Consider the following 241,254-nt stretch of genomic DNA (forward strand, 5'->3'; position numbering starts at 1 on the left):
ATAGGCTACGAGAAGGAGGGATCTTTGATCCCGAGAGGTAGGGGATCACTAGACAGGATCGACGGCTCTGAATTACGAGACATTGAGACACCAACACATAATAACACAATTCGAGTACTCGCGTATACTGGTCATAAATGGATTGTAGATCCTAATCCGATCAAAGTACAACCCAATTGGCACATATGTACTCATGAAAACACATGGCTACGTAAGGTCAGTTGGGACCCTTTGCAATGGACATGGCATGATCCTTACGCGGAGCAAGGAAACAAACCTATCCCTTTCTTCCAATTCACAACTAGATTGGGTCGCCACATCCTAGCTGCTCAAACTGCCCGAGAGCCGATTGCTGCATAGGTCTGGCACACATATCAAGTTCCTCACACAATTATCACCAAGTTTTGGCAGAAAATCTGGAAACAACAACACGTGAGGCGAATTACCACGTTTCAATGGTTATTAATACATACGTCACTATCGGTGGGAGCTTGGCAACGTGGGAACCTTAGCTCTCCTAATTGTTTAGAGTGTCCAAATGCAGAAGAATCAATACGACACGCTCTGTGAGACTGCCCAGCGTCCCATCGAATATGGCGGGGGGTTGGCCGATTGTTGCAATTATGCCAGGTGCAAGGCTCAATCAAGTGGGGAAATATATGTTGGTTATCATGGCAGACCCCAATTGGCAAATACGAACATCAGGAGGAGAGGATGAATTTGGTGATAAAAGCTCAAGAGGTTTTTTTCTCCACCATCGGCAATGTCCACTCAACTCCTCTTAATGACAAATCTCAAGTTGTGTTGGAATTGGTCAGGCCAATAACTCTTTGGATTCTATGGAAACAACGGTGTAAACAGGTCTTCTCCAACCAAACCGCACATCTAACAATGTTACTGCAAGAGATATGGAGTGAAATTGTAGCCACTCTAAAGAGCCAATATGATGGCCTCAAGGGCAGCTCCGATGGAGTTGAAAGACAACGAATAGCCTTCATCCAACAATGGTCGTCCTCTCCCTTTCTTGAGTCAGTGGGCATCCACATAAGATGGAACTAGCGCATCCCTACAGGGATTTGTACATAATAATCTCATTTGTAAAATTTTATAACTAATCGAAAGAGTTTTTTTTTTGAAAAAAAAATAAAAATCTCATCAATTTCAAAAATACTCACAAACCAAAATTAATTATCGAAATGTAATAATTACATGTTAATTTTGACCCATCTACAAAAAGTGTAATTTCAAAAATATCTATGGACTCAACAAAATATCTAAGAATGCACAAGATAACCCCATATCTTGATGATGAAGACGATTGATAAACCCATTGAAGAAGAAAGAAAAGAAAGACTACATTGTTAGGTACAACCCAAAGAATTGCTTAAGTAAAGAAATTTGTGTTTGAAGGGTATTCTGGTAAATAGGGCTTGTAGATTTGAGTGTATAATTACCTTATAAAGTGTATTTTTTTAGACATAGCGGTAGTTTGGTAAATTTGGAACTTCCATGGGCATTCTGGTAAATGGACGAACTTCCAGGGGGTACTTTTTCCTTTTAAATATCTAGTTATTGATGTGGTTATTTAAGACGAGATAAAGAAATCAAACACTAAATATGCAAATAAACATCGACATGGCAAGTAGAGATCAATAAAAACATATGTAGCAAGGTAGAATGCTTCAACTCTATAATACAAAATATCTAGCTATTTGTGTGCTAATGGAAGCAAGTAGGGATAAAAACAATTTAGCTCAATAAAACGAAACATGCACATAAGTAACACCGTACCAAGGTTAGAACAATAATATCTAGCAGATTACGATGTCTAGAATATAAATTGTTGTTTGAAAACAAGAATGGCATGATTTCATATACATATTATATTGTATGACATTATAGATGTGAAGATAGCATGTCAACTAGGCATGGTATGTATGCATATCAAACTTGATGTCCATATCATGTAATAGATGCTCAACTAAGAAATTATAAGCTTTCTCTTGCTCCAGATTTGGGAATTCTAAAAAGTTTAACTGCATAAATCCATCATTACCATATTCATTATAAATAAACCACTTGGTCTTGTACCTACTTGTTTGTTGCTCCAATGATTCCAAACAATTGGCCAAAGGTCCTAACATGTACCCTTTTCTCAAGTCACACAAGCTCTTTCACTCGTGTCGTGTCTCTTTCTTCGGTGTTTATTATTGTCATGTTTGTTCTCCCCTCTTCCCATTTTGACTACGTATGTAGGTGTAAGAAAAATTAGTTCCTAGGGGTGTTTTGGTGAAAGAGTTCAATCATTTTAAACCAAGATTTTGATATTTCAATACAATGGCATTTTTATTGTGTCAATTTTCCCTCTGAAAACAAGCTTGTCATCCCATTTCATTCTTGCATTAGAGGCACAACATCATATATTGGGTTATGCACATAATTTCTTATTTGTCATTTTTTTTATGATTTATGCATGTGTAAGTAGAGACTCGGAGAGTAATGCGGATAGGGTTTCAACTTTCTACTTTGTTAGTGAAGTGTCTTTTTGGCCCTATGCCCCATGGACAATGATTGTGTGATTTTGATATCGAAATTTATCTATTTATCTCATTATATTTTTTATAAGCCTATTTCAAGGATAGCACTTTACCGTCCTTTTTTCTAATAATTATGTACCATCTTCAACCAAGAAAAATCGAAACCCATGGGCCATAAAAGTACTAACAATATATTGGTAGATGTAGAGTTGGCAGCAATAATCAAATGTCATAGTAATCCAATCCCTTGAGGCAGGCCCATGCTTGAAAGATCACCGTACCATATATGAACCAAGAAAGGGAGAATTCCGACAATAAAAAAGGTGAAACAAAGCAAACCACATCAAGGCAATGGCCACTCATAAATGGTGATTCTCACTTAAATGAAGAAGATAGAAAGAATGGTAACAAACAAAAGTGACGAAAAGAGTGGACTTTTGCTATAGCCATTAATGAAGAAGAAAAATCTCCTGACAATAATTCAAAAAGGTGAAAGAAAAGCATGGTCATAGAAGATGATTCCTCAAAACAAAAAGAATTTCATCATAACACTATAGAAACCCATGTGTTTTAAAATTTTCATTTAATGTCCATGGGGTGCACAAATTGTTTGGTTCACGAATCACGCGTATTAACTAATTGAAGCTATAATTGGTGTCACAGTGACGTTGTATAATGTGCACAATTTGACACAGTCCCTAAAATTTGCCCCAGCCAAAAAGAAAATACAAAGAACCCCGAGAGAGTGAGCAAGTACACAATTACAGAAATCAATTAGAGCCACATTTCCGTGATATCTAATGAACTTATGTTAAACCATTAATATATTTAACCTAGTGTCTCGTTTGTTTATGGAAAAACTTGAGATTTTATGAGAAGTACATAGTTTTAATCTCTTTCAATGTAGAAGGTTGCAAAGCCCAAGCTTACATTAGACCACCATGTGAGGCAGCACACCTATGCTTCAGGTTTTGATTTTCCAATAATTGAAATCAAGCTTCATTATATATATGGCTACGCCTTACCTTCTACTCTATATTTTAGCAAAAATCATGCGTAGATGCACCAGCTATACCATCTACAAGCAAGCCGATCAATCATCCATTCATGATCAACTTGAAATGCTCAAGTTGATAGATCTTGTTCTCGTGCCAAATTTCGTCGTACTTATTAAAACAGATGATATATATCACTCGTGAGGGCATTATAGAGACTTTGTGCTTCAATGTGTGAATAACCCTTCTTAGGAAGGAGACGCATATCAAGAACACATGTATACTCTGGTCCCATAGGACAAAATTGGCCTCTTTATGGACAATAAAAAATTCTAATTCCAATTCTATACCCTTGAAATGCTATTCGTGACACCAACATAGTTAATACCCGTTGCAATACATGGCATATATAGTGGATATGAATATGGTTTATAAAACAATTGAATTAATAAGTTAAACCAAGTGGATACTCATGAAGACCCAACAACCTACATATAGACATATACACTAAAGGTTACAACTCTTAATGCAAAGAGGATCTTGGAGCCTATTGTCCTCCAAATACAACTGTCTCTTGGTTCAAAGAACGGTATCGCCAGACCTCCTTTGATACGAAATCCGCATCTAGAAATTTGGCTAGAAATGCCCAAAACTTATACACATCCTCAAAGTTAGAGAGGAAGCCAAGGGCCACTGTGACCACTCTAAACCCACGCCATTTGTTATCGCTATCAAAACAAGATACCTCACTCAATGAAAAACTCACTCCTTGATTGAGCTTCTCTCTTAACTCCAACGAAGGCTTGACATGATGAAGAGTAGAAACACCTATGGAGATATTGCTTCGATCAGCAAGCCTTTGGACAAGCAAAGGTTGGAGAAGGCTCCCTCTCCAATCGAACAAATTGAAGGCTATAGAGGGACCCCGATCGAAGTTAAGTTTAGGCCCATAGATTTGTATCAACGGATTTGGAGCAGGAAAGCCAGGATGTTGAAGCTTCAACATTGATCCAATAAGCCAATTAATAAGGCACCGATATCGGATATTTGTCTTGCTATATCCTAGTATTTCGGCATGGTCAAGACCTCTACATTTTATCTCGGGTTCCTTTCTGGCGTATGATACATCGTTGTGATTAGAAGCATCAAATTGAGAGCTACTCGAGCTCTCTACATCATCGGTAAATGCCTTCAACGAAGCATCAACAAATGAAGCATCACTCCCGATAAAAGAAGAAGAGTTCAGGCAATCATCGATTTGATTACAGGAAGCTCGAAATGAGCCCACATTCCTTGCTTGGGAGTAAGAGCCCCTTATACCCACATCACATACACTGGATGCATAATGCTCATTCATCTCACATAGAGAATCATCATCATCATCATCATCATCATCATCAACACTATCTTGTACTCTAGAGGAAGGGCAAGATTGATCCACACTAATTACATGGTTTCCTTCATCACCTCTGTCTTCAGGGTCTCCCTCTGATACCACTGGAATAGGGATCAATCTCACCATACCAACTCCTCGTGCAGCAGAAGTACTAAGAAGCCTTTGTATCGCACAACGCTTGATGAATAAGCATCCGAAGCCAGTTGGATCTAATCCGTAGACCTTGAAAAAGGAGGTCACAATGAAATCGGGACGAAATACTGATAGACCAAGGGCGCCCAAAGCTTTGGGCATTAATGCCGAAGCATCGAGAAGGACCTCCCATCCATTCTCTTGTGCTTGATGCATCCACTGATAAGAATACTTTGCACCAGTCATTCGCGATTGAACTGGAAAAACTAGCAGACCTTGTACAAAATCTAGCTCCTCCTGCTCCTCCTCTTCCCCTTCATCAGCCTTCTTTTTCTTCCTCTTTCTCATTTTCTTCTTTAATAAATCATGCACAAAACCCCCATTGTGTTCTCCTTCTTCTTGTTCCTCTGCTTCCTTCTTGTTCTTGTTCTTGGTTTTGTTCTTGTTCTTCTTGTTTTGCATTTTCTTCCGGAGATCAGTCGAGCACAGTGTTTGAGAAGGCCATCGAAAGGCTGAATTCGTAATCTCAGCCCCATTTTTCTTAGCCGTTTCTTCCATTCTGCTCACAGCCTCACACTCGTGGTCATAAACAGTCAGCAGCTTCTTCTTGACGTGAAAAGGATAAGATTCAGCCAAAAGCTTAAATGCCGATTCTCGGCTCGATGTAAATACCATGGAATATTCAGATTCTTGCAAATTAAGAAACTGATATATCCTCTGTTTTATATCATACTCCACCGTTCCTTTATCTGCCCCTCCATATAGAGCATGAGTCGGAAGATTTGCAGAGATATAAGAAACTCCAAGACCTTCTGCCAGGAGGCCATATCCGCAATAATCAAGAAATACATGACCATTTTCGTTCAGATATGCATACTCTGCAACTCTAACCTTGTCAATTTCCCCTGTTTGCCTATATTCTGGATATACTTTGATGAAATTAGTGTAGGATTCGTCAAAAGAGGGAATACACTCATGGTTAGTGAAGCTCTCATCAGGTCTTACATTCTTTAAAGTACAGAAATTCTTCCGAGTAACCTGGATTTGAATTATATCACGTCCATTAGCGTGAGAAGAAGAGGATTTGAAGCCTTTACCTTTCAAAAACGAGCCTCCTACAGGTCTACCTTTCTCCTTTGGTTTGCAAAGTGAATCATCACTATCATCATAGATCTTCAATTCATTGATAGAAGGTATAGTTTCAGCGGTTAGGCAAGAGAGGTGATGTCTTTTCTTGGCTATGGCTGGGTTGGCTTCCTCTGTGTGCTTAGATTTGAGGAACCCAAAACGTGGAAGAGGAAACATAGCTAGAACATGGTAGTACCAGAAGGGTTTCACACGGAGGTAGCAGAGAGCAGAGGAAGGAGAAGAGGAAGAGGAAGAAAGGAAGAGACAGGCAGGCAGAAGACATTCATGATATTATGACTCATGAGTATGTATGTGTCTAAATATGAAGGCATTCTGAATGATTGATAGGACCCTAGTGTTTGTATGATTGATAAAATTGCCCCTAGTAAAAGGACCCTACTACCTAGTATCAACGTTAGTTGTCGTCGCCATCATCGTGCCTCTCCCTAAAGACATCTGCCTTCTCTGCCCTACACACTATCAGTAGTATGTATGTATATAGATGCCAGAAACCACCCTTTTCCCTGGCTTGGTTCCGTTATCCTCACTCATCCTTTGCATCTCCGGCATGTTTAGTGTTTTCTCGTTGTTATTGCCACACTTTTGGTAAAACTTTTGCGATTCTTCGGGCCTCAAGCTTCCCAGCTCTGGGTTGCCACTATTTCGTGACTGTTAGTTTTCTCTATCGTTGACATTGATGTTTGTTTTTTTGTGTTTCGTCAAAAGTATCCCACTAACATGCATGCCATGAATCTCACAACTCAAGTTCAAAACATGATTACAAAAATCAATTACGCTCACTATCCCTAGATAGGAGAAATTGAGAACCAACGGCACATTATATGGTGATGGTATATTGATTTAGCATCAAAACAATTATCTTGATCAATTTGATCTGTAATCCATGGAGGTTTGCCTCAAGACCATGGGTACTATTCATATGAAGGTATCATTGAAATGTTCCGATTTTTTAAATTTCATAAGCAAAACACTTCGTTTTACTGCATCTAAACATCTATCCACTGCAACCAAGAATAAGTCTCTTTTCTCGATGTTGAACATGAGCTATGGATCAAATTTAATGCATATAATATCCATTACATTCTAGCTAGGTCATGGAATTAACTATGTGATTGTGATTGTGTTGACGTTTAAGGCCAAAACCCGGCTTTATGATCTCATTTTTAGCAATCCAAGGGTTGAAAAACAACAATAATGTTCATGAGGGTGATGTACTATACAATACATTTGCTTATAAAAGGCAATTCTATCATGCAAATACATCGTGCATAAACGATTGCACTCATTCTTGAGCACAATTTCACTAATGCATGATTAAATTTGAAGTTTCATGCCATATGGAACAAACGTATATTTTCTAGGCAATCTGTTTGATAAGGTGGAGTGGTTTTTGCTCTACACCGAGGTATTTTTTCAAGTTGATAGCTAGAACTTTACCTCAGTTTAAAAAACAAGGGTAATTACATGTATGTACATAATTTCTTGTACAAAGTGAAGGCATTTCTTAAATCTAATGCGGTATATTTTTCAAGAAAAAACAATTGCTTTTCTTACTCTTGATTGACAAACTCGTGCAACTCAATAGGTAGAATATTACAAATTAAATATAAAACATAAGCAATGAATATTTGGATTAAGAAAATAATGGTTTGAGAGTGTAGAAGGTAGGCTCCAAGAGATAGAGATGTTTAAACCATAGAATCATCACGAAGGTATTCCATGAGAAGAAAATAGGAAATAGAGAGTTTTCTCGGTTGTCTATAAGAAATATAACTTTGCCATCTAATGAGGTGATTAAAAATACATATATATGTGTAGTTCCATAACAAATCATGATTGATAACATAAGCAATATAATAAAAACGTATTATTGGTGGTAGTTCACCATCGAATGAGGTGCTTAAAAATACATATATATGTGTAGTTCCACAAGAAGTCATGATTGACAACATAAGCAATATCATTAAAAAAAACTCATTGTTGTTGGTAGGATCAAAACGATAAGCCTTGACAAATATGTTGAAGGGAAGTTTGGAACATGTACATATATGAAAACATGTGAGTTGTAGGGTCCATTAGTGAGAGTTCCCCCATCCCCCTTGCCTCCAAGGATAGATTTACCGTGAAATGTCATGGTAGATGCTTCTCTTTAGGTTCTCTATATTGTGATGAAGGGCAAGAAGATTGTGTATGGATGCATAGAGTGCATTTGTGCAATTCTTTTGCCAAGTTACAATATTCTTGGTATGTGAGTATCTTTTTGAATCCATATGTGCATGTGTATAGAGTCCATTGGCATGTTCTTTTTTTTCCAAAAAACATTGGCATGTTCATGCCCAACCTTAAGGGAGGATTTTGTTGTCGCTGACTTTTAATAAGGCAACATTATCTTTTCTTTACCTCAGATTGCGGGAAATGTTAAAACATTAGTTCTTTTCTATGTAATGATATACCAACAAATCGTGACATGTGCCAAATAAACCTACATAACTAGATTTGCAACGGTTGTTCAAAACAATGTTTTGATTCTATGTAGAGTTGAGATATTGTTTTAGTTCATTGTGTAAACGTGGAAAATGAAATTGTAAAGCTATCTTTTTAGGAGAAACAAAATGCAACTTGAAAATGTCCACCGGAACTTAACTCATAGCACAACCTTGTAAAACAAGTATCCTATATAGTACCATCGCATTTATATGATCGGATATAAAATCATTAATAAAAATTGAAAATTATGCCAAATTTCAATCAATTGATGATATAATAATGCCTACAAAGAACATCTAAATTAATGCACACGGTGTTTGAATATTCTTTGTTTTTGGCTAGTCATGACTCATGCATTGCCATGAAATCATATATTAACCTTGGGTTGGGGATTGTCAATAATTAGCATGCTTGTTACAAAAAAAACAAGATTTCTTTGATTTCAACCTCATTAGGTGTATTATAATAATGTCTTGTAGTGTACGCGCACATGCGAAAGAGAATTCAACATCGCAACCCTTATTAAAACAAATTAAGCCTTGGCTACCGAAGTGGATATTTCTATTCTTCTTATTGTGCACTTCCCTTCGTTGTTAATATACCCACATCTAACGTATAAGCATGAGGTGGTTTTCCGTCTACATCGAAGTATATGTCCACCCTACAATTTTTCACATCAATTGTTCTTGCACCGTTTCCTCTCCAAACACTCAACTTGACCCAATATCAAGAGAGGTTTTTCTTCATCCAACGGTTTTGTATGCCTCTTCAGTGTTCGTGTTAACATAATTAATGACGAACAAATGAAAACAAATCACGACTTGAAAAGTTTTTCTTTTTGTGAGCGATTGATTTGAACAAAGCATTGTTAGCACCTTTGCTTTGGAAGGGAAAAATGTTTTGAATTTGAAATTTTAGACATCGAGAATGGCTCAAACCAAGAAGCTATAGGATTTCATAATCTTCTACTAGCTACTAATTGAAGTTGGTTTTCAAAATAAATTGGACAATGCAAATTCTCTAAACTTGAATTAGTTTGCAAATGTTTTCAAAATTTTCAACATCAATTCCAATCCCATGCAATTTTTTTATTTGATGGCAATAAACTCTCTTTTTTCATGAAAAAATATCCTCCATTGGTATTAAAAGCAAAGTGGCCATAGGCAATATAGAAAGTATTCCAATATTACATTGAATATTGTAAAGCCGTGCGGAACGATCGTAGCCAATTTCGTGTGGTTTGGTTGAGTGATAACACTTTCAATATTTCGTATTATGTACAATAGTTTTTTTATAAAGCAATAAAATGAAACGTCACTTTATTACTCTAAAAAAATTGATCTTACATTGACATGGCAAATCAATCTTGTTTTTTCAAATCCATTACAAAAGGACCAAGAGATTATGGTTGATAATTCATCATTAAGTCCAATTTTGTGAGAGAGTACCTCGATGTGCTTGTTCAATTAACTACGATCACGCATATCTTTGAAGCAATTTTCACCAAACACATTTGAAGATACCTTAACAAAGAAAAGACTCATCCTCATCACTCTACTGAAATACGAAGGGAAAATCGTTGCATCGTGTATCACATCATAGGAAATAAAATTGTTATAAGTGTTATAGGTTAGGTATGTATATCAATGACATAGTTGAGTATGTGGTAGTTTCACATTGGTCAAAAGAATATTATGCTCCTCATAAACATTGCAGAAAATGCATGTTGTGGGTCTCAAATTGGAATTGTTCCTTTCAAAAACTATTATCATTTCAAAATGAAGTTAGTTTTTGTTCCATTTGACAATATGAATACTCATTCTCGTTTCCTCTCATTTTTTATATTATACTTCGCATTAAGTGGTTAGAGATCCTTGTCACTTTACCTAGGTGAGACCTTTTTCCAAATGAAATTGGTTTTAATGAAGAATATTTCGAATGATAATTTATTAATAGGCCCAAAATTGTATGCTTGATATAGGATAGGAAGATATTTGGAATCGTGGAATGCGTCATTATGTTCGTTTATGTGGTGTTGGTGAAGAGTTACATGTGATGTAAACGAATAATTTAGATCTAACACACATTATCAAATTAATAATTTTAAGATGCTAGAATCTTTAGAAGAATCACGCGTCCATGTTGAATGGAAGAGGTATTATCATCGTGCTATATATAGTTGGGAGGACATATATGCTCTCCCATAGAGTGAGGCATCATGATTGTTTTCAACAATATCTTAACTTTCTCTAACTTTATCTCTCATATAAGGCCCCACACTCACGAGTCACCACTGTTCACTTTATTGTGTTTGTGATTGCATTAATTTCATGCTATATATATCACAATTGCATGAAGAATGAACCCAACACCCTACTAAAACTATTGCAGCCCAATCCTTGTCCATGACTAACCTAACACAAACCACCTTAAGCATTGAAATTTGGGGCAATATTGTTGAATACTATATGAGGATGATCGTTGAAGACAATGAGCTATCATGTTCTCAATGTGAATGATTAGGAACACACCACAAAAGTTAAGGCATTCGACGTAATTGGATCATGTCAAACACAACACCTAAATTTATAATTTGGGGATTCATATTCAACATATTATATTGGTAATAACAACGAGTGTGTAACACATCTGTATGCCATGCAAGGGATGGGCAAAAGTGTTGTGATTCAAAAACTCATAATCAACATAACTTTGCCAATGGAAGGCATTTGATGAGCATGTCACTTGGTCTAGATGCAAAACAAGGGAACTATCTAGGGCTTCGATATGATTACTAACAATAAAAAGAAAAGAGATGGAGATGAATTTAAACTTGAGAGGGAGTTTGTTGGAGTGAAAAATATATTCAAATCATATGAATGTTGAAAAAACGTATTTGTAAAATAAAGATGATGATTGGTTTTACTATTTTCTTGGAAAACATTATTTAACATTTATTTAGAATATACCTTATTTTACAAGCTTATATTATGACAATAGCTACTTTTAACATTAGCACTAATTTAAGGTGTTTTATGCGAACATGTCCCAAAAGTTTATCATGTTGGTGATAGTTCCGAGCAAGATTCATTGAAATACCCTTCGGCTTCTGTTGCTTCCCCAAGTGCCCCTAGCCACCCTATGGAAGTGCAACGACCAACTCATTTGTCTTACTTCACAATTGCTTGAGCTATCTTGGGACATGATCAACTCACTCCCTTTTTCTCAATGAAATGTATAATCTAAACAATGAGATGCCCAATTATTCTCATGCTTTTATCTTCTTAGAGTTGACAAATTCCACCTTCCAAAACATAAACCAAATACTCAAGGGGTGTCTCACTAAAAATAAGAGTTATTTCCAAGAATTATTTTGATTTGTCTCTCCCCTAACAGTTGACCAAGTGTGTTATATGGTCGATCTTCATATACTTTTGTTTTTTGAGGTTTGATCAATGACCTTTCTGGAAAGAAGAGCGTTTTATATGGCCGGGTTTCTTCTTTGACTTACATCTTCCAAGGGTCGACAAATAGGTGTTTCTTGAAAGAAACACTCAACAAGCAACTATATACAATGAAGAATTAGGTTATGTGGTCAAGTTGAGTCTTCCCATATACGTACATAAATATACACATACATACATACATATGGTCATCTTTTGAGGGTTGACAAATGGGCATTTCTCAGGCAAAATATATAGAAAGGATAGTTAGGTTATGTGGTCGAGTTGAGTCTTCCTATATACATACATAATATATACACATACATACATACATACATACATACATACATACATACATATATGTGCGTGTGCCTTTGTGGCTTTCGAGGGTTGAGCCATGTCATTTTTCTGGAAAGAGAAGAGCCTTATATTGATGAAATGGTCAGTAGAATCCTATGTAGGGATTCCTTCCTCTATTCAGAGGGTTGACGACAAGAGAGCACTTCCCCCCAAGGAAACAACGAAATACTCTTGATTTCTTCTTCTTCTTCTTCTTCTTCTTTGGGGGCAAGGGGTATTTCGGAGATTAGGGTTCCCTTAATTTACAGAAATGACCCTCACACGAAGGCTAGATTTGCAATTATCCAAATCCATCATCAAATTCAGAACCAGTACATTTCAAAACATAATACTTCTTCTTCTTCTCCTTCTCCTGCTTCTTCTCTTGTCTGACGACGATGATGATCGCTTCTCGGCTCAGCTGTCGTCGCTACGGCCATGACCATGTCGAAATCGCTCGATATCCTCCACCGGAAAGAACATTCTCAACCTCCAACCTCCCTCTTCTCTCCAAGGTTTCCATGACCTACTCAGGAAGACGATTCCTTACTTCAGATCAGCAATGCCTCCACCGTAAATCATTAAGCTTTGCCATAATCCCCAACACTGCTTGTATATCAGAGGTATGCATCGTTTATATCTCCTACACATAGAAAAATGATATTTTCTGTATCCTACACCAGCACCGCTATTTCAAAGAAAATATCTCAACTTCTTGCAGATAGAGGAGAAGATTGCTATATTTCTATCTTTTTCTTGTTGAACAATACGTTTGTGTACTATAATTCTCATTATAATGGCTTTATTATAATCCAAGGCTTTTGCACTTGAAGTTTCTGTGAATCTAATTCTTATTACAATGATGCTGCAGGTAAGCTCCGCTTGTGCTGTCCATGGGTATTATACAGAACCATTTGCATCAGAAAGGATCCATAATTCATCAAAGAGAAGCTTTGGAATCGGCTATTCTGAAAGGTTTGCAACGACAATGCTCCATAATTCCTCAATAATGGTAAGGAAGAGGTTCAGAATCTGTTGCATATCTCCATCAAAAAGAAGATCCTCTAGCCTTTCCTTGATCTATTCAAGAAGAATATATGATTTCAAACAGATCGATCACTATCATTCAAAGAGACACTTTGAGACTATTGTTCTACAACATCCTAGAATAAACAGAAAACATTCTCAGTTTTCTTTAAATATGAGCATTACAGCTGCGGCCATGGCTGACTCCTCCTTTGAGCTTTGTGATGGACAGTCTCGATCTTTTCATGAGCTTCCTTCAGGCTTGAAGATGGAGGTAATACAACAATTGGCCGAATATACAACTAAATCTGACAATAAGAAGAAGAAGCCTCCTATTGTATTTCTTCATGGAAGTTATCATGCTGCTTGGTGCTGGGCTGTTCATTGGCTTCCATTTTTCTCCACCAAAGGTCATAATTGTTATGCCCTCAGTTTCCTGGGACAGGTTTAATCTTTCTTTGAATTTTTGATCCTTTTTAATATATCTTTTAGATCATAATAGTTCAGATATGGAGATACTGAGGTGTTTGATCAGTTTGCAAATAAAGATCATACTTCAAAAGTGATTGAGGTTTTCTTTTTAGAGAAGATAAGTTATGGAGATGGTCAGATGTTTGATGAATTCTCAGAGTAATGTAGTGGCAAATGCCAAACGTGTTTCAAAAGAGGTAAGACGTGGTCGAGGTTTTCAGTTCATAGAGATTTGATTATAGGTAAGATAAGGAGATGATGAGGTATTTGATCATTCTCAATTTAATGTGGTTGCAATTAAAACTGTGTTTTGAAAGAGGTAAGAAGAGGAAACAGTTTTTCAGTTCATAGAGATTTGATAATAGGTAAGATATGGAGATGGGGAGGTTTTTGATGATTCTGAGAACAATTTGGTTGCAAATCCAGTTCAAGAATATGTATCGAAAGAGGTCAGTTTGAAGAAGTGACCAGATTTTTTTGGTTGATAAGGATTTGCTTTTCTGGTATTGCAGTACCTACTTTTGTAGTTGTTAATCTCTCTAATGTAGCCGAATACTTTGATAGTTGTATCACTCTATAACATACCTGCTATAGAGGGTTGAGGATATCAAAACTTAAAGAACAAGAACAAGAAGATCTGAAAGTATAACCGTTATATATCATGTCAGAATTCTCAAAACGAATTGAAGCGAACTGAGCTACATGCTGCTAAAACTGAGTTATCACTTCTAAATTGACACTTCTGATATCTGCATTTGAAATATAAATAAGTTTTTAACTACTAAACTCTTTAAATTATGTTTTTTAGGGTGAAAGTGATATTCCTAGTGCAGGAGTTGGAGGAACACTTCAGGTAACAAAGATTCTCTAAACAAATAAGAATACATGGCATGCATAAGTTTGGTCCACATCATCAATGGCTGAGACATGTTTTTTTCATGTAATCCAGTAGTCTCATGCAAGGGATGTAGCTCATTTTATTCGACATAAAGTACCAGAAAAACCAGTCTTGGTTGGACATTCATTTGGAGGACTAATAGTTCAGCAGTATTTAGCTCCCAATATAAATTTGTATTCACATTCAGAACTATCCTCTGAAGGTAATGATCATCAGGTGAATTTTTTTTCAGTGCTCATTGATGTGAGGGCATCAAATGATAAACAGAATTTTGAAAATACTTTAACAGAGGTCGAAGAGCCTTTCCCAAGGTTAACTGCTGCAATCTTGGCGTGCTCAGTGCCTCCTACAGGCAATGGGTAAGAGTTAAGTTTTAATTTTGTTCATTTAAGTTGGGAAAAACTCCTAAATCCCCCTAAGTTTTTGTTACTTCTTCTAAATGCCCTTGGTTGAATCCCTCAGACGGGTATGAATTGATTGAGAAAAAGAGATGAGTTGACCATACTCTTGCTCAAAGAACACATATAATTGCTCTTTTGGGGGTTGGCCGAAGGCATTTGGGTAAATAACACAGACTTCAAGGCATTTGGGAAAATAAAGGAAAATGGTAGGCTATGTTGGAATTTTTCTTTTTTACTTTTTCTGGTAACATAAAGGGCCTCAAGCTCAATAATTAACCAATTTTGTATTTCATTACAAAAATGTAATTCTTCTGTTTCTGTTTGTATAACAAAGAAGTCGAAAGGAAAACTCTAATGTATGATTTATAAACTTACCAAGGTTGATTGGGCCTTCACTGTCCTAGCTATGCAACGTTTGTAAGTGACAATAGGCTTGGAAAATGTGAGCCAAACTCAACTTTTGATCATTCATTATATGGATAACTGATGTCTAAAAAGATGAGCGAACAGAAAGAAATCCATATCATTTAAACTTCTCTAGCATAGTTGGTATAATATAATTGATGGTTTAGTTGACTTCCCCTTTTGTCGCTTACTCTTATATTCATTATATAATTTAAACCCAATCGCAATCTAGTTTTTACCCTTGGTAGACTATGTTCAAATTGAGAGGTGTGAGGATAACTTTTTTCAGAACTGGTATGGTCTGAATATATTAAATAAAGAAAATTGATCATGTTAAGGAATACTGTAGTCCAACCCTGTTAACATTTATTGAACAATACAATTAGAAGAATGAGTGTGTACCTTCAACAAATTTTTGATGCATAATATAGATCAATTAGAGGGAGAGAAATTATGTATACAATTTTACGAAATTCAATAAAACCAGAAACAGAATTTGTAACATAGCAGTATCTGGAGAAGTAACAGAGCCTTTAATTCTTTCAGTTATACGCTTTCTACCATTTGTTCCTCTGTATTTGTTAATGAAGATGGTGCATTTCCATGTTTATGTAATGGTGTGGATGTCTGTTTCTCATAAATATTTCTCTTTCCTTATCTTTGTGTGGGTTTATATTTAAGTAAAATCTTACTTCTGAAGTTCTTGTTTGTTTTCTTGACAGACCTCTTGTACAAAGATATCTTATGAGTAGACCATTTGATTCTATCAAGGTGATAATGTATATGATTATTCTCTTGTTCTGCCTAATGTTCTACGAGTATGGAGTTTCCCTAACGCATTTCAGTATTTATGGACATTGATAGGTAACACTTAGTCTTGCAGCGAAGGCATTTGCTTACAGTAAATCCCTTTGTAGGGAGACCTTCTTTTCAAGAAATATGCCATTACCTCTTGTGCATAGGTAAGCAAATTTTGATCTCCAGTAGAAAACCATATGTGATTTAAAGCATATTTGAAGTAGCAAAAAACAAACATAAAATGACTTTGACATGTTATTTTTTTCAGAATTGATTTGTACTGTACCGCCGCCTGTCCCCATAACTCCTATATATACGTAATGTTTAGTACTCCTTTAGAGATTGTCACCAAGGTTATTGTTCAGGAACTAAACCCCACATGGATAGCTTATGTTTACCTTTGCGTTTTTGGATCAATAATGCCTGTGCTCACTCTTGCAGTGAGGTGTACCTTCTCTTTAGAGGGTCAAACTCCTCAATTTTCCAAAAAACAAATCTGGCATTATATCTTTTTCAAAAACGGATTCCAACCCTACCACCATAAAAATCCCAAGATTCTAGATAGTATTGTCTAATGATACGCATTTTGAGGAAGACACAAGAAATACCATAAATTTCTGTCATAGCGGAGTAATATAGTTCTAGTTCTAGCAATAATTATATGGATGACCTGAAATGACAACCATATTCGTCATTGATGGTTCACGTCTGCAGTGATCTCAGTCATTGGTGTCTAATCTAAATACTGTCTCATGGTTCATGAGAAACAAATCCTGCATCTGTTAAAGATCTTCCAAATGTCCTAGTGGATATCGGATGATGAACAAACAAGAAGTATGTATACATCCTATTCACAGAAGAGATCCAGAGGAACTATAGCATGGTATGAAAAGTCTTACAGAATCTTGGCCGGTTTACCTTGCTAGAAGGATCCTCACGATGATAATAGGGTCACCAATGAAAGATAGATAGATAAATTCTATTATCGTCTCCAGTAGAGAGAGAGAGAGAGAGAGAGAGAGAGAGAGAGAGAGAGAGAGAGAGAGAGAGAGAGAGAGGGAGTGACGACAATGATATTTATAATATACTTCTGTCCTCGTGATCCCAGAAATATGATGGTTGAAGGGGCCTGTAGTTGACAAATGATTGTTTACGCTCATAGAAGGAACTTACGTAGATTCCTAGAAGATCGGGTTTCCTCTTGCTTATTACAAGGAGTTCTTTGAGGGTATTGCATATTGGGGTATGATACGTGGCATATTTGAGAGAGAGAGCTATCTATGGGACGAGGCCTAGCCCAAAGGCGGGGATCAAACTTGAATTCTCTCAAAATTATGACTTTAATGTGACTGTGTAAACCACCAAGCCAACAGCCAGAGAGAGAGAGGTGATAATGATGATGATATACTAATGTGTCCACAGGGGGCTAAAGAAAAAGTAAAAATAAAATCTGAAATAAAAAACATAGCTTATTTCTGAATTTCACTGTTTGGATCTTCCATGAGTTTGGTTCTGTGATCAAATCAAGTCAACTAGCAAAGAACATGCCTGATGTTGTCAGGAGTGGTTCTATCCTTGTTAGGAGTTATGGGGAGATATTACAACCAAATAAGAATTCCTGAAAGCCATGCCTAATATTCTCATATGCAATCCTTTCCAAAGTGGCATGTTCGCTTCTTTCCAATACCCTGTGAAACGGTGTGGTGGCACATCTCAACCTCTTGGTCATGGGTATCCAGATGTGTCCTTGGACATTGGCTAAACACTCTAGTAATTATCCCAGTATTGATTATTAATGTGGCTGCACTTTTGAAACTGCACTTTTCCCATTTCATGTGGAGGGTTTCAAATGTGATGGAGTGCAAAGCATGGACTAATGTTCCCCTGTCCCTTCTTTTTGTATGTGATATTCCTCAACATGCCAACTTTCACACCATTTCTGAATCTTGGACCCAGCTGGATGGGAAAAATAACTTTTGTGGTTTTTTTTATGGTTTTGGGCCAGGATTTTGAGGCATTATCTTCACTTTTGATTTGTCCTTGTAAACTCTTTGAAGGGCATAAACCTATATTATCCTTGCTTGTAGGTACCAACAACTACTAGCAAAAAGCTCCAATGTACCACTTTTCAATTTACGAGAACTTAACGCATCACTACCTGTGGAAGTTCCTTCTGAGGATGCACCACCCATTCTTGTTATTGGAGCAGAAAATGACTTTGTTGTGGTAATTTTGATTTTATGGTCTAAAGGAACGGTGTCATTTCACTTCCTTTCATGGAATCGTGCATTGGTATACTGTGTTCCATGTGCTCTTTCTTGAGGATTAACAACCATTGGTATGTGTACAAGTAATTGTGATTTTATGGTCTAAAGGAATGGTGTCATTTCACCTCCCATGGAAACTTGCATTGTTATACCATCTTCCATGTGCTCTTTCTTGAGGGTTACCAACCATTGGTATGTGTACAATGTGTGCTTTCTTGCAAAGCTGCCTTTTTGTAGGGTTGCATTTGCTTGATTGTTCTTGATAGATGTTAAGATAACATGAAATTGTTCTGAACTCATTTTTGTAATATTTTCTAATCTTTGACAAATGCTATATTGTGTGCCATGAATGTTAAAATTGCAGGATATTCAGGGTCTCCATGACACTGCTGATGTCTATGGAAATAACTTAGTCATTGTACCATCAATTGCACATGACATTATGCTGGATGTTGCATGGAATGATGCAGCAGATGTAGTGGCTACTTGGCTAGAAGAAAAAGCCCCTATGGATATGCAAGCAGAAATGTCATCTACAAGAAAATGATGAAGCTGTTTCTGGAGTCACTGTTGTATTTGCACTGAGTCACTGATTGCAATTTTCATTCTACAAGCCTGCATGGATGTTTAAAGGTTCCCTATATAAGAATTTGCTGAATATTTGAGTCTTTCTTTGTGTGAGGTGTTAAACAGTTTTGTTAGATTTTATCATGTTGTGGTTGGCTCATATGTCAACTACACAAAACTGTATCCACTGTTTTCAACTTGCTCATATATTATCATTGACACAAAATTATATCCACTGTTTTCACTGACAACTTATGTTAGTAAGATATGGTGGGGTTTCATTACCTCCAAATGGTGCAAATGTGTTGCTTTAGATTGAAAATTACTTATCCACACCTTGACTCAAGAATGCTCAAATTTGACATTGACATTTTCAGTATCAAACTTCCTACATCAGTTACTGGTTCAACTTTCACATGTACTGGTTCCTTTCCAAATAAAGAGAAGCAATATGATGTGATATATTAACTGTCGATGTAAAAGACAATTTTTGTATCAATGGCATGATACATTAACTGTCAATGTAAAAGACAATTTTTGTATATCTGACGTGATACATTAACTGTCAATATAAAAGACAAATTTGTATATATGACACGATACATTAACTGTCAATGTAAAAGACAATTTTGTATATATGACGTGATACATTAACTGTCAATATAAAAGACAATTTTGGTAACAAATTTGTATATATGACACAATACATTAACTGTCAATGTAAAAGACAATTTTGTATATATGACGTGATACATTAACTGTCAATGTAAAAGACAATTTTGGTATCGAACTTCCTACTCAATGACTCACAAAGATTAAAATTTCAAATATCTTCCTAACTGTCAATGTAAACAACAATTTTGTATATATGACGTGATACATTAACTGTCAATGTAAAAGACAATTTTGTATATATGACATGATACATTAATTGTCAATGTAAAAGACAATTTTGGTATCGAACTTCCTACTCCATGACTCACAAAGATCAAAATTTCAAATATCTTCCTTTAGCTCACCCTTCCAACAAAAGGTAACAATATGACAAGTTCCCCATATAAAATTGGGCAAAATCTCCCAAGTCATGCAGAATACCTTGATTTATAAGATTTACATATAAAAGTAGGTAATATGCCATGTCAGGCATAAAATCTCAATATTTCAGATTTACATATGAATCTTAGCAAGATGCCATTGACAACGCTACTCTCAGCTCCTCTCTTATTTTATGTTTGGATTTCGTGTGTACTTTTTATCTTTCTTCTTACTTGCATATTTTCTTCTCTTACTGAGGGAAATATTTCTCCTCAAAACCTCTTGTCCCATTTTTCCATTTTCTTGATCTTATACTTCCATTTTTCCTCTTTCATCCAGACTTTAATACAACATAAAAGAATAGGAGGAGAGCTCAAGTGGCAAAAATAAGCACAAAACTTGAGGCTCCAAATAACTCTTACAAAGAAAAGAATTGTTGAGGCTCCATATAACTCAGAAAAGAATTGTGTGTCCACATACATTGGAGACGATCAAAAAGTGGCACTATGGAAGCCATACAAATTCATGGATCTCCTCTATTTTGCAGCATACCAACTGTTGGCATACTTTGCATCCACAACAAGATCAACTTTCAAAATGTTCTTTCCATTGAAGGGATGTGACATTGATCTCACCACAAGATCTTTTGCATAGGCTGCAGAATCTGTTGGCCCCTCCAGAATCATTTCATCATGGACCTACCAAAAGGAAGTTTATATCAATACAAAGAACACATGTATTTATCTAGTTTCTACCAACTCTACCTACTCCCACTCAAGTTTTCACTCAGGAATCCTTCATATTCTTTCTATGTCTCAAACTAAAAGGAGCATATATTCCTAGTCATTTCATTGTACTCTTTTTTCCATGGGTTTCCACCAATAACAAAACGAATTACAAAAAACATTGTTTACCTGCAGAAGCAGCCTCCAACCAAGCCGTTTCAACTCAGTATTCCTTGCAATCTCCAGCATCGCAAGCATTGCCACATCAGCTGCACTTCCCTGAACAGTAAAGAGCATCTCTTATTTAAAGAACTATAATAATGCCGGAGGCAATTAAAACTTGGGTTGGAATCCAAAGAAGACCTGGACAGGAGTATTTATTGCAGCACGTTCTATTCGACCCTTCGAAAAATTATTAGCTGATTTTACAGCAGGGAAGTGACGGGCACGACCCAGAATAGTGTATACACAATGGTTCTTGAGTGCATCCCTCTTCTGTATTTCTTGCCATAGCCGTACTTCTCGCCGATCTCTATACCAAAGGTCCACAGTTTCCTGGGCCTCTTCTAAACTTACCTGCACATATATTTTAGTCTTGACAATTCCATACCATGACAAGAGCGGACACACTTCTTTCAGTTACATAATTATATTATTAAGAAAATCTAACATGAAATCAAAACACAATCCAACAAAGTACCAGTTACCAAGAATGCAATATCCAAGTACATTTATGTTTTTCAATATTATACAAAGGACAGCATGAACATAAAAATATAGCCTCAACATGTTACATTTGAGATGATTCTTCCAATCATCAAGCACTTTGGCAATCAAAGTAACCTACAAGGGCATTTGGAAACTGGCAATGTCCTCAAAAGATTGAAAGTTCAAAACCATAGGTTGTTGACAAATGTGCTAAATGTTTCTCTTGTAACAAAATATAAAATTGAGATAAACAATTGAGATCTGTCTAGACCGTAAAAGATAAGCCTTCAATAACAAGTAAATCCTACTATATGATGATAGAATTTAAACTAGCTGTAATGTGAAAAGTAGCACATTAAATAGAAAATTAAGGTACAAACTAGCCATCTAAGCCTCCATGTCTCCGTCACTTAAAGCATTATCGATTTGCATCAATTAGTATAAAATCCAAACGAAAAAGGAACCAATTTAATGTGGCCCATATATCAACTTGTGTCAATACTGATGCTTGACAGTCAGGTGGCTTGTTCATTATCCATGATAACATGGATCTGATGTATCTGTATGCTGAATAACATAGGTGACAAACTCCACTAGTGCACACTAACGTAAGATACCAATTTATACATGTATATGCAGGATGTAACTAGACATGAGCAAAAAAGAACAGAGGAGACAACAAACTACTGAAAAACATTTTGGGACGAAAATTTATCCATACTACGAAATGCACAATCCCATGTAAAATGCACAGGCAGACTTGAAAGTCCAAAGCTAATCTTCATACCTTCCAGTCCTTTGAGAGACCCATAGCTGTTTTACCATAAGCAATAGAGAAGTTCAGCATCTTCGCCTTTCTCCGTTCTGCAGCATATACATCCTGCATGCACAATGGAAATGGATATATCAAGCATAGTATAAGAAAGAATATGCCTAGATAAAATACATAATGTCCAGGTCCCAACTCCATTCGTCCATTACCTTGAGTAAAGGTGCAGGTGGAGATTCCTCCCCAGATTTCGGCTCCCACTCTAGCAGCACATCTCCTCTTTCTACAGCTTTTCTCAAGTGATCATACATATTCATGGCTGTTCTTGAATGGAAATCACCTCCAATGCGAAACGCTTCCAACATACTCTGGCAATTTGCCAGATGTGCTAAGAGTCTAAGCTCTAACTGTAAATCAAACAGAAAACACCAATATCAATTTTACGTAATAAGTATTTGCAACTAAGTATTAGTGGAGAAGACCAAAGATTTTCTGTTTGTGTGCACAGAGACTACAGGTAAATCAACAGCTGAGGACATTTGCAGTAACTGATAACTTTTGCCATGACCTCAATTGTAATAATGATAACTTTTGTGGAGACCTTGCTCACAATACTATTTTTTTGCCACAAAAACCAGGTGTGACAGCATTTGCCTGCACAGAGACTACAGGTAAATCAACAGCTGAGGACATTTGCAGTAACTGATAACTTTTGCCATGACCACAATTGTAATAATGATAACTTTTGCCGAGAACTTGCTCACAATACTATTTTTTTGCCACAAAAACAAGGTGTGACAGCATTTGCCTGCACAGAGACTACAGATAAATCAACAGCTGAGGACATTTGCAGTAACTGATAACTTTTGCCGAGACCTTGCTCAATACTATACTTTTTTTTCCACAAAAACAAGGTGTGACAGCATTTGAAGAATATGAAAAGAAGTTCTCACTTCAACTTTGGAGCTCCTCTATAAAACCATTGGCACTCCATTGGAATCGCGCTATTGCCTTTATGATCATGCTGAATCTAGCTCCAAACAATCATCATGAATGGCAGAGTCATCCTAAATACTGTCAACTGAGGTTATGAATCTAGCAATGCAAACCTCCAATAAAGCTGCTTGTTGAATATAGGTTCATAAGAATAAGACCAGACCAACATATTGATCTACGGATATAAATAAACAGGATCGAAAACATTGAAACAAAAGAAAAAGGAGACAGTGCCAGATGAGATATTGAAAATAAACACATCATTGAGCTCAAAACACTTTGATACGTTTTATGAAAAACAGTGCTGAAATACCTGTCCATAATCTGCAACAATTAATGAATTCCCCGGACTTGCTATAAAAGCTTGCCTTATCTTGTAACGGTCTTTCTCTAATGCCGGCTGATTCTGTAAAGAGAACATTCACTCAATATCTATAAAGCCTGACATTTGCATCAATCTTAGCAGGAATCAGTACCTGAAGATTGGGACGCCTTGCAGATAAGCGTCCTGTTTCTGTATTCAGATTCAAAGAGCAGTGCACACGGCCATCAGGGCCCAAAATATCACCACCCTGCCTAACAAAAGATAAACAAATTACAATTTACACTTAATATCACATATGAAATAACAAGACAATATACACTTACTTGCAAAGGTTGTATAAAGCTTGAGATGAGAGTATCAATGGCTGAAATCTCACAAAGTGCTGCAATGGCTTTACAAGCTTCCTTACCATCCTGCCCTCCATTAAAAGCATGATAAGCTTTACCATATACAGTCAAATCCTCTTCAGATTTTTTCTCAGTTTTTCTGGAATCCTCAACCCCTGCTGATGTTAAAACAGCATCACAACCCCCAGGAATAAAGTCTTCCTCCTCTTCAACCTCATCACAGTTAACTGAAACTTTGCCAGCAAGATTCTTTAATGCTTGCATGCTTACAGCTGGCAATCCACTGGATGTTAGTGTTTCAACAGGTAATTCAACACCTATTCCGCTTATTTCAATAGTCCTGAATTTCAATGGAGCCTTTTTGCCTTCCTCTATATAGCCATCAACGTTAGGAATTTTGAAGCTGCGGGTTTTACTAACATTTTGGAACCTGAAATTCTACCCACATCAAACAAGGTCACAGAAAACAATAAACAAAGAAAAAATGCAGCATGTATGATCCCAATAAGATTAAAAAGTGTTATGAGAGTAGAATGAAAATATATACCCGCCAAATAGTAGTTGTCTTATTTGGGCATCACTAGTCACATTTATATATTGTGCATTACTGCAATACTTAGCCGCCCATTTACGAAATCTGCTTATCGATGTAGCACGTTCCTTGCATGCAACTTTTTCGACCTCTGCAAGATAATCTCGATCCACAAGCATCCCATGTGCTTCCATCCCAGCCAATACATCTCCAAAAGGTTGCCAAAAAGTGCAATAGAAGTCATACATATTGCCACGTTTCTGATTCTGACAATACCATTCTCTTGCTTTCAGTTTTTCATGTAGACTTTCCCACAGCCTCCAAGTACAAAGAGCATCACCTGAAGAATAGCATATCCATCTCTCTCGGAGGCTTGGGCTTCTTTGTAATTCTTCCACTGGGGGAATAGCCTTTAAGCTACCTTCCGTGCCATCCTTTTTCAATTTGCCAACACCAAAAAGCTCCTTCATTGAGGTTTTCCTCGTTATCATATTGGCATCCCAATTATGTACACCATTCATAACATTAATGTCACTGGTTAACGATTCAAGGGAGTAGCCTCCCTCGGAGCCTTTTCTTCCAGAGTGCCAAAGGCGTGCAAGATGCATTGTATCAGCATAAAATCCCGACACTTGTATTCCATGGTTCGCCAAAACATGTTTGTCAAAACTGAAGTTATGCCAAACCTGTCAGCCATTACCAAGTCCCGGCCATCCAATGACATCAAAGTTAATATCAGAAACTGGAATACCAAACGCATATTTATGGTTTCTCAACCAAAACCATTATTAGCGATAGACCAATGAGGGAGGCTTACCAAACTGATGTTAAGATGAGATATGTGTATTTTCATCTACCATTAATATCTAAAAACTCTATAGATCTGGATTAGATATAACATCAGAGATACGTGTATTTTCATCTACCATTAATATCTAAAAAGTCTATAGATCTGTATTAGATTTTCTTCTAAATATCAAATACATTCACTAATCTACGATCATATTTCAGACACAAAATATTACATGCACTAAACATATTTCTGAATGTACAAGTCCAAATATCCATAGATCAGAAAGCATTAATATCACTGTTTTTCCTATCAATTTACAGTAATATCATGACTCATGTGTCTAGATAACATGGCACTCTGCCCATGGTTAACTTGATTAAATTTATGAGCTTGCACCTCTTGGGTTGGGAACTCAAGTGATGAAGACTGTGCTCGTTACATGTGTTTGTTTTGCAGTATATTTTTTCTCTTTATTACCCTTGTATTTTCCTTTGTCTTTGTTGTAATTTTCTTTAGGGCTTTCTTTTTCTTCTTCCACATTCATCAGTTCAAAATGATGATTGAACAGCTTTCCAGAACACTAACCTTTCGAATAGTTGAATCTTCAAAGTAATCTTTGAAAGCATGCCATATTTTACTACGAGTGTCAAGGACGTCAACCCAGATGCAGTTCTTGCCGTTCCCAAAGTCAGCATCAGGTCCACAATAGATACTGAAGCAGATGACATTACCATGTCCCACAGGGCTTTCTTTCTTTACATTAATATCTGAAACCTGAGACAAAGAAACCCAGACAGTTCATGGCAACATCAATAGATCCTTTATCAGATAGCTGTTTATGAAACTAGCAATCAGAAATTAATTGACCAAAACTCCTTGCTATAGAAATCAGATCACAAACAAGTATCAACACTCATGACATGACCAAGCAAGAACAAACAACTTAAAAGAAGAGGATTTTGTTGATTATAAATTACTATGTGTAGAACCTCATGTCAAGATCATTAAGAATGCTGCTGAACATTTTGTCATTGAAAAAGTTAGAATCAGCACATACCTCAGTATCACATGCATGAATGAAATCCTTATAATCTCCTCTGAGTTTTTCGATGACAACTTGTGCAGTTGCTAGGTTATCGACAATAAGAATGTCCTCTATCATGCACACCATTTGTGATGTTTTTCTTTCTGCTAGTTTCATCTGTGGTGTCTCTTTAAGATGGGTAGTTCCACTGGAATTGGATCTGTAATGATCGCTTATTAAAGCTCCCAATGCAATACTTTCCACATTTTTGGAATCAGCCTCTTTACTGATGCTGCTTGAGTAGGTGCCTGGTTCAACTCTAGCCTGAATTTCCGGTGCATTTTTAACCTCCTGATTTGATGTAATATCCAGGTCACAAGTAGTTGTGGCACCATCTAACTGCTGCTTGCTAGAAGTTCTATAATTTACATCTCTTTCCATATATGCATTTTGGGATTTACGGTCCAGCACTGTGACTCTAGGGAATATCTTCGTTTTCTCTGTAATGTGGTTACCTTCACCTTCTTTCTGATCTACTCTAGTTGGAACACCAGATTGCAGCTGCCTGATATCATACATATTGCTTATAATCTCTACCCCACTTTCTGGTAACTGGGAAGTAATCCCCGCCCTTCCTTGCACTTTGTTTCTATCCCTTTGCATTTCATCCACTTCCTCTTGCCTTTGTTGTCCACATTTCCAACTCACAAAAGGTTTTCCTCCCTTTGCAAACGAATCTACGACACTACCTGTTTCTAGCAATTCAGCTTGACCCTGAAAACGTCTGGTTCTCTCTCTTTCTCGCTCAGCCTCTCTCATCCAATGCTCATCAGTAGAAAGACATTGTGATGTCTTATAGGCAGACACCCTGATATGATTTTTTCTGTAAGGAATGAAAAGAAAATAATTGTTATATTAACATATTCAAAAAGATAAAATGATACTCAATACAATCTAATACAATGTCCGACAGGATGGAACGCATTTAAAACTACTTTTTTGATACTTCAAGAATAAAATAAGTAAGTCAATAGCTACATCTGATAAGAGACATTTAACAGAATTAAGAGGAATTTTATGAAATGCTCGTGTTATATCCAAACTTCATGGAAAATACACTTAAGAAAATTTTCCAATGCGTACTTTAATCAAAATACACATGCAAAAACTGATTTTACACGAACGTGGGACATACTCGAATGGGAGGAACACTTTCAAATGTAATATACTCAAAAGCTAAAAATATTCAACACACATGGAAACTTGTCAAAGAAAAACATGCTTGCAAGGAAATGTTCTTATGAAAACAAAAGTTATACGCAAGAGAGAAATGAAATAGACATATGAGAATTAGTCTTATATCAAACCAAATACATACATGAAAACCAGTAGTCCTATGCCAAAGCAAGACATATGATAGTTTTATGGACATAGTCATCCCCCAATAAGCAAGGTAAAACAGATGAACGAAAATGGAAATACTTACTGATCTTCATCGCTGCTAAACGCACAGTTTACTGAATGCCATCTGAGGGAGAGGCAACAGAATCCATTAGAAGTAGTATAGGGAGGAGATAATGCGGCGGGACGAAGAGTAAGGAAATGAATCCCCAACGCCATTAGGCGAGCCAGAGCCGTTATGTGAATAATTCTTCTGCTTTCTTCTCACTCCGTTTTGTGAATAATTCTTCTACTTCTTCTTGCTCCGATTTGTGAAAATCTCTTTTAGTTCTTCTCGCCCCGTTTTGTGAATGATCCTTCTACTTCTTCTTGTTCCGTTTTGTGTATAATTCTTCTTTCCTCTTTTTTCCTTCTTGTGTGACTTCTACTTCTTCCTTCTTCCTTCTTCTCTATTCATCCCTCCTTCTCCTTCTTTCTGCTTCTTTTTTTCTTCCTTCTGCTTGATCTCCCTGTCTGCGAGGCCTTCTTCGGACACGCTTTCTGCTTCACGACGGGTCCTTCGTCTTCGTCGTCTGCAGGCAGAGAGAGAGAGAGAGAGAGAGAAAGAGGGGTTTTCAAACGCTGGGTGGGGTTTTGCATTCCTTCTTATCTTCTTTTAATTTATTATATTAATTAATTTATGGGGACATTCTTATAAATAGATAAATAAAATAATAAATAAATACACACTTTATGTTACATATTTATATGTAATTGTCCAGAAATCAAGATATGTGTGTCAGAATTGTTCTATATTTAGAAGACATACATATATGTACATAGTTGTCCCAACCAAATTAACAAGAGTCTCTTGTTTTGGCCTCCACTTGGTCCATCCCTCCATCCATAGCTCTCACCTCTGCATTCCGCTCCTTGGGGCGCTACGGGGTGGTCATCCACACCTCTAACTCTAAGCTTTGTTTCATGGATTGGGTCCCTCCAACCGATCTAGCTCTCGGCACGTCCCTGTGTCCTCTTCCCAATGCGGTAGATTTCTTCTTCGAGCTCTCCACGTCTGATCCAACATCATGAACTTCTCATGTTTTGTCGAGGCCACGAAATCATATCCCAGGTACCTTCTCCCTTATGTTTTCTCCTTAGCTTATCTCGTTTGTTTGTTATTCGGTAACATATTATCAAAGCCATGATGTTGTATTCATTTGACACGAATTCCAATCCCATAAATTTTGCTCACCTAGTTTCAATTGAGGCTCTTGGATCATTATATGTTGTCATTCTTTTCTTTGGGTGCTATTTTATCAAGTATATGTATATTTCCAGGGAGACACTACAAATATGTATATCTAAAGCTCATGTTTTTTTGTGTGTTATGGATTAGTGTTATATTCATGGATATACACAAACTCAAATCCTTACAAATTTGCTTGAATTTTTCATTTGTAGTTCTCTATTTGTCTATGGCATTTCCACATAAGAAGAAGAGCACGGCAAAATTATATACATATGCATCAAATTATATATCTATTGGATATCATTTTTATCACATCCAGTCTTTAGTCTTTTAATATTTCTAGTATCTCAACAAACTCCTGAAAGACTTTATAGAATGCTCTTGTCGTTGCTCTCTCTTCCAATTGGGCTTACCCTAGTGATAACTTCCTAGGTTATCTAGCATGATTCGTTGGTTTAAATCATAGAACAACTATTGCATTGCAAGTCATATTGTGTATCCAATTAATGACCTCACAATCTTCCAACTTGTTGAACAACCATCTCAACTAGGATATGCCTCTCCCTCTACGTGTATTGAAAACGAGGTCCCAACACATGCAAGACATCAACATCGAGATTGGTTAGGGTCAAGGATTTGCTCTATGATTACTCGTGCACAAGAGAGGAAGCTCTAAAATTGTTTCTCATGGGAATCACTTTTTGACCCAACATATTTTTGTATAATAATTTTGACATTTGAAAGCATAGTTTAGATTTTCGTTGAATCCTAAAATTCACATAAAATATATTGCCTCTAAAGTGACAACATGACTAAATTGTCCATTCATAGGAAGAAGGGAACCAATGTGTCTCGTCAAAACTATTGAGAGCATTGTTTACCGATATTTTTTATAATAAGTTACTGCCAGAATAAGAGAGATTGTCTTTCAATTCAAAGCATGCACGATCAACTTTTTACTTCCCAAATTTGGAAAGGGTTGTTTTGCATCTTACTTTTTGCTTATGAAAAAGTTATTCGCAAAGTAGGAGAAGATCGTTAAATTTTGTTCTGTTGGGAGGACGAATCTAAGTCAACATTCGGGGTGAATAAATATGGATAAATTGGTCATTTCTTGTCATCCTCATATGTCAAAAATTTGGCGTCATGGACAAACTTGTGATTTTACATGTGAGATATATAATAATTATCGATTACTTATCATCGAAAACCTAGAATTTTCCCACCTCACAATTCATAATATTTCCAGGATGACAACTTGCAAGAATGGGAGGGTCCAACACTTAGAAATGCAATAAATTGTTAGTTCTTTGGTTGTCTTAATCACTCATGAGACCCAAAATTGGTACAGTGGTTCAAAACACTAAAAGAAAAGCACAAGGAAAACAACCATGCAACACGACAGTCAGAGGGGACTTCATTTGTTCTAATTGCAACCTTCACCAAGGCCTAGAGGTCATTGTGATCTTTTTCTTTTTGATAATAAAGTAATGAAAGAATTACATGTTACCTCTGAAAAGTGGATAATATCACGAAGATCAAAAAATGTTTGTGAAAATCACTAGAATTTTATGAAGGTGACTATATAAGCTTGTCAAGGTTAGAGAATCGTCATGCTCAAAGAAGAGGGATGGATTTCAAGTAACTCCCATGACATTGTGGTGCATCAAGCATGATGGTGCAACCAAGGTGTTATTGTAGACGAATTCACACATGTAGGCAGTAATGCCATTTAGTATGCCCTGCTTGGCCTTTTTATTTGTACCACCATTATTGATTCACGAAGGATCAAGTATGCACAACACACCTATTGTTTATGGTATGGTAAATTGTATTGACTTTCTTGTAGGAAATCCATTGTTGTTTTCCCCTTATTCCATTTTGATATTGTTTCGCTCTTGCTTTATGGGGTGAACCAAAATATTTGAACATTAACTTTTATGATGTGAAGACCATGCTGCATCCAAGACTTGGCATATCCTTAGCGAAAGTTGCAATATGATAGCACCAAATATAATATTGTCATTGTCATGGAATGTAGGCCTCAAACAAATTGAATAACTCGAAATATTATTGACACCATTGTGTGTTTGTTTAGGAAACTGACCATGGCATATTCTTACTATGGCCAATTTGTGGGCGTGGTGCCAATATTAGCTCCATAGAAACGATCAATGGTTGCCTAATAACATTGACAAGTAGTTGCACTATTTTGGAGTTCCAGAATCCACGTTGATCATTGAAAAACATGCAACAAGGCAAACCACACAAAATATAATATTACATATACAGACATACATACATTATATAATATATGTATGTATGTATCAACAAAGGCTAATTAGCTAATTCATCATGTTAGCTCAAATCAAGTGAAGTATTTGAATTCATGAACAATGTGTTCAACATTGTTCACAAAAAGGCCAATTAACTAGCTCATCACATATCCTTAATTTTGAGGGATATATTTATTTTTGAGTTAACATTGTCATTGTCTATAATGTCATTCCTCTCATGCTAGCACATACATTGGGTTGGTGCTCTTTTAGTGTTTCCAAGGACATCTAAAGTATTTGAATATGATTTATAAAAGGCAATACCTTCAATTCGTGTTTTACTTCGTTGTCTCCCATGTACATATATTATTTAGTAAGCATTGACTTCTATAGTTTCCTAGTCATATTGTTATAAATATATTCCATATTTGGGCTTGAAAGAGAAATCATTAACGCATCGTAGGTAATTGCTAAATAACAAGAATCTCATCAACATCAATATAATATAAAAAGAAATTTATGCAACTTGCACTTATAATTTCGCAAGTACCTAGTGCCCACCATATAAACTCCATATGTGACAAATAAAAGTTTTATATCAAGAAAACATACATCTAAATTCTAATCAAACCCAAATTTCAAATATTGATGAATAGATCACCTCTTCTTCGAAAATGTTCCAAGCATTATCATTATTTACTACGTGATCCTCAAATAGGGCTATACACTTTGTGACTCTATCGATTTGGTTAAAAGCTTTGCATAATTGGGTATGTACATCTAAAAAGAAGTCCTTATTTAAGTCCACACTTGAAAACAACTTCTTATACCAAGCATCAAATGCATGTGAATCATCACCATTACTCCGAACGTGTAAGGAATAATCAAAATCCAGCTCCCAAAGTGAAGGTTTCCCTTCCATACCTCTCAAGAAAAATAGTATTACGAGCAACAAAGCATCTCTCGTATTTAGATACATATCCATCAAAGCATCTGCTATACTGTTGTGTGGATCAACCTTGGGAATATCTTATAGGCCTAAGGAGAATAACTTATGACCTAAGGCAAACAAGCCATAAGCATATTCAAAGCTTCAAAAAGATGCAAAACGAGGGCATCTCTTCTTATTCCTTGATCACCCCTTATTGCTGGCTATGCTCAATAAATCGACTATAATGAGGGTACAAGGGAATCGGTTGGTATATTTGTTTATCCAACACAACTTTTGTATTTCTTATGATTTAATAATACCAAGGCGTATCTTTTTAGGGGAGGAAAAAAAAAAACAACATTTTTCGGACCCAAGTAGTCAATACAGTTTGTTCTCAAAACCCCACTATGATATCTTGGTTCCTTTCTATCCTTGCCATCATTTTGACCCTCCCCTTTTGTACAAACTCAATCTGTTTAGTGCTCTTTGGTTCAATCTATGTTAACTTTGGCAATTCACTTAAGTCAGTCAAAGATTCTCTCAAATCTTTCGCAGGCATCAAAACTTTTGGCATTCAAACATCTCTATATGAAAGAACATTTGAGTTTAAATGCAATCTGGAATGATGAGTGCTAGTCTTCACAATTGAATGTCTGTTGGTATACTATTACCTAGTTAGGTCGAGTGCTTGACTAACAACTCTCCCAAGCACTGTTAAAACTTTGTGACTTTCTTTTAGCAACTTCTGGATGTCCCAATGAATGAAATGCAATCTCTCTCCCTCTACAAAAATTTAGTTTAAGTCAAGATTCATTGTGGTATTAATGAAAAGATGCCCAAAGGCTACAAAGTATCCATACAATCTATTACAACCCTCCTACCCACATGAATGGACACATGTCTAATAGCAGAAACACTTATGCATGGTCTTTTCAAGACAGGGGACGGAAAAGCCATCTTGGTGGAGCATATCTCCATTTTATTATATCCCCAAAACATGCAAAAGACCTCTGCCTTTTTCCAAATTTCTCGAAATTGTTGTTGCTTGCAAAACACAACATCACGCTCACCATGTATTGCCTCATATTGACCTCTTAGAGTATGCAGGAGCATCAACCATATCTCCTTGACTAACTCAACCGCATTTGGTTTGACATTTTGAAATACACACTTACATATTGCCTTCCATAACATCCAAACTACTAAAGAAGATACAATAGACCAAACCTTGTCTTCTTCCAAACAATGGATTGGTGTAGTATAAGAGGCCTCCAACACATGTCTTCCATTAGAGAGGAGAAGAAAATCAACACAGTCCATTTCATAATTATGTATTTCTTCAACCAACCTTCCCCATCTCACAAAACCCCATGTGTACGCCTGTTTACAAAAATTTAGTTTAGATAACCAACAACAGTTGTAAAAAATGAATGCCATCAAGCTCCATCGCTCACAACTATTAGTGTTTCCTCAAAGCATCCATGTTTCTGTAGTTAGGAGCCTCTGGAACCCATCTTCTTCATGTTGCACACAAAGATGGCTAAACTTCGGGATACACCCTCTGTTTGCATATGGTTCAACATCTATTGAAGATCTTCAACATAACCATATTGAGCATATCCACAAAGTAGATCCATGTTCCACATACATTGTTATAAGTATATTCCATGCCACTACATGTTGATTTTGAAGGCCGCATACATAAATATCCCATCTTCACTTGGTAGATCCTCAATACAACTTGTGATTGCGTAAGTGAGGCACATTTCGCATACATGTTTATCAAATCATTACCAAGGGATTGATCTCTTTCATACCCATCTTTAACAATCTCCATGACCTTTGTCCCAATTACCCATCTTTGAGCAGGCGACACTCACCCTCGTAAAAAACTCAAGAAGTATGCTTAATCTTTCCACATCAACCATCTCGCCAGTTACCTCCAAATTCCTGTACATACAACAACACAATGAGTCTAATTTCCTCATCTCCTCGTGATCATATGCTTCGGCCCCCACACCATCATCACTCATCCTTATAAAAAACCATAAAATCAACTTCATTAAGTCCACATCAACCATGCTTCATCCATTGTTGTCCTCATCTTAAGATAATAAAAATGCATATTAATCACCGATTCATGCTTACCCTAGAGGTTCATATAGCCCATTACTTGTGAACAAGGTTCACAAAAAGTACACCTTTGCCTAGTTTCTGCATAATTTAGAGATAAACCAATAAATAGCATTGGGGGTCAATGATTTGTCTTCCTAGCTTGGTATTGTATTCAAAAAACTTTTTCAAGTTTTTTGTTGGAATGATTCAAAAAACCGTGGGTGCTGGAATGATTCGCAACAGCTGGATGGATAAAGGCATTTTAGACGATGATTTGAAGTCGTTTTGGAGGAGACTATGGGCATTGGATATGCCAAAAAAAATTAAGGCTTGGTGGTGGCTTCTTAGCCACAAGGCGATACTTGTAGGCGAATGGTTGAGCTCCCGTGGTGGTGAGGCTAGTTGTAAGTTATGTGGACATGCTTTGGAATCAATCTCTCACTGTTTTTGGAATTGTACAAAGGCGATTAACATTTGGAGTAGAAGCCTTCGAATCGTGGCAGCCTGTGGTGTGAAAGGGAATGTTGTGTGGGGCTCAATACAAGGGTTGTCCTTAAAAGTTGAAAGTTGGGGTGAATGGTTAAACCCACAAGGACATGGATTTATGGAGCAGGGCGGTAGCGTGTTCCAATGTGATGGGGTGAGACTAGGAACAAATTCTGAATTTTTTGAGGAGATTTGGCTTATGGTGGCGTGTTTGACGGCCTGACACATGTGGATTAGGCGTTGTAAGGTTGTTTTTCAGCAACAAAAGATCTCATGCGGGGAGATGATGTTAAATATCTGGTTTGATCTTGTGGCTTGGTTACACGATCGATATGATTCGATTCAAGGGGATTCGGAAGAAGTAGAAAGGGCAAGGTCAAAGTTCTTACTGAAATGGAGTAGCTCTCCCATGCTAGTCAAATCTTCATCGAGGCCTAAGTGGAATTACCAAGCACCTAGGTGGTTATTTCCACCGATGGCTTCCAATATTGTACATGGGTTGTAATTATGTATGTATAGCTGACACAACGTGCGTTAGTATAATCATGTTACTCGGATAATGTTGTTAGAAAATAGTTAGTTGGGAGTTGTAGAGTTGGGGCAAAATAGGGTTTAATTCAATTTTGCTTGAGTTAAGGATCGACTAAGTTTTTTGCTGTTTTTGGTTGATAGTTTTGGAGTTGTTTCTCCAAGTTGTATATGTTGATCCCATTGTGGATTTGGATAAACTTTGTTGTATTCTATTTGCTAACTAATGCGAAGTAGTGGTTTTTGGTAAAAAAAAATAGCACAGGGGGGTTTCTTCCTTATTATAAGGATAATACTTTTGTGGGCTTTTAAAGGGGATGGAGTATAGTTAAGTAGGTGTTCCATAGTCTCGTCAATTCAAGACATACACAATAATATCCGGATTAGACCAATTATGTAAATTAATAATGTGGATATATAATATTTAATCATCTCATTTTCTTCGATAAGGGTTTACTACCACAAACCCAAATATCCCACAAAGGATTTACATCTTTAGGATGGAGATCAATAATACATACCTTTCTTGTTTTTTTTTTTTTTTTTTTTCAAAGTAAAGCTACTTTCCCATTAGTTAGGAAGGATTATTACATAGAGTCTATAAGGAGATTTATACACACATCGGGGAGACTTCCTCCGATCAAGCCAAAGAAGATGAGCCACTTACATTGCCTTGCGGCCTAACTTAATGTAAGAAGCTACCTATATCCAAGGCAATGCCCTTCAATGTGGCCTCGTACGAGTCGGCTCTTGGGGCCTACACCGAAAAGAGGGTGGCAGGTGAATAGGAAACAACCAACGTGGGGGCTGGTAGTTCCACCTCGGGCTACTCCCGCCTTGCATCACCATAGGTGTGCTCCGCCATTTCTGCCAAAAGCGCAAACGGGCAGTGGTCACGTCGGTGGAGTGGCTGCAGATCTCTTCTAGTTGCCCTCGTAGGCAGCTGATAAGCGCGAACCATATGTCCATGATCACTTCCTCCGGGGGGCGTACCGTACCTTGGAAGACCTTGAGGCAGCGCGCTTTCCATATATACCACAAGGTGAAACCAGCGATCAACATCCAGATTTCCGGAAACCTAGGGGATGCGGGCTGCAAGCCTCTTTCAAAATGGATCTTGACGATTTTGCCTCTCGTGCATACATAGCACCAACTATCCGCATTGACGGCGTCCGTCCACCCTTCGACCGAGTGATCAATCCATGCTGCAGCGCTCCACGAGGCTGTTCCTTCAACGTCACATGCCACAAGGAGGCGAGTCACTCTATCCCATACCTTTTGAGCTTGAGGGCAATCCCACAAACAATGTCTCAGAGACTCATTAGGTAGAGAGCACAGTGGGCAGCCTAACGGGCCGCCCCGTTTATCTAACCATTCGCCAACGGGCACCACATTATGACCGATCTGCCACCAAAAGAGCTTGATCTTTTCAGGCATGTGGAGACGCCAAAGACCCTTCCAAAAGGCAATGAGCGCCTCATCGGGGATGCCCAATGTTCGCCAGCCGTTGCGAAGGGGGCCGCCTCGCTGCAGTTGCAAAGTCCGACCCAATTTAGTGGTGTAATCGAAGAAGTGGTGGAGTCTATCGTCATGTTTCCATCTGAAATCCCCGGGGTCCCAATCCAGATCGACAAGGGGATGGCAACCGTATACCCTTAACCTCCAATGGGGTTCCACCTTAGCAACATCCGGGTCTGTCTTCCAGATGTTATCAATCTGTGCCACCACTCGGATTGGGTGCCAAGAGCCGCTGCTCTGGCTGTCCCCAAAAATTGTATCACTCCCCGATCCGCTCATGCCCTTTAGCGCCTTGACCATTCCAGCCTCGTCAAAGAGACCGAACCATGCATGTTCTCTCGCCACCCCCATCGGAACCCTGTCAACTGCCTCAGCTATCAGTCTCCGCATTTTCGTAGCTCCCTTGAGGGGAGGGAAAAGGACCTCTTGGGCTCTTCCTGAATCAGCCATGCGTCTCCAATCGTCTATAGATAGGAGGCCTGTTTGTGCCAACTTTCCCCATGCTAGGCCCTTAAGTTGCCCTAGCATCGCGTTGTCATTCGTTCGCACATGAGGATTCCAGAATAGTGGCTGTCTAGTCCATTCGGTCAATGTTTCCGGGGTGTGCTTGACCAAATGTTGTCGTATATGGCACCATGCCCGCAAGATGGAGTTCGTGACCCTATCCTCCGGATGGCAAGCCAGCCTGGGTGGGACTCCACTCGTGCAGCACCAATTCAAGGAGTCGGGCCAAGGCCTACCATACTTGGGAGTCCCTACTTGCAGCCTGTTGCGAAGAAGTACCTTCCAGCACCCCTTACCTGGCAGGAGGCAGCGAACCACCATTTTAGCCAGCAATGCACGACTCTGCATTAAGGGGTCTATGAGGCCAAGCCCCCCTTTGGCCCGCGGTTGCGTTAACCAACACCATGAGACTCTGGCGGCAACCCTAATAAATAGGCTTCCACTCCACTAAATTGAGAAGGTCATCCTCCATAGGGACCCATTGCAAATTTCTCTTGATGGTTTGGCAATATCCTCCCCCTCGATGGTTGTTTCCTACATAGGCGGAGTTTGTTTTACCTTATGACATAGTGGAGGCTATATTTTTTTCTCTACTATCTTTCCCGCCATTGGATTGTATGTATCGTTGTATACACTTATTGAATGGAAACTACGGTGTAGTTTTGAAAAAAAAAAACATCTCATTTTCTCTCGATCCTTGAATGTGTTAATCTTTGTAGTGCTTTTGGTTTAATATAGTAATCTTTAGTGCAAATAATCGTAACAAATTATTGTCACACTACAATTTTAGTATTAATATAATTCAACCAATGAAAGTTGGACTCTCTTCTAAAGACAAAACTGGAAAGTCCTAAATGTTTTTTTGATGATTTTATAAAAAAATTGATTTTCTCTAGTTTTAAGAAATACTAGAAACTATAAAGTACAAATTGTGCGTTAAAATCTCCCACAAAAATTGTGTCAAAGAAGGCTTTTAAAAGGGTAGATTACTTAAAGAGCACAATTACAAAGAGGGTCAAGGGTCGCATAAAGAATCACATACTAAAATCTTCATGACATAACAATGTTTTTTTTTAGATGGCCAAAATGTTCCTTTATATTTTAGGTAAAATGCCATAATGATTTAAAATTCTTTAGAAAACATCATGGTGCCTTTATATTTTTACCAATATGGGTATCATTATAAGTTATAAATAGCCAATACAAGTGTTTTGATACGGCTACTCAACATCTGTAAAACCAATACATACATGTATTTTTTTTGTTTTGCAAAATGTGACTACTCATTTTAATACATTCAAATAATATGAGTATTTCAGCAATTTAAAAACGTAAGGGATTGTGGTGATTTGTGACAAAGCTAGGGTTATTTTGGTGTTTTACCCTACTTTTTGTGGACTTGGTAAAAAATGGTAGACATCCTTTAAGAAATATTGAATTTCAAAATGGGTCTTGAAATTTAGATATAATTAATTGGACCTATGTGAGATCAATGAATGAATAGCCTAGAAAATGAATGACGTCTGCATGTTTCGGTCTTTAATGAATTCAGTTTGTATCAAAATGCTTCGTTTTCTTTCAATATATTTTTAATGTCATTAGCTAGTAGTCCTCAGTTAAGCACATAAATACTTTGAGCGTTTCGAAAACAAACAAGCATGCATTTGGGCTTTAAAATTTTGATCGAGTTGAGCTAGCTATGCGAAATTTCAGAAACCATAAAGGAAAGATTGTCGTGAACATTGGAGAGGTGACTTGGGAAATTGTGATGAATATTAAACTAGTAACTTTTCCTAATGTTATGATAACTTATATATACTTTATGATTTTACTTTGGTCACAGTAAAACAACCATTCTTGGGCTCATCAAGGTAAACATGCCACCATTTACTAATATCTCGAGCTTCGTGCATAAAGTTATAATGGCTACCCTAGTCAAATAATATTAAAAAGGGAAAAGTACCAAGATACCCTTGGAAGTTCGTCTATTTACTAGAATGCCCCTAAAAGTTCCAAATTTACCAAACTACCCCTATGTCCAAAAAATTATACTTTATAAAGTAATTATACACTCAAATCTTTGGTAAATATGGCTAGTTCAGGTCCATTTCTTCCATCTTTGGTAAATAGGGCTTGTAGATTTGAGTGTATAATTACTTTATAAAGTGTAATTTTTTGGACATAGGGGTAGTTTGGTAAATTTGGAACTTCCAGGGGCATTCTGGTAAATAGACGAACTTCTAGGGGTATCCTGGTACTTTTCCCTTTTAAAAACAACATATACATATATTTTGACTCAAGTGAGCACCACATTGGTTGCCCTCACCTCCATCTCGTGTAAGTAAACATTGCTCTACTAATGTCTTGAAAGTTGAACCTCATGTACATAGTTCAAGAATAGTGTGTATTGTCAATGATGCTAAGGGAAAATGTATGAAGACAAGCTTAAATAATATAACCACTCCGCCTTTACCCTTCTTTTTTTCAACATATTGTTTCATTGGTTTGATTAAAGGGAGAAATATATTATGGGTGTTCAATTTTCCTAGCGCTATGATGAGAACTCATAATTATAGTTGTCTTATTCATGGTACAAAACAGTACACTCGACCCATCTTTGCATCATGTCAAAGGATTGATGTGGATTGCCTGAGTAGCAACACTTGGATGATTGTTCCTCAAAGTGTGTACTTTACCAAATCAATTATTTACGGCGACTTATTTTCCAGTATAGGGGTGTGTATGTGTGTGTGAGATGAGTACCATTGATGTTGGGCCTTTTTGTTTAAAATTGATGAATAGTGCACTATAGCTTTTAACACCACACATGGGTGCATGTCATAAAGGATGAGATTTTGTGGATACGCATATGCATCTACAAAGAGGGTTAAGGAGCTACCTATTATATTAGTGGAAAAGCCGTATTGTGAATGCGGAAACCTTTTAAAACACGAGGATTTTGTGAATCTTTGCTTTCCAATGATATTTTATTTTCACAACTTTAAAGGATGTATTTTATTCCTCATAACGCTAGGTTAATGAAGATTGTTCTTGAGGAATGGAACCACCTCACGTGAATTTGTGAGACTATGCATATTATTCCGATTGTGGTAAACATAGGGCCAAAATATGTGAAAAGAGGTTATTTTCAAGCTGTCGAATAATGCTTTAGGAGTGGGTATAGAATTTGATAGCACTAATGTAAATGAGCCTCCTTTTTAAGTTTTTCTTTGGTGTAACTTTGATAGCACTAATGTAAAAAAATGTATACCTATAATGTCACATATTACCTCTTTGACGTGGACAATGTTTCTATATACACTCGATACTCAAATGGAATGATGTTATCATTCCATTGGCCTATTAAGAGCCTCATCTTTGCGTAAGTCACAATGGTTATATGGTTTAAAATATTTGGTCTCTTCAAACTTCATTGGATCCATTTTTGTTCTCTTGTTTGTTTCTCTTCTCATATGGCCGAGAAGCATGTTATCATGTTTTGGACGTGCCCTTGTTTTTGTTGAAAGGAGTAATTTTGAAAATAAGCAATAATGTTGTTTGAAATTCTAATGCATATATGTACCTAATGTTGGTAATTTCCCTATATCGATTAAGATTTAATGATGTGCTCATTGCGAAATTATCATATGATTACAAGTTACTCTTTGAGTCAGAGATTCATAACCTGTATTTAGGATTATATGGTTTCATATTAATCATTAGTTTGACACATGCAAAGACAATCTTGCAATATTTACAAGGTAGATAAAAGGCATTCTTTAATAATAGTGCCCACCCAAATGGTGAGTTTTTCATAATTCCCACTTAAGTTGGATGTCTAACCCATACGTAGTTTAGAATTTGCAAATCAAGATTCGACACCTCTTTGCATCTTCCTAATATTTCAAATTCCAATCAAAGTATTAGAGTGAGATGATATTGTCCAATCAATCTAATCCATCATGTTTCATTTACATGTAATAACCATGGAACCTAATTGCACGTATTAGAATAAGATGTGGAGGACCTTTACAATCAATTGGAGAAATTTATGGAGCCAACGCATACCAAGCGATCTAAGATCAAAATCTATAGATAGTAAAACAATTCATAACGTACAAATTCCTTTTGAATTTTAATAGCAACATAATATTTGCTCGTAAATGGTAACCTTTTTGACAAATGAATATAAAACAAGCTTCTACAATTTCATAGTTTTCTAAGTATGCGTTCACATAAAATTTGTTGTTTTTGTGACCTACAACACGATTTTCAAATATTGTTGTTTCGTGTTGTCTTCTAAAAAGGTATGAAGTACGACTTGAATACATGGGAAAGTAATTATCTTTAAGGTACGTGATGATAGAAGTTCGAGTTGGGTCACGTGAAAACGTGTAAAACACACCTCGAGGATGAGGTTACAAAGGTTTGTGCACGAAGTCAATGTATTTGCATCGATGTAGCTCAATCTAAAAGATAATTTATTATTCTATTCGTTTGATGAAGGACAATATTACTAGATAAATAGACCAAGAATTATGTGACAAATGACATAAGAAGAATACAAAAATAATAATCTCTAGTGTAGACCCAACCAATCACTCTATAAGCAAAGTATGCAAAGGAGTAGTTGCACCCATACCACACCCATTAGTTGGGCGGGGTCTATGTCTCCATCATGTTGTCCATTACAGAGAGAGATGGTCGTGTCAACTATTCGGAGACTACGAGGTTTGTTTGTTCAATTCACCGACGAGTTATATAGTTTAGGAGCAAAGATGAGGGCGGGGGGCATTATTCTACATAAAGCAATGTTGATGGGTGGGCGGCCATCGAGCTTAAGCTACATACATATTGTGGGCGGCCTTTGAGCATAGGCTACATACATATGTACATACTACATATTACATACATAAATAAAACGAGAGGATGGAATTTTACATCTGATTTAAAACATGTGCTGTATAATGTATCGTATATGTATTTACACCGACAATATGTATGTATGTAGATACTAGATAGACAGATATACATACATATACGTACGCCGTTCGTACAAAGGCCATATGTACGTACGTACATGGCTCGCCATGATGGGTCCCCCTGCCCATGCATACATATATTGATATATACATATGTATGTATGGCCAATCTATGGATATGGCGGATTCTCAGTACAGCGCTAAAAGGCCATCAACGTCGTAATCATTACTAGGAAGATGAAGAACCGTCACGTCGTTGCCACGCCTAAACCCTAATTCAGACAACCTTCTTCCATCATCATAGCCATCATCATCATCATCTTCATTTTCTTTTTTTTCTGCAGCTCAACTCTCTTCTTTTTTCCCCGAAAGATTAAAACACCCCTAAACTCACATCAGAGCTATCAATGTTTCTGCGTATTCCTCCGCCTCCTCCTTGTATTACCTGCAGGTGTGCTTTCTTTGCTCTAATTACTCTCTCTCTCTCTCTCTGTATGCCTCTATGTATTTTCTTTTCTTCGTTTCTCTCCCGCTCAATGCATACCTACCATCCTTTGGCTCTCTCTCTCCCTCGATTTGTTGTAGAAAGTTTTAGATCTATCTCCATTGTTACAATATTGCTGCAATATAGTCTGAATTGTTTTCTATTGATGTTTTTGTGATATGGCGTGACTTTTTTTGCTATATTACTGTGTTTTGCTGTAATGTGGTCCAGATTTTTTGCTATGTTACTCTGAATTGTTGCAACGTAGTCCTGATTTTTTTTGCTACCGCTACCGTGACCTTTCTGCAGTGTATCTGAAATGTTTTGCTGCGTTACTGTGAATTACTCTGGTCTGAAACTTCGGTATGCTACTGCGAACTTTTGCAATGTAGTCTGATTTTTTTAGCTATGTTTCTGTGAAATTTTGCAATGTAGTGTGATTTGCTGAAATACAAGCTGTTAGTTTAGTCTGCCTCTCTGTCTGAAAAGCTTTTAAACAAAACAGCAGACCTTCTTTTCACTGTGAATTGTCGCAATTTTGTTTTTACTGTGTGAAATTCGAAAGACTTTTATCATAGTAGATAACTTTTTTTCCTAATATATCAGACATCTTTGGCTTAAATTGATCTATCTGCCTCTCTCCATTTAGATTCAAATCATGAAAAGCTTTGTTGTTTCAGCTGTCCATACAGACAAGAGGTTGTCGAAAGTAAAAATTTTAGTTATAAATGAAAGGCACCAGGTCTCTAGAACATAGTGAAAGACCAAAAGATAAAGAAACACCTGTTATTAGTAGATCGTTTAGTGCAGATCATAGTATGTAATATATAAGTTGTTGTTTTGAAGCAATTCCAGCTAATAATAACGAAAACCAGCAAGAAAGAAAGAAAAGCAGTAAAAAAAATTGCCCTTTCAGAAGAAGGTACGTTTCTTTGCCGGTTAATTGGGTTTTGAATCCAAAATTATTTATTTTCATGAACACATAGTTTTTATTTATTTGATATTCAAAATGATCAAAGGATATGCTTGGTGGTAGCCTTTATCTTTTCGCCAGCATTTGTTTTTAAATATAGGGAACAATATTCTCATCATAATCTTGTTTTGTTTTCCAGACTTGAATCTTTGATTGTATTTTCTATTATATATACATGGAATAAAAAGTGCTTTTGAGCTTTGATGCTATGTTCTTATTCTAAAATCTATTTTTGATGCATTTAAAATTTCATAGTTTATGCAGTGAAGGATACAAAACATCAAGAGAGAGGGGAATCTTCTCTGTGGAAATTTATTTTGACATTTAATGATTTTCACATTAATTTAGGATTTGTAATCAGTGTTTGGATTTTTGAAAGCCTTATTGAGAATAAAGAAATCTAGATTTACTTAGGTGGCGAGATTTGACTGATTCTTGTTAAAATTCTGCAGAAATCTTGACCATAGCACATTAGGTTACAATTAAATTTGTAATATAAATGTTATGTATACACATTATTTTCTTCCTTTCGTAATTAATCTCTCCACTTGCCTAAGTATAAGTACTTTGTAACCTTCGTGAAGAATGTCATAGATGTAACCATTATTTTGCAATTCCGGTTAGGTCTGAAGGTCTTTTCCTACTATTGTAAAGGAAGCAAAGCAAATTTTCTGATACTGATTAAAAAGAGGAAGACTATGGAAGGGAGTCACCCTGCCTCTGCAGGTGGGTTCTTTCAAAAATCCATTGTGTATATATTATTCATGTTGTTTAACCAAGATCACATCAAGATTCCATCTTTATTCCCATGTTATTAAAAATCCTGCATGACATTGAATAAAGCTGCAGAGGCCTGCCAGAACGTCACATAGGCAAATTTATGGTGTTATATAGAAACCTATGATTTCTTTCACAGGGCAATTGCGCACAGAAGACTCATGGATATGCAATCGCTGTGGTTGGATTTATCCAAACCCACACCCTAGTGCAAAACATAGGAGGAATCACAAGAAGATTTGTAGCAAAACAAAAAGTTCTGAGTTGAGGAGAAACAATCCCAAGGGAGGTTCATCAGGAGAAGAATCATCAGATGAGCATCATTCTGCAAAGGAAGCTAAAGATGGTATGTGTCGTTCACTCTGAAATCTTTAATTCATCATGCATAATAGCTGTAAAACTAACAAAAGCACAATCATACCTTCTTTGACTAATATTGACTATTCTTGCGTGTTTCAGTTTCCCTCCACGTATAGGATTCATAATGCATTATTCGTTCTCTCTGAACTACTCTAAGGTTGCTTAATCATGATTTCTAATAGTTTTCTGCTCTGTAAAGGAAGATGATACTAAGTCTTCAAGTTCAGAATCTCATTCATTATACCTTGGCAAGATCTTTCTGGGAAAACAAAAAAACATAACTATAGTCATTAGGGTTAAATAAAATTTGCTTATCTACCATGTTATAATTTAGGATTTATCAAGTGGCGGCAAGACGTAAGAATTCTTAGATGCAAATAGCAGTGATATTTATGTACATGCTTATAATTTTCAATGCCATGTTTTTTATTAGTGGAAAATGTTGATTCTTAGAAAATGTTATGGTTGGTGAACTCAGGCATTGAACAGAAATCCCCTGAAGGTCAATCTGAAGCTTCTGCTCTTACATCAAAGCCAGAGAAATGCACGCCAATTTTGCCCCAAAGTGATGCTATTCTAGAAACTGTGTCATCTACTTATATTTCTGGCACTGAAACTAGTTCTGCAGAAGACAACAACCTTCCTATTTCAGTTGTCACATCAGATGCTTTAACAGAAACTTGTAATGCTGCTAACTCATCCTTATCAATCACATCCAATGAGATAAAGGATTCAACCATGGAATTGAGGAAAATTAATGCGAATGACTCAGACCTGAATGGAACCAATGAGTCGGAACTCAAAGAAAAAACTGCCTTCGTGGAAGAAGAAACAAGTACACTTTGTATTATGCTGGCAGGAAACCTAAAGCTACAAAATGTCAATGAAGAATATTTAGATGGTACTTTTCAAAAAGAGTCTTTGAAAGGAGAATCAGCAATGGCCATCAAAGGGTTGCCACAATGTGATACTGCAAACCCTACCAAATTATCAAATGATACCGTACAACCAGCAGCAGAAGAAATACTTTTCAAGGTTGGGATGATCGATGAAATGCTTGCTAATGAGGATCATTTTGACAATCGAACAGGGTATATGCCTGAAGATGAAAGTCCCTCAGATAAAGTATGCGGAGATACAGTTATAAATGCATTTAAGAGTGTGAAAGGGGACCCTTCCCAAATCATGGCTGCTATTGATGATGATGATAATAAGGAAATAACTGAACCAATGGATTTGTTTGAAATAGATGCCATTCAAAATGGGGATCCAACAAAGCATGCAATAGTGGAAAATACTACTATGCAACAGAATATGAGTACGAAACAGAATCTTGATGTGGATGATGATCTAGATGCCCCAAAATTTGCAATAACAGCTGCTATTTCTGAAGATCCTAGCAAACAGAATCTTCGGTGGTCTTCTGATCTTTTTGGCAACAATGGTTATTCAAAAACTGTGAATGTACTTCAAGAGGGGACATGCCTCACTCCAAATGAAATATCCTTGCAGGGATTCATGTGTTCCTCTGTCATTGAGCAAGAATGTGATACTAGAGAAGCATCATGCAGAAAAACGGGAAAAACATTTGATCTGATGCAGAAAGCTACTACAACCATAGGTAGATCAGATTCAATAGACCAGAAAATCAATGAACATGGGTATGTGACTATTCCATCAGAACTACTAAAACAGATTGCAAAACAGCCAGAAACCCAATATCTTGAGACCTCAAGTCTGCCGAGCCATTTAAATGTTATCAATACGGATTCATCTAATCAAAGTCTTCAAGAACATTCGGATGTTCTCATCACCAAGAAATTCATAAAATCTGAGGGAAGTCTTGAAGATGTTGCATCAACATTAACTACTGTAAAAGACACTCATTTCGGTGACATAGTCGTGAAAGAAAATGATATACAACATGTAGTTGATATTGAAGTAAAGTTTGATTCAGTGAAAATACTCGAGTACTCAAAAGTGTCAAGTCCTTTATCTGATTTAAACACGAATTCATTAAACCAAAGTCTTCTGCAACATTCTGGTGTCATCACAACTGAGAGAGCCAATGAATCCAAAGGAAATCTTGAAGGAGTATCGACACAAACTGTAAAAAATAATGGAAAAGATACTCATTTCAGCGCCATGGTTGTAAAAGGTGATATGCAAGATGCATTGTATATTGAAGAGGGGCTCAATTCAAAGAAAATACTTGAGGGCTCAAACCAGCCAAGTCCTTTACCTGATAGAAGCACATTGAGCCAACTTGTTCAGACAGTTTCTGAGTTCCTCATTGTTGAGAGAGACGTCAAATCCGAGGGAAACCTTCAAGAAGTAGGATCTACATTAATTGTAGAAAGTAAAGTAAAAGATACTCATTCCCGTGACATGATTTGCAAAGATAGTGAGATTCAAGTGTTGGCGGATATTGAAGAGAAGCTCAATTTGGTAAAACTGCTTGAGAGCTCGAAACTGCTAAAACCTTTAACTGATATTAGCGGGAATTCATTGAATAGAAATCTTCAGCAGCATTCTGGTGTAATCACCACTCAGAGAATTGCTGAATCCAACAGGGATCTTGGAGTAGGATTGTCATTAGTCGTAGATGGTAAAGATTCTTACTCCAATGCCATGGTTGTACAAGATGCAGTGGATATTCAAGAGAAGCTCAATTCTGTAAAAATGCCTGAGGGCTTAAAACAGCGGAATCCTTTAATTGAAGGAGGATTAACATTAAATGCAGAAAGTAATGGAAAAGATGCACATTTCAAGGCCATGGTTGTAAAAGAATGTGCCATTCAAGGTGTGGTGCACATTGGAGAGAAGCTCAATTTGATAAAAATGTCAGAGGGCTCAAAACAGCCAAGTGCTTTAATTGATATGAACACTAATTCATTATACCAAAGTCTTCAGCAACATTCTGATGTCCTGATTTCTGAGAGAGTCATTGAATCTGAGGGAAATTTTCGAGTAGAATCAATATCAAATATAGGAAGTACAGTGAAAGACACTCATTCCATTGACAATGTTGGCAAAGATAGTGACAGACGAGATACGCTGGATATCATGGAGAAGTTCAATTTGGTAAAAATACTTGAGAACTCAGAACTGGCAAGTTCTTTAATTGATATAAGCACAGATTCATCAAACCAAACTAGTCAGAAACACTCTGGTGTTGTCTGTACTGGGAGAGTCATCAAATCTGAGGGAGATCTTGAAGCAGTAGGATCAGGACGAAATGTAGAAACTAATGGAAAAGATCCTCATTCCAGTGCCATAGCTGCAAAAGAATGTGACAGACAAGGTGCTGTGGATATTGAAGAGAACCTCAATTTGGCAAAATTGTTTAAGTGTTCAGAACCAATTCTTTCAACTGATATGAGCATTGATTCATTCAGCCAGAGTCTTCAGCAACATTCTGATATTCCCATAACTGAGATTGATATTGAATCCGGGCAAAATCTTGGAATAGGATCAACATTAATTTTAGAACGTATTGCAAAAGGCACTCATTTCTCTGACGTTTTTGTCAAAGAAAGCAACATAAAAAATGAAGTGGATTTAGAAGGGCAGCTCAATTCAGCAGAAATGCTTGAGACGTCAGAACTGCCAAGTCATTTAGCTAAGATGAGCATGTGTTCATTAGATCAAAGCATTCAGGATCATTCTGATGTTCATATTACCGAGAGAGTCAATGAATCCGTGGGGAATCTTGAAGGAGCGGGATCAACATTGATTGTCAAAAGTACTGCAACAAACAGTCATTCCAGTGACATGGTCATCAAAGAAAGTGATGTACATGATGTGCTGGATATTGAAGAGAAGTGCAATTTGGTAAAACCGCTTGAAAGCTCAAAGCTACCAAGTCATCTAACCAATATGAGCACAGATTCATTGAACCAAAGTCTTCAGCAACATTCTGATGTCATAATTACTGAGAGAGTTACTGAATCCAAGGGAAGTCTGGAAGGAGTAGGATCCACATTAATTATAGAAGGTAATGGAAAACGTACATTTTCCAATCCTATGGTTGTAAAAGAATGTGATATGCTATCAGCAGAGGATATTGAAGAGAAGCTCAATTCAGTAAAGATGGTCTCGGCTTCTTCTACTGTTACTAGTAGCGCAATTGAGAAAAGCGTTAAGATATCCAAGGATACAAAGATAGATAATATTCCTTCCGAATTTGGGGCAGTAATAAGTACACCAGTGTTTGAAGAGACAGAAGTCACCAACCTTGAGAGAAGTTCTGAGCATAAAGGAATGCCAAAAGAGGATGCAACTGTGGAACCTGACAACATCATAACTCCAAATGGAGATCGAGGGGCCGAACCTGAAAAGAACATAGCAGGAAAAATTGACCCTTATTCGAGTGATATAAACCATCTGAACATTACCCCAATCGATGGCAACAAAACCAGAGTATCAAAGACTCTATTGACAGAACAAAAACTGGGATTGAAAGCAGCCTCAACTAGGAGATCTTACACTATTGAGACTGAGGCACATGAAGACGCTCCAGATATGTTAGAAACATGTGCTGGAGTAGTTTGTATTCAGGAATTCCAGTCACTTAGTGATACACCAACAAGATTTGGACAAGGTATGTTTCATGGCATGCATTTTCAACGGGCCTTTTGGTTTTGAGCATTGGATAGCGTGGAGGTTAAGAATCATTGCTTCCCTTTCTTTATTTCATGCTCCTTTTTAATGTTAATGGTTCAATTTTATTATTTTTGTATTTATAATTCTAAACCCTAAAAAATAAACCTCTTCATCTATTATTTCTTTGTCTAATGTTAATTCATTCCCAAGAGGCAATGCATCACATTGTGCTATGCAATTGTTGTATTAAAAAGGAACCTTTTGCTTGTATATTTCACAGGAAAAGCAATGTCAGCAGATAATAGTCCCGATAAACCAATTTATCCTACAGAAAGGTCAAGTTCTTTGAGGGTGACAAGGCAGGTATTTGATACAGAGGATTTGAAAGCGCCCTCTCCAGAGGCATGGCAAGAGTTGAGTGCTTCAGAAACCGGGAGTGATAGAAAGAATGGAAATTTGAGACTGGAAGAACTAAACCAAAGTTCTGAGGTTCAGAAAGACTACAAATCTGGGAAATCTCGAACTGCTTTACGAAATCTCATGGCAAAGGAGGGACCTGACAATAATTCTAAACCCTTTATTTCTCTCAAAGGCTCACTGGATTCTCAGAAGAACATTGGTCCGAAATTAAAACCGAAGTCCTTTTGGGGTCATTGCATTTGCTGCTCTACTGTACATTAGAGTCTATTTCATGATGTGATTGACGTCTGATGTTGTACACTACCAAAATAGAGGATTGTTTCAGCCATTTGTGAGGTGTCATGTATCAAACCCTACCTCAGATTAAAGAAAGGACTAATGATAACTTCAGAATTCAGTATGATGACAATAATGAGAACTATCCAATGGATAGTTGCAAGAGGTACCTTTGGAGCTTCACATTCAGCTGGAGGTTAGGTGGTTACCGGCAACCCGAGTGCAATGCCAAATAAGAGTGTTTCTTACATCACATAAAAAAGTGTGATAATTTTAATTAAAGGTAAACATGCATCCTCTAGGTATTATACCATGACGATGATGCTATGGCAAAACTACATTATCAATCCTTATTTTTGTGACTCTGCAACCTTTTAATCTAGCATGCATAGTATATAACATAAAATCAGTAAAATGTCTGCTATCGGAAACCTTCCATTATGCCAAAGAGTTAAAAAATGACTTGAAATTGCTCCTAGGGGTTTCATCATGTCTTGTAAATTATAAAGTTTTATTACCCCCTCCTTATTACTTGATTCTAAACATGTATGGTGTTTCACCTGGCAATATAGATCTACTTCAACAGAACATTCAGATTACCAGCTGAGTGCGAAAGGATGTGTTTGGCACTTCAAATTTGTATGTACTTGTACCATTAATGCAGAACTTCTTGAAATAACATGAGTAAGGAACCTCCCGCCTTATCCTAAAAGATAAATTAGATGCACAAAGGTGTATGCCTGCCATGGAAAACAATAAAAGCATGGTACAAAAATGATAGCAAATGGTATCTCAGACATCCAAGTTTTGACTCAATCTTAAAACAATGATACCTTGATCTTCCAACTACTCAACTGAAGCCTCAAATAATTGGTCTTCCAAGCAAAAGCCCAGAAATGCAAATTATTAATTTTTGTTCTTAAACTTGTTGAGAAGTTTGCTCATTAAGTTATTAGATTTTGAATCCTACAGAAGCATCTGGATATTACATGTCTGTATGCATGAAATGTGTGTGCAATTAGGGGAGCATCACGAACCTTAAACATTAAATTTAATCAGAATTCATACATATTTCATTGCAGTATCCCCAATTGCATGAAATGTGTAATAGCGCTAGCGGTATTTGTATCAAATTGAGGCTTCACGTGAGAGTCAAGAAAGAGTGCAGATGTATATTACTACATACAAGAGTTGATTTCACTTAATAGAGGTATAAAAAATCTAGCTTTTGAAAAAAAACATCTGTTGCACTTGCTTATAGCATGTGATGTAGAAGAGATTTTCATCAATGTGTACTGCACATTCCTTTTGCAAGAGTCTGAACTGTACAAATTCAAAAACAAATGGAGCAATGTGCATCTCATTATATTCCACAATTTCACGGCACTCCCAAGCCATGGGACCAGCAAAAGGCTATCAAACAAGGCTTTCTTCATGTTATGAAGGCCTCTATCTATTAAGGTTAATAAAAGAAAGATCTGTGATGTGTTTGTAAAATGGGGAAGGAGAAGGCTTATGGTTCCTTCAGATGAACCTCGGAATTTGAATATAGGTAAATGTCTCATTGATAAAGAGATGAAGGCCCGTTCTGATCAATGAGTGTTCCGATGCGCTCACCGACGAGAGCTTTGGAAATGTTTCCAGGTTCATTCAAAAGGAAGACCACAACTGCCAACAAACATTTTGAATGAGAATCGTTCATATTGCGGGGATACAATTCACAAAATAGTAAAGCTAAGTGTCATGAGGCATGGCCCACTACATTTCAAAACTTCACATTAAAATCTATTTTAAATTTATTTCATATGTTTTACATCAATATGGCATATTTATTTTGTAACGCTGCAGTTTTTCTTATAAATGTCAACTTCAGGAGTTTTGGCAGCAGCATTAAACAAATGTGTTCTTTTTTAGGTAATAAGTGAAACGTTCAATTCTCTTTCATTTCTCTTTTACCTCCTAGATTAGGATATGTGAGACTAGACTTTAAAGTATGTAGTATTCTTCTTTAATAATGCTAATAAACCTTAGCAGGATGTAGCTCTTATATGCTGCTATGACCTAGGTGATGCGCCTTGGGAATAGAAGCTTACACTAAATACGACAAACCCTACAGCAACTCACCAGGTATTCCTTTCTCTTGGCAATGTGTTATGGCTGTAATATCAATTATAGCAGACCCTTTCGCAGCTGCATCTCGGTACGTAAGATGATGGTAAAAAATAGCTTCTGGGTTGAGCTTTGGGTCACTGTCATAAATACCATGTACGTGTGTTCCTTTCATTATTACATCTGCATTTACTGCCATAAAAAGTCTTGTATATGTTGGTTACTACTACCAATTAGGCAACAAAAAAGAACCTTCTTTAACATTCTTTGAACCCTTAGAACTTTTTAGAACCTTCTCTTACTCTCATCTGCACGAAGTGCAGCTGCTGCATCAGTTGTAAAGAAGGGATTCCCAATACCAGCACCAAAGATGACTACTCTGCCTTTCTCTAAATGCCGAATGGCTTTCTGTCGGACATACGGCTCTGCGATTTCTACAAACTTGAAGGCAGTTTGGATACGTGTTGGTACACCAACATTCTCCAATGCTGCCTGGAGGAGGATGGAGTTCATGACAGTTGCCATCATCCTACGTATAAGAATGCAGATGTGTTACAGCGTTTGACAATGGGAATAGATTGTTTCAATATCTGGCCTAATGAGAAAGCCCTGTGATAAGAGATGAGACCTCCAGTGTCAGAACATTAGAATTCCTATAATTCTTCTACACCTATATTCTTCTATGTAGAAGGGCGTTTTAGCTATCTTTGTTAGCTACATAAACATGATCTGAAGCCCTCATTATGATCATTGAGAGTTCACCGATCTCAGACTCTTGTTCTCTGATGTCCACTCTTATAGTTGCTTAATTTGAATTTAGCTTGTGCCATGTCACATGTAGAGGCTGAACTCTCACCATAGGCCTTTCACATTAGGCCAGACATTGTATCCATCTGAATTTGTTTTTCATCATAGAAAGCCTCCGAATCTTACCCAGCATGATCTGCAGCAGCACGATCAGGGCCCCCAGAAGAAACCCATGAGGACCCATTAAAGAAGTTTCCTCCACCAATTACAATTGCCACCTGTTAGATACCACCCTCTTATGTTAAACTCCTATAGGTTTATACACAGATTTATATATTGAAAGCATGCATACCTCTATGCCAAGTCGAGTGACTGATGCAACTTCTCTTGCAATCAAGGAAAGAATCTGAAGGACAATGCTACATATTCAGAACCCTGCAGAATGTCTTCTATTTAAACCATCTAGATAGACACAAATTCTAGGGAAAATCCTCAAAATACCCAAGTTTTTCTGGATTTGCCCAACTGCCCAAGTTTTCATTATTTCCCGAAAGACCCTTGGTCAACAACAGAGAGCAAAAAGGAGATGAATTGATCATATGATTGCTCGAATAGCACATCTAAACATTCTTTCAGGGGTTGACTAAGGACGTTAGGGACATTATGAAATCTTGCAGCATTTGGAAAAGTAGAGAAAATTTAAGGTGTATTTCAGAGTTTTCCCTTATTATAACCTTACCCCTGGATCCACATTTAGACTTTCGCTCACCAAAGATCTTCCACTAACTTTCAAAAGAACTCTCTTCCACCTCACAGACGTAATTGCTTTTTTCGGTGTATTTAGAAACCCGAGAGATACTGCCACAGGACCTTGTAACCTGTACATGCATCAAGCTAATGTGATTCAGATGATTAATGATCAAATCCGAATGCCAGGACAACCTTATGCTGTATAAATTTAAGGGAGAAGGATGAAAATAGGCAACAAAATTAATAATATCCCCAAAATAGGCCAACATAATTTTTAAGAAGTGAAACAGGTCTTTTACAAATTGAGCTGGAGGATGTCGTGTTTGGCACCACCAATTCTCAACCAAATGCCCATATTCACAAGTACGGCAACTTCTTTCCTCTCAACACTACACTTTGAAAACTGATATCATCAACATAGTAATGTACAACTGGTGTGGCTATAAATTTCAAGTTGCAGAGAGCAATCACAGAAAATACATAAGAAAACATGACAAATATTTCAGCTGCAACATGTCAAACATGTCTGCTCAAAGAAACTCTGCCACCGCATTTGTTGACACAACAGAGCTGACACTGGAGATGTGCCAAAAGAATTTTCAGTGTCTTTGACACCACCAACTGCTCATGTGGGATACTGGTTGACACACTAGGTCCATTTCAACACTTCACAATCCAACAATCAAGAAAACATATAATCTTGCTTAGTACTTCAACAGTACTCAGACAAATAACTGCTTTCGTGCAAGCTTAATCAATCTCAACTCTGCAGCAACAAAGTTTGCCTTGTATCATAAAGGAATGCAGTGAGAAATCGGCCTGTACAGCTCTAAAGTGGCTAAACAATATGGACATTCTCAAAAATCTCAGTGATAGTCATGACACGCAACTTTGCTCCCATTTTATCTGGACAATCACAAAAAATAAATGCAAAAGACTGTGTTGCAGATACTGTTTCCTCCAGTCATAACAAAGCTACCTGCACTCAAGCATTCAAGAGAATGTGAGACCATTGATCATTGGTCCTTGCCTTCAACAAACTTGTTTGCCCCTATTTTGGGATGTTATTGATTTTGTGCACCATACATACATAATATGTGTTATTATAGCATGATTTTGGTTATAGTTACCACTTTCTCGGTTATCTACCAGTGTTAAAATTGTGACATGCCCTGGCTGATGCAAAATATGTGCATTTAATGAAATTTCAAGATGATCAAAGATTCTGTGAAAAGTTAGAATAACTTCAGCATAGAGAAACAAAAAAGTCTTATGTGAATCCTCTAAGATTAGCCACCTAATTGATGCTACACACAGGAGAAGGCATGGATTGTGTGTTCTCAAGGATTATAGCAAGAGCAACAGCTTTTTGATTTAGTGTCTCTTACCAAAATTTGAAGTTGAATGAAATGTCAGGGGGTGCTTTTCACATCAATGAAACCAGTTTGTTACAATTTGTCACATCCAAAAAAGAAATAGGTTTCTAAATATGACAGATCTTTAAAATAAAGAATTTGCAATACAACCAAGATCCAAAATGATCAAATATGGAATTCACCTCTTCTATACTTTTGCGTCAGGTTTTTCAGGATGTTCTTCAGCTCTTTAAAACACCATCATAACTCATCCATATCAAAATGAGATACAAATCAGTATTAATGAGCTTTTTTGTCATCACTTACATTATAATATAGATTTCACATTTTATCTTTGCATGATTGTATCTACCGGTTGTTTTAGCCAGTAAATATAAAGCTAGAAAATTTGTTTCAATTATGGAAGGTTTATAATTTCATTCGCCTTAATAGAAGTCCCAGGTTTTCAATTGATGCAAACTTTAACAGAAAATGCAACATATTGAAGTGCTGCAAGGGTCACATCTATGGAAGTTTAAGAAAAACAAGTTTTGAGATTGGAAATAACTTGGTTGAAAGTTTTTTCTCGAGAAAAGTGGCGTGCTTATTTGCCACATGAGTTTGTACAAGACCTCAAATTTGATATCAACTGAAAGCTGATGCCCCAAAAATTCTGCTGATTACAAGTGCACATACATGTAGACATAGACATATAAATATAGTACACGTACAGATAAATTCCTATTCGTACTCATACTCAATATCCAAACAGACACATATATACATACGTAGTAACATACCTTCTAGTAGGAGCTGTTTGTTGAGTGGGAACAGTCATGGTGTTGCCACTTGCACTGTGGTGCGGAAGAGGGCTGGCAATGGCAGGGAGCTTGGAAGGTGGCGGCGGCGGAGGAGGCGGTGGGGGAGGGATAACCATTCCAACAGAAGCTGAAACCCTCTCTTTCTCATCATCCGAAAGCACATTTAGCTTCGGTGCTGCACCAACAATCTGATCCACCTTCTTAAACCATGGCCAATAGCTCAAAGTCGCACCATTAGCAGCCACCATCCCTCTAGTCTTCTCTGTCTTATACCTCTTCTTCAGAGAATCAACCTTGTTCTTGCATTGATCCACTGTCTTTGCAGGCTTCTGTCCATCAGACCTCTCACTCACCATTGATGCTACTTCTTCCCAATCGCTACCCCTCAGATTTCCTCTGTTAAGTTGTAAATATTTCTCTGTGTATGCATCTAGAAGACAAGAAATAGCACCATCACTCCACTCTTCTCTGTCTTTCTTACACCCTCCTGAGATAACCATATCTGATGATAGCTTTCCAGATTTCTTGAAGTAGCTAGTAGTTCCACCATCACTAGTTTCTTCGCGATCTCTTCTCTTTCCATGACCTGTGCTTCGTCTATGCATTCTAACGCCTCCACCATTCATTCCAACCATCATATTCTGAGACTGAATTGCCATTAGGCGACCATCTAGTTCTTCGTTCACACCATGCAGGCCTTCTAAAGCTTTGTTTTGAAGGCCAAAGTCTTGCTCTTCGCTGTAATCGTCTCTTCCTTCTCCTGCTCCAGTACTATACGGCTTCTGAGAAGACTCTGCTTCATCGCTGTGTGATCTTCCAATCTGATCTGGCCTCCCGCAAGAACCTAAAGGTTCCGCGTCATAGAGAATGAACTCTTCATCGCTCGTCATAGAGATCTGAGTTTTGTAGGTCGTTCTAAAGTAAATTCATGGAAATTTTCATACAATCCACAGGGAGCTCGTCGGCATGGATCAAGAGATCTAGGAGTTTGCAGAGATCCACGACCGAGAATTCATGTACGCTTCAGGTAATCAATCCCTTATGGGGGGGGATTATCAGAGTATACCGAAGGTAAGAGAAGAGAAGGGAAGACCAGAGCTCGGTGGCGATGGCGATGGCGAGCAGAGAGCAGAGAAGCTTGGGCGTCACCGTCAGTCAAATATAAGCGGAAGGGCACGGCATACTAACGTCTCCCGTCTGTCCGCTTAGTAAGTAACCCTGGTTAAGCCTAACTCTCCATCCTCGCACTAACTCTTAACCGGGGTTTAAATACCACCATCACCCCTCCCTCTCGAGTAGTAACTCTCCTGAGTTTGAGAATAGGAGCATCAATGGGTTGCTCAAACAACTCGTCCACATTTCAACTCTAAAGCTACACATGCACAACTAGAGATAAAATTTCATGTTGGTTCATTTTCCAAGGTCTAGGATAGATCGGCCTCAACATGCTCTGCCAAGGATAGCAAATGTAGTATAATTTCATTTGAGTGAACCCAAGTGTTCCCACAACGCCTACCAGGAAATAATGGGGTGCACCTAACCAAATGCTAACAACCAATAGCTTTTCTCCATATTGTTAGCCATGTTCTTGATATTGAAATTAGAGTGTGGGGGGGCCCAAATAAAAGTAGACCACATCAGCACACTTTTACCTAGTCAATGGCTTCAGGACAAGGAGCATTGACACCATAAAAGTCAAGCACTCACCACTACTTCCTACCATTGATTAGACAATACATACAATTGTTTAAGTTGGATAACATACACGTTCAACGCATATGCATATATATATATATAAGAAAAATGAATGAGCCATAGGCTTCTCCATTGTAGCACACAAACCTCTTGAGGACACTATTATATGGATACACACTTGTCAAGTAATCTTAGATTACTCTTCGGCAATTTGGAGAAAGAGATACTTTAGGGAATTCCTTTTGTATAAATTGATTATGTGAGATTGTTTTTATTTCATAGCGTCATTGTTGAGTAAGATTTCATAAAGTTGACTTGAACAACATAAAGAAAAAGTGTGACCAATCTTCAAGGATTTACATTTCATTGCTTTATATTCCAACTAATGCAAGTTTACCCATTGTCCAAGCGATAAGGATCTCTCAAAAAACATAAATTAATAGTTATCCTTGTCTATCCAATCAATGAAACAAATATGTGGGGCATGGGCAAACTCACAAGGTTCAGTGGTTCTAGTATTTTCCTTATACAATACATGTTTTAGGGCAACCCAAGTATGGCCTATTCCCTCGATACGTAAAAGACACAATGGCATAACATGACAATTAACAAAATCAAAGGCACAATGAAATAATGCACATATTCAATCCTTAATGCTAAAGAAGGAGATTTTACTATTTACAATTAGTGGAGCAAAATCATGTAGAATAGACCTCCACTTGCACTCTAGAAATATTTGCTCTAGATGCACAACTTCAAATAGACCAAATGAAACAAATCTCTCTCTTTCAGTATTCCTCCAACCCCTTTGTTCCTTTATACTCGGGTTTCAAGGCTTCACACTAGGCCCACCCAATTGGCCTTTCTCTCAAGTGTGCCTTAATTAGATAAATCTCCTACTAAAAACCAATGCATGCTTGAGAGTTCGTTTTTTTTGTGATGTTACTTAGATATAGGGTGATGTAGGAACCAACAACTCCATCTCAAACTTGATTAATATGTATTGTGAGCCATGATCTATGATTTGCTATTTTGTGTTAGCATGCGCCGATCAACAATCATTGATCATACTTCATCCCATTGTTGGTAATTAACAACATGGTAACCATTATCAATTCGGTCAAGATTTCTCACACATTTTGTACTAAATTGATCATATTCTATTTTTCGTTATAGAGGTTAAGCTTATGGTATGTCAATCCCATATTAACAACCAAGCAATAAAGCCACAATGCGTCCTTGCACACTTTGTTAGTCAAAATGTACTCTATATTTGTTATCAAAATAGTTTGCACTCTTAGTGTCTCTATCTCTACCACTCACTTCGTGAAATTGAAGCCATTTGTTGATGTTAACTTTCCAATAGCCACATAGCAGGCATAGTTTGACTTTGAATACATGATTATCATCGTTTCACCTACTCCAAAGCTCAAGTCTTAGTTCCATACACCTCTCACGTACCACATGATGTCTTTCACCACTCCCCAATTAATCTTGTCAAGATTTTGCATGAATCTATTGACCATTCCCACCACGTATGTCATGTTCACCCCGGTGCCTCCCATGGCATACATAAAGGTATTGACAATGAATGCATTAGTGAACCATATTGTTTTATCCATGACGAGGGAAGAAGAAACATATATGTATATCTTTTTGGTTATTATGTATTCCATAGGTAAAGATTAAGTGACAACAATATTTGAATCTCGAAACCTATCATGTGTCCACATTCGTGTCAAAAGGTACCCAATGATGGACTTATACTCTATTTTATGTTAGGTGTCTCTTTGAGAGTGGCCAACAAGCTATGCTAGGTGTCTCTTTGATACATTGGATTTGCTTTTCTAAGTCAATGATAGTTGTTTTCTTTGATAACATGTGTGTCTTTCCAAATTAAGTACATTTAAACTTCCAAACAACTTTGATCAAACAACTTTGATGTGTAAGGTTGACCTTGACACAATGTTCTCTACCCTTTTATCTACATGTTTTGCCTTCAAAAAATAGCTCTATTGTCTCACATTATCCGTTGAGGTTGTTTTTCGGACGAATTTATTAAAGGTTGGTAAGATTGCATATATGTTATGAGAATTTATTGTACTATTGCTAATTATACATGTATTGGCCATCTGATGTCATGCAATAGCCATTTCCCCTTTATATTGATCTATGATGTTCCATCCCAATGGATAGCGCAAGTGCCTAATCGTATTATCTAGATTAATGATTAATCTTCTCCATGGCTAGGGGTGCCGAGAACACACATTACAAGGCATGAACTTACATTTTGGTTTTTCACTATTAAACTTATAACAATATAATTTGTATAATTGTACAACATCCATGATAATGCGCATATTTTGTGGATCATTACAAGAGATAATGAAAGTATCATTGGCATAGGCTAATATAGAGAAATGTTCATGGGTGGACATAAGTAACCGTCCAAAAAGTCCAATCCAATTTATTCATGCATAGAAGAAGATGGATTTGTGGTAATGGCATATATGATGGCGCGTAGTGAACGATATTGTCTTATTGATTTGAATGATGTCCAAGAGTTACTTGAATACCCATCAAGAATACACGACGTTGAGGTTTCTTTGTATAACCAATAGATAACCTTGGACATTTTCGGTCAAATTCCAATCTCAACATTGTTGACTCTATAAATCGCCATTACTATTGAGCTTCCACGAGGCATGGTAATTAACTAGTTAGGTCAAAGCTAGAGAGAGATGTAGCTCTAGTTCACGAGGCATGAGCATTTACCATTGAGGTCAAATCTAGAGAGATAAAGGGAGAGGTAGCTTAGGCCAACCCACTATTTGCCTCTCTACAGATGTAGCTTAGTTGAGTTGCAAATTTTGCATCCTTAATAAGGTACCTCTACTTAACCACATTCAAAAAAGACTTGTAACACTTGCACATTAATATGTCACTAGAATCATGTTCTTAATGGTGCCACTCCCTCTATAGAGGCTCCAGAGGGAATTTATGGGTTAGTTAGGGTGGCTTCCTTAACAAACAAGCGACCTCTACCCGACCAAAGCTCCAACGGTAGTTAGCTAGTCATGCCTCTCTAGTTCGAGCTTATGGGTGAATTGGATTGTGGAAATGTTTGCATCCTTAATGATGCTCGCGGTCCATCCTCTACCGTTTTTGTTCCACTATCATACCTTGTTAGCAATGCCATGTTCTGAATCCACATATTGCTTTCACGTGTAAATAGTTAGTTTGCTATACAAAGGATTCTATTTCCCAGTGTTAGCAAAATTCTTATGCTAGTACCTTGTGAACTGCAATATTTATGTATAAATTCTACTCGTGGCTATATGGTACCCTACAAATACAGGTTGAACTTGGATGTCGCAAAGAGAGGGGATCGAGTTACTTCGTGTATCTATAGATATTACAGATGGCTCTGAAAATTTCTCTATTCTTACTTGATGTATATGGTCCTCATAATGGGAGAAAAAGCTTCTATGACTGATCAGTCAGAATTATATAGTGGCTATGTTATTTTCACATATTATGTATACAACTCTTGCTATCAAGCTTATGGACATGGATTTCGGAGGAATTTTGAACTGAAGATTGGCGATTAAACTGGCTCTTCACAACTATATTCGTACTTAATGTATATACATAGCCTTGATCAGTCAGAATATAGGGTTTCTCGCATATATTATTGTGGCTAAGTTTTTTTTCACATATCATGTATAAAACTGTTGCTATTAAGATTATAGCCATGGATTTCACCGGAGATAGGAATGAAGAGTGGCAAAAAACCTCATCCTACCCGGCGTGGAATTAATTTGCGCTTCTTTCGTGAATAATATCATGACTTACACCGGAAATATTTGGCTCTTCAAGGAGACCAGATTGGGTAGCCTGTGCACAATGTATGAAAATAAATAAGAGTTATGAAAACACTTTTGATCGTCATCTATCCTCAGAAACATTCAGTTTGTTTTCAATGGTATTCGACTATAAGGCGACCTTCATAATATTTGCCATGGCCAAAAGGAAGACCGAATTATAATTATGGACAATATATTATCGTTCTCACCTTATATTTGTAAGGGTCCTTTCTACCGCCTGCTCCAACCCTTCCAAGTTTTCGTTGATTTAGTAATCTGTAGAACCAATGAGGGTTTTCAAAATCAATTCTTATCATAAGAACTAATTTGATTGAATCTTGATTAAGGATTTCTCCGGTTGTCCCTCAATGTCTTCTGAGTAATTGAAATTATAGTGAAAGTAGAACAACCTAGTTTCCATCAAATATACTGGACTAGTGCAAACATAACGAGAACTATAGAGATTTAAATATATATGCTGATCTTGAAAAGTAACTATGAATTCAGATTTATAATGTATATAGTCTGAGTATGCACTTACAATCGCAGTGCTTTGCTGGTATCTGGATTGTTTCCTAAGGATTGCCGTATAACTTTTTCATGAATTACTTCTTTCCCAACGAAGTCTAAGACGCGTTTTGCACAACGTTGGATTCTTGTTTCTTTTTGTCGCCGAGAATATAACCTCTGTTTAATAATCTTCTTCTTCTTCTGGAACGAGTTAATGGAGAAGGAGGAAGAGGACTTATCTTTCTTTTTCTTCTTCTTGATTAGCATAGATCTTAGGCGTGGCAAATTGGTTTGTATTACATTACAGCTACTCGTGGAAGGGGCTAGTGCTGAGACCTCTTGATCAAGCTTTCTGATATAATTCGGTTGTACTTTGCTGCATAATTCGGCTTGCCATTCCTGACCATCTCTCACAATAACATTCGATCTGATAAAATCATCATTAATAGTATTGACGTAGTTAATCTTGCTACAACGCTGGCCTGCAGAGATTGCTATTTCTGCCATAGCTGTAGTGGGAATATGTTGCCTTCGTTTCCTTGGAGTTCGTCTTCTTTTGGACATTGTATTTGTTAGCTGTTTAGGACAATTTCGGCATTAAAAAACAATGATAAGTTCATCGCTTTCCGACATCTTTATTTTAATATCTTAAACCTCATTAAAACTTCAGTATCACTTTAATTTATCGACTAGAAATTTACTTAAGATCAGGTTTGTTTCTTTCCCAAATGAAATGGTATTTAGATTGTAAGCTAAATAAAGGTTTATTATGAGGTTCAACGCGAAAGGGAATGGAAATCAGAAAGGGATCAAGTTATGCAAATTACAACACAGCAACATATCCGCACTGTACATTTTGGGGACTTTATGGCATCCGAATCGTTTCAAGGGACAACGCATCAGAAAATCAGAAAAGGATCAAATTATAGAAGTAACACAGTGCCATCGGCTTAAATAATATGCGACTTAATCATCAGTATACTTTCATGGGGTAGAAGCCTGGGAAAAAAGGGAAAAGAAAATTATGAATAGATCAAGTTATGCCATATATATTATATTACCTCACAAGCAATCAAAGCCAGTTGATCGAGTTTGGTAGTTGACGATGATATTCTAGTTCTGAGCATCATGTCAACTCTTGAGATTGAGACAGCTCCATCTTTGTAAAAGCTTCCGTCCTTGGCCGATGCAACATCAGATGTAACACCAGAAATAGTTTCATTAACATCTTGTAGAATTGATCCGCTAGAATCAATACTTCTGCCCTTGGACAGCATATTACTATATGATCTGACAATGGCAGATCGTTTCTTCTTGCTGAAGCAGGAGACATTGCTGGTAGACCTTTCCTTATTGATGGATCTTTCCTCCTGAATGCCGATGGGGAACTTGGAAGAATTTCTGCTTCGACGCTTTGATCTTGTTCTCTTAAGTCCTCTGCAGACACCGCGAGTAAAAGAAATCCTCTTTTAGATCATTTCTATATATAGATACATTGATATCTTTTCCAGACAATGAGCTATATCATATTGAATTAGCGATCCACGCTCACAGAGATTGAGAGACGTTGCACGTTAACGGTATACTTCCATAGCCTCAGCAGGAGCTCATTAATCTATCCATAAGTTAACTCCATTTATACGTCCTTTATTCCTAATGAACTTTCTATGAATCTGGCCTCATCAAAACTGTGTTAGTACCTCCTCTTACACACCCCTAAAGATAGTTCTTTTTGCCTCATCAGAATATTATCAGGGTACCAAATGCAGCTAGAATTGAATCCAACTTGTTAACTTACACAGACAACGTAATTTTAATCAAATCAATATATTAGTCACGTTCTCAAGTCAAGTATGACTTGTAATTTCTATCTAACCAGAGGAGATCAAAGAACGTATATTTATTTGCCCTTGGCTAAATTCTGATATATTTGAACATGATCGATAAAGGGGACTGACTATGAGAGCCATTATAATAGCATTACCGCCACCCCACAGAGAAGCATGAGCTGAGATCGATTCCATCATCATCAATAAGCTGGGAAGATTTGATTGCATTATCTTTAGGATACTTCTTTGCAAGAGAACTCGATATATCACTATCAAGTTCCTGGCCACTGAGCATGGAAGAAACTTCTTGGTCGTACTTAATGGCAGACCTATCATAATTAGCAGCATCCGAGGCGGAGGTTGAATCATCAAAATCTGAATGAGCCTGTTGGATATTTATGCATGCGTTCAGCAATGAATTAAATTGAGCATATTCCGGTGTAGAATCGCGTAAGAATGCTGTAAAGGGATCATCTTTGTCTGCAGAAATGGGTGGGGTCGACGGAAAATTCCTTGCACATGAAGAGATAGAGGTCTCCATAGGTAAGGCGGGATCTGATATGTTATTGATGTGAGAATGGGAAGAGACGTGATATTCCAACAAAGGAGGGGTCTTGATAACCATAGGTGGAGGGGCATGAGCTGCTGAAGTTGCTGGAGATGGCGATGGCGATGGCGATGGAGTATTGTTTCCGCAAAGGGGGAAGAAGGATTTATCAAGGAAAGGGAGCTGGAGGAGGAGGCTGGACTGAACCAGAGGTTCAGAAGGCATGGCGATGGCGAGAGAATTAGGGTTTAACAAGAAGCACTAACAGACGACGAGGAAGATCGAATGGGTTTTTTGGTTCTTTAAGTCTCTCTTTCTCTCTCTCTCTCTCTCTCTCTCTATCTCTCTCTCTCTCTTCCCTTTCTAAAATATTTAAACACCACCGTTGGATTAGGGCCTGTATCCAACGGCGCACATCTCTCTCCTCTTCATCGTGATTCGTTGGCTACATACACTACTTTGCTATGTACCATTGTCCGAAATCTTATTAAAAATATAATTGAGGAGAGGGGGGCGGAGATTCACGCTCTCGAGTCTCAACTCTTTCTTTGTCACCTTATTTATGATATAAGGTTATGGGGTCATCATATCATATTGTATCATGGAGTAAACTTACATGAATTTGTCAAGTAACCCGAGACATGTGTCAAATTCCACTCTTTGTTTATCAAATTATTGTTTCGGTATTGTATCAAACTTTGTTGATCAAACTATCATATTGTATCATGGAGTAACTTACATGAATTTGTCAAGTTACCCGAGACATATGTCAAATTTCCACTCTTGTTTCGATATTGTATCAAACTTTGTTGATCAAACAATCATGTTGTATCACGGAGTAACTCGCATGAATTTGTCGAGTTACCCGATACATGTGTCGAATTCCACTCTTTGTTGATCAAACTATTGTTTCGAATCAAATCGATATTGTATAAAACTTGTTGATCAAACTATCATATTGTATCATGGTTCATGTTACATGAATTTGTCAAGTTACCTTAGAGTCGAGACATATGTCAAATTCCAATCTTTGTTGATAAAACTATTGTTTCGGTATTTTGCTCCCCCCTACTTGATGGTAGAGACATTCAGTCTATGTTGTGCCTTTCTACAATCACAACAAAAGACGTGGTTATGAATCCATGCGACATTGTTTCTTTCTTGAAGTTGCATATCATCCACGTGAGAGTTTGGGCTTTTTTACATTTTTGAGGTTTTATGGACTGTAGTTAAAGAAATTTACCCATGTTTATGACAGCCTTGAGATGTAATGATTTAGGAACCCCTCCAATCATAAATCAATATATTTTAAATTTTAACTAATGCATTCTCATATTTTGAAATATACCAAATATTGATAATTGTTGTTCTTTATTTATTCTAAGTGGTTGTTGAACATAAACTTGACATTATGTTTGCCTCTAGTAAACAATGCATCATAATATGCTTTTACTTTGCTTGCTCTTCGTCAAGAAATAAAACAATTGATCCTTGGTATTGACTTGATAGATCATTTAAGGTCACTTACTTTTCTTGTTGCGTAAAGGGTCAAACTTTTTTGTTTTGGGGTGTTCGCAAGTCCACAATATTAGAATTTCATAGTGCAAAATAAAGATCACCATCTATTCCCTACGCATTCATTATGTCAAACATGTCTAATTTGTATTAACTCGATGATATTTATTCCCTTGGGACACAAATTAAGAATGATATTAGCCTTTAGGCCATGCATTTGAGTTTTTTTAGTCCAAAATTTTATATTCTCATAAATCGTGATCAAAATGATGATTCATGAAGATGTAAAAAACAATTGCCCAAAAAGACACAGAGAGTAAGTGGCTATGTGTAAGAGAAGCACGAGACTCAAGTTGCACATAAGTCGAATATCACTTTATGACAACAACATTGAAGCAATTCTAAATAGAATTTAAATAATTCATCACCATCAAAAGGGGTGGTGATCCTTGTCGATGGCAGTTCGTCAAGAATCAAAACCTCCATTTTATGTAACTCACTTCAAGGGTTGATTGTGCCCAATCGTCTTATTGGTTCACATGCACATTTCACACACACACACACACACACACACACACTCCATTAGATCTTGAGAGTTGGACCTAGGAGGAGGTTGATAGAGGGATGGGGACGATTGGTTTTGTAGTTGCGAATTTGTGCATTTTCTTTTCTTTACTCTTTTATTAAGTGTTTCCCCTTTCACAAACATTCGAGCATCATGGAGAATGGTGCAAACTCAACAATGAGGGTTAGGAAATTAATGAAGATTTTTTCATCAATGTAGCCAGATGGCATGCATTCAATGACATGGGGTGCGTATTTGCGGATAGATGAAGTGGTTTGTGATTTCGGTAGAGTCAGATGCAGAGATGTTGGTTGAAGTGAAGAGTGTGGACCATGCAAATGATGTTCTGAGGTCGCGCCAACAAATGATGTTAGCCTCCTCAAATTGTTATGGACCCTGTAAAAAGACAATGTCAAGAAACCAACTAAACCACATAAGTCACATAAGTTAGTTAGTTTGTTTATAGCAAACATTTCCCAACAATCTGTACAAGGCCCATCCATGTACAATACATACATATATGTATACTATATACTATGTTAGAAGACATCAATCACACCATCGCAGTCATCGGGTTCAGAGCAGACAGAACGTTGGCATTGCAGACCTGGCGAAGCGCAGACACATGATCCTTTTATCAGACGATGACCATGACGACGAAGATGATGATCGTCGATCATCCCCCGCTAAACCTGTTTCTCTAAAACCTTCTCCGTCTCCTCCTTTCCAGCTAAACATCTCGAAGAATAGGAAAAAAACGAAGACCCAGAGGAATGAAACAGCAGGAACACGAAAATCGTCAGAAAGTCAGAGTATTTCATTCGCCACCAGTAAGTAACTCAAACTGTACCCTACTGAAATAATTTTTAATATGCCTTAATTTCAATAGCATTTTTTCTTTCTCTTTTTGGTGGTTTAATCATCTCGAATATGTGTGGATTGAGATTTTGTTTTGGGTTTTGAGTTTTTCTTTCATCCATTTGACATTTTAACTAGCGTAGTTAGGAGGAGCAATACGCAAAGATACCTAAATATAATGTAAAGACCTATCCAGACTGGCTTAAACGTAATGCAAGAGAAATCCTTGTATATTTTTGTGAAAGGCTAAATGGAAATAAGAATTTCAATGACAAATCCTGTATAACTGAAGAGAAATTGTAAAAACTCTTCATTTGTCTGCAAATCCTAACTAACGGACCCTTTTTTTATCCACACATGTCAAGTCATTGTCAGAATGTACATGCTTTTGGAAATTGATTGTTTTGTTCAGTGGTTAGTTTCGTTTGTTGTCATTATTAAGCCAATTGTTAGAATATCTAGTTGGAAGATGCTCTCTATTGGAGTTCAAAATGTGCTTCCAGAACAAAATACTCCAGAAACAATAAAAAACTGGAAAAAAACAAGGCTTGAATTTGGGAGAAATTGGTGCCTCGAAGGTGTATATGATATATGCTGATGCTTCGTATTAGGGTACCATATATCTCCAGATCATATGTTTGAAGTTTTTTTGCAACCTTGGGAAAAATATGCGAGACTTCTGGTTTTGAGGATCCATTTGATTGATACACTATAACCATTTTTATACAGCGGTAACTTAAAAATGGTTTTTATTTGCTAGAGATACAAGATGGGAAGAATCGGTTGCACCCAAAAGATATACAATCATGGGCAAGTAGATATAGTCCTAAGAAGATTTCAGATCTCGCAATCCATAGCAGGAAGGTATACTTTTATGTTTACTTTGTCCTTTCTAAAACTTAAGAAATGCTAAATATAAGGGTATTCATAAATGCTGAACTTCAATAGGTTGCAGATGTTCGGGAATGGCTGGAGGCTAAGCTTCAGAATTCTAAGAAGGTTGCCCTGCATATTTGAGAAGCAAAGAGTTAGGATTAAGTGCATTACATTGGTTGATTCATAATTATCGTCAAAGTTATACACATATTTCTCTCTCTTTCTGCCCCCATAGGGTCAAAGTTGTACAATATGTGAGAATTCCCTCTTATCTATCAGATGAGTGATTTCAATGAGTTTTATTCTGATCTCATAGATGCAGAAACATAATGGTGGTAACGTTCTTGTGCTTTCAGGCCCCAGTGGCTCTGGAAAGACGGTAAGTTTTTAACTATGTTTCTATCTATCCTTGGTGTAGGATTTTATATAGCTTCTGACCTGGTCCTATGGTTTTGAGAACAGGCTTTAGTTCGTGTTCTTGCAGATTTACTTGATGCAGAACTCTGTGAATGGGACCCACCTGTCCCGACTCTTTGGAAGGAGCATTTGCATCATGTAAATTCTGGTACTATAGACAATTTTTTTCTAATATTCCATCATTCTGTTGAGTAGATGAATTGACACATTTTTTTCTTGGTTATTGAGAGCAGACATTTCATACATGTCAAAGATGGACGAGTTCATAGAATTCCTTGGGAAAGTGAAAAAATATCCTTCATTGCCCCTTGTTCAGGTCTCACCTGATGGGAGAAATAAGTCTGTTCATGCTGGAGCTACCTCTGGAATGAAGCCAAAGGTGATACTTATTGATGACTTGCCGGTAGTGAAGGGGAGAGAGTTTGCAAGCAAGCTTTGCCATTGTTTGCACAATTTTGCTGTTTCAGTACAGTTTCCAACAATTGTGATTGTCACGGACTTTTTAGAAACTGTAGAAAATGGCCAGGGAACAAGCTCTGTTACTACAGATGTTCTACAGTCACTGGAAAGTGGAGGTGCTAAGAAGGTATTATCCTAAGAGAAAAACTCTGAAACATCCACCCATGTTTTTCTTTTTTTCTACAATGCCCTATGTTTTTGTCATTTACCAATATGCCATTGTTCAAATCCCTCTTCACCAACTATATGTGCTATATTTTAGCAATTATATTGTAAATTTATCTATTTTTTCTCTCTTTTGGTGGTTGAACAATGGAATCAAGGGAGAATAACAAAAGCATAGGGGCATTTGAAAAATATCCAAATAAAGAGAAACTTGGGGTGTTGTGGAGTTTTTATTACTCCTAATTTCTGAACCTTTCAAAAGTTTAGAGGAAAGTACCATTGTTGCTGTGTTTTGCAGATAACATTTAATCCAATTACAGCTAATGCTATCAGAAAGGTTCTTAACAAAATCATAGTAGCAGAGAAATGCGTTGCATCATCTGCGACATTGTCCTTTATTGCTGAAAGTTGTGGAGGTGATATAAGGCATGCGATACACAGCTTACAATTCCTCTGTCTTGGCCAAAACCCAATTCCATCTACTTGGGATCCAGGGGGAGATACAAATTCATTTCATAACTCTAAACGAAGAAAGGTTTCCACTGACCTTGACAGAAAACATGGTTCACTTGATTTGGAATTTTCTTTATCTTCAAATAAGCACAAACCATTTGGATGCCGGGACAGTGTTCTCACAGTTTTTCATGCATTGGGCAAAGTGCTATACAACAAGAGAGTTACGGAGAACATTAAAGATTCAGGTTTTTTTCATGCTTTTGTCTTTGGTTGGGTTGTATAGTCACCATAACTTTCCACATTAATTTTTGCATTTAATTTTTTTTCTCTAAAAGCATCCCACTATTCCAGTAAGCTTAAGCAGCGTTAAATGATATTTGCTATGGAATTGTCACATTCCATATCAAATGATAACCTTTTGAGCATTGCAATGTGAATGAATTTATCAGCTGAGCTTCCAGAGAAAATCGGCAGGAATAGCTTGGCCATGTTCAAGTTTGATTGGGCGGTATATAATCTTGTATATATGGCAACTTACGACTGATCAAATTGATATCTCCTTATGGAAATACTCGTCAAGCTCACCCAGTTAACCCACAAAGATAATGGCTCACTGGCAGGAATAACTTTCTCTATTCTTTGTTGTTATATCATTTCTCTATGGGAAAACTATGCTCTATAACAAGTGGGTTTGTCATGTTTTTAGTTGGGTTGTGTACAATGATTCTTTGAATGAACTCACAGTTCAAACATGGGAAAGATGTGGTTTGGGGTAAGAAAATGGGGAATCTTTGATCTTCCTTGGCAAAGCTTCTGCTAAGTGTGACCCTTATTTTGCCTGACGTAGAAATACCAAAAGTTGGCAAGTTTTTACTGAACCCATAGACAGGTTTTGGTTTTACATAGAGAAAGGCATGCTACACATTATCTCTGCATTATTCTATTACTTGCTAGTACAGCAACCAGCATTTTTTTTAGGCGGGCGGGCAAGCAGTAAGATGACATGGTTCTCCAATGTAGCTGCTATTCTTAGAGACGACTGGAAGTCGAGAGATAGCGAATCATGCACGGAGGAGGTATACATTCTTATTATAAATATCTGGATGGAGGTTCTTCTACACAAAAAAACTTAAACCCTTGAACATAAACCGAGAGGCAAATTCACACTACCATATCGTCGTTCGTCAACAGGTACAGCTTTACCTGATTGGCCTTGGAGCTGAACCAGATAGTGGTAGGCCCAACATGTCAATTTCCATTCTAGTTCTCCACCCACTTTTGGCTTCGGTTTGCGACTGAAGGGACGAGCGTCGATCTCTTTCTGGAAGGTTAAATCGATGAAAGTGGATCTGCATTCCTTTTCGAGGGTTTATGTTGCTTTTTTTTCTCCTCAAGAGAAGAGATTGGCGGGTCGACTGGCAATAAGGATTTTGATATGCTGTGGGGAACCGATGAAGCGGGTCTGACATAATGAACCGGCTTCTAGGCGGTAAGCCTGGGCGCTCCATGTGAAGTCTCCCCTCTCATCCCTTACAAGTCCTCGGTTTACTTGCTTGTTTGCTCATCAGAGTTTGATTCGCTCTCATCAGTCGAAGGGGGATCTCCGGCACGCACCTTCGCTACTCCTCCGGTCACAAGAGTTAGATTGTGCACAAAATAAAAACTACTTTTTGCGAATTGACCCCCGACGTTGAGTGGCGAATTTGTTCATTTGGATGAAAAGGCTCGCGTGCGGGGAAGGGGAAGGCCATGGTGCATATGGTCTTGTTCGTTCGTTGGCCCATTGTTGGCTGGTTGTTGAGAACATCAGTCAGCCGGCAAGCAAAATTTCAACTGAACCCCCCAATCGCTCATGACTTCGATCAACGAACAGATTTTCTTGTTGTCGGCAATTCAGAAAGTGTTAAGACACCCACATGAGATGATGCGGTGGGTTCAGCGGGGGATGTTTACATTCTGAACCACGAGAAACCAGCCCTTATTGTTGGGACTACGGGACCTTTGGGGTCTTGTGGACCTCTTGCTCAACCCTCTAACGAAGGGGCCAGGGACCTTTTGCTAGCCTCCCCGAGCAAGCAAGCAAGCAAGAAAGTTATCCCGTACGGGAGTTGAACCTGTTTTGTCGACATAAAAAGACGATGTCCTAACCACTAGACAAAAGGGTCTTGGCTTTGAAAACCTGATGAAGACGTGCTTGAATCAACTCTACTCCCAGCCAGATGCTTATGGCAAGAGGTTAAAGCAGTACGATCTGTAGTACCTCCTCTCAATCCTAGGACCTTCAGGTTAACCATTTCCTACTATCTATAGGAGGCATAGTCTTCACAACTCTATATACGGAATTTCTTTCCGGGTTTCAAAGTGCCTAGATGGCCCTGAAGGTCAGGTCTTCAGAGAAGTTTCAGGCAGGCAGGTTACAATGCTTGTTTCTTCCGTGGTCAGAGTTATGCCACAAGAAGCCGCAAGAAGCACAGAGAAAGATGTGGAAAAAGGATGGAGTGAAAGGTTACCCACCCAGTACACGGCAATAATCGAGGTGACAAGTTTCGAACCTATGGCCCTCTGTACCCAAAACAGATGCGCTACCAGACTGCGCTACACCTCGTGCTTGCTTGCTTGCTGCGTGGGCCATCCCGGCAGTAATGGTTGGGGACTGGCGTAAGCTATCGATTAGCACATAAGCCACTTGGTTGGCACCCGATCTCTCATCACTCAATCCCGGAAGGGAAAAGGGCCTAGAAAGAAAGTTTTATGTCCTTGCAGCAAGCAAGTCGCAGCAACGCAATGAAGGCCTTTGCTTTGTTGTCATCTTTCGATCTATACGTTTTGCTCAAAGAACTCCAATGTTTGCTTGCTGCTTTAAGCTTTAGCGAGGTTCATGAAATCTCGAAGAAAGCAGCAAGCAGCTGGGTTCTTTGAATAGTTAACGTCTCACAGGTCATGAGGTGGCTTGAAAGTCAAATAATGTATATGATACTAACAGTACATTTTCCGTGTTCCCACATTGGTAGCTCGACTGTTAACTGCTTCATCCACGATTGGTCTATGGTTTCAATTCCTTCATGCACTTCATGAAGAAGCGCTTCCTCCTCGCGCATAACACATCATTTGGCCGGCATTTACCCAACTTGGAATTAACTTCATCAAGTCAGTACAGTTAACGAAAGGACGCCGGCGCTTCCCTTTGAGATTCCCTCCAGCCACAGGTTCTCCTACGATTACCATGTTATGACTTCACCCCAGTCACTGACCCGACCATGATATGCGCCAAGAAGACCACCAATACCAAAATGGTTCACACTCAATGGTGACATGGAACTCTTTTGTAATGGGTGATCTCTGGTCGATGCTTCGGGCAAACCAATTCCCAGGGTGTGATGGGTGGTGTGTACAGGGCCTGCGTACATATTCACCCCGGCATGCTGATCTGCGATTACTAGCGATTCCAACTTCATGTTCTCGAGTTGCAGAGAACAATCTGAACTGAGGCAATTTTTCTCGATTTGCTCTGCCTTACGGCACTGCTTCCTATTGTAATTGCCATTGTAGCACGTGTGTAGCCCAGCCCATAAGGGCCATGCGGACTTGACATCATCCTCACTGTCCTCCATAGTAGACTACTGGAAGGCTGAAGCAAATCCCGGAGTACCTGTTTCTCCGGAGGGACACTGGTTGCTGCCACCTACCAGAAAAGTGTTGAGTGATGGGGGACTCGGGGGAAGTTCCTTAAGGAGTTGGGGAACCTATAAGGTTAATGACAAAAGTATCTACCTTTTGAGCTCCAGAGTTTCTGGGATGTGAGGTTACACAGCCAAAGTTAGATCTACATTGAGTAGATAGATTGGTGCCCCCTAACCCTGGCTTAAAAAGCAAAATGTGAGCAATTAGAACAACCACAATAGCTTCTGTGGTGCTTATTTTTTCTTGAAGGGACATCAGAAGGTGTGCTTAACGTGTCACAATGTATTTATTTGTTGGCTAGAAATATACGTGTTTTAATCCATACATATTGATGTCATGTGTAACATTATTGGGGGTAAAATCTGAAACCTGTTCCACTATTCTGAAATCCATACAACACTGTTTGACATTCTTACTATGAGAGCTTTAGCAAATTTCCTGATGAGAATGTAACAACGTTTCTTAAACTGATGTTATAATCATGTTTGTCTCCCATTTTTTTGGATCTCTAGTTGCACTTCTGAAAGTGAAATGGTTTGCATTTCAATCACTTGGCAGGTGAAAGCAGCATTGGAATGATCATCAAATGCGACCTTCAAAGACATCCTTTGAACATGGAAGCACCTGAAATAATTTTAGCACAATGTCATGGCGAGGCTGCTAGTTTTGTGTCCTTTCTCCATGAAAATTGTAATCCATTACCCTGACCTACACATCAATTCATAAACTTATGGGAGAAAGGGAATTCCGTCGTAGTTGAACTGATGGAATATTTTTACTTTCATGAACCTTTTTGTCAGTTCTGGAGTTTGTAGATGATGAAGCTATAGAAGATGTTTCGGTCTCCTTGGCATATTTCAGTGATGTAGACTCTCTTTTAAACAAGAGGCTGAGGTTTCGTGATCGTTTGGTTCTCACAAGCTCAGATGATGTTGATCCTGGGCTCGTAGCTGAAGTAGTTGCTGGATCTATAGCTGCACGGAGTGTGTTATTTGCAAACACACACCCAGCAAAGCACAGGTGATTCTAATTTATGTTAAGAGCAAGAAGTGCATGACTCTTTCATCTTTCAATTAAACTTCCATTTAAATGGAATTATACAATGACATAGGTGGCAATCTATTCGAGCTCCAGTGATGCGGCAAGTTGAGAGACTTTTAAATGAAAAGAAGGTTGTGAGATATCGTTCTATCAATTTCCTTAATGAATTTTAGCTTTGTGGCTCTCTCAAACTAATACTTATTTGCTTATATGAATTCAGCATTGAATATTAGTAGGCGTTTAATTACATTTACTTCTCCCCAGCATTTTTTTGGAGACTCATTTGCTATTAAGTGAAGGGCAATCATTTGCTATTATTTATTCTAGGTTGAATTGCGGTTAAAATCTTGGGCTTTTATTATGGAGAGATCAACCATGATGACTAATGCTGTTCAGGCAACTGAATGGGAACCATATTCCAAGCATCTAATAAATAAGACTCAGCCTCCTAGCCTTCTGTCTCTACCATGGAGGGAAGCGTCGGATGTCAAATTTGATGTTTTTGGAGATGATTTTTTTGATCTGTCACTTGTTCCATCCGAGGAGCAAGAACTTACATCTCAAATAGCTTCCATGGACATGAGTAGCGCTTATCATGGAATGGAAACAGCAGAAGCTGGATCTGATGATGAAATAGAGGAATGGTAATGCTAAACTCCAAACTATGTTATTACAAATAAGTGTAAAATATGTTAACTCCAAACTGTGTCATTTGACATTCTCACAACGAATGAATGTGTATATTAAATCAAAGCATTATGGTGAATCAGAGAATAGACCTAAGTTTTCTCAAAGAACAAACAATTTGCCTATTTGTTGAGATTGAACTTGTTTGTGTATGTAGCTACTCATGGTTATTAGTTTTGCTAATGGAAAAGGCTTTTGTGGAGTTGACCTCCCACCCACATCAAATATTAGCTGTTACTGCGAATCTTATGGATGAGCTGTTGATTATGGTTCCAGGATTATGTCTTGCATTTTCAATGCTCTGCTCACATGTCTTATAGGAAGGAGCTTTTGAGACAACATACAGTAGTATAATATTTTAAGTTCCCTTTTTTTGGAAACCTTATTATATAACCTTAAGAAAAGAAAGAACAGGGGATTGTCAATGTTTTGACATTGTTTTGATTGTCCTGATAATAAAGCAAGCCTTACTCCTGATTGGGGAAGACAATTGGATTTAGTTTTACTAAAGGTTTGCTTTTGCTTCCCTTGCCCTTCCCTAAAATTGATCTTTGACGATTTCTGATTTGCTCCTTTGTGAAGTTCCATGTAACAACTTTTGTTATTTATTAGTTTTTTTATACTGATCTCCTCTTGCCAAGGAATCCTTCACAATAATATTTACCACTTGTTAGAGTATTACAATATTTGATAGTATTCCTTCACATGATGATCGAGTGATAGACCATATGTCAATGTTCAAGGGTGATTGAACTACTCCAGGAGTTTCCTCGTAGAACACAACTAAATGCCTCCTTGGTGGTGGTAAGAAGATTCCTTGTGATCATTTCCCCCACATAGAATACTTGAGTGAATTCCTCTTGGGTGCTGCATGGATGATAGAATGTGATAAAGCCCCTTAGAATCTTGGGTAATCATAGATTGATGCCCAGGTGATTGGTTTCATAACTAGTTTTTGAACGAAGATGCCCTTCTAGTGATGTGGCAAGTCGGATGATCATGGACTAATGCTTAAGTTGTTGGCTTAACAACTAATTTTTAAAATAGAGGTGCTTTCCTATTGATTATAATAGATAAACAAACCCTTGTAACTGAAAGTACAACGAATTGAAATAACTCGGCTCTTGAATAGTGCGCTAAATTTAAAATACATTTTTGGGTTGCTAATCAAGAGAATTCCTTTTGGAAATGTCTTCTTAGATCAATCGAATATCTTAAGAAAGTTGGCAAAAATGCTAATGCCTTCAAGTTTTCAATTAGCCTACTATATAATCATCAAGTACAAAATGACAACAGTTTTCCTCCAAAACATCTTCAAATACTATCAAGATCAAATAATTCGAGTAGTTGGGAGACCAATACAAATGTGGCATTGATGTATTATTATGAATATTTGTTGATAATTATAAATGTATTCATCAACAATAGAAGCATGATATCGTAATATGTATGACTATTAATCAAATTTGGCATGAATACAATCAAACAACAAATATGGATTCATCGATAATACTTAAATGGGGGTTGTATGGGTGGCAAGTATATGGCTTGGATAATGTGACTACGTTAGAGGCAAATGAAGTAAATCAATTAGATGTTAGTTACATCAATTGGCCCACCAAAGGTGTGTTGCACCAACTATAGAAAATAATGTGGCTAGTCACATAAAAAAGTTTGACCAACTTTAACTAAATTAGATTGCAATAGTATTTCACCAACCTTACAGTTGGATAAAAATGTATTTGGATGACTGGAGCCTACATAGTTAAAACTTAAATCATATAAGCCTATGCATCTTTAACTATTTTGCATTAATGGAAGAAGATAACAATAATAAAATGGATACACAAAAATAAAAGAGGTATCGAAAAAAAAATCATCACCATAAGAATGTATATACACTTGAATCAACAAGTTGTGTCATAACCACCTACAATACACATTAAGACTAACTTATGTTTGACGAACATAAAAACGCATGTCACATTACAAGATGGGCATCTTGAGATACCATACACTATTCCACCCGACACAAAAACAATGTCAATTTCAAAAACAAACTCAAATGAACATTGTTATAGCAAAACATTAATTTATAATGTTGCTTTTCAATTGACTATCAACTCAAATATTATATTCTAAGTAATCCTTTGACAATTTGTATGATATTGTTAACTCATTCTTGAGATACCACACACTATTCCACCCGACACAAAAACAATGTCAATTTTGAAAACAAAACTCAATTGAACATTGTGATAGCAAAACATTATTTTACAATGTTGCTTTTCAATTGACTATCAACTCAAATATTATATTCTAAGTAACCCTTCGTTCACTTGTGCGCAACTTTGCATTTTATTGGTGTCCTCATCTAATAAACATGTAAGTTAACGCTTCACTATATTGTGATTGAATTGGCCAAGCTTCATCTTGTTCTAGGTGTCTTCCAACCTAGAATATACACTTTTTGAGTCTCTACAACCATTTACATTAGACTAACTCCATGTGGTAGAGAGAAGACAACGGAAAATCAATTAAAAAAAACACACAATCAAGATCAATAAACTTCAAATATTGATTTTCCTAATATTGGAATTGGCAAGGACATGTTGGTTGAATTTTGTATCTATGCAACACATAGTGAGGTAGTATTTGTAGATTGATTGATAGGTGGATCCAGTACATCTCCTACTAAGGAACTTAAACGTGCATATGTACACACACATGACACTCCCTATTAGGAGGCACAACACATGACCTCTCTCTCTCTCTCTCTCTCTCTGATTCCATCAAATGTCCCTCTTTCCGTTGATGATCAAATGCAATGTAGCACAAGTGCTCATTTGTTCCGCCTAGGAGGTGAATTGTGCCCACGTGAGAGGACCCATCACTTAGGAGGTGAATTGTTGTTCCGCCTAGGAGGTGAATTGTGCCCACGTGAGAGGACCCATCACTTAGGAGAAAGACACTCCCAATATAGATGGAAAAGAGCCAAGCCTAAAGGCAATGAATACCCTTCTTTCACATTGCATATATGTATGGTCACTCACTATTTAAGGCTAGGGAATAGGAATAAGGTTATAACCTCTACTTCCACCATGAGAGAGAGAGAGAAGAAAGAAAGAAATATTAACCTCTTCTAAGACCAAATGTAAAAGGTGTCCTGACCATAGCTTCTAGGTGGTGCAACTCACGTTACCTAATCTTCTTAATTGCTTCTGCACAACGAATGACTTTGAGGCCTGGTGTTCGAGGGCATTTGGTTGTTCTTTGGTTTCTGTTTTAGGGAGGGAGAGGCCGAATGGTGCAATTGTGTCCATGTTCATAATCCCCTCCTATCCTGAAAAATTTCAGTGGTTACATGTGGTGAATATTAGAAAGGTTATGGTTCACATTTTGTTGCTTATTCTCTTTATGTTGTTTTAGCTAAGATATACCTACCTAGTGTCTTTATATCTGGAGTGTCTAATAGGTGGGTGGGGGTCCTAGTGCGTCTTGGTATTTTTTTCCTTACATCGACGTAAGATTGCACTTGCATGTAAAGTGATACTCATCCTCTATCTCTATGTGACATAATCTAAGTGTCCTTTTCTCTTTGGGGAGTCCATTAGCACAACCATTCTCAATCTCACGTTGGAGAGAGAGGGTGTAAGTGTTCATAGAAGCATCCCTCTCTTGGGAGCTCCATTGTGTCCATATGATTACAAATTAGAGAGTGATTCATTTGAGTACCTCGATAATTGGCTAGTTAAGGCGTGGCTATTGGTTTAGGAATTGATGAGCCCTGGTGAGACTTACAACGATGTCATGTCCTACACACCTACACCTCTCATAGGAACAACCAAGAAGTTTATGTATATGCTCACCCTTTGATGCTTACAATGTGGGGAGGAGAGATCACCTCCTTTAGTGCTACTTACAAGGAAATCTAAGCAAGATGTTGAACAATAGGCTCAAATGATTTCCTATGGTCTTGTAAGGCTAGCGTATTTCAATGGCTACAACACCTAAGTTGTTTTTTCATCCCTTTTTATGTGCACAATCTTCTATTTGGATGATGTTTGCCAAATGTGATTGTTGATATATTCAAATGAGATAATGGGTACTTCAACAACTAATTGGGAGAACAAGGCGTCAATTGGATGAGAGCAAGTTTGGTCTTGATAATCACACAATGAGAATTAAGCATAGAACTAGGAAAATATAAGCAACAAAATCACAATTAAAGATAACATATTTGCTTAATCTACGTAGTCATGTCGGACTATTTAGCAAACTAATATGTCAAACAAATTAAATTTATAGCCATCCGGTATACGACTTACTAATTACCGAGCAATTTATAGTTAAAATCTTGTAACTAGCATAACTAATTTCTTGATTTGGAGCCTCAATTGTGACCAAGTGTGTGTATATGTATGTATGTATGTATGTATGTATGTATGTATGCATGTACATGTATTTTGAGAGTAAGCAAGAATACCTTTTGAATTTCTATTACATATATATTAAAGAGTATTCTAGCCTATTTATCCAATTTCTAAGAAAATAAAGGTTTTAAACATGAGTTTGGAATAAAAAATATCATGCATTGAACATATTTCACAAGCATATGTTCTTTACAACTTTAAAAATGATTTACTGAAAATCGGACATCTTAAATCAACATATATGTAACATACAAGTATGTAAATGCTGGTTGTGATCGTTGTCAGAACAACTATATTGGTACATTTTTGCTTGCTTTACTTAATAGTTTAACCAATCATACACAATGTATATCAATAAGAATATCGTATATACTATGATTGAACCCAAATCACATCTTCTGTGGCTTTTACATGCTAAATATATAGTTTAGAATCCCGTAAACATCAAGAATAACTATATCAGTCCACATCTCCCTACTGGATTGTTCATATCATCGAACACTAACTACTTTCTATTTATGTCATTTATTTACATCTTTATACTCTCATAGTATACTTATACTACCTAATCTTCTTGGCTAATAATAGTCTATATAAGAACACACAAAATTTAAAAAAGAAAAAGATGTGGAACTTAAAAAAATAAGAACATCTTTCAGATTTTGGTGTGTGCTCACGATGAAAAATAGTTGATACCAATTGAATTGAAATGCTATGAATTTTGAATTTCACTAGTACGTGTTAATTGTTTTTCACAATGCGTTCACTTTTCTTTAGTACAAACCTTCCTTTATTTCTCAAAATTTCAGTATAGGGTTGCCGATGTTCTTAATTGATGGTTCAAAAGAGATATCAAGGAACCATAAATTAGAATATACTTATCATGCTAATGTCGACAACCTTATCAAGCATGTCCTTTTTGAAAGTTTCTAATGTCTCAATGCACACGCCACGACACACATAGAGTTGAACAATCACAACACATTTCCATATTGAACCCAACTTTACATCCATACTTATATAGCTCCTCCATATTTGACTTAATGTGTTCAATAGTGAACTCCCTTTGTTAGAGCTTAATCCTAATATAAGCATAAGATAATGAAATATAAGATAGTTATTATAAAGAGAAGAGAGAGAAAGAAGGGTGCCGGTCCACCCCCAAGAGAAGAGATCGAGACAGACTTGAGCTTCGATCGGCGTCCCATACCATCGTCGTGGCGTCAAGTTGTACCTGGTGCTGGCATGCTCACGACAAGAGTTTGATCACCACTAGATTAGAGTCTCGACATAGTCGAATGATGTGTCAAACGTGGGTAGCCATGCCTCATATTTATAACCAGACCTAAGGCCCCCAAGCAAGTTCACACTTGGCCTTAATGGGTTGTCTCAATTCCTAGGATTAAAAGTAATCCTTCCTTCTTTACACTCTCGTTTAACCCTCACACTTTATCCACGTGTATAGAATACTACGGTACAATCTTACCACGGGATAATTTATGGTCATGCCTGTACCACCCTTTATTGGCCGAACATTGTGTTACTATAAAAAATAATTGTTGTGGCTTGGCTTTTTTGGGTTAATTCATCTAACCTGATCATGTATCATAAAAATGGAACTATGAATCATTCGTTAGGTCATGATTGCTTTTATTTGACAATGATAGACTATGGTGTTTCATGGAAACCCCATGTGTTATTTAGGTGAAGTGGGAATAGAATGACACCCAAATCTATGTACTCTTAATTCCTTGTTGAAAGGCAAGACTATTGAAAGTCACCAAAATATGCCACTTGTGTTTTAATACATTGAACTACCAAAATTATCATCTCCTACAACCCTAATGATAAATGTATTGATTAGTAGTGATCATTTTTGAAATTGTATCATCTACATCATAGCCACCGTCAATGACTTGGTATTGTATTACTACCCAAAAGGATACATGATAACATCCGTTGTCACTTGTGTCACTTTATTGAGCTCCCATGCACTTCATTGCAATTACATGCTTGAATGTAAAAGTATGGTTCTATCACATGCATTGCCCTCCATATATACATCCTACCCCACCTTCAATCCACGACTTGGATCACTCATGTGAATGTTAGTGCCTCCCAAATTTCTCTATGAACACAATCAACTGAATATAAATATGGGATCATCATGCAAGTATCAAAATACGAACAAGATCAACATGTGGTGTCGAAGTATAGGTAGACCGTGACTCATTCGTCAACAAATAAAAGGAGAGGTCCAAACATGTTGTATGTGGCTCATGAAACATCCCTGGGAGCAAGTTTGCGATGAAGCTATTAGAATCCAAAAGCCTAAAATCACGCAATCTATGAAACCCTAAATCCGACCTAAATTGGCATTAAATCGTAGGCTTGAACGATTAAGTAGAACAGACCCTAAAGCCGTGACCACCAAGTCGATGAAGGCCCTAACCCTATATGTTCTTACGAGTGTATTCAAACTGCGGAACGTGCAATAAACGCGAACAATGGGTCCGTCGGCTTCTGGGGTTTGGAGCCAACGAGAAGGGGTTTTTTGTTTGTGGGCACACTCACACTCATATCAATATGGATGGGGTAACAAAAGAACACAGAGATAAAAAAGAAAGGCAATAAAAGAAACACAAGCAGAACAATTCATCCCATAAACATGAGGGATTATTATAACATGCATGCATGGATTGTGTGTGCTGGTATCTATATCTTTGCATGAGATCAGTACGAAAGAAACTGTACCCCGGATATGGAAGCTCCGGTTTCCACTTGTAACTTTTTAAGCCTTTAAGAAGAAAAGTCTGCTGTTTATTCCGACAATAGGAATGGAAGATTTCATATTATCCATAGGAGAATTTCGTATTGCCTCTACCTGGCTATGGCGATTCACCAGATGATGAGGAAGATTAAAGAAAAAAGAATTGTGGATATGTATATGGATTTCGACATGATTCAGATCAGATCCGATATATATCCGATTCTACTATGTTTTCATCTCATACAAAATTATAATGCAATGGTGAATCGTATTACTGTTTGAAGCTTTCTTTTAAGTACGCCTGATCCGTAACGGCGAGGGAGCAGATTGCAGGAATCAGTTAAGAAGAAGAAGAGGAAGAAAAATCTTGAATAGAATTGATTCTCTCTGTCTCGACTCTTTCTTTCTCTCTGTTGATATCTGTAGATTTACTAGTCATCCAAAGAAAAGAAGAGGAAGTGTAAACCTTGAAAAACATTCAGCTTTCCCCTCACTGTCTGTCTTCGTTGGTCGGTTCACAGTAGTTATAATTATTAAGCGAGCATGTCTAATATATTGTCTGATGAATCGGTTCAAAATGATCAAGAAGGTGTCCCAGATCAAATTATGTGCAATGGCTCGGCTACGGAAATTGATCAGCCTGCTGCACAAACAGGTTCTCGCCATAGCCGAGCTCACGCCAAGCACGGGCTTTCATCTTCTTCTTCTTCTTGCAGTTTTTTCTGCATCAAGGGGATGAAGATCAACAGCAAATTAGCATTTGGACTCACCTTCATTCAGTTCATCTTTGCGCTCTATGCAACTTACCTTCTTTACTTTATGAGCCCCAACACCATAGCTAGCTCTTTTCTGCACAAAGCTGGAGCTTCCATGGAAGCTTTACCGTCCTTTTCTCCTTCTTCATGGACTTCTCACATCACGAGGCGGTGGCACCAGCTTCTTTATCATTCGAAATACGATTACTATAACGGCCATCTAATATCTCCTTATTATAATACAGGAGGCAATGCTAGCATCAACCCTATGGCAGTTCTGTGCGAGCAAGAAAGGATTGATTTTGAACAGAAGCGGTCTAAAGACATAGAGATGGTGAAGATAAAGCAAGGATTATTTGCAGAGATTCTAAAATTTCAAGGGCAAAGCAGAGGTTCATGCGAGACACTGCAAGAGCTGTTAGCTTTACCATCAAGATGGGCATCATCAAAAAACAAGGATATAACATCAGAGAAGGAGAAGGAGAAGAAAATAAAACAATCATGGCCTAAGGTCGCGGTGATTCTCAACCATTACAGAAGAAGAACCTTATGTGCACAGATAGAAGCACTTCTTCAACAAACCCTCCCATTCCACACACTGTGGGTCATGGCCTTTGGCCTGGCTTCAGACAAACCCAAGTTCAGGCACATTGTTGAGAGCTTCAATGACTCTAGAATAAGCTTCATTAGCTCTAACTATGATTTCAAATACTATGGCAGATTCCAACTAGCCTTACAAACTAATGAAGCTGATTATGTTTACCTGCTCGATGATGACATGATACCTGGGGCTCGGGTACTAGAAATATTTACACATGTAGCCGGTACGAGTAAGTATGGGAATGCACTGCTAGGTAGCATTGGCCGGATCCTTCCTTTCAAACAAGAAGATGGTAGCTTCCCGAGCTACCGGAAGTTCCACTCCCGAGAAGCGGGTTTATATGTGCCAGACCCTGCGTATGGCATTGTCGTGGATCGGATGATTCAAGTCGATTTCCTGTCGAGCTCCTGGTTCCTGTCGGCTGAGCTCGTCAAGACCATGCTGATGGAAACCCCTTTTACATTCTCTACCGGAGAAGACTTGCATCTAAGGTAGGTACTTAAGTATTTAATGTCCTCAACCCTAACTAATGAGAGTTTGCTAGATAAAGTTAGGGTAGGGTTTGAATTTGACAGTATCTGCATTTGTGCTCACAGCTTAAGTAGTTAGAAAATTTCACCGCTATGATTAGAACCTGGCACTGTATGGTTTTGTAGGAGAGACGGAGTATACCTGGCAGGCACATGTAGCTAGGTTTGCTCTGCCAGAAAAACATTATGTCGAAAACTTAGGTGTATACTCTGCCCGAAAAACACTATGTCGAAAAACTTCTGACATTGGATTTATGTTACATCTAAAAGCTTATGACGGTTTCTGCTTCGTTATAGTGAATATATGGATAGTGGGCTCTTTTTGCCACGATTACTGTTTTGTGATTCATTAATCTATGGTGTGAAAGTGTGGTCTTTATCTATCAAATTGATAAAGAAGTCTAAACGTTTCTGTGATTTCTTATCCATGGATCATGAGTCTCCATGAAGGGAGGGACACATTCCTTCAGGATAACTGGGTTCTTTGTCTCACTGTGGCAAAAAATATGTCTACGACTTCATCTGGTTTCTGGTTCATAGGTTCATCATTGGAGGTTTCTATCTGTTTCTCACAGTCCGATGATATTTCTCTGCAGTTACCAGTTGCAGAAATACCGAGACGTGGGCTCATTCGTGCTCCCTGTCGATCCGTTGGATAACACCACATGGGGAGATGGCGACCATCGATTAGCTTACATAGCTGAAGCGACGGCCATCCACAAGGATGTGATTCGGATCCGAGACGAGCAATGGTGGAGAACAGTAAAGAGAGGTTATGTCACACAATGGGCAGTTATGGAACCTCAGCAAACCACTGCGATCTTCTATGCCCACACCTTGGATGATGCTAATGCCCTGTCTCCCCTCTTGCGCAAATTCAAATCCACCGCAGGAAAGACGGCTCTATTGGTGCTAAGTGGAGACAAAGGTTGTTCTTGTGAGACCGCAGCATTGAAACTAGGGCTTGGAGCAGCTGTTTGTAACGAGAGGAGGTTTAGCATTCTCGATTTGGGCATCAATTCGATCGCAAATACTACCGGGAAATCCAACTTTTCCGTCTACCAAGGGGTGTTCATGGGGATGAAAGGTGTATTGAGGATCCATTCTCCCACACTTCTCATCAGTGTCGCGGGTATGGAAGCTTCGGTAAAGTTGGCATTACAAGAAGCTGCAAAGCAAGCCAGCATTTCGAACCGCTCAAGTCTCATAGGAAGAAATATCTCGAAGGACATTGCGGTGATCGAACTTCCACAATCAGTCATTCCCCATGTTCTTTGGATGGCAGATGTGAGCAATGAAGCACTCAAGAGTAAGCACCATACCCGGTGTTTTCTTGATCTAGGGTGTTGTTATGAACGTTTATGAACGTAGGTATATGTATGATATTAAATGGCGTTACTTAAGACATCCATCAGCTATGGTCTAGACACAGACTTTAGACCCTTTTATCAATGTTAAAGATCTGTTATACAGGAGGTAGACCCATTCCTATTTATTGTTTCGTGGTTTCTATGCACGGTGAAGTGAAGATATGAGCTAAACTGTGTTGAGATGCGTATTAGATGGGCCAAGATGGGCCTTGAATTGGCTGATATGTAGCTGGATGGGCCATAAAACTCTTAATCTTTAGAAGGCTAGTTTGTCATTAGGAGAGTGCTTTCCAATCCTTATGTTTATTAGGTTAATAATGTAATTAGGGGAATTTGATCCTAACTAGAAGCTTGTTGCTTTCTAATCCTTATGTTCATTAGGTTAATAATGTAATTAGGGGAGTTTGATCCTAACTAGAAGTTTGTTGCTTTCTACAGATTGGGCAAAGATGACCATCTCTATAAGTGTAATTACACAGAATCGACCGGCATCGTTGGTAAGGCTACTCTCCTCAATGGCATCGGCACATTATGTGGGTGACAACATCCCTCTATCATTCCATATCGATCGAAAGGTGGACATACAAACATTAAGACTTGCAAACAACTTTGATTGGCCACATGGAAATAAGCTCTTGCATAGGAGGATCATACAAGGTGGACTTATCCGAGCAGTGAGTGAGAGTTGGTATCCCACATCTGACCATACTTTTGGTTTGTTGTTGGAGGATGATGTTGAGGTCTCACCCTTCTTCTATCTCTGGCTCAAATACACTTTATTGGTGTACCATTACGACCCAAAGGTAATATTCATGTTGAACAAACGTCTTAATAGCTTAGGCATCTTTATATATATGTCTTGCAATGTAAACCTTTCTCTTCCAAGCGTCGTGAACATGAAGATCTTGTATTTGACAAGGCATTAATCTTGTGACATAATTTCAAGGTCTCTTTACCTGAGCTCAATGCCATCGCACTATACACACCTCGAATCATTGAGGTGGTGAAAGAGAGGCCCCGTTGGAATGCTACTAAGGCATTCTCGCATATCCACCCACATACACCCTATCTACACCAACTCCCTTGTAGTTGGGGAGCTCTATTCTTTCCCAAGCATTGGCGTGAGTTCTTCATGTATATGGGCCAACGATACACACAAAACGCAAAGAACAACACGGTTCAAATCCCGCATTCGCGAACAAATGGATGGCAAGCATCGTGGAAGAAGTTTTTGATCGATATGATGTATTTGAGGGGGTATGTGACGCTATACCCTAACTTTGGCCCCAATCAACCAAGCTTTTCCACCAATCATATGGAGCCTGGGGTTCATGTGAACTCAGTGCAAAACACGTTGCAACATCGAGCTGAGGATTATGAGGTTCCTTTACTAGAGCGTGATTTTAGAGAGCTTCTTCCGAATGGAAAGCTTCCCATGCCACAACAACTTCCTGTCATCGATCTTTTTAATCGGCCGGCCACTTTAGGTGGCCTAAGGGTAGCTGGGGCCTCATTGCGCCAAGATGTCCTCCCATGTGAACCCAACCAAACTGTCATCGTGGATGATGTCACCGGGATGCCCTTGAGTTGCTCATCAATATCATGATGAAGTATTCTTTCAACAAACACTCTTCTTCTTCTAGAACTAATCAAATTGCATTGAATGGACCAATTTTCAACTTCAACTTGCTATTTTACAAGAAAAACATAGAAGCTTAGACTTCCCATTGAAAAAAGCAAATGTTATGTAGGAGTCCTTAGTTCCTTTCATTGCCACATACTCGATTTACTTGAACTCTTTTTTGTTTCCCACCATGTAATTGTGATGTAAAGCTCCCTTTCAAATATGTCATGACTCCTAATGCAAAAATTTCAGGAAAACAAATGATAAAATTGTTAGCATTTTATCTTTTTATTAAGAACTCTAAAATAGTTGTGTCTTGAGATAGTGAGAAAGAAAGAAAGAAAGAAAGATATATTATCGTATTCTAAGGCTAAAATTGGTCCATGAGACAATTGGTTTACAACAAAAATGGGGTATTTACCCATTCATCGAAAGTAAAAAAAAAAGAAAAGAACTTAAGCTAATATATACACAAGTTTTACAAGAATAGATTGTTAGTTTATCCTTGTGTGTGGACACATATGGATTCATGCTTCTAAATAGGAGATCTAGGGTAGACCCTCCCATGGTTCAACATTGGCTTCACTAGGTATTTTCCATATACAAATCAAACCTTCTCTCTCAACTTGTGAGGTGGAACAAAGAGAATCAATCTATTATCACCAATTCGACTCTACACATCTCTCTCTTATTGTCCACAAGGTGGGGATCATAATGAGGTCATGAAGTATATTTGGAAGGTTGGTTGAGGCATTTTAGGAATTCGCTTTGAAAATAAAGAATGGGTATATTGGAGAAACTCTCCACCATTTGAAAGGTCCCACTATTGCATGTTCGCTCCCACTAACTATTTCATAGTATCATGGAGTTAAAGAAGTGGGATCAAAAGCAAGAAAGGCTTCATTTTGTTCATTGTTGTTCCAACATAACAATAACCAAAAGCTACATGATTCTTGTTATTATCATCTTAAATGTAAAAGCTGGATATAGTGGAGGGGTAAGACAAGAGGATTGCAAACCCTTGATTGGCCCATTCGAGATCTATCAAGTTCCAAAGCATTAGATTCAGGGTGTCCAATACAAACATACACATTTATATGATAAAAGACTAAAAAACCAAAAACCAAAAGTTTGTATGCGTATAATGGTTTGTCTCATGTCTGAGTGGAAAGCTAGAAACAATAAAATACATAATGGATTGAGCAAAAAGCAAAAAACAGAAGAAAAGACATTGAACCTAGTCAAGCCAATAAGAAGAAGGAACATAGAACATACACAAACAGAATATCTATAAAGAATAACATAAACTAGGAGCTAAACAGAGCCAAATCTGAGAGAGGGAGAGAGAGATTAAACCATGGTTGCAACTGTAGGTCTTGTTGCTGTTCCTTCACAGTTTACCATCGGCCAGATACCAGAGCAAAAGACTGTAAATGGTCGCTCTTTCCCTTTGGTAATAAACCCTAACCCTAATTTTACTAACAATAATCAAAATCCTACTATCCCTAGCCCTAATAAAAACCCTGATAATCCTAACCCTAACCCTAGCATAGGAGCAGTAGTTCGTGCTTTGGTTGAGAACAGAGACTGGGTGGAGACAAAGCTCGCTGAGCATGGAGCCCTTCTTCTTCGAGGTTTCTCGGCCATCGAGAAGGCATCAGATTTCAATGCTGTGGTGGAGGCTTGCAATTGGCCAGAGCTCCCATACGTGGGTGGGGCTGCCCCACGTACGAATGTGGTCGGGCGGGTTTTCACATCTAATGAATCGCCCCCCGATCAGAAAATCCCCTTTCATCATGAGATGGCCCAGGTCTGCTCGTTAATTGATGATTCAGATCGTTTCTTTTACATTTTTCCTTTGTCGGTGTTTACTAATGGCTGAATTGTGAGGCGGGGAGGGATCACGATCAATTAAGATGCTAATTTTGATGATCTCATAATTTATTTGTTTGTGTTTCGATGTTGTTTTTGTTGTAATGGCTGAATTGTGAGGCGTGGAGGGAACATGGTCAATTAAGATGCTAATTTTGATGATCTCATAATTTATTTGTTTGTGTTTCGATGTTGTTTCCGTTGTAATGGCCGAATCCAAGGGAAGGATTGTGATGGATTAGTTTCTAATCTTTATGATTTCATATTTGTTTGTTTTTTCGGGGAGTAATTTGTTTGTTGCTCTGACTGAGTTGCTGGAAGGGATTGTGATTGGTTAGGTTTCAGATTCTGATGGTTTGATATAATTTTGTTTTTGTTAATGATGAAGTCATGGGGGGGAATTGTGATCGGGTATAGTTCCTTATTTTGTCATAATTCAATGACTTCTATTTTATTTTGTTATGAATAAATGATAGCTCTTGCCAATCTGCTAATTAATCTGTGGCAGGAAGTGGTGATATGATAAATGACTTTGAACTTTGTGAATGTGGACATGTGATTTTTGTGGGTTTTTAAACTTTCTTGTAGATAGTAACTATGCCATTGTCATACATATATTCATATGCATTGGAAGTGACTTGGTTCATTTTTATCCACTTTGCAGGTACCGGAGTTTCCATCAAAGATATTCTTCTTTTGTGAGGTAAAGCCGGCGAAAGGCGGGGAAACGCCCATTGTGTTAAGCCATTCAGTCTATTCACGGATGCATAGTGCATATCCGGATTTTGTCGAAAAACTAGAAAAGCATGGACTATTTTACATTCGGATCATGGGCGAGGGCGATGATCCTTCCTCACCTATTGGTAGGGGATGGCAATCTACTTTCCTGACAAAGGACAAGAGTGAAGCAGAAAAGAGGTCAGGAATGCAGTTCTTATCTTCCTTCTTCTTTCTTAATCAATTTACCATGACTTAGCTGTGTATTTATCTTGCTTGGCATGTTGAACCCTATACATGACATGTGCTGAAGGAATATTTGAAAAAAATCATGTACATGTCTCGATTTTTTCGTGCATAAAAAGCACAAGAAAAACCCCTATGATTGAACCGAAGACTGGACACACTTTTCATGTGCTAAGAAAAAGGCCTCTTAAATGACACTTTCATAAAAATAAAGATGTACGTAATTTGATGCGATCTTATTGTTAAATCAAAATGCATGTGCAGAGCAGCAAAGCTTGGTATGAAGTTAGAATGGCTTGGGAATGGGAATGTGAAGACCATATCGGGTCCATTGCCAGCCATCAAATTAGATGAGAAAAGAGGGCAAAAGGTGTGGTTTAACAGCATGGTGGCAGCCTATACCGGATGGGATGATGTTCGAAATGATCCTAAGAGAGCGGTCATTCTGGGTGATGGGTCCCTTCTACCAGAGGAAGCAATCCTTGGTTGTCTTTCTATCCTTCATGAGGAGAGTGTAGCTATTCCATGGCAACCTGGTGATGTTTTTATATTGGATAACATTGCAGTTCAGCATGCAAGGACATCTTTCGAACCCCCTCGACGTGTTCTTGCTTCTTTGTGCAAGTGAAATCTAAAAAGATTTACACATTGTAAATGGTTCTTCTACATAGAGAAGCCAAACAAAAACATTACATAGAGAAGCAAAACAAAAACATAAAGAATCTCTGTATGGTTTTTACACGGTATAGTGTATTAGTTTTCTCCTTGTAGAGTGATGAAATAATGATGCAGACATTCTATCGGTTTTTACCAGAAAACAATTGTCTATTGGTGTGAAGACTTTCCACTGGTAATTTCTAACTTTCTAATCTACAATGTAAACTTGTCAATGTATTCGCAAATTTGTAACATTGATTGAAAATAGGTTTTAACTTCAGAAAATCCCTCAAAATCTTCATAATGAATGTAAGAGGTTCTTGAATCTTGGCACCAACATGGCGCGTTCTGGCTTTTATCTTATATATTGGTTTCTATGCTTCTCATTTCCTTATCGGTGGAATGACCTATCATGAAACTCTTTTCTTTATTATGTTAGACCTTTTCTTATGTGTATGCAAGTTTTTGTGTTTTATGTAAATTTTTCTATTGGAAGTATTAGAATGGAGAAAGTATTGAAAGACAAGTTCAAGAGAGAGAATTTACATAATGTCGGAGCTGTTGTCAACAAAATTAAGTAGAACAATACCAATTTCTCTTTTTATTCCCACAATATATGTAAGTTATTCAAAAGGTAAAAGCTAGACATGCTACTTAAGGCTCCTATTGATGATATGCTAATTGAACATGCAATACGGATTGCCATATACAACAAACTGTAGTATTATTTTGATTGCAGTTGTGTAATCCAACACATTGAAAGGAATTATTTTGGACGCACCCAACCATGGATTATCATTCCTTTTTTGCTTCAAGCATGAGGAATGATTGCATTATCATAACTATTTTGTTTCAAGCAAGAGGGATAATCACTTTCATCCAAATTGGTGGTCTCACATTAGAGAAAGACGCATGCATACAACACGTGCATATTTTTCTCTAATCAAGAGCTTGAGGATGATGAGCATGTTCCAATATGATTTGTAACATTCTCCTTTCATCAGACAATGGTTCCCACCATAATGTGCAAACCATACTCATTTTGTTCAAGATGTACATATCCACCCATTGAAAACCTTTTCTTAGGAACATATTTGCTCTCTACTTAACCAAAAGACCACATCGAGAAAAATGCAAGAATCGCATGCCTTTTGGGATATGCTTTCTAGGGGGCTTCATAAATCGTGCTACTAGCATTCAAGGATGATAATACATCATTGTCATATTTCTCTCTTTACCATAGATTGCAATTGTCTCGCATGGATGTGAATTAGTTATTTATCTATCTCACTCTGCTTGGTAGTGTAATTGAATAAGTGATCATGCTATTAGATTCTCTCTTATGTTGCATATAGAGAGAAGGGAACTTTGGGAAATTTGTGAAACTTTAACCATTAAATTGGCTCTATATTTGATGTGATGAGTAATGATTTCATAGTTGCACCCATCTTAAATATGTTGAAAATGAAGGTTAGCTAGAAGTGAGAAGGTAGGCCAAATAAGAGGCAAGGAAATGGACCATTCTCCAAGTAGTCATGGTGTGTCCCTTACAAGATTTATGTGTTGATCTTGCATGATGTCTTTGGTTTTGGTTAGAAGAGTACAATAATTCTCCATTGTCTCACATATTGTGAGTTAACCACTATACACCTACCTACATTTTTAGTAACTTTTTACTACTACACTACACCTTTATGTTAATTTTGCATGATGTCTTACCCCAATTTTACATTTATCCTATTCTGCAATCACATCTTTCACTTACACTCCATTAGGCATATTCCCCTTTTATGTTTGAGTTTCACGTTTGTTGGCACCAAAGAAGAATAATGCTTTTTTAAAAGGGATTGAGTTGAAGGCATTATGTTGTGCCCCCCCATAAAAAAGGCCACATGACTAAAATCATATTCTAATAGTTTACAAAATGGATTTCGTGGAAGAATGTCTGTCCAAAATATGTTATAGAGAAATTGGGGTGGGGTATGTATATCCACTTTATGACGTGTGACATAACCAACAAGTTTTTTCTTTTATTTAGCATATGATAGGCAAGACGCGAATACGTGGTCAATAGTAAATACGTTGTGACGATGCCCTCATGGCTAATTGAAAGATGCTTGTCTCCTTGACAAATTTGATAAATCAAGATATTGGATTTCGATTTGTTGTGCAGGTGTCCAACTTGAAAAACTAAAAGACACTTGCGTCATTCATACATTTGATAGGTCAAGATATATGTCAAATATGGATATAATAAAATTCGACCATCTAGCGGTTATAGTTATAAATGGGTGACACATTTTACAACTACCGGCCAAACAAAAAGGTTCGAGCTTTTCTCAAGCCTAAAGAAGTTTCGCATCTATCTTATCCTATTTGAGCTATGGCAATATCATTCAACTCGGACCGCGTTAAGCTAATGAAAAATTATATACAAATTACAATTGTGTGCGCACAGAGGCGGGTGTGTGTCTCGGGGGGGGGGGGGGGGAATAATAATGACTGGACTCCACGTGTCCCTTCAGGCCGCCAACGAGGGCCTGACGCGTGTCTTCGAGTTGGCCAATCAGGGATTGACACGCAAAAGGAGGAATGGCCAACGAGAACGGAACACGTGTCATGATCCTTCGGCCGGGCCCTATGTTCCCGCGGCCCGCCCTCCCCCCCTACTCGCTGAGCTTTTCTGCACGAGGCAAACGCTGTTTCCTTGCTTTTTGCTTTTTCCTGTTTCGCCATCGCTGTGAAGGCGATCGAAGAGATAGAGAGGGTCCATCCCTGCAAACACGCACTATTCTTGCGTCCTTTCTTAGGTCTGCTCAACCCTGCTCCACAGGCACAATCTCTCTGTCCTCCTCTCTCCCATTCTTTGGCTGCAACACTTTCCCTTTCCTCCATATCCTGCTCTTTCAGATCTTCCTTATCAACAGCTCCTCCTTAAACCCTAAAGTTTTGTTCTTCCTCCCGGACCTTGATCGACATAGTATACCATTGCTTTCCATTTGTAAGTTGTCGTTTTTGTTTTTGACACGAACAGAACATTGGCATTCCCCCATCGCCAGATCATGCCATCAGTATTCGATGATCCTTTGTTTGTTTACACAGGAATTCCTTGTACGTCAAGAATATCGATCCTTCGTTTGCCCTCATAGGTTAAATTTCTCTTCGACGAAGCCCGCCTTGTTCATCAAGAAACTTTCTCGAGATTCTGCTGAACTTCGTTTATCAGGTATGTCCCTTTTTCCATTCTCCACTTCTTAATGACCGCGTTTTGCACGAACAAAATATTTCCAGTGCTTCTTCACGAGATCGCTACACCACAACACGAACATCGAGAATCCTTTGTATTTTACACAGGTTTAAACTTTCTTTCTTCATCAGGCCTTCGTTTTAGATCATGAAGAATATTTCTTGATAGCTAGCACCTTTTTTTATCTTCATTCACTAGTTAGAGTCTCTCTTGTCATTTTGACCTTTCTGAATGCTTGTGATTTATTCGAACAGACCATAGTCCTTCGCACGATCAGTCCATGAATATTGATGATCCTTTGTTTATTTACACAGGAGTCGAGAAGCTTGCTTCTCTCCATTCTCTCTGGTTTGCATTTACCATGTGGATCTATTTTGCCACTTTCTCTTCTTAATGTCTGTTTTGAATGAATCCATCTCTTGATCGTTTGATAGATCCATAATTCTTAGCCATCACTGATCATTTCATGACTCCTGATCATTTTATGGTCATCTAATTCTTTGTTTTGGCGAAGGAAAATCTTCCTGTTATCGTTACGTGGTCTTTGCAAAAACGAGGGCCATCATTTATCTTTGCATCTTTCCCTCCCCCCTCAGATTCCTTCACGAGATTATTTCCATGAATCAATGTCAAATTTTCTGGGCCGTAATACGCCACAATTGCAGAAATTGAAAATGTGATCACAGAAAATGAGGGCCCTTGGTCATCTTTGAGTTTTCTTCCCTAATATTTGGATTTCTCTTCCATGACATCAATTAAGGAATCAAAGATCCTGTGTTTTCACAAGGAGGAAAATTTATTTTTATTGAGAGCCATCAGTCAAGTCTACATTTTCCTACACCTTTGTATAGAGGTTTCTCTTCGACTGATCATGTGATATGTTTTCTGTTTTGTTCCATGCCATTTTCCAAAGTAAGATCGGGTACATCTTCTGATGGATAATCGATCCTCCTCTGTTTTCACTGGAAAAATCCTCTTTATATGCTATCTATCTGAATTCACTTGCTCGCGATATTCTAGCTGTACAAATGAAGGCCATCACTTTTGCAATCTTTCCCTCCTAATATTCGGATTTCTCCCGTCAGGTTATTTGATGAATCAATGATCCTTTGACTACACAGTATATATCTTCCTTTTTCGGAGATCAATTATTAATGAAATAATTTATCTTTTTGCTACCATAGGGAAAATTTTCTCTATCATCTATCTGCAATTTGCACGAAGCTTTCCTTATATTGGGATTTCTCCTCTGTCAAGTTATTTCATGAATCGATGTTCCATTGTTCCCACAGTATACATCTTCCTTGTAATTTATATTCCTCCTTTTCTTAGATTAATGAATAAATATATGATCTTTTGCTTCCACAGGGAAAAAAATTCAATTATTTGTTTGCAAATTGCAAGAATGAGGGCCATCCTCATCTTTGCACTCTCTTTCCTAGCGGCATTCTCCTCAGCTTCATGTGACTTCTTTGACATTATAAGGCACGATGATCGCATGGTGAACACAGCATGTAAGAGCTGGAGGCTAAATGCAGAGATCGGAAACCTTGTTAACTGGACTGTGATTCCTGCTTCATGTGAGAATTATATTGGTGATTACATGGTTGGAGGGCAGTACACTTTTGATGTGGAGCTCTTGGCCGAAGAAGCTTTAACATATGCCAAGAATTTGATCCTCAAGGGAGATGGAAAGGATGCATGGATATTTGACATCGATGACACTGCCCTCAGTCATGTTACATATTACTCAAGAAACCATTTCGGGTATGTTTTCTTTGCTCTTAACACAGGATGGTTTTCAGTTTTAAGCGACATTATATTTGTTATATAGTTTGCATCAGAATACCCTTCAAGACTACAATACCTACGACGGAGGGCTATAATAGTGCAAAAATTACTATTATGGACGGATATTTGATGTTTGTTCTTGTGACAACGAGGAGGTAGGTTTAGTATGACATTAAGGATGGGTGTGTTCATAAGAGGAGGCGGTACAAGCATATGTAGTGTGATTTCATTAAAATCTAAAATAAAGTTGATGAGGGGAATCGGAAATCGTGTATCGGAATCTTCACACGTAGAATATCAACTAATTCTACGAACAGACTACCAAATAACTTAGTAGGCCCTATGGATAGACGGTGAGAAGGAATTGGACATCTTGAGATATTGAATATCAACTTTTATGAAACAAAAGTTATGGCCTGTGATTTTTCAGATTACAGATTTAATTTATTAGGGATATGACATAATTTGATTGAAACCAACCAATAAGGAGCATGTAGAATGTCTTGAAGAGCATATGTGCATGTATGTAGATCATGGAAAATCAATTAGGGATTTTGACGCGTGGAACTTCAACTTTCATGAAACCAAAGGTAGGCATTCCATTTCAAATTATCATTTGAGCAACGGCCCAGACTTTCTCAATGCCGAGAGCAACAGGCTATAAAACCTCATTTCCATTCCCTAATTTTCATACAAGAGTTATTGGGCTGTAACAGAAGTGTGTCAGGCTTAGCTTCACTTGTTATAATCGAATCGATTAAGTCAATTAGTATTATAACCATTAGAATGGATTTTTCATTCAATCTTCATACAAAAGTTCTGCGGATTATCATCTACGTTTGGAGATACTAGGTTCTGGAAATATCCTTTAGTGTTTTTTGTTTCCACAGAGTCTTGAGAGATTATCTACCCATAATCTCTAATATCGTGTTCTCATTATAATTGAATTTAAAGCACTATCTATGGATGCTACAGTTACTGTTATGAACTAGAATTAGTTTCTGTATAATTTGTTCCCCACATCATTATGGCAACATTGTCATCATAATCCCATCATTGTTGCAACATTGTCATCATAATCCCATCATTGTTGCAAAATTGACATCATAATCCTATGTTAAAGCATTAACTGTAACAATATAGAATGGAAGTGTTTCCATTACAGGAATCACAATGATTCTACTTTGGTGAGGCCATTCAAAAGCTCCAATTACTTGGACATGCGCCCCTTAGTATCATGATTATCGTTGCAATTTTTGTAAGATCAAATCATGTATAGCCCAACAAAATCCAAAACAACGGCATCTCCCCTAAAAGCATCCTTTCATATTCTCTATGATTTCTAATGGAATGTGATGAAGTGCTATTGCAATGTCAAAATTTTCTGAAATCTGAGACTTTCAGTTAGAAGGTCCGCTTCAAAAGATTACAGAGGAATTTAGAACTCAGACAGGATCTTTTTCTGACTTTATATGAACTTGAATAGTAAATCATTAGCTAATTGTTATATAATTATTTGTCTCTAGTCAATTTCCAAGCTCCACAACATTCCTATGTTCCCTCTGATTGCAGTAAACCGGAATATCTATGAATATTAAGTGAGGTTCAAATGTACTATCACCTATCCTATATGTTCAATGATCAGTGCTCAATACCGTTTCATCATTCTGAGCTTGCATCGTATATCAGAGTTATTATGCTTGGTTTCACATTTTCTTTTTTGGCAGGGCCATTCCATTCAATAGAACCAGTTGGGGTGAGTGGGAGGTTTTGGCTGAAGCTCCAGCTATAGGTCCTATATTGTCTTTGTACAACCTATTGATTGAAGCAAAAGTCAGTGTTTTCTTTCTCACCGGAAGAGGTGAGAATAAACGCAATATTACTGAACAGAATTTACGTCAAGAAGGATACACTGGTTGGACAGACCTGATCTTAAGGTACTGCTATGTCTGGTTATATAACATGGAGAAGTAGTTTCTTTTGCAAATACAACATAAGGAGGAGAAGTTTCTTGTACAAATATAACATTGAGAAGAAGTTTCAATCACAAATATAAAAACATTACAAAAAATTAATCAAATAGCGCATAAAGGAGTCTCTTCACCACTACAATATTAAATAGAAATTTCTTTAATAAATGTAACATTAACTAAAAGCTCTTTCTACAGTATATAACGTTCATGATTTCTGATTGTAGGCAAGAGGAAGATGAGGTTTTAACAGCCACAGCTTATAAGTCAGCTAGGAGGCTTGAACTGGAGGAGCAAGGATATCAGATTTGGGGCAATATGGGTGATCAATGGAGTGATATAAAAGGATATGCCACTGGTAACCGCGTGTTTAAAGTACCAAATCCGATGTATTTCATTGCTTAACCTCCTACACCTAGTTAAAAGCTTCCAAAAACATTTGCCATTTTTAGTATCCTATCCAAAGATGGGAGATACGTTGAAATTTGAAAAGAAAAACCAAAGTGTGTATATCATTCTTTTGCATTGGCCTTGCCTATGCTGCCTGGTGATCCGGAACTACTCAAATCTCTTTCCAAACCTGTATATTGTGTATGTTTCATGAACCATGGTCATGTCCAGCGGCTTGTTTGTGGTAATAGTGATTACTGAATCCGTCGCCTTCATTTATAAAAAAACAAGGGCTATCTTTCATCAAATTGAAACAGTGGTATATATTAAATGCTTGAGCGTTGGGCACGATTAATGAGAGTAGTAAAGTATCTACACTTTGCCCTAAACAAGTTTGATGGTTTAGAGTATTACACTTTAATAAAGTGCTTTGTTTTCCACACATCTTCGACCAAACTGAATCCTTGTACGAATTTCTCTCAGAGTAGCAATGTGCATCCTCAATTGGGACATTCATTAGTAAAGTTCATGAACATAGAAAGTCACTACCCACTTTCAGATATGGTACGTGAAAATATTATATTTTTGTCTCATTGGTAATATTTGACCTCCAAAGATAATAATAAAATTCTTTCTAAGAGAGAAATTGTGCTCACTTATTATCCTTCTTCAAAAAGTATGTTGAAAGGTTCAACCAAATACTTGTAACACAACAAAGAAATAGGAGTCAAGTTCATGCTTCCTTCCATGCCAATTGTAGTCTTTTCACACAAGAAAAGAATCGGAAGATGGAGGTTGTGATATGGTGGTGTTGAGTGTTAGTAGGTAGACGCACTTCATTGCATGTGTAGCATAATGACAGACAAACAAAGGACATTGTGACTTGGATGTTTGCAAAACATTTTATTGAAATTTGTGATTTGGAGATTTATGATGCGCTACAAAAATTCTCTCAAACTTGCATGAAAATAATGACGATATGCAAGACAAACACGCACCAAACTATTCATCGGAAACTAGTATATACTAGGACTCTCAAGACATAGCATACAAGGACCAAGAAATTACTGTCCAAAATATTCTTCTCCAATGCCCAAATTGTGTATAACTAACAAATTTATCATCAATTTCCTTTTTCACGTTGGCACTTACAAGTTTAAGGATATATTGTAGTTGCCTTTGAGGGTCTGCCATTTGCTATGAGATCAATTTCCGATCGACCGAGCTCCGCAGATTTCCGTTTCCTCTCATTCTCAGTTTCAGTTTCTGGTGGTGTTGCGAGGCCTCCATTTTGTGTTGGTACCCCGTGTACTCCCAATCAGAGGCTCGACATCAGTGTGTGTGAGTGTGAGGAGTTAGTAGCGTTGTTGCCAGCCGAGTCTGGTTGTAATTTTTTCTCTGTTGATTAATAGATTATTTGTTGCCTCCTTGTTCTCTGTCTTCTCTGTTCTGTTGTGTTCTTGTCACCATCCCTTCTCAATTGTGTGTGCGTGCCCGAGTGTGTGAGTTGTGAGCTCGTTGTGCATTGTCTAGGGCTGCTTCGGAACTGGTAAAGTGTGCCGCACCCATGCACTCACCATAAGGCATCCGAAAACCGGTCCGGATCACACTTTGGCAAACTTGTCCGAGAACTGAACCAAGTAATCCTTTTCCTTACCGACTCTGGAATAGTGCTCTTGCGAGAGATATCCAGACACCGGTCCGGTTAACGCTTCTTCCCTTACCGGCTCCTTGGACCGAGACCCCGGTGGTCCCGCCCCATTCCAACACATCCACGCGGAAATTTGCGACAACGTGTAAGAATTTTGGCATAGTAACCTGGTCAAACTATAAACCATCATCACACATATTGAATAGTGGAGGAGGAGGGGCTACAATGTTTCAAGGAGATGATGGAAACGATAGGGGCACTCGTGGAGATTAGCCACAACGCAGGGGTACCCTGGGAATAAGACGAAACCATAGCGCTAAGGCATGTGGCTATTGGCTATGGCTATGGTTATGGCTACACCTATGGCGCTCTCGTCCAGCCGAGCTCTGTTTGTGGCGGGCATTTCTGCGCCTCTGAAAGAAACGCCTCTGCGTTGCTCGTTCGTTTCTTCTACTTCTCTTTCTCCTTCCTGTGCTGCCGATCTTCGCAGAGTGCTGACTGTTCCCGTTCGTCCGTCTTCATACGCCATCAACGGAAGTGGCTCGAGAATCTGCCCTCGCAATGCGATGGAAGCTTCGAATTATTCTGTCAGAGAAGAAGTTCCTCGCATCTCTGTGCTTTTTGTCTGCTGGGGTATGGAATAAATTCACTTTGCATACGTATGTATATGATGAGCATACGCTGTTTCTTCTCTTATTTTTCTGCTGCATATATCCGTTCATCGTGTAACTTTCGATTTTTTATATATTACATATATAGACACAGGGCAAGAGAAGTCCTCCGTCCTCCTCTTTGATGATGCTGAAAGAATGTCTTAATTCAGTTTAAAAAAAAAAACTAATTTTAGAAGGGATGCCATAATCATTGGCTTCTTCCACGGAGATATTCATATGCATATACGTATAACTTATGCAAAATATAACTCATACTAAAGAAGTTCTAAACCTTCTCTTGTGTTGGATTTTTTTATTCATTCTTTCATGTATTCCATTGAAACAGGAAACATTTGCAGAAGTCCCACAGCTGAAGCTGTTTTCAGATATGCTGTGAAGAAAAGAGGACTAGATGAATATTTCAACATTGATTCTGCCGGAACAATTTCCTATCATGAGGTAAAAGTGTTCTTTGCCAAATTCAAAATTTCACTTATTTAACCGTGTACAGTTATCTGCTGTTTGCTAAATTAAAATTCTCACATATTTCACAATATAGGGATGTTGTTGATCTAATTTTCTTTGAAAAAGGGTGAACCGGCAGATGCAAGGATGAAGGCTGCAGCAGTAAAACGTGGCATTAAACTCACATCTCTTTCAAGGCCAATTCGCCCTTCAGATTTCAACGAGTTTGATCTTATCCTTGCTATGGATAATAAAAATAGAGGTAGCAAACAACATTTCACGATTTCAAATTTTTATGCATATATGGTAGATGCAGTGGGATTCAAAATGATAGCAGCATTTCAAAGTTTTTGCTTTATTGTAATCAAAGTAATATTAACATTCAGCCGGATTTAAGAAGGTTGTAAATAGTAAATACCTTGACCTTAGTTTTTTTTCAAGTTTCACAGTGAGCCTCATATCATGTGTAAAGGAATGTTGGATACCTGAGTGTCTATGTATTCTTGTGTAGAATCTGAAATGAGTACACTATCATCTGCATAGAATAGTAGTGGTATTCAAATATCAGAGTTTCTGAAGACAATAGCCAATCATGGTGGTAGGCTAATTAATTGATACAGGAGGATCTCTAGGCCTTTCTGCAGGTATAATGTTGAATCATGCTTGTTGGATACGTACTGGATTCATATACCTGGCGATGTGATAGGATATGTAGATGTAGGAGTAGTGCGGGAGGATCCAAAACATGGTTCACAATGCTGCTTCCATGTATGTAGAGAAAGCAAATAAAGCATCTAGATTTAGGATTTCTATCCAAGCTATTGAAAAAGTCCTATCCAAGCGCATTACCCATGTCAATCAAGTAGCTCCCATACTCTGTATTCTCAGATCATGCTGTGTCTAGTGAGTCCTATTTCTCCAAACGTTTACTCTCTTGAACTTTCATTTGGTATGTCAAAGATGTACTAGTGGCACGATATCCTAGCATTGCAATCCCTTAAAATTTGGCACATGAAGAAGACTTGGTTTATTCAAACAAACCTCTTTCTATGGAGAACTTGAAATTCAGCCTAGATCTTGTGAAGAATCATTTTAGATTGTTAAAAAATGCAGGTCCCCTAGCTGATTATCCTCTTTTCTAGTATGTTTAGTGGAGAGCACCTTGGAATCTCTACATGTGGGTTTTAGCTGCTGAAATAGGTTTAAACCTCTAGCTATGCTATAATGGGTTAGGAGCTCTGTTTGATTGTATTCTCTTCTACTAATTAAGAACTAGTGTAAGGGGCACCAAGTCTTTGGGGCCAACCTGGTGTCAACTTGGTCAATGGCAATCTAGCTTCCTATATGTGAAATTAAGTTTTAGTAAGCTTTAAGTTTTTGTTTAGACAATATCCTATTCTTGGATTGTACCGCTGAAAATGATAGATCACTTTGTGTAGTCTATGGCGGCATAGTTAGTAGAAGGTAAAGTTGTGAATCTTGCAGTAATCCTTTGATTTTAACTCATGTCACAGTGCAATTATGCGGCATAGAAAATCTTTAGTTTCTCTCTCTCTCTCTCTCTCTCTCATTCTCATTTCAGTGGACATACTGAAGGCACATAGCGAGTGGAGCACAACACAGGATCTTCCCCCTAATTCAGAGCAAAAGGTTTGTACATTTTTCTTTTGGTTCCTGCTAGATGCATCAAGAAAGAGAACTGTTTTGCTTCTAGCAAGTAGTTTTCTCTGTTTGAATGTGGTATGTGCTCTTTTTGCTAGGTGAGGATGATGTGTGAGTACTGTAGGAAGCATGAAGAGAGGGAGGTGCCCGATCCTTACTATGGGGGACCTGCTGGTTTTGAGAAGGTCTTCATTGTTTTCTTTCTGATTTGATGAAAACAAGAACACAGTCAAGTCAAGATGTAATCTGTATTTGGTTAAATGTTTTTTTTTTCAGGTCCTTGATCTCCTTGAAGATGCTTGTGAAACTTTGCTTGATTCCTTGGTTCCCAGCATTAAGAGCTAAAATACCAACTAGATTTTGGATAAATACTTATTCACAGATTTGAGGGAAACAATTCCTTGGATCACATTCTTATTTATGATAATGTTAAGATATTGCTTAACGACCAATAAATCAATCCCACTATCTTTGGGTTTCAATATAATTTTGTAAATAATGAACTCTTTGCATGGTGGGTCAAGAATGAGAATGACGTGAAAACATTAATGCACTTCAGTTGGAGAGATTACAAAGATTGCCTTTGTCAGTTACTTTGAGACATTACATGGTGTTTTAACATTCATATCTATGCACATGCATAATTTCACCTTTTAAATTCTCAAATAATTTATTGCGTTTGTTGATATCAAACTTAAATTATAACAGAATGGCTTTATTAAACTGAAAGGAGCATTTTAGGTAATGTGTGTATGTGTACACATATAATCTAAGGTCTAGATGAAAGGTCATAATACAATTTTGTGCAAATGTGAACTTTTGAAGGACAATGTGGGAGAAGACTTCAGATTCAACAAAAGTATGCAGTAATCTTGTAGGTTGTTTAGTCTGTCAGTAATGATAGTTTGATTTGCATTAATTGGTGTGTGTATATGTATGTATATAATCTAAGGTCTAGATGAGTTATCATAATACTACTGAGCAAATGTGATTGACCTTTAGGCAATGTGGGACAAGACTTAGCATTCAACAAAAGTATGTAGTAGTTGAAAAAATACACTTATAGGCTGTTTAATCTTTTCTTTAAAGGTTGGTTGATTTGCATTGCTTGGTGGTGTCTAGTGTTCAATGAAGTGTCTATTGTTTGCATACTTCTCTTAGAAATGAAGGTACGATGGACACCTTAATATAAAGCATTCCTTGCTTTTGATATCATATGCACATAGTTCGCACATCGTTTGGCCCTTGGTATGCAACATGTTCATCCTTCTTTGATCTCTCATTGGTGGGAGGAAACACTATGTAGCATGTATATACTAGAGACACATGTACCTTTTTATTTGGTTGAATCATTCACTAAATAAATTCATGACTTGATTGTTGTAATAAGGCATGTATAGAGTTGCCCTACACCTTGTCTCAATACCTTGTTCCATTCACTATTATGTAGAGGTATACAATATTGAACGGGTAGGAATGTCGAAGACATTCTCAAACCGCTTTATCAAATGTGAGTACGATGACCCTTGTGTACAAGTTATGTTGTCCCCAATTTGTGGCAATGCTTTAAATACCTTACATGTACTTCTTTCAAGTGTGGCATTGTTCAAATCAGGTCCATGAGGTTTATTGTTTGAAATAGTGAGTTGTCTACCAACATCAAGGGTGTTGCCATTTTAACATGAATGGCCTCTTTGTGGGGTGGATACTTTGTTTACGTATAATCTATGACAACATGGGGTGCCTTGAAGCCCATCACATGGTTGCAATGTGTATGTATAAGGACAAGGGTGATAGTGGTGTCAAAATAACCATACTTTTGGTCCTAGAAGTGTCAAGAAGAGCACACACATGTGGATGTGGAAAGAAGACATTATAACATGACATGATGATATATAGTAGACATTCGGTTAAGTGTGTGTGTGTGTGTTTACGATTATGAGTCTGTAATTTTGATTCTTGATTAAAGAAAATAAGCCAAGAAGGGCAAACAATATCACGTGCACGACATGGTTCGATGATCGTTGGATTATACTTTAATTCAGCCTTTTCATTGTATTCGTCACCTCTGCATGAGCTGTCATTATTGTAGATTCCAACTAAGTAAGCAATTCATTCTCGAATTTTCCTTCTGTCTCTATGGCTAGAGCAACCCCTTTCAACCTTTTAACTCTACTATGAAGTTCTCCAATTCCTTCATCAACATCACCTTGCAAGACATCCCCTCTAAGTTGCAATTGATCATTCGGTGCTAGTATATGATTATTTCGACCTTGGTTGTGGTTAATTGCCATGATGATATCTTGATGATCATGAATAGTCAATTTTTTGGAGCAATTGGCCGTGAACGCGAGCTCTCCTTCTCCATGTGCAACAAAACTTCTGCATGTGCCACGTGCGTGTGTGCTCTTTTCCTGCATGAAGAAAACCTCTCTCCCTCCCTCTCTCTTTCTATGATCTTGTTTATTCTCAAAGATGACTGAAGTTGCAGCCTATGATTTGTCCATTGCTCCCCCTCTCTCTTTTCGTATCTTCACCATCCATACTTCAATTCCTCAAACTTGCCGCTACTAGGAGGAAAGCACAAGAAAAAATCCCATCGCATCCAAGGAAGCTCATTAGGTTTGTTGCATAATGGATGTTAGTATTCCTCAAACGTAGCAAAAAGGCGAAAACTGAAGGTAATCTAGAATCGAGAAAGAAACTGAAGAGAATGTATGCTGAAACAAAAAACTTTTCAAGTAAATGATATCACGAAAATTGATCACTTTTCTTATCAAGAATTATATGATTAGAGCACAGAAGGAAAATATTTCAAAAAACCCTAAAAAATGTTTTAGAAAACCCCTAAGTGCACACCTCGGTTAAGTAAGTGTGCACTTCTTCCTTGCGTTCAAAGTAAGAAGTGCGCACTTAACCGAATGTCTATTGTAGCTAGCCTCTTTATCTTAACCTTTCCTATGTTTTAGAGGGTAATACTACATATATATATGTACACATTTTATTCACCCACACCTTTCCTATGTTTAGAGGGTATATATAATATGTACACATTTTACTCTCTCTCTCTCTCTCTCTCTCTCTCTCTCTCTCTATCACACAGGTCTCATCAAAATCTTAGTGTTTCATTTTAGCATTGAGACTTTCTGCGAGAGATCGTGACACACAGACATTTAGACAGAAGATTACGATTCTGCAGCGATGGGATATGCTTCGACTGCTTTTCTTAATATCTCTCCTTATGCTTTCTCTGCTGTGGGCATCGCCATTGGTGTGGGTGTCTCCGTCCTCGGAGCCGCGTGGTAAACTCAAACCCTTACTTCTCCTCCTTCTTCAGGGTGTTTCGCCTGTTTGTGCCCGGAAATTTCATTAGGGGGTTGCATTCATTTTCAATATACATAATCGATCTATAAGTATGTTGAGCATGAAATCATCGATCTATCTTTGTGGAAAGAAAGTCACTTCTTTTGTATTGAATTTCATATGCCACTATGTTAAATTCGATTAGATCATGCATTGTTTTGGTATTTTAGTCCGGTTATAACTCCTGATAGATGCATAGCGAAATGATGAGTTCTTGGAGTCATGTATGATGAGCTTCATAAATTATTGATCTGTTTATATCTTCTGTCCAGAGAACTCTCATCATTCTGCATTAGCTTTCATGCATCACCCATCAGTATATATCGTTGTGTGTCTTCCATCTGTTCATATCATTTTATGTTGCATCCGTATTCAAACCATCAAGAAGTTGTATTTACATCTTGCAAATTTCTTTATTCTATAATTGTATCCATTCATTTCTTGGGATATGTATGGAATTTATATTATCGTACAGGGGGATCTACATAACTGGAAGTAGCCTCATTGGAGCAGCTATCAAAGCGCCAAGAATTACATCAAAGAATCTGATAAGGTTAGAAATTTTTATAACGAGAATTTAAGAGAAAGAATAAAGATAGAATTCAAAATAACTCGAAATGTCAGGATAAACAAGGGATTCAAAATAACTAGAAATTTCAGAATGAGGAAAAGGATGCAGTTACATTGATGTTTCAAAAGCATCCAAGAGGTTTTATGTTTGGTAAATTGAGAGGCTTGCTGAGATCTTTCTGTTTTAGAAAAACTTCATCATATTAAGAGTATGATGATGGCACAAGCGTTTGCATTTACACAACATGACTCTCTTGTTCAAAAACGAAAGAAGAAGATAAAAGAATGTCTTGACATTATATCTTCAACCGAAATTTTGTGTTATCTATAAATGGTTTTTAAACTCTTTCTCAAATTGGTATTTCTTTTATACACTATTAATGAATAATTAAAGAAAACCCTTAAGTTAGGTGGTCATTTAGCGAGTGTTTTAGCCTTCTAACATTGCTAATGATGTTGTTAAACGTATTCTTCTCCTTCACATTTGATTTTCTGCTCTCATCCCTTCGTTCTTCCTCTCTCTCCTTGGGCTTCGTGACACATAATAAAATGTCTGCTTTTTTATTGCTTATTTCACGTCAGATCCACTGTTTTTTCACTTGTATTCTTATTCTTTTTTCACCCATAAGAATATCCTCCGTTGGTATTAACATAAAGTGGCCAAAGGCAATATACCAAACAGTCCACTATTACAAAGAATATTGCCACATATTTAACTAGAAAACTATTGAACACTCATGTAGCTTCAGCAATCCAGCCACATTTAGCATCCATATCAAGCAAGGAATTACCACCAACAACACTGGGTTCAAACCCCCCCCCTCTTTTTACAAGCTGAATATGGATTTTTGGCCTTTAACACTGGAGTCTATGCCATTGCAAACTTGAAATCCAAAGAAACTATTATCACATTCGGAGACACTCCCTCAAGTTGCGAATAAGCTTTGATAAGGGCCACAAAAATATGAGTTCTTGTATTCTTATTCTTTGCTTTGTAGTACACAAGATTTTTGCTAAAGCCAGATATTTCTATCCATACATACTAATTGCAAGTGTATTCACAAGGAAATAGCTATAACTCATAATTCTTCCAACCAGAAAACTTTCATTGGAATGTTCACTATGTCATTATCCATGTGTGCGGACTTGTAGCATAAGTCATTTTGAAGGCAACAACATAGTTCTTCTAACCAGATAACTTTCATTTGGATGTTCACCATGTCATTACCCATGTTTGAAGACTTGTGGAATAAGTCATTTTGAAGGCAACCATGGGAAAATATTGTAGTAGCAAAAGACGATAAACTAAATGACTGTATTGCAAGGGAAATAAATAATTCAGATGATCCAATATTTGAGATTTTTATTTATCTGAAATCTTCAATACAAAACAACAGTATACAAGCAATAAACATCACTACAAAATGTTTTAGCCTGGAAGTGAAATGCCGAACCAAAACATCTATTCTATATACAGAGATATATAGATTATCATTAGAAATAACCGAAATATGCTAATCTTACATCTTAAAATGTTCAATTTACAAAATAATTATCGAGCCTAATTATTGAGCAATACTTCAAAAAGTGCAGAAACATTGTTTTTTCTTCAAAGTTAAATCTTCAATTACATAAATGCCTATTACTGCATGACTTACAAAGAAGAAGGTCATAAATGATCAGATTTTAGAAGAAAGCTTGGATCTACACGGTGGAATGGGCCCCACAAATGAAGCTTTCCTCACCCTAAACACTCAGGGGTTGGAAGAAAGATGTGTACTAAATAGAGGAGGGTAAATCTGAACTCTCCTACCTAGTTACAGGCCACCTCCCCTAGATAAAGTATCCATGTAGCGTACGAAGTAGTGAAGCATGCCTCTGCTTAATAATACCACCGTCAGTCGTTTATGTGTGAAGAATGCAAAAACAAAACTTTTCTGTTTTAAGCGTCCTTGACATGTCATTTCTCTTCTAGGTTGTTTTCCCCCCTTTCCCCTCTTTCTCTCTATATGCATCTATCTGTATGCATTGTTATCTTGTCTTATTACAATACTTCCTGCTCAATTACCAGGGATTTTTGTCTGGTGCAAAGATGATAGCAACCGCAAAGTCTATACATGAAGGGCTTCAAGGAATCTTTCTATGGGCCTTATATTCTAGGATTAGTGTTTATCTTAATATGATATTTTTTAATTCGACTCAAAGGTTTATTGTAAAATCTATGCTCAAAGCATTGAAATATCTCCAACATTGTATTCTCTCTCGTAAAATGCCAACCTACATCATCTTATATTCAATATATATTTCTCGCATACCCGAGAGTTGGATAGTGTCTTTAAAAGCTCAAAGTGATTCATTTTTTTAAACATTCTTACATCATTTCATCATTTGCCATGATTTTTCATCCAGTTGGATTCTATCCATTTCTTCCCTTTTGCCTTGATAATATTATCTTAGGTGCCAGATAGTTAGGGGTCTCTCATATTGTTCTTTTGTTTGGCCAGCATTATATTTTGTGAAGCTGTTGCAATCTATGGAGTCATTGTAGCAATTATTCTTCAAACAAGATTGCAATCTGTAGAGCAGACAACAACAGCAGACTCTATGCGAGGAGGATATGCAATCTTTGCTTCTGGACTTATCGTTGGATTTGCCAATTTGGCATGCGGGTAAAATGGGCATCAACTATCTGATTTAAATATCAATGCCATTTTTCTTCTTTCATTAAAATATGTTTTAGCCAGCCTAATTTATCTTGTATTTTCTCTTGATATTAGAATATGTGTTGGTATAATTGGGAGCAGTTGTGCCCTCTCAGATGCCCAGAATTCCACGCTTTTTGTGAAGATATTGGTTATAGAAATCTTTGGAAGCGCATTAGGTTTATTTGGAGTGATTGTTGGCATTATAATGTCTTCACAAGTGACCTGGACAACATCATCATGATATAGGACATTATGTGGCTCACCTCCAAAATAGCAAGCTGGTTGAATTCAATGTTTCATTGCGAGTGGAAGCCTCTTGGCTTTATATATGTAGATTACTTATTTTTGTTTGTGTATCAAAAAAGCAGAAGGTTTCTGATCCTACTAAAACCATTGCTTTAGGGATGAGGTCCCCACAGTCATTGATGTTGTGATATAAAATGTTTGTGCTGTCATTACAAAGTGAGTTGATATCATTGTATCATGGATGGTATGATTTAGAATGTTTGTTCTGTCTTTACAAAGTGAGTTGATATCATTGTTTGAGATAGATGAGAGTGAAAAACAATGACTAATTAATACAGTATAATGGCTGACATTTTGAAGGCCATATATCTGAATTGGTATGATAGAAAGTTCTTAAGAAATGGGCGTCTTTTCCCAATGTTTATTTTCACCAGATTTTAAAAGCATTGATGTGGATCAATATGAAGTGGAGTAGATATTATATATATCAAAAGTCATGATGCTCGATGGTTATGTTATTTGTCAACAATTTTAGCATATAAAGCTAAACGACCACACGTGGACCTGAACTTGCTGTGCACCAACTTGAAATAGAGTTAAAATCTTCTTACAAACTATATTAAGCAAGCAAAGCAATGATATATAATAAAAACATGTGATGCAATGATGGAAATAAATGATCAAACCTTACATTCCTACTAAGGATATCCATTCTAATAGATTGTTTACAAACCTCTTATATTTTCAAGAAAATTTCATACATTGCTTATTAGCACAATTCTTGGAGTTTATTTGTTTGCCACGCTTCTTATGGTGTTATGTATGTAATGTGCATCAATTTTTGCTTCTTTTAAGCCAATTGTTTGAAGCAAATTTCAAACATTGCTTATAATTTGACACTATGCTTGGCGTTTTTTGTTGTTTTGCCACCCTTCTTATGGTGTTATGTATATATAGTGCATCAAATGTCGTTTCTTTTAAACCAAGCCATAGAAGGCTCTTATTGTTTTGCCAATCTAGTCCAAGCAAACACTTGTTCTTCAGTTGTGCATATGATGGGTAATGTTTGGGATCATGTAGATTTCATGTCAACTATAAATTGAAATGCTTACATGTCCCAATAATTGAATACCAATCAAATCACAATAATACGTTATAAAGGTATCTATTTCAAAATCCCCTCAAAAGATTTCATATATGAGATTTTGTTGAAAACGCATTAATATCTTCAGATAATTTCAGCACTACCAATATTTAATAGAACCTTGTTGAACCTACTTAAAAGCCTCTTCTTCTTATTCTCCCTTTGACACTCCGTAGTGGAGAAATGTCGGCCCCAATTTGGAATGTGGGAGATGCTTCATATGGCTCATTATTCATGTTTTACCCCCTATCAAATGCTGGCTATCTGAAGCATAACCTATTGACAATTTACATGTGGAAACATATCTTGACGTGGCACATATGCAAGATTTGTGCCAAAAAACGAGTCTCAATGACCACAAACTGATTCGATATATAGCCCAAACATTAGCCCTCACTTGCTCAAATGTCAAAATGTCAAAAATTTTAATACGAATTATAAATAGAAATTTAACATTATCGTAACAAAATATCTATTACAAGATGCATATAACACAAGGACTGAAATACCACAAGGGCTCAAATGCTCCAATATTTGATAATTGTAATAATGTTTTCCCTATAATCAAATATTCTCCAACACTAAGTTCTAAAAGAGATGTTTAATGACTTTTGGAGCTTGTGAGGATTGATAATAAAATAGTTTCCACCACAACAAGTTCCAAAGAGTCTGAACTTAATAAGGATGACTTGCTATCTATGTCACCGAATGAATTTGTATCTAAAGGATGCACCAATACCACCTTCACAATTGCCACCTTCACATAAGCCATCACGTTAAAAAAAAGTTTCATGACAACTAACACTTACAATTGATACCAAAGAATTGAGTTTGTCATGACAACTTTCAAAAACGAGAAATGGTTAGTTAGTATCACATCTCAAAACACATCAATTGTTTCACACAGAATTAAATGTAAAAAGATAGGTTTGTACCTCCAAAGAGAAGAACTTAGAAAGGATTAACTTGGTATCTATGTCAAAGAATGAATTTGCCATAACTTCAACCAAAAGGATGCACCATTACCACCTTCACATAAGCCATCACGTTCAAAAAGAATCCATACCAAGGAATTGAGTCTGTCATGACTCAATTAATAACTTTCAAAAGCTATTAGTTAGTATCACCTCTCAAACACATCAATTGTTTGAGAATTAAAACGTAAAAGTTAAGTGTCACCTTTCGAACACATCAATTGTTTCAAAGAGAATTAAAATTCCAATTAGTTAATAATTTTATGCTATCCACCACCACACAAAGGTGCCTTCCAACAACCAAATAACCATCATAAATAAATAAACATTTAACACCACAAACTTTTGAGCTAAAACTGTTCACAATACTACAAAATCATCGAAACACAAATTTATTACATATCCTTCAAAATAACTGTAATTCAAGCCACTCATTGGTAGCACAAGGCGTAAAAGTAGGTTTTTGTTGCGTACGTCGCACCATCAAAACCTTCTATATAAAAGTGCTTTACAATATCTCTTACCTTCACAAACCCCTTAGCTCCTATATTTAGAAACCCCAATCTTCTCATCCAAGGACTCCCTAATATTTCAAAACCATCCTTTCTTTCATGCCTTATATAGTAGTTACGGATGCCCTTGTACACTGGCAAGCTTCGCATGAACAATTTTGCCCACACTTACAATAGGAGACACCCCTTGTTGCATCGCTAACTTTGCTACATTTGCAAATCTCACAACTGCAATTTTCACCACATTTGCAATATGGTGTCACTGCTGGTGCTCCACTACACCAAACACATAGAGCTTCAAAACCAATACAATCTTACTAATAAGATAATACTAACCATGTTCTATCGAACCATGTTTTATCTAAACAATTTCAAACACAAATCACAATCTTTACAAGACTTGGTATTGCTAAACTAAGTTACGTTCAAAAGTGACCACAAAATCCAATATATATCAAGAAATTGATAAATGATTACCATCACACTTAAAAGATATAGCCTGTTATTTAACATTTCGTATACAAATTTCAGCCTAAGGATCAAAGAGTGAATATTAAAAGCAATTGTGTGATGTGAATCAACAATTAACAAACAAACAATGCACTAAAACACAAAATTGCAAACTATAGACGTACTCCCGCTCCAACATAAAAAAGATCTTAAGCACACCCAAAATGCCACATCACATGACGGAAAATGCAATAACCATACAACAATCCACAACGGGATAATTGAAAAATAAGCATCATACAAACAATTTTCATTAAAGACAAACATAACAGACAATAATTTTTAAGCAAAATGTATTATATCCAAGAAAGAGTTGAGCATATGCATGTAAAAATGCAAAGAAAGTCAATCACCACCTAGAAGATTCAGAAGAACCACAGATACAACCGCTACCACAAGGGCAGGGAGAGGTGCATCCACAAGAGGAACCACAGCTACACGTACTCGCCATCTCTCTCTATTTCTATTTCTATTTCTCTCTCTCTCTCTCTCTCTCTCACACACACACACTCACACACACTAACTAAAGAAGGTCGGCCCACAATACATATATAGAATGGTTTTTTTAGTAATCGCCTATAAAAAGAGATGACACTTGGCCCCCATGCATACATCCTCATCTTCTAACTTTCAACACTTCTCTCTAGGACTCTACTAATAATAGTTCCCCGAAAGGCTTCATAGAATAAGTCATCCCCACAACGTCCCATCATGTGTTGCACCCATTGGGTCTAACCTTTTGCAGAAACATACCATGTTCCAAGTATCACAAGTCATTCTTTCCACTACTTCAAGTATAACGATATCATTGAACAACAATGCATGCAACTGAAAGTATGATCATAAAAATATGAACAATCACAGATTTTTGCCGAATGATGATCATAGAAATATGAACAATCACAATAACCATTATAAGGAGTTTTTCGTTGTCAACAAGTCAGATCCAAAAGCCCATGCCCAACTTCACACACATATGCTCACATATTGACACTACTAACTAAGCTGAATATTGACATGAAAAAGACAATATGCAGCCTTTTCTTCGCCGACATACTAGAAGCCTATAATAACATAACACTTTGGAATGCCTAGCACGTAACCTATGCTTCACCAACGTACTAAGGTTTGGGTTGCAATTCCTCCCAAAAAATCAAATACTTAATTGACTTTACCAATCTTACAAATTTTATTTTTCTTCGGCATGGTAGGATTATCTCATACAATGCCTTCTTGTTGCCCCACTTGAGCCTCAAGCATTTACATAAATCATCATGTAATTTTGGAACTGACAAGAAAGATCTTAAACTCTACTCGTTGGTTGGCTTTTCAGATCTTGGTTTTCCAATCATATGCCTCGGGGCATCTTTGCATTTATTGGTCTAAGTTTGAAGAAGCTAGGAAAGATTAGGAACATTACCCCTGGTTGGCTCACACAACCTCAACCTCAACCACCTTCATACTTACCCTCATAAGTTAGTTGAAGACAAGAAATTTCTTCAACCTCAATCTTGGACACCTAATTATTTCCATAAAAGTACCCCTAGGAACACGTTTTTTCCCCTTCTCTTTATCTATGTCCTTACCCCTTTCCCCCACCTTAATTTTTTTCCTTTCTCAATCAAATTGTGGCTACCTCCTTAGACCTACCATTATTTATAGCTTGGTTGTCTTCTGAGCTCTCATAGTCACCACTAAGCTTTACAAGACCTCCAAGATAGTCATTTCAATACTCGTGGCAAACTAGCATATCTTCCTCCAATCCTTTGCTACCTATACTCCAGACCATGTGCCTCAATTTTCCACAATAGGAGCTCAGAAGTGTCTCGTTTTGATCATGGATTAGTTTTTATTTGTTGGACAACGTTGTTTAGACTCTTAGGTTATAAAGAAAAATGTTTGTGGTCTGGTTCATGAAATGATTTTCATAATTCCCCATATTTGGGGAGAAAGGTTGTCTTGGTGTAATGCATGACTGTTTGGTAAAAAATTGCCATCATACCTTGTTTTGTTCATAGATTTGGAAAGATGTGTAAAATCGAAAAGGTAGCGAATTACATGGAAGCCATTGTTGTTGAATCACTTCATCAACACTAAATAACATGATCCTTTCCATGCGTCGTGTTGTTGCTATTGGTTTTGATGCTTCAAATGCTCTATGTAGTAGTCTTTGAGGTAGTATCATTTAATGACTTCAATAAAGAATGTGGCACCATATGGGGTGTTACCAATTCAATATTGATGATCTCAAGTGAAGCAATTATTTTCTATGTATCATCCATCACAATATCGTGACTTGTAGACGTATTTGTGTCTATGTGTACGTGGGGTACCTTAGAGCCCATATGGTTGCAATACACCAAAGGGCTAAGCGTAACAATGCTGTCAAATGTAATACCATGGTACAAGGCGTTTGGAAGTGTGCGGTGGAAACTAGAGTGAATGAGCCTTGTCCACTTGAGACACTAGGATATGCCCATTTGTGCTTTGAATCCTCCATATAGGGTGAACCCACAAGAATGTGGATGATCATGACCTTGGTATTTGCTTGGTTTGATGTGTTTTCTTCCATGGAAAAAACCATCTAGGGCTTTGAGATGATATTCTAAACTGCACAAGATTGATAAACCAAGATTACATCAATGAAAAGAAGTGAGTTCTCTCTACTGTTTCAATTTAACAAGGACAACTTGATAAAAATTAGGTTTGCAAAAAGTGATATACTTCCTTGAAATAAAATGAATGGATTTCCAAACTCAACTCCATAAGACTCATGTGCAATGTAAACTGCCTATAATTCCATCTTTAATTTCATAATAGCTTTTATAACAAGTTTAATTATACAATATTAGCATCTAAAATCTATCATGTTTGTGATTGGCACAAAATTATCATCAATTGTATCCTTATAACTCGTTCAACATTCACACGGATCTAGATGTACAATTTCATAATTGACTGACTGTAAAGATGTTAGAAGGTCGAAGAAAGAGAGGATCTGAGAGAGATTTCCATGGGAAATTATTTGAGACTATACTGAAACCTCCAAATTGTGAGCAAATTCTACATTATTTTGCCCAATGCTAAATGCCTTTATTTTTCACCTTCTTAATGTGTGACCACAGTCTACCTGCTATTCCTTCTCAAATACCTGGTATAAAGACCATGCTATTGCACAAAATTATCATCAGTTGTATCCTTATAACTCGTTCAACATTCACACGGATCTAGATGTACAATTTGGTAATTGACTGACTGTAAAGACGTTAGAAGGTCGAAGAAAGAGAGGATCTAAGAGAGATTTCCATGCGAAAATATTTGAGACTATACTGATACCTCCAAATTGTGAGCAAATTCTAGATTATTTTGCCCAATGCTAAATGCCTTTATTTTTCACCTTCTTAATGTGTACAGTGTGACGACAGTCTACCTGCTATTCCTTCTCAAATACATGGTGTAAAGACCATGCTATTGCATTGAGAGTTCTATCTTCATAGTTGATGAAGATGCCTTTTAATGCCATAATTTCAAGAAATGCCCATTCCATCTTTCACACAGCCAGATTCAAGAAATCTCCATTCCAGCACATTGTAGGAGAAACTTTGTTTCAGACGATTGAGAACTTATTATGAAAATAACAGTATTTTTTTCTCTTCACCATACCGCAGAAAACTAATCAATTTCATTTTTGCTTGAAACATGAAGATCTTGCACCTTTCCTTCTCTAAGACAAAAATCAAGAACTCTCCATGACAGCACATTGTGGGAATGGCATGTTTTAGACCACTGAGAGCATATCAACGGTTTGTTGATCCATAAATATAAAATATAACACTTGTTTCTCTTTGCCATAAATTGTAAATGCACAGCATTGTCAAGCTTTTGTTAGAAATATAAACATACTGCACCTTTCCTTCTATAAAACATTTATAAATTGAAGCTTTCCATACCAGCACATGGTAGGAATGACTTTATTTTAGACCATTGAGATCCTATTTAGGGTTTGATGATCAGAGAATATACAGAATTAAATTCTTTGTCTTCACCGTGAATTGTAAAACCATTACAAGGCCTACATTTCTTTTCTAATATAAACATATCGCATCTCTCCTTGCCGATCCATACAAATACAGAACACCCGCCCTTTTCCCCCATCACAACATTGCAAACCAATAACAAAGTGGCCCTTTCTTTCTTTAAGGACCTGATGAGCCTTTCTCTTGCACACTTAAACCATAAAAAGCCTCCCTTTGCTTCAAGAACGTTTCTCGATAAAAAGATACTGCAGCCTTCCTTTCTTTCATAGCCTATTGATCCATAAAAAACGGCAGACTGCAACTCTTTCTTCCTCACCTATAATGATACAAAGCCATGATGCGGTCGGCCCTTTTACATTCAGGATTGATTTCAACATGAAGAGCAATTCCGACAGCAATTTCAGAAGACGGAGAGAGCACTTACCGATTCTCTGAGAGGAGGGAGAATAGGCGGGGTAGAAAGTGTGCAAGGTGAGCCATGGCATAACCGAGGATGAGGCCTGCGATGAGAAGCCTTATACCACCAAGAGGTAACCCTCCTTTCTTCTGTCTCGCTCCTCCTGCCATAGCTCCCTTACCTCTAATCTAAACCTAGACCTCGTCAAAAACAGAATAGACAGTAGAGATAGCTAGGAAGCTAAGCTCTTGTTATATGATGCCCATTGTCGAGGGCTACATTTACAATTTCGGAAAACCTTGGTGGAGAGATCAAACTATCTCATTGTCACTAGTAACTACCACCACACTTGATAAACATATGTCAACGTTACTAACAATGGGCATGGTTCGGCTCGGTTTCATTGCCTTGAACATATGACACTTGATAAACATATGTCACTTGTAAGGTTACGTTAGACAAACATGCTTTCTCATATTAACTCATATCCTCATGTTTTTGTTTGTTTCGTTAGAAATACCAAGACCAAGAAACAAGGAGCAGAAGAGTGGAAGAGTGGAAGAAAATTGCCCCAATGTCGTTCATTCGGTGAATGAAACGGGAAGGTAGTTTTCCTTTTTGAGGTTTTGGTAGGGATCAGGAAGACTCGAGGATTGAGAGCATGAGAAGTTTTAAATGAGGGGTCAACGTGAGCATGGAGTATAGAGAGAGGGGGAGGAGCCCCAATAAATTCATTTTGTCATGTATCTGTATAAACAATAAGGCAACTCTATTAGCAATGCTTTGGACAAGGATATGAGAGTTTGGCGATGAAGCATATGACGTGCAAGGCTCAAGTCCATCCGTCTAAAACATGGCTTATCCACATGCAAATGATGTGAAGCATGAAGATGCTTTTGTGAATGATAAATCTACCCTTGTGGGCTTAGGTGTTGAGAAGCAAGCTCAACATGGTATGTGATGCTTATGAGAAATAAGCTATAGTAGCTATTTAGCTACTAGTGAACAAAAAGGTAAAACAGCTATTTAGCTATGGACAGCTAATTAGCGACTGAACAGCTATTTAGCTAGTGACAGCTAATTAGCTAGTGAACAGCTATTTAGCGACTGACAGCTAATTAGCTACTGGCAGCTAATTAGCTGCATGTGTAATAACTTATGACTTAGGTAAAAGTAAGTGAGAGTGAATAGGAAGTAGTAGTAAGAGAAAAAACAGAGAATAGTGAGTAGAGAACTCTGAGAGAGAGTGAGAGACCAGAAGACTGACGAGAGCAAGTTGAGCTCTACATGTAATAGAAGAAAACCATTTTGCTACTACAGAGGTAAGTCCCCTTTCCTTTCTCTGTCTGTTTAGAGCACGCTAACGATCCAGCACACTACGATCCGCCGCGCACATAAGAAGAGCTCGAGTGCCTTCTTCACGTTTTCTTAACATTAGGCAATAGGATTGTTCAATGTGGACTATTTATTGTGACCATCACAATAGGATAAATATGGATATAATGTACAAACCATGCTTGAGTCACAAAAGCGTAATCATGCAAGGGATTGAGGAATGGTCTGATCTATGGGCCATAGGTAAGTAATGTACTCACAAATGATAGATTTCGAAATCTTACAAATGATAGTCAAGCACCAAATACAAAATTTTGTCAATACACAAATAACGAACAAAAAATCCAACTCATCATTGATCACATAGGTATTAGGGGGAGCACATATCCTCGAGAAAGAGTTTCTTGTTTCGGATGTTGCTCTAAAGTAACCTCAGGGAGAGTGGAAATGTAGCCAAGGAGTGTTTCACGATATGAACTAATATAGTAGTTAAAGAATATTGAAGAGGTAAGGTAGATGCAAAAATTTCAAAGATAAAGTATCCCTAATGGTGAAAATGTGGGCAGAAGAGGGTGTGGATGAAATAAGTGTCAACTCATCATTCAGCACACACTTATTCGTAAACACATTTTAAACATGGTTTCTAGTCATGCTTTGAAGGAGCCTAAGCTTTCAAATTATTATGAAGGCGAGGCCTAGCAATATCATATTCCAACCACCTTGACTGTCATCATTCTTCAATCCATTTGGTCTTCAAATAGCTTTCCATTCGCGTTTTTGCCATTCTTCATCCATCCATTCTTGAAATAACTTTGCCCGTAATTATTATCTTTTAGCTTCCACAGGAAACCCAATAGAATATATTGGTCGGGTCAAGCTCATGGCAATGATTGAACTTGAATTAACTCGATTTTATGACTCGTGATCCAACGGTGTAAAGCATAGAGCTAACAGCTAGACAGTTAATGGCCTTCACCCAAAAGATGGTACATGAAAAGCCACGAAACCTTATCATGTCATTTACGCCTCAAGTTCACGATCTTTACCAAGCCTGCCTATTCTCACCATTGCCAAGGATAGAGATATTGTGAGGGCTCATTCATTTGATCCTGGGTGCCTTTTCTCCAATGCTTACTTTGGTAGTCAAAAGACAAAATCAGATACTCGAGCTGACTTCATCTACTTATTTATAACATTCTTCCATAGTGATGCTGGTAATAGTAGTTGGATTTCAATCAGCATTAACTAAAGGAATCACATTACTATGACTGAAATTACCATGCTCCATTCCAGCTCCTCATCCACACATTGCTGCTCCATTCCCAGGAGTTTGGTCACCGCCTCCTGCCATGAGTGTTTGTATGAATAATTCAGACATTCATACGCATGATTAGAAATTAATCCCGCATAACCCCTTTCTCAGCATGCATACACATTGGACATAAAGACATAGGATGCAGCATCCTTGTCATCCAATAGCTCTAATTCACCAAAAGCTTGCCTTCCGAGCTCTGTATTGCCCCACTTCCGACAAGCACCTAGGACAGTAAGCCATATACCCTTATCAGGATGAAATGGTGCTTCTTTAATCATCAGTATTGCAGCATCCAACTGACCTGCACGTGCAAGGAGATCAACCATGCAAGCATAGTGCTCTAATATTGGAATTATACCATAGTTCTCCCACATGGCTTCAAAGTATTTCCATCCATCATCTACCAAGCCCCCATGGCTACAAGCACAAAGAATACTAAGAAACCCAACCTGGTTGGGTTTTTTGTCTTCATTTATCATTTTCTCAAAAATGCGAAAGACATTCTCAATTTCACCTAGTTGTGCAACCCCTACCATCAATGTGGTCCATGTGATTTCATCCCGAACTGGGAGTTTCTGAAAAACATATTCTGCTCTCTCAAGCAACCCAAATTTCGCATACATGTCAATTAATACACTACCAAGGACAACATCCTCCTTAAGTAAACCATTTCTTTCAATCTCGGCATGCAATTCTATGCCAGTATCCATAGCCACAATGCTGGTGCAAGCTTTCAATACACTAGAGAATGTGAGCATATCAGGAGAAATGTTCTCACTATGCATTTGCCTGTAACAAGAGATTGCTTCATTACCATAGTCATTGTCAGCATAGCCTGCAATAAGTGCATTCCAAGATACAATATCGCGATTAGGCAGCTTATGAATCACATTGTGGGCATCAGCTAGCATACCACATTTAGCATACATATCAATCAATGCATTGCCAACGAACTGGTTTGTAGCCACAAACCCCAGTTTTTCAATCTCAGCATGTATTGCTTCACCAATATTCACAGATCCAAGCTTAGCGCATGCTTTTAGCCCACAAACATATGTGACCACATTTGGCGAAATGCCCATCGTTTGCATTCGGGTAAGATGATTTAAAGCTTCTTCATACTGTTCGTGTTGGATATATCCCCCAATCAAAGCAGTCCAGGTAACCACGTCTCGAAAAGGAAGCTCGTGAAACACATCAATGGCCTTCTCTATGTGACCACATTTGGCATACATATCTACCAAAGCACTGCCAAGAGAAGGATGAGTTTCTAATAATCCTGTGAAGTGGACCATGGCATGTAGATCCTTACCCTTATGAATGGCTTTGATGCTACTGCATGCTTTTAAGCTGCACGTATACGTGACAAAATTCGGAGCAATGCCTTGATGCTTCATATGCTCAACATAAACAAGTGATGCTTGACCATGTTCAAGTTGTGCATATCCTGCAATGAGGGCTGTCCATGTGACAACATCTGGTTCCGGAAGCATTTCAAACACTTCTTTTGCTTCTTGAAGAAGGCCACATTTGGCATACATATCCACCAACGCACAACCAAGGAAAGGATCTGTTCTTAGCAGACCTCTATCTGCAATTTCAGCATGTAATTCTCTGCCCCTGTCACCGTCTCTTAACTTGGAGCAGGTTCTGAGAAGGTCCAGGAGACCCAAGTTCCCATCATGAAGAAAATCATCATGGATCTTGTGACACGTGTGAAAGCTTCTTCTGCTTGCATTTCCTGGCACATGAGGAGAAGCCATTGCTGCTGGGGGAGAAATCACATGGCCAACCGAAAGGACTGTTGGCCCTGTCCTACCTTGGGATATGTATGATTCTGGTCGACCAAGTTTTCCTAACCTATGCTCAGCAATCTGTTGACCCAAATCTTAATAAGTATTACTTCATCCTCTAGACGCTTCATTTCGTCTCGTTTAGTTTGTGAGAGCAGATAGCTTCTCCCGACCCCTATGCAGTGTGGTGTTTCGGAATTGCAGGTTAAATAGGGAGCTTGTAGATGCCATCATAGGTACTTGCATGATTGAAGTGACAAGAAACACTTTAAAGTTTTAAAATTTAAACTATGGTATGGATTTGTCCATCATATGAGCAGCAAATGATCAAGGTATGTAGTGCATGTGAAGGATGTTGTTGATCAAGCATTGACAGACGAAGGTACATTGTGCATGAGAAAATTATGAGGGCATTGAAGTACATGCAATGATTGATAGTTGGTTGTTTTTGTCCACCATTGATGCTTAAAACTTTGTTATTATTGTGTAGATGTGGATCAATAAATGGGAATTTTGTGATATTAATAGGAAAGACTTTCCACCAAGGGCACTCATAAGCTTCAAGTATAAGGCACAAGCAAGTTGGACAAATGTTGTTTCAACACATAGTCCTCATCTCATCACAATCATTGTTACACTAATGAAAAAAACCAATATAAAAGCTTTGTTTCTTGAGAACGATGAATAACAAGGCAACTTATTTTACTTTGTTTGCTGAAGTCGCCCTTGATTTAGAAGTTTTGATCTACCACTATGATTTGGTAGAAGTACACTCTTTTTACAGTGTGCATGTTCCCACCACGACACCACATTGGTGATGTTTTACATTTTTGTGTTGTTGAATCTGACACAACTATAAATCTTAAATGTTTCAGCACAAGTCTAACATATGATTATTGAAACTTTTTCAAAGAGAGTAACATTTTAGTGCAAGGTACTGTAAAACAACTATTGAGAACATTTAATTGGAGGTTCCATTTTCTGCATCCTCAAATCCTAACATAATACGAAGTCAAACATCTAAGGTCTAAGGTCTACACAAATATTATAAGCATGTAACCCACAATATTCTCTACAGTAAAACAAAAGGTATCTTGCAAAAGATCCACTTTCTAAAAACTGAAACCTCATCACGTAAACATTTTTTCGTTAAATCAATTGCAAGGGCATGTAATAATTTTACCAATGTTCAATGTAAACAATGATGACATCTCATTTGGGCTTGGTCTGTACCAGTTTCCCTTTCTATGTGCTAATGGAAAATATAAAATAAAAAAATGACATATATTACAAGACAATTTCTTTGTTAATGCGAGCTCTTTTTTTAAGAGTTTTCCTTGGTCAATATTGGAAGTATTTTCATGAAACTTTGTTTGTAGATCTAAGCACTTCTCACTTATGAATTGAATGTCATTTCAGCTAATCAAGACATTTTACAGCCATCCACACCATTCGTCATGTTCATAAGATAGTTGGTTCTAAATATTACATCATCCTTAATAAAACTCCACCAAATGTGAGTGAGGGGGATTGTGACAGCATGCCAGATGGAATGTGCATCAAAAATATCCCAAATTGGAGGAAAATCAAAGATCTCTAAGAGCATACCTAATGCACTAGCAATGACCACAAACCAAAGCCTATATCTCCCGGGATGCTGTGTGAACCAGCCCCAAAGAGTCCAAAGTAGGAGCTGTATCACTCCCATGCCAATGCAAACCTTCATGTTTAAACCTGACCAAAGACAGCATACACACTTTTAGATTTCATTGACCAAAAACCAATTATTTCTCTTTACTCTTTACAAGACAACTCCAACCATCCATATAAATTTATAATGATGTGCACAAAAATGCACTTAGAGAGATGATAGTAACCAAATAGATGTATCACATGCCTTGCAGATGGTGATACAGCAGAATATTTCTGCTAATCCTTTAGAATACAAATATCAAAAATATTTATTCTTTTATTTCAACCTTTGGATTGTGGGCAGTGAATTTGTGAAGTCAACTTTTAAGGACAAAGTGTTCGTTAACTATTAGTATTAATTAAAAGATTGCCTCTATTGATTGTAAACGCGATGAGTTCAAAATAGTGTAAAAAATATGTAAATAAGAAACCCAGAAAGTTCACTGTGTTAGTGAAAATAAATTTGTGATAGCACAATCTCTTATTTTCTGAAATACAAAGCAAAAAGCTTAGTTACATAGAAGTTCAAAAGCTAGGCATACTATACAATAAGATTATACAGACATTATCGAAGAGAGGATTAACAGCACGTACCATAGTCAAATTTGTAAAAATTGAGATATATCACATGGCCACAAACAAACATTGCAATTGGCACAGCCACCATCATTTGCACCGCCACAAATCGTAGTTCTAATGTCCTGATAATTGCAACAATGAGCGTATAACCAATAATAACAGCAGCTGATAAGTAGTCCATTCTCTCTGTAATCAATACATCCCTGTAGAAAAACGAATCCCAGATAAGCCTTCATATTTGTAACTTTTCAACCATGGACATTGTATAACAAGTTGGCTTACCTTGAATGGAAAATAGTGCTCCAAAGCCAGGAGTTTATGGACAGAATCCCATATAAGATCCATAGTGTACTGTATTCGTAGTAAGGACTCTTCTTTCCTTGTATTCTTTGTGGCAATTTTGAAGAAATCAAGTCCAAGAAAGAAACCAACCCCACTAGATGCATAGCCAGATTTCCAATTGAGAAAACTACGGATGCAGGTTCCTGAACAAATATTATTTAGAGACAATAAGTTTTTGTTTTGACTTTCTATTTACAAAGCTATGCTTTGAAGCATAAACAAATGAATATTCTTGAATTATGGTTCACTCCCACTAGAGAATGCACTAACTAATTGCAGCTTGAAATTATCGATTGTATACCACTAAATTCACCTTTTTTAACTGACAATAACATTCTTCAAACATATAAAACCAATAACGTTTCTAAAATGCCAGATAATATCACCTGAAGGTCAGGTATTGCCCACAGAAATGTGTGCAGGCATCAATTTTCTTGAATGGATCTCCCTTATTATTTAGTAAGGACCAGTTCTATGGACTTACCAGAGATACATGCAATAGAACAACTTGTATGACTCGACACAAACCTGGAGTTTAAAGAATCGTTTGAATGGCCATTTCCCATGATACTGTACTGGTTGTAGCCCTTCCAACTGCCTTTCTGATTCTCTCTGAATCATGCACTGGTACTCACATTCACTCGCACAATCCCACATTTTCCAATCCAATAATTGCAGCCCCATAAACACAACATAGCTACTAACATTCTGGAGTCCATCAGTTGTAGCCATCTGTCTACAATTTGAAAAGCACGTAGAGTTTATACAGCCAGTTCTTTGGCATTCTTCAGCACAAAACCTACAAGGTACATTCAGCACATGAGGCCTATACAAATTATTACATAGATTATAGAGTTCTGTATGATGTAATCACGTTAAACCAGAAGTTTTACAATAAAAATAAAATAACAACACACATACACACATACACACAAGGCACTGAATACAGCAGGAAAGCATGTATTAGATAGCTTAAACACTTTTCACGACTACTCTAGGGACATACCTCCTTGATAAAATGTCTATCTTAACTCTATCTAATGAAAAAAACTGTTTTTCACATCTCTTGGATGTTCTTTAATGCTCGTGTATTTATGCTAGTATAGACAAAGTTATCATATTTACATGTTTCATCAATGCGAAAGAGTAGGTGTAGGCTCACGAGAAAATTATCCAACCAGATTTCTATCGCATCCCAGCATGTGATGAGCACATTATGAAGGCTAGCAGCAAAAAAGAAAAAGAAAAACGTGCATCAATATAATAATAAAAGATCACCCACAAAAACAGGAAAAAAATCTATGCCCATAACAAAATCACTGCTGATTGCCGGAGTATCCTTTTCACGCAGGAAAAATAACAGGAATTTTATAATAATAAGTCCATTTTTGTTCCATTATTAATATTTCCAAAAGGCAGAGTTCGAAGTGAGAAGAAGAAATCCAACACTTCACACCAACATATAGAAGCTTTCTACTTTGTCAATTTTCGTGATATTACCTAGATCTATAGCATACGTTAAGGCTAAAATTAGATCAAAACAAATAGAAATAAAGATTCTACAGACATATTATTGGCAGAAATATATTTTAAAGAATAGATATACAACCTAAATTAGGAAGAGACAAACAGAATATGAGGAACCCATTTCGACATAGATTACCTGAATTTGGTATCGCCATCGCCAGCACTTCCATGAGTGACTGTTCCAAGAAAAGCCCACATCGTCCAGAGACAAATAAACACAGAAAGGATGCCCATCGGCAGAGAGAAGAATTTTTGAAAAAACCAATCTCGCAAGAAAGATATTCTTCCTTGTCATAATTATTATAAGCGAAGAAAACATATTGCAAATACTACCCCTGAGATTTCCTTTTATCTCCTGGAATGCCCTCTTTAGTACCACCCTCACTCTTTGAGGACTCATATTGCTGCCCTAAGTCATTCTCGTTTTCTCTTAGTCCATCAGCATTCCGAGGAAATAATGCAAAACCTTTACAACACAATTGAGGAATATTAAGAGAAACTCGAGGATATTTCAGACCTCGTCCTTCTCGACAATTTTGAGGAACTCCTTGACAAATAAGAAGACTGATAATTCTGAGGTGGTTTTTGACACCTAGAAACTCGTATATATTCCTTGAAGTTTTTTTCTCTATTGTCCCATCATTTCTCAATTGCTTCGTCAAGTAATCATAAGTTTTTAATATGGTTACATCATCCCTTCTACAAGACATGGGCATATGTGCATGAGAAGAATAAGTAAGAATTAGATGTTCAGGTAGACCAAGGAGGATATCATAGATAACCACAAGCACCATTTGTTAAAGCATGGGAGCACACTCTCTTGTACCCTCTTTATACTCTAAGCCAACAAGGTAGCAAACAATGGAATCCATATATATTAGATCAACCCCACTTGCATTCTTTGATATATTGGTGACATTATAGTCTTGGTCTCTAAATGATGTACTAGCCTACAACATCATCTCAATTCCATTGATGGATTTTGCATATAACAATGCCTCACAATGGATTTTGCACTTGATAATCACAACAACAAACATTGAACTTGACCACTCAGGCTTCCTCATGGCTGGATGAAGGGAGCATACGTTAGTTTGTTACTTTCCTCTTTAAAGAACACCTCGTCATTTGGGTTAATGTCATATTGGTGGTGTTGTACCAAAAACAAGTCATCTTTCATGTGGATTTTGTATTGATAAAATTTGGGGTCAAATCCTTGGATATCTTTGTAGGACCAAAAAAAGGAGCATACATTAGTTTGTTACCTTCCTCTTTAAAGAACATCGCGTCATTCGGGCAATGTCATATTGGTGGTGTTGTACCTAAAACAAGTTATCTTTCATGTGGAATTTGTATTGATAAAATTTGGGGTCAAATCCTTGGATATCTTTATAGGACCCAAAAAAGGAGCATATGTTAGTGTTACCTTCCTCTTTAAAGAACACCTCGTCATTCGGGTTAATGTCATATTGGTGGTGTTGTACCAAAAACAAGTCATCTTTCACGTGGATTTTGTATCGATAAAATTTGGGGTCAAATCCTTGGATATCTTTGTAGGACCAAAAAATGTCTTTGTACTTGCCCATAAAGTCGATAAGGCCATAGAGAAAATGAGTTAGTAAGGCCTTGTAAATTTGTCAACTAATTACGATATGAAATCCATCGTTGGATTTAGTCCTTGGAGATCGGTTTCACATGTTGGTCCTAGAATTTCACCAATTCTACATAGTCACTTGGGTATCATGGTCATGGCAAGTGTGGAAACTTAGGAAGAATAGTCATAAGAGACAAAACAATTGATTGGTCTATAGGGATGACCTTATGGTGATCTATCAAGTAAGCATGGAGGTTAATAATGACAATACCTTGACTACATTGATGCTCTTGACAGGCAACAAGGTCATTGATCGTGTACACTTTTGATAGGTTCTATCATCATAGGGAGTTTTAACTTTGTCTTCCCTTAACGGAATGGGATCACACTCTATGTCAAATTCCGTTGAATTCGAATCATCAGGAGTTTTCATCCAAAATGGGAGAGTAAATATTCATGTGGCTAACCCATTCATGACCTTGTTAAGAGGTTTATTAGTCCCTCTTCGACCAAGCCTCATTTGTACAACATTATCATTGGGTGTTGACATGGATCACATTGATCATGCAAAGTCCCAAGAAAGTTTTTTTGTTGATCCCTTTTCCCTTGTACATTTATTTTCTCCTTTGACCTGTTGGTCGTCCCTTCAATTGCGCATCCATACAAGAAATATTCTTTTTCACCTTTGATACAAAAAGAGTAGGTGCACATTTGATGTCGAAAATAGGCGCCTCTTGCTCTATAAAAAGAGGAGAAGAGGGGTTATTTTCAGTCACTCATTTTGGATTTTGAGAGTGCACCATTTCTAAGTTTCGGGTTTTAAGAGTGTTTTTTCTTCTTCTTCTTCTTCTTCTTAATATTCTTCAAGTATCATTGTGTGTCTTCTTTGTTACTTCTTGAGTGGTTTAGGTTTTGGAGCTCTTGTTCATATTATTCTTCTTGGTCTTAGGGTTTGGTTCATTGTGAGAGCTAGAATGGAGTTGAACCACTTCTCCACATTTTTTTATTCTGGTAAGGTGAGGGTGAGAGAAAAGACTTAAAATTGCCGTTTTTGTTATAACCATCGTATTCATGGTGTTGTATTTGGTGAACCCTAATTTATAAAGAGCTTTCTTGTATAATCGATTGTATTTGTTCTTAATCAAGTGAATGTTGTGTTAATAGGGTGTAATTAATGCCAATCTCGTGTTTATTGTTCAAAGTGCCACTGTACAATCCATTGAAAAACAATAATGCATCCTCAATAGAAATCAACTTCATTCAATGTTGTGGTCCAATTATTGTGTTATATTGTTAACTACTAATTTGTCCTGTGTTAGTGCATAAAGGTAATGCTTAATTGTTGCATAACCTCTTATTTCAAGCAACTTAACATCTTCAAATCATGCATTGACAATGGATCTAAACTTTCCTAAACTTCATCAAGCATTAACTTCATTCAAAATTGTGATCAAATCGTACTCTTTATTCAAAGTCAATAAGCATCCAGAATAAAACTCAATTTCATTCAACATTGTGGTCCCAACTCTTGCATTTTATTGAAAAACACTAGTAGATCTAGCAATGGGCGCGATTCGGTTTCGGTTTGGTTCGGTTTCAAGGCAAAGTAACCAAACCGAACTGTTTATATAAAACAAAAACCAAACCAAACCGTTTATGAACTCTCATGTATTTAAACGAAACGATTTAAACCCAAACCAAACAAACCGTTTAAGGGAAAGTTGAAACCAAACCGAACCATTTAATAAAAAATTTAAGTCAAACTAATTAAACATTTAAATAAACAAATATACATTAAATTAAATAAGCATTTAAGTTAAATTTATTAAATCAATAAAAGAAACTTTGATTGAACCATTAAATTGAATAAACATTTAAGTTAAATTAATTAAATCATTAATTAAACCGTTAAATTAAAAAACTATTTACGTAATAAAAAAAAGTTAACCATAAACCTTTAAAGCAAACCTATAAACCCAAGTTTTAGAACCGAACTGAAATCAAACCGTTTATAAAAAAATCAAACCATTAATTTTTTTTGGGAACCAATACACCGTTAAACCATGTTAACAACTTGGTTTGGTTTGAGCCGAAACCATGCCCATTGCTAAATAGATCCACCATGCATCTCAACTTCAATCAACAATCAACAACGTTGTCCAATTCCAATATTAAGTGAAAATCACAAATACATCCACAATAGATATCAACTTTCCTCGAGCACTTCGATGAACAATGTGGTCCCAATTCCTATGCTTTATTGAAAATCACAAATACATCCATCATATAAATCTCAACTATGATAAAGGGGATGGTGATATATTCCTATGCTTTATTCAAAATTCCTATGATGTGAAAATGAAACGAATATCAAAGAAGCACAAGCATAGTAGAGATGGACAAAACTAAGGTGACAAAACTGGAAGGGAAGAAGAGGGGGAAGGTGGAGCTTGGCGATGGTGAGGAATTGATGGAGGAGGAGCTCGGAGGGGTGTTCGGAGTAGTGGTCGAGGAGGAATTCGAGGACAACGTTGTCACCGACACTTTCATGCCGCTAGTACAATGGCCCGAAATCGAGCAAATGTAGTACGTGGTGCCGGGTGTCGTTAATGGAATGGTGACGGGGTTGCTCGTGTAGGGCGAGGATGACGAAGTGCATGCATCATACTCGGGGGCGGTAGTAGTGACCACATCATGGTTACCCGTCCAAGTGAACACTACACCAATAACATTGGTAACAATTAAGCAATGATGTGAAGCAAGATAAAAAACATGGGATGGAAGTAAGTTAGAAAGATAGAAGGAAAATTGAAGAGGTCTTATCAATACATAATACATATATGTATATAGTGGCGTACAATACACATTAACATGCATGCATGCAATACATAACTCTACATACGTACAATACATACTACTACATAGTGAACATAGTTAGGGGTACCCACCTAGGTTGTCGCCCACGTAGAAAGTGTTGGCAGAAGCCCAAGTGTCATAATCCACGCCCAGATCCCATCGATTGGTTGAGCCCCCCACCGTGTGATCGGTGGCTCCCACCATTACTGCTCCTGTTGATCCCCCACCTCCATTACAATCGAACTTGGAATCGCTGCTCCATAGAGTCAAGAGCAAGAAGGAAGAGTAACAGTAGAAGAAGAAGAGACACCTGTTGCTCTTGTTCGTCGTGGCGTACGCCCCAGCACTGCCTCTTCCCTGCCTTATCCCTGATTCCATCATTCTCTTCGCCACCACCATGACCACTTCCCTGTAACAGTTTTTTTCCCCCTCTTAAAACAGCTTTGTGGATGGATATCACTCGCGCTAATCTCTCTCTCTCTCTCTCTCTCTCTCTCGTTATATATATATATACATACATATTACATGTAGAGATAGGGAAATCTTCTTCTCTCCTGACCATTCAATGACACGCCGACAGACAGAAGTACATAAAGCATATATGTATTCTTCTTCTTCACTCCTTTGACCCTTCAACAGAATGGAGAGAGGGAGAATGTGCGTGTGTGTGTGTGACCCTTCAACATAAGAGAGAGAGAGAGAGAGAGAGAGAGAGAGAGAGAGAGAGAGAGTGTGTGTGTGTGTGTGTGTGTGTGTCTGTGCGCGTGCGCGCGTGGGTGTGGATTTACTCCTTAATAGGCGATTCGGTAGAATAGAAACTCGTGCAGACTTTGATGTGCTTATGTCACATGTGTATGTGTATTAGAGAGAGAGAGAGAGAGTGTGTGTGTGTGTGTGTGTGTGTTTACTCCTTCGCGACAGGAGTATGGAAACTAGAACACAATTTGATGCACGTAAGTATCCACTTTGGGGGTCCCAACAGAAGGAAAAGGAAGTCACAAGTCCAAGGATCCTTTATACTGAATTAGCGAGTATATGTCCCTCCATTTTGTTTTTGGGGCCTAGATAGGCAAACACATGTCAAGTGTCCTTAGACTTGATGAACACTTTGTGGGTTTGTTTTGCACAAGATTTCTTTTGCTTGAGAAACCTCATTACTCGGGTACCCAACTCACCAATCAAACATTTCACTAAATACCTCATATTTATTTAAACTAAATTATATTTGCTCCATGTGAATGAATGGTGAGTCTAGATCATCGTGGAAGGGTTTCTCTCTACAACTACCCTTTTTACTCGAAACCACAGTATGACCTCCGAGTACCATTAACACCTCTTTTCTAACTCAACAAGCTATCTAAAGGCCTCCAATGCGCTACATGAGAGTCTATCCAATGATAAAACTCTCACCCTCTTGATATAAAACCCTCTAGACAAGGGCTTCCACCACACGGGTTCCCAATTTATCACAAGCTTTGCTCTATTAATTATGGCATGTGGTATTGAGGCCTTCTTGCGTACACATGCAACACCATAAATATTTGTGATCTCTCATTTTTTGCCTATGAAACAACCAAGAGTATTTATTGCTTATGGAACAAATGCTTGTGTTATTTATGCATAAATCAGGCTTGGGTGACCAATGCATTGAAAACCCACCCTTTTGTACGAGGATTATAGAAAATTGTCAAACGATATCTCCTCTCTAGTATAGCAAAGCATCTGTTGAAGACCATAGAGTACAAAAGTAGAGAGTGCTTGTTTAAAGTTTCTCTTCCTTCCTTTCTTTTAATTAGATAATCTTGGAGGTAAGTTGTTAGTCTACCAACAATATCTCAACTTTCACACCTTTCTATTACACCTTAATTTCAAATAGTTGCCACTATGGAATGTGGGGGGTTGATTACATGCTTTTCTTATGTCATCACAACATGGGCAGTGGGTCATGTTGAATCATTTGTAGGCAAGATAAACACTCCATCAAAGAAAGAATTCCGCCTTGCACCAAGAAACAAAATTGCAACATTAATACTCCCTTAAACTTCCAATGTAGATACATATACTCTAACTCAAGTCCTACCACAAATACATCAACATTACGCATATCCTAATTATGATGCAATCCCCTATCTTTGATAAAGAGGAAAATGATCTATTTCTGTTATCTTGGGTTGAGTTGTGTAAATTATACAAATACTCATTGGTTTAGAATGAAATAACATAAAACTTGCCAAAATTTGAAAATTGTTACCCCATTTGACAATTAATGAGACAATTTATCAAACAATGAGTATCATCTTCCATTTCCATAGTACAAAAGAAATAATTGTTTATTGCTAGTCCACTTATCTATCTTTAGAGGTACAATTAGAGATAAAAGCCAACCAATACTATCGAAACGAAGACTTTTGCAAAAAGTGGCAATTTAGAAATATGTATAAAGAGTTACAACCATTCATAATCAAAGTTAAAGTTATCTACCTTCCATTTTAGTTGAACATTAGATTACTGAAGACCTTCGCTAGATATGACAATTTAGAATCTCAACTAGGTTTCAAGATTTGCCACCACTCTAATCAAAGGTTTCCATTCTAGTTCAACCTTAGATTAATGAATATGTTTACCAAAAGTGGTAATTTAGAGTGTCAATTATGTTTCAAGATTTGCCATCATTAATATTCAAAGTTATGCACATTTCATTCGTGTTCAACCTTAGATGATAGTGTATTAGCTCTAGGTGTTCTCACATAATCTCACCGAGTACATTCTTATATTTGCGTGATTAGGGTTTGACAAAATAACACTTAACATTAGAGAGAGAGAGAGAGAGAGAGAGAGAGAGCTTAGATTACAAGGAGAGAAAACTAAATATTGAAGAAGCAAAGGTCACATAGCACAAAAGTGAATTTTATAGCTTGTTTACAAAGAGATTGTCCCCTTTCACATTGGGGCAGCCATTAAGCCTAAACCTCCAAGACCAACTTTGTTGTGTTCCGCTTTTCTTGGTTCCAAGCTTGCTCTTTACTACCAATGTCGATATCTTCGTAGGTCATACTAGGTAATACAAGTACTTAAAAGAAATAGTTATTGAAGAGACTCAATGGAGCAATGGTTATAATCAACTATGATAGTCATGTGTTTTCTTGGGCCTATGGCGATCACTTGATTTGTGAATCAACACATACTACATATGTTTAGCCCACTCCTTAAGATAATCCTCCACAATATTCCCATTTAAAAGGTGAGAAATCAGGCAATCGTATGGGTTGGATGAATGAGATGCTCATTTTGTAGCCCTATGTGATCAATGAACCTACCTAGCTACAAATGGAAAATAACTCGCTATCATGAATGAAGTGACAAAACGAAGCCACAATCATGGGTCAGGTCATTGACATATCCAGGGTTGCCTAAGGATCTCATATGACCTTTGTGTCATCATGCACAACACTCTCCTATTTGCTTCAAGACCTGTTATGCCATCAAGAAACAAACCTAATTCTGTATTTAAGTGGTTATACATCATAGACATGACTATCAGTTCTCAAAATTGAGATTATTTCTTTCTAACCTTACAAGTTTGTTGATACCAACAGCAAAAATCATGAACAAGAACTAATGAGAAAGACAAAGCACCGAGAGAATGCACAAGCTGAACTTCAACTGAATTTTAAGCTCATCATGTCAACATTCAATGAAAAACATGAATGACAGTTAATGGTAATGTTTACCATGAACAAGAACTAATGAGAAAGACAGCACAGAAGAATGCACAAGCTGAACTTCAACTGAATTAAGCTCATCATGTCAACATTCAATGAAAAGCACGAATGACAGATAATAGTAATGTTTACTAGAAAGAATGTTGTTATCTAATGTCACAAGAATAAATACTTAAATCAGTTAAGACTGTATAAAATTAATTAGTTAAGAACCTTTGCTGATTACATATGTTACAGTATTGTACATTGTTAGAAATTCATTGTACTCCAAATAATAAGGTTAACAAACTCCAATGTATTCATCATAGAAGAAACACCCTTGACGAATTCCCAGTAGCACACAAATGATCAAAGTATTCCAGCTACTTGTAGGTAGTATTAGCTCACCGTAGGTGACTCCCCTGGAACTAATTCTGGCTCCACACCCACAAATTGGCCATAGTAAGCAGTTACTGCTTTCAGTTTCCCACCCAAGAAAATTCTTTCTACTTCACAAACACAGGGCGGTGTTGATGTTCTTGAGAGTTCTGCAAGCTGTTTCAGGCCTACATTGCGTGGCAAAAACAATATCACATTCGGTGCTACTGCTCGAGCAGCTTTGAATAAGGATGTCCCAGCTCTTGGCTGTAGCATGGTCTCAATATCATAAACCTTGACGTTCAGATACTCTGGTCCACCCCATGGAGGTGAGAGAAAAATAATATCTGAATGCAGTGAGGAGGAAACAGTAAAGAAATCACCTAAAATGAAGTCAATACGATTTGCAACACCATAAACCGTTGCATTATGCTGTGCATACTCAATCCTTCTTGGATCATTATCAATGGCAATCACATGATGACCAGCAAGGGCAAACTGAATGGCGTTACCACCTACACCTGTAAATCCATCTACAATAACGCCTTTGTCGCATCTTGCTGCTTGATACTTTGCAATTGCTTCGGGCGTTACTGAAAACCATCCCTCTTCATCAAGTTTCACACCAGCGTCAAATTTGGAGAAAAGTTGGTAGCGTTGAACCCAATACTTCAATATTGTAGGTTTATGCTCACCCATATATACTCTACACTGATTTTCTAATCGCATCTGCAAATCGTATGCTTGCTTCTGGCGCCTTGACATCTTTTCATGTTTAGTATCACCCATACTCTTAATTACTACAGATTCAATCATCTCATCGATAATATTTGAAACCATGCTCTCTTTATTGTGCTCACTCATATCAACTTTATACTGATTTTGCAATCTCAACTGTGACTCATAAATCTTCTTCTGGCGCCTTGACATCTTTTTATGTTTAGTCTCCCTTATATTCTTACTTGCTATGACGAACTCGATCATCTCATCAATAATATTTGAAACCACAATCTCTTTATCGTTATTCTGATCACAACATTCTGAAATTACTTGTGAGACTGAACTGTCTTCTGTTGTCATTTCAAAAGAGTAATTACCAAACCCCTCAGGCGGTTCCCAAGTTGTCTCCAAGGTTTCTGTGTTATAAAAATAGTACCTGCTATAGTATCCATCCCAATAAGGTATCCATGGAAACAATGGGCTCACTTCTCTTTCAGCAGAGGCTTCGTAGGACAGAATAATAGGTTCTTCACATGTCATGTCATGTGTCAAACTCACTTCCTTGTCAGCAGCATCTTCTTGTAGTGGATTAATATGGACCTCGGGTACCACTCCAAGGTTTGAAACCAGAGATCCCCCACCCGCCAATGAAGAATTTGATTTGATGCTCCCTTCATTCGCTCCTTCAGTGGAAATAGTAATTTTACTCTGACTTAAGGCTAAGTTACTCTGGTTATCGCTTCCCAAACTTTGAACAGCCGTTAGCCTGACATTAGAATTTGATATCACTTCTACATTATTTGAAACTATAGTTCCAATTACAGCTTCACCAATGGACACATGTTCCTGTTCATCAGAAGGTTGATTGGCATCCATATGTGTAACAGTTGAATCTAGTTCTATATCTACATTATCTAAAAATGTTGCTGCAGCCACAATTTCACCAACATCCTTACGAGTTGGGCTTTCTGAAAGTTCAACACCATCCACAAGTATGATAGTGGAATTTGCTCCTACAGTTAGATGATGTGAAACAGTGGCTTTGCCATTTCTAGCAAGAGAAACTGTGGAATCCTCACCTGTGGTCCTTTCTTCACTGATAATGGTGTTGAAGACCTCGGCTCCTTCTTGGATCCTTAACAGACCATCTACTAGAATACATGAACTTGGTTCTCTATCTACGTGATGTAAATTTGCCATCATTCCTTCTCCGAATGTATCAAGACTTGGGCCTTCAGTATTATCTAGAGCTCTGATAGTGGAATATGGTCCTATCGTTGCATTTGGTAAAACAGTATCCTCACCAAATCTAGCAATAGAAACCATTGTTCCTTCACTAGTGATCATTTCCTCGTCAGTAATGGGTCCTTCTACATCTACATCCTCAATGATAGGCTCAAGATCCGAGTTTTCTGACTTTTCATCTAGGTCCAGACGTATCACAGTAGAATTTGGTCCGACCACTACATTCAGTGAAACAGAGGCCTCATCAAATCTAGTAACAGAAGCCATGGATCCTTCATCTGTGATCATTTCCTCAACCGTAACTCCATTCAAAACTTTATCTCTTTCGCAGACCTTTAAAAGACCATCAAGTAGTAAACTAGAATCTGTTTCTAGTTCTACATCATGTAGAGCTGTGGCATCGTCATATCTACCAACAGAGACCATGGAAGCTTCATACGTGGGCACTTCCTCATCATTTAGGTCATTACAAACCCTAGCACAATCTTGGATATTTATGAGACCATCGACCATATAACTTCTCCCGTCTACGGATGCAACTGGAGCAATAAACGACTCGACTTTGAGTTCATCCGAAGCATCGTCGCATAGAGCAGCATAAGCAGTCCGTAACTTTGCCTTAGCTCTCCGTTTCTTCGCATTCTCTCTTCCATGTGAGTTCGTAGTGGAGAAAGACGTGGGAAGCCCAGCCTCAGACATCTGAAGCGACGAATCTTCATCGCAAAGAGATGATAGAGAGATTTGAACAGGATGAGACTTGCAAGTAAGAAGCGAGGCGAGGTCGGAGGCAGGGGAAGCATAGCCTGTGAGATGAACGTCTCTGACGCAGAGAAGAGGGTAGTCGATGGAAGCTTCCATCTACCCGCTTCTTCTTCTTCCTTTTCTTCTTCTTCTTCTTCTTCTTCTGTGTTTCCATGTATTATTAATTGATGGAGTTTGGAGCCTAGTTTCGTAATTTCCGAATACCTTGCTTCTATCTTACTCTCACCAGAGTTGCCTTCATAGTACATACCTTCAATCAAAAGCTACGCCTTTTTGTTGGTTGGTTTTTTAACCATCATTTCAAAGAGCCACCTAGAGGAGGGGGGGCATCAAGAATGCCTTAAACCCCGTCCTTCCCATGGAAGCTTGCAGTTTCATTGAGAACACATCTTGCGGACAGACACAATAGTTATTCTTCGTGCATCGACCAATCAACGTTGTTTCTGTTCCTTGTAGCTATTTCACCCAGTTTTGGCTCAAACGGAACAGTTAAACCATTGTTTAACGGTTTATTGGCTCCAATATAATTATATGATTTGGTTCGGTTCAATTATTATGAATCCGTTTGGTTTTAGTTCGGTTTAGTTCTAAAACTCGGGTTTATAGGTTTGAGTGGTTTAGTTTAATGGTTTATTGGTTTTTGGTTAATTTTTTTAATTTTTTAAATGGTTTATTAATTAAGGCTTTTTGTTTATTGATTTAGTTCATTTAACTTAAATGCTTATTTAATTTCATGTATTTTTGTTTATTTAATGTTTTAATTACTTTGATTTAAATGGTTAGGTTTAAATTTTCTATCAAATGGTTCTGTTTGGTTTCAACTTTTTTCCCTAAACAGTTTGGTTCACATTTTCCTTAAATGGTTTACATCCATCAATGAAGATTTTGATTTGATGCTCCATGTATTAATAATTGATGGGGTTTGGAGCCTAGTTTCGTAATTTCCGAAAACCTTGGTTCTATCTTACTCACTAATTGCCTTCATAACTTCAATCAAAAGTTAAGCCTTTTGTTGTTTTTCTAACCATCATTAGCAATGGGCATGATTTCGGCTCGAACCGAACCAAACCATGAAGCCATGGTTTAACGAATTATTGGTTCTAAAAAAAATTAATAATTTGGATTTTTTATAAACGGTTCGGTTTGGTTCTAAAACTCGGGTTTATAGTTGTATAGGTTTGGTTTAAAGGTTTTTGTTTAACTTTTTGTTTACCTTAATAGTTTATTAATTTAATGGTTTAATGAATGGTTTTTTATTAATTTAGTAAATTTAACTTAAATGCTTATTTAATTTAATGTATTTTTGTTTATTTAGATGTTTAAATGGTTCGGTCTGGTTTCAACTTTCCCCTGAATGGTTTGGTTTGGTTTTTGTTTTATATAAACGGTTCAGTTTCAGTTTCTTTGCATTGAAACCAAACTGAACCGAAACTGAACCCTGTCCATTGCTAACCATCATTTCACAAAGCCACCTAGAGGAGGGGGAGCATCAAGGATGCCTTAAACCCCATCCCATGGAAGCTTGTAGTTTCATTGAGAACACATCTTGCAGATAGACACAATAGTTATTCTTCGTACATTGACCAATCAGCGTTGTTATGTTCCTTGTAGCTATGGACTCAGTTTTGGCTCAAACCGAACTGTTAAACCATGGTTCAACGGTTTGTTGGCTCCAATATAATTATATGATTTGGTTTGGTTCAATTACCATTGATCCGTTTGGTTTGGTTCTAAAACTCGGGTTTAAATATAGAAAAATGGTTAGACTTTAGAAAAATATAGGGGATCGGTATAGCTTGTATGTTTAGCCTTATGGCGGTTTTCTAATACTAATGTAGTATCTTTTTTTGGAAAAAAAAAAAAAAAAAAAAAACTCGGGTTTAAATAGTTTATTGGTTTGTTGGTTTTTGGTTAATTTTTTAAATGGTTTATTAATTAAGGCTTTTTGTTTATTGATTTATTAATTAAACTTATCCTTAAATGGTTTACATCCATTGGCCAAAAAATATATTTTGAGCACATTGATGAAACAATAACACGCTCCTTGTGCCCTTTCCAACGCACAAACACCGATTATTGCCAAACAATGATTCATATCATCGTGTTTGGCACATCAATTAGTTCTTATGGAGTATAAAGACACCCAGGGAGGATTCTTATTTGGATAGTATTTCCCAACTCGTTTGGCTCATGAATTGATGATTACATGTGACATGTTCCAACCTTGCATATTGTCAATAATGAAAAAAGGTTTATCAAATTCAATTGATTCATGAAAAAAAAATCATGATAAATTTTGTCTTATCTTTGTTAGGTATATAGGGGAACAATAGCAATACTAGTCAATATTGTATAGTCATATTATTTGGTTTTCCTCTAATGTGTGTTGCTTTAAGGAGTTTCATCTATTCGCTTCTCTAAAACAATATTTGAAGTACCCAACAATGCAATTGGGAAAGTTTTCCTCTGCTTTGGAGTACATAGATTTGATTCCTCAACCATCGTCTCACACAAGACGGACAGGTTGGGAAAATTATTTTGTATGTTGTAGCTGTTACGACTTTTTATAAAACTAATGGAAGGATATTTTGTTTTGGAAAGAAAAAAAGAAACAACCTAAGAGATATTCCCAAAGGTTCTATTCTAGGTCATCATGAGGGATAAAGATGGTGTAGGTTCATTATTCATTTGTTTCATATAACCTTGAAATAGAGTCAATTATGATGGAAGTCCAAGCAAAAAAGCCTTTGTTAGTATGTACCAAAAGCCCTTGAAAATAAGATAGACCTAAACATTTCAATCCACCTAGTTCCTACAAAGAGCTAAGGAGGAATCATTATAACATAATCGGTTTTGGGTGGAAAAGTTCCCCTCGGAAAAAGTTTGAGAGAGCGGAGAAGATGGCGTTTCTCATGGATCTACATCCCCTTGATGGATTGAGAAGGAGCAATCATTATCAATAGAATTATCAATTGGAGTTCTAGTTAGACAAGTCTTGAAGGCTTTGCCTTTTGCATGTAGAAAAGGAGAGACATTGCATGTTATTAGTTCTTTGGAACGACATTTGTTATTGGTCCGGTCTAATCATAGGCTATAGCCATTCATGATCAGAGAAGTTTGTCAGGCAAAACCAATCGCGAAGCCTTTTTTGCCATCATTACTTGGGAGTTTCTATCACATATAGACGTGCACAAGTCTTCGTAAGGAAAGAAAAGAAACCAGAAGCACGAGCCTTTGCATAAGTTTCTCCTCTTTCTTTGTTTCCAAAGATTTATGCTCCCGTTTCCACCACAAGATTTGGCCGTTTCCGTTTCCGTTTCCGTTTCCGTTTCGGGTACACTTTCGACTGCGCAGCGCGGGGAGGAGCACGAGCACGTCCATGGAGAAGACAGCTCTGCTCGTCATCGACATGCAAGTAAGGATTCGGGACTGTGTTTTTTTTTGCCAAACACACTCACACACAGTGATCTGTGTATGTCCTCTGACTCTCAGATAAGGTTTATTTTGTCTTTGCTTTTATGTCTGTGTATAGAATGATTTCATTCTTCCCAACGGCTCTGCCTACGTGAACGGAGGATCGGACATCATTCCATCAGTCAAGGAAGCCGTCTCATATGCTCGGGAAAGAGGCGCCTTAATTGTATGGGTATGTATATATGTTGCAATCCAACTGATCACGTATGCTAATGACTGGTGTTTTTAGTTTTTTTTAAACATCTTTCAAGTGATCACGTATAATATAGAGAGCCTACTGTTTGAAAACAAAACAACTTGCGCCTAAAAATTTCAAAAAATACTTCATTTATGGAGCGGAAATGTGTGTGAAGGAAAAATGATCGAAGTTTTGATGGTTCTTCTTGCAGGATTTCTCGTTGAATTGTTTTTTTTTGGGAGAAAAGTTCAAAATATTCATTCGAAGTTTTTTCAAACTGTCAAAGGAAAAATTAACTCAAATTTGATGTTTTTTCTAGTAGAATTTTACAAATAGCAGGATATCCCCTTCAAATATAGATTTTAAACTTATTTTCAGAATATGCAAGTGAATTACAGTGGTATAGATCACGAAAATACAATGCCCGTGATGGTTTACGTAGCCATGGTAGTTTTGCAGTAAACTACTTTCCAAAGCATCTCCAGGTGTTTAGTAACTGTAAAGCCCACATTTTGATGAAATTTGAAATCAGCTGCAGCTTGCACATGCTTCAACCTGATTTCCGGTCAAATCATAGCCAGGAGATTCACATCTGAGATCAATCAATGTTATGCCATTACCCTATCCAAGTTTATTGTATTTTTTTAATGCTTTCAGTGTAGTTTTTGTCTCACAGAACAAAATTGGTTTCTGGTAGATGTTATTGTAACTTTCAATTCTATTCCCTCTCTATTTCCTTTATTTACGAGATCGTTCCTTGTTTTCTCTCTAAATCTTCTGGCTTATAAATATATATGAATTGTTTGATTAGGTTGAATTAGTATACATTGCGATCTCACAAATTTATGATGCTCTAGGAATACAAATATACGTGAAAATTATGAACAACCCTTTAACAGAGCCTCTTGGGAGAAAATCAAATTTACATTTCTATGGATTTAACTGAATTATAGAGGAAGAGTCGTATATCTATATCTGCAGTGTGCTGCAACTATTGTATCACTTGCGCTGTGTTGGAGCAATAGTATCATTGTGTGATGGAACTCATGAAAATGAAGAACATTTGAATGTTTGATGGCTTAATTTGTTTTTTCCGTCAAGTAAAAGTGTCTATGCACAAGGTACTGGCCGTAAATTGAAAAGCACAAAAATAAAGAGTTATTACGGTTTGAAAAAGAACTAAGTTCCTACCTATTTTAATATTAAAAACCACCCCATGCATTTTTAATATGCATTTGAATGTTCAGCATGGACTATATAATGACACTACATTTGTAAGCTTGTAGGTCATTCGAGAACATCATGCAAGTGGAAGGGATGCTGAATACTTCCGTCAACAACACTACAAGGTGGGCCAAATGGGAATTGCTGTAAAGGGAACAAAAGGAGCTTCTCTTGTAGATGGACTTGAGCCCCAACCCGAGGATCTAATTGTTGTGAAATATCGGTTTAGTGCATTCTTTGGGACCAACCTACATGCAGTGCTATGTAGAGCTGGAATACAAACACTAGTAGTTGTAGGTGTGAAGCACTCGAATAATTTCCTTATGTAAGTTTTGATGAGCTCCTTTGAATAAATTAAGATTTGATTTAACCATTGTTTATTTTGTTAATTCAGGTGTTCAAACACCAAATTGTATAAGACAAACTGTATTTGATGCTGTTGCACATGACTACCCTAGTATAGTGGTTTTATCGGATGCAACAAGTGCTGCAAGTCCAAAAGTTCATGAAGGTTTGTATCTTTATCTCATCCTCCAACAAAATATGCGTAATGTATCTCACCAGGGTGCATGAATATCATTCATTTGCGTAAAATGGTTAAAGAGTAACGAAAATACTGTTTGATGGAAACAAAACGAAGAACCTAGCCCGTCTGTGTTAGGTTCCTTTGGATCTTAAAGTATCTTTAACTCATGTGGTATGATCAAATGATAATTTGGGAAATTGCACACTTTGTGGTAAAGTTCTTAAGGGCCTACCAACCACGCCTTATTTAATTGAACATTAATGTTTTTTCCCTTCCGTTTTGGCAGCCAATCTTTTCGATATGCGTAATGTTGGTATTGCAACTCCTACTACAGCAGAATGGATGGCTTGATGTTGCAACATAAGGGGATCTTTTTGGTAATAATGACTATGTATTCTACTGTTATTTTCTTGCTTAAAATAAGTAATAACTTTGGAAATTGCCTTAAAAAACATAATATTGGCACTCACACTTTTATAAGAGATAAGAGACTCAATATTGATTAACCTTCTCTTTTTGGTTATCAAATAATAAGAGACTTGTAGACCTCATGTTCCTGTTACTTAGAATGGATAATATAGAAGCACCCCTCCTATATGTGCTACGATCTTTGTAATAACCAGTGAATGTCATACATCAGATAAGTGAGATTTCAACCTTTGACCTCTTACTCTCTATCGTTGGCTTTATCTGATAAAGCTATCGCATCATTCATGATAAATAATAGTATATCACGATCTAGATTGTAATATTTGTATAAGTTTCATACATCTTTCAATGAAATATGTTGAATGCATGACCTAAAGGAACTAACACACAAGCATAACCTACATAAATTAAGTCTTAAAAGTTTTTTGCAAGTCAAATGTTTTTTTGTCTATCTTATTTAGACATGAACTATGTACTTACCATGAATGTTGGTACGAGGATTCATAGTTATGATGTAGTTAGCACATAGATGCCAGATTGACTGTTGATTGAGGTGATCACCCATGTAAAGCTTTGTGCAACGTGGAGAAATCCACTTGAATGATAGATATGATATTCAAAGATCATGCTTTGTAGCATTGATTCATATGTCAGTTGTGCAATAGGCGTTAATAGCTTCTAGGCTGGGCTACTATGAGTATTTGTTGTGTCTCTGACCGATGAACTCCTACACAAGATTAGTTTTTCTTTTGAAGTAAAGACTGAGTCTATTGTGATCGTGAAAACCATCATGTAATGCCTTGGGTAGATAAATTTTTAGACTAAGACATTCAAATAGTCATTAAGCTGGAAGCTATTTTAGCTAGAGATGCTTGTGACGTAGTTGTTTCCAAGTTACTATGGTGTACTTGTGATTCCATGACCTGAGAAAAGTAGTTTGGTTAAACTAAGATGTTGTTTGTAGAGACTTGATAAACTGAAGTATTAGTGTATGACAATAATGTTCCGCTAGTTACCTGTTTGACTCATGTAGGTTGAGCCTAGGAGACAATGTGAACTTATGGCGCATCTATGATCCTTTGCTGGATACTAGAATGAATGATTCTTATTTTTCTTACAAAAACTACGTACACACAGGTGCCAATAAGCTCTGGAAACCTGTTTTATTTTGGATGGGATGATTTTTAACTCGTGACTCTTGGTTCTGTGCCTCAGATTTGAGTCTGTGAATCTACTGAATTCCAAATTGATATATGATTGGACTCTTGCTAGGCAGCAAGTATTTTGTCACCCGAAGAAAGCTGCAATGTTTGCACCTGTCTTTAAAGTGGTTGAGCCGCATCACTTCAATAGAGACTGATATTAGTGATGTAGTTGTAGGGGGCTGTCTTCATTCAACAGGATAGTCCAGTATCTTTCTAGAGCAAGCTCTCTGCACTAAGGAAGAAGTGTCCCACAGATGAGCTAAAGTTGTATGCAATCATTCATGCACCCCAAGACATGGTGCCACTACTTGCATGGAACTTAATTCAAATGTTAATTGGTCATGCCACTTTGAATGCTTTTGTACTCAACCAAGAGTTCTATATAGAAATTAAGTGTCACAAAGGGAAAGATAACATGATGTCCAATGCTTTGCGTAGACTTGTGTGCCAGATGACTTTCAGGACAGTCGAAAATGAGACGTTGCATGCTATATGGCAATCTCAAAAAGCAAACACATTTATTCAGAATAAGTGATTGAACCTAGCTGCATGGAAGATTGCCGCTGCCCACAAAGCTCTTTGTTGGGCAAGGATTGGTCAATAGAGAAACAAAGGTATGTGTTCCACAGGTTCCTGATATTAGGAACTAGTTTATGAGGGATTCCATGATAATCCAGGTGCTGAACATTCAAGCAGGAGCTGATTAAGCACTAGTCTTGATGGTCACATATGGACACAGATGTGCTAGATTGCATCTTGATGCATTTGTTGCCAGATCTGTAAGTATGAGAGAGTTTTATGATCCTTGATTGTTATAATCTTGGCCCTTCCTGGATAGAAAAAGGCAAAGCATGTTCATGGATTTCGTTGTGTGTTTGCCTCATACTTCAAAATCAAGACAACGTGGTTTTAGATGTGGTTGACAGGTTGACTGAAATAGGCACGCCATATTCTCACTATGAAGAAAGGTACGATTACATAACTGATATGTTTATTCAACTTATATTTCACATCATGTGTTGCCTTACACGATTATCATGGGCTGAGATACTACTCGTTTCACAAGAAAATACTTAACCAGTTTGTTGGCAAGTCTAGGCAAGAAATTGAAGTTTAGTAGAGGAGAACATCTTATGACAAATCGTCAGATTGAAAGAGTTAACCAAGTATTTTTAGATATGTTGAGGGCATCTGTGTTTGTCTGTCAAGGGCTGGGAAAGTTGTTTGTATTGCCTAAGTTTGCATATAACTCGTGAAAGTATTCGATGATGGCGTTCTCCCTGTTTAAGCTGAATTATGGGGTTCAGCTAGCTTGTCCATATTTGATAGAATTAAATAGTTGTAATCAAGTGTCTAACAATATTGAAGGGTATGTTGGATATTGCTAAGACAAATAATCCAATTTTCTATGGATTTGAGTGACATATTTTGCCAACAGGAAATGTACTGCTAGATCATTTGATGTAGGAGAATGAGTGTATTTGTTGATTACTCCATTTATTGGATCTGCTATCAAGCAGCATAAGCCATCTCTAAGATTTTGTGGTTTGTGGATGACCATAAAGAATATAGGAGAGGTTGCCAATAAACTAGATTTATTAAGATGTCATATCCATTTTGTATTGCATGTTAGTAGATTGAAGAAGTGTTTGAAAGTAGTACGGTGGATGGTACTGTGAAATTGCAGAGTCCTTTACTTGTGGATTTGGGGCCAATGATATCCTTGAAATCCAAGTGAAGAAATTGAGAATTGTACTTTTGGTCAGCCTCTATCTAATGATATTTAGGAATATGAGCATACTTCGGAAGGCATTTCTAAACTTCATCATTGAGGATGATAAATCCTATAGGGGAGGATGTTATGTCATGATTGAAAGTGGCATGGGGCCATTCTAAGATGTCCTTGGGTGTCCATGTTTACACAAGGGGGTGGACTTGCATAATAACTATTATGCATGGGGGCTACTATATAATGGCATGTTCTATGGCTGGGAGGATAAGCCTAAGCACACACCCAAACTAAAGTGGGTATTTATAAGGACCCAACAGTTAATTTCTAGATGATTGCATGTGTTGCCAAATGCATAATATGCTCTCTTTCCCACCTCTCAATGACGGGTAGCACATTCATTCCATCTATGATTTGAAGGAACTTCAAGGCCAAAATATTTAAAGCAGTCCACTATATCAAGTGGCTCATTATTGTATACAATGCATTGTTTATCTTTATTTTGTCTCTTCACAAACATAATCTTTGTTTTAGAGCTATCGACACTCAATTTAGTATGCATGCAAAAAACTTCTAATGCTCTTGTAAGCTTTTGTGCATCTCCGAAAGTATTTGAAAAAGTATCATATCATCTGCCAACAACAAAAGCATGATGACTACATTCCCAATTACAACTCTGTCAATATCTTTTTCCGTTACAAACTTGTCAAGCATCTGTTCTAATTTATCAATGCATAGACCAAATAGAGTTGGAGAGAGTGGGGATCCTTGCTTAACACCAATACTGCTATTGAAATGCTATACTGTTTTCCAAAGACAACTTGTCTACAAGCTCTCTTTTCATTGTTTCTAACGTATGCACTTACCTTTGATTCTATTATACATTCAAATAGTGTTGCCATTAGTGAGCTGATTGTGATGATTCAATACTTATTTACATGTATTCCTTTATGTAAAGGTTTGATCTAATTCGTAGTCTAGTCGTAAGGCATGCCATATTGCAATGCATGATTAAATACATTACTCATCCATGCATGTGCTTCCTTTATTGTCCATTTGAGCATTTGGCCGTTATACATTGGAGATCTCTTGCCTTTGGAGAGGCAAATTTCTTAAGTTGTATGCATATATCTTCAATTGTAATGAAGGGAGGTACGTGAAAAAGAACCTTAACACAATCTTTTCAGCAATTGATAGCTCATATAGTATCTTACATGGATAAACAAGTTCATAAGAGTTAGTCACCATAACTCTCGACACATTTCCCTTTAAATTTCCCCAAAATTTAGCGCATGCATATGCTTTCTCTTGGAGTATGGAGAAATTCTTGAGTAACTTCCCATATTCTTCTCTTTCATTGAAAAAGTCTTTTGTATTCATGCAAATGCTTTTGATCATTTGTCGTATCCTTAACTACATCCAAATTCAAAAGGCACTTTCAAACTTCATTTGCATTCTAGTGTGACACTATGTTACATTCTAGAGAGTTAGAGAGAGAGAGAGGGACACTTATGACACGATTAGGTCATGACGGTAAGATTCCCAAATAAATTCGATGGGACGTTTGTAGAATTGTATGAATTTAGTAACCATGTCTGACTCATCGTCAAAGTCCAACCTTGGCATCACCTAATCACTTCAGCCAGGTTGGTCACATTGGCATCCTTTTTGTCAGGACTGATAAAAACTCGGTTTGGCTCATTGGTAGAGACTTCTTCACCACGCTTTGAGGATTACTTTGCTTTTCATGCTGAATTTGAAGTCACCTTTGGTGAATCCAATAAATGACGAACCTCTCTTATCAAACTCTACATCCTTAATAGGATCTCTAAAAACCTTAGCTTAGGCATCAGAATTCTGTCAGCTCATCTGTGATGTCAACTGGGATGAGCAAAATCTCCTGAACCAAATCATCTGTGGAGCCAGCCAGTTACATGAAAAACCTCCTGCCCAACATCAACAAACTAACTTCTTTGAACCAGGCCATCATCCAGGCTAATGAGTTAGGATAACCAGTTGTTCTAGTTCCCCCAAGAACAATTTTCTACCCAGCAGTTCCCACATGTCATGGTTGGTCAAGAAAAGAAGAGCAAAAGAGAGGCTCTTGTTGTATAGAGAGAAAATGAGAAGAAGCTCATTATATTGTCTAGAGGTAATATAAACAATGTATCAAAATTGTTTCCGTGTTTCTTAATATTCGACAATAAGTTATCATAATCTCAGAATTACATTAGGCAAAGCATACTAGTTGAAGGAATGTCCATGATTTTGCTCGAGCAAAATGTAATTCTATAGAGTGAGCACATGTTTCCAAATATAATGCTGGAACCATTTATGATAATTTATAATGCATTTCTTTTGGGTGATTGTTGGATTATAGGAGGTATCGTCCTAGGTATATACATTGGACACATACATGTACGTACCATAGGCTTCAATAAAGGTGAAGCTTCATCTGTATGCTCCAAGGTGTTTCTTCTTCCACACTTGTAACTTCTTGGAGAGCCTTCAATCGGTAAAGCACAAGCATTGCCTTTCAATCAAAGTGCTCACCTTTATTATTTCGGCACTTATTCCCATAATTTCTTCATTGAGGTTCTGCTATCAAATGATTCCCCATATAAATCCTATCTCCTCCAAAGGGTCAAGGTTTAGTTTTGGAGTATGGGGGTGTGCATATGGTATAACTATAGAAAACAAAAATCTCTTCAGTTAATGCATGTATGAAATCCTTATTAAATGATATATACATAAGTTTGAAATTTTCATGAATAAATAACTACTTCATTCTTCTTAGCTTGATATTACAGATTCAAATTCAAAACTGGTTGCATCTCGTAGAACCCAGATTATAATTCTTGCAAACAAACCAAGTGGTAATTCAATAGGCTAAGGTGGTCCCTTATTAGAGCCATGTGATAGGTGGCAGAGGTAATCTTCTCCTCTTCATTGGAATTTGGATTATGAAGTAGGTGGCATTTGTCTGCAAATCAGCCCTAGTCTTACTATTGGAATAACCAAAACTAGCTGCTAGTTTGTAGCAAATGTCATTGGGGCTTTTCCAGGTTGACCTTGGCCCCTTATTCAATTAAGATCTGATTATCACTGATAGTGAAGATTGTAACTGCCAGCCGCTCCTTCCCAATTAATTAGCTTGTGAGCTAACAACTACTAGTTAGTGGTCTCAAACCAGCTTGGAATCCCAACCACACCACCCCCCCACTTGCATCTAATTTCTCTCTATATAACCATTCTACTGCCGCCATTGTATGTTAGGCCACTTGCATACCTTTAGTTTCAATTAACACGTTTCCCTTCCATAGCATCTTGACCTTGGTTAGCATGAGTAATTGTTTGAATGAGTTATATGGTGTGCCTCTGTTGAATGCCAATAACACTACGTTCATATTAACTTCATCGAGAGAAAGAGGGGATTATGTGTATAACCAATCCCTTCTTTCAGTAGCTAATTCAAGTCTCTAGTCTAGTGAAACCTTGTATATACATGCAGGCTTTCATAGTTCTTGCAGTTATTTAAATATTGGGTCAAAATCATGCTGAGCATTATATTCATTAGATTTGTTTACAAATAAATATGTAGACTCTTTAGAAGGTCCTAACATAAAATATATATTTGTGATTAGTGAAGAGTTGAAATATTACAATACGCGTCACTCATGCATGGTTGAATGCCTTTAATACTTACATAGTAACTTTTTTGTAGTGTTCCACGTTGTTGAAGCGACACTTTGAGTAATAGACAAGCTAGCCAAACTTAAGAGAAGATGAAATTATGAAATAGAGGGACACCCGCAATACTTGGAAAAGCCAATGTCCACTGGTTTACGATCTACTAGGATGATTGTAATTTTTTTTAAAAAGATTTAAGGTGATCTCAATAATCTCTCCAAAGATGGTACACAGTAACATGTTTTCATAAATCTTGTTTCATAGTTTATACAAACAAAAAGGTTTGACCAATCACAAACTCAATGTTTGAAACTCGCTTATGAATGATCACAATACGACAACAACTTAGTTGTGTGATATTTTACTTATCCTAATGAAGGCAAGGGAACCATGATAAAACAGACGTAACCAAAAAGCATGTAAAAGTCGAACTATGAGGAGAAATAATGGCATGTTGTCGAGGGAGAGTAACATATTTAATTTCTTTCATATGGTGTGAACTAGATCTTGCAACGATGTTATTTCATTCTCTCTATTCATGTGAGGTATTACATGTATGTGGTACAAAAGTGCTTTGAGCATGACAAAGGGAAAGTTAGATTGTATTAGTATGTTATGATGGTGATATGTAATAATATAAATTGTAGCGAAGGTTGCCTTGGGTTTGCAAAACTACACAAAGGTTGTTTAGAATGATCTAAGAGAATATGTATGTTTGTGAATGGACAAATTCGTTGAAGTATTTAGAGTTAACATATAAGTATTATTTTTATCATGGTCATGGGAGCTATAGGTTGCTAGGTTGGCAAAATGGCATATGCATCTATTAAAAGGAGGCAAGAAGAGTGAGAATTTGAAGCAATCCAAAAATTTATGCCAATTGCAATTTATCAATTAGTTCACAAACTTTAGCAACTTTAATCAAAGGCAAGTGCCATGGCCCTTGATTTTCATGCACGCTAACAATTACTTATTTAACCTTAGGTAGCTAGACAAGCTTGGAAAATGCACACAGATATGGGCATATTATATAGTTAGATATTGAAGCATATGCTTTATATTTCTAGAATCTATATATTTAGTAGAAAAATGATGGCCTTAAGTTAAGACTACAAATCGATCATTACAAATTTTGTCTCCTCTTTTTTGCTAGTAATATTCTTTTTCAACCATCAATATGTTTCCTTACTTCAATTTGTTAAAAACTCTCATTATTGTTCAATAATGTTGTGCTACTAACTATTCACCTAGACAGATGCGTCGAAATCCAATTCTATGGGGTACATGTTAAATGTTTATCACTATAGGATGAGAGTGCAAGATAAAACAAGCTTGGATGATATTAGGGAACCCCTTAGATATAAATTATTGTGAAAGATATAAATTTCCCTTTTGTTTTATGTTGATCAAGTTTTATTATTGACAGCAGACACAATGCTTCAAATGATTAAATTATCATTGAACTTGTTATAGACATTGGTTTTTGAGCATTGATATTGATGTGAACAAATTTTTGGGCTTTAACGTTTGCCCTCGAGCCTTTAAACTAGTAACAAACACACTTGCAAACCTTGATTAAAATATGTTCCATAAGCAACTTAGTTCAATTGTCCAAATATCTAGTGTACAACTTTGAATCAAAGAATCTAATACATTTTTGTACATCTCAAGATGCTCATGCACAAATTCAAAAGTTTGCATTTCATTTAACCGAATATTATCCCTTCATACATCATCAAGTCCTATCTTATATATAAACTAATAAAGATATATTCTTCAAATATGAAATATTAGATTGTAATGAGTCATTTTGTGTATAGAACTTATATGCACTAAAAATAAAGTATCACGTATGTTATCAAGAGTATGTGTGTGTCACGCGTTGACTATAAAGTGGAAGGAAAGTTTATTTAATTACCAACTAGTCATCTTGGGTTCGTAACAATATCAACAACTTATACAACCCATCGTTTTAACCATAATTTAAATAAGTGTATAGTTTAATTCAAACCCACATTCTTATGATATATAGAAATATTTTGCTTATGCGTTTATGGGCTTATGAAAGATGCAATTGGAAGTGGACCACACAAAATTCTATTGCAAGTTTAGCTTGAAAACCGAGGATGCATATATCATAAAATGTAACGGTGGAGTATTTTGATGGATGTTGCAAAATGGAAGGGCCAAGATCATGTACACACAATAGGATGTGTTGCTTATCTACAACAAAATGGATACAAACATCTCCATGAGAACTACATGTTTGTATGGTATATGAGAGGATAAATATTTACATCACATGCAAACATAGAGTATGTGCTTTCAAGTTTCCATAACAAAGAACAAACCATCATGATATAGAGTGTGGAATCTATATAACAAATGGGAGTAAACAAATTCATACAAGAATCACCATAATTGTGAAGGAGAAGGTGTTGTGATTTTATGGGATTTATTTGTGCTCTAATAAGTATGTGGTTTGTAGTGTGTCTTGCACACCAAAGTGGAGCCATTAGACCTATTGGCATGCCTCCCTTAATTAAATTGTTATGGAAACAAAGACTCATGAACTTGTATTCGGTTTGGATATATTTACAGACATCCTATCAAAACAATGTGTTTTTTTACTTTTGGGTCCCATTTTGCTTCATAGAATTATAACGTGAATATCCATGTTAAAATACTTGTATCCCACATATTTATATGGGGGCTAATAGAATCAAACGTTGGGTACCCTTGTTTAACCTTATTTGTGGTGGGTGTGGCACATGGGTTCAACACAATTGATTATTTAAGTCGTACCTTTTGTGATGGAGTTTACACACAAGTTATCTTGCTGATTTGCCCTTATTTATAGATTAGGGCATCTTTTTAAATTCCAAGTGTAATTGTCACGCATGTATTATTTATGGATTGGCAACTACTTTGTGTGCAAATGTGTGTGTGTGTGTGTGAAGTATAGAACCATTAAATATTATTGGCATTAGTTCATTATGGTCGACTCAAGATTCACAATAAAGCCTTGGGTAGCTCTATATGTACTATATAGCAATGCTCTTTTGGGGCCCCATATAAATACAATACACAAATACAATCCTATCGAAGACGCTCATGGACCATTGTGATGGTCATGGTCATATTATTTTGTGTATTGATAAATGTCACACAAAGGAGGGTGTATGCATGCAATGAGAATGGTTGCACAATTCAACCTTATTCAAGTTAGGTATTGTAAATTAATTCATGATATAAAGTGAAGGATTCTAGAGCCTTTATTAGGCGTACATGCGTCGAAATAGGGTGTACAAAGGCAAGAGTTTTATTTACATTTGGGTGGACCCTTCGGCTTCAAAGAAATACAAGACAAATACCAATGTACAAAAGTAGCATGGTGCACATGGTGTTTGGGGGGGGGGGGGGGGGGGGGGGAGGGTAATTGAACTCAATTTCTGTTTGTGTTCCCTTTTCTTCCAATCAAACACCTCATCATCCAACTATTGAAAAAAAGTTAACAAAAATTAAACCTTATGTGCTAAAGCACAATGTGATGCATGACCTCGTATATACAAAGAGAGCAATGAATACATTAGCCTTCAATCCAAAGAAGAGGGAGAGAAAAAGCATGATAAGTACCATGTGGCATTGGTAACTAGAAAATTATGAATATATAATGGCGTGGACAATTAGTATTTGCAACATTTCGTACATATTCACGGCGTTAACTTTTAAGTTTCTAACACTATGCTTTCAAGCGCAATCATTACGTGCAAAAGAAACATTCGAAACAAAAGTAACCCATTCTAATATTAATTTGTTTTAGTGCTTTTCAAACAAGGCTTTCAAACACGATAGGTTGCTTCTCAAAGACTACAATCATAGATGTGATCACTATTACAAATGTCGCATACAACCACCTCAAGGGAGAGTCACTTTATGTAGGACCCCTATGCACTCAATGCATATTGGGAGGAAACTTTCTCATGGATTTTTCAAAAATAAAAAGCATTATTTTCCTGTACAATTTGCTTGTTATCCATTTGAATGATATCGTTTTGTCACTAAATAAGGCATTCCATGTTAAGATTTTTATATTTTTAGTTTGCTACCTTACTTTATTAACTTGTATGTGTATACTACTAGCTTGTATTCTATCGACTTCCAATGTTTTTGTGTATGTTTCTACGTTTTACCCTATCAACTTGTAAGGATTATGAGTACCCTCAAAAGGATTATGTGTATACTCCACAAATTGAAATAGTTGCCTACTTCCCATATAATACAAGGAAGAATCTATTGTCTATCGGTGAAAAAATGTATCTAATCCTAATAGGAGTATTATTGGATTGAGAATTCACTTATGTCCATGGATAATATGTTCGACTCCTTGAGGATCTCACGAGAATATTAATGCAGTCATATATGTTAGTATGCTTGAAATGTGTGAGATGTGAGAACCTAAGCTTGTAACACTACTAGAGTCTTAGTTTTGTAGAATGGGGTAGCCTATTAATAAGTGCACTCAAGAAAGACATGTCAAATGATCCATGCATGATTTACACCAACGTAAACTTATTAGGAACGTGATGAGATTAAGAAGAACACATAAAAGTGGGAGATAATTATCTTAACTTGAGCAAACGTAGGAAAAAAGATGTTTCAAATACAAGAAGTGTGGGTTCTCATCCCTTCCACATGTAAAAAGTAAAAGTTTCGACCATCACTAACTATTGCAAATAAATGTTGCCACAAGAAGGTGTTTAACAATATAAAACCAAACATCGGATATCATACATATGTACAATAATGTGTCCTATATATCAATAAATATATGACAATGATGGAATGGATGTGGACAATTGCCAAATTGGGATTCCTTGGAGAATATATGATTCATAGTTGTAGAAAATACACGCATGCTTAGAAAGGTAGTTGTCTAATGCATAGGTATGTGTACACAACAATCATACAATGTTTATTGGGCTATTCGCTACTACACAAGGGCATTCGATATAGGGGTAGCTAATAGGAGAGTGTGCAAGGACGTTGACTATTGTGAAAGATCATGTCGCACTAATGAAGATGCTTATATTAGTGTCGTGAGTAGTTTTCGATATAAGTAGTTGACATCATGATTAATGTGTTACGCAGAGTTGCGATCAGTTTGTCCCTCCCTAGATAACGAATAACTAATTAGGTTATCTAAACGAGTTTGACAAACATTGGGAAACCCATGGGTGGAACAATGTGGATAAATAAGAATTGGTGTTGACAGGAGCCAATGAGTTATATTTGGTTTTTGACCCAGCACAGGTAGTGGAAGCATGGGAGGGATGATGGATGGTTTTTGGAACATATGCATGAGAAAGGGGACTTCCCTTGACCAAGGGCGTTTTTGTTCTTTGTTAGAAAAGGCGTGTGATGGTAATATGGTTATGTTATGTGTGTGTGTGTGTGTGTGTGTGTGTGTGTGTGTGTGTGTAAATGGTTATGTTATGTGTGTGTGGCTTTAACTAACGAACAAATTAAATAATTAAATAATTAGCTAATTAATAATTAATAATTAGAATAGGAGAGAGCTGTTGGTTTTCTTTTGGAATAATGCATGGAAAAAAGGAAGAAGAGGGAGAGAAAGGTGTGTAGTGTATGAAGGAATGAATTTTGTGTAACGGACGACGCTGCACGACACGCTCCGTCTCCTTCATTCCTTTTTTCCTGCTAACCTTCTCTCTCTCTCATCCGTTACTTTTTACTATCTCTCCCTTTTTCTCCTCTCTTCACTCGCGACTGCCCAACAAAAAATAATAATAACACCATGAACCAAAAAAAGAAACCACTTTTAGAGATAATGCATATAGAAATAAGTACGCACACGCACACACACGCACAAGCAAAAGCAAAAAAGAAGAACGCTATCAACTTTTGAGAGAGTGGGATGTGTAGATGACTCTGACTATGTACATTGTACATCAATCTTCTTCTTCTTCCTTACTTTTTCTTCTTCTTTTTTAACTCCTCCAACTCTCTATCAATCCATAACTTTCTCTCCCAAGTGCCCCTGCATTGCATGCGTGCATTTGACGCATGGCAAATGACGAGTATGTGTGTGTGTGAGAGAGAGATAGAGATAGAGATAGAATGTGTGTGTGTTTAGAATTGGCTACAAGTGAGCCACCTCTATGTCCCTACATTTTTTTTACAGAGTGTAGCCCAAATCATAATTTTATAAACTCGACAACTCTCAATCGTTCTACATCTTTCTGAGTCATTGTGTGTGGTGTGCGCCGTTCTGTGTGTTTGTGTGTGCGTGGGTCCAGTGGGTGGGCATTCGTGTTTTGTGCATTGCTATAGACATGTGCATCAGTGAGTATTTATAATTGCTTGTACAATACCTCTTTGTCACTACCTTGTGTCGTGGGTTCCCACCATTTCCAAACGTCCCCCACCACTGACAGACAAAAAAGTGTGTATGTCTATAATGGTATGAATCATGATAGTATCTACGCTATACGAGGCTATGTTAGTGTCATGCGTTGTTTGGATTTGTTGAATAATGTCATTAGAAAGCTATTGGGGTATTATGAAAACAAAAATAAAGGACAAATTCTCTCTCCTTATGTAGAGAAAAAAGTGCTTATGTCTATCTAACTACATCGTTTAATCTCACAAAGTAACTACAATAGTTTGCTTCAAACATATAAAGTTGCTATTAATAAGCATCCTAACAAAAGAATAGAATTCCAATTGTTAAACATAAAAATCCTAGGTGTTATATTGGGTGCACTTTTGTTGTACACCCTCTAATTTGCTAGTGTGTCAAAATGGGAATGTGGGATTGTTTTTCCTTTTGCTCTGATCACATTGTCATGTACAATAAAGTCATATTGTAGGCTTATCAGTTGTTAATCCAAAAAGGCAATTTTGAAACTAACAATTTCGTACAATTATAGCACCAATATACACTTTGTAATCAGAGTCCAAGGGTGATTTTGAGTAACGACTAACACTTATAGAACAATTGGAGGTTTTGATGGAATACTTTTTTGTTATATCTGACATGGTTATGTCAATATTGCAATTATGTTAGGCTTCTCATTGATCCACGTAGCAAGTACAATCCTTTGAACATTATATGTGCAATAATGGCAATCTTAAGTGACTATCCACAATTCAAGATCTTTGATTTTGATTGAATAAATTTGTATCCATGCCACAATTTCCTATAAGATTTTCCTTTTTGGTTCTCATAACAAGCACAATATCGCCATCACCGCGTGCTTGCATTTGGCAAGGTGATTTTGACTTTATCAACAAAGGAGATAACATGGCTAGAGTCTGGATTGAATTAACTTTTCCATATCCCCCCATTTACATTATTTTTCGTTTTGTCTACATAGCAATTACATTAATGTCATCACCGAAATATTATTAGAAATGGCAATAAAATATGACATTGACTAGTCTACATCAATACAATTGTGAAGATAATGATGACTAACATATATCACTAAAGCTTTAGTAATATCTCTTGGACAAACAAACTCATTGACATGCCAAACTGCATTGAATAAATTATTTGTCCAACAAAGATTCAATTAGCAATAAAGGCAAGGAATGCATGATTATTTTTCTTATTTTGAAATTCATACAACATATGTCATGTTCTCATGTAATTATAAGGAGTGACACATATAATTGGGATAGGAGAGGGTTACACCATTAATAGTTTTACTTTTAAGGTAATGGTGATGAGGGAGATAATGTCGCCTTGAACTAATTGGTTACTTTTTGGTTTATCCATTTACTAGAAGTTAGAATATTAATGTGCCTATGCATCTTAGAATATGAGTAAAATATTTACTTTGACCTATGATTATTAATTGTTGTACAAAATAACTATGGAACATGACAACAAAGTCCCAAATCCTTGGGTTGCCTAATGCTTTTATGAGATTTTAGACCTTGAATCTAATATGTTCCCCCTTTAAGGTCAAGGTGTGGCCATCCATTTGTTTAGCAATGCAATTTGTAGAATTTATATAAAGAAAACACAAGCTTCATGAATCATAATCATAACACTTAGATTATTAAGAGATTATTCCATGGTTATATTAAAAAAGTAGACACTGAAAGACTAACCATATGTGTCAACCTCGTTTCCACCACGAGATTGTATCCCGCATTTAAATTGCGTGCCACTTCCACGAGTTGCATTTTTTGGGAAGTCTTTTCAGATGATAAATGAAACATTTTAACGAAATTGTAACATCTTATGATGTTCAAATAGCTAACAATGACTTTTCTTTAAATTATATATCATATTGTGAAATAATGTTCAAGAATATGAGCAAATTTCTTATTACATGTAATTAACAATAAGAAACACTACTCATGTCAAAGAAGGCTCTAAAGACTTAACCAAACTTGTATGTAAATGATTGGCAAAAGCAATGCTCCTATGCGACAATGGTCTAGTGTTTGTTAGTAATATGTGCAATGCATTCAATAAACCATTCATGGACAACATTACGGGCCATCCCCAAATAAACTATCGACATACATACACTTGGAGGTTGCCTTTGACTAATGGGAACATATATGATGGTTTTCAAAGTAGAGCACATTAAACAATCTTGGCGCTTTGGATTGGACAAAGGAAATATAGTTAACAAAGGTATATAAATCAAAAGATAAGGAAGCACAAAATGAAAAAAGATTCATGTCATGGGTGGCGTGAAATGGTTCCCCATGTGATTGTGGAGTCATGAACGACTTTGTAATGGGGCAAGGATTAGAGGGACCAGATTGTAATGCTGCAAAACATAGTTCATAGGCATAATGTGTCATCCAATTTACAACTTGGATGGGCTAATCATTGTTCATGTGGTGTTAGCTCTATTATAATTAATGTTTATAGGTGTATCCCACCTAAAGTAATGTGTGAAATGTTGGAAACAAAACACCCACATTCCACGATCTCCATGACTTGTGAGTTACAATAATAACTAAATAAGGATGTTTGAGCATTAGTTTTTATTAGAAAGCAAAACTATGTATATTGAGATTGAAACTTGAATTACCATAGTTGGAATATATAATAATATGAAGTATGTGTTGCATATATGAAAGTCATTGCTTGATGGAAGTAATGAATCGAAGAGGCCTATAAAAATGAATTGCCTTGTAAGGAACAAGTATTTCTCTAGCGATGTTTACATAGATGGAGTTGCTTGTTGATATATTGTCACAATCAATGAAAAGTCCTTCCACCATTTCTATGAGGTGTATGCACAAATAGAGAAAACAATTCTTTAGATTTACTGTGGAATTGACCCCTTATATGAGAGTATGCTTCCAACAAGCAAGTACCCATTGCTTGGAGCTATAGTTTTTTCTTTGTCAAAATTCGAAAGTTGTTTTGACTTTTTACCAAAATACATGAGCCTTTTGTTGTTGGATTCAATAACCCCCAAGCCCTTTGTTGTTGTATATGTTGTACGTGTCTCATATTATACATATAATAATCCTCTGTGGTGTTTTAAGGTTTCCCACAATGTAATATAATGCATTACTAGAGATGAATAGGTAGAGAGGCCAAGAGTTTGCTACGCTTTATGTGTCATGTAAATTACGAAAAGTGATATATGGTGCAACAAAGATATCTAAAAGCCAAAGGTTAAACCCATCACGTTTATAGCAAATTAGTTTACTCGTAAGCTATAACAATTGTGAAAAGTTCAAACTGGAGAGAGATTGTTTGGAAATCGCAAGGTCGTTAGTACGATAATACTAAAGTGTCATGTATTAGTGTAGGAGATGTGACATATGATGTAGCAAAGGTTTGTGGAGCTAAGGGTTCAAAACCATGAGCTTTGTGTCGACACTCCAATATCTTTGCATTGAGGTAAAAGTGTGAGATGGGCGAGAGGAAATGATGAGATAAAAATAGCGAGACAAAGTCCGCTAGGAGATGTGTGTGTGTGTGTGTGTTTGGGCCATCCAAACTTGTTGTGATTGGCTAAAAGAACGTGAGATGGTTGTTGTTCATGCGAGCTGACTGAAAGAACGTGAGGTGGTGGATATACACATGCGGCCTTGCACCCCATAAAAAGGGAAAGGGAAGGAACACAAAATCCAAGCGCTTTAATTTTAATTCTTTCTTAGTTAACATCCAACATTACTAATAAAAACCCCTTGCATGACAAACCGTTGCTGACCCAAAAGGAAAAGAGGATATGGGCGATATGGGCGGGGGACAGGTGTGAACACAAAGCTACAGAGCCTCGCCTTCCCTATCTCAATCATTCCATTTTATAAAAGAAAAGTAACAGCATGTTCCATAGTACTACTTATTTAGTAGTAAGTACTCTTGGCTGCTTTTGGTTTCAATCACACAAGAAGTTAATGCTAGATAAGGTAAGCAGTAAATTAGATAACGAGGAAGTGATGATCCATCATTGGGTTTAATCGCAGAAATAGTTTGATGTCGAACGCTCTGAATGAATTGCATGTATGCATGCATCCTAATGGGGGATTTGGGGTGTAATATATGTATATCAATTAATTAATGGTGTATTTAGTATTATGATATTAACATATGCATAGGGTTCATTTAAGCAGCCAATCATTCATCATGATGCTCATAGGCCCCATCCTAAGAGGTCATCAAATAAATCATGGTGATGTTGTCATTGTATCTCGTATTATTAAAAGTTATTAAAAAGGGGGGGGGGATTCATTAAATCCATCGTGATGGTTCAATCCATGGCATGATCCATCCATCCATGGACATGTGTCATGGACATGGACATGGACATGTGTCATGCAAAACCATGGCATTACGCATCCATAAGGTAGGTTTATGGACAGAGATAGATTTCTTAAATGACAGCCCTTTCTTTATTTGCTTCATTAAATTATTGTGCTTATTTTATCATAACAAAACGTGAGCATTTTGTATTTTCTTGTTTGTTTGTTTTTTTTTACCTCCCCTCCCGCCCCAATTACAACACAACAGCGGGGGCTGCTTCTGATAAACTTAAAAACTATTCTCTCGCGATTTTTTAATTATGCATAATTGGGTTAAATTAAAAGCATGTGTGTACTTGCCTCGACAAACAAGAAATGAAAAATGTGAAGGGCGAATTAAGAAGAAGAAGAAGAATGAGGCGAGCGTAATTAGACACTAATCAAGCCCTAATTAAAACAAAGAGCCTAATAATCACTAGTCCTATTTACACATCGATTAGTGCCGTTTTTGGGGGGGGGGTTTAATTCATTTTAAAGAAAAATACGATTAGTTATTTTATTTATTTTCTCGTTCAATACATTTTAGTTTAATTAATTATAATATCTATTATATATAAGTGTGTATACGCGCACACCCTTTTTCTCGTGCCATTCTTTTCCATTCATTCCTTCTTCTTTTGTCCTCTCTCTCTCTCTCTCTATCTCTCTCTCTCTCTCGTTCGATTTTTTCTGCAGCTTTCCGGACGCACAAGGGACCCCGGTGTTCCGCCATAGCCATAGCCATAGCCATAACCCTAACCCTAACTTCGCCATGGTCTTCCATTCTTCTTCTGCCTCTTTCTCTTCCTCCCTCTCCCATTCCCGCTTCTCCTGCGCTGCCTCGTCCTCTTCTGCTTCTGCTTCTTCCTCCCCCTCTTCCTCCCCGTCTCATCCGCCTTTCTCCGACTGTAGCCGAAGAGGCATCTTTGCCGCGAATAACACGCATTCCAGTCAGTATGCAGCCCCTTCCACCGTGCCTTTCTTGTGGGAAGAAAAGCCTGGCGTTCTGAAGCGAGTGCAGGGAGATCAAAACCCTTCCCGTTTGTATAATGCACTGAATGGAGATCACCGCACCGATAATGGAAACAGCAACGAAAATGGTGGGAGCAGCTATGGGCATGGAGGTTTCGATGGGAATAGCTGCGAAAGACGCAACGTAAATGGGAGGAATGGCGACGGCTGCTGTTATACTAGCTACGATAATGAAAATGCTAAGATTCTGGATAGCCGTATTGGCTTACAAAACTTTTCCCATTCTCATGGAAAGGGCCATAGCCATGGGAGATCATCTGCAGTGTTTCAAGAACAACCGCGGCTCAGACTTCCTCCCCGCTTGTTAGCTCCCGATCATGAAGATCATGTGACGGCAATGAAGGAGCTATCCACGACGGTAACGTCTGGACGTACTCATCGCAGGAATTCTAGCGGTTCATCTATTTCTGCAGAGAATAGTCGGAGAAAGCATCGTATGTATGGAAGTAGTATTACTTCTCAGAGAGGGCTCTCTATGGATGATGATCCGTTCCTGCTTGCGTTCATGGTATGTAAAAATGAAGAAAAATCATTCTCGGAAACGACTAATTCTGCAACAACGAGGATCAGTAAGTCAATACATTTAGAAGAACAAGACATGCACTTTGATCAGTGTATACCCCGCATGAACAACGGCAAGCTATCCATGAAAGCTGCGTTTTCAGGGAAAATGAGTAGAGAAAGGAAGCTTCATAATGTAAGAGGAAATGGCCCGGCAGTGGAAGGTAGCTCCAAGGAGACAAAATGTAAAAGCTTGCCGAATCATGCTAAACACAACGTACCGTTATGTTCTTCTTCCTCCTCCTCTGCGGTAGTCGACATCTCTTGTGCTTACCAGCATGTGGTCAAGAGCTACAAAACGAAGACAAGATTATTCCCTGATCTGCTTGGCTGCAGAACGGATAATGCACGCCTTCTGCCATTCCAGCCAACACCATTGCACTAGGTTTTTCACACGTGTTAAGTCCTTTCTAGACCAGTTTTGCTTTGAAAATGTAGATCCCATTGAGAACCATAAGTTCTGCAGATTTCCCAAGCATGATGCAGATGATATATATTTTTAGTCGTGGTTTGGCCAATGGATTCATGTATATGAGGTAATTATCATGTGTGACATATGTTTACTTTTAGCGTCAGCGTTCAATTCCGCATGCAGTATTATTGTGTGGAATTATTGCTCATTTCCTCACATGATATGACAGAATATACATAAATAGTATGCAATGCATATCTATCCTCCCATGGCTATATCTTCATGTCTGGTACAGAAATACTGCGAATTTCAGTTCCAGCACACAGTACCATCTAGAAAATATACATTTTGCATTTATTATCCATGCAATCTCTCATGTCGATGTACATATGTATCTGTCCGGGGAATCATGAACGAATGATCAGTACATCTTTCTGTAGCTGCATTTTCCAAGTACATATTAGCTGGGAATCGAACTTCCTCCGATTGCCCATGTTTACCTGCATTCATTTCCATTTTTCATTTCATTAAAGAATTACCTATGGATTCCCTTTTCCTCTCGTGGATTTGTTTCCCTACTGGTGCTCAGGTTTCAGATTGTCTCCCATCCTCGCTCTTGTAATATTTGTTGAACCCCATTCTAAGACTTTTCTTTCCCTAATTCCTACAGAATATTATTAATGTGTTGGGATATGATTCATCCACGTTTCATTGACAGACAGATAACAGCTCCGTTATTCCCCGTTTTTTAATATTCGCTAACAGCATCGTGTACATTCAGTACGTGATCGATGATAGTAATCCACATCCTTCTTCTTCTTCATCTTGTTTTCTGTACACATGTTCTTTCGTATACATATCTCATATATCGATACTCGTTGGACAAATTTCTTCTTCTTTTTCTTCTTCGTCCATGGACATTACTCTCCGGTCGAAGGTAGAGTCTGTTTTGGACAATTTCTTCTGTGGAGGGGCAGCAAAGATCAAGATCTGCTTCATCGTATTCTTCTACTACCACTACTTCTGGTTCATCATCATCTTCTTCTTCTTCTTCTACTACTACTACTTCTGCTATGAACAATGGACATAACTTCCTTTTCCGGCCAAAGGAGTGGAATTTGGCGCTTGTTTATGTCGATACAAGACGTTTATCTGTTTTGTTTCTCGATATACATAATATGTATATATACCTGGACTCCTGGTTCGTTATGTAAATAGCGTGTGATTGTACCCCTAATCATTCTTTTTGTGACATGAGATTCACTTCTCATAGATCATCATCTATGAATGAACGTTTGAGCTTTGGGTTATATTTACCCTTTCCTTCCTTAGGGTAAGGTGTAACATGTCTATGTATTAATCAATGGTGTTTTTTGCGCCAAGTATGAACCAAGAAATCCGAGTCTTGGGTCTCACATCGTGGATGTGAAGGAAATGTATATCTTTTGCCAAAGAAGAATGTAATTCTATAGTGATTTTCTTCGTGGGTGAGATATTATCAGTGTCTTCTTTTACAATGCCTTTGCGATCAAAATATCTAGGTCATCTCGAGCAAGATCAAGATGGAGAGAGTATGGTGTCATTGTATGATCTTAATTTCCTTCCATCCCATGTGAAGTGGGCCAAGTGTCATAATCTCTCTTTCTATGTAAAAAGTTGTGCAAGGAGTATTTGTTCATGCCATGCTCTTAATATTTTACTTCTCACCCATAACGATGATTCTTTCTTTTTGCGTGTGAAAAGTTGTGAAAGGAGTACTTCTTCATGCTACACTCTTAATATTTCTTCTTTTCATACATCAATGATCACGTAATAATTTTCTAAGCATAATAGCTGACATCTTGAAGCATATACAATGAGGCAAAAACTGTAACTATTTAACTTTAGAGCTTCTCCAAGCTTAACTAGTAAACTTTAGACACTATGCTCTCTTTGCAAACTGATTTACACCATTTCATTTCAATAAAGTTTTCTTAGAATTTCGTGTGTGCTCTTTTGGATCTAAGCATTAATTGTAAAATAATTGAAATTATAATCAGTAAAAGGTTGTAGTTTTGTACATGCATTTGAGTTGTCCTAGCATTAATGGGATTGATTCCTTTTATGGATTATTAGGTTATTTTTCCTTGGGTCATGGTATACCGCCTTGTAAACTTAATTCATTCACCATATATTCTTGAAGTGGATCTTGAACTTTGAGTAAATTTCATATATTTTAACCATTACAATGAAAACTATCCTATATTATCCAAAAACTTAGTGACCTCAACTTAATTCAAGAGAGAAAAAACTAGTGGTGATTGCAATATAAAATGCTCGCATGCAACCCATTTGGTTGAAGACAACAATTGCTCTTTGAGGAAGAACAAATTTGATAATATGGTGGAGATGTCATTAGTAAGGCTGATTTCACCCCTCTTCATGTTAGCATGTATTGATACAAATGATAGGGAGGACCCCAATGTGAGTGATGCATTTGCCATATTCATGTGATATCGTTAGTAGAAGTGTAAAAACCATCGAAGTATTAAAAAGAAATGCATATCTAAATAATTCAATAACACACTTGCATGCATTGTTTGGAGCTTTTCCAAGAGTGGAGATTGTAGACCCTACTATCAAACACTAATTACTCTAGAAAGAATGGAAATCCAATGCAAGTAACAATCGACAATGGTTCAGTTCGAGAGGGTCAAAACCAAACCGTTTAAAATTTTAGAAACCAGAACCAAATTGAACCATGAAATTGTTTAACCGAACCATTAAAAAAAATTCAAACCGTTAAGCCATTAAATGAGTAAAATCGCGGTTTCATGGTTCTATTTCGGTTTTTAGCTTAGGTCAAAATTTAAAATATTTCATTATTTAAAATTTCAAAATTTTAAAGATTTTCCTAAAATGTGAGAATAAGGCATGAAAATGAAAAGATTGTTGAAAAACAAATTTTTTTAAAAAAAATTAAATAAAAACTAAAATAATAATAATAAATAAATAAATATATATATCCGTTAAACCGTTAAGCTGCAGTTTCGCAATTCGGTTTGGTTCAAACCGTTGCCGTTTGTTAAATGCAAGTAACAAAATTCTATTGTAAGTTGGCATGTTTTGTGTGTGTATACCACATGCATCAGAAAGATTGGATGAGAGAACGTGTGGATGAGAGGATATGTGGACAAAAGGGCGAGGATATGAATCAAGGATTGTAGAAAATATGCACAATGCAAACATTACCTCACAAGAAAACGAGCAACCGACAAGAGAGGATCAAACAAGATGGTTAGGAAAGGCCAAGATCCATGTACTTAAGGCAGGTGACAAATAAAGAAGATGATGGCAAAACAATTATCAACGTGCTACTAATGTCTCAAGACCAATATTAATTTACTCGAGATCAACCAAAGTGAAACCCACCCCTTTTTTATACATATTACATAAATAATGAATGCATGGGTTAGGCATGTGACCTCGCATGACATTACAACCGTTAAAGTTGTATCACTCTCAAGACTTTACAAAATCACTATTTAGACTTTTGTAATTTTCACAATTGTTCAGAGATTGGACATGAGCATGGATGAAGGGATGAGTGGAAGACGAGAAAGAGAAAGAGATCAAATGAGGGGACGAGAAGGAGAGTGGATTCATGCAATAACAATTTGTGGAGCGAAATCCAATGGGCAAAGTTGAAAGAGGCAAGAAACGTAAAGGAAGGGAGATAAATGATAGGAGCAAGAGTGGCGTTCAAGAGGAACTCCAGGAAACCCCTCATTTTATGCATTATGTAAGTTTGACTCTTGAGCTTAACTTTTTGTCCCCTAAAAATAGGAACCAATGTGTGCACTGTGAACATGAACTATGTTTTTTTCCCTAAAGACGGAGAATTATGTGCAAGCCTAAACAATGTATTAGTTTTCCTAAAATAAAGATTTAATGTGTGAGGTGAACTCTCCTCTTTCCCTAAGATTAGAGAATCCATTTGTGCGTACCAATCTTTTCATAAAAATAGAGATTCATAAAAATAGAGAATCGAGGTGAGCGTGAACTTTACTCTTTTCCTAAAAAACTAGAGAATCTATGTGTGAGTATGAACCCTACTTTTTTTCCTCTAGCAATTGATTATACAATACAACGACACTATTTGTACATTCTAAAATTCTTGGTTAGCAACGATTTCAAAAGGAGCAGGTTAATGTGGGTGCTAAAGATGCTACTCGCAAACTACATCTTTTGCATAGTCAATATGTTTGATCAACTCCCAAATGACTTATGACATTGAGTAGGCCTTCCATTACAGTAGATATTAGAGTAACTACGTAAACTTTACGAATCTAAAATTTGTTCAACCTCGTACTTGTATTCATTCCCAAATTCCACCAAGGGGGTTGCATTAGCTAGCAATTGGGGATTGTGATTTTCATGGTATGGTTCCAATATTATTGTGTGTATTTTGGGGAGGCAATTTTTTGGTGTTTTGGTATTTGGGGGTGTTCTTGGTCTTCATGTCACCTAGCATGCATGTAAGCCATAGAAATATGTCTTGTTGTATCTCTTCGAGTCTTTATGATATTTATTCCGAACAAGTGGTACCACACCTATTCACATATCCACTTTGGTCTTAGATATTTTCTAACAATGAAATCATCTCGATCAAGAAGTTCACAATGTTGTTCTAGTTAACTCAAAAAGGGGTTAGAGTTGGACCCAATGATCATGTTGATAGCTTATGTTAAAGTACAAAATATGTTTGAGATTCTAATTGATCCATATGTTTGTCCCTTGCTCTAAGGATTAAATGTTTACGAGGGCTTGGCTAAGATTTTGATAAGTTCGGACAAGTGCTTCGAGAACCTCAAAATAAACTACGGCTTGGGATTGATTATATATGAAGTCATTTGGATTTTTGTGAAGGTGGGTAATATTCAAGAGCATCTAATTTAAGTTGTGGGCTTATCTAGCAATTAGCAACAAGTGTGTTTCGTTTGAGAGTCTCAACCTCAAACCGTTTAAACTAATACCATTCAAACCAATTGATTTGATGGATTTCCAAGCTAAAAAAAACGATTACAAAGATTTACAAATAGTAAAGCGTTAGAGGCATAGTTTCATGGTTTGATTTCACACATAAGAGATCAAAACCAGTCTACTTCGCTTCTTACTTCTTAATCAATTTATAGTTGATACAACGGAACCCATTTGGGTTGGCTTGGCTAAACATGGTGTGCTAAAAGGGTGGGTCAACTTGAGCAAACGCATCCTAAAAAGGGTGAGCTAAAAGGGTGGCACAAAGGAACACATGCACACCACATTTCCCCCCTGTGAGAAACAAGAGATTGAGGGGCATGAACAAGAACAGGACATGTACATGAACATGAACATGAACAAGAACAAGAACAAGAACAATGGCTTGTCGAAGGAGGGGGAGCATCTTATAACAAGTTTCAAATGGAAATCCATCGATAATTCTAGTGCGAGGCGAGGATTACGCCCATAAAGTGCTCGAAAAGGGTTGATTTATGCAGCCATCTCGTGTTTGAGGATCTTCTTGAGGCGTTCGGTGAAGATGGCGTGGGGATGTAAACATCAATGGACACGTAGTTGAGTTGCAACGAAGTTGAGGACATCCCCGTGGAAATGTTGGCCTTGATAGTTGGACGAGGCTAGTGACGGAAAGCGAGCTAGCAATCGGCGAATAGAGATCAATCACTCCTGGGGACTGAGGGCCACCTGGACTTTGCTGAGGTGGGGGACAGGAGGGCTATCGTGTCGGAGGGGGATTGAGGAAAGATCATATGGCGGCGAAGATCAATCGTTCCTATGGACTGAGGGCCACCCAGACTTGGCTGAGGTGGGGGACAGGAGGGCTATCGTGTCAGAGGGGGGTCGGGGAAAAGATCATTTGGCAAAGAAAGATCAATCACTCTTGTGGTCTAAGGGCCACCTGGACTTGGCTGAGGTGGGGGTTAGGAGGGCTATCGTGTAGGAGGGGGATCGGAGAAACTCGTGGGACATGAAGTTAGTGGGCAACCTAAGGTGAGGGGGAAGAGTTGGTGGGGCAAGACATAAAAGTGGTGGGAGAAAGTGAGAGTGTCTAAGGTGAAGGTGTAGTGGGCTTACGTGCTAGAGAGGTATAGATGGCGATCGGCAAAAAATGACTTGGATGGAGGAAGCGGTGGATATCGGGAGGCCTAACTAGTGAACGAAGGCGGTGCTAATAGAAGAGATACTACTACAAGAGACTAACAAGAGTGTCGGTGATGGTGGCGAGGGCGATGCTACCTACGACGCGGAAGAGGCGGATGTTTGGATGTGGGGGACTGGTACCCGTCATCTCCACCAAGATGTGAAATGCACATAAGAGATCAAAACCAATCTACTTAGCTTCTTACTTCTTAATCAATTTATAGTTGATACAATGGAACCCATTTGGGTTGGCTTGGCTAAACAAGGTGTGCTAAAAGGGTGGGTCAACTTGAGCACACGCATCCTAAAAAGGGTGAGCTAAAAGGGTGGCACAAAGGAACACATGCACACCACACCGCCACACTATTGCACAATTCTTTAACAAAGTGTTTTTCAACCAAGAGTTTCTTGCTTATAATATGAGGAAAGAAGAAAATATTGGAGATCTCAAATGTTATGAACTAGTACCGTTAATGGGCTATAACTCTTACCTTCATAAAGTTAAATAATATTTACGAAATATTTCAAAGATATCTTGTTACCCTTTGAAGTTGGTCGAATTGCAAAGCGCTAACAAAAAACACTCAAACGAAACCACACCAACTTTTTTACAAATTTCTAAATTTGAACCGAACCAATTAAATCGTCATGATGTAGTTTTGAGGGTTTGGTTTGACTCAAACCAAAACATTGTCAATTGCTAGTTTTCTTCACTTTAGTGAGCCCTCTATGAGCCCATGATTTGTTTGCCTCCACCAACTTCCTCAAAGCTAAGGTTCCATCGACTCCTTGAGATTAGTTTTAGTTCCCAAAGTGAACTCCCCTTTCATTTACCCATGGAATTGACACTTCAAACGAGAGATGAGGCCTATGACTAACAAGATTGCTCAAAAAAATTAATGTATACAACCTCCCTTTGGATGGCTCAAGGATCAAATATATTGTTGTGGCAATGAGCTCCAATCCATTGGCTAGAGAGATTGAATTTGACCATGTTATTGGCAAGGTAGGACGAAGGTTAAGTGAATCAAACCATGTTATTGAAAAATGAGAACGTGGACAAATTCACATGCTTGATGCTTGGCATGGTTACCTCAAATTAGGCACAACCACTGTCGTTTTTTGTAAAGGAGCAACATGGGACACATGGATGATATCGCGCGTTCCTTATATGGTATCATGGCTAGTGCCATGATGCAACTATAAGGGATTTGTCATATCAAGGTGCTTATCTCACATGAAGGTTTGCTTAGCCCTCACATGTAAGGTTGGTCACAAAGGAGAAATATGGCACTGAAATGATTTGATTCCTATGCTTGATTGAACCTCATCAATCCCTGAGCTGACCACAATACACATGCCTGTGTACAAACAACAAAATAGCCCACAAAGACGATATAGATTATGCACACAAAGACACAGGGGGCACACACACACACACATACATATGCAGCTGTTATAGTTCTCGTTAGGGTTGTATTAAAAAATTTCCCGACCATGCTCGCATTGTGCACCGAAAAGTGAGATTGATGGGCAGCATTTTTTGTGAGTGGATGGGATGGGATGGGACGGGACGGCCAACCGAACGAACAAGAGGTGCGGGTGCGTTTTTCTGGATATGGAACGAACACACTACTCAACTATCCATGTATGTATCATCAGTATGTACCAAATATGTATGTATAGCATATGCTGGGACAGGGACAGAGACAGAGACAGAGACAGAGACAGAGAAACAGAGATAAATCATAAGAGACAAGAGAAACAGAGATAAAAGAGACAGAGACAGAGAGAAGGGGAAAGTTACGTGGCCCCGCCTCGCCCTCGCCTTTGCCTCCAGAGTACCCCCCTGCGCTGCCTCAGTATCATGTATGTATGTCTGTATGTTGAATCCACATCATCGTTCGTGAAATCATCATCTGTGGCACCATCGCCATCGCCATCGCCATTGCCATCGGCATCACAGGCGGCAAGGGCAAGGGCAAGGGCAAGGGCAGGGGCTAGGGCAACGGTGGCGAAGCTGAGGACGCAGCTGGGCTCATCTTTCTCCCTCGTCTTCATCATCAACAACAGCGCACAGAGAAATCAGCATCGCTGCTGCATCAGTGGTAGTGGTAGTGGTAGTGGTAGTGGTAGTGGTGGCGGTGGCGGCAGCGGCAGCGGCATGTCCCCGCTGACATATTATGCGGTGAGGTCAGAGCCGCCCTCCGCCCCTCTCATTGCCCCAGATGGAGGCGTTCTTGTGGACGCCATGGTTCCACCTCATGAAAGAGCTGCCAAGGCCGCACTGGCACGCTCACTCCCTCGTATCCCCATTACCCGCATCGACCTGGAGTGGATTCAGGTGCTGAGCGAGGGATGGGCCAGCCCCCTTCGTGGCTTCATGCGCCAGGCTGAGTATCTACAAACCCTCCATTTTAACTGTCTCCGCCTCCCTGATGCCTCCCTCGTCAATATGTCAGTTCCCATTGTCCTTGCCATCGATGACAGTCAAAAGGAGTCTCTCACCGCTTCCTCCGCATCTTCGGTTGCTCTTGTCGGCCCCCGTGGAGACCTCGTTGCTATTCTTCGAAGGTATGCAGATCCATTCTATTTCCTTTTTGGCGTAAAAATGATGGGCAACAGAATTTGCAGAGGTGAAAGTTACCACATCTATTCTCGGGGGTTGCGTAAAATTCCTGGCTGCTCTCTGTCCCAGTGTGCATGTGCTTGTTGAAAGACGAAAATATTAAAACTTGCTCTTCTAGAGGTTTCAGTAAAATTAAGGTGCTCTCTTTACTAGACATTTTGTCTTCCAGATGTGTGTCTTAAATCAAGGATGCTTGAGTAGATCATTTGCAATGCTGAAGTTACCATATTTTAGCTCTCGCGAGGATCATGCTGCATTCATGTCTTCTTCTGGGAAATGTCTGATGTGTCTTTTCGCATGATTCTGGTGCATCTCATGTCATCATCTATGAGACCCATTTATGTGTTGATTAGCATCATCTAACCTGTACTTTTCTTTCTTTATTTGTTTTCTGCCATTTCTAACTCCGTGCAGCATTGAAATCTACAAGCACAATAAAGAAGAGAGAATTGCAAGGACATGGGGCACTACCGCACATGGACTGCCTTATGTGGAGGAAGCCATAACTCCAGCAGGAAACTGGCTCATTGGTGGCGATCTAGAGGTTTTCGAGCGCATCAAATATCATGATGGCCTTGATCATTATCGGCTTTCCCCAGCTGAGCTTCGGAAAGAGTTTGAGCGTAGGAAGGCTGATGCAGTTTTTGCTTTCCAGCTTAGGAATCCTGTACATAATGGACATGCACTTCTGATGACGGATACTCGCAGGAGGCTGCTTGAGATGGGCTTCAAAAATCCCATTTTATTGCTCCATCCTTTAGGGGGATTCACAAAGGCAGACGATGTCCCTCTCGAGTGGCGTATGAAGCAGCATGCGAAGGTAGCAAAGATGGGAAGATAATTGTCTACATAGTTTTAAAAGGCTTTGCACTGATATATTTGGTTGGCTATATACATGCACATACACAAACATGGTTACACAATCATATAAATATGTATACATCATATACCCACATTACCATACATACACATAGACATGTGTATGTATATATTTATATACTTGACAAATGAAAACTGAATACATGTCAAAAAAGTATCCTTCTGATGTGTAATTACATTTTTTAATGTTCAGGTACTTGAAGATGGGATTTTGGATCCTGAAACCACTGTTCTGGCCATATTTCCCTCACCCATGCATTATGCAGGGCCAACTGAAGTACAATGGCATGCAAAAGCGCGAATTAATGCTGGTGTAGATTTTTACATTGTAGGCAGAGATCCTGCTGGAATGGGACACCCAACCGAAAAACGTGATCTTTATGATCCAGACCATGGCAAAATGGTGTTAAGCTTGGCTCCTGGGCTTGAGCGCTTAAACATTCTACCTTTCCGGGTATGTTTCGACTTGCCATTTCTGTGAGTATGTTTGCATGGTATGCATGATATGTACTATGTATTAAGATGGCTGAATTAGCAAATTATTGATATAGCACTTGTGCTAATATTTTAATGTAGTTGTTATGCTCCTTCCCCTTTCTGTGTTTTCTTTCCAGGTCAAAAATCTCACATAGAACTATAGTCTATGCCAGTTATTTGATAGTTCTTTGAGGGTTGGATTGTCCACTTGCATTAAAAATTTGGAAAGGCTTAATTGTGTGTACTTTCTTTTCATCGCTTGTAAAGATAACATAGCTGTTGGAAAGCTAGCTGCTATTTTATTGCTTATAAAGATAAAATAACATTGTTTTTAGATATTGGTCTAGATTTCTAATTAGAAGGATGAATTTGTTTTACAAATAATGACTTAATAGGCATTATAAAAATCTTTTAAACTTTCGAAGCATCTTACAATTTGATGAAGTCTGGTCGATATTAGATATCAGAAGTTTCTATTTGTAGTATAGCTTAGGTATGGCTTACATCTGCCAAAAGGGCACAATGTTGGGAATGGTATGCTGTTTGCTTGACTTCATCCTATACGTGAAGCCCATATAACATTCAAAGATGAAACTACCAAGGGCAGAGGCTTGTAGTATTTATGTAACTACCAACTACCATATAACATTCAAAGATGAAATAGACCTTTATGAAATTAAATTATGTCTAAAATTTAATTAGTCTGTAACACATACTAAGCTCAGAATAATAGTTGCAATATGCGGTTTGATATCAAAGCTGGGTAAACTTGTTGATGAATATGACAAAGTATAAGCTTGAAAGTGCCATATTTGGTCAATGAAGTCAGTTTACAAGGTGAAATGGTGCACCTTTCTAAGATTTTCATCAATCCTTCAGGCACCAGTGAAATACTATCTTTCTCTATTTCATTCCGCAAAGGATCCAAAGTATGTTCCACAAGATGCAAGGATGTGCATAGATATTTGGTCTCTTGCCATTTGACGAAATCAACACTTTGCCTTTTGGATTTACTCTATAAAAATGGCTTTTAAGCTCATTGATATGGCCTCTAGTTGATCCTTTCAAAGAATAGAACTTTATAATCTTTAATGTAGGATCTCTTATCTTTTCAATAAGTTCGACATCTTCTATAAAGAGGGAGGGAATACAATGCTATGTATTGAAAGAGCTTTTTATTAAGGGGTCTTTGACCTCTTGAATTTTTGCGGACTTATCATTAATTGTAAGCATTTTTAAACCTTGCATATCTTTCATCTAAGATAATTGCATAACACAACAATGGAGTATGAGGGTGTTTTTGCAAGGCGATTGACAATAGGTCTAATAAATTCCTTCTTATAAGGGCTTTACAAAATAACAAGACATTGGTCTTTGGTATTTCTAATAGCAAATTGCGAATCTAGTTGCTTGATCATTTGCAATTGACAGCATTTCAACAAAAGAGTCTGGGGGTGTGGTATGCAAGGCAAGTGACATGCATGCACCGTTATGTTTATGAATCGAAATGTCTGTGCTTTTGAATATTGTCCTAAGAATCAATACATAATTCTATGTAAGCCCACTTAGAGCCATTTGAGCAAGTTCCTCCACAATAGCCAGACAAGATCAGCATGTGGGCTCAAATGTGTAATGCATGATTCCATTTCATTGATGAGATTAAAAATTGCATTTATAAGTGACATGCTCTGCCCCAAGGAACTGACTTCACTTGGTGAAAAACCCTAAACCCTTCTCAAAGAGTACTTGAGGAAAAAACGTGAGCAATGATGTAAGATACCACACGAATTTGCACACAATGTAAAATGCACAAAATCTGATCCAATGGGAAAAATTGGCATCACCCTAAAAGTGTTTGGGAGAGATGCCAAAAAACTAAAATAATTTTCTAACTGTATCGTTGGAAACCTGAGTTGATAGATTAAAGTTCTTCTTGATGGACAGGTCCAAAACTAGTGAATCAGTGTTTCTGATCCTATAAGACATCTCATACAAAGAGAATAAATCATTCTCTTTTTTCTCCCGATGATATGCTAATAGAAATGACTAAGAAGCATCTCCATAAGACCACCCTTTGTTTAAGCAGAAAAGTTGAGTTTGAAGTCCAAAACCAGTGAATCAGTGTTACTGATCCTATACAACATCTCAGACAAAGAAAATAAATCATTCTATTTTTTCCCGATGACATGCTATTAGAAGTATGACTAAGAAGCATCTCCATAAGGCCACCCTTTGTTTAAGCAGTAAAGTTGAGTTTCAAAGATTAATAAGTCTTTCCTTCCACAATGCATTGGATTTGGTGATTTTGCCAGAAAGCATTTCCATGAGTAGTACCATAAGAAGGGGGAAGAAGTAGTTTGTATATTATATGAACCAAGTCATTGTTTAGAATCCACAACATTCCTTGACTGGTTGGTGATCAGGTTAATATGGTGATGACATGGTTGATGACTTAATGTTGAGCTTTTTTCTTGAAAGGTCTTCTGCTTGCAAATTGAGGTTGTTTCTCGTGCTAATCCAATTTGAAATCCAGTCAAGCATTGGAAGTAGAGAAACAATGGCAGATGTAAATCCTGATAAGTAAAAGACAAAAAAGGAAACTGTGGAAAGCTCATGTTAAGAATTTAAGATACTAAATAGTTCTAAGAAAAGAGAACTTTGCAAACTCTCAACTGGCAATTGCCATTGAAAAGAGAGTTGGGAATTTGTCGTATATAAGTAATCTAGTTTTTAAAGCCATTTTTTAGGTTTTTCCCTTCAATCTTATAGAATAATACAAGACATTGAGTGCTAATGGCACAAATGTTAAACATTGCGTATATACAACATAAGAAGACTTAGGTATCCTCACAAACCTTTGGCTGTTGGATATTAGAGTCAAGGTCTTACTTTATAGAAATTTTTGAAATCAAATGTAGGGACTTCAAGACTTTGCATGCTACAACCACAATGTGAACACGTTGCCTTCATACATCGTAATATTGTCTTTGAGAATTCAGGCATCCCCACAAATGTTTGCCTATAAATTCACGACTTTACCATATGGAGATTAATTCGAATCTACATTTTAGTTTGTGATCATGCACACTAACAGTTGCTCCTGATCTGTGATAATAATCAAAACATGATCAATGCTAACTGAAATATGTGGGTACCTTACCATGTAGTAAGCTCCAAATATACAGGAGGTAAAGAGTATTTTTACCTTTCTTGACTTACAAGATTGTACCACGCAATTATAGAAAAGAATCACAGTCAAATTTAAAAGCAGGAGAGATGAGAAAAGCACACTGCACAAATTAGGATCAGGATTATGACTCAAAGATATGAATAGAGAAGGTGATAGAGACTGCAATGGTGGGAGTATACTCGCATCAGGTCATTGTTGGTGGATATCGAAGATATTTCTCCACAGAACAAGGATTGAAAACAATATTGCCTTTATAAGGCAATGCTAATAAATGGTTTTATGCATCCAAGAAGTGGTCAGGAGAAACCTAAGTTATATTTAAGAACACTAAGAGAAGTAATCTAGCTACTCCAGAGCATTTACAATATGCATAAGTAGAAGAACTTGATAAATCACACATATCGATGCATCCTAACAAAATCGTGGATAAGGCTTGTATGCCTCTGACCAAGGATGTTACTTTCTCTAGGTAACTTAAAGGAGATAGGTATTAGGAAGTAGATGTGGAACTTCCTATTCTGCAAGTCTATAAGACCAAACATATTGCTTCCCTTTTTGTATCTGGACGGTAATAGTCTTCTTGAAGTTCAAAGTGAGTTCTTGATCATGATTTATCAAATTCAAGCATCCGTTTTTAATATTTTTGTTCCATTTTGATGCCATGTGACAACCAAATTAATTTAGTTTCTCCACTGGCATATCGAAAAACATTTGTTTTGAAATGCATAGCAAGGTAAATATGAATATGGCACTTTATATATATATATATTTTTAGCCAGATAGTATTAGATATAAATCAGTAAAGTGTCTTGTGTACATCTCAATCGGTAACCTTCCATCTCCATCAGACTTATGGAATATGTGGTCTCATAACTTTCAGACGTAGATGTCTAGGAGGGATTTAATGTTCGTGTATATAAAACCATAAACGATCTTCAAATATTGATGTCTCATATTCACAGACATGTATAATATATAATGGATATGTGCATTTTTACATCCAACTCCAAAGGATGATTGTTCTATTCTAGCCATATCTTTATTCTATTGGTTGCTGTTTATGATTCAAAGGGAACATTTCAAAGGACTCAACATGGACTGTTGATATGTTACATCTGTGTGCTTGTTTATCCAGTTAAAATTTCATTTGCAGGTAGCTGCATATGACAAGACACAAAGCAAAATGGCCTTCTTTGATCCTTCAAGGCCTGAGGATTTTATTTTTATTTCTGGGACAAAGGTATCAGCTTCCATAATTGACGATAGTAATATTCAGTTCAGTAAATTCTTGTTGGCCCTTATGAAGTTGTCTTGCATTTTCTGCTGCAGATGCGAAATTACGCAAAAAGTGGCGAGTCTCCTCCTGAAGGCTTCATGTGTCCAGGTGGATGGAAGGTATTGGTGGAGTACTATCAAAGTTTAGCCAGCTAGGAGATGGAAGGAATGAAAGAGAACCATGCTTCTTTGAATCGCATGTAATTTGGCTTCCTTTTTTTTTCTATTCATGAGACTAGCTGCAGATTCATAGAGTTCCACCATTTTGTGTGATACATGCTAGTCTTGAGTTACACACAACACTGTTAAGAATAAATAGCTGGTCAACATCGCGCTGACTGTAGCTAATAGTTCTTCCGAAATTGCAAGGAAATCTGATATGAATGTCCTATCTAGGATTTTCACAGAGGCCACCTCAATTTGTTATGAACAGCATAAAATATATATTACTTTCTGTGTGCTTTTCATTAGATCTAATGTCGTAATTTCTACAGAATATTGGATCTGTAAATATATGCTATATTTCTTTCCAGACGTTTATAGAGATTCAACTTTCACTGTCCTATCTAGGAATTTCACAGAGGCCACCTCAATTTGTTATGAAAAGCATAAAATATATATGACTTTCTGTGTGCTTTTCATTAGATCCAATGGCGTAATATTTACAGAATATTGGATCAGTAAATATATGCTATATTTCTTTCAAGACGTTTATATAGATTCAACTTTCACTTATTGTGCTACATGCATTTCAATGTTGCTCAGATGTTTTACTCTTGAGTATAACATTTCATTAAGCTATAAATTAGTCAGCTTCTGCACAAGCATATATAACATCAATCTCAGATATCCCTGTTTGTTTGGTAGTAGTTGGTGACTGTAGTATAAGATGGATTAATGGAAAGTATAGAATAAATAAGTGACTGGATTTAGATATCACTAGTTTACTGTGGATTCGACCTTAACTCTCGTACTATCTTCAAAACTAATTTCATGTATGAAAAGTTCAAATCAGCAGCAACCTCTCCATTTTTTATGATTGTGTCAAATTCATTTTTCGCATACATCACTTGGCCCTCATATGGCCCTGATGTAGATGGACGCCTTAACTTGATCATGGCAATTGCATGCTATATAATGCAACAAAATCTTCTATGGGGTCACCAAATATCATAGTAGATGAAGGGATGATGAGAAGAAACATGCTAATGCAACAAACTCCTCTTGGCAACTGGTACACATCCAACCACCTATATCTTTGGTTAGGTTCTTCTAGTGTATATCCCATATCTCCATGGATTGTTGTAGTATTCCTCCCAGCTCTATCTTTTGTTAAATTAAAAAACGTAAGATTGGATGTCTTAACTTCAGAATAGCAATTGTATGCTATGTTATGCAACAAAGCCATCTATTAGGTCACCAAATATCAAAGTATACATAGGGATTATTATAAGAGGCATGAGAATGCAACAAACTCCTCATGGCAACTTGTATACATTCAATCACCTGCATCTTTGGTTAGATGCTCCATTTATAGCCCATTTCCTCCCTTCTTTGTTTGTTCAATTAATATTTCCTACCAGCTCTACTTTGTTAAATCAAAAAACATAGATGGACATCTTAAAAACATGCTATGTAATGAGACAAAATCATAAGAAGCAGATGAAGGGATGATTATAAGAAGCATGCCAATGCAACAATTTCCTCGTGGCAACTTGTATACATCCAACCACCTGCATCTTTGGTTAGATACTTCGAGTGTATCCAATCACCTCCATTGTTTGTTTTAGTATTTTCTACCACTTTAATTTTTTGTTAAAGCAAAAAACTACTTTGTGTATCCAATCACGGCCAATTTTGTTTGGCTACAATTGGTTATCCAATCACCCTTTTTGACATTTGTTGTACTTTTTATGCTGGCTACATTTTCCTTTCTTCCTATATGCAATACAATGGCTAAAGTTGATTATCCATTCTTTCTTCCTATATTGCAGTACGGATTAAAGGGCTGCATTAAAGTATGTGTATCTTTCGTAGAGGTGTGTGTGTGGGTGTATGTTTATCATAATTCACAATGGTCTTGCATGCTTCCAATTAACAGTTCTTTTCTTTTCTTGTGCATTTGTTGATTGTGCAGTGGATCGTTGTGGTAAGACATCTTGGTTTCTTCGGCATGGGTGTCCAAATATGAGACTGGGCACCAAACAACCTATTTGCATAAACATGAGACTCCCTTGATAATGTGCATATAATAGTACCTATGATAAGACAGCAGAATACAACCTATTTGACAAACGTTTTACTCTCCGGGTATAGGGGAATTGTAATTTATGGGGGTATTACAGTATGGATTAGCTGCGTGATTCATGTTTGTTGAACAGACATGCTTAATACTATTGTTTTACATTTAATTCATGAGGTCCAAATGATAGCCAAACACAAATGGTAGGAGACATATTTGTAGTAAAAGATCATTTCTTATTGGCTGCATTAATTTACTGCATGTTTACTTCAGGTGCAAGTCCTTCCTGCTAGAGGAAGCTTTTTACAATGTGGTCATCAAGAACGTAAGTTATGCATGCATGTCTATCCAGTTTGGAGCTGTTGTCATCAATCTAATCATTAAGTCCTGTTTGAAATTCATTGCTCAAATTACATTACAAATTTATTGGCATGTATTTGTTATATGAATACATTTTGCAGCAGAAAATTCTAGAAAATGAGAATACTTAATTTCTCAAAGCATATTTGGCCTTTACGACACAAAAATCCTACACAGAATGTTTTTAGGTCACTTTTAGAAGTACAATGGAAAAAAACTTAAACATACCTAATTCTTGAAAAGATTTTTACCAGAGAATAGTATCACATTTGTATTATATTCACTGGATTAACATATTTAATTAATGGCTAGAATTAATTAGTTTACAATCCAATGCATAATAGGAATAACGTAATCAAGAAATATTTGAGAACTGTCTGACAACTTAAAGACAGGCACTACAAGTCATATGAGAACCAAAATTGAAGTTCCATCATAAGAGATGTCAAAAGAGTAGTTCATACCTTGTTTCATAGGTGATAGGGGGTTTTACAGGAATGACAGGATAGCAAGCATTTGATGTCCATACAGATAACAACCAATTGGGAGTATAAAAGTAACAGCTCTGGAATTTGGAAACTCGAAGATTTCCTCCGCTGTTTGAGGAAGTATAAAGTACAGACTGTCACTGCCTTTGTCCATTACTGATCTCCTTGGTCATTTTAAGACAAAAATTTAAGCATTTGGGTTTGAATCATAAGCTCTTAGTATTTTGTTTGGAGTTTGTAGTGCAAGTTTTTGAGGTGTGAGTAGATAACAAAAAAAGTATTTGGGGGTTCATAATAAAGTGTGGAACTTATTTTCGGAACATGATACATATCCAATGCATGGCACATGTATTCTCTACATCCTTGACCTTGGTTTCATATTTAACAGGCTGTCAAGTAAGTTCCACAAATACACATACTTGTGGAACTAACATAAGATTCTTCGTTCTTGCCAAGGTTATAACTTATCACTACTAATGGCTATGCCAGAAGTTGAAGCCTCTATGCATTGTTTCTTGTTTTTGTGAATTGAACTCGAAGACCCAGCAGCAGCATTGCAAGCATCACCTTCTCCTTCTTTGCATAATTTCTTTTCAGCTTCTTCTTCGTATTCCTGCTGTTTCTCTTGAGCCCTGTTCATCACCAATTTTCATATTTAAGCTCAATTGCTTACCACTAGCTAGCTGTATGCTATGCAGTAAACATCAAAATGTTCTAGTAATTGCCAATTTGATGCATAAACGAGAATTTTCCTTTGAGATATATGATACCTATCCTTTCTCTTCTCTAGGAAGCGTGCTAGAGATGCCTTTCTCGCATAGGGAAGTTCTGCAGCACGTTTTCAACATCAAGGATTAGAGGCCTCGGCGGTAATTTTGTATGAATACACACACAAAAACATACATACATACATACATACATGTATATGCACACATAGTACATTGAAGAACTTCATTAAGCGAAAGTTGCCATTTTCACATTAGGAAATTCTGCAACACACACAGAGATGCAGTATGTATATGCATACATAATACATCGAGGAACTTCCCTATAAGAGAGATGCCTTTCTCTCATAGGGAAGTTCTGTAATGTGTTTTCAACATCCAGGTTAGAGGCCACAGTGGTATGTACACATATATGTGCATACTCTATGCAATACACAATACATAATCAACTGATACCTATCCCAGCTTGTGGTCGTCTAACTGCAGCAACAGTCTGTGGTTTAGCCTCTGGCACGGGATTAGTTACTGAAGTAGAAGAAACTGACAAACCAAGTGGTGGCTTTGTTGGTGTTGCATCTGATGAACTGACGCCATTTGGGGCTTTGGGGTTGGTGGTGGGAGAGGAAGACATCAAAGGAGGAGTGGCCCTCTCTTTGTCTTTCTCCACAGTTTGAATAGGGCTTCGTACAGAATCTGAATCCCCAGCCAGAACCATGATGGCATGAGCCTGAATTATGGACAAAATTGTTTTACCGTCACATCCTAACGTACTCTTCCACAAATTTACATGTAATTCACAACTCTCTACCTCCTTATCTACACATATAATCCATAAAATCCTCCGACTTATGTACCTTATCAGCAGGCACATCATCATAGACATTCACATTCCCCGAATAGAATATTGTAAGTTGCCCTCTATTTTCGTTGCTATGTCTGTAAATAATGAAATGTTGACCATTGATAAGATCATCTTGTTACTGATAGATGCTTGAACTATTTTCATGATTTAACATTTGCATTCACCTTGTGAATGCTTGCAGATATACCTGGGGATAGTTGCTGCTTGAGGCAAGCTTTGATCTGCTGCAGTTAGCCTATTGACATGCGATGCTGACAAAAAAGAAGTGTCCACTTCCTGGCTCTGGAGAAATTGACTCTTCATGCTTCTGTGACCTGTAAGGATGGACACATGTCATCAATGAACCCCCACAAATACCATGAGCATGTATGGATGGATCTACCCCTCTGATTGATAATGGAATTAGGGTTTCTATACAATGGCAGGCATCAGGAACATGAATATATACATGGGACAGTATCTCTCCTTGATATAATTAGGGTATCAATATACAAAGATGCTAGAAATTGATGCAAAAATGAAGCTTTCTAGACATCTAAACACATGAAAACTTCCCAATACCACAAATATTGATATACACATGTATGGACTGACCTCAGTCCTTGATACACAAAATCCGGACATGAACCCTCACATATAACATGCCTATATACACAAATTTGGGGTTTCTTCGTGATTCCAGGTGGCATAGAGACATGAAACTTCGCCTATATACACGGACGGTTATCTCTCCTTGGTAAAAAAAATGAAGTCTACAAGACCCAAGGCATCATAATCATATGAAATCTCACATATACCATGACTGGATGGATCGATCTTGCTATCTCTCCCTCCCTCCCTATCTCTCTTTCCTTAATTCCAAGAAATTGTTGGGAACGACGCATCATAACCATTTTGAAGAAGATAAAAGAAGAGAGCTCTTGAGCGTACCTCCCATCTGTTGATCGAAGATATGTTTGAGAGCCAAGGACTGCGTCTCTCGGGCGCGTAGGGACATGGAGGGGAGGGCAGCGGGTCTATCCATGGCGATCTTCTCCTTGCCTTCATTCAGCTTCTGCAGAGAGTGCATTTGCACAGACACAGAGAGAGAGAGAGAGAGAGAGAGAGAGAGAGAGAGAAGGGAGCAGGGGTACTCTGTTTCTTTTAGCTTATTCGTCGTCACTCATCTATTGGCTTTGTGTCTATAGCAATAATATTTGACTTGGTGTGTGGGTATGTGTACTTGAGCTTATCTCTATGTATGTATGTATGTATGTATTGTAAATTTGTATGTATTGTATGTAGGTATGTCTATAGACTATAACTAGTAAAACACAAAGGTTCTCCAAAGGAGAATACATACATACATACATACATACATACGCATTATTCCTGATTGCGACATCCGTATATCTACTACATACATACATGTAAAGAGATTAGCCCATGTGCTCTAATGAGCTCGGATTTTCCCCATCTCATCATATATGATGCTCATCACGCGGTGGGTCAAAAATCTGTGGACGATGTGGACGTCTCGCCCTATATACTTTTTTTTTCAATTCGACCAGTAGTGGGACTCTCTCTTATTACTTATATGAGACAATTTGTTAAATTAAAAAAAAAAAATTTGAGGGGGGGGGGGGGGGGGGGTGAGAATCACCTTCTTCTTCTTGTTTCCCGGTGCAACTTACTTGCCCCTTGAGGAAAGCCATCTCTATTATAGTAGCACGTTGGTTACATGATCAGAAAAGCCTACTATTAATAACTATGTGTGTATGTATGTTCTATTGTTTATGCAAATGCATGACAACACTTAAGCAATATATATATATATATATATATATATATAGGCAGTGGTTTCGATTTGCGTATGATGATTTGACCGACCGATCGTTCACAAGTTTTCCATGCACAACTTACCTCTTCCTCCTTTCTTTATTGATATCTTATTATTATAATCAGTAACATCATACCTTCTTCCATTGAACACATGGGGATTTAGCCATGTTTGTCTCACATGAATACTCAATTTTTTTTAAAGTAATGCATATACATATTTTTTTCATATTGCCAAATGTCTTCAAAGGATTATATAGACATGGGTTAATTTATGCATTATATCCCATGAACCATGCAACACAAGTTCCGAAACAAAAAGGAAGTCGTTTGGACACAATTGGCTATCAAAAAAAGTTGTCAAAGCCTAATATTTTACACACGTTGGTGAATTTTATGATAGTGAGGTTTAAATGTCTATATTTTGATACCTCAATATAAAATGTGATACTTTTACCATTAATTATATTTAATATTGTGTGAGTATGGGGCCGTGGCATGGTTTCTACTACTTTATCATGTAAGACAATTAAAGAGTCAAGACATATGAATAAGAATTGTTGTACCAATTCAAGTCTTGTCAGACAAATAGAGGTTTGAAATTCGTGTAATGACATGTTAACTGACAGTTACATATGCTTAGTTATATTTAGAGATTGAACTAGCTCCATGACCGGATAAATTGAAATGAGGCTCACCACTTATAAAAGTCTAATTTGATGGAAACAACAGTTAGAATAGTGTCTACTCCTATTTAAGGAATGACATTTCTCCAATGATATTAATTATTTGGGGTATTGCATGTAAATGTTTTTCTCTACTGACGAAATTTCACTTCAACCAAGCAACCTAAACTTTCCTACATCAACAATGGTCTTGCTCTCTAAAATGGTATACTTGCAATATGTCGCCCATTGTTAAAAGTCATGAAGTTTGATAATTGTGTAATCTCTTTGTATACTTGCAATATATCGCCCAATGTTTAAAAGTCCTGAAGTTTGTCAATTTTGAAATGTCTTTTGGTCCTTCGGAATCTTGCCAACATATTGATATAAAAATGTGGTGCATCTATTTTTGTAAGGCTACGATGTCACCCCTTAGATGAAGTTCTTTCCCAAGTATAAACATCTTGATGTAAAGAAGTCAGAGTCACATATCTTCCCTCCTCTTCTCTTATGCTTGGGTAGGCCACTTTAGGTAAAATGTTTTGTATAATCCTTCATATTTCTAGTAGCTAAAACTTTACTTCCTCCTCAAAACAAACTTGTACTAGTTTGTAATAACTTTTACCACGCCTTTTTCCACATGTACATCATTTAATATCAAGACATGTTAAACACATGTGCGTCCACAAGTAAATGCAGTGTGACTATTTCCTTTCCTATTCTTTTTTTAAAAGGGACAACATACATCTCGTGATTTTAGTGCATACGTGTTCTACTTTCTCTCTCTCTCTTTTCTTAATGATTTAATGGGAAATAATTAGTTGATGGCTTGAAGTTGATGTTTCATTTTCATTTTCTTATGCTCTTGAATAGTTTTTTTGTCTTGCAATAAAATTTAAACCATTAAAAGTGTTGGATCACGTTGTGCGAATAAGCAGTGGCAATGTCGTATTCTATACACTAGTGGTGGGTATACATACATGATACATACACACTTTCTAGGCCTGCACAACTCAGCCCTTTTCTTTATGTTATTGCTTTTTCTAAAAGGAGCATTTTTTTAATACCGTGAAAAGAAAAATAAAGCATCAAAATTATGATGAGACTTGAAGAATGTCACATCGTGGCATTATGCACCAATCCACGACAAGCCAATATACACACATGTTATAAACTATTCCAAACCTTTACATGTTGCCTCCCCCCCCCCTCTAAAATAAAAAACAACTCTAATAACATTGTAAGTAGGCCAAGGAATTGTGTGTCATTTGGTGAAGAAGCTAGAACGTTCACTCGAATAAGGATCAAATCATTAGCCCATTGGAAAAAACAACTCTATTGGCTTGCTAGCAAATATTCTTAAATATTCGAGACTAGAGATTTAGGAGTCTTGAAGAGCGACAAGCAAATGACCCTTCCCTCTTAAAATTCAACACATGGGGCACAAGTTGAATTATGGGTTAATTATCGTATACATTTATTTGAAATATTCTAACATTTATGTGTTAATTATCGTATACATTTATGAGACTTGGAGAATCTTTCTTTCTGCCATTTATGGAAACGAATGAGTATTCACATCCAAGAACCAAATATTCTTCTCTTCCTAATTGTTTTCGATGGTTCAAAATAAAGTATTCCCTCAATTATTTACATTCTATGCAATCAATGCCTTCCTCGCCATGCAATATTTCCTCCGTTTACCTCATACTCTTGTACCCTAATTGGCTTAGCATAGTGGTAATGGAGATCGAGGGTTCAAACCCCCTACTTTCACACATTTTTCTCACGCTATATATCACTATGCCTACACTACCCGCAACATTGGTGAATCGAACGTTTGATACATCTGTCTCAACTATGACTCAATTGATACCATTTGTATTAATCAAGGATGCCCAACGATGCAAATGAAGTGATGCTTATAGCAAATACTTTGGAAGATGCAAAGAAGATTAGAAGTGTATATGGAATTCTTTTGCATGCATGATAAGTAATGTCAATAGCTCCAAACAAAACATTATGATGGTCAAGACTAACAATTGGCAATGGTTCGGTTTGAACCGAACCGAACCACGAAACCGTGGCTTAACGGTTTCAACAGTTTGGTTCAGGCTTAGGTTTTTTAAAACGGTTCGGTTCGGTTTTAACAGCCAAAAACCGCGGGTTAAACGGTTTTTTATTTTTTATTTTTATTTTTTTAAAAAATAAAAAATAAAAAAAAAATAAAAATAAAAATAAGAAAAATAAGAAAAAAAAAATTGTAAAAAATTTTGTTTTTTTAAAAAAAAAAATTTAATTTTGTTTTAAAACAATCTTTTCATTTTTAGACCTTATTCTCACGTTTTTAGAACATCTTAGAAATTTTAAAAATTTTAAAAAATGAAATATTATAAATTTAAAAAAATTTAAAATTTAAAATTTAAAATTTGACCTTAAGTGGGACATCTTAAGTGGGACCCAATTGATTATGCATGGCGGTTGGTTGGTTGTTCCTCAACAAATGAACAAGTGAGTAGGATTCTCCCCTTTTTCCAATACTCTCTGGCATATGGGAGACATTTTTTGATGCAACGACATTGCGTAAATCCTATTGCACAAAAGTATTAGGAGTCAGGTGCTATATTGCATCAATATATGGTGGCATTTTGGAAAAGTTTATGGTCTTTACCATGTATGCGGAGAGCAATTTCTTTTAAGTGGTTACTGATTCATTATGCTTTACCTGTAGATTTTCATTTAAAAGGGCAAGTCGATGATCGTCGTTGTGTGTGTTGCCGAGTACAGGAGGAAACTTTAAAACATTTATTTTGGACTTGTAGTGTAGCTCGAAAGTATTGGGGAAGAATATTGAGGATGTTTTCTTGTAAATATAAGGGAGCAATTTTTATATGGGGGGCTGTTTTTTGGGGGTCTTTGAATGTGTGGGTATCTTTGTACGAGGCGGATCAATGCGCGGAAGCATTACGTATGTCAAAGAGTACAATTGAAGCAGTCCATCCAAACATTGTTGGTGGTAAATATTTTAGAAATTCTTTTGTTTGGAATATTGTTTCAATTAATGCTTTATGGGTGTGGTGGAAGTGTCGTTGCAGCAAGAAATATGAAGACATCGAGTACAATGTGGTCGATATGATTAAGATGGTTTGGGACAACTTGGTGCACACCGTTAAGGGAGAGTATGATAGTATTAAAGGAACGGCGGAAAAGGTGCATAAGAAAAGGCGAAAACTTCGTAAAATATGGTGGCGAATACCTCTTTGGCTGGATGAATCACATGAAGTTCGTTGGAATTATGCTCCACCATGTTGGCTATTACCTCCTCCTAGTCCTTTCTTATTTCAAAGATAATTGTGAGGCATATAGCTTTTTCTTCTTACTCTTTTTAACTTACAATTTGACAAGAAGGACATAAGAGAGGCAGATGTGATAGGGGTAATCATGTGGAGTGACAGGGGTGAGATGTTGGATGCGGAAAATGAAGCATCTTCTAATTTTGGATAAGGATGAGTGATGAAGGTGTTGAGGGTTGTAACCGATTTAATGAGCAGAGAGGAGAGTGGTGTCATTTTCGTTTTGTAGGTACACGATTTTGGTGTGGGGGCTGAAGCATTTTTTTGATAAAGATGACTAATTGTGGTGTGGGGGCTAAAGCATAGTCTCTTGAGAAGACTAGACTCATTAATTGATTGTATGTACAAGATTTTGGCGATAATCAACGAGATATTTGATGTGGACTTGATGAAGAAGAATGTATGTTTTTTTATAAGGATGAGTGATGAGGGTGTGGGTAACAATCGACAACGGTTCGGTTCGGTTTGAGAGGGTCCAAACCGAACCGTTAATTTTTTTTGAAACTTGAACCAAACCGTGAAACCGAAACATTAAACCATTAAACCGTAAAAACTGTGGTTTCGTGATTCGGTTTCAGTTTTCAACATAGGTCAAAATTTTAATTTTAAATTTTAAAATTTTTTAAATTTATAATATTTCATTATTTAAAATGTTTAAGATGTTCCTAAAATGTGAGAGTAAGGTCTAAAAATGAAAAGATTGTTTAAAAACAATTTTTAAAATTTTTTACATTTAAAAAAAAAGAAAACTATTTAACCGTTTAAACCGTGGTTTTTTACTGTTGAAACCGAACCGTCGCCGATTGTTAGGTGTGGGGGTCGAAGCATATTCTCATGAGGAGATGACGAAATAAGACTCATTGTATTGTTGTATGTGTAGGATTTTTTAGCGGTATTCGGCAAGATGATTGATGTGGACTTAACAAAGAAATTTTCATGGTTTGGATAAGTATGAGTGATGATGGTGTGGAGGCCGAAGCAAATTCTCATGAGAAGATGAGGAATTTAAACTCATTTTATTGCCTATGTGCAGAAATTTGGTGGCAATCGGCAAGATGGTTGATGTGGACTTTACGAAGCCATTTATATGTTTTTGATAAGGATGAGTGATGATGATGTGGGGGTAGAAGCATAAGCTCATGAGGAGAGAAGGAAATTGACTTAATGTGTTGTTTGACAGGAAGTTGATGGCAACCGGCGAGATGGTTGATGTGGAAAGTGGAAGCATATTTGTTGAGTTGACAGTATAATGTATTGGATCGTCTTCAAATTTGTCATGTACAGGAAGTTGGTGGTAACTGGCGAGATGATTCATGTGGAAAGACGAAGCATATTTGTTGAGTTGACAGTAGAATGTGTTGGATCGCCTTCAAATTTGTGATATATAGGCGTACACTATTATCTACATTGAAAGTTTCTAGTAACATTGTGGTTTTTTGGATAAAGATTATGTTGAGCAGAGTAGGTTGAAGAAGTATTGAATGAAAGGTTCATAATTATGACCTGCGAGGGCTTATTTCCGAATATAAGTACTTTGATTGTTGTCTATGGATATGATACCTTGCATTGTGTATAAGGAATAACTTACAATTATTGGATTGTTTTCCCTATTTTGGATTTGTTTACTCAACCACTGACTTACACAAGACGGGATGGGGGGGAAAAAACTTTGAATGTTCTAGTTGTTACGACCCTTTTTATACAACTAATGGAAGGATATTTGTTTGCGAAATTTTTTTTATTTTAAATTTTGACCTATGTTGAAAACCGAAACCAAACCATGAAACCACGGTTTTTATGGTTTAATGGTTTTGTGGTTCGGTTTGGTTCAGGTTTCAATTATTTTTTAACGGTTTGGACCCTCTCGAACCGAACCGAACCGTTGCTGATTGTTAGTCAAGACTCTAAAAAATGATAAAGAAAACATTATATATAATCCTAAGTCACTTGATGTCTTAGAAAGCTTCGAATAACTTGTGGTTGAGGTGCCCTCTAATCTAGATAGAATGAATTTGCTACTCATCGCGAGGTAGAAGAATGAGGACATGGAATTCCTTTTATAAAATATGCAATGGAATAAAAATAAAATGTTGCGCTCTCAAGAAATACATGTTTGACACTTTGGTGACACCAACGTCATGTTGGAGTTCAAATATGGCGGTTATAACATTTTTAACTTGGAATGAGTTTGAAAATGTCGAAAACCATAATTTCTTATGAAGTTTCTTCAAGTCAAGTAAACATCGTACATACTCCAAGTTGGAATTGTCACTTCCCATTTGTTCAATGACATTGGAAGAGTTCTGAAGTACACAAATCCAATGATTATTATTGTTATTGCAATGCTCCACCTTTAGTTACATTTGATTTTGTGTTCCTCTCATTTTCAACCTTGATCTATCCCTTAATGACATTATCTTTGTAAATTGTAATGTTCAGTCGCAAAATTCTTAGACATCAAAGTCACCAACTCCACATAGTGTAAAAAAATTTCACTTTGGTTCCATACAACAAATGAGGATGACTATATATAATCTCTCTCTCTCTCTCTCAAACAAGAAAACAACATAATCCAATTGTCTTTTATTTAGATTCCCAAAGCATTCGAAAATGGTTTGTATTATGGGATTTTGAAAAAGATTTGGATGTGTACCTAAAGAAAAAGAAATGGGGAAGAGAATACGTGTCAATAATTTGCTCAACCACATTGGAAAACAACCTCACGTTGATATGAGTTTGAGTATTTGTTGCAATCACATTGAACTCATTATACTTTACATTATGTATATATTTTGATATAAGTATAAAATCACCTATTGTACAATATAGTTAGGTAATGCTTTTTTAATGGTTGTTGGTACCGTGGGTAATTTTGGGTCCTCAAAATCATTAATATGTGATCGTCATTATTGTCATTGTCTCTCTCCCTTACACTTTCATATCCCTTTCTCATGTTTCTCTAATTCTTCCGAGTCCAACTTGTAAGAACCTAACTCTTATGGAGTTTTCATCGTAAAAGTTCAATTAAACGCACAGTTGTTAAAAAACGCGTATTCTATGTTTAGAATACTCTGAAGTATTCTACATTTTAGAACTGCCATTTTTCAAACTTTCATGTATTCTAAAAATTTTACGTATTCTACGTATTTAACAAGTATTTATCATTTCAAAAAAGTTTAAAAATTATTTACATTCTAAGTATTATCTTTAATGTATTTTATCTAAAAAATACGTATTCTAAGTATTTAAAAGAAAAAGTGAGAATATGTAGCATATTCTACACGTATTGTATGCTAAGTACAACAATGAGAAAACGTGGGAAAATTGATGAATTATGGTTACTTTTCGTATATGTCTCCCTCCTTTACCGTTGTTGGATATATCATATATGCATAGGGCTTGAGAAATCACTCGCATTTCAAAGATCTTCAAGGCATCAAGAACAAAATGCTGAAATAAACAAGACGGAAGCACAGTTTTAAATAGGGGATATGTTGAATTGTGCATTGCAACATGACATACCCTATGATTGCAACATGTCATACCTTATGATCATACCTTTACGGAAAAATGGGAGTTATAAATCATGTAAACAAATATCAAATAATCATGCCCAGTTCTCTTTTGACAGAACTATTTGGACATGTCGTTAAGTGCATGGGCTAGAATCTAGATGGAAAGAATGGTGAGAGGGCTTATGACCAAGCTAGTTTTCGAAGCACCATATGAAAGGTCAAGGAATATATTTTTGCATCACAGACTTCAAAAATGCTTTTGGTATGGTGCCCCATGAATATATTTGGATATGCACATTTAAGGACTTTAAGTAGGAAGTAAATATATGTATCCTAGTAAGTTTTTCAAATCTATGATAAGATGATATTTCATGTGCATAAGAGAGATGAAATTCTAGATTGACTAATTATATTCCAAAAAATAGGGGACAAGCTCACATGACAATAGAATTGATGCACAAGTAAAGGGTATCGTATCTGAAACCTAACTATTACAACAACAATGGTCAAGATAGAAGATTTAATAATTGTAAGGATAACCCCTCTACTACTACAAAATAATAATAAGAATGACAACCAATACACTTTTGAATGGGAATTTAGCATACAATAATTAACAAAGTAATAACTATAATTGCATTCCTACTTCTAATTACAATCGAAATGGGGGAAAAGAAAACTATTTAGAATTATAATAACAATGACTGCGACAAATTTAAGGACAATTAGAATTAGCACCAATTTGGAACTAAGTTGCAAGACCGATGGGATCGATACAGCCAAATGAGAAAATTCCGACCAACTAGAGATAAATGTTGTCAAACCTAAGACTAGGGAGGATGAAGATTGCTGAGTGTTATCCTCCAAGAAGAAGAGTCTAAATGCAAAGTCACGAGACTCAAAACAAATTTCAGAGCCCCATTAGACTTGGAAACCAAAAATTATGCATTAGGAATAAAGTTGGTGTAAAAATGGATCAAATCTATGCGACGGATAAAACAAAAAACTCAGTTGGGAAGAGGAAGGGAAACAAGAAGATTAAGTTCAAATTATTCTAAGAGATGTTACAAGTGTCTGATTAAGTACCTACATTCAAGCCTAGTTCATCACATTCTTGGGTACACTAATGTTAGTACAAATTGCTACTAAACATAAATCCACAAACATGCAACACTGCCTGATCTGAACGAAGTATTGCATGTTGATTTGCAGCAACTCTTACGATAGATGCAGCCCTAGATGTCGGGAGTCCGGTGAAAGTATTTTCTTTTTCTGCTGGGGAATGGGACAAAACATTCTGCCGGAAACCGATTCCTGAAATTGAAGGGAGAGACCCCATTCCAATTCAAAAGCTAATCAATCAAAGGAAGAATACAACCAGCACCAATGCTGTGAAACCAAGAAATCGAGGTATTAATCTTCAGTCATCTGAAGTTTCTGACGATGTCGAGAAATATCTAAAAGTTGTTCCGAGCAGTCCACCGCCCCAGTCTTCAAAATCAACATTAGGAACCAGTACTAGTTTTTCAGATTCCACTTTTTTGCAGCCAAGCACTTTCAGAACTTCAAACAGATAATTTTAAAGAAAGAAAACAAATATCAATTGAATGCGTAGAACAAAGATGAGGTAAATTTAACCAAGTAAGAATTAGGATATATGCATAATGGAGATGATAGTGTTTTTACCTGGAGATGGAAGATTCTTTCTCCTGGTTTTACAAATCTACCAAATATGATGTTTTTTAACGAACCAAACACAAATGATCAGTCATAAGCCAGGGTTAGGTGAGAGGAATCCCAACATAGATATGGAAACAACAAGTTCAACTAGAATTTGAGCACGTTAAAAGTAAAATAACTAGGGTTTTGGTTGGTGAACTAGAGAATGTCCATGTGGGAACAAAAGATGACCAAAAAATAGTTAAGATAATTGTTAATCTTGATCCTGAATTCAAATGGTAAGACAAGATAATCTGGATCAAGATTAAAACTACAGTCTTTAACGACTTTAAAGATGTGTTTGTGCCAGGAATGGATCATGCATTATTCACTCACAATATTAATTTGAATGATGATTGATGTTCCAAAACAAGCTGGGTAGGTATAGGGTACACCCCAATTACTCAAAGATGGTCAAAGAAAAATGGGAATGCCTTGCTCAAGGGCTGATAATAAGAAACCAACTGTTGTAGTCCCACAAAGGATGTAAAAAATTGTAATGATTATAGGAAACTGAATGCAGCAATATCAAATTCATTTCCCTTGGCCTAAATTGAGGTGGTGTATTTTCAATGTGTGTCAATGTGGTGGCAATTTCAAGGCATTGTGCATGATTTTTCAAGCTGCACTTGTAATTTCTAATGACCTTCTAGTTTCAAGAATCATTACAGTGCACAGGGCTGTTTACCCCTGAATGGTGGCATAGAAATGTCTTTCTCCTAGTTAGACGAATGTTCAAAATGTGGTGACTAGTATGTCAATTTCCAGGCATTCGACCTTCATCATACACCATTGGCTATTGCCTTCTAAGTCAATAGGTATGCATGATTAATTAGACATACGTTCACAATGTGTTGACTGGTACACCAATTCCTATGAAACATCTTGACAGTTGGGTAAGGATTTGCCAATGTACAATGCAGTCTACATAAATTAGAGGCAATACTGTGAAATGCCCAATGGTTGTATTTTCCTCATGTTCTCCTAAGAGTAAGAGTTCTTGGATGAACTCTTCTTGTTGGACAATAAATACACCGAGTAGTGTAGGTGATGGTGGTAATCTTGTCCACTCTATGGGCTCATGAAATCTCTAGAAAAGCCATTATTTGTATTTACCATGCATTTTACTTCTTGCTATACCATGTTGATAAAATTGCCTACTCTTTACTATAGCTTTGCACTTTGAGCTGTTTTAAAAACATGATAGCACAATGGTTGTACTTTAAGCCATTCACTACAACCCCTGAACAATGAGATAGTCTTAGTGCTGTGTTTGGGTCAAAAACCTACTTTGTTCCACAACTCTCTTGTGTTTTTCTGCCAATTCTAAGCTTATTCTCACTACCATCACTTAAACTTCCATAATGCTTATTCTCATATGACACTGAGCACATAGCTTCATTGGTCATATGGATGATAATGTGCTGTATTCTCTCTCTCATATTTTTATAGAAAGCATGTTATAGCTCGGTGGCATTACATACACGTGTAGTAACCAGAGCCCTTATCATGAACATGATTTTGTGCCACTTTCTAGCAAATCTTATAATGCCCTTGGAGCTCATTCTCTTTATGTGCATAAAAAGCATGCACTTTGGCCATTGTAGCCTCCCTTACTGAGTTCATTGTATCATTTATTTTCCATCCTCTAGCAAGTTTCGATGTGCGTAAATGTTGTATGTACAAGCATAAGCTGCACTTTCTGTTGCATCTAACAGCATCACTTGTTCAAAGGCATATCTTCCCAATTCTACACTGCTCCACTTCTGACAAGCCCCAAGCAAAGCCGACCAAAGTGCAGGATTAGAATGGAAAGCTGTGTTCTCTACTAGTGTTGCGGCCATATATAATTGTCCTGCACGACCAAAGACGTCGATTATGCAAGTATGATGCTCAAGTGTTGGAGCTATATTATAATCCCTATTCATGACCTCGAAAATAGTTTGACTCTTACCCACCAGACCTGCGTGACTGCATGAAGTGAGAAGATTAACAAAAGTAACTGAATCTGGAATTTCATTTTCTTCTATCATTTTATCAATGGAATGAAGAACATTTTCAAATTCTCCTAGCTGAGCAAATCCATTAATTAGGGAGTTCCACGAAGCAATATCTCGGGATGGAAGCTTATTGAATACATCCTGAGCTTTTCTACTCAAGCCACACTTAGCATACATATCAACCAGCGCAGTCCCTATAATAGGGTCTCTTTGTAACAATTCTTGCCTCATAATTTCAGAATGAATTTCACTGCCGTGTTCAGATGCTCCAATATGACTACAAGCCTTCAAGCCATAAATGAATGTGATAGAATTTGGAGAAATTCCTTCCAACTGCATTTGTTTAAAGCATTTAAGTGCTTCCTCATCATGCCCTTCTTTTGCATATCCTGTAATCAAAGCAGTCCATGTTACAAGATCTCTAACAACAAGTTCATCAAACACCTTTTGTGCCTTGATCAACATGCCACATTTTATATACATAGCAATCAAACTGCTTCCAAGATGCACGTGATTTCTTAACATCCCTTTCCTAGATATTTCAGCATGTATTTCTCTTCCCTTTTCTGCTGCTCCCATGTTTCCACATGCTTTCAGGATGCATGCATAAGTAGTTGCATCAGGGGAAACACCCTCAGCTAACATTACTTCAAAGAAATTGAGAGCTTTCTCACTACCCTCACTTTCCACATATCCCATAATCATCACATTCCATGAGACAACATCTCGAACAGGAAGGCTGTCAAACATGGCTTGACCTCTTGAAAGTAAACCACATTTCACATACATATCAACCACAGCATTGCCAAGGCAAAGATCCTTTTCCAATAGATTTCTTTTCAGAACCTCAGCATGGATTTTTCTTCCTTCATCAATGTCTCCAATGCTGCTGCATGCTTTCAAACCACATGTGTATGTCACAGCATTCGGAGAAAGTCCCTCGATTTGCATTTTCTTGAGAAAAAAAAGTGCTTTTTCACTGGCACCATATTGTGCATAACCTGCAATGAGTGCAGTCCACGTGACTACATCTCTAGCAAGAAGATTATCAAATACTTTTTGTGCTTCAGCTAGCAACCCAAACTTGAAATACATATCAACTAGCATACTACCGAGAACAGCATGTCTTCCTAGAAGAATTCCTTTTCTCAAAATCAAAGAATGTAATTTCTTTCCCTTTTCTATAGCCCTACTGTTTGCGCATGCCCTCAAGATGCACATGAACGTGATCACATTTGGAGAAATGCCTACAAGTTGCATCTTCTCAAAAAACCCTAGAGTTTCCTCAAAAAGTCCATGCTCTACATAGCCTCCAATGAGTGCATTCCATGAAACTACATCTTGCATTGGGAGTGTGTCAAAGGCTTCCTTTGCTTTATCAAGGCAGCCACATTTCCCATACATATGGATCAACGCATTGCCCAGAAAAGGATTGTATTCGAGCAAACCTTTCTTGACAATTTCAACATGTAGTTCTTCTCCTTGTTCAACACCTCTAATAGACCCACAAGCTTTCAAACTGGAAAAGTAGGTAATAGTGTTTGGAGCAATACCATCCTCTTGCATTTGTTTAAGGCAAAGAAGAGCTTCCCACCCACACCCATGCTGTGCATATCCTGAAATAAGAGTGTTCCACGAGACTACATCACGGACATCAAGATCATCAAACACTTTCTTTGCATTTACAAGTGAGCCACATTTGGAATACATGTCAACAAGTCCATTCCCAAGAAATACATTAGATCTCAATAAATTCTTCTGCAGAATATAATGATGTATTAGCTCTCCACTTTCCATATCTCTCTGTTTTGCACTGATCTTGAGCAAAGCTGCAAGAGTATGTACATCTGGGTGGAATGTGTCTTCTCTCATTTCGTGAGAGGTTAGCAAAACATTCTTTGGATGGCCCTGAAGCTTGGCTTGGACGTGAATGAGACGGTTCCAAGAAGCCTCAGCACCAGCTTGGACTATCTTCGTCTCCGCTGACTGCATCTCCTCGACTTCATTGTCAGCAGTCTCAGCAGTCGTGGGCATTGGCAACCACACAGAGGGCAAAGCAACGGCCAGTGGCAGAGGCATGTCGATGAGCGCAATCGATCATCTGTGGGTCGATCAACTCATCCCAATAAATTACCTACTATCTATGACACAGAACGTCGTGGGCAGCGGTCAGGGGCGGCAACAATGAAGGAAAGGGCTGTGGCAGAGAGAGAGAGAGAGAGAGAGAGATGGAGGCATATGAACGAGTGCCATGGATGGATCAAGTCGTAGGTAGTATCAGTATGACAATAACCAGTCTCTGCAATCCTCTATTTCCAGGTGTGCGGGTGTAACCCAACTGGAATGGAACGCTACTACTAATGAGCCTACGGCGAAGGGCCCTGTCGTGTTGGTTTGGAGACTACCATATATACAAATAGGATCAACAAACACAGTTTCCATTTGATTTGAATCTCTCTCAACTCGTTTCCTGAAACATATAACTTGAAAGCCTTTTCTACTGTTTGCCTTCATCTCATATGCAAAATGTATTCTAAAACACCCCCCCCCTCTTGACATCCTATGATATGCGGAGACAACTTTTTCTTCATTACACTGTACAGTAACTAGTTCTTGAATAGCCAACGATTCATCCATCAACAATACAGTAAGCAGATCCATGCATCAATGATCATACATTCTGAATCATGCACTGTCAAATTCCCAATAGCTCGATAAAATTGTGCCTTTTTCATTTTCATCAAGTATATTGCTTCTGAAGGCTGTCTAGGAGCAATATACTTCACGAAAATAAAAAGGCACAATTTTATCCACAGGTACAGAGTTGACATTTTTTAATAAACACATGCTGATGAAACCCAAAAGACTACTCAACATTCCTATCTTAGAACTGATTGGTTGTGATACAGAAGTTCGGTAACAAATCTATAATATTATTCCTCACTAAATTATTTCTAATTTTCTTATTAATGATTCAATTTGTTGATCCCATCCTACATAAGCATCTTGAACTGACAAAATAATGGCAGTCTAAAATTTGTCAACATAGAAAATTTGATGTGTTTCAATAGGTCATTATATGTTCGATAGGTCATTATGGTATCTTCTAAATAAAAAATAAACATGTAAAAAACTCAATCTACCCTGCTATATCGCATTACTAAGAGAAGATAAATATATATGTATACAGAAACGTAATCATCAAACGTATTGGTCTTTCAAAGACATCAATACATGGAATCGATATCCAAAAACCTACAAAATGAGTAACTGGCCCAAAAGGCAACAAAAGACTGGAGATGTTACTCTCATTCCCTCATATTATTGGAATGTGAGCTATTCCCTAGGCTGACCTAACTTACAAAAATGTAAATTAGATAAACCCTTGGCTAAGACTCATTTGAAGCAAAGCAAGTGCTTTTGACAAATTGTAATTAGAACCACATGACGTCGCAAATTATACAGAAATGCATCATTTCCCATTTCTTTCTCCATGCCAAGAGCCCGAGTTTTTATGTGTGTGAGGTCCGCATAATCCCATGAATATAGCCACCAGTCATAATAAATGATGCAATTGATACGACACCGGCAGGGAAAAATTTTCCTGAGTTCTTGAAACGACTTCCCATCACAAATAAAAGGATTGCTGAGATACCTAAAACACAACCAGAATAAAGCATAAACAAGAATCAAGAGCTAACACCTACTATTAAAGATGAGACCAATCATCAGAAGTATTTAGAGTACCTAATCCCAGTGATGATGCAAATACCGGATTACTTGGTAATTGAGAGTACACGACCAATAATGCTAAGCCCGAGCCTACCCCTGAGATGAGGGACTTTGTGCTTTTGCTTTTCAGATATCCAATTGTTCCTCCCACTGCTCAAACACAATTATTCAGAATATCTAAGAAATTATTTGCAAGTAAACAACATTGAACATATAGAACAACATCTATAGAAATTACTTACAAGTTAACAGCATTAAACATATAGAACAACATCTATAGAAATTATTTACAAGTTAACAGCATTAAACATATAGAACAACATTAAACATATAGAAATTATTTGCATGTTAACAACATTAAACATATAAAAATTATTTGCAAGTTAACAACATTAAACATACTCTGCAGGATATGCAATAGGCATTGCATGGGAATGCATCAGTTTTAACGATAATGCTTTTGTTTAGAGTTAAGAGGGTCATCATAGCAGGCACCCTTCATTAATGCTGTTTCAAGATGCCAAAGCATAGCCGTCCCCATAGCCCAAACGATGATAAATAGACATGTTTTGGCTTTTTGACCTTTTTCATCTTATTGTTGTGCCTACTTAGATTCATGTAGAGCATATAATTATATATCGATGTGTGACACATCTATATGTATGTTTGTATGAATGCATACATACACTGTACACATAGTATGTATGCATAGCAATGGGCACAATTCGGTTTTGGTTTGGTTCAGTTTCAAGGCAAAGAAACCGAACTAAACAGAAAGCGAACCGTTTATTTAAAACAAAAACCAAACCAAACCGTTTATAAACTCTCAGTATTGAAACCAAACCATTTAAGAAATAGTTGAAACCAAACCATTTAAAACCAAACCGTTTAGGGAAAAGTTGAAACCAAACCGAACCCTTTAATAAAAAATTTAAAACTAACCACTTAAATTAAACTAATTAAACATCTAAATAAACAAAAATACATTAAATTAAATAAGCATTTAAGTTAAATTTATTAAATCAATAAAAAACCATTAATTAAACCATTAAATCAATAAACTATTAAGGTAAAACAAAAGTTAACCAAAAACCTATAAACCTTTAAACCAAACCTATAAACCTATAAACCCGAGTTTTAAAACCGAACCGTTTGTCGAAAATCCAAACCATTAAAAAAATTTGGAACCAATAAACCGTTAAACCATGGCTTAATGGTTCAGTTCGGTTTGAGCCGAAACAGTATGCATGCATGCCTGCACAGATGGATAAATGCATGAATGTATGTATATATGTGTGTTTTCAATATGTTGTTTCCAACTTAATCTCCATTTCCATTTCCTTTGAAATGACATTTACACGTGCATTTTCCACACATTCTCTAACTTTCTTCCATAATAGAAGCAGTGACAAGCTCAAGCTATTACATAGCACATCCCTAAACCATAGTATCATCTTGACATCCTTAGGTGTAGTATGAGATGCACCTAGATTTCCAGTCATCTGATGGACATTCCCTCATGGATATTGATTGGCTGGAGAATTAATCTCTGAGCCATCTAATCTTGATCATAATTATTTTTATTTGAATTCAAGTTTGACTCCTAAAATTGTTCTCACTTATGAAGGCAAAAAAGGAGAGATCACAAATTCAAATGATATCACCCGTACAAATCGCCTTTTTCTATGAAACAAGAAAACAGTCAAGTACATGCATCATGGAATCACATCATAAAGCTCACTGTCAAGAAACCCCAGAAAATCATGGTTATTTGCTACTCTTGTTACCCTAAACTCTGGACCTCAGATTAAAGCTTGCTGGGCAAGAGTCCCATAACTGTCCAATGATTCATACCACATAAAAATTGTTAATGGAATATCAGACATAATGAGGTATGTAAGTACATACTCAGAGGTAAGCATGATATATAATTGAAGAAATAATTGAATCAGCATTACCTTCTTGAGTTGAAAAGAAATAAATTTCTTTGTTGAAATTTATCAAAAAAATACCAATAATAGAAAATGTATCGATAAAAGCTTAAAGAAGATTCAGTGAGACCTTAGCAATAATATGTAAAGTAGATATGGAAACTTACTTGCTATAAGGAGTGCATAGGCTAAGGTGATCTTTTGGGAGGTGATGATCTTCTTTTTCTTTGAAGATTCTCCATCTTCTCCTTGCCCTTCCCCTCTACCAGAATTGCCACCACTACCACCGCCACCTGAATCTCCTGAGTTTCCATCACTAGAATGTCCTCCTCCCCCTTCCTCCAACTGTTCAGCAGATGAAGAAGGGACTGATTCAGACAGCTGGCTCGCGACCTCCAACCTCTCAGTTAGGAGAGAAGAAGAAGCATCCCCTTCAAAGCTTCCACCTGCGTATGGATAGGAGGATGAATAGTCGTCAGTAGACGAGAACCTCTCAGGATCGGCGTTCAGATCAGAGCCCGTGGCGAGGACACAGAGAGAAAGAGTGGATGATGTGAAGGAGGTAGGAAGACGATGCAGCTGTGGTGCAGGCAAGCGAGGAGCAGGACGGGACGACGACCAACGATTTCTTACGCTCGTCGTCAAGAGACGTGCTCTAATGTCAGCCTCTTTCAAAGCGTGAGCTTTGCTGGCAGCGACGGCAAGCGTGAGGCAGGAGGGGTAGGCAGCAGCAGCAGCCGCCATGGAGAACAAATGCCTTCTGTTTTCTCTCTCGCTTTCTGTCTCCTGCCTCTGTCTCTGTCTCTGTCTCTGTGTTTGGCTCTGTGCGCTGCCTCCACAACCTCTTCTCTGTCTTTCTGCAGTAAGTTGCAGCCAGTGAAAACAGTAGTTGCTGGCCAGGTATATACATATTGGTCATGTTGTATGTCCCACCAACAAAAGAGCATGTCCATGTCCATGTCCATGTCCATGTCCATGTGATAAGAAGAGACTCCATCCATTACAGCTCCTTCAACTCTTACCCCCTCGACCCTAGCTTTATCCGATTGATATGATTCGAATATATTCAACCCCTATATAACTTTGTATTTTCCATTAGACATAAAGATTTTATGGAAGATTGGTAATGATCATCATCAATGGTAGATCCTCATAAATGAACATCCCGTATCATTCATAAATTTGATACGGGGTATGAGCCCATATTGAATTATCGAATAATCTGAAATCAAAATTAATGAATCTACAAATGAATTAGTAAGTTTGTCAATTCAGGGTGTCCTACAGTTTAGTGTGCTTTAATTCAATATAAGCTAAAAAGTTGAATAACTTTTAAGGAAATTAAGGGTATTTTGTTCTTAAAATATTGTAGGAAGACGGATACTTCATGAAAGGGTATATTTCAGTATTACTAATGTATTTCTCATGTATCCTTCTCCTACAAGCAAGAGATTGTGTGTGTGGGTGTTGGCGTAGGTGTGAATGTGTGCGTGCAGGTGTGCTTAATGTCTATAAAGAGGGCAAAGCAGCATAGCAGACCAAATAAGAGATTACATATGAACAGTTTTGGTGAAGGAGAAACCAAAATTAATAGACATACATAAATTCTACAAGTAGCAAGGGGGTCAGTTTTGTATATGATACTTGGCAAACAAAGAAGTTTTGTAACTTTCTTTCACAAACACATTACAATGAAATTGTCCAAAGAGAAAAAAACTCAAATGTATAACAAGGTTATAGGGTTGTGTACTGTCACCAAAGCCGATTTTATTAAAACTTGGCAAGCCACATAACATGCATTGCATGTAGATACCTTGAACCAATAGTTAGGCCCAACATAAATGCAACAATGCTCATGATAGCTGGTTGTGTGATTTGTTTATTAGAGGAAGATGTTATCAGCCCCTTGGGATCCTTCCAATTGTAATATATGGCCAAAATAATGAAGCAACCTAATATTGCTGCTTTTAAAGGGACCTCGGCTATTCCAACCAGAAGGGCAGTCATTGGAAGGAATGCGCAAATCAGATCCTTCTTTTGCACGACCAGAGAGAACACCGCCGACAGGGACAACGCTAGAACAAAAACTGTATGATTGATCACCCCAGAGACTGCACCCACTCCGAGGACAGTGGCTATCAGAAAAGCCCAAGGTTGTTCACTAACAGCATTAGCTCTTGTTGCCTCACCAACACTCAGAACCGCTGTCACGAGTAGCAATGCCTGTAGTGTTGGCCAAACAGAAGTTGTGCTTACAATCCCTCGGTATATATCTCGCACAAAAAGGCAAGACCACCCTGCCAAGGTCAAAATATGTGCAATTGGATCTTTCAATAAAAATATCGCCTTGTTCAAAAGGACAATAAGCAATACTTTCATGTAATGAAATGCAGTAAGACACATCATTGCAAGCAAAGAAGCCCACTGGATAAGTTCTGCAGCTATGGCACGTCGAGTGAAATAAATAATAGAGAAACCTGAAAACACCAAATTAGGTCCGCATAAGATTCTCACAAAAAGTTGTACAGCTTTAAGAATCCATTACCCCAAAAATTAATATGAAACATGGCTTCTTAATATAAACAAATCACTAAGGCATATTATCTATATGAATTATTATGTGTAACAAGTTAAAATGAAGCTTGGATAGGAATTTTATTAGCAGAAATAGAGATCTAGAACAGAAATAAGGCTTCCTAATTGCTGAAAAAATTCTTATTCATAATGTAATAATATTTTAACATTGTCCAAAAGGTCAGAAATATGGCCAATGATAATGATATATATGAAGTAGATTCATGGGTACAAACTAGATTCATGGATCCGACAATGGTTTCAAAACACTCTTTCCAGCCTTGTACGTGGAGGATTTCAAAATGGTAGCATAAAAAGAAAACCTATGAGAGACGGAGGAACATGATCCATGGTTACATGCATTGTGGGCACTATTCAGACCAACATTGGGATAACGCATCAAATGAGACCAGTGGATAACTGTTTCAAGCCTCTACATCATTCAGACAGTGTGGGTTGCTCACATTCTCTTTTGGTTTCTTGGCACAAAATTATCAACATTGCATGCATGTTTCATCGAAATTTTGCATGTTAGCTTGTCCTACATCCTGAGGAGAATTGCCGTTGGACCCAAAATCTTAAAAAGTTGTAATCTTTATAGGCTATTGTATAGAACCAAATGCTATTGGCTTTATAATCAGAATGCCCGGTGAGTTGTACTAGGCCTCTCCCTCCCCCTCCCCCACTTTTCCCGTCTCATATGCCATTTTGGCCTCTTACAATAGTGATCTTTCTTTTCTTCAAGTTTCTAACCCGCCAACAATCCAGGCAATAAAGCAAATGCTACTGCCTCCTCAAAACCACTGGTGAACCAAAAGTGCTCCTTCATTTCAATCCATAAATCTAAGAAACATGAATGGTTTATACACTTGTGATCTGGTCATAGACCATATTTTGTTTTAACGATTTAAATTTGTTTTATGTATCACAAGCACAAAGCTGTAAAGCAAAAGCTGCCTCCTCAAAACCACCAATGAACCGAAAGTCCTCCTTCATTTCAATCCATAGATCTAACAAACATGAATGGTTTATACTCTTCTAATGCTTGTCATAGAACACATTTTGTTCCACAATTTAAATTTGTTGTATGTATCACAAGCAAAAAGCTAATATTTGTTGTATGCCATTTTGACCTCTTATAATAGTGATTTTTCTTTTTTTTCACATTTCTAATGATGGTTTATACTCTTGTAATGCTGATCATTGGCCACATTTTGTTCCACAATTAAATGTTGTTAAAAGTCCTTTTGAAATTCAGGACACAGATACCACTCTATTAGAGGAGGTTCTTCCATAGACGTATTGATAACATTAAATGAATTCTCATGCATGCATAAATGAATTAACGCACACAAAGAAAATTCAGCTCACAGGGCATATTCTTCCATTATGTATGCCTACATATGAATTTGTGCACTGACCTGTTAGTAGGACGAGAGTACTAGGTGGTTCAGGTATAGGAGTCATAAGTTCCTCCCATTCAGGTGGAAGCTGCCATCTTTTTCTTGTGGTGTGAGATGACTGGTTTTTCAATCCATCAGACGAAGAATCTTCAGAAGAAGTGACAGCGGCAGCAGCAAGCCTAAAGGCACATTTCCACCTATGACCCTATAGAAAGAACAGAAATATCTCAGTTTTAATATCAATTCAAACTAGTGTCCTACCTTTATAGTTTATATTCATAAGAGGAAAGTAATAATATGAATATAAATGTAATCAACAGCAAAAAGGAAAACAAAATACATGTGCATACAATATCTCACTGATTCTAGTGAAGTCATCAAAAATTGAATATACTCAAATTAAAACCAAGAGTTTCCTGATTGAACATGTATAAACCTGATATCTGACTACAGATATTTAGGTTGATGCGTTGAACTTCAGGCCTATGACTGAATAATCGATGTATATTATAGGGAATGTTGAGAATCAAGCTCAACATAGCACAACATGTGAACACACCTTTTGAGAATCTATGATTACTCAAAGGTCAAGAGTCACACCACTACTCTCTACACATTAACTATGTGTCATAGAATCATATTCTATGACACATAACTAATGAGTTACATATTCCCCATGACTATGAGTCTTCACATTCCCCAAGAGAGAGAGTGGTTGTTGTAAGTTAATGAAGAGAGAGGGTGACTCTATATAAAGCACCCTCCTCGTACTTCATACTAAGTCGGTTGTGACTCCTTGTAATGCTAAATTTTCATTTATCATATTCTCTTTGTTAATATACATCTCCTTCTTCTTGAGTACTTCATTTTGTCTCTTATCCATCTTGTGTTTCTCTTCTCTCCTCTTTCCTCTCACACATACATATAACACACATCTCTTCCGCTACACAAGAATCACCATCGATTCTTTACAAGGAACAACCCCATACAAATCATTATTTCTATGTATATTACATGGAGCAACTCCAAAATACCCAAGTTTGTTTTGCTTCCATAGAATACCCATATGTTTTGCTATTTCCCCAAATGCCCATGGCATCCTCTCTCAAACAATTATGTGTTACTTGACCTCCCTTTTCTCAATAGATGTGCTATTTGAGCAATTATATGGTTGGTTCATTCCCTTTTTCTCTGTTTAGAGGTTGATAGGGGACTTTTGGGAAATAAAGAAACCTGGGGGTATTTCGAATTTTTTCCTATATCTAATCTCCATGCATGCATCTCCATCACCTTAATTTATCCCTTTTTTCATACACTTTTACATACTTCTAACTGTTGTCACCTTCCTTACATTGTATTCTTATATCCTAAATTTGACTATTGGGAATTAAAGAAACCTAGGGGTATTTTGAAATTTTTCCTAATATCTAATCTCCATACATGCGTCTCCATCATCTTAATTTATCCCCTTTTCCATAAACTTGTACCTACTGTGAACACTAATTCACATGAATCCAAAAATAACTGTTCATATCCCAAAATAACTGTTCATATCTTGTATCTGACAATTTAATAAACATTCATATCCCAAACTAACGCTTCTATCAAATGCTATTAATAAACATTCATTATCACATGGTATCAAAGCGTTTAAAAAAAATCACCAGCAGCAGAAACAAGAACAGCAACCAGAAACGACGACAAAAGAAGTCATCGACATCACAAACTACTCACAATAAGAAACACAAAATTTATAAACTCAAAATTTACTTCACAAATAAAAGAAAACCAATCCTGCCACAGTCGAAAACCCAGACATTGTTGCTGCTACAATACCCTACTCCACAAAGAACACCCAGATTAACCTGAGCCGCAAATTATCGTCCATGGCAAACACGGATGAAAATGTATTTGCGCAGAATACATACATAGGTGGAAGCAAAGCCAAACCTGACAATAATGATCAAGAAATTCAAGCATGGCAAGATAAGGATTTTGAAGCACAATCCGAAATCCAATTCCCTGTCGCAGATTTAGTTATGTACTTCATTTCAAACCAGGAAACAGCCAAACAAATGTGGGATGTCTAAGCGAACAATATGAAAAGACTGACACAATTCATGCCATCACTCTGTTTCGTCTCACAACCTTCCACATGCAAGAAGGTGATGATTTGAAACATTTCTACAGTCATGGCGCTCACTCCTAGAACAAGGCACCACCGCAGGCCTTGGATTCACAAATAAAATGACAAGTAGTCATGCTATTAGCAGCACTACCATCAACCTGGAGACCTTTCGTCACAACCCAATCCTATCAAACTCAACCATTGGCTGTCCTCATCAACAAAATGCGCCAAGAATATACCTTCTCCAATCTCAGCAACAACAATCTCAACCAATCAACAATTCCGATCACAATGGCAACCACCATTCCCATGTCGAACCAACAACAACCATATAGATTCAACAAACCTATCCGGCACAATCATCAAAACAATTACAACCACCAAAATCAAAGAACATCTCTTTGTAATTACTGCAACAGACCAGGTCAATGGGAGAAAGATTGTAGAACCAACCAAAGAAACACATCTAATCATCAAAGCACCAAAGTAATGACATGCAATTATTGAAACAGACAAGGACACTCGGAAAGAGAATGTCGAACAAAACAACATGAAGTAGGCCAACGAACTCAAGCTAGGATGGCACAACTTCAACAAAATCCACCATCATCGGGTGAAGAAATGTATTTATTCAATGCCAATTTAACCAATACAGCAGATTTCTCACATATGACTTCCCAATCAAGTTTGTGAGATCCAAGGCTCATAAAAGGTTTCCCTTTTGAACAAATTCTGAGATAAATTTAAGAGAGAACCGATTGTTTTTAGAGTTTTGAAGAGCAAATGCTGATTAGTAAAGTAAGAAAATTTTATATTTTTATCTTTTTGAAAGGATGCTTCTTTTAACAGACATGTCGAAGAGGATATACTTGAGTAGATGCATTGAGAACAAATAGAAGAAATGGAGAGCTCCAATGGGTGATCTTGAATTTTGGTTACAGATAAAAGATTGTAGGACCTAGGTTCACCAATGATGTAAATGGTGAAACTAACAATGGCAAACATTGTGTGTCTACCAACCATGTTTCATGTTGGATATCTTTATCATTCAAATGTTTTTATTTTAAAATAGCAACCATCATAACGGGATGCTGTTTTAACTCTTTTATGACAATTATATATTAACCATTTTCTTCTTTCCTTTATTACTAGCTCCGCAGAATTCTTGATAACATTTCATGACCAGTGTGAAACAACAGAAGACCAACTGTCCTGAGAGCAGATGAGGTTAAGAAAGCTAGAAATAAATTCCTGTGTACTAAAGCTCTAAACTCAAAAGTTACTTTAGAGTTAGCAGTTAGACCCCACATATAGTCAGTTAAAGGCTATAAACACTAAGATTTGTTTTTTACAAGGTGATAACATGAACAACACTTGCCTTATTCAGAAAACCCTCTTTTAATGAAGAACTGGACATTCAACTGTGGGGCTAATTTAGAGTTAGTTTTAGTGTGTTGAAATTTGTAGGTCTAAATAGATAGTTGAAATTTATAGATCTACTGGCTTATTAGTTCTCTTTGCCTACTATACTGCGTGAAGAATACCTTGGAGGCTCTACAGGTGGATTTCCAATTATTCCCTCGATATGTAAAATAAAGGTCTTAATAAAGGAGTTGAATTTATTTCAGTAACAGGGTTCCAACCACTTGTTTCTCTGAATTCTGCTATACTCTTCACATCCCAGTTACTTTGGTGGTGGTTCAGCACAAGAGGCTATGGCTGGAATTCCTATAGGCCAAGGAAGTATTTGGGACAATGCAAAACGGCTTGGTCAATCCTATATACAAAACTATTGGCCTGCAATCTGATTTGCAAGGGCCTCTTGTAGATATTGGACACTCTAATATGGCTGGAAGAACAATTTTTGGAAGGCTCTTGTGGAAATATTGGAGCTCTTCAACCATATGTGGGACTTTGGTGGTGGTTCAGCACGAGAGGCTATGGCTGGAATTCCTATAGGCCAAGGAAGTATTTGGAACAATGCAAAACGGCTTGGTCAATCCTATATACAAAACTATTAGCCTGCAATCTGGTTTGCAAGGGCCTCTTGTAGATATTGGACACTCTAATATGGCTGGAAGAACAATTTTTGGAAGGCTCTTGTGGAAATATTGGAGTTCTAATATGACTGGAAGATTATATGACCACTTGATACATTTAGGAAAAGTAAAGGATTATGAGGAAGGTGGGGCAGGGTTTCAGGTTTAGGAAGTTTGAAACTCTTAGCATTACAAGATAAACTAAAGGCTCTAGCTTTACACAATCTGATGAGGAATATAACGAAAGAAAACTTCACAGAATCCTCAAACGTGCTGAACAGTAACGTGTCATTGGGGTGGACCCACATTGTTGATTCAGTATCAATCACTTCATGTGTTCAAATCAACATGCTTTCTTGTTAACATTGGCCTGGCACAAGTTGGATGCATGCAATCATCAAAATTCTCGAATAGGATATAAAAGAAAGTCCAATGGAAAGATGCACAGAATCCTCAAAAGTGTCGAAGGGCAATGTGTCATAGGAGTCATAGGGGTGGACCCACAGATTTGATTCAATCAATTGCTTCAAGGGTTGAATTCAACATGCTTTCTCGTTGACATTGGCCTGGCACAAGTTGGATCCATGCAATCATCAAAATTCTCGAATAGAATCAAAAAGAAAGTCCAATGGAAAGATGCACAGAATCCTGAAAAGTGCCGAAGGGCAATGTATCATAGGGTTGGACCCACAGTGTTGATTCAATATCAATCGCTTCATGGGTTGAATTCAGAACTGAAATAACTATGTTCTTTAAGAAAAAGGAACAACCTTCTTCAAAAAACCGATAGAAAAGTTGTGCTATCTCATAAAACCAAAAAAGAATATGAAAAGTTCTGCCAGAGATAATCCATAGGGATCTCTCCTGGGGTTCAAAAAATGATTTCGAGAATACTGGTATCAGAATATATGCATTTGTGCATAAGACTTTGCTTGAAAGCACCGTCACTGGTGTTGGTTCCCAGCATCTCACAAACGATTCCAACAATCGGATGTCAAGATGGGCTTAGATAGAATGGAACATGCAAATAAAAGCAATCACCAAGTACAACATCTCAAAAAGCCACAGAATACCCATCCCCATAGCCCAAACGATGATACATGTTCTTGTCTCTACCTACACTCACTTCTTGCTGTGTTTAGACATGTTTTGGCTTTTTGACCTTTATCATCTTATTGTTGTGCCTACTTAGATTCATGTAGAGCATATAATTATATATCGATGTATGACACGTCTATATGTATGTACATGTGTGTATGAATGCATACATACATATATGTATGTCTGCATGCATGCACAGATGGATAAATGCATGAATGTATGTATATATGTGAGTTTTCAATATGTTGTTTCCAACTTAACTCCATCTCCATTTCTTTTGAAATGACAATTACTCATGCATTTTCCATTCATTCTCTAACTTTCTTCCATAATAGAAGCGGTGACAAGCTCAAGCTGTTATATAGGCCATCCCTAAGCCAAAGTATCCTCTTCACATCCTTAGGAAAGAGAATGTCGAACAAAACAACATAAAGTAGGCCAATGACCTCAAGCAAGGATGGCACAACCTCAGCAAAATCCACCATCATCAGGTGAAGAAATGTATTTATTCAATACCAATTTAACCAACACAACAGATTTAGACCTTTCATGGTACCTAGATATCAGCGCTACTCATCACATGGCATTCGACAAAATGTACCTAACACAATACAAAGAGCTTACCACACCCCTAGATGTCCACCTTGGAGATAACAGCATCAGACATGCCCAAGGATATGGCACCCTCACCTTTAGTCTATTCAACAACAATCATCTTCACATTCATAGAGTTTACTTTGTACCAGGACTCACAAAGAAACTCTTATCAGTAAGTCAAGCAACAGAATGAAACTCACACTCACCTTCAAAGGTAATTCTTGTCTCTTCCAATCTCAACTCTCAAATGGCACATCATATACAATTCCTTGTTTCAAAACACAAAACCTATGCCCAATTCACATCACACCCATCAACATATCAAATGCCTCTCGTCAAATCAATGACACTGGAATTCAAAACACCCTCAAATGGCATCTTAGGTTAGGTCAACCACATCTTCAAGCCCTTCATAAGATCCGAACACGCAACCTTGCCAGAGGAATAATAGGTCCTCTCACCCAACTATCCTTTTGTGAAGGTTGCCTCTTCGGAAAAATGACCTCCAATCCATATCCTCGTTCAACCCAATACACAACAAATCCCCTCCAACTCATCCACACAGATCTATGTGGACCAATGCCGACTCCTTCCCTCACCGGAGATCTTTACTTTCTCACATTTATCAATGACTACACCATCATCACTTTCCTCAAAAAGAAATCTGATGCCCTATCCCATTTCTTAGCCTACAAAAATCTTGTTGAAAACCAATTAAATCAAAAAATCAAAATCCTACCAAGTGATAATGGAGGCGAATTCACTTCGAACGAATTCGATAACATACTACAATCACAAGGAATCCTTCATCAGACAACCATACCACATCATCCTCAACAAAATAGAAAAGCCAAGAGAGAGAATAGAACACTCATGGATGCTGCTGGATTAATGCTAAAAACTGCAAACCTCCCAAACTCTTTTTGAGAAGAAGCCGTGGCAACAGCCTACTATTTACAAAATAGATTGCCTACGACAACACTCAGCTCTCAAACACCATTCGAAAAATGGTCAGGTATCAAACCCGATCTCCCTCACCTAAAGATCTTTGGCAGTACAGCATACTCATATGTACCCAATGCAACCAAAAATAAACTAGAAGATCAGGCAACCAAACAAATTTTCATCGGCTATGGTGACTCTTTCGGCAAGAAAGGATATCACCTTTACAATCCAATCACATGTAAGTTCCAATTTAGTAGAAGTTGCATCTTTGATGAAACTTCTATCTTGTCACCACCACCCCGAGTCACTTCTCTTGAACCACCTAATCATAACTCAGAAAACCTAACCCTTGATGAATATGAATCTTTAGATGATATATTAGACATAATGAGTCACATAACTAATACTAATAACAAACAACCCAGACCACATTTACCTTCTCTACAACCCTTTCAAGAACCTACTCCAATGCTTACTCCTCAAATACCCATCCCCCCACAACTTTCCTCCAAACCCATTCCAACTCACACACCACCAAGCTCCTCAATACAAAGCTATCAAAATTCTCCACCCAAACACAAATCTGTTCCACGCACTTCAGCAAGGCTAAATGAACCAAAGAAGATCAACCAATCCTCGTCATCAATTATACTCCTACAAATCAACAAGTTGCTGATTTTCTCACAAAAGCAACAATGGAATCATGACAATAATATAAGGTTTATGTTCTAGAATTTCCTAGAAATTCACATAAAAGCAACAATAGTAAAAGGTACCATGATTTATTTCAATAGAAATTAGCAAGTTTTACCTTTGTACCAAGTGCAGATCCAGGAAACGTCATGGATGATGCAAATTCATTAGGACCTGTAAGGTTTTCAACCATAAAAAAGGAAACGGCTTAAACCTAAGAACTATGAGGAAGATATGTATGATATTATAACACCTCATGAAACTAGTATGCATGGAGTGCACCATAAATATGCATTATAACAAAGTTAATTTCATCATATCATATGATGACATCAATGTATGTGCATATTTCCACCTGCGCATGGCAAGGAAGATAAATATTCTTCAGTAGATGTGAACCTGTCAGGATCGGCATTCAGATCAGAGTCCGTTGCGAGGACACAGAGAGAAAGAGTAGATGATGTGAAGGAGGTAGGAAGACATGTGTTAGCACGGTGCAGCTGTGGTGCAGGCAGGCATGGAGAAGTAGACGCAGCACAACGGCACAACAACCAACGATGTCTCATAGTCGTCGTCATGAGACGTGCTCTAATGTCAGCATCTTTCAAGGGGTAAGGTTTGATGGCAGCGGCGCCAACCATGAGGCAGGGGTAGACAGCAGCAGCAGCAGCAGCAGCCAGGGAGAATGGATGCATTCTGTTTCTCTCTCCCTTTCTGTCTCTGTCTCTGTCTCTGTCTCTGTTTCTCTATGTCTATGTCTATGTATATGTATATGTATATGTATATGTCTATGTCTATGTATATGTCTGTGTCTCTGTGTCTCTGTCTCTGTCTGTATCTGTGTCTGTCTGTGCGTTGCCTCCACAGCCTCTCTGTCTCTTTGCAGTGAGTTGCCAGTGAAAACAGCAGCTGCTGGCCGGGTAATTGCTGATATACATACATATATATATATACATACATATATATATGGGTAATTGCTGATATACATACATATATATATATACATACATATATATATATACATACATATATATATATACATACATATATATATATACATACATATATATATATACATATACATACATATATATATACATATATATATACATACACATATATATATATACATACATATATATATATACATACATATATATATACATACATACATATATATATATATACTCATGTTGTATGTCCCACCAACAAAAGAGCATGTCCGTGTTCGTGTCCATGTGATAAGGAGAGACTCCACTCATTAGAGCTCCTTCATGCACCTTCAACTCGTACCCCTCGACCCTAGCTTTATCAGCTTATCAATTCGATTCAAAAATAATCAATCACACGTCTTGCTTTGCTTTGATCCCAAATGTAAGCTTACGGCTTCGTTTCTTTTCAAATATCATTAAACAGTTTGGTTTCAATTCCATTTGGTTCAAAATGTGGAGTTTAATTGCTCCAAGTGACTCGGTTAATTGGTTGGTTGTTTTTTCGGTTCACTAATGGTTTTTTCTTTTGTTTAATATTTTAATTGATTTCACTTTAATCATTTGGTTTAGATTTGTGATTAAACGATTCAGGTTGGTTTCAAGTTTTCCTTTTGTTGGTTTGTTGGTTTAATCACTCCAAGTGACTCGGTTTGCTGGTTTGTTGGTTTTCCACTTCACTAATGGTTTAATTAGTTTAACTTAGATGCTTTCCAGTTTAATGGTTTTTTCTTTTGTTTAATATTTTAATTAATTTGAATTAAATCGTTTGGTTTAGATTTGTGATTAAACTGTTCTGCTTGGTTTCAAGTTTTTCTTTTATGGTTTGGTTTCACCTTTTCCTTACATGGTTTGGTTTAAATGGCTAGGATCCAAATATTTGATGTAAACAGCTTGTAGTTCTCATACAGTTTGATTTTTTTCATATATAAATTGTTCCGTTTCGTTTCAGGCCAAGAAACCAAACCGACCTCAACCCTTACCTACTTCCCGAGATCCCCTACCCTAATCGATTGATCACAAGCAATCCAAACGGGAGTACATCAACATGTAACCCTTCTCTTATTGAAAACATGTGAGACTTTATTGCACTCCAACACTCAATAGAAGAGCCACACAATGAGAAATCACCAACACAACTTCACTTCCATTAATCCAGGCTTAAAATTTTTGAAGTGATGAGGATACAGTGTTACACTCTTAACTTATAGTTAATAAGATAATTAAGGGGACGGAGAATGTGTACCCTTATAAAAAGGTTTATAATTTCACATTTATACTTCATCCTTATTCAACCAATTTATATTTACGTCATTTTCACACCAGCTGTATGATTGTCATCATTACAGTAGCTCAAGGGAATCTACATAGTCTGTACTCCAGAGAAGTGCACAATTTTTCCTTACCATTCATAAACCCTGTACAAATTCCACAACATTCCTAAGAATCTGCCAACAATCTCAGAATGCCTGTTCTGTACATGCGTCTAAAGTTTGCCTATAAGCCTTTGAGCATGCTGGTGATAACCTCACCAATGATCCTAGAGACCCAAACTTGCATACAGATGGACTTGCCCAATGCCAATTTGGAGCATCTGCACCTATGACTAACTGTAAAAAAATATCTACCTTGCTTACCTGCATAACTAACTATAAGACCCCTAGCCATACATAACAGTATGTAGCATCCCACTACTGTCTCTGATGCGCCATCATGAAGTTGTATACCTTCTTCCCGCTGATCCTATGACCTCTACAGTTTCTTTAAACATCATAACTTTTGATAATCAACAATTTTGTGGTATAGTTACAATTTCCTGAAAAAATCTAGATTCCAAGTTATGGGGGATAAATAATCATCCATGAACGTTATCTCAATATAGTTTTGCAAAATATATATTTGATATGGATTTCATTCTCAGGAAATGCACAATAATACTTCAAATTTTTGCACTCAACATACCCCACCAAACATTCAATCAATAGTCCAGTTATCCATTATTACAAAAGTTTTCCTGATGCTGATGGAGATTTCTTGTATGGGCATCGGCTTCTTATTCAGAATGTCAATATGTCCTAACTTTTTACATGGAAGTGTACATTTTCTCTGCCATTATAATCGGAAACAAGCGGTCGGAAAACTTTTCATTGATTAATGCATATTGACTCTGCTGAAGTATGACGTAAAAACATACCTCTTCGTGTGAGGCCCGTAGTGATGTTGGGGTTAATTTCCTTCCCGGCCACGTGCCTATTTTCGGCCCTTATCAAGGAGTGATGAAGCATTCCACGCAGTTTTCTCCCAACGCTGCTTCTTTCCTACCAAGATGCAAAGAAAATGGTGGAGACGCGACACCAGCATGAGCCACGTAAAGCCAAACGAACAGCTCAGGCACAACAAAGTTGGGGTACTTACAGAAGGGTATGAAGACGAAGAAGAAGAAGAAGAAGACGGTGTGGGAGGGAAGAAGACAGAACGACTCAGCAGAGCTTGAGTTGCCATGCTTGCTCACGATTGAAGGCAGCAGGAGGTCAGGAGAGATACCATGTACATATATATATGTACATATGCAGGAAAGAACGGATTTTGAGCGGCAGTGCAGAGGATGGAAGGACCTGCAGGGGGGGGGTGTGAAGAGAAGGGGGGGGGGTTTATCCGTCGATCAGAGATTGTTTCTCCAAATTACATATATAACCCTCTCTTTCTCGCGAATTAAAAAGACAAAAAACTGATGTACATAGAAAGCATACACACTCTCGTGCCATGAAAACTGAGACAGATAGAAAGCTATTCAACCTCTCATGCCATTGGCATCGGGGCAGAGCATCTACTCACCTTATGCTCGTCTAGCTATGTGTAGGAGTGTCCTTTTCATATGTATACATAGTTGAACTCCCATATGTTGTCCACCAGAGACAAGGACTCCGATTGGGGGGGGGGGGGGGGGGGGCGGGGGATGGACCTCCTCCGGAAAGGGGATGAGAGTTGGGTATATATATGCCGGATTCTTGTTCGTTATCTGTCGCCCCACGAGTTCAAAAGACTCCTTTCAATATGAATGGGCCCCCTTTGAAGTCTCCATGCTTCATTTGAGCATTATCCCATGTGGGTGTCTCAAATGCTCCCTCTCTCTACAAAGTTGTCTAGAAACAATTGTTTGCAAATCAAACTACACATTGTTCCTCGAACCTTCTTTATAGGGATTGGGCTACATATGTTAACTTGACATCCACCACTAGAATAATAACATATACATGATCGATTGATATCAATGGTTAAATATCTTGACTATGATGAGCTAAAAGTACATATCGTTAATGTGGTGGCTTTTAGACAAATGGATCTATATGTTATGAATGTTGACATGGTTATATGTTGTCCTTGAGTTGCATTGACAATAATAAACTAAAGTTCTAGCATGACAATGGATACATCATATCAAAAGGACTATGTATACATGTGTTTTGTGTTTGCATGTTGAGTTATAGGGTCACGTCCAAGAATCTTGTCCTTCTTATTAGAGTGGGATTTTTTTTCTCGTGTCGTGTGTTTTTAATTACATGTTCACGTGTGCATGTACGACATACATCCATGTCTAGATGCGTTTATTTGTGAATGCTTTCATGTGTGTGCTTAATGAGCGTGTGTATGTGTGAGGGATGGTGTTATAAGTAATGCTCAATCTTTAAAGGTTAGCAAAATCTATAAACATATAGAATGGCTACAACCGATTGGGAGCAAGGAAATAAACTAAGGTTAGAGATAGGACAAAGGAAGATGGAACAAAAGTAAGAACAATGTCATGTATAAGACGCAAAATGTTGTCATCATAATCATCACCTATAATAATATATCCCTATCTTGACTTCAATGGTCACCTTAGTTTCTTGTTATTAAGCGTTGATTACTTTACAGCAACAAAACAAATACTTGTATACACGTTGAGCTCAACGAGAAGGCCATATGCTTTAATCTTGTTTGGTCGTCTATGTCCTGAATGTGATTATTCATCGTACATCTCAAATGTCTATTGTGTGCTAACTTTTACCACCAACCAAGTTCAATTGAAAATCAACTTATGATACATGTTGTTATCGAGCACCATGACTAAGCTCTCTCTCTCTCTCTCTCTCTCTCTCTCTCCCCCCCCCCCTTCCACGCCACGTAAATATAATATCACCCTTTCGCCATTTTCCACAAGGCCATATGCGCTTAGAACCAAAAAAGGTGTTTGGTTTCACACACTAAGGCATGAAAAGGGTTCCCAATATTGTGAAATGGTAGTAGAAGGTGTCATGCATACTAGTAGAGTCCCCGAGATAAAACTTATTATAGGATGGTTTCATTTACTTCTCATAAATAAATATAACATTTGATTACATTTGTAGAAGCTATCCAAAACTCTCGGTGGAAGAGTTATGGAGCATCAATAGGAAACTTAACATGGAGAGAGAGTGAGAGTCTGTGTGTGTGCGCGCGCACGTGGATGTGTATGATAAAAGGAGGGGCTTGTTTCTGACTCCTGCGTTTCATGAGGGATGTTGTGGGTCTCCACCCCCCCCCCCCCCCCGCAAAAATAGTTTATAGCTATTTATTGCACGTGCTAATGAGTGTGTTAGTAAGTCATGAGCAAAAGCAACACAATGACCCCACAATGTGAGTTTATGTGTTCATTCCGTAGCAACAACCTCGAAAGTTGTGAGAAGGCTTATGTGCTATTTTTCTAAAACATGGCCTACTCATTATGTGCTCATTATAATGAAACATGTTGGGCTATTGTATTTGGACGTCGTTATTGGCGAAAGGAAAAATGTGTCGTGCATGAAAGAGATTGCTCCCTTATTGTTTTTTTCCCCACCTAAAGTACCGCCTCTTGTACATGAAGACAATAAAATAATAATTCATTTTCTTTCCTATTGTTGTTGTTCTTGTTAGGTTTGAGTACCCATAAAATAGTAATCGCCAAATGTGTTGTGTTTTATAAAATTATATAATATTCATGACTAATAATTGATTGTCATGCAACGCTAATTGTCACTGCAAGACGAGGTAGTTTTGAATGTTCCATTTAATGTTGTTTTCTTCTTCTTCTTCGTCTTACATCAAACAATCCACATATGCAAATCAAGGGTGCAAGACCACGTGAATTTCTTAACTCTAATTGACAGATATTACAACAAATGTTTTTGAGTGGCATAATAATTGCCAGAAGGTAAGGCCGAGTTGACAAAGATGGATGGACCCATTTCAAGGATAATGTTGGGAAAAGATAACTCTTTATGCTCACATGAAACCGAAGATAAAGGGGTTTTGCAGCAAAAGTGAAGCTCTCATTGCATGTGCATAAACCGTACATGTAGAAAGCTACTAGCATGTTGCTCAACACAAATCAAAGGGTGCAACCATTGTTCCTAAACTACATACCAATAAGTGTATTGGACTCATGGCATCACAATCTCCAAACAATTGACATAAACCACCTCAACCATGGTTTGGCCTAATCAGTATAATCTTTCTCTCTCTTTGTGTGGAATTCAAGATGTTAAATAGACATATTTTTAGTATCCACAAGAGACTTGATTGCGATATATGGGGATATATAGGATTCTTTTTAATATCCACAAAGATTGATTGCCATTTAATATCCACAAAGATTGATTGCCATGTGTAATGGGGGGGGGGGGGGGGAGAGAGAGAAACTTGCGAGATGCCGAAATTGCCCTACGAGATAAATCATGACTACAAATATGTGTTGCTTTTATCGTCTACCAGTGGCTGAAATTTGCCCATGAGATAAATCATGATCACAATATATGAGTTGCTATAGTTTACTTGTACGGCTTGGAAAATATCAATATTTCGTAAAGATTCATGGTGATGATCTTAATGCTTGAGGTGGCTTTACAAACAATACCCGGTCATTGGGATGGTTTTGCAAGTCTCGTGGATGTGAAATAACTCTTTTGTATGGGTACACGACGTCCAATGTTGATCGGTATGGTGGAATGAGAGTATGACAAAGTTAAGGTTATCAACCTACATACATCTCGATGCTTTTTTAGCAACTCGAGCACAATGATCAATGTTTTTTCACGATTCCATGAGGGTAAGACCCATGAGCCTCGCGTCCCGGAACATGCATTTTGCCCAAGGAAAACGTCGATTTTGCAGTTAGCCTAAGAAAATAAAAACAAAGCAAGCCGGCAACAAAGCGCACGTTCGTTTTCATACACATAGCATAGCGGCATATATAAAGATGATGTGTGTAGTAGCCTAGTAGGCATATGGGACGATGCAAAATCCATGGATTTCGGAGGATGAAACAACACGGAAGAAAAGAAGGTGCGACGGAGCGCACGCGATATACGTAACTTTTACGAGGAGGAGTTGTGGGTGTACGTACTATGCGAGGTCAGTGTCCATAATGTGGAAGGGAGGGGACCTATCCATTCCACATAAACATAAACATCTACATATTAAGTACATATACATATTGTTATAATACACGTTCGTCAATGGACGCAACGTGGAACCCATTCTTTTCTATACACACAGAACACACACACACACACACACACACAGAGGGAGGGAGGGAGCTTGTCTTCCCTAGAGTGGAGCAGAAGCAGTATAAATTCAATGGACCATGATATGCCCCCACCCAAGGCAAAACAAAACAGAAAGAAACAAAGACAGAGAAGAGAGACAGAAACCCTTAGCTTTCTGGTTCACCTAAAAAGCAAGATTGCTTTCTTGCTCACATTACAATTGCCCTGTCAGGATTAAAAAGAACCACGAGAGCAGGTGTGCAGGAGTGCAGTAGCGGTAAGAGGAGGACCATAGAGAGAGAGAGAGAGAGAGAGAGAGAGAGAGGGGCCATGGCACCAGCAAGAAGAGAGGTGGAGAGGAATGAGGCGGAGCTGGAGCAGCATTATTGCGGCGGCGGCGGCGGCGGCGAGGATGATGAGCAGCGGCGGGCCATCACGATGTATCAAGTGGCGGTGGTGGGCCTGGGGATGATAGGCTCGGCGGCGGCGCGCCATCTGTCAGCAATGGCCGGCGGCTCCTCCTCCTCTGTGGTGGCCATCGGCCCAGCCGAGCCGGAGACGGCCAATTGGGCGGAGCACCGCGGCCCATTCGCTTCCCACTACGACCAAGGCCGCCTCACCCGAATCTCTGACCCCGACCCCGTGTGGGCGAGGCTGGCCACCAACTCCATAGCTCGCTACCGCGGCCTGCAGGAGTCGACGGGCATCCGCTTCCACTACCCCGTCGGCTGCCTGCGCATCGAGCATGCGCGCAGCGATGGCCTCCTTTCATCCTTCCACATTGGCAGGCAGTGCGGCGCTGCGCAGTCCAAGCTCCTGCAAGACGCGGCCGCCATGAACCGATCCTTCCCTTTCTTCTCCTTCCGGGAGGGCGACGCCGCCATCATGGAGGGCGGCGACGCAGGCTACATCAACCCGCGGAGCATGGTGGCGGCGCAGCTCAAGGCGGCGGAGGGCAATGGCGCCTTCATCCTGCGGGAGGCGGTGAAGGAGATCATCCCCATAGGGAGCGCGGTGAAGATCGTGACGGAGCAGGGGAAGGCGGTGTGGGCGAGGAGAGTGCTGGTGTGCGCCGGCTCTTATTCTACCTTCCTGCTGCCACCGGAATCGGCACCGGCACCGGCACCTGCACCGTCCAGCGGTGGTGTGAAACCGAGGCGGCTGGCTCGGGGGACATCGGTCTTGGATCTGCGGACCTATGCACGGACCGTGGTGCTCGCGGAGGTGGATGGGGAGGAGGAGGAGGAGCGGCTTGCGGGGATGCCCACCTTCATTTGCCAGCCGCGGGACAATGCGGTCCTCGATTGGGTGTACGGTTGCCCGCCCATCAAATACCCCGACGGACGGACAATGCTCAAGATCGGCGGGACGGCATGGGCCGCCACTGAATTGGGCGGCAGCGAGTCCAAATTGGGCGCCTGGTTCCGGAAGGACGGCGGGAGCAGCGAGGAGGCGGCCGCCCTCGAGAAGATGCTGGCCCAGCTAATGCCGAAGCTCCGTGTCCGGCCTGGCGGCATCGCGACCAAGCCGTGCGCGGTGTCCTTCACGGCTCACGGCCGGCCCTACATCGATGCCGTGGATGGGGATCGGACGGCGGCCACGGCCCGCGTGTTCGTGGCAGCGGGCGGGTGCGGTGCAGCCGCCAAGTCTTCGGACGAGATCGGGAGGCTGGCAGCTCTGCTCGTGTGGAACGGCCGGTGGGGTTGCTCGGATTTGGACCCGAAGCTTTTCCGGGCAGTATTCAAGGCAGCAGTGGGTAGTGGGGAGTTATGAGGAGAGAGGCCAGCTATGGCTTCATCTCTTCTAAGAGCTGAAGTCTGCACTAGTAACAAAAACAAAACAAAAAGAAGACACTGCAAGACCAGGACCAAGACCAAGACCAAGACCAAATGGCATTCAAACTAATTACACTAAACTATGGTAGTAGAGTTATGTAGTTAGTATAGTGGTGGTGGAGTCCTTTCTTTGTGATGTTTTTTTCTTTCTTTTGTTCCTTTTGGATTGGAAGGGCAGGGGAGGGGGGTTAATTATGCTTCTCGAGTTCTTTCAACCATTGCCTTGGTCTCTAGTTTTTTTCATGGCACTCCACCTCAAGCATTTAACCAACCAATTCTCCCTCATGCAATTCATTCATTCCTCTTTGTGGAAGCCAATCTCTTCTTCTTTGGTATAGATAGATACCGAAGATCCTCCTACATTTGGCACCCGCTGCCATGTTACCAATGCTTCATCCCCCGCCTTTTTCCTCAACACCTCGTTTCCATCTCCATTTTCTCAATTGTTCCGAATATATACATGAAAGTTTTAACATTACACACAAACACCGCATTGTTGGTCTCTGCTATAAATTTCTACACCCTTTACCAATGCGAAAAACAATGGGATTTGCTTTGGGCCTTGTTTGTTTGCTTGCTTGCTTCTTAGCTCGTTGACATTGTGGTATTTAATTGCAATGTAAACACACTCGATTGTAATTCATAGATGATTTTGTCAATAGAGAAGCTTTTATTTTAGATGAGGTTTTAGTTTGGTTTGTTTCTTGGTTGACCATCTCGCTTCCTCTTCTTGTGTGCATGGAGTGTTTTGACCCTTACAAATAACATTCTTAGGAGTGGGGAGTGTTTTATCATCTGAAGAAGCAAGTCTCTAAGTAGAGAGGGAGGGGTTTGACCCATCAAAAAGCAAATCTTATTGTATCCCATTGTGCGAGATTGCGAGGGATTTTGACAAAAAAATACAAATAGCAACCCATCACAAAGTCGTGTAAATGGAAAGATCGAGAAGGGCATGAGTTCCTCGTGTTTTGCAATCTTCCTTTTTCTTTTCTTTGGTTCCTCCTCGCTCAAAGTTGTAACGAATGGCTCTATAATGTTGAAACATATTATCTTCTTATAAAGGTGTTGTAGTAGTCTCATCTTACAGACACTATTCTACCATTCTAATAGTTACAAGTTGTAATGCAAGTAACCAACCAGTCTTTGTGGAAGTATGATTTGATTGGACCCATTTCCTGTGGTTTGGGAAGGAAGTAACTAAATGATACAAATTTTTTATCTACAATAAATAAGCATTTCTCCATCAAAGTGCGGAACTACTTATGAAGAACCCATTATATGATGGCTCTTTCATTGTGTTCCACCCATACATGCTCTAAATCACACACACATTCTATTCAAGAACATTCAAAGAAATATGTATAATGAAGATGTTGCTTTTTTACAAGTTAGTTGTGTCCCAATATGTTTCGACATGTAAACACCCATGGATGGCCACCTTTCCTCTATTATGCATGTGTGTTGATGTTCTACCACCGCTACAAGCTCCTAAAGTACCTTTTATGTACTGAGTCCTCTTTCGATTATGATCTATAATACCTCGTGTATGTACAAGACCTATTGTTATTTTAATTTACCTATAGTTTTTGCCTTCAATGTTTTCCAAGAAACCATATATTTTTATGGCCAATGTTAACGACCATGAGGCCAAAATATCATATAAAGCTCTCTAATAATATATTTTACATACTAGAATCGAGGAAGAATCAAAATAAAGCATATGGAACCAACTAAGCATAATCAAGTTCCAATGATGCCTTTAATATTATTCCCTATTAGTGATTTTAAATCAAAAGTAGCTTAATGCATGAAACAATAAACAAGACACCTAAATTGTAAGATCTCCATAATTGTGCATAATATCAACCGCCCAAGTTCTAACCATAATCGATCCACTTTTATTGGGTTGTGACACGCCCAACTGGAATGACTATGTTAGCTTCATGCATTTATAGTTTTATTTACTATAGTATATTTGTGTTTTCTAATTAAAGTGGTAAAGCGTCCACCCTATATACAAGATCTCTCTTGAAGTGTAGGTAGCTATTTCTTGTAATCCTTGGTATTGTAAGTAATAGGTGGCTCCTCCTCTTAATATGCTCTTTCATTATTAAATTTAAACCCCACCTAGTAGCATTATCGGTTTACAAGAAATGTGCCATTTCAACAAGCTTAAACCTAGAAGCATGACTTTTTTCACTTGTTGCATTAAATTATACTAGCAATGTGTTTTCTTTGAAAGGTTGCATGTCAAATTTTCAATTTGTCTCCTAGTTAAAGACTAACTAGCCACATAGCTCTTTGGATGCAATCTAGGCGGCCCAATCAATGAAATTCATTACATCTCTCCCAAAAGTCGTGTTGTTGATTATTGATACATTCACTTGTGATGGGTTCTAAGTTCCAGCATGAGAATGTGAGCTATTGATTGATTGATGATGTCTAAATTGTTCACAAACATTTGGACAATGCTTAACTACTTTTATCTACCTTCAAGCATGAATACACTTGCATCGTTTCTTATGATGAAACCACTAAAGTTCGAGAAAAAGGCTTCTCTATACATTTTGACACGTCAAAACCTTTTCAAGAATATATTTGTGGTTGTTGAAGCTCCAACGAAAAAAGCTTGTGTCGGCTCATTAGTTAGCACCTTTAAATTTGGTCTCTTAATAACCATTGTCCCACTGGAAAAGCTGGTCGCAACATGATTGGGATCTACAAAGTTAATGATTGTTTGACAACGAACTTCCTTTAAAAATAAAATAAAATGGAGGATTATTTCTAGATATCGAATTAGCTGCATTTCCTTGACAATATGTAGCAAATGTGGTTTTCTGTATGAAAACGAGTAAATGTTGTTTCCCGGTCAAGATTTGCGATAGTTGCTTAAGTTGGTCGAGTTCATTACCATTATTAGTAAATATGAACACATGTTTTGAGAAAAAACTTGACCATTTCAAATAAACATATGTAACTAAAAATTATCATTATTAATATATAATCACATGATAATGCAAAACATTACATTCATATGTAAAACATAATCTATATTACGAAGGAGAGTGGTGAAGCGATTACATGAGTTTGCTCGTGGAGAATGAAATGTTACCATGAGTTACAAAAAACATTTAACCATCGACCATAGAGAGAGATTCTTAAAGATATTGGACAACTACAAGGAACCAAAGAAGGCCTAAATGTAATTGTCGGTGTAATGTTGATGAGTAAAATGTAATGACTAATAATGGAACATTGATTCTTTACCCTCGGCGTAATTGTAAAGGTAAAAAGCGAGTACGAATAACCGTTGTAAACAAAAGAGGTGGCCTCGCAGTTATCAATGAGCTGTCAAGGTTATTGCAAAGAGCCCAAAAGGGTCAAGAAAGACCGGGCTGAAAAGAACTATGAAGGTAGCTACAATGTTGAAGGTTTCTTCTTTTCCCTGAGCCAAGTAGTGCAATCCATGATAGGATACTCGAGCTTTTCTAGTTCTTCGAGGGGGGGGGGGGGGGGGGGGTGTATGGTGAATCTGTGGCATAGCTGTCTCGAGGTGTCTAGCAAGGGATTTCGAAAGGGGAGAATTCGATATCTTGGGTAAGATGAAATAATTAAGAAAAGAAAAGGAAAAGAAATGTAGGAGACATATATATATGTACAAAATATATGTATATGGAGGCGAGGTAGGGGGGGCCACGCATACTTTCCGATCTCTCTCTTTGTGTGTCTTTTTATTTTAATTTATTTACACATATGTCCACGTTCATGGTGATAGTTCCATTATCATCATCATCATCATCATCATCATTACATCATCATCATTATGATGATGATGATGATGATCATCATCATCATCTCACTAGCCAAGGGAAGCAAGCGATGGATAAATTTGATTGATGGTCCATTCCTTCCATCTAACTACATATATATTATATGTACTATAATTTATTATGGATGGTCTTTCAGATTTCTTCTTTCCTCCCAAAACAAAAAGAAAAGAGAAGTGAATGAGAGAGAGAGAGAGAGAGAGAGAGTGTGTGTGTGTGTGTGCGTGCGTGTGGGGGGCAGTGAGCAGTATGCAGGCAACACGTCCCACCCTGACGCGCTCCACACGCAGGAGCACCACGACGACCCGCCAGCCACCATTTTCCTCTTTTCTTCTTCAGATACCTCACAGTCACCATCCAAAATTCAAATCCATCTCATTCGGAATTCCCCTTCAGGAAGAAATGGATGGATACCTGCATTATTTATCCACGTGCATCATCGTCATCTTCTTCTTCTTCTTCCTAATCCTCTCCTAGGGCGTGGGGATCGGATCGGATCCAGTCAGTTAGCCCCCCCCCCCTCCCTGTTCTCTGTATGTCTTGTCTAATATATGTAATCAATGCGCCTGCCTGCAGGCAAAACACACTCCAGGCGAGCGCGCGGCACACGACGCAGGAGGGAGGGAGTCCCAAGTCAAATTTCTCCCAAACCGCATATTCCTTCCTGCAAATACATATTCCTCTCCTCTCCTCTCCTTCTCGGTCTTCGTCTCTCTGTCTGCCTTCATCACCACGTAAACTCTACTACATTCTTTAATGTGCTTTTGGCAGCTCCTTAACCAACACCCCATTTTTACAAATACAAATACAATATAATATACACCACCATTTGACACAATTCCCCTTTCTTTCCCATTCCCTATGTCCACATGTCCACACAATCACACACACATGCATATTATTCTATAGTTCCTCTTCATAGATCTTCTTCCGCACACCGCATCTTCCAAGGACACGTCCAACTTCTCACCCGTAGCCTCCTCATTTAATATCGACACTTCTCTTCTACTTTTGAAACGCTCTCTTCCCTGTGTGTGTTGCTATACGAGGAGGAGCCATCAATGTACCCAACCATCAATTCCACTTTTTGGCTCCATTTTGAACTAATGCCAATGCTTTGAACGATTCCTTTTGCATTTCTGCCAATATATAATGATTCCTTGCCCATATGTAACCCTTGTGCTCACAACATCTTCACCCTATTCAAAACTAGGTTCACATTGACATTGTATTTATGTTGCCTCATGTGTATGTCTACTCTATGTCCCTTTCCTCTCATTCTCATTTTCAGCCCCCCCCCCCCCCCCTTCCCTTTCTTTTATGTGAATGACAAATTATATTAGGAAATTAACTACTCATATTGGCACCATGGTTGACAAAGCACCATGTTGAACTCATTATTTATGTTCAACTATATTGCACTCTATATGTAAATACTTAAATACCATTACTTTGTAAAAATAGTTCAATAGAAGCACTTGGCTGAGGAACACCATTATAGCTTCCCCTAAAAAGGTCCCCTTCCCAAGTGAAGTTCAATTAGAATGCACATATCCTCCATAGATTTCTAGAATGTTGTAAATTATTTGGACATGCGACAACCATATGAGAACTAAGAATTCTTTGGACAAGCTTTTATTCCAATAGCATATGGACTAATTTTTATACTCCAGACTAACTTTACGCTATTGGACATCTAAAATCTCGTAAAAAAATTCTTTGAACATGCAATGATCATCTGCTGCTTTGAAGATGGATATCTCCAGCCAGCAGAATTTTCATTAACTTGCACAAAGTCTGACTTGAGAGACTTAATTGATCAAATGTTTATGGAAGATACAAAGATATTTAATTGTAAACGTTCACATATATTTCAAGTTAACAGTCATAAACTGATTCAAACTTTAAATCGAATATTCATATGCAGGTGAAAACTTTCTCTGCCTTGAAGAAAATATCAATCTCATGCATAGAATTCTACAGGGTTCTGATTAGTAGAGACTCTTCTTAACAACCTTTTGTCTACATCTGGGCGTTTATCTATATGTTCAGCTTGGTGTTCCATCCAATACTTGTGTGTCGTAAGAACACGATCCAATAAATCTTGTGGAACTGACTCTCCTCTGCGTTGCTGAGGTGCTATCTGGGCTGTGCGAACAAGAGTCTTCCATTTGTCCTGGAAACCCAATCAAACACATTAACAAATTACATGGGTTAGTCCAAACAATGCTGCCTCATAAAATGTTTGGAACGTTTTTAAATTGGAACAGTATAAACACTTCCATCAAACAAAACAATGCCTTATTGTAGGATAGGAGCGTTTTTCTTTTAATGGAACAGTATACAAAACATTTCTATTCAATCAAAACAATGCCTTAGTGTAGACTTGCAGTTTTTTTCATAACACTTTTCATTCAATCAAAACAATGCTTCAATATACATTTGAACTGTTTCTTTACTGGAGCAGTAAATACAAAACTACAATTCAGCCCAACAATGCTGTCTTACAATACATTTTAAGCGTGTTTCTAATAGAATAGTATATAACCTTAAGATCCGTGTATGTCCTGCAGCTACCTTGTTCAAATGCCAACTGCTTTATTTCTCGCCACCTGTAAAAATTTAGCAATGCAAAATGAGCATAAATTACAGATTATAAAGTAATTCAAGCATGATCCAATGCCTTTGTCTTCACCTGCCAGTTCCAAGTGTTTCAACAGCATTTACCAACGCCTCCACTTCGATGACCGTGAATGGTCTGCGGATTCTGCGTTTTCCACTGGCTATATTTTGTTGACTGTTTATCATTCCTGCAATCTTAGTATCTTTCTTTCCAGTGTGTAAAACGAATGCACTAACTGATTCAGCAACTATACCACGATCTTCTCCTGTTTCTGTAAATTATATTATGAGCAGTTCTACGCTCTCTAATTCTCCACAGGACAATTATTAAAACCTACCTTGTTCACTTCGTAATGGATGTGTCCCTGCTTGCTGTAAGCATTCTCTACCATTGCGTATACTTTTGGTATTTGCTTGAGTATGCTTCCTCAGAGACAAAAATGGATACCTGTGCATGTTTATCTAAATGGAAAAATGGATACCTGTGCATTGCCTAAACTAAAGTGATCATCCAACGCATAATAAATATTAATTCAAAATACAAACACCAAAGCACGTGATATTGATATATATGGCAACAATGTTTAAATGCAGTAGCAGCACTTCAAGATGAACTCACTGTTGTGTGCTTTTGGGTAGATCTATGACTTTCCTTCTAGCTCCTGTGTCACCTGATGTCTAATAAGAACAATTTTGGGCATCACTGATCCTCATCTTACATTACGTCTCGGTGTGAAAAGGTCTAGGAAACCATTCAAAGAGGGAATATTGTGCAATGCACACATAAATCTCATTTAATTAGAACATCCCTTCATGACATGGCTAGGTAAACCATAAATGGCTACAAGCTAGTTCCTCTAAAGCTCTATGTGTAACAGCCTATCCTTATCCCAGCTAATGCAAAGGAATCCTTATCTTTACCATTGCTAAAAGGGATACCCATAGGTGGGTCAATGTTGATTAATCTCAAATCCTGGCTGCATAGCTACATCTCCGACAGCTCTAATCATACAAACAGCCTATCCATAACCCATCACCATGAGGATAATCTAAGAGGTTAGCCCATTATTGATTCATATTTTTAGGAGGCTAGGTTCCCTGAATGGAATGACTAATAGTGAGCCATCAGAGTAGTACTCTTGATTTGATCCATGTCTTGCTTGATGATATCTGCCCTAACCACTCTATTCTGTGTTTCTGTCTTATCTAGATTGGGGCAATCTAGGCTGTGCTGCAATGGAGCATTGAATCTATAATCAATGTCATGTCATGTCTATGGAAACCAACATGATGGAAAGTGGACTCATTGCACATAGATTAACAATGGATTGTCTGTTGCTTGATGCTATTCCATGCTAAACCTCTATCTTTAAAGATAAGATATCCTGTACGATGACTGAATCATATTTTGTCATAATTCAATAGTATAGGATTTTTCTGTCCTTCTATTTGGAGATTTTATAACTCCAGTTTTAGGTAATTCATTTGGTTGTATCCAGCAGTGAGACACTGATATCACTCTTTCTTTGCAAAAAATAAAATCCCTATCTTTTCTAAGCTTGAGAAACCACAATCCACATGAGAAGTTGTAGAAGGAATACAAAAACTTACCGTGTTCTGTGTTGGTTTCCTACATTGGAAAGACAAAGACGGGGTACAGTACTTTCGGCATTTGAACTCTGATTTGGTTTCAGCATGAAAGCCAACGAATTTAAATCTTCATTACATGCTATACCCATTTCAAGTAGTTTTCTACTCTCATCAGAAACGTGTCTTCCTTCATGGAGAACATGAATGTGCAAACCTCCCCCAAGAAGTCTAACAGTTGCATCCATCACAGCTTTCTAGACTAGGAAAAAGAACAGGGTTATTCTAATACTAATAATAAACTTAAAATATGCCTTCTATTGGCAAAATACATGTAGATGGCATGCCTTCAAATTTGCAACAGTTGCAGTTTCTGGAAGATCTATTGAGAGTTCTGGAACAATGAAAGATGTGATGTTGACCTTGAATTTCGGAGAATCTAAATCCACAATGAGTATGGGGAAAAGTTAAAGATTGTATATGGAAAATGAAAATTTGATTCAATTGATTAACCGCTGATTTAGTTAAATCAAATGTAAATAATTTAAAAGGTTGTAAATGGTAAAGGGACAACCTTGTGGTTCATTGAATTTCTTTGCATTCCACTTTAATTTTGTAGTTGCAAGGGCAGCAGCATGACTTGAATCCATTTCTGGATAAGAATAAGTATTAAACGGTATTGCATTTACTGGCTTATTTGTTTTAGAAAACGTTATTTTTCGAAAAGATTTCACATTAGAAACAGAACTCACCCAACCCCCAATATTCCTGTTAGCAGACACGCTTGACTATGATCTTCCATCCATCTTTCTAGAAGATGCCAAATTTTATCAGTACACAATTACATCATGTGTATAAAAGTTGGTGCCCATTTGCCTGTTTAAGACATGTCGTCCTTCACATTACTACATTTCAGGGAGGATTGTTTATCCACTCTTTTTACTGGTGCTCAGTGTAAACGTTATTTATACATCTGAAGGCTTGGGGGATGTATCGAGATATTCTCCAGTCCCTCAATTTAGATCATAAAAGAGGAGAGAATAGATTAAAGCAGATGTCTAGGAAACCCTGGGACACAGCAAGGACTCAGACAGCCTGGACATGGAGAGAGCAACAACTTAACATTTGTCATAGGAAATTTATCACCAAGGTGCTACGAAGGCAATGGCTATAACTCATTGAAGCAGCAAACTGACATGGTTGAAACTTGATGTTTTCTACTTACCAAGTGTTTGCTTGTGTTTTTTATCTACCTGTTTATTTTATGTGTTCCTGCAGTATTTTGACCTCAGTGCTCACGATTTGACTTCCCGAATCATGTTTCAAAACAGCGAAAAAGAGCAACCCTCATGCTTCTCAACGTTTTGAAGCTCTACAATTCCAATCCTCTATGTTCCATTTATTAAGTTTAAATTGTAATGAGTGTCATTTTTAAAAATCTCACGAGATCACATTTCCCAGTCCACATCCTGTCTCTGTCCCTATCCCCATCCCCCATTCCATGTGACTCTGGATTATAGTACATACAGTTTATGGATTCCAGCATCTGCTGAGAGATGTAAACTCTTCCTCATTATAAAGCTGACTGGAAAGTCTCAGTCCCTTTGTAACCCGGCCAGCCAATCGGCACATGATGTAATAATTTTTCGGTCAAAATGCAGTGTACAAACAGAGTGATAATATCTGATTCACATCGCCGCTATAAGAGTGCAGCACATTTCATGGTTCAGAAGCATGGAAGCATCACATTAACAAGCAAAACAAGGTAAAGGCTCTTCAACCTGTATGTCCTATGTGCCCTCCATAAACCCTCGTAAGATGATCCTCCCCCAATGGATCATATAAAGATCTTTCCATCTATGTGAGATCCTCTCTACGAACACTGAGCTTGTTGAGTTGCTAGTAAGGCAACATTCAAGCCCCCTGGCACCAACCATATGAATGAATATAAATGGCACTACCCATGATGCATCCAAAGCATGCTTGAACCAATAGCTAAAAGTTTATATATATGACAACCAAATTTAACAAGTTGAATACCAATCTGCTTCCATTGTTTCATCTTATATCCTAAATAAATGACAAATGCAAAATGCCCACATCCATTAACATGGGGACTTCAGACTAGGTAATGTGTAAATGTGTGTATCTTGGAAGATAGTATCATAGTGTCTAATGGATTTCTAAAGCAAAATACAAGTGTTTCTCAACATTGGAAACAAAAATTGTTAGTTGGAGTTGCAGACTAGAGATTTCTCCTATCATGTGAATCTTGAAATAAACCGACTTGGTTTCATTTATCTACAATGTTGTTTCAGCTATTACAGTACAAAAAATGCTAGGTCATAACCGAGACACTGTTTTCTGCTGAAATGGGTATTAAACATCAAATAATTAGATCCTAAAATGACATGTAGCAAAGATTCACTCTGAGTATAAAGAAGCTACTATGAAACTAACCATCTGAATCTGACGATTTGAGGCCAGTAGACTGGTTGCACCTGCCACATACCAAAGAGGACCTGCAGAACTTTGTGTGTTGTCGTATATGGTTACACATACAATCACCACCTTTATCATGAGAATCTATGAAGAAACACAATATCAGGATTTATCTGTGCTTGATGATTGCCTACATATCTATCAATCCATGTTACGTACCACAATTTTGAAAGAGTTTACTTTTGGATCCAGTGAAAGGTGGTTGAATTGGATGTAAAGCTTCTCCAAACAATAGTGTTGAAGTTGCTTCCAGTGGGACTGATACATTATCGTCATCATCTCTCGCTTCCAATGAGCGAACTACTTCTTGTGTGAACTCTGACTTCCCTACCACATACCTAAATTCCCCGGATATCCGCGCATGTAAACTAACTGGTAATTCTTTGCTACTTTCAGAACTTGGGGATGTCAGATTTTCATTTATGAGGTGTGAGGTCTGTGCAATCATGCTACAAACTTCATCTCTTACATTTTGAACCAAACTATGACTGCAGTTTGCTTCGTGGTCCTTTGGATGTATCTTCTGGCCAGGATTTCTCTTATGTAGCAATCGTCTTCCTGTCTTCAAAACATCAGCATAACTTAATCCATTAATACTAGAGGACTCGTTTTGCAGATTTGCTATATTGCATGCAGATCATATTTTCATGGCAGATAATTGACTTCACGAAGTTTTCACCTGATATGCTACCATTGGCTGGTTCCTCGGCCAATATCCTTACTTTTCTCGTAATCATGCTCTGGTATGTACATGAATGCTGAATTTCCTCTATCTTTACGTCCTTAGCTTTGATGATGTTGCAGTTATCAATCGGTATTTGGGCCATATCTATACAATCAGCAATTGGAACGTCATTCTGTTTCATTGAATATACCTTTCCAACCTGCAACAGAAGTTAGCTGCCCAAGAACATCAAGTTACGTGGCACTTTCTCTACTTCAAGTCAATGCTCAGTTCACCCGTGAAAACATCCTCTTTAAGGGTCTTAAAGATTATATTGTCACATATGTTCGCAACTTTACACGATCAGTTAAGTGAGATAACTAGACTGGCACAAATCTTTGTAAATTAGAGATTCTATAGGCATAATTTCACAAGCATGGCACGAATTTATGGCTCCATTTTTACCATTGATCATACGCATGGTCACAAATTTCCCTCAGGAAGAATATTTACTGGTTGCAATACTTTTCAGGTCCATACTGAAAGCAATTAGTTTGAAGTAAATCCCATATGAAAAGGTTAACACTTTCACCAAGAAAAAGCGGTTGAGATTGTATCAGCTATATATTGAGTTTGAGAGGCAACAATGTTTTTTGATATTTCAGCGTATGGAACCCTCAGAAAGCCCATTGGATTCTTGAAGATGCATGTTAAACTTTTTTCTTGATACTATGCTTCTAACAGTATTCATGATTCCGGAACTTTCACTTTCCTTGTGCTACAGCGTATCTCCATATAGATACCCATGTCTGATTATCATTAGCATATATAATTATAGACATCCATATCAGTCTTATTAAGACTGGATATTTACTTGAAATTCTACAGTTGCCATGGATGTGATAATTTGGTTCTGATCATGCAAAATACTACTAGATGAACATCATCTACATTCCTTTTCCACTACAAATTTTTGGCTCACCTAGTACAATAGTGTAGTTTTGGGCCAGTTTCCATAATAATCAAGAAATCAGAACCCTTTCGTCTGATTCTCATCCACAATCTATTGACTTAGTCCTCTTATTTGCCCAATTTGTACAGCTAATAATATCCCATTAACTCCGAGATCAGCCAAAGCACGAGCAACCAGATCACATGCTGTCAGAAAGGTATGGTAATCATGCAATGAACACGGATTTCCTACCTAGCATATACAGATAAAACACGCAGAATCAAAGACACGATAAATGGTATTCATGCAATATTCAAGGATTTCCAACGCAATATACACTGATAAAACGTGCAGACTTAGAGAAGCAAGGATTTAGCTGCTTGTAGACACAATTACATGACTTTTTCCTGCAAAACATAGCTATGCAGAATCATTGAAGTACAAAATTGTATGAAACTTGAGCACAAATTACTGACCTGACTATGGGTGTACAAAGATAAAACATGCGAACTAAATACAAAATACAGCCAGAATTACCAGATATTGCACACAACTTCCATGACTATTTACAGAATATGCAGAATGGAAACGGCAAGTATTCAAAGATTTGGACACAATCTCTGGAATTCTTCTTACAGAAAATACGAGCATTTAACATATAGAAAAGGAACACCTTGGACACGAGCCTATGAATTTCTCTCAAAAAATATAAAGAAAGAGAAAACCATTCAGAAACAGAAAGAAAGGATTAGCATCTACACTTCGACACAATTTGACTACTTTTGCCTTCCAGAAAATGCACAGATAGGACATAGAGAATTGGAAAAGCAAAAAGTCAGCTTATGATTCTGGAAAACATTCCCTGAGGAATTCAAAGACGATAAGCTTCAAAGGGAGCGTTTCCATTTGGACGGTGGAGAGACTACAAGACTGAGGAGGAGGCGCCTACCTCTTCGTCAATTGGAATGCTGAAGAATCCTCGAAAGGAATCAAATATGTACTCGTTCTCCATGGCGAAGGAGGCTTAACAGGAGCATCTGAATTCAACCAAATTTGCACGGAAAGGCCGGGAGAGCAGAAGAAGAAGAAGCGGAGAAGAAAACCCCAGCTAAAACCTTGGCTTGGCCGGGGAGACTGGACTCTTCCGGTCACGGGCCAGTAAGATGACCGGCTCATCCAGTCGCCCTTAAATTTGGAGGCTTTAGGTTTCACGTGTGGGGTGTGTGTGTGTGTGTGAGAGAGAGAGAGAGAGAGAGAGAGAGAGAGAGAGAGAGAGATCATATACATATGTCACTATGTGTTATGGGGTGTGGATTCCTTCTTACTCCCTTCCATAAATTTTGTAGGACATTCCTAGATTGTGAGCTGCGTTGTAAGTCGCCTTTTTTGCACTGTTTGAGCTGCGTTTTATGTCACCTTTACGTACCTTTATCAATGTAGATCCTCTGTTGCTCGAACCCAATACACTTTTCTACCCTCCACCCCACCTCACTTCTTGCGCATCGAACGATTCAATTTCAAGTGACGAGTATGTGCCCGTTAATCAATAAAAATAACAGTATTGAGGTACTTGCATATCATCGAAACTACCTATCAATTGATTTATGTTCCCCACTCACCCAACTTATGAAATTGATCAATTCCAAAGAACAATGAAGCTATTTAAAATAAATGCCCGTCGCTTTTTCCTCTTTTTACGACCTCTTTCTTTCTTTGCAATTTGTTCTGTGTCATTATAAATTGGCACCTCTTTCTTGCTTTGCACATTGCTTTTCTAGACTAACATTATAAGATGACAACTTGACCTATCTCTAATTGAGCTTATTAATCATAATTATGCTCAATGTTTTGAGCATCTCACATTTTTTTTGGACAAATATAAGCATTATCCCTCACATATTAATATTATTATCCATTCTAAGTTCTAACCTTGGTTGGCATTATTAACAATATCATCATTCGTCTTTGTTAAAGCAAGAGTAATGTCATTAATGTGAAAATGCAAGGAGACTAGGTGAAGCATGTGAGTCGAAGACAAAGGAGAGAACATTGTGATTCAATATACAAGAAGGAGTGATGTGTGATCGAGAGAAGAAGGAGACCTCAACTGACAACAACCATCAATGTCTCTAGATAAACCATTTTGGTAGCAGAAATAAATATATATAAAAAAGGTCTTTTAAAATGTTGAAATGACATGTAAAACTTGAAAAGAGCTTACATCTTGAATGTTGTAGAACTAACAATAAGAATTATAACTAGATTAATAAAACAACCATGATGCCTTGGAAGAATGAAAACAATGGCATGATCATTGTTGTAGCACGATAGAAGTTATGAGAAAGTGACAATAGAGGATCTTTGAGACAATTTGGATTTAGAGCACCTTTTGTCTCATAAAACATTCTAAACAAGGACTCAAATTGCACAAACATTGAGATATCCTCTTAACCACAACAAAGGGCAACTTGGTGCTCTATGATTGTCCCCACTAGCGTGAAGGTTGAACTAAGACAAATGCATGCAAGGTAGAATATAAGTGTACAATGTAATGACTAACTAGCTACTCTCAAGGGTTCTTCTCATCATTTTCTAGTCTTTGAGCCCCCTAATTATTTGTCTTTGTCGTTGTCTCAAATGCCAAGTGCTTCACACTATTATTTTTTTAAAGACCCCAAACACCACACTTCATATATAAGTGGCTCCTCCTACTTAAGTTGCATGTGCTCATTGACATAAATGTGAAAGTTAATTGACTCCTTTGTTAACTAGGCGAGCGAGAGAAGCTCATATTGATAGCTTAATGTAATCTTTGGCAATGAGACATTATTGTAGTCTCTTACCAAGACTAATATGTTCGCTTATAAGTGTTGTGCATCTAGAGTGGACATATTTGGACGGCCATTACCTAGTAAATCATTCGTCACAACATAATGGTTTAACTACATATTCCATATACGGGTTAAGGCCATGTACCTACATATTCCATATAGGGGCCCCAATCATATGTTAATAAAACATTGTGTGCATATATTATTGACTGTTGTTTTTATGAATTAAATACATAATCCATAAGTATATAGTTATATTAATATATAATTGCAAGAAAGGCGTATGGGATTAATTAACCAATATAAATCATAAAAGAATGATCTTCCCAAAACAATACAATAGTATCATTGCCATTGAATTTGGACAGAATGGCATACGGTGAAATTACATATTGGGAGGACGACGGTCTTGATAAAAATAAAAATAAAAATTCTGGATTTGTTTGATCATTTTGCCACTAATCAAATTTTGTTACCGATCAAGGCAATGAAATTAACGAAACTAATGTTTCGTGGAGGTAGAAGAGCAGACGCAAGAGCCACGCGTGGCAGTTGCCATGATGGGAAGAACCAGAATGACGACGATGAGCATTCTCCTCCTGCTCCTCCTGTTTCTCGGCTATGGTGTGTAGCATGCCGCCGATGAACATGAAATCAGTGATACCCAGACTCACCAAGGAACTCATGACGCGATCAGTGTATATAACAGAGACACAATGAGAGAGGAGCCCGATCGAACGAACTGAATCAATTTGTTTCTTTCGTTTTTAGCAATGGGTTCAAGGCACAAAATGCTGGTGAATCACACGTGTGACATATACGTATGTGCATATGTATATAGATATGTATGTATGTATGTACAGCTTTATACATATGCATTATTTATGTGTTTTTTGGCGTATGTACAAATTTAGCTTCTCGTATGTACATATTATCCACGCTATCATGATACATGTACATACATATATGATAGCGTGTACATATGTATTGTTTATGTGCTTTGGCGTATGTACAAATTTAGCCTCTCATATTATCCACGCTATCGTGAAACTAATTAGACTTTTAATAAACTCAAAAGTGTGACATGAGTATTTTCTTTTGCTGAATTTGGACTCTCTCTCTTTTTTTTCAAAAACAAATATCCTTCCATTAGTTGTATAAAAAGGGTCATAACAGCCACAACATACAATGTTTGAATTTGGACTTTTTTAACACGATCCATGTGTCTTTATCCCCTTCTTCTTCTCTTTTTATAGAACTCAATACCTCATGAAACAACCAACTTCATACGACTTCTCTTGTAGGAAAAATGGTTGTTTTACCCACATTGACACGAGAAAATTATGATTCCAAATAGCTTCTTCGATAAGGTCAATCTCTCTTACTCATTTTACATCAAAGAACGTGCATTATTGAAAAAGTTGAATGCCCTTCTCATCCATGAAAACATCTCTTTCTATCTCTATCTACAAATGACAACGTGTTTACCATGTTCTCATATAATTGTGAGATACTAACAATGCTAACTAAACAACCATGTATTACATTAATATAGAGTTCATTATGTTATCTTTTGCGGATGTGGAACATTCCAAACTCATAACCAAAATAAGAAAACCAATACTCTAAGGGAGACTAATATTAATACATGACCATGGGATTAGTTAGTACGATACGCATGGATGTGAGACTTGGTAGTTTTAAGGCCATGTGTATATCCATAACATTTAAATACGTTGTTCTATGGGCGAGACAAAAAAACGATTAGATAAGTCCAAGGCATTACAAACAATGCAAACACATGCTAGTTATGGTTGAGACAAAGGTATCGTCATATTACCTCTCACATACTTTGTTGATGGAACTATGAGTGTGTAAATTTTATTGTTTTTTCTTCATTTCCATATAATTGTCTACGACAAAGAAAATATATCTATGGTTTTAATATATACTTTTTTTTGGAATAAAATGGTGGCTCATGGGATAGATATGTCATATTAGGTTTGGAGACCCACTATAATTTGATGTGTTTTGATTCCTGTGTGCGAATGACAACATTGGTGTATCATATAAACAAAAAGTATTGCATGGGAAGACAATGCACGATATGAAGCTAGATGACTTTAGTGTATCTAGCCACAACTATAATGTGTTTAAAAGTATCTAGCCACTTGATTGTGACAAAGTCTTGTTTGAATGTATCCAATTGTGAGAAAATATTGTTTACATAAGTTGTTAATTGCTACATTGGTAATAGGTTAGGGCTAGAATGTTTAAATGCCGTTGAACTTTGTTGTTGTAGGACACACCCTTTATGCAATTTTTTTCTCCCAATAGTTAGGAGAGATTATTACTGACACCCTTTATGCATTTTGTGTGTTCTCATTACATTGTATTCATGAGTTATCCCATTTCCAAAGTAATAAGGATGAAATATTTGTGTTTATCTCATATATTGTGTTGTCAATCCATTTTGCATTTATCATTTGTAAATATGAGAGTAATTTTGTACTAGTATTAAAAATTACGTGTTTTAGGTAATATTGTATTAGTTCACCACAAAATTATGAACAACTTTACGTCAATCTAAAGCTAATGTCCTTTGTGATTTTGAAAATAGAAAAAATGTATTACATGGATATGATGAAGTGATTTATGTTGGAAAGGACCATGGGTGCACGTACTTGCACCTATTTTTTTACTCATGCCCATTCTCTACTACCGTAATTCAATATATTGCTCACAAAAGTGTGAATGCCTTGTGAGCTTTGTCAAGGATTTGACACCTTATTAAGGAGTTACCATTACTTTAGGGCAACCATGACATGCACCCAAAAAAACCGATACACTTGTTGTGATCAATTAAGTATATTGTGCATTATTTCAAATTGCATCGAACATTTTAATTAGAAGCTTCAGAATACATTGTACTGAATGTCTAAGCGAGGTAAAGATGCAATTCTACGTTCTAAGTATGTATGATCACACACTTTTTGTACGACTCATCTCTTATTTGACATGAACCAATCCATCATTTATATATTAGGTAAAGATGCAAATCTATGTTTTACGTGTATATGTCACTACTTTTGTCCTAACTCGTCTCCTTCCAATTAGATCAATACATTAGGTTATCGCATATGTCATTTAGAATATATTCTAATGATGGGCTTCACTTAAGAAACCATGGATATGCTTATCTCGTTTTATCCACGGTGTTAGCCAATAGTCAAATTTACTAAATGCCAAAATCCTTAGGATGCAAAATAAATTCAATATTAATAGTTTATTCGATACTCTCCCTTCTTCACAAAAAGTTCCAAAATTACCTCACGAGATGAAACAAACCATGAGTCTCCAAGAATTGTAGGAGACGAAACGAAATCACTTTCCTTGACTACATTCACACGACGTTGTATTAGCGTTAGTGTCCTAAGTTTGTGCATGTGTAGGTGGTGTATGGCGTGCCAAATAATATGTATGTGCAAAAATAGCGTGTTTCCGATGAAACGATTGAAGGGGGGGGGGGGGGTTAATAATACAATACATTTTTAATCGAATAATAACATTGAGTATGTATGTATATACATACATAGGAAGGAAGGAAGTGATGATGATTAGTGGAATGAAGCAGTGCGTCCAAGGAATGGAGCAGCCACGTAGACGGCGAGCTGCCCACGTGGCAGCGGAGGTGGCAGACCTGCAGCAGCGGCTAGGGCCAGCCATCGTGGGAATCATGATCGCGGGCTTCGGTGCAGTAGTAACCCTCTTCCTGCTCGCCTACCTCCTCGCACATCCTCTCCCATTCGTCTCTACATGTCCACGTGTCCAGCTTACAACGAGATGCCGACGTGTCCACGGACCTTGCCACGTGTCAATACTTGACTCACTTCGACATCCAACTCGCTGCTCGCAATGGTCTACTAATGGCCCGACCCGACACGCGTACATGCTCGGGCACTCGGACAGCCATGCACACCACACCCCACGATGAATAAATAAAGTTTCTTCTTGTAAGCTCATGCCATTGCTAGGGTAGCAATCTAGGTGGAAGTGGACGGGTGTGTGACAATTAGGTGCCCATAATGGACGGGGGGGGGGGGGTGGTGCTTACACATCGTTTCCACCTTCATGTCATTTACGAAGTCTCAATACTGACCATGAACTCTTCTTCTTCTTCCCTCGTCTCCAAACATGCCATCGGCACAAACTCCCTTGCTTCTAACTCTTAGTGCCTTGTCCTTTGGTGTCTCTCAATGACCACATGCTCGACATGATGATGATTAGAGTTATTTATACGAAACAATGTTTAAGTTTTAAACCTCTTACCTTTGGGTGACATGAGAAATATCCATGTTTGTGTGTACAAGGGGTGATGCATATTCATGCACTCTCGTCTACTATAAACTCGTGCCCCTTTGTAAATAGTTGTTGTCTTTGTAAAACTATTTGAAAATTGGGCTTCTTGTTTGCATGGTGGCATGTCGAGAGGGTTGAGTACATGTGATAACTAGTGCTCGACACTTGAGATGTCTCTTTTGACCTTCCATATTTCCCATCGTATGAGAGATTAACTTGGACCTAGATTGAATCTTTTATTTTTTCATGGGCACATTGTTGTCTCGTCCTTACTATTGGAGGCTTGCCCATGTATCCATTTTTTCTCCATAGGTGAGGACAATAAAAAATAGATATGCTTATAAATTCTACTCGAACTTAATCCAAGCTCTAGAGACACAAAGTATCAATATGCAAGTTAAATTGTATTTGAGTTTACGTGACGGTCGAGGATAGGTACAGGCAAACTATGTTCTAAGTTAATGTATGAGGCACATTCACAATAACACGTAGTCGGGCAATGTTAAATCAACCCTCAAATCATAATAATTAATAATCAACGGGATTATAGTTTTGTGTTTACAGTTGAGTTGGGATTGAACTATGGTATCAGTTTTGTGTTTACAGTTGAGTTGATTGAACTATGGTATCAATATAAGATTAAGGTGCATGAAGAAACAAAAAAGAAGTTGGCCATAATCGAGGAGAATGA

General features: G+C 37.5%; 24 protein-coding genes and 3 long non-coding RNA genes across 42 annotated transcripts; 14 read left to right on the forward strand and 13 right to left on the reverse strand.

Annotated features, from left to right (window-relative positions):
• Positions 1–3,957: 3,957 nt before the first annotated feature.
• Positions 3,958–6,433, reverse strand: LOC147863679 (uncharacterized). The gene has a single exon (XM_087319394.1). The coding sequence runs from the start codon at positions 6,363–6,365 to the stop codon at positions 4,080–4,082; it is 2,286 nt and encodes a 761-aa protein (XP_087175520.1). The 5' UTR covers positions 6,366–6,433; the 3' UTR covers positions 3,958–4,079.
• A 6,337-nt stretch (positions 6,434–12,770) lies between these two features.
• Positions 12,771–19,687, forward strand: LOC147863680 (alpha/beta-Hydrolases superfamily protein). 3 transcript variants are annotated; one of them, XM_087319396.1, is made up of 9 exons: positions 12,779–13,101; positions 13,350–13,949; positions 14,784–14,828; positions 14,928–15,067; positions 15,161–15,232; positions 16,402–16,450; positions 16,544–16,641; positions 18,565–18,703; positions 19,109–19,687. In XM_087319396.1, the coding sequence occupies exons 1-9, from the start codon at positions 12,877–12,879 to the stop codon at positions 19,289–19,291; spliced, it is 1,551 nt and encodes a 516-aa protein (XP_087175522.1). In that variant the 5' UTR covers positions 12,779–12,876; the 3' UTR covers positions 19,292–19,687. The 3 variants fall into 3 exon arrangements, with proteins under 3 accessions (XP_087175523.1, XP_087175522.1, XP_087175521.1); XM_087319395.1 differs by having other exon boundaries at positions 12,781–13,101; positions 14,928–15,075; positions 15,163–15,232; XM_087319397.1 differs by lacking the exons at positions 16,402–16,450; positions 16,544–16,641 and having other exon boundaries at positions 12,771–13,101; positions 14,928–15,075; positions 15,163–15,232.
• A 1,041-nt stretch (positions 19,688–20,728) lies between these two features.
• LOC147863681 (DNA polymerase I B, chloroplastic/mitochondrial-like) lies at positions 20,729–28,602 on the reverse strand. The gene is made up of 12 exons (XM_087319398.1): positions 28,052–28,602; positions 26,599–27,448; positions 26,127–26,315; positions 24,764–25,434; positions 24,193–24,646; positions 24,021–24,116; positions 23,858–23,950; positions 22,761–22,955; positions 22,567–22,659; positions 21,435–21,647; positions 21,261–21,350; positions 20,729–21,044 (listed from the first exon to the last, which is right to left on the reverse strand). Exons 1-12 carry the CDS (start codon positions 28,183–28,185, stop codon positions 20,883–20,885), a joined length of 3,240 nt encoding a protein of 1,079 aa, XP_087175524.1. The 5' UTR covers positions 28,186–28,602; the 3' UTR covers positions 20,729–20,882.
• Positions 28,603–42,858: 14,256 nt separating this feature from the next.
• On the forward strand, positions 42,859–50,868 carry LOC147863682 (Pentatricopeptide repeat (PPR) superfamily protein). 3 transcript variants are annotated; one of them, XM_087319403.1, is made up of 6 exons: positions 42,859–42,988; positions 43,671–43,730; positions 44,619–44,720; positions 44,911–45,117; positions 45,610–49,734; positions 50,017–50,868. In XM_087319403.1, the coding sequence occupies exons 3-6, from the start codon at positions 44,693–44,695 to the stop codon at positions 50,415–50,417; spliced, it is 4,761 nt and encodes a 1,586-aa protein (XP_087175529.1). In that variant the 5' UTR covers positions 42,859–42,988; positions 43,671–43,730; positions 44,619–44,692; the 3' UTR covers positions 50,418–50,868. The 3 variants fall into 3 exon arrangements, with proteins under 3 accessions (XP_087175529.1, XP_087175530.1, XP_087175531.1); XM_087319404.1 differs by lacking the exon at positions 43,671–43,730 and having other exon boundaries at positions 42,875–42,988; XM_087319405.1 differs by lacking the exon at positions 43,671–43,730 and having other exon boundaries at positions 42,875–42,988; positions 44,649–44,720.
• An 896-nt stretch (positions 50,869–51,764) lies between these two features.
• LOC147863683 (uncharacterized) lies at positions 51,765–57,425 on the reverse strand. 2 transcript variants are annotated; one of them, XM_087319406.1, is made up of 7 exons: positions 56,194–57,419; positions 54,028–54,166; positions 53,641–53,694; positions 53,475–53,566; positions 52,844–53,070; positions 52,557–52,733; positions 51,765–52,100 (listed from the first exon to the last, which is right to left on the reverse strand). In XM_087319406.1, exons 1-7 carry the CDS (start codon positions 57,102–57,104, stop codon positions 51,994–51,996), a joined length of 1,707 nt encoding a protein of 568 aa, XP_087175532.1. In that variant the 5' UTR covers positions 57,105–57,419; the 3' UTR covers positions 51,765–51,993. The 2 variants fall into 2 exon arrangements, with proteins under 2 accessions (XP_087175532.1, XP_087175533.1); XM_087319407.1 differs by lacking the exon at positions 51,765–52,100 and having other exon boundaries at positions 52,594–52,735; positions 52,838–53,070; positions 56,194–57,425.
• Positions 57,426–67,299: 9,874 nt separating this feature from the next.
• ATRAD17 (RADIATION SENSITIVE 17) lies at positions 67,300–75,583 on the forward strand. Its single transcript, XM_087319987.1, has 11 exons — positions 67,300–67,571; positions 68,360–68,463; positions 68,548–68,598; positions 68,792–68,854; positions 68,938–69,040; positions 69,126–69,478; positions 69,815–70,217; positions 74,212–74,343; positions 74,454–74,673; positions 74,765–74,825; positions 75,022–75,583. Exons 1-11 carry the CDS (start codon positions 67,367–67,369, stop codon positions 75,340–75,342), a joined length of 2,016 nt encoding a protein of 671 aa, XP_087176113.1. The 5' UTR covers positions 67,300–67,366; the 3' UTR covers positions 75,343–75,583.
• Positions 75,584–83,094: 7,511 nt separating this feature from the next.
• Positions 83,095–87,491, forward strand: LOC147863685 (uncharacterized). Its single transcript, XM_087319816.1, has 4 exons — positions 83,095–84,431; positions 85,067–85,779; positions 86,279–86,643; positions 86,787–87,491. Exons 1-4 carry the CDS (start codon positions 83,128–83,130, stop codon positions 87,444–87,446), a joined length of 3,042 nt encoding a protein of 1,013 aa, XP_087175942.1. The 5' UTR covers positions 83,095–83,127; the 3' UTR covers positions 87,447–87,491.
• A 1,280-nt stretch (positions 87,492–88,771) lies between these two features.
• On the forward strand, positions 88,772–91,231 carry LOC147863686 (2-oxoglutarate (2OG) and Fe(II)-dependent oxygenase superfamily protein). The gene is made up of 3 exons (XM_087320497.1): positions 88,772–89,274; positions 90,001–90,254; positions 90,564–91,231. Exons 1-3 carry the CDS (start codon positions 88,822–88,824, stop codon positions 90,925–90,927), a joined length of 1,071 nt encoding a protein of 356 aa, XP_087176623.1. The 5' UTR covers positions 88,772–88,821; the 3' UTR covers positions 90,928–91,231.
• Positions 91,232–93,731: 2,500 nt separating this feature from the next.
• LOC147863687 (acid phosphatase 1-like) lies at positions 93,732–98,616 on the forward strand. 3 transcript variants are annotated; one of them, XM_087319412.1, is made up of 5 exons: positions 93,732–93,957; positions 94,059–94,182; positions 95,572–95,970; positions 96,048–96,149; positions 96,190–96,583. In XM_087319412.1, exons 3-5 carry the CDS (start codon positions 95,609–95,611, stop codon positions 96,326–96,328), a joined length of 603 nt encoding a protein of 200 aa, XP_087175538.1. In that variant the 5' UTR covers positions 93,732–93,957; positions 94,059–94,182; positions 95,572–95,608; the 3' UTR covers positions 96,329–96,583. The 3 variants fall into 3 exon arrangements, with proteins under 3 accessions (XP_087175538.1, XP_087175536.1, XP_087175537.1); XM_087319410.1 differs by lacking the exons at positions 96,048–96,149; positions 96,190–96,583 and adding exons at positions 97,722–97,931; positions 98,192–98,616 and having other exon boundaries at positions 93,778–93,957; XM_087319411.1 differs by lacking the exons at positions 96,048–96,149; positions 96,190–96,583 and adding exons at positions 97,722–97,931; positions 98,192–98,616 and having other exon boundaries at positions 93,778–94,182.
• A 1,712-nt stretch (positions 98,617–100,328) lies between these two features.
• Positions 100,329–103,272, forward strand: LOC147863688 (uncharacterized). The gene is made up of 6 exons (XM_087319408.1): positions 100,329–100,638; positions 101,005–101,117; positions 101,250–101,385; positions 102,706–102,773; positions 102,884–102,970; positions 103,062–103,272. The coding sequence occupies exons 1-6, from the start codon at positions 100,329–100,331 to the stop codon at positions 103,128–103,130; spliced, it is 783 nt and encodes a 260-aa protein (XP_087175534.1). The 3' UTR covers positions 103,131–103,272.
• A 2,622-nt stretch (positions 103,273–105,894) lies between these two features.
• LOC147863689 (V-type proton ATPase subunit c''1-like) lies at positions 105,895–109,841 on the forward strand. The gene is made up of 4 exons (XM_087319117.1): positions 105,895–106,087; positions 106,624–106,701; positions 109,223–109,387; positions 109,496–109,841. The coding sequence occupies exons 1-4, from the start codon at positions 105,987–105,989 to the stop codon at positions 109,662–109,664; spliced, it is 513 nt and encodes a 170-aa protein (XP_087175243.1). The 5' UTR covers positions 105,895–105,986; the 3' UTR covers positions 109,665–109,841.
• A 6,902-nt stretch (positions 109,842–116,743) lies between these two features.
• Positions 116,744–117,458, reverse strand: LOC147863690 (uncharacterized). The gene is made up of 2 exons (XR_015529815.1): positions 117,271–117,458; positions 116,744–117,162 (listed from the first exon to the last, which is right to left on the reverse strand). It is a non-coding gene; the product is annotated as an uncharacterized LOC147863690 (long non-coding RNA).
• Positions 117,459–119,006: 1,548 nt separating this feature from the next.
• On the reverse strand, positions 119,007–121,953 carry LOC147863691 (pentatricopeptide repeat-containing protein At2g03380, mitochondrial-like). Its single transcript, XM_087320469.1, has one exon. The coding sequence runs from the start codon at positions 121,654–121,656 to the stop codon at positions 119,998–120,000; it is 1,659 nt and encodes a 552-aa protein (XP_087176595.1). The 5' UTR covers positions 121,657–121,953; the 3' UTR covers positions 119,007–119,997.
• Positions 121,954–123,082: 1,129 nt separating this feature from the next.
• LOC147863692 (uncharacterized) lies at positions 123,083–126,090 on the reverse strand. Of its 2 annotated transcripts, XM_087319938.1 has the most exons (6): positions 125,963–126,090; positions 125,425–125,522; positions 124,828–125,098; positions 124,240–124,442; positions 123,973–124,160; positions 123,083–123,420 (listed from the first exon to the last, which is right to left on the reverse strand). In XM_087319938.1, coding segments are annotated over exons 2-6 (975 nt in total). In that variant the 5' UTR covers positions 125,427–125,522; positions 125,963–126,090; the 3' UTR covers positions 123,083–123,109. The 2 variants fall into 2 exon arrangements, with proteins under 2 accessions (XP_087176064.1, XP_087176063.1); XM_087319937.1 differs by lacking the exon at positions 125,425–125,522.
• Positions 126,091–129,658: 3,568 nt separating this feature from the next.
• Positions 129,659–130,767, reverse strand: LOC147863693 (early nodulin-like protein 6). Its single transcript, XM_087319939.1, has 2 exons — positions 130,369–130,767; positions 129,659–130,137 (listed from the first exon to the last, which is right to left on the reverse strand). Exons 1-2 carry the CDS (start codon positions 130,673–130,675, stop codon positions 129,791–129,793), a joined length of 654 nt encoding a protein of 217 aa, XP_087176065.1. The 5' UTR covers positions 130,676–130,767; the 3' UTR covers positions 129,659–129,790.
• Positions 130,768–134,040: 3,273 nt separating this feature from the next.
• Positions 134,041–137,180, reverse strand: LOC147863694 (uncharacterized). The gene has a single exon (XM_087319413.1). It carries the CDS (start codon positions 137,176–137,178, stop codon positions 134,377–134,379), a length of 2,802 nt encoding a protein of 933 aa, XP_087175539.1. The 5' UTR covers positions 137,179–137,180; the 3' UTR covers positions 134,041–134,376.
• A 3,152-nt stretch (positions 137,181–140,332) lies between these two features.
• Positions 140,333–150,349, forward strand: LOC147863695 (Isochorismatase family protein). Of its 4 annotated transcripts, XR_015529780.1 has the most exons (7): positions 140,333–140,497; positions 140,615–140,728; positions 142,021–142,255; positions 142,353–142,469; positions 142,771–142,861; positions 145,806–146,751; positions 147,349–148,036. XR_015529780.1 is itself a non-coding variant. In XM_087319416.1 (6 exons), the coding sequence occupies exons 1-5, from the start codon at positions 140,462–140,464 to the stop codon at positions 142,833–142,835; spliced, it is 567 nt and encodes a 188-aa protein (XP_087175542.1). In that variant the 5' UTR covers positions 140,333–140,461; the 3' UTR covers positions 142,836–142,861; positions 150,331–150,349. The 4 variants fall into 4 exon arrangements, 3 of the variants coding, with proteins under 3 accessions (XP_087175542.1, XP_087175541.1, XP_087175540.1); XM_087319416.1 differs by lacking the exons at positions 145,806–146,751; positions 147,349–148,036 and adding an exon at positions 150,331–150,349; XM_087319415.1 differs by lacking the exons at positions 145,806–146,751; positions 147,349–148,036 and adding an exon at positions 148,228–148,643.
• Positions 150,350–160,941: 10,592 nt separating this feature from the next.
• Positions 160,942–163,809, forward strand: LOC147863696 (uncharacterized). Its single transcript, XM_087319426.1, has one exon. It carries the CDS (start codon positions 161,098–161,100, stop codon positions 162,301–162,303), a length of 1,206 nt encoding a protein of 401 aa, XP_087175552.1. The 5' UTR covers positions 160,942–161,097; the 3' UTR covers positions 162,304–163,809.
• Positions 163,810–170,418: 6,609 nt separating this feature from the next.
• LOC147863697 (ATP sulfurylase 1, chloroplastic-like) lies at positions 170,419–177,425 on the forward strand. Its single transcript, XM_087319425.1, has 5 exons — positions 170,419–171,084; positions 171,554–171,959; positions 172,212–172,472; positions 176,839–176,925; positions 177,015–177,425. Exons 1-5 carry the CDS (start codon positions 170,675–170,677, stop codon positions 177,114–177,116), a joined length of 1,266 nt encoding a protein of 421 aa, XP_087175551.1. The 5' UTR covers positions 170,419–170,674; the 3' UTR covers positions 177,117–177,425.
• A 2,471-nt stretch (positions 177,426–179,896) lies between these two features.
• On the reverse strand, positions 179,897–182,756 carry LOC147863698 (uncharacterized). The gene is made up of 6 exons (XM_087319625.1): positions 182,568–182,756; positions 181,825–181,951; positions 181,630–181,711; positions 181,232–181,502; positions 180,821–180,878; positions 179,897–180,682 (listed from the first exon to the last, which is right to left on the reverse strand). Exons 1-6 carry the CDS (start codon positions 182,704–182,706, stop codon positions 180,508–180,510), a joined length of 852 nt encoding a protein of 283 aa, XP_087175751.1. The 5' UTR covers positions 182,707–182,756; the 3' UTR covers positions 179,897–180,507.
• Positions 182,757–193,160: 10,404 nt separating this feature from the next.
• LOC147863699 (pentatricopeptide repeat-containing protein At3g09040, mitochondrial-like) lies at positions 193,161–196,941 on the reverse strand. Its single transcript, XM_087320062.1, has one exon. The coding sequence runs from the start codon at positions 196,784–196,786 to the stop codon at positions 194,342–194,344; it is 2,445 nt and encodes an 814-aa protein (XP_087176188.1). The 5' UTR covers positions 196,787–196,941; the 3' UTR covers positions 193,161–194,341.
• An 897-nt stretch (positions 196,942–197,838) lies between these two features.
• LOC147863700 (uncharacterized) lies at positions 197,839–201,183 on the reverse strand. The gene is made up of 3 exons (XM_087319419.1): positions 200,538–201,183; positions 198,455–198,589; positions 197,839–198,362 (listed from the first exon to the last, which is right to left on the reverse strand). The coding sequence occupies exons 1-3, from the start codon at positions 201,112–201,114 to the stop codon at positions 198,220–198,222; spliced, it is 855 nt and encodes a 284-aa protein (XP_087175545.1). The 5' UTR covers positions 201,115–201,183; the 3' UTR covers positions 197,839–198,219.
• Positions 200,875–212,452, forward strand: LOC147863701 (uncharacterized). Its single transcript, XR_015529781.1, has 2 exons — positions 200,875–200,932; positions 212,322–212,452. It is a non-coding gene; the product is annotated as an uncharacterized LOC147863701 (long non-coding RNA).
• Positions 201,935–215,457, reverse strand: EMB1923 (embryo defective 1923). Of its 2 annotated transcripts, XM_087319418.1 has the most exons (5): positions 215,255–215,457; positions 215,034–215,157; positions 211,969–212,024; positions 204,366–204,552; positions 201,935–202,847 (listed from the first exon to the last, which is right to left on the reverse strand). In XM_087319418.1, exons 1-5 carry the CDS (start codon positions 215,339–215,341, stop codon positions 202,141–202,143), a joined length of 1,161 nt encoding a protein of 386 aa, XP_087175544.1. In that variant the 5' UTR covers positions 215,342–215,457; the 3' UTR covers positions 201,935–202,140. The 2 variants fall into 2 exon arrangements, with proteins under 2 accessions (XP_087175544.1, XP_087175543.1); XM_087319417.1 differs by lacking the exons at positions 215,034–215,157; positions 215,255–215,457 and adding an exon at positions 212,206–212,594.
• A 4,257-nt stretch (positions 215,458–219,714) lies between these two features.
• On the forward strand, positions 219,715–221,157 carry LOC147863703 (uncharacterized). The gene has a single exon (XM_087319304.1). It carries the CDS (start codon positions 219,715–219,717, stop codon positions 221,155–221,157), a length of 1,443 nt encoding a protein of 480 aa, XP_087175430.1.
• Positions 221,158–226,135: 4,978 nt separating this feature from the next.
• On the forward strand, positions 226,136–227,543 carry LOC147863704 (uncharacterized). The gene is made up of 2 exons (XR_015529782.1): positions 226,136–226,294; positions 226,974–227,543. It is a non-coding gene; the product is annotated as an uncharacterized LOC147863704 (long non-coding RNA).
• Positions 226,676–234,593, reverse strand: LOC147863705 (telomere repeat-binding protein 5-like). 4 transcript variants are annotated; one of them, XM_087319420.1, is made up of 11 exons: positions 234,323–234,593; positions 232,437–232,657; positions 231,917–232,315; positions 231,716–231,841; positions 229,830–229,907; positions 229,603–229,694; positions 229,280–229,512; positions 228,007–228,116; positions 227,742–227,940; positions 227,595–227,658; positions 226,676–227,222 (listed from the first exon to the last, which is right to left on the reverse strand). In XM_087319420.1, the coding sequence occupies exons 2-11, from the start codon at positions 232,621–232,623 to the stop codon at positions 227,010–227,012; spliced, it is 1,701 nt and encodes a 566-aa protein (XP_087175546.1). In that variant the 5' UTR covers positions 232,624–232,657; positions 234,323–234,593; the 3' UTR covers positions 226,676–227,009. The 4 variants fall into 4 exon arrangements, with proteins under 4 accessions (XP_087175546.1, XP_087175549.1, XP_087175548.1 ...); XM_087319423.1 differs by having other exon boundaries at positions 232,437–232,586; positions 234,323–234,592; XM_087319422.1 differs by lacking the exon at positions 234,323–234,593 and having other exon boundaries at positions 227,742–227,934; positions 232,437–232,817.
• Between the last annotated feature and the right edge of the window lie 6,661 nt (positions 234,594–241,254).

Source organism: Azolla caroliniana, unplaced genomic scaffold, assembly GCF_043228905.1.
Source record: "Azolla caroliniana isolate FFs.n. ecotype wild unplaced genomic scaffold, voAzoCaro1.0.p SCAF_5, whole genome shotgun sequence".
Classification (NCBI taxonomy): Eukaryota; Viridiplantae; Streptophyta; class Polypodiopsida; order Salviniales; family Salviniaceae; genus Azolla; species Azolla caroliniana.

Bases quoted from the DNA above. Each gene is read 5' to 3' on its own strand.
- LOC147863691 (XM_087320469.1), bottom strand. From the start codon at position 121,656: ATGGCTTCTCCTCATGTGCCAGGAAATGCAAGCAGAAGAAGCTTTCAC.
- LOC147863688 (XM_087319408.1), top strand. From the start codon at position 100,329: ATGTGGCTATTGGCTATGGCTATGGTTATGGCTACACCTATGGCGCTC. The intron at 100,639-101,004 runs GTATGGAATAAA...CCATTGAAACAG, and splicing joins TGTGCTTTTTGTCTGCTGGG to GAAACATTTGCAGAAGTCCC. The intron at 102,971-103,061 runs GTCTTCATTGTT...TTTTTTTTTCAG, and splicing joins GACCTGCTGGTTTTGAGAAG to GTCCTTGATCTCCTTGAAGA.
- LOC147863692 (XM_087319937.1), bottom strand. From the start codon at position 126,060: ATGGGCATCCTTTCTGTGTTTATTTGTCTCTGGACGATGTGGGCTTTT. The intron at 124,443-124,827 runs GTTTGTGTCGAG...ATATTTGTTCAG, and splicing joins AACGATTCTTTAAACTCCAG to GAACCTGCATCCGTAGTTTT. The intron at 124,161-124,239 runs GTAAGCCAACTT...GTTTTTCTACAG, and splicing joins AGCACTATTTTCCATTCAAG to GGATGTATTGATTACAGAGA.
- LOC147863689 (XM_087319117.1), top strand. From the start codon at position 105,987: ATGGGATATGCTTCGACTGCTTTTCTTAATATCTCTCCTTATGCTTTC. The intron at 106,702-109,222 runs GTTAGAAATTTT...TTGTTTGGCCAG, and splicing joins ACATCAAAGAATCTGATAAG to CATTATATTTTGTGAAGCTG. The intron at 109,388-109,495 runs GTAAAATGGGCA...TCTTGATATTAG, and splicing joins TTTGCCAATTTGGCATGCGG to AATATGTGTTGGTATAATTG.
- LOC147863682 (XM_087319403.1), top strand. From the start codon at position 44,693: ATGGAAGGGAGTCACCCTGCCTCTGCAG. The intron at 44,721-44,910 runs GTGGGTTCTTTC...TTTCTTTCACAG, and splicing joins GAGTCACCCTGCCTCTGCAG to GGCAATTGCGCACAGAAGAC. The intron at 45,118-45,609 runs GTATGTGTCGTT...TGGTGAACTCAG, and splicing joins TGCAAAGGAAGCTAAAGATG to GCATTGAACAGAAATCCCCT.
- LOC147863697 (XM_087319425.1), top strand. From the start codon at position 170,675: ATGTCCCCGCTGACATATTATGCGGTGAGGTCAGAGCCGCCCTCCGCC. The intron at 172,473-176,838 runs GTATGTTTCGAC...TTTCATTTGCAG, and splicing joins TAAACATTCTACCTTTCCGG to GTAGCTGCATATGACAAGAC. The intron at 176,926-177,014 runs GTATCAGCTTCC...TTTCTGCTGCAG, and splicing joins TTTTTATTTCTGGGACAAAG to ATGCGAAATTACGCAAAAAG.
- LOC147863700 (XM_087319419.1), bottom strand. From the start codon at position 201,114: ATGGCGGCTGCTGCTGCTGCCTACCCCTCCTGCCTCACGCTTGCCGTC. The intron at 198,590-200,537 runs GTAAGTTTCCAT...GTGTTTGAGCAG, and splicing joins CTATGCACTCCTTATAGCAA to TGGGAGGAACAATTGGATAT. The intron at 198,363-198,454 runs GTACTCTAAATA...GTTGTGTTTTAG, and splicing joins TGCATCATCACTGGGATTAG to GTATCTCAGCAATCCTTTTA.
- ATRAD17 (XM_087319987.1), top strand. From the start codon at position 67,367: ATGATCCTTTTATCAGACGATGACCATGACGACGAAGATGATGATCGT. The intron at 68,855-68,937 runs GTAAGTTTTTAA...TTTTGAGAACAG, and splicing joins CCAGTGGCTCTGGAAAGACG to GCTTTAGTTCGTGTTCTTGC. The intron at 74,344-74,453 runs GTAATCCATTAC...CCTTTTTGTCAG, and splicing joins GTCCTTTCTCCATGAAAATT to TTCTGGAGTTTGTAGATGAT.
- LOC147863694 (XM_087319413.1), bottom strand. From the start codon at position 137,178: ATGGAAGCTTCCATCGACTACCCTCTTCTCTGCGTCAGAGACGTTCAT.
- LOC147863685 (XM_087319816.1), top strand. From the start codon at position 83,128: ATGTCTAATATATTGTCTGATGAATCGGTTCAAAATGATCAAGAAGGT. The intron at 84,432-85,066 runs GTAGGTACTTAA...ATTTCTCTGCAG, and splicing joins GGAGAAGACTTGCATCTAAG to TTACCAGTTGCAGAAATACC. The intron at 85,780-86,278 runs GTAAGCACCATA...TGCTTTCTACAG, and splicing joins GAGCAATGAAGCACTCAAGA to ATTGGGCAAAGATGACCATC.
- LOC147863683 (XM_087319406.1), bottom strand. From the start codon at position 57,104: ATGACGAGCGATGAAGAGTTCATTCTCTATGACGCGGAACCTTTAGGT. The intron at 53,071-53,474 runs GTAAGATTCGGA...TCTTATACGTAG, and splicing joins GCTGCTGCAGATCATGCTGG to GATGATGGCAACTGTCATGA. The intron at 52,101-52,556 runs GTGAGTTGCTGT...GTTTGTTGGCAG, and splicing joins CCAAGAGAAAGGAATACCTG to TTGTGGTCTTCCTTTTGAAT.
- LOC147863703 (XM_087319304.1), top strand. From the start codon at position 219,715: ATGGCACCAGCAAGAAGAGAGGTGGAGAGGAATGAGGCGGAGCTGGAG.
- EMB1923 (XM_087319417.1), bottom strand. From the start codon at position 212,545: ATGCATCCATTCTCCCTGGCTGCTGCTGCTGCTGCTGCTGTCTACCCC. The intron at 212,025-212,205 runs GTGGAAATATGC...AAAACCTTACAG, and splicing joins ATCTTCCTTGCCATGCGCAG to GTCCTAATGAATTTGCATCA. The intron at 202,848-204,365 runs GTCAGTGCACAA...TGGTGTTTTCAG, and splicing joins TACTCTCGTCCTACTAACAG to GTTTCTCTATTATTTATTTC.
- LOC147863695 (XM_087319416.1), top strand. From the start codon at position 140,462: ATGGAGAAGACAGCTCTGCTCGTCATCGACATGCAA. The intron at 140,498-140,614 runs GTAAGGATTCGG...GTCTGTGTATAG, and splicing joins TGCTCGTCATCGACATGCAA to AATGATTTCATTCTTCCCAA. The intron at 140,729-142,020 runs GTATGTATATAT...GTAAGCTTGTAG, and splicing joins GAGGCGCCTTAATTGTATGG to GTCATTCGAGAACATCATGC.
- LOC147863705 (XM_087319420.1), bottom strand. From the start codon at position 232,623: ATGAAACAGAATGACGTTCCAATTGCTGATTGTATAGATATGGCCCAA. The intron at 227,941-228,006 runs GTAGGTTTTAAT...TATAATTTACAG, and splicing joins TCCATTACGAAGTGAACAAG to AAACAGGAGAAGATCGTGGT. The intron at 227,223-227,594 runs GTTATATACTAT...TTGGGTTTCCAG, and splicing joins GGACATACACGGATCTTAAG to GACAAATGGAAGACTCTTGT.
- LOC147863681 (XM_087319398.1), bottom strand. From the start codon at position 28,185: ATGGCGTTGGGGATTCATTTCCTTACTCTTCGTCCCGCCGCATTATCT. The intron at 25,435-26,126 runs GTTAGTGTTCTG...AATGGCTGACAG, and splicing joins AAGATTCAACTATTCGAAAG to GTTTGGCATAACTTCAGTTT. The intron at 21,648-22,566 runs GTATGAAGATTA...ATATATGTGCAG, and splicing joins GTCTCTCAAAGGACTGGAAG to GTAAGTTTAGAAGAGGCCCA.
- LOC147863698 (XM_087319625.1), bottom strand. From the start codon at position 182,706: ATGCACTCTCTGCAGAAGCTGAATGAAGGCAAGGAGAAGATCGCCATG. The intron at 181,503-181,629 runs GTACATAAGTCG...TCCATAATTCAG, and splicing joins ATGATGTGCCTGCTGATAAG to GCTCATGCCATCATGGTTCT. The intron at 180,879-181,231 runs GTATCAGTTGAT...AACGTGCTGCAG, and splicing joins ACGACCACAAGCTGGGATAG to AACTTCCCTATGCGAGAAAG.
- LOC147863699 (XM_087320062.1), bottom strand. From the start codon at position 196,786: ATGCCTCTGCCACTGGCCGTTGCTTTGCCCTCTGTGTGGTTGCCAATG.
- LOC147863696 (XM_087319426.1), top strand. From the start codon at position 161,098: ATGGTCTTCCATTCTTCTTCTGCCTCTTTCTCTTCCTCCCTCTCCCAT.
- LOC147863693 (XM_087319939.1), bottom strand. From the start codon at position 130,675: ATGGTGGTGGCGAAGAGAATGATGGAATCAGGGATAAGGCAGGGAAGA. The intron at 130,138-130,368 runs GTGGGTACCCCT...TTATTGGTGTAG, and splicing joins CTACGTGGGCGACAACCTAG to TGTTCACTTGGACGGGTAAC.
- LOC147863680 (XM_087319395.1), top strand. From the start codon at position 12,877: ATGATGATCGCTTCTCGGCTCAGCTGTCGTCGCTACGGCCATGACCAT. The intron at 15,233-16,401 runs GTAAGAGTTAAG...TTTTCTTGACAG, and splicing joins GTGCCTCCTACAGGCAATGG to ACCTCTTGTACAAAGATATC. The intron at 16,451-16,543 runs GTGATAATGTAT...GGACATTGATAG, and splicing joins GACCATTTGATTCTATCAAG to GTAACACTTAGTCTTGCAGC.
- LOC147863687 (XM_087319411.1), top strand. From the start codon at position 95,609: ATGAGGGCCATCCTCATCTTTGCACTCTCTTTCCTAGCGGCATTCTCC. The intron at 95,971-97,721 runs GTATGTTTTCTT...CTTTTTTGGCAG, and splicing joins TACTCAAGAAACCATTTCGG to GGCCATTCCATTCAATAGAA. The intron at 97,932-98,191 runs GTACTGCTATGT...TTCTGATTGTAG, and splicing joins TGGACAGACCTGATCTTAAG to GCAAGAGGAAGATGAGGTTT.
- LOC147863686 (XM_087320497.1), top strand. From the start codon at position 88,822: ATGGTTGCAACTGTAGGTCTTGTTGCTGTTCCTTCACAGTTTACCATC. The intron at 89,275-90,000 runs GTCTGCTCGTTA...TCCACTTTGCAG, and splicing joins TTCATCATGAGATGGCCCAG to GTACCGGAGTTTCCATCAAA. The intron at 90,255-90,563 runs GTCAGGAATGCA...ATGCATGTGCAG, and splicing joins AAGAGTGAAGCAGAAAAGAG to AGCAGCAAAGCTTGGTATGA.
- LOC147863679 (XM_087319394.1), bottom strand. From the start codon at position 6,365: ATGTTTCCTCTTCCACGTTTTGGGTTCCTCAAATCTAAGCACACAGAG.